Source organism: Hemicordylus capensis, chromosome 2 (assembly GCF_027244095.1).
Source record: "Hemicordylus capensis ecotype Gifberg chromosome 2, rHemCap1.1.pri, whole genome shotgun sequence".
NCBI classification, from domain to species: domain Eukaryota; kingdom Metazoa; phylum Chordata; class Lepidosauria; order Squamata; family Cordylidae; genus Hemicordylus; species Hemicordylus capensis.
The window spans coordinates 94,020,126-94,308,483 of NC_069658.1; the positions used below are offsets into that span (position 1 = coordinate 94,020,126).

The window sequence follows — 288,358 nt, forward strand, 5'->3', positions numbered from 1 at the left end:
TGCGCAGCCTTCTCCCTCCCCCTGCCCGCCCGCCCCACCTCCGGTCGTGATAATAGTCTCGATGATTACCATTCCACCTAATGCTGCATATGTGCAGTCAAAGCATTGCACAGGGTGGTACAGTCCTCAGGGGGCATCTTTGAGGGTTGCACAGAGTGCTTCCAGGGGCAGGGGAGATTGGTGAAAATCTTCCCCTGCACAACACCCATGCTTCAGGAGGAGGAACACAGTCCCTTCACCCATGTATCCTTTGGCTGCACACATACAGTGTTAGGATGTTGGTCACTGCTACACATTGATAGTAATAGTCACCTATTATGTTTCATAAACTAAACAATCACTTCTGGTCACAAATTTGCCCCGATTTAAGAGTGGGGCATGTCACTTGATCTCCCTATTCCAACCTACCTAGCTTCTTGGTATGTTGATCAACACCTCACAATGGTCATGGCCTACTACAGAATGAGGAAAGTAACCCTGACTTGAGTTAAGACAGAATCGCCAAAGGAGTGGAGCTTGATGGACAAGGGCTTATTTCTGGGAATGGAGTACTAATTGTATTTGAAATTAAACCAGGGCTTAAAGTCCAGGAGAACCTGGGAATGTGTGAATCTTGCCAAAGATTTTAAAGGAAGGTTGGAATAAAAACACCTGGGCAGTACCATTAGCCTGCAAGGACCTTTGAAAGATATTTTAGACTTTATGGTCTGAAGTATGCTGAAATGTACATGCATATTTTAGAGCAGGGGTTCCCAACTTCCCAACCAGATGTTGCTGAACTGCAGCTCCCATCATTTCTGGCTACAAAGTATTGTGGCTGGGATATTGGGAGTTGTAGTTCCGCAACATCTGGAGTATCACAGGTTGGGAACCCCTGTTTTAGAGAGCCAAACACAATTGCAATGTTACACTGTTTAAACCTCTCTTTTCCTCACACACACAGCCAGATTTAGATATCTATAGATCTGAATGGGTGAGGAAAAGAGAGACCAAGACTCTCAAGGAACTATTAGATAATTGCTGGTAGCAAGAATATTCCTTGAAGATGGGAGAAGGTGAAGAGCAAAAGCCCAGTTTGGCTGGGTTGCAGAAACTGAGTCGCAGAAAGTAATCCAGAGGTGGGGGAGATTAGTAGGGTAGAGTTCAGAAAAGGCTGGGTGGGAAATGATATGTATTGTGTCTCGTGGATTTTACAAAATTAAAGAAAGCTCTCTGTGTGTGAAAGTGTATGTAACTTTCCCTCACAGCTAGAGCTTTCCAGAAAATAGAAACATTTAACAAAAAACTCTGCCCTGCCATAAATAAAACAGTCAACAAATCACAGCTGGAGAGCAGTACCTCTTAAGAACTGAATTCACTGTTTCCACAATGGCTTTTACTTTGTACTTAATGGCAGGCATCAAGAGATGGGATATTGCCAGTTCTCAGGACGGATGACTAGCCAGACCAGTCATCAGGTTCTTTTGCACATGACAACATACATATTTGCCTTCATGTAGGCTGTTTGCTGCCAGTAATTGGATGTAATGATTCAGAGGGCAAACTCTAAGAATATTCTGTCGTTAAACTTGATACGTTTTGAAAAAGATAGATGCTGTTTGCTGATCATTCTGCTTTCCACATAAAGAGAAATAGGGGAAAGTAAATGCCTACCTAAGAGCCATGTTCTTACAGCTCTGGAGTGTACAGATAGGATATTCATCCTCTGAGAAGTAACGGACTTATTGAAACAAGGAGCAGAGCTATCAAGCAGAGGCAGTGGAGACATAGTAATAGCATCATTATGGTTTGGGATTAGAGTCTGTATGTAGAAAGAAAGCTAAACAAAGCAGGAAGAAGTGACAGAAAGCTGGCTGGCATTCAGCAGAATTAGGGCTGATTGCACCAGGAATGTACACAGAGGACTCTCATATGAACACATGAAATGCTCCCACTGAGAAATATTGTTTGAGGCATCATGGAGCTTCATCTCTAGTATTTGACCAATGACAGCAATTTACACATAATAAGCCATTAGTGGATTGCACTCACAGAAGGACAAACATGCATGTTCAAGTTCGTCCTCAAATCATACATTTTTAATTCCCTCTAAGGGCACAGAGAAGCTAGCTGTGTAGGACAAAATGTAGTTGGTGATCCAACAATGGATGCAAATTAGACATAGCATGAAACTTTGGGTAGACAAAGCTGTGGTTAATCTTTGAAGCTGAGAATCATGCTGCAGATGATTCATTCAACTGCAGTTTCACAACCTGCAGCTTCTGAGCAGAGGAACCCCTCCCTTTTCCTAGTCCACCCAGGCTGTATCCCAGCAAGCTCCATTCCACTCACATTGCCACGTTGTGGCTAAGGCATCAACACACTAGTGAAGCTGAAACCATTAGCTATAAGGTAGGAGGGGCTCGCCCAGTTCTATTGTGCCTTTCCAGCCTTGATTGCCCACCCTTGGCAAGGCAAAGACATGTTAACCCTTTCCTCGCACCCCACGCAGCACTGCCCTTGCGAGAACTATGGAACGAGATGGTCATGCACAAGCACAATAATTCACAATGGCAGAATGGTCAAGGGGCACTTTCCAATTGTTATGGGGTCTTTGGGTGCTGAGCAATACCTGAGAAATGAGAGTGATTGGGTGGTGGGTTGTTGGCTTGGCAGGTGCAAGGAGGGATGGTGCCCCCTGAGAACTGATGCCGTGTGGTGTCCACACAGCTGCTCCCAAGGTCCAAGGGTGGATCTGCTGCAAATTAGTTGCTGCTGGTGTTTCTGGGAACTGCCACCTGCCCAGAAAGGCAGCGCCTGGTGAAGCCATTGTAACCACCACCTTTGGGCAGGAGGAGACATGGGCTGGGGGAGTTTCTGCATGTAGTCTGTGATTGCTGCATTTAAAAGGGCTCCCTTCAGTAGCGATTCCATTGTTAACCAATTCTGTGCCATTGGATGTGAGCTCCAACCAGCAAGTAGATTCTCTCTAGGGGAAATCTGCTTGCTGCAGTGGCCTTAAACATCCAGAAAAATGGTTTGTCACTTCTGGCTGTGAGGAGCCCTGCTTGCCTTTTGTGGAAGGTCTTTTTTAAATCTCCATGGGGAAAGACAAACTATCTTCCCCTTGGGGGGGAAGGGACTTGGGGGCCCCTCCCTCCCCCGCAGGAAGAGAGGACTGGGCCCCTCTCTTCCCACTTCAAATGATTAATGATAGACTGCAGAAGCTTTCCCTCTACATGTTGCCCGTTGTGCTCATTGAGAGTTTTGCCCTGGGCATCAGTGAGGGCAGTGTGTTTGTTTTCCCAGAATTAGGCATTCCCCCGCAGGATCCAAATGCAATGGGGGAGACACTGAAAAGGGCTGCTGCACATGCACATTGGCACATCTTGACATTAACACCACACTGCACATGGTGATACCATCCCTCTGTTGGGGACTTGTTTTTTTCTTCTTCACACAAGCGTCCATTGAACCATGGTAAGGGTTTCTGGGACGGGCAAGGGGACAGAGTTGTATGCACCACTCCACATTGGGGTTATCTGATTTATGGTTGTTTTTCCTTAGTAGAAACACATTCCACTTCTCCAGTCTTGGATACCTCCTAAAGACTGGACCAGGCTACACACTTAGAAGCAGATTTCCACTTCCATCCTGTGTGGGCTACAGTGGCAAGTTGCTACCTGTCAGCAATGTTCCTTCTGGGGCATCAGCATGCACCTGCACACTCTAGCTTTTAGATGTGCTCACGGTTAATCTTATACCTCCCAGAGGTTTAGCCAGGAGGGCCGCACTCTGGATGCATGAGCCCCTCTGCAATATCACCTGGAGAAGCACTCATCCTGTACACAGGTGCAAGCATTTGTGAGGAACACTGCCATCCAGGTCCACTGTGACAATACAGAAAATGTCCAGCCATGCCTGGCACCCCATGTGGTGCTGCCCAACCAGACAACATACAGGACATCTTTTTAGACCTACCTCCCTGGGCAGGTGCTCTAGGTCAGGTCTTTGGGCAAATGAAAGGGATCCTTGCATATGTGCCTTTTGTCTTTCCTTAATCGCAACCTGTTGCGATGTTTTCTGTTGGGATTATAAGTGGGGGTTCTGTATGGGGGCCAACGCACAAGTGGGTGCTCTTCCGGTTGCCCACCCCTTCCTAGCCTCCATACATTCTGCTGTTGAGCACTACACAAAGCAACAACCCTTTTTTCTGAGAGTGACTCAGGCTTTCTCCCATATAATCCCTTTAGAACCCTTGCCACTGGGATTCCAGCACAGGAGGAGTGCCACAAAGCACCTAGCTTCCTAGCCTCCCACCAAATGCCAGCACACAAGGACCACTGTAAGAAAACAGTTTAAATTGACAGAGACAGATGTCACAATTATGGGGATAGGTGTTGTCACTTTAATAGATCTAGAAAGAGGAAGGTTGCCATGGGTGGGGCTACTGCTGGTGTACTGCTGATAGGGCCCTGATGGAAGCTCAGCTGCACAGTGGGGAGGCTTCCAAGCTTCTTACTATTTCAGAGTGGTGTGCCCTTCCATCACTGCACACCTGTCTGCCTTGGTGTTGGGGTGGTGGTTGATGATCCCAGGAGTGTCTCATGAATGCTGCTCTTACTACCCACATGTCTCTGCTGCTGCTCTGGCACCTTTCTGCCAGAATGGGGTGGCCAGCCTCCACAGCCTTGTCTTGCTCCCGCATCTGGCCACTGCTCCTCCCACTTGCCTGAGGTGCTCACAGATCTGGGTGATCTGGCAGAAGAACATCCCCTCTTGACTCACAGATGTTGTGAAGGATGCAGCAGGCTACTATCACCTGTGGACCAGGTCCTCCTCCACATCCAGCAAAGTGTAGAAGGCACACCAATGGGACTTCAGCCTCCCCAAAGCCTGCTTCACCACCATTCTCACACCACAGTGGTGGAAGTTGAAGTTCCTCTCCATGGTGCTGCAAGGTGCACAGTAGGAGATGATGAGCAACCTCTGGAGGGTGTATCCCTGATCTCTGGTGTAAATTTCTATTGTAGCAGTGCTTGCAGTTATAGTACTTATCCTGGCAGCTGGGGGGGGGGGGGATTTCAATGTGTGTGCCGTCTATACACCTAATGAGGCCTGGAAAACCCTTCTGCAGGAACCTTGCCATCACCTCTTGAGGGTTGCCCACTGAGATTATGTCCTCCAGGAATAGCTTGTTCAGGAGAAGAACTTCACAGAAAAGGTTACATGCTGTCAAGGTACCCACCACGAACAGGTTGCTGAGTGTCAGACAGTTGGTGTTGGAAGCCAACTTGTACAATTATGGCAAGGTGCTTTCGCACTGGCACAACACAGCGCATGGTGGTGTCCTGCGGGTGGAGAATTGGCTCCATTTTGCTTGGAAGGAAGCCAATGGTCTGTCTGGAAATTCTGGAGTTGCCCATGAACCACTGGTCACCCCACTGTGACATTTCTTCTATGGACACACAGGTTTTGTCATGTCTGTCAGTGTCTACCTCCTGTCCGTGGACAAGTCCTCCTGTAGCATGTGCACCAGGGATGAAATTGCTCCTGCACTTCTTTGAACACTTGCAACAGCAGCTCTAGAGCATGCAAGCAATCTCTCCCATCTCATGATGACAGCACTGAACATCACTGCCTCCTCACAGGCAGCAGCTACCCCTGTGCTCACAAAGCTCCCAAGAATTCTCAGTATTGCCCACCTCTGCTCAGATCTCATTCAGGCTTCCTCCTCCATGCTTTGCAGGAGCATTTCCATGATGCTGTACACTGTCATACTAGGTGCCCTGCCCACCATTGATTAAACCTTATTCACTGGGCAAAAAGGAAGTGGACATTCACCATCACCACTGGACATTCATCAGCACCAATTTAGCAGTGTGCAGGTCATCAGCCAGGTGCCTCCCCTGCCATGGAGAAGGGGGTGGGCAGCCATGTGCACCCTGTGAGTTCCTTGGTATGCTGATCAGAAGAGGCAGTATCCCTGCAGAGGACATAAGAATATGGGGGGTGGGCAACAAACAGTCCACTGCAACAGAAACATCAAATGAATCCTCAGAAAACAGAATTGGATTCTTGCCCCAAAACTTGAATTTAAACTAATGGTGTAAAAACTCCCCAGCTGTGCACCCATGAATAGTACTTGCAGAGGTACAAAGACTGGAGTGGCTTGGGATGGCCCCATCTGCACTAGAAGGAAATGTGCCTGCATCAGCAGCAGTAGCTGCTACAGTTGCTGTTGTAGAAGAGGATGACCTGGAGCCTGCTTGGCCAATCTCATGATTGATTCTGCTATCTTCTCCAGAGAGGCCATGTAGCATTCAAATTGCCTCTCTGTTGTGGCATCAGAGTGCTCCATGGCCCTGACTAGTTCATGCACTTCATGCTCGGTGACCGCCTGGAAGTTTGTATACCAAGCTAATCTTTCCACGCTCACACCACCATTTATTGTGTGTTTTGAGAAAAAGGTAGAATCGAGAGTGTTAGTATTATTCAGGCTTTTTCAAACATGCAACTTAAAATGTTAGAAAAGCCCTGCTGGATCAGGCCAAAGGCCCATCCAGTCCAGCATCCTACCTCACTCAGCAGCCAGGTGCATCTGGGAAGCCCACAAGCAGGAAGAAAATGGGCAACTGCTCCTCCCCTTGGTTTTCCCCAACACCTGGTGTTCAGGAGCATGCCGCCTCTGACCCTTATGAAAATATACAGCTACCAAGCCATAGACAACCCTATCTTTACTTAATTTGTCTAATCCTCTTTTAAAACCATCTAGATAGGTGTCCGTCACCACATCCAGTAGCACAGCGGCAGCCGGTGCGGGCGCCACCATAAGGGTCGGTACCTTTAACTGTAAATTAGTAGATGCTTACCTTTCCTCTCATCACACCTGAAAGCTGTCCAGAGTAGCGGCATACCACCCTGCACCCGCTGCAGAGGAGGATTGGCTCTGCCACTCACCTGGCGGATGACATTTGCACGGCCAGCTGCTGCTCTGAACAGATTTCAGGTGTGGCAGGAGGAGAGGTAAGCACCTACGAATTTAAAGTTAAAGGTGCTTCCTGCTGCGTACGCGTGCGCGCACACACACACACACACACACACACACACACACACACCCCGTGGCATCTGCACCAGCCGCCACTGCAGTAGCAGAAAATTCCACCGTTGTATAAAGAAGAATTTCCTTTAGTCTGTCCTGAATCTCTCAGCATTTAGTTTCAGCTGATGGCCCCAGGTTCTAAAATTATGAGAAAAAGGAGAAAACCCTCTCTCTTTCCATTTCATCTACACCATGCATACTTTTATACACCTCTATCAGGTGTCCTCCCCCGCTTACCCTCTTTCTTTCCAAGCTAAAACTGGACCATTGTTATCAAATGCCCAAAATAAGGTTTATCCACAATGGTTGGCATTCAGACTAACAGAGCACTGGTGCTTCTGAAGATTTCAACTAACTCAGCTCCACCGCTCATGCAGCAGGGCAAATTTCGACAACATTTCCCCAGAAATACTCTGTGCCACCTAAAAATAGGTCTGAGGGCTGCATAACCATCAGGAGCAACTTTTCAGGTGGCACAGAGTGCTTCTGAGGGAAAAGGTGGACATTGAAATGCCCAGCCATGCCCCCTTACCCACAAGCAGCTGTGTGCCATTACTCTGGAACTTTTGAGAAGCAATGGTACTACACTGGTGCTTCTCCCATAGCACCTGTGATTCATTAGTCTGAATGCCAGCCAGTATTAAAGTATTTTGGCCAATTTTACAGGAGCTACAGAATGTGAATATTTCATTTTTTGAAGTCATTTAAAATACAGATAATTTTCCATTTGCTCCTATCATGTAGTTACTACCCAAAAAAATCCCTATTCAAAGCAGTGTTCCCTCTAACAGGGATTCCCAGATGTTGTTGACTACAGAATCCCTAGCTGCAATGGCTTTTGCTTGGGGGTTATGGGAATTGTAGTCAACAACATCTGGGAATCCCCGTTAGAGGGAACACTGATTCAAAGGTAATGTTTCAGTCAGAAAATAAATTGGGATCCCATGTTAAACTACAATGACTACTGCCGCTAAGTACTAAACACATGCATTTCACACACATAATGAGGTCATTCACACAATCAAAAACTGAGTTCTACCTAGGTTTGGGAGCTATGTGTACTCCCAATTTTTGGTTGTATGGAAGCAAAGTTAGAGGGAAACCTGGGTAGAAGTGATTTTGTGTAAGCAAAGTAGGAGGATAAGCTACCCAGGTTTTCCTCCTACCTTGCTTCAACACAATGAGGTTCAACACACCATTGATTCTACACACCATTCTACACACCATTCTTTCTGCAATCTACACACCATTGGTGTGTAGAGCCGGGAGGGGTTTGGCGGGGTGAGCTGATCCCACTCTCCCCGCACATGAGCAATGGTGGAGCCCTGGGCAGCCGGATGAGCCACCCACACAACTACTGGCTCTGTCACAGAGCCGGTTGGGGCTGTGGGGATTGGGTGGATTCTGGCCCCCGGAAGTCCCAGAATGCTCCGTGCACATGTGCGGGGCATTCTGGGGAGAACCCCAAGGCCAGGAGGCTTGCTGTTGCTTCATGGTTGGGGGTCTACTTGTGAATCACCACAGTGTGGAGCCATGCCGTGGCAACTCATGATCAACTTCATGGGGTAAGCGGCGCGCTAACCTCCACTAACCTCATTTGGGGGGGCTATTAAGCAGGCTAACTGCCAGGAACTGCACTCTCCTGGCAGTTCACATGTGCGGGGGAAACTGGGCTGGGCTCCCTTAGCCCGGTTTCCTCCACGCGTGTGAATAGCCTCAATAACGTCTACCCAGGTTTTTCTCATACTTTGCTTCCACACAACCAAAAATTGGGAGCACACACAGCTCCCAAACCCGGGTAGAATACAGTTTGTGACTGTGTGAATGATGTCAATCTCAGGAATATTTATCTTCATCTTCCATCACACCAGCCACATTGTTACCATATTTGCTGAGGCATGTGGTTGCTATCATACCCTATGTCTATGTTTTTGATCTGTGGAGGGAATTCGTTTGGATGACGTCCAAATGTGCACACAGCAATAAGTTTTGGAATAGTTTGTGTGGGTAAAGACAGATCAGAGTTAGGGTACTCAAAAGAGAGTAATGAGGTAAAGGCCAAGTTTCCTCAAAAACAGAGAACAAGTGTTGACAGAAGCACACAAGTAAAAAGTGGTTGTGGCAACCTCTCAAAGGGTCAGACAGAAGAGCAAATGACAAGATGTATAGATAAAGTTTATTGTCGGTTATAGTCTCAAATTGAGCATCTCCTAATGAAGGAACCAAAGCTACATTCAATGGCAAATTCCTATTCAGTTGTGTATAATATAATTTTGCAGTACTACTGTAGCTTTTCCTCATTCTTTTAGGAGGCAAAAGCTGCAGATTTCTCAAAAAGCCCAAATCTTTGTCACATTCCAAATTTTGCACTGAGCTGTGTATGTACAACATATAGCATATGGACGGTCCTGGTTATGGTCTAAAGATGAGCAACCTCTTCAAATAAAGATGTTAAAATGTAAAGCAGAATGTAATGGATTCTTTCTGCAATCTAACTCTAATGTCCAGATACTACAGCATTTCTTAACTAGAATTTCAAACCCCATAGTTCTTATTTTGAGCTTAAACTTTAGTTCTAAAGCAATTTCAAATTTCCGCCAGATCACTCAGGTTAAAAAACACACAGTACCTCTAAAATTCCCAGTATATACCATTAATGATTTCACAGGAGAATGCAGAAAATGGGTAGAAGCAGTTCAGCCTTAGAGATAACAAGCGTATTGATTTGCCCTTTTTTTACATCAACTAGAAGACACACACAGACACACACTTCAGAAGCTAGTTATAGCTCCGTTAAACATGTCCTCTTGGTCTCTTTTTCCATGCTGCAGCTGCCCATTACTACTCTGCTGTGTTTCTCACTTAGCCACTTGGATGCATTTTCACCTCTGTGCCACCTGCCAATAGCATCTTAAGGGGTTTTTCCTCGCTTTGACTAACATCTACAGCTTCAGTTTAGTGCCATCTGTTACACACCTCAGGACTCTGGAATACCACCTCCATTCTCTGTAGCAAGATAATTTAGATATATATAAATTCCCTACTGTGTGCACATAATTGAGAAAGCACCACACAATCAGAAAACTCATTAAAGATTTTCTTGGCTGTTTTACTTACATTTCTTAATTCTTTCTTGTTTGCATTATAGAGACAAAGCCTACTGGATAAAGTCAACATATCTTTTCCTGCTGACTTGTAACGCTAACACAATAAAACATCAAGATGAGATGTAATTAAGTGGTTACGCCACATTCCTACAACATGCCTGCATTAGGTATCTCCCTGAAAAAAATGTGCCCTCCTATTGGCATCATCCATCTTCAAAACTCTCACTTAAACAGTGACGAACCCAGAAGAGCACTAAAACAAGATGACAGCTAGCTATTTATTTCCTACATGTGAGGAATTAGCACTGGTTGCATTTCAGCAAGTCCTCAACAGCCTGAAATAAGAATGCTTCTCTATTTTACTCTGTCTGTTTGAAATTTAGAGGAATCCAATTTTGTTCTTCAAATGAACTTGAACAAGCAACCTTGGGGGCCAGAGTCAGGTTGTAGACAAGTCTAAAGCATCATTAAGGGGCCTGCTGATGGGCTCCAGACAGAGGGCCTTTCAAGCCACAAAACCTTAATGAAAGATTTGTTTCTGTAACCAATACATCTTGAGCAGGAACCTATCCCGCCCCGCCGCCTATTTTAAGAATTGGCATGGAAGGCTGCCACTGGAAAATCCCATTCTCTGCCTTTCTCCCTGTATAATTAGAGTGGTGTGTCTGGGGCATGTACATAGGTGAAGCTATAGTAATAGCTGGAAGATAATGGAGCTAAGACTGTAATGACCACTCAGCTGTGCGGAGAGCGGGCTCCACACCATTAGCAGCAGGCACAATCATGGCATTAATTATTTTGAATCCATAAGAGTCTCAACAGTTATTATTTAGAGCAATAGTGATGACGGCCCTAAGAGAATCCCTAGCGTGCTATATGTTTCTTCTTCAAAAGCAAACAGGTGGAGTGTGGGAAGACACCAAACCAGGCAAAAAAGAGAGGGGAATCCCCACACGTCTCCAAAGCAGATTTTATTAATGGCCCAACGTGTTTTCGCAAAGCATTTATCAAAGGCTCTCCCTGCCCCACTTTACACTTCTTATATAGATAACATCACACAGTTGGAGGGAACCACCTTCTTAAAATGCTCACCACTTAAAGGAAGCTTTAAACATCCAATTCCAGCAATCACTCTGCAGGCCTTTGCATATACTTCTAGAAATGCAAACCACAAATCCATAACAAGTTGTTCTAGCAAGAACTAATCAGTCTATTTTCCTTTCACTGTCACTACAACTGGACTAAATTTGATTCAAATCGAGGTCCACAAGTTAGATCTCTTGTGCCTCAAATGTTCGTGCATCCAGCATCTTGGATCGGGGTGGATGACCTCATTGCAAACTACACTATTGAGGTGTCCCTGTGTGTCACTCACTACAACTGTACCAAATTTGGTTCAAATCAGTTAGACAGTCCTCAAGATATTGCACTTGTGCCTCAAAAGTTCATACATCCACCATCTTAGATCAGGGTGGATGACATCACAAATTACACCATTGGGACATTCCTATGTGTCCCTACAGCTGTAGCAAAATTGGTTCAAATCTGTTAGAATGTCCACAAGTTAGTGCACTTGTACCTCAAAAGTTTTCATGCCCACCATCTTGAATTGGGTTAGATGACATTGTCACAATCTACGCCATTGAGGTCTCCCTATGAGTCCCTTCAGCTGTAGCAGATTTGGTTCAAATCTGTTAAGCAGTTCACAAGTTAGCTCACTTGCGCCTCAAACATTTATGCATCCGCCATCTTGATTCAGTGTGGATGACATCATCACAAACTATGCCGTTGAGGTAACCCTGTGTGTCACTCACACTGCAATTGTACCTAATTTGGTTTAAATTGGTTAGACAGTCCACAAATTAGCTTGCTTGTGCCTCAGATTTTCACATGGCCCCCATTTTTAAATTGAATGGATGACATTGTCACAGCTACACCATTAGGGCAATCCCTATGTGACCCTACAGCTAAAGCAAATTTAGTTCAAATCGGTTAAGCGGTTCACAAGTTAGCCCACTTGCACCTCAACAGTTTATGTGTCCGCCATCTTGCAACAGTGTGGATGACATCATCACAAACTATTCCATTAAGGTATCCCTGTGTGTCACTCACTGCAACTGTACCTAATTTGGTTTAAATTGGTTAGACAGTCCTCAAATTAGCCCACTTGCATCTCAGATGTTCACGTGGCTGCCATCTTGAATCTGAGTGGATGATATCATCAAACATCACACCATTTGGGCATCCCTATGTGTCCCTACAGCTGTAGCAAATTTGGTTCAGATCGGTTTAGCAGTTCACAAGTTAGCCCACTTGTGCCTCAAACATTTACGCGTCCGCCATCTTAGATCGGGGTGCATGACATCAACACAAACTACATCACTGAGGTGTCCCTACAACTGTACCCGATTTGGTTCATATTGGTTCAGGTGTTGTGAAGTTGAGGGGGGGGGGACACACAGGCACACAGACACACAGAGAATGCCAGATGATCTCATAAGCCTACAGGAAAGTAGGCTAAAAACCAGTACAAGCAATTAGTTTCCCCTCATATAAGAACCACATGATCAGGATTCATGAACCTGTCTCACAACGAAGATGGGACAAAGCACCAACGCATCTTCAAATCAATGGCAAATAGTGAATCTGTTCATTCAAATCTGTGCGAATTAAGCATGGCAACACATGCCCCTATGCCTTGGTGGGAAGGAGTTAGGGAATGGCAAGGCAGGAGGGCCAACATATGTGGGCAGTAGGATGCCAAGGAAAGAGAGCTGGTCTCTGGGGGGAGAGCTGGTCTTGTGGTAGCAAGCATGACTTGTCCCCTTTGCTACGCAGGGTCTGCCCTGATTGGCATTTGGATGGGAGACTAGATGTGTAAGTGTTGTAAGATATTCCCCTCAGGAGATGGGGCTGCTCTGGGAAGAGCACCTCCATGGTTCCAAGCTCCCTCCCTGGCTTCACCAAGATTGGGCTAAGAGAGACTACTGCCTGCAATCTTGGAGAAGCCACTGCCAGTCTGTGTGGACAATGCTGAGATAAAGAGACCAATGGTCTGACTCAGTATATGGAAGCCTCCTGCGTTCCTATGCCATTGCCTCACCTTGCTGACAAGCTGCCACTGGTAGCCCATTCCCCTCCATGCAGGTCTTTCAGGTACATTTCAGTTTTAAAATATTTATAAGCCTCATTTTCGATCTACGGTCTGATCCTAAACAGGTTTACCTAGAAATCTTAGGATTTCAAGGCGGTATTTTTAGGGTGTAAATAGTCTTAGGATGTAGCACTAGTATCTCCACTAACCCATATATGCAGTACTCCATATTTACAGTGGCATCATGCAGCTTTGAGTTTCCCAGTCATGCACATACCAAAATTCAATATTCATTTTATGATCTGTAACGCTCATTTAAGTTCTTAATGTACTGGACCAGCAGCAAAACTAAAAACCCCATGAAACACAAAGCGTTTCCAATTGAAAACCTTGCCTCATTAGACCATGTACAACATCACAAGCCTGAAAAGTGTCTCTCTCTTCCATTCGCCATTCTCATTAGTTTTCAGCAGTTGTTTGCTTTCCTCCAGTTTCTGCACAGTGGAGTCCAGACGCTCTTGCAACTTTAATGCCTAGGAATAGTAATGAAAAATCATTAAATGTGAATGCTGACATCTTTACTCACTACAACTGCTTCAGAACATGCAGATGTCATAAGAAAAAAGGAACACATCAGGACCAAACACTGGAAAGTTACCACACTTGCTCAAACCCATGTATCATACATATATGTGTGCTTGTGCTTTGAGACCAGAATGGGGGCATTGCTCAGATCCAAATTTGCAAGCATGAAATAATATATGAAATGCAGTCCAGATAGCTTTGAGACATATTAGAGTAGCCCAAAGGGCAGACACAGGCAAAGATTTTCAAAAATAAATACACGTGTGCTACAGAGCAGAAGCACAATGTATAAATATGGCATTTGGCTACCTTCACAGTAGAGGGAGTGAAGGCAACACTCAGGGAGAGGGAGGGAGGAAAAGGCTCAGTTAACATAGCACTGAAAAGATGTGCTTCTTCTGGTCTTGTGGCAGGAATCATGAAGTGTTCCCTTTGCTAAGCAGGGGCTGCCCTGGTTTTCATTTGGATGGGAGACTACACGTGTGAACACTGTGCAATATTCCCTTTAGGGGATGGGGCCGCTCTGGGAAGAGCACTGGCATACTTGCATTCAGAAGGTTTCAAGTTCCCTCCCTGGCATCTCCAGATAGGGCTGAGAGAGAGACTCCTGCCTGCAACCTTGGAGAAGCTGCTGCCAGGTTAGCAGACTAACCTAGAATGTGGGGAGAGTGAGAAAGGAAGGAAGGAAGGAAGGAAAAGAGCAACTTTTGTACCTGTCCTTCAATCTACTACTTCATGTGAAGCAAAGGCAGTGAAGCAAAGGGAGTAGATTTCATTGGGGCAATGCAAGGACATCCTGTCCACAGAGGTGCTTTCAAAGCAAGAAACAGCAGTTTGGGGTTTCAAGGCAGTCAGGCACAGCTGTCAGCCTATAACAAGCCCACATGGGAAGTGGCTCAGCCTCAGCAGTTCTATTCCACGTTTCAGGGATTGAGCTCTAAGGCTCAGGGACATCCAGGGTAGTTGTCCACACTGCCACCCAAGTATAGTGATTTCAGCTCAGGATTGGGACTCAGCAGTCCAGAGAGCGGGGTGAGGTGAGCTGAGTGCAAAAACAGTCACTCAGCTCAGCAGGGCTTCCAAGCAACAGAAAGCAGACCATGCCAACAAACTCCCATGTAAGAAGTCCCATCTGTGTCTAAAAGCAAGGACTATTTATAGGCATTTCCTTCAAGGGTCTCCTAGCAGGGGCTGCAAAGGCTTTTAAGAAGCAGATGAAATCATTAGGAGTCCCACTGGTGGATGCAGGCAGGGCAGTAACGAGGGTAGGGCAGGCAGGGCATGTGCCACAGGTGCCATTGCAGGGGGGTGCAAAGTGCCTGCCATGCCCTGCCCCAACTGCTGTTGGGGAGGCCCCCCACCCCCACCCCAGCAAGCACTTGCCGTTTATTTCAGGCAGCATTTGCTGCCTGAAAGCATCTATTCCCCTTTCTCTACCTCCAGAGAGGGAGAGAAAGAAAGAACAGATGGTTTCAAGCAGGAAGCCCTGCATGAAATGACTACAAGGAGCTTGCTCAGGCTCTTTGGACCTTGAGGCCACACCCCCTTTGCATGTGATGTCAAAGGGGGTGTGGCCTCAAGCTCCAAAGAGCCTGAGCAAGCTAAACTTATAACTTTAAAATACAAGTAAAATCTGCTTAAAAACAGGTGGGGGAAGAGAAAAAGAGGAAAGTGACTTCAGCTGGTCAGACTGAGAGCTTGTTTCTCACAATTTGACTTCTCTAATACTACTCAATGAGCTTTGTGACTGAGGCAGCATTTGAATCTGGTGCCTTTTGTATGTAAACATATTATCTGATCAATGATCCATTGAAGAATTGTCCATTATACAATTTTGAATGACGCCTTTTTTGAAGTACTAGGTCTGGCTCATCTGATAATGGTGTTTTATTTTGCCAATCCCAGTAGCTCTCCTGTTGGTAAGATCTTGAGTACAAGCAGGCTATTTGTTTTCAGCTTCTTTAAATATTTTCTTCTTATCAGGGCAGTCTTAAAATTTCATGCCTGTGGAGTAGTACTATCAAGTCTGGATTCCATGTCTTTCCTTTTGCATATCCATTATAATGTATTATCTAGTTACTGGTTTTAGTAAAGTTGCACTTCATTATTCAATTCTGAGCAAATAGTTGATATAGGAAGATGCTGAAAGGCATCATCTCATACTGTGTGGGAGGAGGCAATGGTAAACCCTCCTGTATTCTACCAAAGAAAACCACAGGGCTCTGTAGTTGCCAGGAATCAACACAGACTTGATGGCACAAGCTTTCCTCCCCTCTTACACCGCTCTGGGCTACTTGGAGGAGGAGGAAGTGAGGGGTATAAAAAGTGGAAAATAAAATAAATACTTGTATTTGAGCTGATATTACGGTAAAATTATCTGAAAGATGGGTGTCACTGTTAGATGTTTGGATGGGGGGGGCGCAATTTCAGTGCTTGCCTTAGGCGCTATTTTCCCTAGATACTGCATCCCTGGATGCAGGGGAAAATGCATGGGTGCAGAAGTTTCCATTCAGGCCAATATCCTGGACAAAAGAGCTCTGGTATGCCTATTTTAATCTTAGAACTTAGCTTGATTGAGTTTAGGATGCAGTTAATACAGATCTCTGGCCTTAGCTTTTGTCTATGACCCCTGACTGCTCCATCTGGAACTTTAGCTTCCTGAAGAATTCAAAGATGGTGAGTGTTTTGGTTCTCCTTGTGGTTCATACCAGTTTAGGTAGCATGATATGGCCTAAATGAAGGCTGCTTCCTCTTCAGGCACCAAATCCTTGCCTGCAGCTTTCCCAGACAGCAGGCTTTCCAACAAGGCTTCACTGCCAGTTTAGGGCCTATCAAATACTCCAACACAAAAAATGGATTTTTGCTCTGGACATAAATTGGGCTAGGCTTGCAGGGGAAAACCCGAATTGTGTATGGATTTGCCTCTGTTAAGTTGCACAGACTTCGGGGTAAATCTGGCTGATATGTGAACACACACTCTCCATTCCGGTGGAGATGTGAGCTAAAAGTCCTGTCTGGGAATGTGCCTGTAGATAGTTTTGCTTAGGGTCAAAGCTAGAAAACAAAGTCATAAGAGTGGATGTATGGTAACAATTATGTTCACGTATTTCTATGCACCCCTTCCCATGACATAGTGTTGTCAAATATAATAAATGTAAAAAGGTATGAAAAGTTGACTGTGATGCCAGGAGTTTCTATGTAGGAAAACTCTAAATTGAACTCTTCGAGCAATTCAGTGTATCTCTCCCTTCTTTCGTGAAAATGCATGGTTCAGAGACTTTAGCTCATTTTTCTTTTTTCTTTTATAGAGCTTTGTCTAACATTTGTCTAACATTTTTGTCTAAAATTTTTTCTTGTTGCATTGTCACCCCATCTTTATCTTCTCCATCAGTTCCTTCATGTCTCCTGCAGTTTTTCAATAATTTCATTAGCCTAGTTAAAAAAAACCACCGCCGCAGATATATGCACACAGTTCTTTAAAGTAAGTCCCACTGTGATGAGCCAAACAAGATGCATTTAAAGTGCCTTACTTTCAGAAGCTCCTCGGAAATAGTCATTTCAAGTTTTCCAATTTGCAGCTGTTTTTCCCTCCAAAGACTCTTCCAGCCTTTTCTGAAAGTTACCTCCGAATATATGACTGAGTAAATTACACTTGAAAATGACTGTCGATAGCATATGGCATGCTCAAAGGATTACGAAAGAAAACAAGACACTCTATTTCTAGATCACAAACCTAGGAGTCCACGGCAGAAAAGGCAAAAGAGTGATCTCTGGTAGCTTTTAATTAACAGCTCCTGTAGCTTGTGCTTTTTTGACAAAAGTGAAGGCTTCTGGCTTGAAACCACTGCTTCCCCTTCAGAGCAGTGCAGAATAAATGATGCAAGGATCAGAAGGAAAATGGCAATATTGTGTATGCTTAATTTAATAACCAGTGCAATAAGGAGGGCTTCGACATCAGAAGCACAGGTTTGAATCTGCACAGGTATGAAGCTCACTGGGTGACTTTGTGTATGTTACAGTGAACCAGTAGTTCAGCTGAGCTGCCAACTCCCAATGTGTATGCATGAGCCTGACTTCCCGTATCAGGAAGGATATGCTTATATTGGGCATATGAACCCACCAGTGTGGGCATATTCTACCCTACTTGTGATATAGAACCCACTGTCTGTAACTTGGATTTGAGTGAGGGACAGATGTTGGGTTATGTACCACACAAGTAGGGAAGAATATGCCAACATTGGTGGGTTCACATGTCATGCCTAAGGTCAGCATATTCTTCATGATACCAGAAACCAGGCTCACTCATACCCCCATGGAACCGTTGGCTTGTCTGAACCACCAGTTCACCATGATGTATTAACTCACCCTATAGCTCAGTTAACCTCCTTCACAGGATCACTGTGAATTTGAAGAGGTCGCCAAGGTCACTGGGGGTAAAGGTAGGATGCAAATGTAACACATTGAGGCATGATGAAGGAAAAAAAGGTTTGGCTGGCTCTGTCCTGTGTATGTCAGCAGGTGGCAATAAAAGGAAGTGCTAGAATGAATGTAATAACTATATTTGACCCCTGCTAACTGGGCAAAGAGGCACCTTTTACCGTGGTGATTCTCTTTATTTAGCAGGGGGAAAGTAACTGGCCCTATCCACCCCCAGCACAGTACTTCCAGTGACTGTTGCTGGTGTCTAACTTTATTTTTAGAATGTGAGCCCTTTGGGGACAGGGTTCCATCTTGTTTGTTTCTTATTTCTCTGTGTAAACCGCCCTGAGCCATTTTTTGAAGGGCAGTATAGAAATCGGATTTTTAAAAATCATCATCATCATCATCATCATCATCATCTCTGAGTGAGGCACTACCTTGGCGTGGTTGTGGGGCTTGTGTGTTCTGAGGAAGGTGAAAGTAATGCCAGAGGTCCAACCATACTGGACAGGTCTCACCAGAGGAGCCAGACAAAGAGTGCCTTTCCCATCAACAATATGGTGAGACGTAACTTTAATAAATTTATACCGGATCGGTCGTCACCCGGGTCAACAAGGACCGCTCCAGGTGCTGGAGTCCCTGGACATCTGGTGGCAAGTGGGCAACAGGACTCAGGATCTTCAGTTGAGCAACCAGGGCTGGAGACTGCAGGGTTACTGGAAGAAACATCGTTTAACCAGAAAAAATATACGGAAAATGCCAACAAGGAAATAATGATCTGCTATTACAAGTCTAGTCCAGCTAGAAGAGGAAAGAGAAACATCCAGATACAGAAATTACAGAACAAAGGCTAGCAGACCAGAGAAGATTCATAATAAGAAATAAAGTATTCACAGAAATTGAGCTGGAAGAATTGCAAAGAGGAACACAGGCTCAAGATATGGAAGAAGGATTACCACCAACTGAGGAAGTTGCTCAGTCACAGGAGGTATTGGAAATAGGGGATGCCACTGTTGCTGAACTGTTTCAAAATCGAAACCAGGCAACCTCCCATTTACCTTCACCTCAAAAACCCGATGTCCCAAAAAAAGATGTCAGTGCTGCACTTGCAGAAATAACAACCAATAATTTGCAAGAAACAAACCAACTAATGTACAGTGCAGTAACAATAACAACACAAGAGCTCGGATATAAGATCAGTGGACCTGTAAAAAAAGAAAGTAGTACATCACCTAAATGGAAGATTAGATTAGAAAATCAAATCACCAGGCTTATATCAGATGATAGTAAACTGAAAGATATGAAAGACAAGAAGCTGAAGAATGAAAGCACCAAACAGTATCTGATCCAAAAATACCATCTAGATTCAAGGAAAATTAGAGAAGTCCTGGAAATAATAAAGCAGCAAATGACAGCAGTGTCAAAGAAGATTAGCAGATATGAAGCCAGAATTACACAACACTGGCAGAATCTCCAATTCCAGTCGAATCAGAGACGTTTCTACCAAAGCATAGAAGGAGAAATTGCAAGAAACATAGGAACACCAAATAAAGAACAAACAGTGCAATTCTAGGGGAAACTATGGGACAATCCAATAGATTATTTAAAAAAGCAGGCTGGGTGAAAGAGGTTGAAAAATGTAACCAACAAATGGTTAGAGTGCTGGACTAGGACCGGGGAGACCCGAGTTCAAATCCCCATTCAGCCATGAAACTAGCTGGGTGACTCTGGGCCAGTCACATCACTCTCACCCTAACCTACTTCACAGGGTTGTTGTGAAAGAGAGACTCAAGTATGTAGTACACCGCTCTGGGCTCCTTGGAGGAGGAGCGGGATATAAATGTTAAATAACAACAACAACAACAACAACAAAATTAATAAGTGAAAGAGCATAGAAAATTAAAAATTGGACTGCACCAGGCGATGATGAACTGCTTCGCTTTTGGCTTAAACACCTAACAAGCCTTCATAAACAACTACATATCAAAACAGTTGAATCACATTTTGCAAGGAGGTGATATTGAACAATGGCTAACAACTGGGAAAACTCATCTCATCATGAAAGACCCAGCAAAAGGTGCAGTTCCAAGTAATTATAGACCGATAAGCTGCCTGCCAACCATGTTCAAATTATTAACAGGAATAATAGTAGATGAAGTGATGCAACACTTATTAACTAACAAACAGCTTCCAGTTGAACAGAAAAGAAATTGCCTGAACACCAGAGGCACAAAAGACCAGCTGCTGATTGACAAAATGATTTTAGAAAATTGCAAGAGAAGAAAAACCAATCTAAGTGTTGCATGGATTGACTACAAGAAGGCCTTCGACTCATTGCCTCACACATGGATACTAAAGTGTTTAGAAAAAACTGGTGTCAGCAAAAACATTCAGGTATTTATTTTAAAAAGCAATGAGCATGTGGAGTACACAGTTAACAATCAATGGCGAGACACTTGGACAGGTTAGCATTAGAAGAGGTATTCCCCAAGGGGACTCACTATCCCCTCTGTTGTTTGTAATCCCCATTACTCCACTATCACAAATACTAAACAAAACAGGCCTCGGATACCAAACATCTAAAACATACAGTAAAATCAACCATCTGCTGTACATGGACGATCTGAAGTTGTATGGAAAGTCCCAGTCAGAAATCGAATCACTGCTAAGCACTCTCCGTATATTCAGTAGCGATATAGCAATGGAGTTTGGACTAGACAAGTGTGCTGCATTAATAATGAACAGAGGGAATAACAAAAACAGAAGGAACAGAACTGCCCAATGGAAGCAAGATCAAGAACCTGGAAGAGAAAGAACCTTACAAATACTTGGGCATTCTCCACACTGATAACATTGCACACACTGAAGTTAAAAGAAAAATTGGAAGTGAATACATCAGGAGAGTTAGAAAAATCCTAAAGTCCAAACTCAATGGCGGGAACACCATACACACCATAAACACCTGGGCTATATCTGTTATCAGATACAGTGCAGGAATAATAGACTGGACCCAGGCAGAGCTAGAGATGCTAGATCGTAAGACCAGGAAAATCATGACCATCAATCATGCTCTGCACCCCCGCAGTGATGTAGATAGGCTATATCTCCCTCACAGCTCAGGTGGAAGAGGAATGCTGCAAGTCCATCAAACAGTAGAGGAGGAGAAAAGAGGCCTTAAAGAATATATCAAGGACAGTGAAGAAGATGCACTTCAAATGGTCAATAATGTGAAACTATTCAACATCAATGAAAGAAAGCAGGCTTACAAGAAAGAACAAATCAAGAACCGAGCAGAAAAATGGAGAAGTAAGCCACGGCATGGTCAATATTTGCACAATATAAGTGGAATATTAGACATCACCAAGACCTGGCAATGGCTTAAGAATGGCAACTTGAAGAAAGAAACTGAGGGTTTAATACTGGCTGCACAAGAACAGGTACTAAGAACAAATACAATAAGAGCAAAAGTAGAACAATCCACAACAAACAGCAAGTGCTGCCTTTGTAAAGAAGCAGATGAAACAGTGGACCACCCAATTAGCTGTTGTAAAAAGATCACACAGACTGACTACAAACAAAGGCATGACAAGGTAGCAGGGATGGTACATTGGAACATCTGCAAAAAATACAAGCTACCTGTAGCCAAAAATTGGTGGGACCATACAATTGGGAAAGTTGTAGAAAATGAAGATGCAAAAATATTATGGAACTTCCGACTACAAACAGACAAACATCTGCTACACAATACACCAGATATCACTGTAGTCAAGAAGAAAGAAAAACAAGTTAAAATAATCGACATAGCAATACCAGGGGATAGCAGAATAGAAGAAAAAGAAATGGGAAAAAAATCACAAAATACAAAGATCTACAAACTGAAATTGAAAGGCTGTGGCAGAAAAAGACCAAGGTAATCCCAGTGGTAATTGGTGCCCTAGGTGCAATCCCAAAACTACTTGAAGCGCACCTCAACACCATAGGGGCCACAGAAATCACCATCAGCCAATTACAAAAAGCAACTTTACTGGGAACAGCCTATATTCTGCGATGATATCTATAATAACAGCAACAACATTGATAATAAAATCCAGCCATCCCAGGTCCTTGGGAAGGACTCGATGTCTGGATAAAACAAACCAGTCAATAACGCTTTTCTGACTGTGTAAACAATAATAATAATATTTGGGTGATTCCTTTTGCACACAGTTAATTCCTTTTGCACACTATTAATATGTAGCTGTATTCAATGTAACTGTGAACTACTTCTCTGATTGGCCACTGATGCTATGCTCTATGATTGGACTAAACTACCTCTCCTCATCTTGCTTTGCCTAATGACATCAGTATAACTATATTAGCCTCGCAGCTTCCAAACCTACATTCCAAACCTACATTCTTGATCTTGATACTGCAAAAGAATGTGGGCTAGTTCTTGAGAGTCAGTCTAAATCTTAGCAGGGGCACAAGCATATCCCCAGTGGGAAGGAGTTTTACAAAATGAGGGCAATTACAGAAAATCCCCACTCACATATACCCACCAATAGGCCCTTTGTTAGCAGTGCAACATGCAAGAGGGCCTCCCTCAACTTTGTAAGGTGGGCAGATACATGAGGGACAAAGCTCACATTCTTTTGCCATAGATAGTTCTATCCACTTAGAGATAAGGCAACCAATGCTGCAATTAATTTATTTATCTTTAGCTGTGCACATGAACTTGCAAGGACACCAAGCAAGATCACTTACTTGGAGAAGGGCCACAGTCTAGCACAGAATTAGGTGTAGGAACATAGGAGCATAGGCAGTTGCCTTATACCGAGTCAGTCTATTGGTCTATCTAGCTCAGTATTGTCTACACAGACTGGCAGCAGCTTCTCCAAGGTTGCAGGCAGGAGTATCTCATAGCCCAATCTTGGAGATGCCAGGGAGGGCATGGGGAACCTTTTGCATGCTACTTTATGCCACTGAAATTAGTGAGTTTTGGCATCATTAACTAGGGACCTATCCACATGACTGGGTGGGTGAGGGAGTTAGTGGGAGGGAGGGAGGGAGGGAGGGAGGCTGCACGAAGCTTACCCTCCCCACCGCTAGACAATCTATCATTGCTGGGAGCGTGAACCACTTCTCCTCCACTGCGCTAGATAATCCTCTGCTGTGCTGCCCCCAGTTTGGTCTGCAATCAAACATCTTAACCAGTCCTGGTTTGAGGTGAACCAGTTCAGCATGAACCATCCTTGCACATCCCTAGAGCCCTTCTCTGTGTCTCCATGGACTAAACAAAGCCCGAGGAGACACACAATCCCAGAGCCTCGACAAATGGTGCATTGGTGCCATTAACCTGGGCTAAAAGCCAGGCTTAAAAGCTGGGCTAGGTGGTGCTGCCTCACCAGGGCCAAGCCTGAGCCTGGCAGTTCTGACATGCAGTCTAACCCAGGCTGGGATTCCCTAGTCTGAGTTAGGCTTCAAGTGACAACAGACTCTAGGTGTTGCATTATAATCTCAGTGCCCAAAATTTAACAGATACTGGCAGAGTCCAGCCTTTAAGACTGGCTTTTCACCTGGGTTAAGCTGCAAACATGCCTTTAGCCCAGGATCAAGGATCATGTGTCTCCTTGGGCTTTTTTTAGTCCATGGAGACACAGAGATGGGCACCTAGAGGATACAGTGCATTGTGGGATACATGGCTTACAGTGCATTGTGGAATACCTAGAGGCTGGGACGCATCGTCCTGACCTTTGGTGCTCTGTGCTACCTAGCACAGCAGAGCATCATCTGGGAGCATGGTTCATGCTCCTAGCAATGATAGATGGATTGTCTGAGGGGAAGGCAAGCTTCATGCAGCCTTTGTTGGGGACACCCTGACCCATCCCCAACATTAAACCAGAGTAATCAACCCAGAGTTATATGGAATCCAGGCATGTGTCTGATTCCATTTTATTAAGGAATCAATTAATGCCTGAACTCAAGATGAACTGACCAGGGCATGACATCCAGGCCTCATGAATTACCTCTGGACAGATGGTAATTGCTCTGTGAAGGAAGAGGCAATCTGGCATTGTTTCTTAATGTTTGTGAAATGGGTGATCGAGAGACACAATGGCCAGGCTTGGTTTCAGGTGTCTCACACATATCCAAGTACTATCACTGTGGAATGCCTTTACAGATGCATGGCAGGAATATTTACACAAACTAGCAATTTGGATATGTTGGTGCCCAGCTCATTTGTGTTGAATCAGAACTCATAGCCCAGCGGGCCAGATTGAGTTCTGATCTTTGCCAGTACCACTGAACTCCTTGTAAGAGGAATTCAAATTGAGTAAAATGATTAAACTCCTAAAAATTGCCTAAGCTTGCTTTCAGGTAATGTCTTTGGGGGAAGCTAGGAGCTGGGCTCGTATTTCTTCCTGCAAAAAGTCTATGTTAATCATTGATGATTGCTCTGCTCTTCCCAAAGGGGATAATCATGTCTCTCTCTGAGAGTCATTCACTATGTAGAATTAGAAGTATTGTTACACTTGATTGCTGTCTTTAGAAATTCCACCCTAGGTAGATGCACACAAAAGAAAATGATTTAATTGTTGTCTCACACCTATAGCTGTGATTCTTCTTTGCTAACAACTATTAACACTTTCAAGGGACCAGGTGCCAGAAATCTGGGGACAAGAAAATATGCCCATTTACAAGCTCAGAGACACAGATTTGCTTTGGGCAAATCTCAAAGAACAATCTCCTCCTCAAAACAGCAGCTAACAGGAGATGGAGCTCACCCTGGACTGAGCTAATATCCTGAACTAATATTAATAATTAAAAGACAGTATCCAGAGGGTAACTGCAAATTGTCACCTTTTGGGGATCCAGGAAGGATGAGGATATTTTGATTAGACTCTATGGAGATCAAAGGTAGAAACAACTATAAGGATGGAGTGCACTGAACAGAGAGCTAGCAAGCTTTGCCTAACCAGCAGATTTTGCTCAAGAAGAATCCTCGGGTTTGCTGCTCCAAACTGCGGAACTAAGCAGGAACTCTTTCTAGAGAGAAGGGACTATCTGTGACCTCTGCTGCACAGTGAGAAGTCAAGACTTCCCCCAGCTATGCTGCTTTCACTCACCACGTCACTCTGAGCATCTGCCTCCAGCCTGCTTGACTGCTTGAAGCTTGCACCCTAGGCTCCTGTTCTCCAGCACCCGTATTTCTCCTCCATCTGAAGCCTCACTGCTTTCAAGCCTCAAGATTCTGGTAATATGCTGCCTCCACAGTCTTGGATCCCTCTTTCCTTCCCCTTTCTTCCCCTCTCTCATCCCTCTACTAATTCCTGATTTCCGCAACCATACCACTCCTGCACTTTCCTTAACTCCCTACCCCTTCCATCTATCTCTGAATTATGTTAGGCTCTAGGAAGATTTAATACACACACACATTTGATAGTTAGGAACACTGGGCTGATGTTGTTGCTAGCCATGATTGAAATATTATTAGCAGTTCAGATTGTTCTGTTCTCCACTCAGTTAGATTGATGCTCTTGTTCTTCAATAATCAATAAAGCCCATTGAATTGTTTGAAGTATTTTTGGGTCTTCTTCTTTCTACCCTCACACCCAGACTATACATGATCACCGTATAAAGAACTGGTCACTTTGTGACACTGTTGAAGCCAGCTTAATTTCCTAAAAATCCAACATTTTTTATCCATCTTGTTTTCATCTGAAGAAACAAAGATAAAGAAACATAGATTTCAAGTGTCAGGCTGGGATCTCACACTGAGTAAAAATAAATTAAAAGAATGGGCTTTACTAATATATTATAGATCATGTCAAGAACCGAAATAAATAGAAGCCATAGTAAATAGAAGCCATAAATAATTAGAAGACCTAATGATGGCAGAAGAAACCCTGCTAGTTCTGAATGAAACTTGGAATGAAAGCCAAGTGCAAGAATAAACTGAACATAAGTCAAAACTTCATGCAATCAAAACTATATGCTAAATTGATGTTGTTTCTCCCCAAATTATTTGCAGCTAGAAAATGAGAGGTCATCTTAAATTGAGAGTCCTCTCCCTTTCGGGTAAATATTATTATTAGTAGTAGTAGTAGTAATAGTAGTAGTATAACCTTTTATACTTATACTTATTAGTATAAGTAAAACCTTTTTTAAAAAACCCTCTTTTCAATAGGAGTTGTATTAAATTCAGAGTCATCTCCAATTCACAATTCAAAAAAAGAAAATCAGGAAACTTGGGTTCTTTGGCTTTTTTATTTTCCTTTGGTGGTAAAGCTATTCTTGTCACACATTTGCTTCATGTTACAAACTACAGATCTGGAGCTTTCTATCAGGGCCAGCTTTATCTGCCCACCCTACAATTGGTTTGATTAACATTCAGCCTGAAAAAAGGAGTTTTGAAGAACTCAAAAGGTTGCTCGCTTAGACATCTTGGTTGATCACAATAAAGATATTGCCCTGCATTGCTTATTGAAAAGGAAAGAAGGCAGGGTTTTTTCTTAGCTGAGGAGTCAAACTAGCAGCTCCTAAGGTTGGAGTGCATTAAATATGCATCCTACCTAAAGCAGCAGTTCTTAACCTGGAGTCCAGGGGGTAGGTCCTGGTGGTCCATGGAAATCCTTTGCTGCACTGAATTTAATTTTCTGCCTGGGGAGCTAGAATGAAGTTATGGAAAAGAACTACCCCTAGTATTTCTCCACCCCTCTCATAGTGGCTACATTTATTTTTTTATCATTGCATTTTTATATCACCTAATAAAAAATTCTCTAAGCAGTTTATAAAATTTAATGTAACCTGAAAATAAAACTCAGTAGGAGTGGTGGCATCAGAACATTCTGAAGTATCTCTGGTATTCAGATTCCACTATGCTAAGGAATACAATAGGAAATGTACCTAGCAATGTAGTATACTACATCAGGATTTAATTTTTACCATCTTATCTTGTCTCTCTGTTCTTCAGCTGTTTCCAGATGATAACAAAAATGATTATGTTGGTACTAGCCCCATTCTGTGGCAGTGACGCGTGTGTGTGTGTGAGAGAGAGAGAGAGAGAGAGAGAGAGAGAGCGCACCACTTTCATTGTCACTGAAAAGCAAGCATGGGTGAGGCTGCTGTGGGAGAGAGATTTATCTAGCAGGCTCACCTGGGCTCTTCCTTCTTGGCTTTGTGAGCACCTGCAAGCCAACCACGCTACCTGTGCTTGAGAGGACTAAGCTGTCCTCAGGATGAAGGGGGCTGCCAAGTTTAGGAGCACTCATCTACTATCTTCATGCCCCTGCTGCTGCCACACTGAGTCTCTCCTCTACCAGAGACTACTGGAGCCACCTTACTTGTCTCTTCTGCTACAGCTGCAGGACAAAGCAGCAACACAGCAAAAGGCATGGACACCCACTTGGCTGAGGCAATTGTAGGGGAAGAATGGTGGTTCAGTCCCCCATTAGCAAAGCATAACCAGTTTGGTGAGAAAGCAGCAAAGCAAGTGGTCTTGAGACGTTCTTCAGTATTGAAGAAACTAAAAGAATTTGTTTAAAGAAAAGGTTACAAAGAAATATGAAAGCTCATGGATGAAGAACATAGGAAGCTGCCATATACTGAGTCCATCTAGCTCAGTGTCCATCTAGCTCAGTGTCTACACAGACTGGCAGCGGATTCTCCAAGGTTGCAGGCAGGAATCTCTCCCAGCCCTATCTGGGAGATGCCAGGGAGGGAACTTGGAACTTTCTGCTCTTCCCAGAGCAGCTCCATCCCCTAAGGGGAATATGGTGCTCACACATCAAGTGCCCCATTCATATGCAACCAGGGTGGACTCTGCTTAGCTAAGGAGACAAATCATGCTTGCTACCACAAGACCAGCTCTCCTCTCCTGAGAGAGAGACCAAAACAAACAGCCATCGCTGCAGAGACAAAATGGAGACTAACACTAGAAGAAAAAAGAGGGGGAAAGTCCAACACTTTTATCCATGACCCTAAATCCCCCCAGACATTAAGGCTATTCCCACAACCACTAGAAAGCAGGTTAAGGGAGCTTAGCCCATGTTTCAGTGATCATGGGAGCCACTGGGCTCGTGGGCAAGCCCAGTGCTCCCAAGGTAGCGAGCCCACCTAAAACCCTCCCTTTAAAGGAGGTTAATGGAGCAGGCACTCTGTTAACCTTGTTTTCCTGCTTGTGTGCTGCCGCAGCATGTGGCAACACACAAGTAGACCCTCAACCGGGAGGCTACAAGCAGCCTTCCAGGATTGGGGATCCCCCCAGAATGCCCCATGCAGAATGCCTCACACAGGACATCCTGGGACTTCCGGGGGCCAAACAGTGCCCAATCCCCACAGCCCCCACCGGCTCCATGATGGAGTCGGTAGTCGTGTGGGCAGCCGATCCAGCCAGGTAGGTTGTTAGGCAGTGCTGAGGAGGAATCAGCTGTTGTGGTGCACGTTGGCACCAGCAATGTTGGGAAATGCAGTTGGGAAGTCCTGGAAGCCAAATTTAGGCTCCTAGGGAGCATACTGAAATCCAGGAACCCCAGGGTAGTGTTCTCTGAAGTGCTACTTGTTCCACACGCAGGGACAGCGAGACAGGCAGAACTAAGGGGTCTCAATGCGTGGATGAGACATTGGTTCAGAGCGGAGCGGTTTAGAATCATTAGGCACTGGGATAAATTTGGGGGAAAGTGAAGCCTGTACAAAAGAGATGGGCTCCACTTGAATCAAGATGGAACCAGACTGCTAGTGCGTAAAATCAAGAAGGTTGCAGAGCAGCTTTAAAATGACGCCTGCGGGGTTGCTGGCAGGAACTGGGTGAAACAAATAAGAGAGGCTACATATTTGGAGAAACAAATAAGACAGGCGTCAAAGAGAGACAGGGCAGTAATAATGAGTGACTTCAACTACCCACACATAGACAGGGTAAATCAAATTCAGGTAATGACAGACCAGATTTCTAGATGTCCTAAATGACTGTGCCTTAGAACAGTTAGGGTGTGAAAGGGATTATTAAGGAGGATAAGGACGTTGCGGAGAAGCTGAATGAGTTCTTTGTATCTGTCTTCACAGCACATGGTACTGACCATATACCCTCTCTAGAATTGAGCTTTTCAGGTTTAGCGGCTGAGGAACTGGGCCAATTTGAGGTGACAAGGGAAGATGTTTTAAACTGTCTTGAAAAACTAAAAATTAACAAATTGCCAGGGCCAGATGGCATCCACCCAAGAGTTCTGAAGGAACTCAAATGTGGAATTGCTGATCTCCTAGCAAAAATATATAACTTGTCCCTACAATCAGGCTCTGTACCAGAGGACTGGAAAGTACCTAATGTGACTCCGATTTTCAAAAAGGGATCCATGGGGATCCGGGAAATTACAGGCCAGTCAGCTTAACTTCGGTGCTGGATAAATTGATGGAAAGCATACTTAAGGACAAAACTGTTAAGCAAAAAGGCCTTGTTGAAGGAGAACCAGCATGGCTTCTGCAAGGGAAAGTCTTGCCTCACTAAACATTTCGAGTTCTTTGAGAGTGTCAATAGACATGTGGATAAAGGTGATCTGGTTGACATAGTATACTTGGACTTCAAAAAGCTTTTGATAAAGTTCCCCACCAAAGGCTCTTGAGTAAACTTAGCAGTCAAGAAATAAGAGGACAGGCTCATGTGTGGATCGGTAACTGGTTGAAGGACATGAAACAGAGAGTAGGAATAAATGGACAGTTTTCACAATGGAGGTAGGTAGGAAGTGGGCTCCCCCAGGGATTGGTACTGGGACCATTGTTCTTTAACTTGTTCATAAATTGAAATAATAATAATAATAATAATAATAATAATAATAATAATAATAATAATAATAAATAAATAAATAAATAAATAAATAAATAAATAAATAAATAATCTAGAAGTTGGGGTGACCAGTGAAGTGGCCAGATTTGCAGATGACACAAAACTATTTAGGGTAGTGAAATCCACAATGGATTCTGAGGAGCTCCAAAATTATCTCTCCAAACTGGGTGAGTGAGCGACAAAATGGCAAATGTGGTTCAATGTAAGCAAGTGGAAAGTGATGCACATTGGGACGAAAAACCCCAACTTCTAATATACGTTGATGGGATCTGACCTGTCAGTGACTGACCAAGAGAGAATTCTTGGGGTCATGCTGGACAGCTCATTGAAAGTGTCGACTCTGCGTGGCAGCTGTTGAAAAAGCTAATTCCATGCTAGGAATCGTTAGGAAGGGGATTGAAAATAAAAATGCTAATATTACAATGCCCTTTTACAAATCTATGGTGTGGCCACATCTGGAGTAAGGCGTACAGCTTTGGTCACCGTATCTTAAGAAGGATATTGCAGAACTGGGAAAGGTGCAGAAGAGGCAACCAAACTGATCAGGTGCCTGGAGCAGCTTCCTTATGTGGCTAGGCTACAGCATCTGGGGCTCTTTAACTTTGAAAAGGAGGCGACTAAGAGGAGACATGACTGAGGTGTATAAAATTATGCATGGAGTGGAGAGGGTGGACAGAGAGAAATTTTTCTCCCTCTCTCACAACACTAGAACCAGGGGTCACCCCATGAACCTGAAAGTCAGGAAATTTAGGACTGACAAGAGGAAGCACTTTTTCACACAGTGCATAATTAATCTGTGGAATTCTTTGCCATGGGATGTGGTGATGGCCACCAGCTTGGATGGCTTTAAAAGGAGCTTAGACAGATTCATAGTGGACAGGTCTATCAATGGCTACTAGTCTGGTGACTGTGGGCCATCTCCAGCCTCAAAGGCACAATGCCTCTCAATACCAGTTGCCGGGGAGCAACAGTAGGAAGGGCATGCACATACCTCTTGCCTGTGGGCTCCCCAGAGGCATTTGGTGGGCCACTGTGTGAAACCAGATGCTGGACTAGATGGGCCTTGTGCCTGATCCAGCAGGGCCTTTCTTATGTTCTTATGTAATGATGGAGAGGCAGGCAGGTGATAGAGAGAAGCAAGCTTCCACACCATTATACAACTTGTCAAAATACACACCTAAGCTGAAGCAAAAGTGCTAGTAAGCTCATTCCAAAAAGCTTTGCATTTAAATTGCACTGGAAGCTCTGAAGGATGAAGAGTAGGCCAGAAAAACAGATGATGGTTCTAGGGGGGAATACAGGAATCTAATGGTTTGGGAGGAGTGCATAAAAAATGAATGAACATAATCAAATCACTACTACTGAAAAAAAACTAGCATGAAAGGACCTTTCTTCTTCATACTGTCAATGGAAGTTACACCTATTTTGTTTAGCTGTGTGAACACCAACCGTTCTTTCAAAGCAAATGCAAAACTTACTTTTCAACAGGTGCAAGTATTTTCCTTGTACAAGTAGTTTAATGTACAAGATTGTTTTCTTAATTACGTATTGGACTCTTAAAAATAAGTGGAGTGGCGGTTTACATTTAGACTGAGTGAATGAGTGAGTGAGTGATTAAGTGACATCAAGTTGGTGCCAATTCTTAACAGCCACATAGATAGATTCTCTCCAGGATGATCTGTCTTCAACTTGGCCTTTACGGGCTCTCAGTGGTACATTCATTACTGTCATAATTGAGTCCATCCACCTTGCTGCTGATCGTTCTTTTCTTCTCTTTCCTTCAACTTTCCCCAGCATTATGGACTTCTCAAGGGAGCTGCGCCTTCTCATAATGTGTCCGAAGTATGTTAGTTTGAGCCTGGTCATTTATGCCTCGAGTGAAAAATTCTGGATCGATTTGTTCTATGATCCATTTGTTTTTTCTTCTGGCTGTCCATGGTATCCTCAAAAGTCTTCTCCAGCACCAACCTCTATTAAAATTGTGTCTTCTGGGGTCTCAGTTACATTTAGATACAAAATGGTAATTAATATTAACATTAATAACAACATTAATTACAAAGTCAATTGAAAACCTCGATTAATCATCTAACTTAACAAACAGCGAGCTATCCCATGGAGCCCATGAATGTGCAAGTCGATGTCATTTTACCAACAATTTTATAGCAATCTCTCTGTTAACATCAGAGCAGAATGCAAGAGGCAAATGACCATTTTAAAGTCACTTGGACTCTCTTGGTAGTAATAATACCTATTGTGTCTGTTGTGCAAGTTTTTAGAAGAGAGGTGAAGTAGAGGGAACACGCACAGTCCTGGAAAGATGCCAGGAGGACTATTGTGCTAATGGAAGCACTAAGAGCAGGCTGGAGGTTAGAGAAAATTACACACAGCAGTTTGAAAAGCAGTGGGGGAAAACTAACATAAAATTGCCGCAGGTATGATTTACACTAACACAGCAAGCCTCCCATTGTTCTTTTCCATACATTTTTAGAAAATATGCAATTTTTCTCTTTAAAAGGGCCACCTATGGACTTAATGAGGACATTTCAGAATAAATTCTGCTAAGCAAACATTAAAAAAGCTAAGGAACAAAAAACATTTAGCAGGTTTTCTAACAATTGCTTTCCCTGCCATGTATGTTTGTTTGAAATACTTTTTAGAAGAAGGAATGGCTTGTGTGTCCAGTGATAAAATTCTCTTACTACCTGCAAACATTTCTCTCCCTTTTCAATTAAAAATCAAACTAATTGGAACAACTGGACAAGATTCTATCTAATTACTGTGGAGGCCATACTGCAGAGCATTAGAGTGGGAGTCTAAAACTCTTTAATAATGTTTTAGAAAAGAGATGAAAACACAGATGAAAGACCTCAAATACCTTTATTAGCATAACAGTCTCAGTGATGAAAGTATATCATTTTGTCAGAGGAAGAGGAGATTTTGGCCTCTTCTCCCATCCACCTTTCTAAACTTCCTGTTAGGAAACTCCCTGTTTCTAACAGTATGTTCCCCTGACCATATTTTACACATTGGCTGACATCTTGACTAAGGTTGCACAAATACAGGCCCCCCCCAAAAAAATGTACTGGAGCTTCTAAAGTGTGGATGCTCCTGTGCAGATGTGGAAAATTTTTACAATCCCCCTTGCCTCCCAGAAGTACTCTGTGACCAAATTTAGACATAGCACGAAACCAGAGTTAAACGGGGCAGAGGTTGTAATTCCATTATCTCCGGGTTCGTGCCATTTTGAGCCAAAAGTGATTTTGAGCCAAAAGCAACCTGCAGTTTGCCTCACCAAACTCCCATTTGAACCTTAAGTTTGCACATGTTTCCCCACCAAGATCTATGTTTTGGCTGCTAAAGCATTACATCACAATAATAGAGATGGTGGCACAGACCCGCCCAGGAACATGGTGATTCCGTGGCTGTGGCGCTCCTCACTGGTGGCCTCTCCAAGCAGCAGCCCCACCTCTCCTGTCACCTCTCCAGCTATGGATTTGCCCAGTAACAGGGACAGCGCCACTTCCCATCCCGTGCTTTTCAGCCTGTCAAGCAGCACAGTCACACATGCCCTGTCAATCAAGCATGCCCTTTTCCCACTCTGTCCCTTGCTCCCCGCACCTGGGAAGCAGGAAGGAAAGGGGACAGGATGACAGGATGGGTATTAAGTCCTTTACTCCCCAAGAATGTAGCAACAATGATGTATGTTCACAAGCACAAAAAGTCCAGGTGGCAACATAAGCAGGGCACCCCATCGTACTGCCAGGAGGGGAACAAATGGCTGCCGCCGGGGGGGGGGCGTGTTTCCTGGGGTCGGGTTTTAAAGGCAGTCCCAATCAGGGATTCTCGCGCAGCCAAGTTCTATTTCTTTCTCTTTTGCTGCGCGCACACTCACACACATCCTTAGTCAAGATGTCAGCCATTGAGATCAATGTTCTTGAGTATGTTTTTCTCCACTGGAATTAGAAATCTTCATTCAGTTTTGTAAATTATTCCACCCATGTCTAGACTGTACCTCAACATGTTTTGAAAACATTTTCATTGAGGCAGCATACAGGGCTTTCTGAACAGGCAACCTTTGAATGAGAATTATTAAAAGTGCACAAATCCACTAGAAATCAACAGTTCTCAAGGAGTTACAAATTATTTCCTTGGGCTTCTTGCCATGCATTTTAAGATGAAGTTTTTGGAGAGTAATTTTCAGCTAGTGATAATTTTAGTCAGCAAAGCAAAACCCCTTAATGAAGGTACACAAACAAAAGATCTGGACCACTTTATCTGACAATTCAGGAAATATCAGCTGTTAAAATCAGCAGGTACCTATTCTGTACCCTGTAACATATGAGGGATGCATAATTATCACATGTACACAGTCCTTCCCACATGATCAAAGGGATGCATGCAAAAGAGATGCAAAAATTACAGGATACAGGTGCTGAATTCACTATTTTGCAGCATCTGAAGTGGCTCTTACTGAAGTTCCCAGTTTGTAAATCCAAAAGTGTTCCCCACAGCAGCAATCAAAACTCAAAAATGCTTCAGTCCCTTTAAAGAAAGAAATTAAATATCCTTAGCAGTATTTGATAGTAGCTAGAGAAACAGGTGCTTCTAGTGCAGGTGGGGAAGGGAACATCTCACTGAGAGCATAGTAACAAGTGACTGTCTTGTACACTGCAGGTGCCTGGTTATTACCTGAGTTTTCCACCACACCTATTTGCTACTTTGTCAGCTTACAAGGAGAAAACTTGGGGAACATGCTTTGGATTTCTGGTTTATTAGGAAAGAGGAAGGAATCCTCAGTGTAGGAGAATGAAATATATAATTCCTGGCCACTAACGAAATAAATATGTTGGTATTCATAATGTTAATCACATATCAAGGTTTGTACTTGGAAAGAACATGTGCCTGTCATTAAAGAATTAGACACAAGGCACAGGCTTACCCTCATGTTCCAATCATCAGGATCCAGCTGATTATTATTATTATGGAAAAAACTCCCAATTTTATGAATGCTTTATCAATCTGTTGCTTAGTGCCCTGGAGTCCCAGAACAAAGGGTGATATATAAATTATTATTATTATTTATTTACACAGTCAGACAGGTGTTATTGATTGGTTTGTTTTATCCAGACAACAAGTCCTTCCCAAGGACCTAGGATGGCTGAATTTTATTGTCAATGTTGTTGCTGTTGATATCATTGCAGAATATAGGCTGTTCCCAGTAAAGCTGCTTTTTGTAATTGGCTGATGGTGATTTCTGTGGCCCCTATGGTGTTGAGGTGCTCTTCAAGGTCTTTTGGAATTGCACCCAGGGCGTCAATTACCACTGGGATTATTTTGGTCTTTTTCTGCCACAGCCTTTCAATTTGAATTTGTAGATCTTTGTATTTGGTGATTATTTCTATTTCTTTTTCTTCTATTCTGCTATCTGCTATTCTGCTATTCTGCTATCTGCTATTCTGGTATTGCTATGTCGATTAGTTTCACTTGTTTTTCTTTCTTCTCAACTACAGTTATATCTGGTGTATTGTGTGGCAGATGTTTGTCTGTTTGTAGCCGGAAGTCCCATAATATTTTTACATCTTCATTTTCTTCAACCTTTTCAATTTTATGGTCCCACCAATTCTTGGCTACAGGTAGCTTGTATTTTTTGCAGATGTTCCAGTGTATCATCCCTGCTACCTTGTCATGCCTTTGTTTGTAGTCATTCTGTGCGGTCGTTTTACAACAGCTGATTAGGTGGTCCACTGTTTCATCTGCTTCTTTACAAAGGCGGCATTTGCTGTTTGTTGTGGATTGTTCTACTTTTGCTCTTATTGCATTTGTTCTTAGTGCCTGTTCTTGTGCAGCCAGTATTAAACCCTCTGTTTCTTTCTTCAAGTTGCCATTCTTAAGCCATTGACAGGTCTTGGTGATGTCTGATTTTCCACTTACATTGTGCAAATATTGACCATGCAGGGGCTTATTTTTCCATTTTTCTGTTCAGTTCTTGACTTGTTCTTTCTTGTAGGCCTGCTTTCTTTCATTGGTGTTGAATAGTTTCGCGTTCCTGACCATTTTAAGTGCATCTTCTTCACTGTCCCTTATATATTCTTCAAGGCCTCTTTTCTCCTCCTCTACTGTTTGATGGACTTGCAGCATTCCTCTTCCACCTGAGCTGCGAGGGAGGTATAGCCTATCTACATCACTGCGGGGGTGCAGAGCATGATTGATGGTCATGATTTTCCTGGTCTTACGATCTAGCATCTCTAGCTCTGCCTGGGTCCAGTCTATTATTCCTGCACTGTATCTGATAACAGGTATAACCTAGGTGTTCATGGCTTGTATGATGTTCCCGCCATTGAGTTTGGACTTTAGGATTTTTCTAACTCTCCTGAGGTATTCACTTCCAATTTTTCTTTTAACTTCAGTGTGTACGATGTTATCAGCCTGGAGAATGCCCAAGTATTTGTAATGTTCTTTCTCTTCCAGGTTCTTGATGTTGCTTCCATTGGGCGGTTCTATTCCTTTTGTTTTTGTTATTTTTCCTCTTTTCATTATTAATGCAGCACACTTGTCTAGTCCAAACTCCATTGCTATATCGCTACTGAACATACGGACAGTGTTTAGCAGTGATTCAATTTCTGTCTGGGACTTTCCGTACAACTTCAGATCGTCCATGTACAGCCGATGGTTGATTTTACTTGATGTTTTAGATGTTTGGTATCCGAGGCCTGTTTTGTTTAGTATTTGTGAAAGTGGGGTCATGGCGATTACAAACAACAGAGGGGATAGTGAGTCCCCTTGGGGAATACCTCTTCTAATGCTAACCTGTCCAAGTGTCTCGCCATTGATTGTTAACTGTGTACTCCACATACTCATTGCTTTTTAAATAAATATCTGAATGTTTTTGCTGACACCAGTTGTTTCTAAACATTTTAGTATCCATGTGTGAGGCAATGAATCGAAGGCTTTTTGTAGTCAATTCATGCAACACTTAGATTGGTTTTTCTTCTCTTGCAATTTTCTAAAATCATTTTGTCAATCAGCAGCTGGTCTTTTGTGCCTCTGGTGTTTGGGCAATTTCCTTTCTGTTCAACTGGATGTTTTTTGTTAGTTAATAGGTGTTGCATCAATTCATCTGCTATTATTCCAGTTAATAATTTGAACATGGTTGGCAGGCAGGTTATCCTATATAATAAACCCCTAGAGTATGCGCCCGTGTCTCTGGTGTATTCGTCCGTGTCTCCCTCGGATGTTCTGGGCATGCGCAGAGCACATGCACAGAACACGCCAAGGGAGACACGACCGCAGGCACCAGGCAGCCATGTTGGCCAGGAGGAGGAGAAGTGGCAGGCCGAGGAGAAGTGGCCGCCGCCAAAGCTGGGCAGGGAGAGGAGGTGGCAGGGGAAGCCGGCCGAGGCGGCAGCAGAGCCGCGGCCTTGACCACAGGACACAGTGTGGCCGAGGTGGCAGGGGGCCAGGCAGTGGGGGGCCAAGCGGCGGCAGAGGCACGGCCTCGGCCAGAGAAGGGGAATGACTTCCTGGGCCACAAAATGCTTCTTCTTGGTCTTGGTTTTGCTCGCCATATCGGACATGATGTTGCCCGGGACAGCCATGGAAGCCCAAGAGGAAGAGCAGCCGCCGCAGCCGCCGCGAAGGAGAAAGAAGCGAGGACCGAAGGGAGGGGACCGCAAGGCTCAGCAGCAGCCCGGACCGTCTGCGGGCGAGAGAGGAGGCGCCGGTGGCAGAGCCAGGCAGGTGGCGAGACGGAGTGCGGCAGTCGGATGAGCGGCAGGTGCTAGCGCGGCTGCGGCAGGAGCGAGGAGGAGTAGGCAGGCAGGTCCCTGGCGCTGCTGCGATTGCCACCTGTCCTGCTGGTACCGCAGCTGCTGCCGCCGCAGGACGATGCCAGGCACATCCTGGCCTTGTCGCCACCATCGCTGCCACCACTGCCTGTAAGGGCCCCCCCTCTCCCTGCACAGGCCCCACCTCCCCCCTGCTCCCTTTGCCCCGCCCATCCTGGCACACTCAGAGCGCTCTGCCTCCCCCAAGCAGCAGCATCGGGCCCAGCAGGGAGCTGCTGCCAGGCAAGAAGAACAAGCAAAGTGGAGCGCATTGCTTTTATGAGCGTGCGCGCCACTTCTGGGCATGCGCTTTGCAGGAAGTGAAGAGTTCCTGCTTTCCCTTCTGCCCTTCTTTTGCTGGGGGTCATGTCCAATTCAGGTCGACTCCCTCCCAGCACCGCCCAGGGAGCAGCCCCCCCCCACTGAAAGTTATTTGCGGGAGGGCAGAGAAGGCTACTAGCGCCCGTTAATTTAACAGGCTGAAAAATACTAGTTGGTCTATAATTACTTGGAACTGCACCTTTTGCTGGGTCTTTCATGATGAGATGAGTTTTCCCAGTTGTTAGCCATTGTTCAATATCACCTCCTTGCAAAATGTGATTGAACTGTTTTGATAGTTGTTTATGAAGGCTTGTTAGGTGTTTAAGCCAAAAGCCATGCAGTTCATCGTCGCCTGGTGCTGTCCAATTTTTTATTTTCGTTGCTCTTTCACTTATTAGTTCTGGTGTTATTATTAGATCTTGCATTTGTTGGTTACATTTTTCAACCTCTTTCACCCAGCCTGCTTTTTTATTATAATCTATTGGATTGTCCCATAATTTTCCCCAGAATTGCACTGTTTCTTCTTTATTTGGTGTTTCTAGGTTTCTTGCAGTTTCTCCTTCTATGCTTTGGTAGAAACGTCTCTGATTCAACTGGAATTGGAGATTCTGCCTGTGTTGTGTGATTCTGGCTTTGTATCTGCTAATCTTCTTTGACACTGCTGTTTGCTGCTTTATTATTTCCAGGACTTCTCTAATTTTCCTTGTGTCTAGGTTATATTTTTGGATCAGATACTGTTTGGTGTTTTCATTCTTCAGCTTCTTGTTTTTCATATCTTTCAATTTACTAGCATCTGATCTAAGCCTGGAGATTTTATTTTCTAATCTAATCGTCCATTAAGGTGATGTACTGCTTTCTTTTTTTTACAGGTCCACTGATCTTATATCCGAGCTCTTGTGTTGTTATTGTTTCTGCACTGTACATTAGTTGGTTTGTTTCTTGCAATTTATTGGTTGTTATTTCTGCAAGTGCAGCATTGACATCTTTTAATGCCTGAGTAAGTTGTTTTTTGGCAACTGTTTTTAGAGCTGGAAGTCGAACCCTGGTGGTTGTTTGGTTCATGTGCTCGGTTATTTTTTGCTTTAGTTCTTGTTGCTTTTCTGTTAAATGGCATTTGGGTTTTTGAGGTGAAGGCAAAGGGGAGGTTGCCTGGTTTCAATTTTGAAAGAGTTCAGCAACAGTGGCATCCTCGATTTCCAACACCTCCTCCACCTGCGCCCGAGCAACTTCTTCAGTTGGTGGTAATTCTTCTTCCATATCTTGAGCCTGTGTTGCTCTTTGCAGTTCTTCCAGCTCTACTCCTGTGAATACTTTATTTCTTATTATGAATCTTCTCTGGTCTTCTATTTCTGTATCTGGATGCTTCTCTTTCCAAATTTGGTACATTCTTTTAAAATAACCTCTTTTAGTTGGACTAGACTTGTAAAAGCAGATCATTATTTCCTTGTTGGCATTTTTCGTATTTTTTTTTGGTTAAGCAATGTTTCTTCCAGTAACCCTGCAGTCTCCAGCCCTGGTTGCTCAACTGAAGATCCTGAGTCCTGTTGCCCACTTGCCACCAGATGTCCAGGGACTCCAGCACCTGACGCGGTCCTTGTTGACCTGGGCAACAACTGATCCGGTATAGGATTTATTAAAGTTACGTCTCAACATATTGTTGATGGGAGAGGCACTCTTTGTCTGGCTCCTCTGGTGAGACCTGTCCAGTATGGTTGGACCTGTGGCGTAGCTCTCACCTTCCTCGGCGCACGCTAGCCCCACAACCACGCCAAGGTAGTTATTATTATTAATTCAATTTCTATACCGCCCTTCCAAAAATGGCTCAGGGCGGTTTACACAGAGAAATAATAAATAAATAAGATGGCTCCCTGTCCCCAAAGGGCTCACAATCTAAAAAGAAACATAAGATAGACACCAGCAACAGTCACAGGAGGTACTATGCTGTAGCTGGATAGGGCCAGTTACTCTCCCCCTGCTAAATAAAGAGAAATGCAAATAATGTTTTTATAAAATGAGCTCCTGGCTTCCATCACAATCTGTACATTCAGGAGAAAAGCCATGCAGTAGATCATATTACTTTTTAAGACCATCCATTCAGGCAGCAGAGCAGCCACTTAAAAATATCCACTTTAGAGAACTCAAAGATGGACTTCATACTATCAAGCCACCAAGAGGGTCAAGCAAATCAACAGGATCACACACCCTTTGTTTATCTATCTTTATCTTTATCAGATTTGTGCACTGCTCCAAACTTCCATCTCTGGGTGGTTTACAAAAACCTGTCTAGAGACAGATAAATTACCAGAGCTACAGGTGTAACTCGGAAAATTAGAATATCGTGCAAAAGTCCATTAATTTCAGTAATGCAAATTAAAAGGTGAAACTGATATATGAGACAGACGCATTACATGCAAAGCGAGATAAGTCAAGCCTTAATTTGTTATAATTGTGATGATCATGGCGTACAGCTCATGAAAACCCCAAATCCACAATCTCAGAAAATTAGAATATTACATGGAACCAAGAAGGCAAGGATTGTAGAATAGAACAATATTGGACCTCTGAAAAGTATACAGTGTACTGTGCTTGATTGGCCAACAAACTCGCCTGACCTGACCCCATAGAGAATCTATGGGGCATTGCCAAGAGAAGGATGAGAGACATGAGACCAAACAATACAGAAGAGCTGAAGGCTGCTAATGAAGCATCCTGGTCTTCCATAACACCTCAGCAGTGCCACAGGCTGATAGCATCCATGCCACGCCGCATTGAGGCAGTAATTGCTGCAAAAAGGGCCCAAACCAAGTACTGAATACATACGCATGCTTATACTTTTCAGAGGTCCGATATTGTTCTATTCTTCAATCCTTGTCTTCTTGGTTCCATGTAATATTCTAATTTTCTGGGATTGTGGATTTGGGGTTTTCATGAGCTGTACGCCATGATCATCACAATTATAACAAATTAAGGCTTGACTTATCTCGCTTTGCATGTAATGCGTCTGTCTCATATATCAGTTCCACCTTTTAATTTGCATTACTGAAATTAATGGACTTTTGCACGATATTCTAATTTTCCGAGTTTCACCTGTACTCGAGTAGTTCTGGTTCACAACTCTCCATTCAAATTGATACTGGTCCAGAAAACCTCTTTATTGCTCAAGTGCTTGGAGCCGATTGGCTTCTATGCTTTCGATGGCCTTACCCTGCTGCTCCAGCAAAAAAGAAGGTTTGAGGTAGGCCAGAAATGACCCAGCTCACTCTGGTCCAGCAATGCCTTTTCTGAGAAAAGGACAAGTCATGGCTTCCGTCAATATGAGAGGCATATAGCTCCGCCCACAAGATAAATTTACCAAATGCATTAATCTTTTGACTAGCTTAAGTTGGTCATAAAGACAAAGGTTAAGTGCACAGTTTGTTGGGTGAACCTTCTATATCCTATCCAGAGATATTTTCTCATCTTATCTCTGCCAAAACAATGAAAAGATAATAGGTGCTTGTTCTAAAAAGCCACTAATGTAAAAGATAAATGAATTACTCTAGAAAGGCTAAACAGCCCACAAGCAATAAGCTACAAAGTTTGGGTGGGTGGGGGTTAAGAATTGTGTAAAGCACGAATGCAGATGTGACATAGGGCATAGCTTCCTGAATGCTACTTTCTACTTAGGCAAAAGAAGGTTGCACGGAAGCAGCGCTGGATGGATTGCATCTCCAGGGCATGATGCATTGTTTTATGCAGCACTTGTTACTTATGGAAGTCATTCACTCATGCGAGCAGCAATAATGTGGAAGTCAGGGGCTCAAATATCTCAGCCACAGCAACTTCAAAGATGAGCAAGACTCTGAAACCTTTCCGGTTGCAGACATTGCTATGGCGAAGGTCAGCAAGATCCTCTTTCCACAGTACACTGCAGGCAAGTGGAACAAAGCTGCGAACAGTAATTTCTGAAGTGCTTTCAGCTTGCAAAGCTCAGGCTGGCTTTCAAAAAGGAGAAGGTTAACACTGCACCATCATTTAAATATCTCAGCTTGTTAGCTGTTATCCACACATCATTTTCTCATACAGCGGTTATGCATCAGCTGTGCATCCACATAAAGGCCAAGCAATGAATCGGCATCATGCCATCACCTGAAGCCCGAGGAGTCATACTGCAGTGAAGGCAATCATTTGAGCAGTCAGCACACCAAGCCTGCTTTGCTGAAGGAGCAGTTATGACTGTGGTCATCCTGAGCTATATCACCTCAAGGTTTCGAGGTCACACTCGAAACTCTCTGCCATACACACTCTGCCATACTGGAAGGCAGGAAAAAGGAAAATTAAAAACAGGAACGCATGTCATGTCCAGTTTTTCCCCTCACTGAAAAAAGGTATGCTCATGAAACATGTATTTTGACTTAAATATACTGATTCCTTTTATAAATACAGCATGCCATCTTCTTGTTAAGACAAATGAGAAAGCAACAAGAAAAAATTAATTTCCATATATAATGAATAATATTTTTGGTGTCTCAAAGTCAAACTTATTTTTGTAACGTAGCTGGAGCCGTCAAAACTGCTGACATTTAAAAAAAAATATTATTATTATTATTATTATTACATTTATATCCCGCTCTTCCTCCAAGGAGCCCAGAGCGGTGTACTACATACTTGAGTTTCTCTTTCACAACAACCCTGTGAAGTAGGTTAGGCTGAGAGAGAAGTGACTGGCCCAGAGTCACCCAGCTAGTTTTATGGCTGAATGGGGATTTGAACTCGGGTCTCTCCAGTCCTAGTCCAGCACTCTAACCATTACACCATGCTGGCTCTCTTTTTTTGTAAACGTTTGAAAATTACTTTATGAGAACAGCAAGAAATGTAACCTACAATAGTAATGAATTACACACAGCGTCATCTCTAAGAAAGGCAATACTTTACCACATTCACAAAAACTCAGCTTTTAAAAATATTTAATTTGCAAGCCCATATTTGTAAAATTACAAAATATATTTCAGTTACATTACTGAATACCCAAAGTTACAAATTATATCTACACAACAGTTGGTATATTGATAAAGAGTCACAATATATGAAATAAGGCACTTACTATATTTTTAAACAATGCTCATAGGTTAGATTGAATTGTCATGTGACTTCTATCCCTCCCTCCCTCTCTCTCTCTTTCTCTCTCTCGCTCACACACACTGTATTGCTTGCTTCTGAAAGTCTTCTTCTGTAGTTACAAGAATAATGGATCTGTATCATCTGTAACTCGTACAACAAGGTCCTGTCACAGTAAGAATAGAAATATATTAACATTCCTTGACAAAAACAGTATGCCAAGGAGTGCAAAAAACACAGATGTATGATAATCGCCTTAAGGCAATTAGTACTTCAAGAGACAAATTAATTACTACAGACACTAAAAACAAGGAAGCCAAGAGCTAGTTCCAGAATTCAATTATACAGATTTTCTTTCTAAACAGCGACATGATAAGTTTGTTACTTCCAAGTGTAGTCAGCTGTAACTATAGCAATTAAATTAAAAATGATCTCCCTGACCCACACATGCATTTTTAAGATGTCTCACGATAATCCATAAAATGCAAGACATAAAATCTAAAACATTCTGGCACTAAATAATAAGGAATCATTGATATATCCAGGCACAACAAAGACTAACACCAAAGTGACCTCCAAAAGGCAATGCCAGGCAAAGAACTTCCACAACCACTTCACTTAATCTGGTATCAGAGTGAAGCCAAATCAAGAAAAGAGCAACAATAATGACAATAATAATAACATTACTTGAGTGATCAGGAATGAAGGATTGATATTTATATACCAATTTTCATTAGAAACGTTCTCAAAGAGGTTTGCACAACAAATTGAGAAGATTAGAAGAGAAATGTGTGATTTGCACATTTTGCACAGCAAAATGAGAAGATCGTTCCCTGTCCCAAAGAAGTGCAGAATCTAAAGAGTAAGCAAAGAGCTACTTTGGCATATGAAAGGAACATACACTAACTCTGTGGAATGTCTTAATTTTTTGTCTTTGAACAGCTGGCCTCCCTGTCATAACACAAACTGCTTTTGGAATTCTTTTCAGACTCCAAACTTATGCACACTTATGAGGGTAAACATCCTACTATTGAACTCAATAGGACTTGTGACCAAACACACATGCATAGGATTGCACCCTCAGTTTCAAACGAGTTCACTATGTGATAAGGGGCTAGTTTTCTTTTTTCAAACAAATCTAAAGTCCCCTTAGGTTCATTTAAATAGCTTCCTGGTTCTGGATCTTGGCCAGTATGTTCAGGAAGCCATTGATGAGCAATGTTGTGTCTAAAGACAACACAAATATCCTTTAATACCCATCACGGTGAAGCATGTACTGTAACACCTAAATAGATTACTTCTGCTTACAAAACAGGGGAATTAAAATAAAAATCACCTGGTGAAATAACCAGCAAAGAAAATGTATCTTTACATGGACAGATCACATTGGGGCTATTCTTATGATCACAAAAATTGGGCTAGGAAAATCTGGGAAATCTGGGAAATCTGGCAGCCGAGCCCAGTGGTTCTGGAGCACATAACCCGCGCCTGTAGCCCACCCCTTAGCCCAGGTTTGCGGAGCGAGCGCTCTGCAAACCCGGGCTATCTGCTCGTGAATAGTCGTTGCGTGGCTCCACGCTGTGGCTACTTGTGAGTAGACCCCCAGCCGGGAGGCTTAAAAGCAGCCTCCCGGCTCGGGGGTCTCCCCAGTATGCCCTGCACACTCGCGGAGAGCATACTGGGGCTTCCGGGGGCTGCGTGGCCCCCGAGCTCCCCAGCCCCCGCTGGCTCCATCTCAGAGCCGGGTATCGTGTGGATGGCTAATCCAGCCGCCCAGGGCTCCCTGCCCGCTCATGAGTGGGGAGAGCGGGCTTAGCCCACTCTTCCTGCTCACCAGGAAAAACCGGGTCTCACTGATCGTGAGAAACGGTCCATTGTTGTGCAATTTCTATAACCCTGAGTCAGAAATCAGACAAAAAAAGAACATTTCAGATTCAGAGTGGAAAGAACTTGGGCATCGTTTTGTTGAAGACACAGGTATGAGTCAGTGGTGGGGAGAGAGTGAATATCCTGGCACTGATATCTTGCATCTCTGGGTCCATGGCAAAACCCCATCTTATGTAAATACAGTGTAATTTCCCCCCTGAACACAGCTACTATATATCCTTGTTTCAAAGAAAGGGAAAGGGGTGGGTGGGGGAACTTTGGAGGTCTACAGTCACGTTGTTTCTTTAGGACCATATATTATGTATAAGCTGCTTTTCTCATAGCATTGTTAATGTTTGGTATATTACATTCAGAAGTAAAGTTCATTCAGACAATTAGTCCAAATGTAGTAATTTACTTGTAAATATTATTTGATGTTTGTTATGAATGGACTGCAATCTGCTGACCTCCAAGGAATCTAGCATCTTGATAAGTTAGCTTCTTCTATTTTCAGCATTAGTGTTTTGTCTGCTTCTCACAAACTTCTCACAAAACTGATTGAGAAGCAGGCAAAATGTTAATGTTGAAAACAGGGCGTGGCGGGGACTAGTTTGCATAAAGTACAGCACCCCACCAGTTGAAGAGTGGGGTGAGCATGTTCATCATGGAACTTTGGCTGCATTCACATGCATCATGAAACCGGAGGCCAAGGGACCTCCGGTTTCAAAAACTGTAAGTCTGAATGTGGGCAACTACTGTTTCAACAGAAAATGGGTCTGTGGTTTATCTCCCCAGTGATTTGCACTTTTGTTTTGTAGTGAGGTCCGTTACCTGGACCTCCAGTTCTCCAGCATTATATCCAAACACTGGCACCACAGTCTGGCTGCTTTGCAACTGGAGTTGAGGGAGGAAGCTCCTCCCTCACGCCAGCTGCTATTGGTTGCCAGGACTATCCTTCAGTAAAGAAGAAAAACGAGATAGCCAGTTCCCCCTCTTCTCTGCAGTCAGCAAAGCTGAAGAAAGGTAGCTCTCCTTTCTTTTATGTCATGGTGTCCCAATTAGTCTCAAAGTGAAACCAAATCAATCAAATCAAATCAAAGTGAAACCAAGCCAAACATGCCCACCTGGCACCTACAGTGGTGGCTATCTTATATTTAGCAGGAGAGCAACTGTCATTCAACCCCAACAAAGCATCCAGTGGCTGTGGCTGATGTCTGTCCTGTGTTTCCTTGTAGAGTGTGAGCCCTTTTGGAACAGAGAACCATCTTCTTATTCCTTTTTCTATGTAAACCATTCTGAGAACCTTTTTTGTTGAAAAATTGCATATATCTATTCTTAATAATACATAACTATCTTTTAGGCAACTAGCTAATGTTTCTATTGGCTTTTAAATATTTTAATGTAATCACCACCTTAGAGATTGTTTGATGGGAAAGCAGGAAACAAAATGTTTAAATCAATAAATCATGAACAACTTTCCTGCCCTTGCAATGAACTGAAATTATCATGGAAGCAGATGTATGGCTTAAAGTTCTATAGCCACTTGTGAGTTGCCAACTTGAATTTTAAGAATAACTTCTAACTTCAGAAACTCATAGCCCTATCATATAAAGCAAAACAATAATATGAGCTCATTGTGCTCCGGCTTTGGTACCTGAGGATATGGAGAAAGAAACCCATTTCCCCAAAATGCAGAAAAAGAGATATGGAAAAACTCATTATTTGCATGTTGCCAAATGATCTGCTCACACTGGACCCACAATACTCTCTCTGCGATGAATACCTGCATCCCATTGTAATATCAGCACACTGCTGTTAGTGCTATTTAATTGTATGCTAGTCAGTGTATGCTAGTCAGTTGTATGCTAGTCAGTGTAGTCAGTGTAGGCTAGTCAGTGTATGTAGACAACAACGCAAGCAGTTGTTGAAACTACAACTCCCATCACCCATAGTTACAATTTATTGTGACTGGGAATGATGAGTTGTAGTTCAACAACAGCTAGAGTGCCGAACATTGCCTGCTCCTGGTCTCTGTTCAAAGGGTGCAGATGTACCAAGGAGTAAATCTGGGCAGGCGTTTAAACCTAATTTCTAGGATAGATTGAGCAGGGTTCAAATCTGCTTGGAAATAGGGGTGCCACATTTTTTTTATTGGCAGTCTACCCATAGCTATTCACAGCTGCATGACAGATAGTTCAACCACTGAGTTTCCTATCACTGCATCTGCATGCTGGAAAAAGCTGTGCCTGTTGAATTTCTGTCTCCTTTGTTAAAGGCAGAGCAGATCACCAGAAAAAAGAAAGGCAAAATATGTGTTTTTAAAATGAATTTCCAAAAAAAAGCCTGTGGGGGTGAGTTAAGATTCACTGGTTTTAGTGTTGACTTTTCTGCTATTTTGGTGCTGCTCTTATCTTTGTTTGGAAAGGTATTAATTAGCAGTGGTTGTTCTGGGTTGTAAGCAACCTCAATGGCCTTGTGAGGGTTGATATGTGGGTTATAAATTATATAAGTATAAATAATTAAAGCTGAAGGAAATTATGGAATTGTGCTTATTTTCCACTGGTGAAAATAAAACTAGATCCCTACTTTGCTCCTGTTCCTGTTAGGAGGCTTGTATATTAACGGCTTCAGTCTTGGAATTCAATTTGACTTCCATTTTTGGGGCCTCTTGATGCATATGACCTGTACCAGAGGCCCATTTACAGCAAATCATGTTATACAAAATGTTGTCAACACGTATGATAAGTGGATGCCTTTTTTTATTATTTTACTGACATGAAAAGATAACTTCTATATGGCATTTAAATGTCACTGGTCAAGAAGTAAGGAGTCATGATTGTGTGTGTGAGAGCAACTTGTCCCAATGATGTTACTGCAGCGCAGGCACTGTGTCTGAAAGTGGATTCTTCTTCTGGGTCATTGATTCCTTTTTGAACATTTTTGGACTGTGTTTGAAATGTGTGTTCTGTGTTAGGAGGGAAAGATTCCCTTTTACTATGTGCTTCTGCAGTATTTTTCAAGGCAAGGTTAAAAAGTGCATTGTGAATTGCTAAACAAAATTTATGTGCAGTGCACTGTGAGTGCAGCTTGTTCCGGCCATAGGGTCAGATCCTATGTGGGGTTTGGGAAAAGGTTAAAAAATTGTTTAATATTGCTCACTTGCCCATTACTTTTGTGGGTTTGGTGGCCAGTAGCACCCATCATGGCCTACTGCCCAGCTCACTTTGGTGTCCCTCGGAGCTAGCCAAGGGGAACATTGGGGTGTTTTGAATTTCCCCATTGTTTCCTATGGCTGAAACACTTAAAATATTTTGGGTTTTGTTCCGTCATAACAGCCGTGTTGACCTCTGTTTCAATTAAATGTTTTGACCATTTGAGTTTCATTTCAAGCTTGAAACAAAACTCAAAATCTGTTTCATGCACATGCCTAGTATATAGCCTGATTCAGACATTATGCTGTACGAATGTACAGATGTCTGTACACTAGCAAATGTGTTTGTGTGAATGACAGTACCTATGATCATTTAAAAGTGAACCTGGATAAAGGCCCTTCAAATGCATGGCACAGATAGGAAGCGTACTTCTGTACCTGCATTCAACATAACATGTGAATGATTATACCTGCGTACATATCTGAACCTGTGTACACTGGATTCTCATTGTACAAGTGTTGAACAGAACATGTGAATGAGCCTTATGAGTTAAATAAAACTGCACAGATTATCAATATAGTTTATTTAGTGCATGAAAAATGACTATGCAAAACAGAATCTATGTACACTTGTACAAACGTATGACAGACTACAAAACAAGAAAACTGAATTTCTGCTTATGACATCTGCACAAAATAAAAATTTTATACCCCCCAAAATATCATGATTCTGAATTATCAATACTAATAAAAGTGCTTAGTTTCAAAATAGTTCTCCAGCTTTTCTCAACTGAACATTTTTCCTGAGCTCTGTATTATCTCAAAGTTCTATCAGTTCTCTCCAAATTGTTGCAATAAGGCTGGTTAAAAAAGAAACTGCAGCCCCTGTGTAGTATTTAAGGTTGCCAAATTTTCAACCAGAATCTGTAACTGTGCCTTTAATAATAACTTGATGTGCAGATATTAGTAGCAGTTGAAAAAACTTCTCCATGCCATGAAACAGCATGAAATTACCTGCTGATTTCTGCAGCATCGGACCAGCATCAGGGGCTGGCTGAGTTGGGCAGCACTTTGGAGGTCCATGTCTATCAGGTGGCCATGGAGCCCCTCAGTGCCCATCTCCATGTGGTGGCAGCAGCACACAACTCCTTCAGCTGAGAGAATCACTTTGCCACTGCCCTCTCCTGCTCTCCCCATCCATGAATGGGCTTCTTTCAGAGGTCCCTGCCATGAGTCATTGCAGATGTCTTTAGGAAGAGTTTCCACAGATAGGAAAGGTGGGAAGAGACAACTAAAGAATGAATCATTTGTCATACTCTCTTTCAGGCACTCTCCCCATATGCAATGAGGTAGGAACCTTATTAATGGATGGGGAAGGCATTTGTTAGGCTCTCCCTAGTTGGGGCTCAGCTGGGTTGTGGGGGAAGTGGCAGCAGCCCAGAGTGCTTTGTAGTGGATGAGGTAGCAACCACCATCTTTTTTTAAACAATGTAATGGCTGTTCTGAAGTACTTCAGGCTGCCACCCAGGTAAATCCCCACTAGGGTATGGAAGGCCCACCAAAAACTTGGGTGAGGGACACTTCAGACCTGGATCCAGCCCTCGCCAAGCTGCTATGAAAGCCACAAGAATAGCTATTATTCTTAACAAAACAACTTAAAAGTACACTCAAGAACATTCCCAGGTAGCAGACTCTATCCCTATGATACCTCACGCAATTCAGGAGTGAGCTTTGGATGAAACAAGAGAGATTACCCTTCAAGAATGAAAGCAAAAAGGCCCATGTTCCATATTCCATGCCAATCCAGGGCCTGGATCGGGGCCCTGGGTGTTTTTAATTCACTTCTGTACAGCAGAGCCTAACTGAAAACTGTTTTCTTAATCTCTCGTGAATTTAACCAGTTCATGACACTGGGAGGTGTCTGTGTTGTCACAGGTTGCTGTGACAAAATCTATGAAAACCACCCAATCCACATGCTGCTCTGGCGCACACATGCAGAGCTCTGGACTACAGTCTTTATTTCTGACAATTATTTCAACTGCTAAGGGAAAAGAAGCTTCTGGATGGCAGAGTAAACAAGCTAACTGGAAGCAATTGCTTTTTCTCCTAGGATACAATTATGAAGAACTGCCATTAGCCAAGGCTGTGTCCAGACAACGGATTCCCCACAGTGACTGTAGAAAATGGGTGGGAAAGGTACCTAGAAAGTGATACCAACTAGCACTGGAGTTTAAGCACCATTAAACTGCTTATTTGAAAGAATTACCTATGCAGCGCTGACCCTGATAGCTCAAACAACAATTGGCATGGGTTGATACTCAGACATCCTGTGGATTGTGGGCATCAGGTGTGCTAGTTCTGTTCATCTGGTACTTGAAAACCCTTGGTATTTAATTTAACTGTTTCTTACAATGTTCCAGCAGATAGTTGTACACATATCTTAAGTTTTAACTTTTCTATTGTTTTCATATGAGAAATCATTTGTAAGGATAGGTTTACACATCTATGGTAACACAAGATGAGTGCAACAGTCACACAACAGCCTACCCATTAGATGCTTCCATTGTACATCAGCTAGCTGTAAAAAGTGATAGTTTTAGAAGCAATTGTAAAAAAAGAGAGAGTTTGTGCTTCGGTTGGCACTTAACACCAATGGCATTTTCCCATTTGTGTTGACAGAATTAAATCTTGCAATTCCAGTCCTCATATCTGGACACTCAGTGATACTTTTGTGGTATAACAAGGAACAGTTTCTGTAAAGAGAAAATATACTATGTTAGTTGTCAAGTGTTAAATAATTACAGCTTTGTTGTTGAATATATTTAGGCAGGTGCTGAAAGGTTCCTTTTGATATACTTGCTGCAATAAATTATACTCTTACGCCCAAATTCTGCAAACAGTTTCTGTTCATCATTCCACTGAAATCTATGAATCATTCTTACAGAAGGAGCTTTAAAATAACTGGCATATAGAAAATCCCATTGTCTCCATGTTATTCCTAAAATGAATGACAATTTTGCACACTGGAACCAATTAATGGTCAATGAACAAATATGAGCATGCAGTTAGCAACAACTGGCTGACACCCAGTGGGCAGGAAGACAAATACTTTCCATTCCCATTTCTCAGTAATGTGACTAGTTCTTGCCTGCTCATGATCCAGATACAAAAGTCATTCCAAGATATTATTCAGGAACAGTGACTCCATCCCTGACACAGAAGTGACCATTATCTCATTCTTCTACCCCAAATGCTGCAGCACGGAGGACCCCTGTTCTGAAGGTGGTAGAGGATGGCCACAGAAGTATCATTCAGGATGTCTGGGGCAATTGTGAGAATCACCTCCTTTCCCCCTTAATTTCAGATGAGCCCAACCCTCTCTTGCTTCTTAGTGGGATCAAGGTGCCAAAACATGACTGCTCAGGGAGCCAACTGAGTTTTCAAGCTTTATTTTAAACCTGCTCAGCTCAGAAGCCAAACAAGCAAGAGATCACTGGTCAGAGCACCTTCTTACAAGCCAAGCATGTGTTCTACCACTGAACTATGATCTCCCAGGAAACACAAATGTATCAGAAGGTCAGGACCAGATTTCTCAGGTTTCTAACCGGAAAGAAGTTAAAGCCTAGAAGAGAAAGTGCTTTTAAAAGCCAGGTTTAAAGATATGGCATCAAAACTAGAATTAGAAATGCTATTCCCTCCCCCAACAGTCACGCTGTACCTTTAACAGGTACTGTTTTTCAAGCATGGGATACAGAGATGGGGAAATCTTGCCCGCTGAATTTCCATCTAAAATGTAGCTGTTAAAGAGCCTAGCTAACTAGAATAATCTCAGTTGGATGCCAAGCAATATCAGTTGGATGCAAAGCTACCATTCCTTAGCATTATATTCAGTCCCCTTATGATTGGCTCTCTAATGACAGAACTACACATTACAACAATGAAGTAAATACTGGGTTCTCAACTAGGTAAGGATTATTTGCAAGGGAGAATCAGTAGGCAAGGGGAAAGGTTATCCCTTGCCCTGCAATTATCTTCCAGGTAGTTTTTAACCTATTTTTCCCATAGGTAATCTCAACAAATAGAAATATCCCTCACACATTATCACCTTGAGAAAGAAGCTGTAACCCAATGATATATCACATGCTTTCTATATATAGGGTATCAGGTTCACTGCCTGGCATCTCCAGGTAGGGCTTGGGAAAACGTCCATCTAAAATTAAGGGGTCGATCTGGTATGTATACAGAGACTTGGTTGGGGGAGGCTGGTGACCCAGTCTGGTCCCAGCTTCTGCCTCCAGGGTACTCTGTTGAGGAGCAGGTGAGGGGATGTGGATGGGAAGGTGGAGTGGCTGTGGTATATAATATCTCCCTTGCCAGGATCCCTGTTGAAGTGTCTGACCATATTGAAAGTGTGTACCTAAGTTTGTGGACCAGGGATAGACTGGGACTTCTGTTGGTGTACCAATCGCCCCGCTACCCAACAGAGTCCCTAACTGAGCTGGACTTGGTCTCGAGTTTGGCATTGGAGTCTCCCAGGCTTGTGGTGCTGGGGGACTTCAATGTTCATTTAGGGACCAATTTGTCCGGGGCCGCTCAGAAGTTCATAGCGGCCATGACAACTCTGGGCCTATCCCAAGTGGTCTCGGGACCAATTCATATTGCTGGTCACACGTTTGATCTGGTCTTTCACTCTGAAAAGGGTGGTGGGGATTCCTGTGATTGTCATGAATTAAGGACCACCATCTGGTTAAGGTTGGACTCACGACCACATCCCACCTCCGCAGGGGCAGAGGGCCCATTAGGATAGTCCCCCCGAGAAGGTTACTGGATCCAATAGGACTCCACGAAGCCTTGGAGGGGTTTAGTGTTGGCTCTGCTGGTGACCCTGTTGACACTCTGGTGGAGAACTGGAATAAGCAACTCACCAGGGCAGTGGACACGATCACTCCTAAGCATCTTCTTAGACCTACTTTGAAACTGGACCCTTGGCATACGGAAGAACTATGGGGGCTGAAGCGGCAAGGTAGATGACTAGAGTGCAAGTGGAGAAAGACTTGACTCGAATCCAACATTATTACATAGAACGCATTTGAAGATCTATGCTCAGGTGATAAATGCGGCAAAGAAGATATTCTTTTCCTCCCGTATTGTGTCCACAAAGTTCACGTCTGGCAGAGTTGTTCAGGGTCATAGAGGGGCTAACGTGCACCTCTTCCCCCTTGAATCAGTACTTGGAACCAACAATTACTCGCTGTGACATTTTTTAATGAGTTTTTTGTGGACAAAATCTCTCATATTCAGGCTGACTTAGATTCAAACTCTACAATTGTTACAGAATCTGATGCCGAGGTGTCCAGCAGCTCCTCTCATGTGATGACCCTGGATCAGTTTCAGTTCATGACTCCTGATGATGTGGACAAGATGCTTGGAATGGTGTGGCAGGTGCCCTCTTGATCCTTGCCCTACATGGCTTATACTGTCTGGCAGGGAGGCGGTTGTAGAGGGCCTGTGTAATGACCTGCCTTGGCCGACTGCACAGCAGCTGCAAAACCCACTCTTTTCAGAGGAAAAGGGAGAGCTGACAGACAGGAACGGAGATGGAGCCAGACAAAAACGTTGCCAGAAGTCAACTCCAGGAATTCCACAGGATCGGGGTGTGTGTGTAAACACGAATCATGGTCAGACAACAACAAACAGGTCCAGATAACTAGGTCAAGGTTGCTCACAGTAGGGCTGGTCACCATGGACATTGTTTCCAGCACAGACCCAGATTTCAGGCTGCTCTAAATAGGCAGTGTGCTGAGAGCCCCACCCATCACTGCAGCTGGACCTTGTCAGGGAGATGCAGCCAGGTCAGAGTTGGAACACCTGTTCCTTCTGGCCAGCCTCTCCGACCTATGGTATTCCTCTGAGCCTGTACTCTAGCCAAATGTCACTGTTGGGGATCTGGGGCAGGCACCTTGATTTCAGTGGCCTCGGAGGCTTCATCAGGAGGAGGGAGGGAAGGTGGCAGAGGGGCCTGCAGGCCTGTCAGCTCTGGCTCTGCTGAGTTGACTGGAGTTTCAGCCTGCTCCACCTACTCTAGGTCTTCATATGAGGAATCCTCCTCCACAACCCCCATGGGAGTCAGCACAGCCTGGTAGAAATTGTAAATGCTTCCCTGATAGAGGGCAGGATGCCTCCTTGTCTTAAGGAGGCAATCATTAGACCGCTTCTGAAAGAGCCTGCCTTGGATCCTCTGAGTTAAGCAATTACAGGCCTGTCTCCAACCTTCCATGGTTGGGCAAGGTAATTGAGAGGGTGGTGGCCTCCCAGCTCCAGGCAGTCTTGGAGGAAACTGGACCGTATTGGAGGAAACTAGACCCATTTCAAACTGGCTTTCGGGCAAGCTATGGGGTGGAGACTGCCTTGGTCAGCCCGATGGATGATCTCCAATTGGGAATTGACAGAGGAAGTGTGACTCTGTTGGTCCTTTTGGATCTCTCGGCAGCTTTCAATACTATCGACCATAGTATCCTTCTGGAACGTCTGAGAGTGTTGTAGGTAGGAGGCACTGTTTTACAGTGGTTCTGCTCCTACTTCTTGGACAGATTCCAGATGGTGTCCCTTTGAGACAGTTGTTCTTCAAAATCTGAACTTTTGTATGGTGTCCCTCAGGGCTCCATATTGTCTCCGATGTGGTTTAACATCTACATGAAACCACTGGAAGAAATCATCAGGAGATTTGATGCAGGGTGTTATCAATATGCTGAAGACACCCAAATCTATTTTTCCATGTCAACATAATCAGGAGAAGGCATAACCTCCTTAAATGCCTGCCTAGAGGTGGTAGTAGGCTAGATGAAGGATAACAAACTGAGGCTGAATCCAGATAAGACAGAGGTACTTATTGTGCTGGATCGGAACTCAGGAGACTATTTTGATCTGCTGGTTCTGGATGGTGTCACGCTCCCCCAGAAGGGACAGGTATGCAGTCTGTATGCTGTCAGGTATGCTTCTGGATCTGAACCTCTCCCTGGTGTCCCAGGTTGAGGCAGTGGCCAGAGGTCTGATACGCCAGCTGCATCCGTTTCTTGAGACGACTGACCTCAAAACGGTGGTACATATGCTGGTAACCTCTAGGCTGGATTAGAGCAATGTGCTCTATGTGGGACTGCCTTTGTACGTATTCCGGAAACTGCAGTTGGTTCAGGTTGGTCTCTGAATCATATAGGAGAGATCATATTACTCCTGTGTTGAAGGAACTACACTGGCTACTGATATGTTTCCAGGCAAAATATAAGGTGCTGGTTATTACTTATAAAGCCCTAAACAGCTTAGGCCCTGGGTATTTAAGAGAATGTCTTCTTCGCCATGAGCCCCACCGCCTGTTAAGATCATATGGAGAGGTTCATTTGCAGTTGCGACCAACCTGTCTGGCGGCTACTCGGGACTTCTCTGTTGCTGCCCCTGGACTTGGAATGTGTTCCTTGTTGAAATAAGAGCCTCCCCATCTCTGGCAACTTTTAAAAAGGCAATGGAGACACATTTATTCACCCAGTCTTTTAATTAGATTTATAGTTTTATAGTTTTATTTTTATATTTTATTTATTCACCCAGTCTCTTAATTTAGATTTATAGTATGGAACAGAAGAAGTAATGGCAGGTCAGCAGGCCATTACAGGGGAAGGGAACATAGAAATTTACTAGCTGTTTCTCCTTCTGGCTGTTCTGCCAGCTCTTTGACCTTGGGGAGCAGTGCCAACCACCCATGGAACCTCACCTTGCTCCTCTGTAATGCCAGGTCAGTCCAGAACAAATCAGAAACCAACCATGATTTGATTCTGGATGAAGGTGCCGACTTGGTATATATTACAGAGACCTGGTTGGGGGAGGCTGCAGGCCCAGTGTGGTCCCAGCTTCTCCCTCCAGGGTACTCTGTTGAGGAGCGGGTGAGGGACCGAGGGTGGGGAGGTGGAGTGGCTGTGGTCTATAAGAATAATATTGCCCTTACCAGGATCCCTGTTGGAGTGTCAGACCATATCGAATGTGTGTACCTAAGTTTGGGGACAAGGGATAGACTGGGACTTCGGCTGGTGTAGCGATCACCCCGCTGCTCAACAGAGTCCCTAACTGAGCTGACGGACTTGGTCTTGGACTTGGTGTTGGAGACACCCAGGCTTGTGGTGCTGGGTGACTTCAATGTTCATTTTGGGACCAATTTTTCTGGGGTGGCTCAGAAGTTCATAGCGGCCATGATGACTACGGGCCTATCTCAGGTGGCCTCGGGACCGACGCACATTGCAGGTCACATGCTTGATTTGGTCTTTCACTCTGATCAGGGTGGTGTTCCATGGGTGGGGACTCCGGTGATTTTCCCCATTGTCATGGATGGACCACCATCTGGTTAAGGTTGGACTCACAGTCATACCCCACCTTCACAGGGGCGAGGGACTTATTAGGATGATCCGCCCGAGAAGTTTATTGGATCCCATTGGATTTCAAGAAGTCTTGGAGGGATTCAGTGTTGGCTCTGCTGGTGATCCTGTTGATATCCTGGTGGAGAATTGGAACAGCAAACTCACCGGGGCGGTAGACATGATCGTTCCTAAGCGTCCTCTCCGAACCGCTTCAAAATTGGCCCCTTGGTATACGGAAGAACTACGGGGGCTGAAGCGGCAGGGTAGGTGACTGGAGCACAGGTGGAGAAAGACTCAGCTTGAATCCGACAGATTGCAACATAGAGCTCACTTGAAGACCTATGCTCAGGTGATACGTGTGGCAAAGAAGCTATTCTTTTCTGCCCGTATTGTATCCGCAAGTTCACGTCCGGCAGAGTTGTTCAGGGTTGTGAGAGGGCTAGTATGTGCCCCTCCTCCCAGAATCAGAATTTGGAACCATCTATTACCCGCTGTGATGTGTTTAATGAATTATTTGTGGAAAAATTATCTCGTATTCGGGCCAACTTGGATTTCGTCTCCACACTTACTTCAGTATCTGATGTGGAGGTATCCAGCAACTCCTCTTATGTGGTTGGGTTGGATCAGTTCCAGTTTGTGACTCCTCAGGATGTGGACAAGCTGATTGGAATGGTGCGGTCCACCACCTGTCCTCTTGACCCTTGCTCGACATGGCTTATACTATCTGGCAGAGGGGTTATTATAGAAGGCCTGGTAGAGATCATAAATGCGTCTCTAAGGGAAGGTAGGATGCCTCCTAGTCTTAAGGAAGCAATTATTAGACTGCTTCTAAAGAAGCTTACCTTGGATCCCTCAGAGCTGAGTAACTACAGGCCTGTCTCCAACCTTCCGTGGCTGGGCAAGGTAATTGAGAGGGTGGTGGCCTCCCAGCTCCAGGCGGTCTTGGAGGAAATGGATTATCTAGAGCCATTTCAAACTGGCTTCCGGTCTGGCTATGGGGTGAAGACTGCCTTTGTCAGCCTGATGGATGATCTCCAATTGGCAATTGACAGAGGAAGTATGTCTCTGTTGGTCCTTTTGGACCTCTTGGTGGCTTTCGATACTATCGACCATAGTATCCTTCTGGTGTGTCTGAGGGGTTTGGGGGTGGGAGGTTCTGCCACTACCTTGCAATGGTTCTGCTCCTACCTCTCGGGCAGGTTCCAGATGGTGTCCCTTGGAAACTGTTGTTCTTCAAAATCTGAACTTTTGTATGGTGTCCCTCAGGACTCCGTATTGTCTCCAATGTGGTTTAACATCTACATGAAACTGCTAGGAGAGATCATCAGGAGATTGGTGCAGGGTGCTACCAGTATGCTGATGACACCCAAATCTATTTCCCCATGTCAGCATCATCGGGAGAGGGCATAACCTCCCTAAATGCCTGCCTGGAGTCGGTAATGGGCTCGATGAGGGATAACAAACTGAGACTGAATCCAGATAAGAAGGAGGTACTCATTGTGTGGGGTCAGAACTTGAGAGACGATTTTGATCTGCCTGTTCTGGATGGGGTCACACTTCCCCAGAAGGAACATGTACGCAGTCCAGGGGTGCTTCTGGATCCAGGTCTCTCCTTGGTGTCCCAGGATGAGGCGGTGTCCAGAAGTGCCTTCTATCAACTTCGGCTGATATGCCAGCTGCATCCGTTTCTTGAGATAGACGACCTCAAAACAGTGGTACATCTGATGGTAACCTCCATACTGGATTACTGCAAAGCACTCTATGTGGGGCTGCCCTTGTACGTAGTCCGGAATCTACAGTTGGTCCAGAATGTGGCAGCCAGGCTGGTCTCTGGGTCATCTATGAGAGACCATATTACTCCTGTATTGAAGGAGTTACACTGGCTGACGATATGTTTCCGGGAAAAATACAAGGTGTTGGTCGTAACCTATAAAGCCCTAAACAGCTTGGGCCCTGGGTATTTAAGAAAACATCTTCTTTGTTATGAACCCCACCGCCCATTGAGATCATCAGGAGAGGTCCGGTGGCAAATGCAGATGGACCTCTCCTGATGATCTCAATGGGCGGTGGGGTTCATAACGAAGAGACCAGCCTGGCTGCCACATTCTGGACCAACTGTAGTTTCCGAAATTGCTTTATTGGTGAAGTACATTTGAGATAGGAAAGACCTATCCTATCTATCAGCTACATAATGAATAGGTAGGGGGCGAGAGAGAGCTGTTTCCATCTTCTCTCTAGGAGGAAAGGAAGAGGACTGACTCACTACAGGAAGTACCTGAGTAGTCAAAGCAAGCATCACAGAGCAGAGGCAAGCAGGGACAGGTTAGGAGACCCTTACTAGCTACCTCTGCTCCCAATGCCCCAAGTGGTCATTAGGATAGTTGTTCCAAAAGGTTGATGCACTGGAACTCCATCTCCAACACACATAATCATGAGAATGATACTTTGGAGAAACTTTGTGGTCTATTTGAGAGTGGACAACCATTTGATAGTGGACATACATGCTTCTTATGCTATGTTTATGTCATCTCAAGTCTAAAAATACAGAGAGGCTCCCAAAAGCTCAATCACTTCCCTAGTTTTCGTTCCCACTGTGGCTCTTACACTCCATTGAAAGCTGGTTTTGAAGTTCCTCTGATTTTAAAAGATGGGTTTTCATGTGGCTTGGGGTGATGGCATAGGAAAAGGGCCTCAGAATCCCCAGTAGACACATAGAAGCTCTTCCTCAACCCTTTGGTGCCAGGCCATAATATGAAAAGTGTTTGTACAAGACATATCTGTTTATGTCAAGGCTCGATACATGACTCAGCCATAAGATGGTCTTTCTTTGAAACAGCCCTGTGTATAACCTCTCCTATGTTATGCTTTTAGACACACAAGTGACTTGTAGGAGTGCCAAAGAATTAAAATATAATGTGTAGAATCAGTGAGCCCCAAGATAGGAAAACAGCATTGTTATGAATCTGTTGTGGCAGATTGCCAAGTGTTTGGCAATAAATTTAAAATAGAAATGAATTATGACTGCAAATTTATCCCCTATGACTAATTATAACTGAAACTATTTTTAGATGGTGTAAAGATATTCTGTGATTAAAAACAACAACATAGGCACTACAAACTAAACATGAGGGCAAATTTTAGTAAGGAAATAAATGTTCTTTTTATAGAAGTAAAGGGGCCAATTAATACCCAGTTTTCATTGGCTCCTGAGCCTGACAACATTGATCAAGAGCCTGTCCTTTAGATGAAGTGTTGCCCCTTTAGTCTGGAAAAGCATCTGGGACTTTAACAGCAGCCTGATTAGTGCTTTTTCCAGCACCTATCTCCAAAAACGGAAATGTGTCACCTGCTTAATTTCTGTGCCATGCTACTGTTAAAGGCAGAATTATAAAAATGGCAATGGGGAGTAACTTAGATTGCATGATTTTTAAAATCTGGCTGCTGAATGCAGAGGAAAATAATGATGCTAGTAGCTTCCATCATGATTATTCAAAACAAAAAACCCTACATCCATAGTAAAACAAAAAAATGACATCAGACATAGTGGGGGGAAAGAGCAGGGTCATAAAGAACAGGGCAACTGCAAAGACTGAACAGTTAGGCCCTTTTGTGGTCAGGCGTGAAGCTCAATAGTCTTTCATTCTGCATTTTAAATTTGGGCACATATGGGAATAGGTACTGGTCTGCTGAGAACTATTCACTAATGGGGCAGGGTGTGTTTTAGGGAATATAACCAGAAAGGAACAAGACTGAGGCCCTGTGGGAGAGGAAAGCAGACCTCCAGAACTTAAAGGGTTTACCTGCAAAGCTTCATTTTTCAGATGTGTCTTTCACATTTCATATGCAACTCATGACAGCTAGTGACTTCTTATCATATTTACCTGAATTGAAGACGACTCTGAATTTAAGATGACCCCCTTAAAATGGGGGTTAAATATAGGCTATACCTGCATTCACTCAAAAAGAACAGGACTCGGGATTTGAGACAAAATCCTGATTTGTAATATCAAAAAACAGGGGGCGGGGGGGGACTAGTCTTGGATTCAGGTAAATACAATCTTTTAAACAAAGGAAATCATTGATATTCTTGGAATCCCGACTTTGTGACAGATTACAGATTCTTCACTGCATGATTCACATGGAATAACAGGATAAATAACATTTTTCTAGTACACCCAGGAGAGGAGAGCTGGTCTTGTGATAGCAAGCATGACTTGTCCTCTTAGCTAAGCAGGGTCCACCCTGGTTGCATTTGAATGGGAGACCACATGTGAGCACTGTGAGATATTACCCTCAGGGGATATAGCCGCTCTGGGAAGAGCAGAAGGTTTCAAGTTCTGTCCCTGGTTTCTCCAAGATAGGGCTGAGAGAGATTCCTGCCTGCAACCTTGGAGAAGCCGCTGATAGACCAATGGTCTGACTCAGTATATGGCAGCTTCCTATGTTCCTAAAACCAGTTTGCATTAACATTTTGTTAAGCCAATTAACGTTTAGTAATCCATGTATCCAGGAAACCTGTTTGAAGTAGCATCCTATGCATTAGAATGAATGAAAAATTAGTGTACCTCTTTCTTTTATGTCTGTAATGTAGGCTTTCATAAATTCTTTTTCAAACAGCTCACGATCACGGTCACTTTCTGTTATTTCTTCAATCTCTTGAAATGAGGTTGTTTCAAGAGGGTTATCCTTGAGGCTTATAAATCTGCAAGAAGATGAAATATTAGTATGGAGGGGGTTATATAATGTGTCTTATCATGAGTAGACTGTAACTTGCTCTACACCAAATGATTTATTGCCCTATAAATTTTCTGTTCTTCCTACTTTGTTACAGAGCTCAGTAAATTTATCTGTGGGCATAACATTGCTACTCTGTTCATAGGCACATAAGCCACAGGCTTTTAATGTTAATTAGCTATAATAAATGTTAATTCAGAAGTGGCCTTGTGTAAGCAGACCCGTAAAACACTAAGAACATATGTTTAATTATTGAGTCAAAAGGTGTACATCCCACCTGCTGTGGAGCATGTAAACATTTAAATTTATACATTATACATTAAAACACACACACAGGATAAGTACTTAAACACATGAGAAAAATTTCACTAGGTTTAAGAAGGCATAAGTCCCCAGATTCATCTATGAGATGCAAAGTAGTTCTGTTCCTCCCACATCTGCATGGCTGGCTGAATTAGCTGAATTTGCTGGCATTCAGGAAGTACCAATTATAGAATTAACTGAGCTAGCAAAGACATTAGCTTATCTGAAAACATAGTAATAATACATAGTGATATGTTACAGATCTCAAAATGCACATAGTTCCTATTACCTGTTAGATTTGTAATCCCATCCTGTCACATTCCTGCATGTGACCTTTTAGTCATATTCAAGAATGGGTGTCTCTTTGTGATCCCCCCTATCTATCTATCTATCTATCTATCTATCTATCTATCTATCTATCATATTTATATACCGCCCAAAGTGCAAGTCTCTGGGCAGTTTACAACAAAACAATAAAAACAACAAATAAAAAGGTTAAAACGTTACAACAATTTAAAGTTTAAAAGGTTAAAACTATTAAAAACCAAACTGTTAAAACAGTATCTAATTAAAAGCCTGGGTGAACAAATGTGCCTTGACTGCCTTTTAAAAAGTTGTAAGAGATGGGGAGGCTCCTCTTTCAGCAGGAAGCGTGTTCCAAAGCCTCCAAAGCCAGTGGCAACTGCAGATGAACCTCTCCTGATGATGTCTATGGGTGCTGTGGTTCATAGCGAAGAAGACGTTCCTTTGAATACCCAGGGCCCAAGCTGTTTAGGGCTTTATAGGTTATAACCAAGACCTTGTATTTTGCCCAGAAACTTATCAGCAACCAGAGTAGATCTTTTAAGATAGGAGTGATATGGTCTCTCCGAGATAACCCAGAGACCAACCTGGCTGCCACACTCTGAACCAACTGCTATTTCCGGACTACGTACAAAGGCAGCCCCACATAGAGCACATTGCAGTAGTCAAGTCTGCAGGTGAGTAGCAGATGTACTACTGTTTAAAGGATTGTGAGGCTTTTCGGGACAGGACACACTTTTTCTCTCTCTTTTTCTCTCTTGCTATGGACACCACAACATTTTTGTTGAAAAGTGGTAATAAATAATAATAGCAATGCCAACTACAATAGCATTATTTAGTGGTTAAGAATAAGAAGTCCTTGGTTCAAATCTCACCACAGTCATGAACTTACTAGCTGACTTTTGGCAGGACAATATCCTACCAGCTTCATCTATAATATGGGGATAACAGGATTACCTTGAAGGCCGTTGTGTAGATTCCTGAGATAATCTATGTGAAATACCTTGAACAAATCACATATGCTATGTATTATTACTTGCAGGTGTAGTCATGCTTTGGAAGTGAAACTCAACATTATTATCTTGTGGGTCAGAAAACTGCAACTTCTAATGCTCATATCAAATAGAAGATTAGCACGAGTAATTCTTCTCCAGCTCAGATTTTAATCTGAACCAGAAAAGAAGTCTACTCCTCCAATCCTGCCTGCCTCCAGATTCTTGACCTTGCTTGCTGCTGCTTCAAAATTGGTAGAAGGATGGAGCAAGAGGTGGTCTCTCTCCTTCCCACCCCCTTGTTGCCTGCATGCTACTACAGCACTGGGAAGTATTTGTTTGTTTGTTTTTTAAAATATTTATACTCCACCCTTCCAGTATATTTCTGCTTGGGGCAACTTACAACATTAATAAAACAGATAAAATATAAAACAATTAAAAATGCATAAAGTTTAAGAAGTTAAAAGACCAGGCAAAAACCACATTTAAAAGTTACAAATTGTAAAGGTTTCAAATTAAAAGTTATAAATAAAAAGCTAAAAACTAAGAAAGCTACCAGATATAAGCAGCAGATAAAATATTTAAAGCCCTCTCTAAAAAGGTGTGCCTTCAATCATTTCTTTAAAACACAGAGATGGAACATAGCAAAGTTCTTCCAGTAGGGTGTTCCAAAGTCAAGGGGCCACAACCAAAAGGGCCCACTCTAGTCCCCACAATCTGAATCTCTGTTAGTGGGGGACCATGAGCAGGGCCTGAGATGCCGAGCAGAGGACCCTAGCAGGTTCATATGAATGCAGTCTGACAGATACCCCAGCCCTAAGCCATGAAGGGCTTTAAAGGTCAATCTAGCCTGGAAGCAGATGGGTATAATTTTCCTGATGCTACTTATATTTGTCAGACACATATTTTAATATTTTCATGTTGCATTCGTTTAATAAATATTAACTAGCTGAACCCGCACAGAGCATCTGTGCAGTAGTTCACTTCCTTTTTGGGGTTAGTTGGGAGAATTTGTTTGGCTGGTCCTCCGACAGCTCTCTCACTCACTCTGCCCCGCCACAACAGCTCTCTTGCTCGCTTTGCCCCCCCCACACTGCCTCTCTCGCTCGCTCTGTCTCCCCCCGCGCCTCTCTCGCTCGCTCTGTCTCTCCCCCCGCAGCTCTCACTCGCGCTGTCTCTCCCCCGCACGCCTCTCTCGCTCGCGCTGTCTCTCCCCCGTGTGCTGCTGTCGCTCCCCCCGCGCCTCTCTCGCTCGCGCTGTCTCTCCCCTGCACGCCTCTCTCGCTCACGCTGTCGCTCCCCCGCGCGCCGCTGTCACTCACCTCTCTCGCGCGCACTGTCTCTCCCCCGCGCGCCTCGCTCGCTCTGTCTCCCCCCCCGCGCGCCTCTCTCGCTCGCTCTGTCTCTCCCCCCCGCGCGCCTCTATCGCTCGCTCTGTCTCTCCCCCCTGTGCGCCTCTCTCGCTCGCTCTGTCTCCCCCGCCACCTGCCTCTCTCAATCGCTAGAGTCTGCGGCCACCACCGGTTGCCAGGCCAGGCCTGCCAGCGTGGGCTGGCCAATTCTCCTACTCCCCTCCCCCCAATCCTTCTGCCTCAGTCCCCTCCTCCCCAGCCTTCTGCCCCAGCTTGCTCCCTCCTCCGTTTCCACCTCTTTCTCTCTCTTTTTCTCTCTCTCATTCATGCTCCCCCCCCCACCTCCGCTTTTTAGCCTACTTGTGTTTTCCCTGCTGGCCGTTGCCTCCTTCCTCCAGTCCCTGGTGTCGGGCCGCCAAGAGTTCAGCCAGCTCCTTCCTGCAGCCCTCCCTCTAGAGAGCATCTTCCACAGCGGCCAACTGTTTGTCTCTGCCCAGCCAGGCTCCCCCGCTTTCTCTCCCCTCCCTTCTGCCCCAGTCCATTCAGTTCTCCTCTCCACTTGCCCGCTTTCCTGCCTTTCTTTTCCTCCCCAAACGGCCACTTCCCTATGCGGCCAACCAGCCAATCCGGCGCCTCCACTGCCCAGCCAATCTGCTGTGTTGCCGGGACGCATCCCCACAGAGGCACGTCTACGAGAATTAATATAATAGATGGCTAACATGAAGCACACGCTTAGTGGCAATGGTGGAACGTGTGGTGCCACTGCTGCAGACTCAGAAGCAGGGCTGCTGCCGTAGAAAGTGAGTGGTTATGATTCACAACCATGGGATACATATGGTAATGCTGCTAGCACAACTGCCAATTCTCTGTAATAGAACCACTGCTTCTGAGTGGGGGCCAGTTCGGACAACACTTTGGTTCTCCTCTTCATTGTGGCTGGATTATATGGATTATAATGAGCTGGAGTATATGGTTTAATCCATGGTTCTCTCAGAATACAGTAAACCACCACAGAATCCATCAGAATAAACTGAGAATCCCATGAAAAAAATAATTGAAAGGATAAACTCTACCTATTATCAATTTTCTGTTTTATTTACTTACTTTAAACCAGTGGTTGATTCACATATAGCAGTAGGCATCTGAACCAAACCGTCACCACTCACTACCAATAAACTGAGTTTTGGCAAGTTGACCAAAGCATGTGGAAGATAGGTCAGCTTGTTTTTCTGTAAAAGAAGAGTTTCCAATTCTTCTAGCCTGAGGAGATGAATAGTGTTACATAGTTTAATGCACAATACAATATAGTTGATAATTTTATATTATTTACTAGCCAAGTGCTTGTCGGTACGATAGATAGCCCATAAGTTCTAGGCCAACCAAGTGGTTGCCTTGCACGAACAGAGCCTTCCTTCTCACTTCTATATCCTTCTCACATCTTGTTGGAAGGCTACTCTACATATGAGGTGAAGGCCCAAGAGCATAGCGAACAGAGCATAGCGCACAGGGATAGCAAACAGGATGTAGGAGTTTTGCAGGAGTTTAGCGGGAAGTGTGTGGGGGAGCCTGGAACAAGCCCCTGCAATCACAAGGATCACAAGGAGCCTGGTGGAGAAGAGAACATAAGTACATATCCCTCCCTCGTATCCCTCATATTCTTGGGAAAGGCTGTTTGGACAGTTAAATAGTTGACCAATACAGCTGAGACCTATCCTAATAAACTATCTAATAAACGGACAATAAGCTCCCTAAATACTGTAAACAGCCAACAAAAACAGTATGAAGATAGGTCAGCAGGGGAAGGAGCACTTCCCAGTTTATTGCACAGAGTGCCACATGTATGACTATTTGCCCCATGGGCAGAAGTCATGGGTGTGTGCTCGGTGCAAGGAGCTCCTGGCTCTCAGGGAACAAATCTGTTCCCTTGAGACCAAGGTGGCGGATCTGGAGAAGCTCAGAGAGACAGAGAGGCATGTGGACGAGACCTTCAGGGATGTGATAGAGGCATCCCACTCCAGGGCTGGTAGCTCCTCTGCTGTCAGGGAGAATGAAGGTCTTGGGCAAGGAGGTCATCGGTCTGAGGAAGAGGGAAATGCTCCTTTAGAAGGGACCCCTTCTGTGGATGATGAGCCCATATCCTCTCACACAGGGGATACTCCTCTGGGGGGTGGGGGCCTCCTTGTAGTGGGTGATTCGATCATTAGAGGGATAGAGAGATGGGTTTGTGACCCGTGTGTTGACCGCACGGTGACTTGCCTGCCTGGTGCGAAGGTTGCGGACATTACGCAGCATCTAGACAGGCTCCTAGGCAGTGCTGGGGAGGAGACAGCTGTCGTGGTGCACGTCAGCACCAACGATGTGGGGAAATGCAGTTGGGAGGTCCTGGAAGCTAAATTTAGGCTGATAGGTAGCATTTTGAAGTCCAGGACCCCCAAGGTAGCATTCTCAGAAATGCTACCTGTTCCACGCGCAAGTACAGTGAGACAGGCAGAGCTGAGGGGTTTCAATGCGTGGATGAGACGTTGGTGCCGGGAGGAGGGGTTTAGATTTGTTAGGCACTGGGACACATTTTGGGGCAAGCAAGGCCTGTACAAAAGGGATGGGCTGCACTTGAACCAAGATGGAACCAGACTGCTGGCACTTAAAATCAAAAAGGTTGCAGAGCCGCTTTTAAAATGATGCCTGGGGAATAGGAGATGGGCAGTATCCGGTTTGGCAAATGCCATCCTTTAAAGTGTGAGGGTGCAGAGGATTCAGATAAAACAGAAAGGGACAGAGCAGAACTGCATAAAGAGCAGACAGGAGCCTGTGCCAGCAGGTCAAAGAGTCAAAAGAATAGCATACATCAGGAGAGAAATTCAGTGTATAGGTAGGTGCTTATATGCCAATGCCAGAAGCCTCCGAGCCAAGATGGGTGAGCTGGAATGTTTGGTTGCTAATGCAGAAATAGATATAGTGGGCATAACAGAAACATGGTGGAACAGTGAGAACCAGTGGGACACTGTTATCCCTGGGTATAAATTCTATAGAAAGGACAGGGAGGGGCGCCTTGGAGGAGGGGTAGCACTGTATGTTAAAGAAGGGATAGAATCTAACAAGCCAGAAAACCTAGGTGGACTGGAGTCCTCCACAGAAACCATGTGGGTGACCATACAAGGCCGGAAAGGGAACGTGCTGGTGGGGACGTGCTATCGCCCTCCGGATCATAATGCTGACAGTGACTGGTAGTTGCAGGAGGAAATCAGGGAGGTGTCAAGGAGAGGCAGGGCTGTAATTATGGGTGATTTCAATTACCCACACATAGACTGGGTAAATTCACATTCAAGTCAGGACAAAGAGGTCAAATTTCTAGATACGCTAAATGACTGTGCCCTAGAACAGTTGGTCATGGAACCAACCAGAGAGAAGGCAACCTTGTATCTAATTCTGAGTGACACCCAGGACCTGGTGCGTGACGTCAGTGTCAACGACCCTTTAGGGAACAGTGACCACAATGCCATCAAATTCAGCATAAATGCGGGGAGAGAATCACCAAGGACGTCTAACACAGACATTTTGAATTTCAGAAGAGGAAACTTCTCCAAAATGAGGAGTATGGTGAAAAGAAAGCTGAGGGAGGAAATCAGGAGAGTCACTTTGCTCCAGAGTGCATGGAGTTTACTCAAAACCACAATACTAGAAGCCCAGTTAGATTGTATACCCAGAAGGAGGAAAGGTACCACTAAGTCCAGGAGGATGCCAGCATGGCTAACGGGTACCATCAAGGAAGCCGTAAAGGGGAGAAGACTTCCTTCCAAAATTGGAAGGCCTGCCCAAACAAAGAGAACAGAAAGGAACACAAACTCTGGCAAAAGAAATGCAAGGTGACAATAAGGGAGGCAAAAAGAGAGTTTGAGGAACATTTAGCCAAAAGTATCAAGGGGAATAACAAAAACTTCTTTAAGTACATCAGAAGCAGGAAACCTGCCAGGGAGGCAGTTGGACCATTAGACAATGAGGGAGTGAAAGGGATTGTTAAGGAGGATATGGAGGTTGCAGAGAAGCTGAATGAGTTCTTTGCATCTGTCTTCACGGCAGAGGATACTGAGTATATACCTGCTCCTGAACCAGGCTTTTTAGGGATGGAGGCTAGAGAGCTGAGTCAGATAGAAGTGACAAGGGATGATGTTCTAAACTGTCTGGAAAAACTGAAAGCTAATAAATCACCAGGGCCGGATGGCATCCATCCAAGAGTCCTCAAAGAACTCAAATGTGAAATTGCCGACCTCCTTGCTAAAATATTTAACTTATCCCTGGAATTGGGCTCTGTACCAGAGGACTGGAGAGTGGCAAATGTAACACCGATTTTTAAGAAGGGATCCAGGGGCGATCCGGGAAATTACAGGCCGGTTAGCCTAACGTCCGTTCCAGGCAAATTGATGGAAAGCATCCTCAAGGATAAAACTGTAAAGCACCTAGAAGAACAGGCCCTGCTGGGAGTGAGCCAGCATGGCTTCCGCAAAGGTAAATCTTGCCTCACCAACCTTTTGGACTTCTTTGAGAGTGTCAACGAGTGTGTGGATCAAGGTGATCCAGTTGACATAGTCTACCTGGACTTCCAAAAAGCTTTTGACAAAGTTCCTCATCAAAGACTCCTGAGGGAACTTAGCTGTCATGGGATAAGGGGACAAGTACATGTGTGGATTGCTAATTGGTTGAAAGACAGGAAACAGAGAATAGGTATAAATGGAGAGTTTTCACAATGGAGGGAAGTAAGAAGTGGGGTCCCCCAGGGATCTGTACTGGGACCTGTGCTTTTTAATTTATTCATACATGATCTAGAAGCAGGGGTAAGCAGCGATGTGGCCAAATTTGCAGATGATACCAAAGTCTTCCAGGTAGTGAAATCCAAAACGGATTGTGAGCAGCTCCAAAAGGATCTCTCCAAACTGGGGGCGTGGGCGACAAAATGGCAAATGTGGTTCAGTGTTAGCAAGTGTAAAGTGATGCACATTGGGACAAAAAACTCCAACTTCAAGTATATGCTGATGGGATCTGAGCTGTCGGTGACGGATCAGGAGAGGGATCTTGGGGTCGTGATGGACAGCTCCTTGAAAGTGTCGACTCAATGTGCGGCAGCTGTGAAAAAGGCCAATTCCATGCTAGGGATCATTAAGAAGGGGATTGAAAATAAAATGGCTAACATTATAATGCCCTTATACAAAACTATGGTGCGACCACACTTGGAGTACTGCGTACAATTCTGGTCACCACATCTTAAAAAGGACATTGTTGAACTGGATAAGGTACAGAAGAGGGCAACCAAGATGATCAGGGGCCTAGAGCACCTTTCTTATGAGGCAAGACTACAACACCTGGGGCTTTTTAGTTTAGAAAAAAGACGACTGCTGGGAGACATGATAGAGGTCTATAAAATCATGCATGGTGTGGAGAAAGTGGATAGAGAGAAATTCTTTTCCCTCTCACACAACACTAGAACCAGGGGTCACGCCATGAAATTGATTGCCAGGAGGTCTAGGACCAACAAACGGAAGTACTTTTTCACACAACGTGTGATCCACTTGTGGAACTCTCTGCCACAGGATGTGGTGACAGCCAACAACCTGGATGGCTTTAAGAGGGGTTTGGATGACTTCATGGAGGAGAGGTCTATCAATGGCTACCAGTCGGAGGGCTGTGGGCCACCTCCAGCCTCAAAGGCATGATGCCTCTGAGTACCAGTTGCAGGGGAGTAATGGCAGGAGAGAGGGCATGCCCTCAACTCCTGTCTGTGGCTTCCAGCGGCATCTGGTGGGCCACTGTGAGAAACAGGATGATGGACTAGATGGGCCTTGGGCCTGATCCAGCAGGGCTGTTCTTATGTTCTTGTTTCTCCCACAATCGCAGTAGCAACCAGTCAAGACAATAGCCTCCTCACTCTCCCAGTGAGCAACATTGTGCCAATAGCAGCATATCTGACTTAGAATTTGCAAGGGTAGGGAGAGACTATAGCTCCATTCAGATATTATAAAATATAAGCAACCTCACTCACCCCCTCCAGCTCGCCGACTCATGGTTAAGGCAGCATTTCTGTGAAGAGGGAAGTGTTGTAATTGTGCTGGCTGGCAATTCTGTGATCAGCAGTCTGGATCACTCAAGACTGCCGATCACAAAGTGCCAGCCATTGCAGTTTCACTTCCCTCTTCACACAAATGCCATCTTAACCGTGAGCAGGCAAGCTGGAGTAGGTGAGTGAGGTGCTGGGGTGGGTCTTCCAACCTACTTTGATGCTGAAACCATGTAATATAACCACGCTTATATTTTATAATGTCAGAGCTTATTATTTTATAATAATGGGGCTTATGCCTCTGTGCTTTCTGCACAACAGAAATATATTGCCTTCCTCATCAGTGATTTGTGCAGAGCTTCTAATGTATGTGCACTCCCTGGAGGAGAGGAAGAAACACCATACCAAAAATCTAACATAAACAAAAAATAGACTTACAGAAACAGCTTTCATATATGTACTATACTCAAGAATTACCTGCTAATTTATTTCTTTGACAAACTATTCACATTAATCATTTTCCTTATCTTATGGCCAATATATAAGCACAACTGGCCCCAATTTTCAACAGGGAATTTTATATTTTTAGATGCTATTATAGGCTGGACCTGTGAGACAGAAGATTCTCTCTCTCTCTCTCTCTCTCTCTCTCTCTCTCTCTCTCATTCATACACACACACACACATACACACACACGTATATAAAAATACATACCAAAATCCAGATTAATGTGACCATTGTAAATTTGTTAAAAAAAACCACCAAAAAAAACTTCAAATGTCATGTCTCACCATTGTGACCATAAAATAATTACACTTAGTCACAATCTGCTTTCATAACAGGACAGTATATGTGGCTTAGTTACCACCCTCTCTCCAGCTCAAAGCAGCTTGTATATTTGGGCAGATAAAAGGTTTCATTACTGCCGCAACAAACGATTGGTAATCTTTCAACCTATACCACTTTCAATTGTAGTCAATATGGTAATGCAATACTTAGTTCAATAAAACCAAAGGTCATTGCGAAGACCATACAAGAAAATACCTGTCTATGTCTTGGGGGAGATCTTTGAGATTATTGCTGCTTATATCCAGCCACTGTAAACTTGACATCCGGAGCACACATATTGGAATTGAGTGAAATTTGTTTGCAGACACATCTACAAATGTAACTTGCTTCAGGTTGCTTAGCTGTAAAGAAATGTTGGATTATGATAAGAATTCATTGAGCAAAATATGTATTTAATTCCAGTAGTTCTGTCAGAACCTCACATTTTCATAGTATTGAAACAGAAATAATATATTGGGGAAATGCCATCATTTGCCCAGTTAGCAGGATCACTGGAATTTGGAGAGCTGTATAGAATATAGTTTTATGAATTTTAGACTCCTGTTGAATAGGATGATGGGTGACACCTTCCCCTGTGCCCACGTGACCACTTCTTTCGTGACTACTTCTCTGGGCTTCTAAATATTTTAGTGCCTCCAGGTAGGTATGCACTGTCTCACCCTGGTACATTTAGAATACTTTGGAGAAGAATAAAACAGTACATGTTCACTATCTTCCCTTCCTCCCTGCATCACCCAGCCACTTAGGGTTGCAGGCGGCAATTTTACTTTGATTAACTATGGAAAGGCAAGTGTGCGTTCACATATTGTCCAAATTTAAGTTGAAGTCCCTGTGATTCGGGTTTTTCATTGCTCATTGGAGCTTAACCCAATTTATGTCCAGGGTAAAAAATCCACTTTTTGAGTCGGGGTTTTAGGCAAATTTGAAATATCCATAACTTGCAATACTTCGCCCCATTAATCCCACAGTAAAGCCTGCTGGCTGGAAAAACTCCAGGTGAAGCTTTTCATTGCAGGAAGTGAAATATTACTGTTACTTGCTATCTGCAGCTGAAAGTGCGGTTAGCTACAGGGTTCAAAAGTGGTTGAAACTAGAAACCCTTCTTGTTCCTCTGTGATTGCATGAGTAGCAGAGGGGGAAAGACCACAGTTGCTCTTTCCTTACCATTATGATATTGGGTTGTTTAAGAGCCAAACTACTTGTCACATTACATGAGTTGTTTGGCCTTGTATGTCTGCATTTTAAAATGTAAATAGCAGCCATGGGGGAGGGTGCACAAGGAGGGGATACTTAACATTTCCTCTCTGCCATGGTTCAAATAAACTTACTCCCTTGCCCCCACAAAGCTGCAGTTAGTCCTAGGATGGAAACTCTCTAAACTTATAGCAGCTTGATGAAGGCCTTTTTCTCTGGGATAGTTGTCCAAAAGGAGAGGGTTAAATAATATCCCCTCTCTGCATGTCATGGTCCCAATCCTAATAATGCTTCCCAGCTGCTAAGAGATTCAAGCTTGCATCAAGAATAAGATATTATATAAGATACGAGCAAAAAGAGCCCCTGGTGGCGCAGTGGTAAAAACTGCCGCCCTGTAACCAGAAGGTTACAAGTTCGATCCTGACCAGGGGCTCAAGGTTGACTCAGCCTTCCATCCTTCCGAGGTCGGTAAAATGAGTACCCAGAATGTTGGGGGCAATATGCTAAAATCATTGTAAACCGCTTAGAGAGCTCCGGCTATAGAGCGGTATATAAATGTAAGTGCTATTGCTATTGCTATTGCTATTGCTAAGATATACAGTTTGTTTGCACAATCAGGATTATTAATCTGTGTTAACACCTGTCACAAGTGGCGCAGCGGGGAAATGCTTGACTAACAAGCAGAAGGCTGTCAGTTTGAATCCCCACTGGTACTATATTGGGCAGCAGAGATATAGGAAGATGCTGAAAGGCATCATCTCATACTGCACAGGAGGAGGCAATGGTAAACCCCTCCTTTATTCTACCAAAGAAAACCACAGGGTTCTGTGGGCACCCGGAGTCGAAACAGACTTGACGGCACACTTTACTTTATATGAATGATGAAGTTCAAATTGTTTTATCCACAGCTGTTCTTGGCTACTAAAGGCACTGTTATCTAAAAGTAACAAAGGAGTCTTCTTCCTAGGATTCTATTTAGATGCAGGCTGTTTATGAGCTGTTCAAGTTTTCCCAGCCTACGATATGGAATTCTAATTTTTTTAAAGCAAGTGATAAAATAAAATTTTGGAGACTTTATAAAATAAAGACTTCCACACAGACATTTCAAGCTGATTTTCAGTGATAGAAAAGGACTGTCATAAGCAAATGCATGTAAGGCACAGAGAGAAACCATCCTCCTGTCAAACAGATGTCAATGGAATAGTTGTCAACTTCTCCCTTGTAAGAAGATACCTTGCTTTCCTATCTCCAAAAGGACTCAGCCAGACATCACATCCTTCAGAAGCTGCCAAGTGTTTCAGCTTCCCGAGCCAACTGCTAGATTGCAAAAATTGTGTAATGTTAATATGAAGATATGCCATCTTGAATAATATTTCATAACTAGAATGATGCTCACTAAGTGGTGGGATTTTATATAGGAAAAGGGTGGCTGAGTTCTTGCAAAAAGACATTTTGTTGTTTGGGGAAAACCCTGGAAAATCATCTGCGACTCCTTCACTGTCAGTATGGTTTTTGCCCAAGCACTACTGATTGTTGCCCATCTCTGTTCCCCATATCAGTTCCAAATTATTTGTTTCCATGTTTCTTATGTCTAGCAAAAATTGCCCCTTGACTAGGACCTCAGTATTTATGGATGCTTGTTCCTGTTTCTTCTCTAATTTCTTAGCATATTACCAACACCTCTGCTAACTGAGCAAAGTGACACCTTTTTAAAGTAGTGATTCTTCTATATTTGGCAAGTGGAGAGCAACTGGCCCTATCCAACTCCAGAACGGCATCCCTCCAGTGGATGTTGCTGGTGTCTACCTTATGTTTCTTTTTAGATTGTGAGCCCTTTGGAACAGGGAAGCATTTTTTTTTAATGCAAACTGCTTTGAAAACTTTTGTTGTGAAGCCATATATAAATATCAGTAGTAGTAGTAGTAGTAGCAGTAGCAGCAGCAGCAGCAGCAGTGAATATATGTAGTAGTATCATCAATCATTTTTTACTTTACCCTATTGTGATGCTGCTCCTATACCATCTGTAAGCGGAGCATGTGATTAGATTATCTAAATACTGAAGAACTAACCAAAAGCTACAGCATATGTGAGGAAATTCATCTTAAATGTAAAATAGTGGGTTGTTAAATAGCCTATTGATTTAGCAGCATGGAATGTATAGCAGCTTTGTGAGTTGAGCTTGTAAAGCTAATAAGTATGAGAAGAGGAAGGAGAGGATTGTTGTAATGGTACTTGTTGCAAAAGCACTAAAGCCTATGTTTGCATATAGAGATGTTCCCTATTTTGTATAGGGAAGAGATATTCATCTCAGAGGTGGAAAATTAAAGACAGACCAGAAAATGAAGCTCTTCTCACGATCAGTGAGAAGAGCTTCTTCCAGGTCTGTGGAGAGAGCCAAAAGGCAGCCCTGGGCAGCGAGATCCAAAGACCACCCTGCGCAGCTGGATCAGCCGTCCACATGATCGCTGGCTCCATCACGAAGCTGGTGGGGGCTGTGGGGATCAGGGGCCACGCGGCCCCCGGAAGTTCCAGGATGCCCCGCCTGAGTGCGTGGGGCATCCTGGAGAGACCCCTGAGCCTGGGAGGATGCTTGCAGCCTTCCGGTTGGTGTTCTACTCATGTGTCACCGCACGCCCCGGCAACACACGAGCAAAAAGATTAGGTTAATGGAGCACTCACTCTGTTAACCTCATCTAAGGGGAGGGGTATTTATGGAGGCTAGCTGCCGGGACCTGTAGGGCTCCCGTTGCAGCACACAATCACCCAAAAGTGAGCTAGGCTCCCTTAGCCCGCTTTTGGGCGATCGTGAGAATAGCCTCATTGTCTACTAACAAGCTCCTCTCTTACCAGGTTTGCTCTGAATCATGGTAGTTACCACCCTTCGTGACAATGTTTTGGTTTATGTGGGGAAACTAACTCAGATGGGGTCCAAACCCGCATGCAGCCAAATTAATAATTAAGGTTATTAAGGAAATGTGTTTGTAGATAGGGTACCCCAGAATTAGGATCCCAAGAAGGATGCAACAGAGATGAGAGAGGTTCCTTGAAAGCAAAGCTGAGTTTTATTGAAGAATAGAGATTTAAAAGTCAAAGCTGAGTTTTATTGAAGAATAGAGATTTAAAAGTCAAATGCTTCTGTAGAGCTGCTGGCAATAGTCTCCCTTAAGGGGTTTATTTATCATATTTTTATACCGCTTGATATGTACATCTCTAGGCGGTGTTCAAAATTTAACACTATCTTTAAAAATCAGCACAGATTGAAATACACTAAACAATTAAAACAGTAGCATAAAACAGAAATATAACCAGTAGCATAAAACAAATTATTAAAATTAATTCTAATTAAAAGCCTGTGAGAACAGGTGAGTCTTGAGGGTTTTCCTGAAAATAACAGAGGAGATGCTCTTATTTCTGCAGGGAGCATATTCCAAAGCCTCAGAGAAAGCCCAGTCCTGGGCTGCCACCCAACAAGATGGTGGCAACCGTGACTGGACCTCTCCAGAAGATCTAACAGTCAGCAGAGTTCATGACAAGGGAGGCACTCTCTTAAATACCCTGGACCCAAGCCATTAAGGGCTTTATAGGTAATAACCAGCACTTTGTATTTCACCTGGAAACATATCAGCAGCTAATGCAGTTCCCTTAAAACCAGTGTTATGTGGTCCCTTTGAGTTGTCCCAGAGACCAATCTGGCTGCTTCATTCTGTACCAATTGTACACATATAGTAGATAGATAGATAAGCTTTATTACAGTAGTCAAGCCTAGAGGTTACCAGCATATGTACCACTGTTTTAAGGTCATTTACCTCCAGAAATGGACACAGCTGTTGTATCAGCTGAAGCTGATAAAAAGTGCTCCTGGTCACTGCCAAGTTAATGCTTGGAGAATGGCACTGAATTGCCTCCAGTGCATATTAGAGCGAAGGGATAGAGTTAGGGGTGATAGATAGGGGGCGAGAGAATAGAGGCAGAGATACTGATCTATAGCTACGTATTCTTAGCCAAAGATTGATTTTGAGGGTTGCAAATGCAGGCTTCATTCTTGAAAGGAGGTGCTGTCTATTAGTTGCCGGGAGCTGAGACAGAAGGGCTCCATGCCATGAGGGAAGGCAGCATGCCTACCGAGCTCCTGCTACTCAAGGGAGAAGTTCTCTAAATTATCTCAAGGGGGGGAGGAGAGAAAAGCAAACATTTCCCATTCAAAGAGAACAGTTCTCTATGTGCACATAGAAAGTGAGATGCATTTGGGGCAATGGCAAATCAGAATGATTAATGTCCTCTCTGGGGAAATGTGTCTAGGCAGGGTGTAGCAGCACAGACAACAATGAAGCTATGGTGGAGAGTCAAAGACTAGGTTCTGGAGGCACAGGGGTATACCAAATCAGATGGGCACAGCAACACCTCCTCTGAGCTTCCTTCCTCACCAGAACTGGTGGAATTGATCAAGAGGAGGTATGGTACAGACAGACTTAACAAATGTGGAACCTTTTATATGTATGTATTTATTACACTTATGTCTCCTTTTTCTTCCATCCTGGAACTTAAGGAGGCAGTTATAGGGTAGCCGGGCAGTCACCCATCCCATCACCCATTTTATAGCTTAGGTCTTCAACAAGATGGCTGGATCATCTGCCCTCAGACCATGCCCTGATATTTTATAGGTATGGGGATGTTTTCAGGTACCATAAAATGAAGGAACACATATGAACAAAACATGATTGAAGTAAGGTTTGAAGGAGGCCAGATGTGCATTATTTCAATCAGTATTTTCCTGTCTTGTCTTGCCACTTCACACTGAGATCACACTGATCTTTTCTCACTCCCCAAATATTAGTTCCTCAGAAAGAGGGGAAGTTGGGGACCAACACAGGTAGTGAGGGTTTATACTTTCAGAGTGGGGAAAATGTTTGGTGCCCTTCCTACATTTTCAGTGTTGTGCTTGCGCACCAGATTGGATGCAAAGGTAGCTGCCATGAAGATACACTTTTAATTATCAAAATCTACAATGCGGCTACAAAGGGCCATTATCTTTTCCTCTAATTTCTTAATTTTATATTGCAATCAGCACCTCCTTTGTACTTTACAATCCCTCAGAAATGGAATTTATCAGAGAAATATGAAGAAATAGATCAACAGGGGAGAAAGTATTGTGCCTCCGAATATATAGGGGTTTTGATTATACAGTGTAAAAAACAACCCCTCCGGGTTCTTTTTTCAGGCAATATTTAACAAACTCTGTCTGGTTTCCCTGCACTGAAGGCAAATGGAGTTTTTATTTAATTTTTTTTCTCTCTGAAATGCTAACAACAAATCCCTGAGGCATTCGACACAGAAGAAATTATGGCACTTGAGTAGTATATTTAATAAAACAAATCCAATACATTGTATTTCCTTTAGAAGACTGATGGGTTTTTGCACCTCCAGTAACATTTTATTTTTCAACACCAACCTTATCATTTTTTTACTTAGGCAGTTTTATTTTGCCACTTCTCTCTCTTTTTTTTTACTTTTAAGTACTTTGTTATCCAACATTGAATCAGTTATAATGTAAGCTTTGTGCAAGTTCCATTTTATACCTTCACTATATTTGACAGCCAAACTACCTGGCCACCATTACTGCTGTCCTTATTTTTAATCAAAATTGTCATCTTTATTTGACAAACGACCCATATTTCTGCTTATCTTAATAATTTTACTTTAAAATATAGTCTGTGCAACATTCCATAGACCCACTGTGTTACTTCACAGTCCTCTGGCAGTTAAAGTTTCTACTAAGAGAAAAGGACACCATGTCCCTGAATGGAAAGAGTTGTTTGATTAATAGGGGTGTTTTTTCAGTTCTATTGAAAAAAATTTGTCATTGAAAAGAATGTGCTGATAAAGTCGATTGCTTGTGGTTTTAGCTTGAACAGCCCATTTCATGGCATGTCAAAATGGAAAGGTCTGTTCATTTGGATTGCTAGTCTCACACGGTGGCTGACAAGTTGACTTGTCATGTGCATGTGCTGCATGTGCACAGTGGGGGAAAGCATCCATGCTGCACCCATGCCTCCCAACTACCGTAGCACCAGTGCTCATGCAAGGGGGGCCATTTTTGCCAATCTCTCTTTCCTTGTAAATACCCTGCGCCACTTTAAAATATGTTCCTGAGCGCTATGTAATATATTTTTGGGTGGCACATGACACTTCTGTGGGAAGTGGAAAAATTATGCAAAAAACATTCCCCCTCAGTGTGATTACCATCTCTGGCAGGCACATCTCACAGAGTGTGCATGCAGCCTTAAGCAGGATGTTTGTCAATACATGTGTAAGGATCAGATCTGCTAAAATTTACTGAGGACTAGAGAGAATGTAAACCTGAGCAAATCTGACAATTCTGAATCCCTTACCCACTTTTTATCTACTTTTAATTTGTGTAATTCTTTGGGGTTTGTACACTCTGTATCTCTCTCTACTGGAATGCACAGTTGCTTCCACACTATGACTTTTTAGTTTTCCTGAGATATTGAGTTTCTCGAAATGGCGGTTCCATATGGCACTTACAGTGTAAATGTCGATGCCTGTCCCCATGGACAAGATCCTTCCACAACATTTACTCAGAAGTAATTCTATTTTCTGTTTGTTATTTTAGGAGGCTATGCTCACGGGCAGCCTAGCCTGGGCTAGGTTGCTCATGTGGAGTGCTGGGATCATGTGGATCCCAGTGCTCCTGCCCAGCCTAACCCCACTCCTAAGCCCGGCTCTGTGCTCCCTTAACCAGGCTGCTGGGCTCAAGTGTCTCCTGGACTCCATAGAGCTGAGGAGACACAAAGATGGGTACCTAGAGTGCCTTGACAGGGGAATCCTCCAAGGCACTACACTCATTGCACGGTGCCTTGTGGGATAGTTGGAGGCCAGGAAAACAAGTCCCAGCCTCTCTTGTTCCACGCTGCCGGACCTGCAGCACAGGTCGTGTGGGCTCGCGGCTTGCATGCCAAACGGATCCAGGGTGATCATCTGGAAGGTTGAACCCTGCCTTCCCCCCACCCATCCCCACAGTTGTGTGAATAGCTCCTATGTGTGTTTTATTGTGTGTTCCCTTGAGTTGTGCCAGTTTTCACCGCATGCCCGGGAAATAGGAATTGACTAATTAAGGAAATATTGATCAAGAATGATCTAAAAAAGAAGCAATAAGAGTCATGAGTCATTAGAAAGAAGCTGCTAATTAAAACCACAGAAATCTAAAAAGCCTGAGTGGGCCAGTTGGGATGAGATGCCAGCTCAACATGCTATCAGGACAGAATCACACTGATTCCCCTGGAGGCCATTCCTATGAGCTGTCCCTTATTCTTGTGAAGAGGTCTCAAGGGGAATGTTCATCTGAATCATTTCTCTACATGTACTACAAAACCCTGTTTAAGTAGGGTTTTGGAGTGCATGGAGAGGGGCAATTCAAATGGACACTCATAGGAACATAGGAAGCTGCCATATACTGAGTCAGATCATTGGTCTATCTTGCTCAGTATTGTCTTCACAGACGGGCAGCTGCTTCTCCAAGGTTGCAGGCAGGAATCTCTCTCAGCCCTATCTTGGAAAAGCCGGGGAGGGAACTTGAAACCTTCTGCTCTTCCCATAGCAGCTCCATCCCGAGGGGGATATCTACAGTGCTTACACTTCTAGTCTCCTATTCATATGCAACCAGGGTGGACCCTGCTTAGCTCAGGGAAAACAAGTCATGCTTGCTACCACAAGACCAGCTCTCCTCTCTAGACCAGCTCTCCTCACATGAATACAGGATGCCCTGACAATGCTCGGAAATATCCTCCAGCATCTTATCCAAACTGCCCCCAAGGTGTTTTGCAAGTCCACAATGGACAGATTAGTGCTGCAATTATGTTTTACATGGAAGAAACTGTGTAGAAGCACTGTAGGATAACACAGAAAATACTGGGATGCAATGCATTGACAACAATGATTTTTGGATCCTCCATAAAAGGTGAGTGAGCGAAGGAGGGCAATTCCGGCTAAATTGGTTTTGTTGAAGCAATCCACATGTATTAGGTTTTTTAAAGGGATCAGGAACTAAACAGCCAGCACAGATATCCCTCAACATCCCATGTGCTGGCATGTCAGGGCAAAATCAAATATTACAGAACCAGTTGGAGAATGCAAAAAAATGTTCCTGTGTATTTATGCTGCATATATAGATCTAGGTGGAGTTGGGGGGGGGGGAGTTCCTGTGTATTTATGCTGCACAAAGAAACTGCTTGAAAGTCACTTTCTACCTTGTTTGCCCTAAATGCATAGCAATTCTGTTTGCTAGAACCTGTGGCTGCCAGGTCTGTGCAGTGCTGGCATGGTGAGTATCCATGTGATTAGGTCAAACAAGGTGGAAAGTGGATTTACAATGCTCCAACCATTGTGTGGAGTGTCAGTACGTAGAAACAATTTTATGTAGCCTCCAGCTGGGCCCATTATGTCTGAGCTGGCCCTGAATCGAGTACAAATACATTTCCATATGGGTGAATTATCCTCATGTCCGACACTGTCAGACAGAGTCTGGAAACAAAGCCATTGATAAATAGCCCACACTTGGTTTAGATCAGGGATTGACAGAAGGTAGACTGCACTGGCAGGCAGGCAGTTTCTGCTGCTCACTCTGGATTCTTGCAAAGAATGCTGGATTAGGAGAACTGATCCAACAAGGCCCTTTTTTCCATTCCTAGGCAAGAGTGCATATCAGGGCCAAGGAATACAGATAATTATGCTTTAACTGTTAAGAGATCCTGAGTATGCACATATTTTGTCAAAGCATATTTGACTCCTGCTAACTGAGTGAAGAGGCACCTTTCAAAGTGGTGACAGGGAGAGAGCAATTGGCCCTATCCATTCTCAGCACATCATCCCTCCAGTGGCTGTTGCTAGAGTTTACTAGGGGTGTGCACAGAAGTGAGTGGGGGATGTTGAAAGGTGGTGGTGGTGTCTTTAAGGGTGGAGGAGGGTGCACTTACCCCTCCCTCCACTTTCCCCTCACTGGCGCTCAGATTTCTGAAAGTCGATTAGGGTGGCAGCATACCTCCCTCTTACCCCATTGCCCCCTTGACTGGAAGTACCCAAAGCACCTGTGTGCATCGGGCACATGTGTGTGCATGGCACATTCATGAGTGCACACATCACATGTGTGCGCATGGTGTGCCTGATGCGCACGTGTCTGACACGCACAGGTGTGTCAGGTACAGTCAAAGGGGTAAAAGGGTGGCAGGGAGGTACACTGCCTTCCTGATGGACTTTCAGAAAACTGAGCACCTGCAGGAGGAAAGCGGAGGGAGTGGTAAGTGCACTCTCCCCCTCCCTTAAAGACAATCCCCCTCCCTTTGAAATGCCAGAACTGCCAGTCGTTCAAAACAGTTCGGAGGCCAATAAAGGGCCTCCGAACCAGTTCCGTGCACATTCCTAGTGTTTACCTTATGTTTCCTTTTTTTATTATTCTGGATGAAGGTGCCGACCTGGTATGTATTACAGAGAACTGGCTGGGGGAGGCTGGGGGCCCAGTGTGGTCTCAGCTTCTTCCTCCAGGCAACTATGTTGAGGAGCGGGTGAGGGACCGTGGGCGGGGAGGTGGAGTGGCCGTGGTCTATAAGAATAATCTTTCCCTTACCAGGATCCCTGTTAGAGTGTCGGACCATATCGAATATGTGTACTTAAGTTTGGGGACAAGGGATAGACTGGGACATCTGTTGGTGTACCGATCGCCCCATTGCTTAACAGGGTCCCTAACCGAGCTGACGGACTTGGTCTCAGACTTGGTGTTGGAGTCCCCCAGGCTTGTGGTGCTGGGGGACTTCAATGTTCACTTTGGGACAAATTTGTCCGGGGTGGCTCGGGAGTTCATAGCGGCCATGACGACTATGAGCCTATCCAAAGTGGTCTCGGGGCCGATGCACATTGCTGGTCACACGCTTGATTTGGTCTTTCACTCTGATCAGGGTGGTGTTCCGTGGGTGGGGAATCCTGTGATTTCCCCATTGTCATGGACAGACCACCATCTGGTTAAGGTCAGACTCACAATCGCTTCCCACCTTCACAGGGGCAAGGGACCTGTTAGGATGATCCGCCCGAGAACTTTATTGGATCCAAGAGAACTTTATTGGATCCAACTTTATTGGATCCAATAACCCGAGAAGGTTATTGGATCCAATAGGATTTCAAGAAGCCTTGGAGGGATTTAGTTTTGGCTCTGCTGGAGATCCTGTTGATGCCCTGGTGGAGAATTGGAACAGCAAACTCACTGGGGCAGTAGACATGATTGCTCCTATGCGTCCTCTCCGACCTGCTTCAAAATTGGCCCCTTGGTATACGGAAGAACTACTGGGGCTGAAGCGGTGAGGTAGATGACTGGAACACAGATGGAGAAAGACCCGGCTTGAATCTGACAGACTGCAACATAGAGCTCATTTTTTGAAGACATATGCTCAGGCGATACGTGCAGCAAAGAAGCGGTTCTTTTCTGCTCGTATTGCATCCGCAAGTTCACATCTGGCGGAGTTGTTCAGGGTTGTGAGAGGGCTAGTGAGTGACCCTCCTCCCTTGAATCAGACTCTGGAACCATCAATTACCTGCTATGATGTGTTTAATGAATTCTTTGTGGGGGAAATCTATCGTATTCGGTCTGACTTAGATTCCGTCCCCACAATTACCTCAGTGTCTGATGTGGAGGTGTCCAGCGACTCCTCTTGTGTGATTAGGTTGGATCGGTTCCAGTTTGTGACTCCTGAGGATGTGGACAAGCTGATTGGAATGGTGCGGCCTACCACCTGTTCTCTTGACCCTTGTCCGACATGGATTATATTATCTGGCAGGGGCGCTATTGTAGAAGGCCTGGTAGAAATTATAAATGCATCTCTGAGGGAAGGTAGGATGCCTCCTTGTCTTAGGGAGTCAATTATTAGACCGCTTCTGAAGAAGCCTACCCTGGATCCCTCGGACTTGAACAACCACAGGCCTGTCTCCAACCTTCCGTGGCTGGGCAAGGTAATTGAGAGGGTGGTGGCCTCCCAGCTCCAGACAGTCTTGGAGGAAACTGATTATCTTGACCCATTTCAAACTGGCTTTCGGGCTGGCTATGGGGTGGAGACTGCCTTTGTCGGCTTGATGGATGATCTCCAATTGGCAATTGACAGAGGAAATGTGACTCTGTTGGTCCTTCTGGATCTCTCGGCAGCTTTCGATACTATTGACCATAGTATCCTTCTGGAGCATCTGAGGGGGTTGGGAGTTGGAGGCACGGCTTTGCAGTGGTTCCGCTCCTACCTCTCGGGCAGGTTCCAGATGGTGTCCCTTGGAGACTGTTGTTCTTCAAAATCTGAACTTTTGTATGGTGTTCCCCAGGGCTCCATATTGTCTCCAATGTTGTTTAATATCTTCATGAAACTGCTGGGAGAGATCATCAGGAGATTTGGTGCAGGGTGCTACCAGTATGCTGATGACACCCAAATCTATTTCTCCATGTCAGCATCATCGGGAGAGGGCATAGCCTCCCTAAATGCCTGCCTGGAGTCGGTGATGGGCTGGATGAGGGATAACAAACTGAGACTGAATCCAGATAAGACGGAGGTACTCATTGTCCAGGGTCGGAACTCAAGAGATGATTTTGATCTGCCTGTTCTGGATGGGGTCACACTTCCCCAGAAGGAACAGGTACACAGTCTAGGGGTGCTTCTGGATCCGAGCCTCTCCCTAGTGTCCCAGGTTGAGGCAGTCGCCAGAAGTGCCTTCTATCAGCTTCGGCTGATACGCCAGCTGCGTCCGTTTCTTGAGATAGACGACCTCAAAACAGTAGTACATCTGCTGGTAACCTCCAGACTGGATTACTGTAATGCGCTCTATGTGGGGCTGCCCTTGTACGTAGTCCGGAAACTACAGATGGTTCAGAATGCGGCAGCGAGGCTGGTCTCTGAGTCATCTTGAAGAGACCAAATTACTCCTGTACTGAAGGAGCTACACTTGCTGCAGATATGTTTCCGGGCAAAATACAAGGTGCTGGTTATAACCTATAAAGCCCTAAACAGTTTGGGCCATGGGTATTTAAGGGAATGCCTTCTTCTGCATGACCCCCACCACCCACTGAGATCTGTTGGAGAGGTCTGTCTGCAGCTGCCACCGGCTCGTCTGGTGGCCACTCAGGGACAGGCCTTCTCCGCTGCTGCCCCGAGCCTTTGGAATGCGCTCCCTAGTGAAATAAGAGCCTCCCCATCTCTGACAGCTTTTTAAAAGTCTTTAAAAACACATTTCTTCACCCAGTCTTTTAATTAATGTTGTTTTAATGGTTTTAATGCTGTTTTAAAATATTATTTTAAAATTTTTAAATTGTTGTAGTGTGTGTGTGTGTGTGTGTGTGTGTCCCCTGCACCCCGCATTTTTGTCTTAACGAATGTTTTACTTTGTTTTTGTTCTGTTGTAAACCGCCCAGAGACGTAAGTTTTGGGCGGTATAAACATGTTTTAATAAATAAAAATAAATAAAATAATAATAATTTTACTCACAGTCAAATTAGTACTGGCCCTGCATATTTTTGCATATCTCTGCATTTAAAAGAATGTATTCTGTATTGTGATCCCTGCCACCCATTGAGATAATCCAGAGAGGTTCATCTGCAGTTGCCATGAGTTCATCTGATGGTTACTAAGGGTTGGGCCTTTTCTCTTGCTGCCCTGAAGCTTTGGAATGTGCTCCCTGCTGAAATGATAGCCTCCTCATCAATGACAGCTTTTTAAAAACCTCTTACATGGCATTTATTAAATCAAGCTTTTAAACTAGATTTGTGGCTTTAAACTGTTTTGTTTCAAGTTCTATATTAATTTGTTTTGTTTGTTGTAAACCACCCAGAAACAGGAGTTTGGGGCAGTGTACAAATATACTAAATAAATAAAATATTTGCTAAATAAAATATCTGGCAGACATTCAAGCCCTGTGGGGTGCTTGAGGTGGGGGGTTTCAGGGTGCCTGAAAGCTAGGTTCTTTTGTGCAGAGCCCACAAAAGTACATTGCAATTTTTGAAGCATGGGGAAGAGGGTACATGGGGCTTCCCAATCAATAGATTCTTGCTTCACAGTGTGGCCCCAGTGTGGACCCAAGCAGTAAGCCTGTGCATGTATAGATGGATCATCTGCTCAGCCTTGGGCTTTATAGGAACACTGGCGCGGTGGCCATTTTGTTTTCAGTGGCCATTTTTTTTAAAAAAGATATTTTTAAAAATGGCCACAGCACATGCTCATATGGTCCCTGCAAGGCCCTAGGCCTTGCCAGGCCTCATGGAGGCCATTTGAGCATGTGTGGTAGCCTCCAAAATGGCCACCATGCCAATCTTTGCAGGCCCCAAAAGGCCCAAAATTCAGCCCAGCATGGGCTGCTGCAGTGAATTAAGAGACCACGGGGGGAGGGGGGACCTTTGAAGACACACACACACCCACAGCCTTTAGGAAGCCCCCCAAAGGGGCTACAGGTAATTTTTTTTAAAAATTAATATAATATAAGTCACAGTACACATATTCAGTTTGGCAACTATGTACAGAGAATCAGGGCTTGTGAATACTGAGCTGAAGCTTATGAGCTAGGATTGTATTCATTTGCTCTTACTTTGCTTCTTGTGATAAGTGAGTTAAATGTGATGTCTTAATAATATGGCTACTAATGGTGAGTTTGTCTTAGAATCAGTGTGAAATCCTTAGTATTAAGGTCACTGGGAGTTTATTACTCTCTTTCTATCATTTTAACTGTCTTTCTGAAATACTAGAATACAAGCCGACCCCTGCACAGAGCATCTGTGCACTCTTTGGGGCCGGCTACCTCTCTCCTCACCGCCCCAGTCTCTAGCCGGGCCAAGTGCCGCGGCTCGGCCCGCCGCCGCCTCGCCTCCGCGGCTGGGCCAGACCCGCCACCCCTCTCACCCCACCCCAGTCTCCGGTGGCATGCTGCCACAGGCGGGCCCACCGCCGGGCTGAGAGCCGCCGCCAGCGGGGGCCGCCGAGAGCCGCCGCCAGCGGGGGCCGCCGAGAGCCGCCGCCAGCGGGGGCCGCCGAGAGGCGCCGCCAGCGGGGGCCGCCGAGAGTCGCCGCCAGCGGGGGCCGCCGAGAGCCGCCGCCAGCGGGGGCCGCCAAGAGCTGCCGCCAGCGGGGGCCGCCGAGAGCCGCCGCCATCTGTCGACCCTGCCAACCCCCACCCTAGTATCGGGCCCGCCGTGCTGCCAGCTCGTCGCTCCTCGGCCTGTCCTCCCTGTCGCTGCCAGGCCGGCCTGCCAGCAGCCATGGCTGCCGCCGCTGTTCTCCTGGGTGCGCCTTACCCAATCAGGCGCCCCCGCAGCCCAGCCAATCAGCTGGGCTGCCAGGACGCACGTTCGAAAGGCACACCCAGGAGAATTAAATATATAGATATTCCAAGCAGTGACACAGTTTACTCTGCATATCCTTTAATTATTTTCAGAGTATCTGGGAAAAACCAAATTCTCCATTGATTTTTAAAACATATGTAATAGTGATGCTACAATGCATAGTAGAGAATTAGACAGGCACTTCTGTTTAGTTTTCCAAGTACACCTCCACATAGTATTTGGGTATTTCATGAGCCTCAGCATACTGAAATTTGTAGTTTTCCAGCATTTTTTGGTCTGGCTACGTCCACTGCTAAATAGTTTTTGAAATATTAAAAGATTAATGAGCTTGACTTGTATTTTTGAGTTGATATTATGGTAAAGTTATCTGATGTTTGGTGTCAGATGTTTGGACAGGAGGTGCAATTTCAGTGCTTGCTCTAAGTGCTATTTTCTCTAGATACGCCTCTGCTGGGACCAGCCCCTAAGTGACTCAGCTGTTCCTCAGGTCCTCTGTTCAGCCTTGGGCTTTATAGGAACACTGCTTGTGACTTCAGGGTGTTAGAAGCCCAGCGGAGGAGAGGGAGAAGTCCATTTGCTTCCCACACAGTGCTGCCTGGGGTGAGAGACCAGGTGGGTCCTGGGGACTCCTTCTGCTGTTGCCTGCCTGCTCCTGCTTCCCCTGTGGGGCTGCAGGCTCTAGGTAACATCTGTGGGGAGTGTGTGCAGGACTGGGACCAGCCCCTAAATGACTCAGCTGTTCCTCGGGTCATCTGCTCAGCCTTGGGCTTTATAGGAATGCTGCTTGTTGCAGCAGTGTCACCACCAAAGGGGCGACACCAAAGGGGGTTGCCCCTTTGGGGGACCTACTTCGGGGGAGGGCGAGGGCTAGAGGTCTTCTGTTTAATCAGTGTTTAGCTGTTTGGGAATTGGGTTGAAGTTGCTGCAATGTGTTTGGGTTCATCTGGAGATGGGGAGACAGGGGGCACCTTCGTTGACTATGGGGCAGCTATCCCGGTGGTGGTAAGGAATAGAAGAAGAAACATTGGCAGGTCAGCAGGCCGTTCCAGGGGAAGGGTAGCCAGAAATTTAATAGCTGTCTCCCCTTCCAGCTGTCCTGCCAGCTCTTTGACCTCAGAGAGCACTGCCAACAACCCACATAGCTTTACCTTGCTCCTCTGCAATGCCAGGTCAGTCCAAAATAAGCCTGAACTCATCAATGATTTGTATATGGATGAAGGGGCCAACCTGGTATGTATTACTGAGACTTGGTTGGGGGAGGCTAGTGGTCCAATCTGGTCCCAGCTTCTTCCTCCAGGAGATTCTGTAGAGGAGCAGGTGAGGGGACATGGGCAGGGAGGTGGAGTGGCTAGAGTATCAGACCATATTGAATGTGTGTACTTAAGTTTGGGGACCAAGGATAGATTGGAACTTCTGTTGGTGTACCAATCACCCCGCTGCCCAACGGAATCCCTTACTGAGCTTACAGATTTGGTTGCAGAACTCGTATTGGAGTCTCTGAGACTTTTGGTGCTGGGGGACTTCAGTGTTCATTTCTGTACCAATTTGTCCAGGGCAGCTCAGGAGTTCATAGTGGTCATGACAACTATGGGCCTGTCCCAAGCAGTCTCTGGACTGACGCATATTGCAGGTCACACACTTGATTTGGTCTTCTCCTCTGATCAGGGTGGTATTCCGTGAATGGGGACTCCTGTGATCTCCGCATTGTCATGGACGGACCACCACCTGGTTAAGGTTAGAATTACAACCACTTCCCACCTCTGTAGGGGCGAGGGGCCTATTAGAATGGTCCACCCGAAGAGGTTATTGGATCCAGTAGGATTTCAAGAAGCCTTGGAGGGATTTAATGTTGGCATTACCGGTGATCCTGTTGATGCCCTGGTTGAGATTGGAATAACTTGCTCACCAGGGCAGTAGACACGATTGCTCCCAAGCATCCCCTACAACTCGCTTCAAATTTGGCCCCTTGGTATATGGAAGATCTACGGGCGCTGAAGCATCAAGGTAGGCGACTAGAGTGCAAGTGGAGAAAGACTCCAATCAAATCCAACAGGTTATGACATAGAGCACATTTAAAGATCTATGCTCAGGCAATACGTACTGCAAAGAAGCAGTTCTTCTCTGCCCATATTGCCTCCGCAAGTTCACACCCAGCAGAGTTGTTCAGGGTTGTGAGGGGATTAGTATCTGCCCGCCCCCCCCCCGAACCAGAATTTGGAATCATCAGTTACCTGCTGTGATGTGTTTAAAGAGTTTTTAGCAGATAAAATCTCTTGGATTCGGGCTGACCTAGATGGAGACTCCACAATTAATTTGATGTCTGAACTGGAGGTGTCCAACAGCCCCTCTTATGCGATTCAACTGGATCGGTTTCAGTTTGTGATTCCTGAGGATGTGGACAAGCTGCTTGGAGTGATGAGGCCTACCACTTGTTCTCTTGACCCTTGTCCAACATGGCTTGTTCAATCTAGCAGGGAGGTTGTTGTAAACAGCCTGGTGGAAATCATAAATGCTTCTCTGAGGGAGGGCTCGATGCCTCCTTGTCTTAAGGAGGCAATCATTAGACCTCTTCTAAAGAAGCCTGCATTAGATCCCTCAGAGTTGAGCAATTATAGGCCTGTTTCCAACCTCCCATGGCTGGGCAAGGTAATAGAGAGGGTGGTGGCCTCTCAGCTCCAGGCGGTCTTGGAGGAAACTGATTATCTAGATCCATTTCAAACTGGTTTTGGGGCAAACTATGGGGTGGAGACTGCCTTGGTCGGCCTGATGGATGATCTCCAACTGGGAATCGACAGAGAAAGTATGACTCTGTTGGTCCTTTTGGACCTCTCGGTGGCTTTCGATACTATAGACCATAGTATCCTTCTGGAACGTCTGAGGGTGTTGTGGGTGGGAGGCACTGTTTTACAGTGGTTCTGCTCCTACTTCTCAGACAGATTCCAGATGGTGTTGAATGGAGATTGTTGCTGTTCGAAATCTATGGTTAAGTATGGTGTCCCTCAAGGCACCATACTGTCTCCAATGCTTTTTAACATCTACACGAAACCACTGGGAGAGATCATCAGGGGATTTGGAGCTGGGTGTTACCAGTACGCTGATGACACCCAGATCTACTTCTCCATGTCAACCTCTTCAGGAGCTGGCATATCCTCCCTAAATGCCTGCGTGGAAGCAGTAATGGGCTGGATGAGGGAGAATAAACTGAAGCTGAATCCAGATAAAATGGAGGTACTTATTGTGTGGGGTCAGAACTCCAGAGACTATCTTGATCTACCTGTTCTAGATGGGGTCACACTTCCCCAAAAGGAAGAGGTTTGCAGTCTGGGAGTCCTTCTGGATCGACACCTCTCCTTGGTTCCTCAGGTTGAGGTGGCGACCAGGGGTGCTTTTTATCAGCTTTGGTTGATACGCCAGCTGCACCCATTTCTCGAGATCAGTGACCTCAAAACAGTGGTATATCTGTTGGTAACCTCCAGACTTGACTTTTGTAATGCACTCTACGTGGGGCTCCCATTGTATGTAGTCTGAAAACTTCAGTTGGTTCAGAATGCGACAGCCAGATTGGTCTCTGGGTCATCTTGGAGAGACCACATTACTCCTTTACTGATGGAGCTTCACTGGCTGCCAATTGGTTTCCGGGAAAAATACAAAGTGCTAGTTATAACTTATAAAGCCCTAAACGGCTTAGGCCCTGGGTATTAAAGAAAACGTCTTCTTCACTATGAGCCACACTGGCCATTGAGGTCAGATGAGGAGGTTATCAGTGAGCGGTGTGTTCCCTTGCAGGGAAAGTAATAGACTGCAGACTGCAAGTATTTTGCAGTTGCAGTCTACAGACTATTACTTTCCCTGCAAGGGAACACACTGTGCACTGATAACCTTAATTACTTAATGGCTGACCTGAGGTCAGCAATTAGGTCAGTGAAAGTGTTTCTGCAAAATCTGCAACCTGTAAAATGGAAGGAAAATATAAATACCTTTATAAATCCCAGGGACTTGGGGGTGCCTCGGATGGCTTGAGGCCATCCCTGCCATGCCCCCAGACCCATGTTGGGGTGCCCTGCACCAAACCCCAAATGGGGGTTTGGGGAAGCCCCAAATCCCCATTATTCCCTATGGGTAATTTTTTTTTTTAAGACATCATTAATAGTAGGGGCACCCAATTGCCTTGGGGTTGGTTGGTGGTAGGCATCCCTGGGTACTCCACATAGGAAATAATGGGCAATAATGAAAACTTTTTTTAAAAAAATCATTAAAAAATCATAGGAGTATCCGATTGTGCAGGGTGGGTGTGCCTACCACCCAAACCAGTTTTGGAGGTTTGAACCAATTCAAACCAGTTTGAATCTAACCAGGCTCAGTTCGGTTTGAATTCAAACTAGCAGGTCGAACCCAGTGCCTGGTTCGGTTCGGATTCGAACTGTCGAACTGAACTGGTTCAAATGAGAACCAGTTTGCACATCCCTACTGGATCAATGCATTATCCCATAGGAGATAATGGACCATAGGAAATAATGAGGAATCACTGAAATATATTATTGAGTGTGAGAATCAGATAAAACTTTTAGACATGGTAGACCTCTCTTAAAGTTGATGGTGGATCCTTCTTAGAATTTGAAACCCAATTTCATGCAGAAGTGCTAGAGTTTCAGAGAAGCCAACATACCTTTCCCTCCACCCTGCTTTTCACACTTTTGCTTTGAATATTTACATTCAGATTAGGTCAACAAAATTCTATTGCAACCTCTCTTGGCAATCAATACCTTCCCAACACTCATCGAAAGAGCTGTTCACAGAATGGTGGAGATTTGGCTCGGACATCTTGTAATATACAACTCTCAGTCCCTCCCCACAAGCACTGTGATTGCAGTGCTTTGCAGCATGCTTTGACCAGCTGCAAGCCTGAGGCTTTGAAGCAGACATGTCAAACACATTACTGCACTTTTCCCCCTGAGCGTTTTCCATATATGCCACAACATATGACACGCAGGTTTTGTGACATCCACAAAGAATCTAATGACTCTTTAAAGAAGAGAAAGGCATATGAATAACCATGCAATCATCAGCTGGTTCGAATCAGCCTGATACGATACATATCAGGCAGTGTCAATATTACCCATTTTGCATATAAAACTATACAATACAAAATGTTGCCAATAAGGGCTGTATCAAATTGAATCAAATTATTGTTCCAATCTGCTGCCTGGCCCAACAGTGCTTCAAGCATTGCCAGTCTTCACAGAGTTTTGGGCCAGCACTAATTCAAGTTGGGTAACATAAACCCCTAGAAAAGGGCAATTTACCATGAGAACTAAAGAACACTTATCAACGGCTTTCTTCGGCCATAGATAAAAACATGCAGCTGTTCACGTGGGATCGAAAATATTGAGAACATTTTAAAGGATAATATCAGTGAAATAGAAAGCTGGAATAGGATAGCAATGGCAGATGCTAAATAAATGTCAAGCAAAAAGAATGGGAGGTAAATGTTAAGGCATAGCTAAATATACTGATCCTTGGCCGTGTGCTATTCTAGCAGCACAATTTCAATGACTGATATTTAATCGGAGACATTATCTGCTTCTTTGATGGATATTGATCTAGCAGAATGGCAATTGCTTACACATAGCATTGCTGAATCACATTTTCGCAATAACTAAGAAAGCCACTTTTTGATCCTTCAGCTGCTAACAGATCAGTTTTTCTATAAAGTAGCATTGTGCCTTTTGAATATCACAAATGATGACTTTTTGATATAACTTTTATACGTGCATGAATGTTGTACTATAACACTTTTAAAGATACTAGTCAAAGTTTGACACTATTGGCAAGAAGAAGAGATGATCTCATTGTTAAGTAGGGAGAGTTTGGATTCATTCCTGAATGTAATAGTCTTCCTATATGGAGGTGAGAATCCTCTCTAATAAAACGCTTGGTGTCCGTCCGTGGACGGACACCAAGCGTGCGTTCGTGCCTGGCCTGTTCTGGGCATGCCCAGAACAGGGCAAGGGAGGCACGAACGGCAGGACCCGGCGGCCATGTTGGGGCCGGGAGAAGGAGAAGTGGCCGCCGCCTACGCCAGGAGGAGAGTGCGGGAGAGGCGGCGGCGCAGCCGTGGCCACGGCCAGAGGTGGCGGTGGCCGCGACGGGGCAACTGGTGGCGGGAGTGCGGGTGAGGCGGCGGCGGGGCCAGAAGCGGCCGCCGCAAATAAAGGAGAGAGGCGGCGGGGAAGCTGGTTGAGGTGGCGGCGGAGCCGCCACCGAGGCCTGGCGCCGCCAGTAAAGCCAGGCGGGGGGGGGAAACCTTGGGGCCCGATCCCACCATTCCCGTCCCCCTGCCAAATTACTAAGGGCCAAATTGGCCCTGAAAAATGCCGCCGCTGAACCGCCCTCCCAGCTGCCCGATCCCACCATTTGTACAGGAAAAAGGAGCTCGCTAGCAGAACTCCTCTTTCCTGTACAAATGGTGGGATCGGGCAGCTGGGAGGTTCGGCGGCAGGGGCTGAAAGCATTACTAGCGCCCGTTTTTCAACGGGCTAAAATTCACTTGTGTCATATAATATGCCACTGGCTAGGTTTCTCCATAAATTTGCTTCAGCTACTGATGACAGTCCTGGAAGAATGGAGCTTAAGAGGTAACAATCTGATCCATCTGCATCTGCACTACAGCTGAGCCAAAGCAATCTTTTTAGATTCATTTTCTCTTTGTTGTTATTGAGAAACACGTGTGTGTGTGTGTGTGTGTGTGTGTGTGTGTGTGTGTGTGTGTGTGTGCGCGCTTCTAACTGCCCCCCTATGTATACATGGGGGAGCTATGTATGCTATGTATACTATGCTCCCCTATGTATACACACATACATACACTACACACACACACACTCTCTCTCTCTCTCTCTCTCTCTCTCTCCATATATATATATATACACTAGTGATTTTAAGCCCGTTAAATTAACGGGCGCTAGTAGAACTTTGGTGCCGCCTATCTCTGCCTCCTCTGGCTGCAGCGCACCCTCCTCCTTTCAGCTGGGCCCATTGCCTCCTCTGGTCTAGAGTGGGGTTCTTTTTCTGATTGTTCTGCCCTACTCTCTCTCCCTGTCTCCTGGCCCACACTCATGTATCTGTTTTCCATCCTCCCACCCCACCCTCTTGTTTTCTACCCTCCTCCCTCCCGCACTCTCTTCTTTCCTTCCCCCTCCCCCTTGCCCCTGTCTTTTTTTTTTTTTTTTCCCCTGCCACCGAGTCTAAGTGCCTGGAGCCAGGCTCGTTTAAGTAGCTGGGTAAGATCTAATTAGAATGGCCAGCAGTCGTGTTTGGGGTTATCGTCTGGCTGTTTTGTGCTTTTTCCCTCACTCGCGGCTCGGCTGGCCGAGCGCAGCCGGCGATTTCTTTTCCAGGCCAGGGAGTTCTCTCTGCTCTGGCTTTAGAGTGTGATCCGTCGTTGAGGGAGAAGAAGGGGTTTCTCTTTTGAGAAGACACAGGGCTTTTCGCAGTGGGCTTTTTCTCCCGCCTGTTCCCCCGACTGAGAAGGCGCTGTGGAGAAAGAGCTTCTGAGCAGCTGCTCCTGTGTGCTGGTGGTCTCGTGGCGGTCGTTGGTTATATCGTTTGTGGTGCGCATGCGCCAATCATGGAGGTAGTTTTCCCGCCCTTGGCCGTCGGGAGGGGGGTGGGGGCTTATAATTGGGCCTTTGGGGGGGAAATTATTAACCCCGCAGTCTACTTTCTCCCACCGCTTCTGTTGCCTCTGGGCTAGTCACACCCAGGCTGGACTCACCCCCTCTCCTGGACCCCCCGCCGCTGTTTTTCTTCTCCCGGCGGTCGGGCCAAATCTGCCCCCATCATCTTTTCTATTCCCACGGCCGGCCCGCAACAACCTGGGTTTGAGTGGGTTTTTTTGTTTGTCCCCCCCCCCCGCTATGCTGGCTTTCGGGCAGCTGTGGGGGGAACGTGGCTGCGCTATGTTGGCTTTCGGGTGGCTGCTGCTGGCATCTGGGGTGGACCGTGGCTGCTGCTGGCGTCTCTGATCATCTTCAGTCGGTTTGGGGGCGGCGGGCATCGGCTGGGGCCGTTCTTGCTATGTGTTTCCCGTGGCTGTGTGTGCTTTTTAAGTATCTGTTGCGGCTGCCAACATGGCCGCTTGGTCCCTGCCGCCGCCGCCGTCTTTCCCTGCCCCGTGTCTTTCCCTGCCCCATCTTTCCCTGCTCCCTTCTCCCGGTCCGGGAGCCAACATGGCCGCCGTGTCCCTGCGGCCGTATCTTTCTTGGACGTTCTGGGCACGCGCTCTGCGCATGCCCAGAACGGCCGAGAAATACACGGGCAGGGACACGGGATTACACTCAAGGGCTTTATTATAGAGGAGATAGATAGATAGATAGATATATGATCTTTGAAATAAAACTAACAATGTATTACATATTAACTCTCACATGCTGAACATAGATGAAAGTGAGTTCATGAGGAATTGCTCTTTTTATTTTCTATTTATTTAATAGAAAAATAGTAAAACATAATCCAATCATAACAAAGTTTTAATGGAACTGGTCTGGGGTGACTGGCGAAACATCCCTGAATGTGCCCAGGTTTGTGGGAGCGGGATTAGTGAGCTAGAGTGGAGCAGTCTCACGTCAGAATAAATTTGTGCAAAGTTCTGGTCCCGGGAAATGAACTGACAAGAGAGTAAGTTGAGGTTCATGAATTCAATCTGTTTATTGACGGGTTTAGGGGTACAGCAAAAAAAAAAAGAGTTGGTTACGGCAATATTATTACTAAAATATGTCACAGAGATTAACCAGGTAGCTTGCAAAGAGGCAATTTGAGCTTTGTGTCCAAATTAACTGAACTGCAGGCTGGCTAGAGAATGAAGGCTTCAGAGAAGTTTTTGGATTTAATAGGAAAGAACAGGGATAAGGAGAGGCCCAAAGGGGTGCAGTGATTATTATACTACCTCATTCCTTATGGTTCTGAAGCAACCAAAGGATCTCTTTCCTCTGGAATGGACCAGGAGTCAGGAGGCAGCAGCGGAAAACCAAAAGTTGTTTGGGGGTTAGGCAGCAGGGGTAAATCCAAAGGAGTCTGGTCTTGTGTAGCCTGTTTCTCATAGCAGCGAGGCATGCTGGGCAGATTAGGCCAGTGAGGAAGGCCAATCTGGAGGCTGAGAGCAGGAATGGTATGAAGAGCAAGACCCGGCCAGTTGTTATGGCAGGTGTCAGGTAAATCGCTCAAACAGCGGGTGGCTCCAAGGTGTAGAGACCAAAAGAAGCACACTGGTTCATGAAACTAGGGCCAGTTATAGCCAAAAATATGCCCTGGAGCAAAATACTGCTTCCTTCTCCTTCCTGAAGAGGGGAATTCCTGTGGATATCAAAAGAATCCATTGTCTTTGTTGGGTGTGCTAGCATAAGTACCATGTGTCAACAACTTGTATGTAAATGGACTGAATGGATGTGCCAGGACTTATCTGTCAGGTTGAAAAGATCCAGTAAACTAATCAGTATTTTTAATGAGCACATCTTAGTAGTTCCTCTGGACATCAACCTCTTTTGTTGGGGAGGGGAGCAGCATTTGCAGTGCCTTATCTGCTTTCCTGCTGAGGTGATTACTTTTGCTTGTTTGAGGAGGCCAAGGAGGGGAAGTAACAGGGTCAGTCTCTGGGCAGAGAGACCTTGAAGTTAACTTGGAGGCTAATTTAGGTCTGCTTAGACATTCCTAACAGAGGGAAAGGTGTGAGGCTCTCAATTAGCGTGATAGCTGGTGAACCTGGGGGCTATTGTCCTGCTGCCTGCTAAGTGACCTTTCTCCATTTGCCAACAAATGGTGAGTCCACGATCCCATGAGGCTCTGAGTGTGTTAAGAGTGGGAACTACAAGCCTGTAGTCCCAGACTTGAGCAGAGAGCCTTCTGGGAGCCTGCAGAATGGCAGTGCGGGCAACAAAAGGAAACAAAGCATAAGGGAGAATATCATTAAATGTTGAGTTTCAAAAAGTAATAAATAAAACCCACCACTGTACAATTTTGTCTGCTCTTTCATTCATTTCTGATCTTCTAAAATAAGTTTATTTTGTAAGTAACAACATCTTTACAAATATCATTACTTATGATGTGGCTCTAGGTCAAACCCGGAACTGCAGGAGGACTGTCCCTGTGCTCACTTCCTTTATTAGTTTTCAGGTGAGGAAGCCGGAGTAGACACAAGTTAATTAAGCGCTATACTTCACAAGAACTAGCCAAATACCCACCCCTTATGTTGGCCCATTGATCAGTTCAATCCTATCACTTTCACAGGAAGGAACAGATAAGAGGTAACGAGCTCATCTTCTCTAACAAAGTGCTAATGGCTGGCTCAGGGCATGGGAAGCAAGCTGTTAAAACACTCCTAGGAAATCCCAAGGTCTCCTGAAAACAGGAGATAAGTTCTGATGTGCCCATTTCATACTGCCACACACACAGGGTTCAAACCCTATTCGCCTATTGTATTGAAATAGCACACTCAGCTAAGGTGAACAGGACAAGGATGAACTCCTTTGTCCATCCCTATTGTCACCTTTGTCAACAAAAAGGTGTGGTCAGCTGTCGCCTCAGGACAAGATGCTGTCTATTTCTAGTCAAGACACAATCAATCAGTGTGTCTCTTCCTCGGACTCACCAGTTGCGTGTTCATATGTTTAAGCATTGGCTACTCCATCTTGCCTTGCCTGGACTCTTGCTCCCACTCCACTTGTCACCTCCAGAGTGACCTTTTATCCAAGCCCAATCTGCCCATCACGCTTGGCTGCAAGATACTGGTCTCCCAAGATCAGACCCCCTTTGGATTTTGTCTGGTTCCTGGGTCCTCATTTGGTGCTTGGGTCCCCACTCTTGCCTTTTGCCTTCCTGTCTGTCCCAAAGGAGAGAGGTCCCTCAAGGGTCCATTCACCCCACCAGACAGATTTAGGTACCATAACTAATCTCTGCTCCAAAACCTCTTGCTCCTCTCCTTTCTTGCTCCTTCTAAAACCCAAAGCTGTTCTCTTAAACAATTTCTCTGGTCAGCCTTGAGTGGAATGAATTCAAATCTCAAGCCAAATTGCCTCTTTGTGAGCCATAACGTAGTCCTATTGATTTGTTAGTCTTGTTACTATTGCTAGTTAATGTTGTATTGCCTATTAATCATAATTCTTTTCCTGTACCCCTAAACCTTAAAATAAATGTGATTCTGTTTTTGACCTTCAAACTCTCTGTCAGTTCTTTCTGAGACCCAAACTTTGCACAAATGTATTCTGAGGTGGGCTGCTCCATTCACACTTGCTAGTTCCCCACACAAGCCCCAAAAGTTGTCATGAGTGTTTGCCAATTCCCCAGGATCAGTACTATTAACAGCGAGTATGGATATGCACGAATCGGCGCTGGGCCAGTTTGGCGGGGAGGGGGTTACCTTTAAGGAGCAGGGAGAGTACTCTTACACCTCCCCACACCTTCCCCCTGCTGGTGCTCTTGCCAAAATCGCCGTGCAAGGCAGCAGCATACCATAGATAAAAAGAGACAAAGAGAGACACATAACCACGGCAGGACAGGAAGAGAGACACACTACTGTTGTCATTTGCATCCACCAGCACCAGCCACTATCCTCCTGTTCTTCCTCCTCCTCCTTAGGCCAAGCCAGTATAGGGCAAGGGCTGTTACCAGACCTGCTCCCTTTGCCATTTGGGGGTACTTCAATGTACTTCCTAAACTCAAGCATCAGCCATTTTCTCTTCCTATGATTACATGGAAGAGAAATGCTGACTGCATTCCAGGTTAACGGTCATTCTGACAATGTGTTTTCCTAAAATGGCAATACTCAGGTCCATTGCAAAAGACTTGCCACAAACCCCTGAAAATACCCTTGCTGCTTGCATTATGGCATAAACAGGTGAGATACAGAAAAGACCCACCTGAACGCTGCAAAAAAGAGCAAAAGAGAAAGGAATGCCAGATCTCTTCCCTTCTAGTTTGAAGCTCCCAAGGTTGAGACAAGTTCTACCTAACTATTCCTCCCTATTGTTATCAGAATTGAGCAAGTTTGTGCCAGAAGGTGTGATGTTCGCTCCTCTCTCCCCTTCGTCCAGGTGATTACTCTATCTCCCTCTTTGAATATCCTTTGTCATACAGAAAAACATAACCCAGACATAACCTAATCATAACTAATATTCACGCCTTGTCAGGAGCAATAATTCCAGAAGTCATCAGGAAACTCTGGGAGAGGACCATCTTCTGGACTCCCATTAGCCATAGGACATGTTCTTGCCTATAGGAACCCTCTTCAAACATAGGGTCCCACTTTTGCTTTGGGGATCATGCCTTGCTATTGCCATTGCATCTGCCACACTTGCTGCCTGTGCACCTTACCATCAGACACTGCATCCCCACGCTGCCCAGATGTGCCCATGAGCTCACTCTGTCCTTGAGCTTCCCGGAGAGAAGAATTCCCACAATGATATCTAGGTAAATATGGCAAACAGCTTTCCTCTTTCTCTTTCACCCCCAAACCTCTATCCTCTTCCTAGTATAGCAACTTGGTAATGTGCCTAACCAAACCCCTATTTCCTGCACCACTATTACCCCTCAATAAAACAACTCTTTGTTGCCACCTCCCACACAGCTCTTAAGGTATTTTTATTGCTGTTCATGAGTCTGCATTTGATGCTAATTTCCCAAAATTCACAGAGGGTAGTAGATGACATGCTTCCCACAGACCTCATAACAGGGCTTACATGCTAACCAAATTTGTCACCTGCTAATGATGGCAGTGGCTTCAAGCACCACAGAGTTGTACCACTTTCCCCTATTATTTCTGATTCTTCTGCTTGATGTGTGAGGCTTTGTGTGTAAAAACAAAAAAGCATGAGGTTTTCTCAGGTTTTCTGGTCAGAAAGGTCTACCTGGCATAGAGTTTTTAAAAATCAATTTTAACTATAGTTTCCAGATGCTGAGTGTGTCCTTAGCATGACAACCTATTAAAAAGATTTACCTGGCTGTCTGACAGAAAGAAAAATCGAAACAGAAGTAAAGAAAAAGGCTAGAAGGAGGGATCCTGCATGGTGAGTCAAGATACACCTAAGGTGTGTTATAAAATTCATTATAAAAACACTAGAAATTAAATGACTGGCTTTTGGTTGTTGTTTTGTTTCATAAGAAATAATTATGTTAAGCTTGACTTTGATGCTGGACCAGGTATACCAGTATTAGATTACACCTGAACAACAAACTTGTCCATACTACAGTTCTTAATAGATTTTGGAATGTCACTAGTCAGGATATCAGCCATTATTCTGAATTCTATTGTCTGAGTTATTAAATTGTTCAATAAGAAACCTTTAAATGGCTATTGACTTGCACCTAAGGATTAGGTCAACTTTCTCCTCCCGTATTTCCATACCCTCTTCCAAACATTCATAAGAGCTCATGCAGTGCTAATGCTTCTGTGTATCTCCAATGACACTTGACACCTCACCACCTGCCCCTTTCCTTTTCACACCTTCCTGCTAATATTGGGTATTATATACTCTGCCAATATCAATGCCCCTAAACCTTCTCTTCCCCCAGAAAAAGAACCCAGCTGCTTCTTTCCTTGGACTGACAGACTTTTGGCAAACATTGTAGGGGTAAGTGAAATATTTGGCACAAGCTTTACATGAGTCTGCCTTTCCTTCTGACAGGAAAAAACATGACCATGGGTTAAACAAAGGTGAGATGAAATTCTCTCTCTCTTCTATAAAGAGAAACAGACAGCTCTATAGAAAACAACACACATGAAGCTCTACAGAAAATAACATGCCTGACTTTGCAAACTCTCACCTTTATCCTCCTATGGTCAATAAGAATCAAAATGGTGGATGTCCTGCCAGACATTACTTACATTGCTTTAGTTTAGTTAGATTGTATGCTTTGTTTCACTTCTAAGTACTATCTCCCTGGCACTGCACCACAGCCTCTCTTTCCATGTATGTATGTATATGTGACATAATGACATATTATATATGACATAATGACAAGTGATCCCGTGACATTTACATAAACACAATTGAAAAGGCAGCATCTACTGCAAGAGATGTACTGGCTGAATGAAAAATAGTGTTTTCTTCAGCAATAAAATACCGAGTTTTGACTATTTTTAAAAATATAATTTCCCCAGAAATTTAAGAAGCAACAGAAGTGCTTCTTAAAGGGAAAGCACAATTTCCCTGTAATTGTCTAACTTCTAATTTTATATGCAAAATGATAATCTGGAAGACTCCAAGGGCATTTTTATAAGTGTCTCTGAAATCAGTATTTGAATTTCCTAAATCTGTATGAAAGAACCACATTCACCAGAAAATCATGCTGCTTAAAAATCACTCTTTTCCATTGTCTGTATTTCATTAACAACACTCAGAAGAGGCATATCCCAGATGGAAAGGTACCAAAGGGCCCAAATTATACAGAAAGCCAGATCACAAATATATTTACATAGAAATGATTCTCTTTGATTGAAGTGCACTTGAAACTGCAGGTTAGGTTGAATTTTCAAACAGCCCTTGAAAATTATGTGAAAAGGTACAGTTCTTTGAGTTAAAGTCCTTGATACAGTGAGTCCAAAAGCTTAATTCATAAAGCTGTCTGCTATTTTTGTGATGTTTCAGGCAAATCATTACTGTACCATCCTTGTTAAATTTGTGTTGCCTTCCCTGAGGAAACAGGAAGCATAATGGCAATTCTGGGGTTTTTTGTTCAGTATGTTTGTTAGACTAATCGGGCACCATTCCAATGGTCATTGCAGTGACTCTGAGCACATTTATTTAACATTTATTTGATCAAAACTCCATGCTTGACTGCTGAGAACTGTTAGCATATTAGAGTAGGTTTTGACGAATGTAATGTTAGGATGATTTGTGAGGCAAAGCCTCAAAGGCACAAATGCTGAGTTCAAATCCCCATTCAGCCATGAAACTCACTGAATAACTCTGGGCCAGTCACTTATCTCTCAGCCTAATCTACCTCACATGGTTGCTGTGAAGATAAACATAAACCACACACACCGCTCTGGGCTTCTTGGAGGAAGAATAGGATATAAATGTAAAAATAAATAAAATACGTACATGTCAAGATAAGCCTAATAGACCAATTATCCCACAGTAAGTGTTGGAGTACAGTCAGTGTAATAAATAGGTTATTTGAAGTAACAGAGTCATTTCCCATACATTACGTATTTTCAACACACTAGGGATGAACACAGAAAACACTGAAGATCTGTGACTTGAATCCCATAAAAACCAGCTGCTGTAATCTGGAGCCCCTGAGTAGGGTTGGGGCAGAAAGGAGTTGGTTTGGAAGTCACCACCAACCCAGGCACCTGATGACCCCATGTCATCAGGATCCCCACACCAGAGGAACCTGAAGAACCCCAGTCAGTCCCACCACCAAGATTTGACATGGTCCTGTCCACATCATCTGTCAGATAAATCTTCCGACCATTTCCCAGCCATGATAGAAGCTCCCTCCCCAGCACCAGACTAGACACCTACAAAATTGTTGGAGCTAGGACCCTGGCAGCTCTCAGCTGCAATGTCTCATAGAGACCACGGGGGCGGGGGGAGGGATTAGGGTCATGGATAAAAGTGCTAGACTCCTCCCCAATTTGTTCTTCCAGTGTTGGTCTCCATTTTGTCTCTCCAGAGATGGCTATTTGTTTAGTCTCTCTCCCATTTCAGCCTTAAGCTCAGCTTTCCTATCCTTTTGTAACTTCTAAATCCTTGTTCTTCAAACTTAAAAGAACTGTCTCCAGACCTCTTGCTCGGCTGAATTCTCACCAAACTGGTTTTGCTCCCCTAATGGGAGTTGAACTGCCATTCTCCTACAAAAATCAGGCAAGGTCTCATTCAGTAGCCCAAAGTCTTGCTCCTGGTAATTCAGAAGTCACCCTGCCAGAATAGAGGACTATAAAACTCTTCAGTTTGTCCACATACATCATTGCAGTAACTTTCTGTTTTGTTGCTATAAACCAGATCTGGGTCCCACCATTAGCTCTGGCTGGGGTCCTGGGCCTGTTGCTTTGTGAGCTATTCATGGTCTTAGGCAGTGTGAGGCAGGCATGTTCTGAAGCAGTCTGGACCCAGAAGAGACTGTGTCAGCACCTGGAGCAGGACAGCTGCTGGGTGGGGGCAACCCATGAAGGTTTGAGGCCGCACTACTGGGGGAGTGCCTTTCTTCCACACCATTTCCCCCAATATAAATTAACTCCCCTGCAATTTGGCCCATTACAGAAAACATAATAGGGCAAATAGCAGCTGGGAAGAATGGACTCACATCAGGAAAACTGTGGGGGAGAAGGTTGAGCCCACTCATGCCTCTGGTACCACAGTCCCAATGCTACTCATATGCACACCGCCAAGCTGGTTTAAAAAGAAATCCAAAAAAGGTAGAGGATCAAATATCAGATTTCCAACATCTTGTCTAGATTGGCCCTAAATGTCTATATGAACACATGAAAGTGCCTGTACTAAGTCAGCCCCTTGGTCTGTTTCATTCAGTACTGTCTACCCTGACTAGCAGCAGTTCTCCAAAGCTGTTCCCAGAGGTCATTTCCAGCACTGTTATGAGCAATCCTAGTAAATGAATATGCTAGGGGTTGGGTCTGGAGCTTTCTGCATGCAAAGCATTTCCATTCTACTTCTGTCCTCCCTATATATGTCTTTAGACAGCTATATGTCCCATTCTATTAAGTATGTGCACCTTTGACTGATCAGAATGTTCCTTGGTGAATTGCCTCAATATTCTTTAGAAAGATCTTAGCTCACCACAGACAGAAGTGTGTGTAACTGAATCTCTGCCAAGTCATTTTTGCTGCTGATGGCTAGCCTAGAACCTAGCCATATGGAGCCACACCACAGCAGTAGGGTATTTGCATGCATACAGCTGTCTGCATAATTTTGTTTTTCATGGCTGGAAGCCATACATATTTGTCCTTCTTGACATAATTGTTCTTGTTTATACCTAAGAGCAAACAGGGGCATAATGTAGCCATGTGTAAAAAAAAAAAAATGCTCTGTCCTGCTTTCCCAGCAATGAGACTACAAAGATTCTAAACATGTGTCATTGTAACATGTCTAACAATGAGTTATTTGTAATGTAATACTTTTTCATTGTGCAAAGTGCTCCATGTGGATTATTTTGATGCATTTCTTACAAATGCATTTCTTGGTGGCAAGCATGAACTTTCGCTTTGCTAAGCAGGGTTCAATTTGGTTTGCATTTGAATGGGAGACTATGAGTGAGTTCTGTAAGTTATTTCCCTTAGAAGATGGGGTCATTGCTCAGTGGAAGAATGTCTGCGGGCTTGCATGATGAAGGTCCCTGGTTCACTCCTTGGCATCTCCAGGTAGGAACATAGGAAGCTGCCATATACTGAGTCAGACTGTTGGTTTATCTAGCTCAGTATTATCTTCACAGACTGGCAGTGGCTTCTCCAATGTTGCAGGCAGGAATCTCTCTTTGCCCTATCTTGAAGATGCCAAGGAGGTAACATGGAACCTAGATGCTCTTCCCAGAGCAGCTCCATCCCCTGAGGGAAATATCTTACAATGCTCACACTTCAAGTCTCCCTTTCTTATGCAACCAGGATGGACCCTGCTTAGCTAAAGGGACAAGTCATGCTTGCCACCACAAGACCAAGTAGGGCTGGGAGAGACCAATAACTGAAACATTGGAGAGCTGCTGTCAGTCGGCATATACAATACTGAACTAGATGGACCAATGATTTGCAATTGGCAGCTTCCTGTGTTCTTAAGCGTTATTATTCTCAAGTTGTCCCTGAAGCTGAATGGCCTGACAAAGGCCACTTAGTCAGTTCATGGCAGAGATGAGTTTCAAATCAGGGAAATCCTAATGTGAAGCCCAGTCTCTGCTACTTATAACTTATGCCTTGTAACCATTGTTTGCCACCTTTGGTTTGCCACCTTTGAAGATACTGCTGCACAGAGAAACATCCACATTTCAAGAGATTCCCACACTGCTATGGGCATCTACAAAGCATGTCTGTGCTGCTGCAGAGGTGGGCTGTTCCGCTCCTACTAAGTATTGCACAACTGCAGTTGTGACGCTACTTCCATTATTCCCAATGGAAGTGTAGCAACTACAGTTGGCCAATGCTTGGTATGAACAGAACAGCCCGTCTCTACAGCAACACACATGTGCTTTGTAGAATCTTGTTCCAGCATGGGTGACTCTCGAAATGTGGACATTTCTCTGTGCAAAGTGAGCCACTATTTTTTATCAGAATCTCAGTTAATTTTGCAATGGATTAAAACAATTCTTATATTCCAAATGTATCCGCATTTCAGAAGATAACTTAAAATCTTACTTCAAATGGGAGTTCCGCTAGCTCTAGGTTTCCAGACAAATCAAGTTTTTCAAGATTCTCACAGTCTCCCAATTCTGGAGGAACAGTCTTCAAACAATTAAAACTCACATTGAGCTCTTTCAGCTTTTTCAAGCAACCTGTCAAAATAAAATGAGCTAAAATCAGCTTAGAATTTAAATTGTTACAGTAAGAGCAAGAACCAGCCACCTCAACTGAGAGAAAAAGACCTGATATGATTTCAAGAATATTTTAAAATAATCAAGAGAGTCTGCAGGCATGAAAAGCTCTGCTTCCTTTCCTCACAATTCTCCCAATTTCCCCATGGACCAACCATGTCCTACATGGACAAAAGTTTGCTTCACCACCAAAGCCTCCTCTGATCTTTCCCAGTGATGTTTATGGAATCACAAACTACAGAAGCTGGCTATGGGAATACCTGTTTTCTAATCTGCAGAAATTTTGTATGAAACACTTAGAATATTCTTCCTTTAGGCAGATCTAAATTTCCAGTTCTGTTACTTCCTGGTGGTGAGCCCAACTGGCTAAACTACCAGATCTTAACTAGCCACAACTTGGTTAGCTCCATCTCTCTTTCCCACTCACCTCATTCACATGCTTGTGCATGTGTGTCTGTAATTGCAAATCTATTCTCAACCAAAGCTCCAGTCACATGTTATGTTCAGCACTCATATGAGTGTACAGTGTACACAGGTACAGATCTGTACACAGGTACCATCATTCACATGTTATGTTATGTTATGCAGTTACATTGGCACAATGTATTAGCATTTATCAGCTCACACTGTTCACATTGCTTACTTCCTCCATGCACTATTACACAGTGCCACCTGCTGGTCATTTGCAAGAAATCTGTGGTGAGAATTAAACTACTTTTAAAGTAGTCTCAAAGACATGGATCATGGATTTTGATCATCGATTTCTTACACATGGCTCTGGCATACTGTGCTTTGTAATAGCACATGGAAGAAATAAGCAGTGTGAAAAGTTGGTCAATAAATGCCAATATGTTGTGTGAAACGGAACTACATAATCTGGACAGAGAGCTGATGAACGCAAACAGCTTCAATTTTCAAATGTAATAGTTCCTCAGCTAGAAACACACTTGCAGCCAACTGCTGGTTTTTATAATTGTTGCCGTGGTAGAGTAGATTGGCCTCATCCCTTCCCTGGGGAAGGCTCTGTTGTTTAAAGAGGACTTTCGTGATATTCTGAGCACTGGATCTGGCAGGAGTGGGGGCTACATAAGCTGGTAGGTCCTCAAGGAACTCCATTGTATCAGAGGATGATGTCAGGGACACATGCTCAAGTTCTGGTCTGGTGGGATAGTGGCTCTGGTTCCCCTAGTTCTCCTGCTCAATGTGTGTGTGTGAGCGTCATCCCAGTGGCACAGGGTTGCCTTGGCCAGCATGGTGTAGTGGCTAGAGTGCTGGACTAGGACTGGAGAGACCCGAGTTCAAATCCCCATTCAGCCATGATACTTGCTGGGTGACTCTGGGCCAGTCACTTCTCTCTCAGCCTAACCTACGTCACAGGATTGTTGCGAGGAGAAAGTTAAGTATGTAGTACACCGCTCTGGGCTCCTTGGAGGAAGAGCGGGATATAAATGCAAAATAATAATAATAATAATAAGAAGAAGAAGAAGAAGAAGAAGAAATGGCTAACAACTGGGAAAACTCATCTGATCATGAAAGACCCAGCAAAAGGTGCAGTTCCAAGTAATTATAGACCGATTACCTGCCTGCCAACCATGTTCAAATTATTAACTGGAATAATAGCAGATGAAGTCATGCAACACTTATTAACTAACAAACAGCTTCCAGCTGAACAGAAAGGAAATTGCCCAAACACCAGAGGCACAAAAGACCAGCTGCTGATTGACAAAATGATTTTAGAAAACTGCAAGAGAAGAAAAACCAATCTAAGTGTTGCATGGATTGACTACAAGAAAGCCTTCGATTCATTGCCTCACACATGGATACTAAAGTGTTTAGAAAAAACTGGTGTCAGCAAAAACATTCAGGTATTTATTTTAAAAAGCAATGAGCATGTGGAGTAAATAGTTAACAATCAATGGCGAGACACTTGGACAGGTTAGCATTAGAAGAGGCATTTTCCAAGGGGACTCACTATCCCCTCTGTTGTTTGTAATCGCCATGACCCCACTTTCACAAGTACTAAACAAAACAGGCATTGGATACCAAACATCTAAAACATCAAGTAAAATTAACCATCTGCTGTACATGGACGATCTGAAGTTGTATGGAAAGTCCCAGTCAGAAATCGAATCACTGCTAAACACTGTCCGTATATTCAGTAGCGATATAGCAATGGAGTTTGGACTAGACAAGTGTGCTGCATTAATAATGAACAGAGGGAAAATAAGAAAAACAGAAGGAATAGAACTGCGCAATGGAAGCAAGATCAAGAACCTGGAAGAGAAAGAACCTTACAAATACTTGGGCATTCTCCAGGCTGATAACATCGCACACATTGAAGTTAAAAGAAAAATTGGAAGTGAATACATCAGGAGAGTTAGAAAAATCCTCAAGTCCAAACTCAATGGCGGGAACATCATACAAGCCATAAACACCTGGGCTATACCTGTTATCAGATACACTGCAGGAATAATAGACTGGACCCAGGCAGAGCTAGAGACGCTAGATCGTAAGACCAGGAAAATCATGAACATCAATCATGCTCTGCACCGCCGCAGTGATGTCGATAGGCTATACCTCCCACGCAGCTCAGGTGGAAGAGGAATGCTGCAAGTCCAGCAAACAGTAGAGGAGGAGAAAAGAGGCCTTGAAGAATATATAAGGGACAGTGAAGATGCACTTCAAATGGTCAAGAACGCAAAACTATTCAACACCAATGAAACAAAACAGGCCTACAAGAAAGAACAAGTCAAGAACCGAGCAGAAAAATGGAGAAATAAGCCCCTGCATGGTCAATATTTACACAATATAAGTGGAAAATCAGACATCACCAAGACCTGGCAATGGCTTAAGAATGAAGAACTTGAAGAAAGAACTTGAAGAACTTGATGAAAGAACTTGAAGAAAGAACTTGAAGAAAGAAACAGAGGGTTTAATACTGGCTGCGCAAGAACAGGCACTAAGAACAAATGCAATAAGAGCAAAAGTAGAATAGTCAACAACAAACAGCAAGTGCCGCCTTTGTAAAGAAGCAGATGAAACAGTGGACCACCTGATCAGCTGTTGTAAGAAGATCGCACAGACTGACTACAAACAAAGGCATGACAAAGTAGCAGGGATGATATACTGGAACATCTGCAAAAAATACAAGCTACCTGTTGCCAAAAATTGGTGGGACCATCAAATTGAAAAAGTTGAAGAAAATGAAGATGTAAAAATATTATGGGACTTCCGACTACAAACAGACAAACATCTGCCACACAATACACCAGATATAACTGTAGTCGAGAAGAAAGAAAAACAAGTTGAAATCATCGACATAGCAATACCAGGGGATAGCAGAATAGAAGAAAAAGAAATAGAAAAAATCACCAAATACAAAGATCTACAAATTGAAATTGAAAGGCTGTGGCAGAAAAAGATCAAAATAATCCCAGTGGTAATTGGCACCCTGGGTGCAGTTCCAAAAGACCTTGAAGAGCACCTCAACACCATAGGGGCCACAGAAATCACCATCAGCCAATTACAAAAAGCAGCTTTACTGGGAACAGCCTATATTCTGCGACGATATCTATAACAATTGACAATAAAATTCAGCCATCCCAGGTCCTTGGGAAGGACTCGATGTCTGGATAAAACAAACCAGTCAATAACACCTGTCTGACTGTGTAAACAAGAAATAATAATAATAATAATAATAATAAATAAAGTCTTCCCACCTTGTCTCAGCCCATAAATCATCTACCTCATCCCTCAGGTGAGTGGATCTCAGATCCAGGATCATAACAGACAGCCAAACAGGGACATACACACACACAGAGCCCCTTAAGCCCTGGAATTTGATATACCCCGTAAGGCCGTTCTCACGACCAGCCCTACCTGGGCTAACACTGCTCTACCTGGGTAGGACTGGTCATGAGAACCATCAGAACTGGTCCCAATCCTGGCTCTCCTCCCCAGGTAGCCCAGGTTTTGTCCCCAGGCTAAGAGTGGAAGGCACATGCATACTGTCCTACCTCACCTTCCAGCCATGTGGGTGCATGGGCTGCCAGCAGCTCCTTTCAGGCTGCTGACAGCCATTAAAAGCACAGAGGTTGGGGGAAGGAGTGACCCAGTCTCAGGAATTTCCACAATGCACCTCCCCCCTGTATCATTGTGCTACTCACTGAAGCGCCAATCATGTGGATGTGCGAGTGGCAACACCCGGAACTGACAGGATCATGGGGGCGGGGGGAAGGTAAGATCCTGCCTTCCCCACAGCTCACCCCAGCCCAAGCAGAAGTGTGAACTACATTATAGTCAGCCCCAGAGAGAAACTTTGGTGTAAGCAATTGAGATCATCAGTAGACCACCGTTTACTTCTTTTGAAGCTGTGTGTGTGTACACACCTGTATGTGAACATGTGAAAAGTGGGCATTCATTCCTAATTGGTATAGTTTCTGGGGAAGTGAGGTTTAAAAGGGCAGTGCACTTAACAATGCAAACCATAAACCACTTAAGACATGGTTCTTGATTTGAGATAATTTAGTCCTGTTAAAGTCAAGGGGACTAAATTAGTTTAAACTGAAGTATTCTCATATAAATGGCTTGTGGTTGTGAATATCCCTCTGTATTAAAATATATAAATTAAAGAATTAAACAACTAACATATTTGTGTGCCTTCCAAGTAGAGGCAGTTAAAGCCATAATGAAATCCAGTTTCCCTGGTAATTTCATGCCTGAGAATATTTTACTTTTAATTAGTATCTACAATGCCATCCCAGTCACTCCTGAGTCACGATTTACTCTCATTTTTATTTCTTTTTTTAAAAATCATTATTAAGCACATTAAAACCAGTAATTAAACCACAGCTTTTAATTTTTAATAGGCAATGGTTGTTATCATTATGGAAATGCAACTTCAAGATATAGAAAAGCTGCATTAGAGTTCCTAAGTGGCTGTTAAGAAAACTATAAGTAGAGATAATTATAAAACCATTTTTATAACTGAAAGCCTTTTTGAAAGATAAAAATTCTTCTCATATATCCTAATAACTGGCTGTTGCCCAGCTATTACCTGTGAGTACCTCCCCCCCACTTCCATTTACTGAAGTGCTATGATATCTCAGAACACGTTGTACACCACTCAATATAAAAGTGCCTGGGTGCTTACAAATATTGCAGAGCATCTGCTGTGAAGCAAGGGAAAGGTCAGCTCAGCTAGGAAAAATCTTATATAGGGCTGAGAGGCAGGAGGAGCTTTGCAGGCAAACAGGGAGACCGAGAACTGGGAAACTCAGTACTCATAAGCAGGAAAGACAAAGTTGTGAAAAGGATGTGATACAGTGGGTAGTTGACTGGTAAGCAGGACCTCAGCTTTTTATTTTTATTTTTAAGGAAGATATGAGTAGAGACCTTTGTGAAAGAAGAGGAGAGGAGGAGATGACATGTAGACTAGGAAAAGCAGAGGAAAGGCTTGTTGAATAGCCTAAGCACAGGAAAAGCATTGAGAGGGTGCGGAAGGCCTACAAGCAGTATGGAGAGCGAGCTTGGCCTGCTCTCCCCGCAGACAATCAGGTGGCTTGCCCACACGATTACTGGCTCTGTCACAGTGCCAGTAGGGGCAGCAGGGATTGGGGGCACCCAGGCCCCGGAAGTCCCAGCATGCCCCGTGATAGTGCGCAGGGCATTCTGGGGAGACCCCTGTGCTGGGAAACTTGTTGCAGCCTCCCAGCTAGGGGGTCTCCTTGTGAGTCACTGCAGGACGGAGCCACACTGTGGTGATTCATGATCGAGAAAACGAGGCTAGCAGAACGTGCTATCCGCTAACCTCGTTTAAAGGGTGGGGCACTTAGGGAGGTTTGCTGCCAGGAGCCGTGCAGCTCCCGTTGCAGCACATGAGCAGGAAAAACCGGGCTAGGCTCCCTTAGCCTGGTTTCTCCTGGTCATGGGAATAGCCTCTATGTGTAACTGGTAGCAAATGAGTAGACAGATAAGAGAGAGCTAGAAGTTGTGGATACAAGGCAGCAGCAGGGAAGGATGGAGTCTGAACTTTGCATGTTAACTAACTAACCCCTGATGACTGGACAAAGAGGCACAATTTCAAGTGGTGGCTCTCTTATATTTAGTAGGGGGAGAGCAGCTGTCCCTAACCAACCCAGCACAGTATCCCTCTAGTGGCTACTGAGGGTTTCTCTCTCTTGTGTTTCTTTGAAGACTGACCTTTTGGGGTCAGGGAACCATCATATTCTATTCCCTTTTCTATGTGAACTATTTTGTTGAAAAGCTGTATTCATAAATAAAATTAGTTTTATTTTTGATAATAATTTCATAATTATAATCGCAATAACACTAATTTCAACCAACAAAACCAAACCTTAACTACAATATGTTCTTCCAGAAACTAGGCCTCCCTCTACGCTGCCTTCATTGATCTCAAGGCTGCTTTTGATTCCATCTCCTGAGTCAAGCTATGGGAGAAGTTGGAACCAACGTCTGCTTTATATTATATATATTCTGCATGCAGACATGACCCTCAAGATAAGGTGCAACACACAAGAGCACCTCATAAACCCAGTCCCGACACAGAAGAGAGCCAAACAAGGATGGATCCTGGCCCCGCTCCTTTTCAACTTTTATAACAATGACATGGTGAGGCACTGTAGAAGGCCAGACTTTCACCCTCCCAAGTTGGCGGATAGATGCATTTCCTCCCTGATCTATGCCGACAATGTTGCAATCCTCTCCAGGACCCCCATAGATCTCAAAAGAGCACTGATGGCTCTAGCTCAGTACTGCAGGAACGATCAACTAGAAATCAACTATCAAAAAATTAAAGTTATGGCTTTCACCAGAAGACCCAAGTCCAAGCCCTAGAGTATAAATGGCCACAAGATTGAACAGGTCACCTGTTTCAAATATCTGGGAGTGGTCCTACATGCCTCTGGCTCAAGAAAGGCCCATTGCGATCATGTGACCCTCGCCGCTCAGAGGAGCTCAGCCGCCATTCTAAAATCCTTACAGACTAGAGGGGACCAGTATGTTCCCTCAGTGCTCAAACTATTTGAGGCCAAGATGTAGATGCAACTCCTTTATGGTGCCCATTAGGGGACCTCCTCCAATCTTGCCCGCTTGGAGTTGATGCAGTCCAAATTTCTAAGAGTGGCCCTCCAGGTGGCTCACTGTGTCTCAAATGCCACTCTGTGCTTGGAAACAGGCATGATAAAGGTTGAGGCCAGTGTGTGGCTGTCCATTCTTAACTTCTGGCTTAAACTATCCCTCAAACCTCGGGGCGTGCCCCCTCTGACCCTATTGGATAATTTTCAGTCTTCCTAGAAAAGGGCCATGTGGACTAAATTGTCGCTCCTGGCCTTTTACCCCCCACCCCCCACACACACTTGCTATGGGCCATGAGCAGGCAAAAACAAACAGGATAATGGACACTGGGCACCAGGCTGACCTAGGCAGGGCTCCATCCTTCCTGTCCTTGGAAAGGTTCAGATATTCTGCCTCCCTCACCACATACCTGTCACAGTTAGAAATCCCAAGCCACAGATGGGATTATACCCTCGCCCTTTGGTCATGCCCTTCCCTCTGCAGTACTGGAAGGCAAATTCAGAAAGATCCCAATTGCAGAGAGACTTTGTCCCTGTGACACTGGGGAGGTAGAAACCACAGAACATGTACTCCTTTTTTGCCCCTTTTACAGTGACATTCAGACTAAGCTTATATTTCTGCTATTCTGCAAGTATCCTGGCCGTTCAAACCATGACTATACTTAGTTGCTGCTCTCAGTTGAAGATCCGGTCTTCACATATAACACCACCATGGCAGTGTGTAGGATCCACTGGGTTGTGACTGCCAGGCCATTTCCCTGTATAGCTACCATCTCTTTAAAGGGTAGCAGACCTTTAGTATTATATTTTAGCTTTATAGCATTAGTGTAGAAATTTAAAACAACATAGAGGCTATTCTCATGAACAGCCGAAACCGGGCTAAAGGAGCCCAGCCCAGTTTCGGCTGGTCATATGCTGCAATGGGAGCCGTGCAGGTGCGAGCAGCCAGCCTTCTCAAATGCCCCACACCATTAAATGAGGTCAGTGGAACACGTGCTCCATTATCCTCATTTTCCTGGTTGTGGATCACTGCAGCATGGCTCCGTGCCATGGTGACTCATGAGTAGTCCCCTGACAGGGAGGCTACAATCCCCAGAATTCCCTGTGTAGTGACATATGGGGCATTCTGGTACTTCCGGGGGCTGGGAGGCCCCCAATCCCCTCTGCCCCAACCAGCTCTGTGATGGAGCTGGTAATCGTGTGGGAGGCTGATCCGGCTGCCCAGGGTGAGCTGCCTGCCCCGCAAATCCCCTTATGGCACTTCACACTGCTCGTGTGAAGTGTCACATAGTTTTATTTTATTTATTTATTTATTGTTGTTGTTGTTGTTATATTGTTTACACAGTCAGACAGGTGTTATTGACTGGTTTGTTTTATCCAGACATCGAGTCCTACCCAAGGACCTGGGATTGCTGAATTGTATTGTCAATGTTGTTGCTATTATTATTATAGATATCTTCGCAGAATATAGGCTGTTCCCAGTAATGTTGCTTTTTGTAATTGGCTGATGGTGATTTCTGTGGCCCCTATGGTGTTGAGGTGCTCTTCAATTTGTTTTGGAGTTGCACCCAGGGCGCCAGTTACCACTGGGATTATTTCGGTCTTTTTCTGCCACAGCCTGGAGAATGCCCAAGTATTTGTAATGTTCTTTATCTTCCAGGTTCTTGATCTTGCTTCCATTGGGCAGTTCTATTCCTTCTGTTTCTCTTATTTTCTCTCTGTTCATTATTAATGCAGCACACTTGTCTAGTCCAGACTCCATTCCTATATCGCTACTGAATATATGGACAGTGTTTAGCAGTGATTTGATTTCCTACTGGGACTTTCCATACAACTTCAGATCATCCATGTACAGCAGATGGTTGATTTTACTTGATGTTTTAGATGTTTGGTATCCGAGGCCTCTTTTGTTTAGTATTTGTGAAAGTGGAGTCATGGCGATTACAAACAACAGAAGGGATAGTGAGTCCCCTTGGAAACTGCCTCTTCTAATACTAACCTGTCCAAGTATCTCGCCATTGATTGTTAACTGTGTACTCCACATGCTGATTGCTTTTTAAATAAATATCTGAATGTTTTTGCTGACACCAGTTGTTTCTAAACATTTTAGTATCCATGTGTGAGGCAACGAGTCAAATGCTTTCTTGTAGTCAATCCATGCAACACTTAGATTTGTTTTTCTTCTCTTGCCATTTTCTAAAATCATTTTGTCAATCAGCAGCTGGTCTTTTGTGCCGCTGGTGTTCGGGCAATTTCTTTTCTGTTCAACTGGAATCTGTTTGTTAGTTAATAAGTATTGCATGACTTCATCTGCTATTATTCCAGTTAATAATTTGAACATGGTTGGCAGGCAGGTTATTGGTCTATAATTACTTGGAACTTCACCTTTTGCTGAGTCTTTCATGATGAGATGAGTTTTCCCAGTTGTTAGCCATTGTTCAATATCACCTCCTTGCAAAATGTGATTGAACTGTTTTGATAGTTATTTATGAAGGCCTTTTAGGTGTTTAAGCCAAAAGCCATGCAGTTCATCGTCGCCTGGTGCAGTCCAATTTTTAATTTTCTTTGCTCTTTCACTTATTAATTCTGGTGGTATTATTAGATCTTGCATTTGAGGTTAAATTTTTTGACCTCTTTCACCCAGCCCGCTTTTTTATTATAATCTATTGGATTGTCCCATAATTTCCCCCAGAATTGCACTGTTTCTTCTTTATTTGGTGTTTCGATGTTTCAGGCAGTTTCTCCTTCTATGCTTTGGTAGAAACATCTCTGATTCGACTGGAATTGGACATTCTGCCTATGTTGTGTAATTCTGGCTTCGTATCTGCAAATCTTCTTTGACACTGCTGTTATTTGCTACTTTATTATTTCCAGGACTTCTCTAATTTTCCTTGAATCGAGGTGGCATTTTTGGATCAGATACTGTTTGGTGTTTTCATTCTTCAGCTTCTTGTCTTTCATATCTTTCAATTTACTAGCATCTGATCTGAGCCTGGCGATTTTATTTTCTAATCTAATCTTCCATTTAGGCGATGTACTACTTTCTTTTTCTACAGGTCCACTGATCTTATATCTGAGCTCTTGTGTTGTTATTGTTGCTGCACTGTACATTAGTTGGTTTGTTTCTTGCAAATTATTCGTTGTTATTTCTGCAAGTGCAGCACTGACATCTTTTAATGCCTGAGCAAGTTGTTTTTTGGCAACTGTTTTTAGCGCTGGAAGTCGAACCCTGGTAGTTGTTTGGTTCATGTGCTCAGTTATTTTTTTCTTTTGTTCTTGTTGCTTTTCTGTTAAATGGCATTCGGGTTTTTGAGGTGAAGGTAAAGGGGAGGTTGCCTGGTTTTGATTTTGAAACAGTTCCTCAACAGTGGCATCCTCTATTTCCAACACCTCCTCCACCTGCACCTGAGCAATTTCTTTGCAGTTCTTCCAGCTCAACTTCTGTAAATACTTTATTTCTTATTATGAATCTTCTCTAGTCTGCTAGCCTTTGTTCTGTTATTTCTGTATCTGGATGCTTCTCTTTTCAAATTTGGTACATCCTTTTAGATAAGCTCTTCTTGCTGGACTAGACTTGTAATAGCAGATCATTATTTCCTTGTTGGCATTTTTTGTATATTTTTTCCAGTTAAGCAACGTTTCTTCCAGTAACCTTGCAGTCTCCAGCCCTGGTTGCTCAACTGAAGATCCTGAGTCCTGTTGCCCACTTGCCACCAAATGTCCATGGACTCCAGCACCTGGTGTGGTCCTTGTTGACCCGGGCGACGACCGATCCGGTATAGATTTATTAAAGTTACATCTCGCCATATTGTTGATGGGAGAGGCACTCTTCGTCTGTCTCCTCTGGTGAGACGTGTCCAGTATGGTTGGACCTCTGGCATAGCTCTCACCTTCCTCAGAGCATGCAAGCCCCACAACCACGCCAAGGTAGTGCCTCATGAGGGGATGGTTATATTATTATTATTATTATTATTATTATTTATCCCGTTCTTCCTCCAAGGAGTACTACATGCTTAAGTTTCTCCTCACAACAACCCTGTGAAGTAGGTTAGGCTGAGAGAGAAGTGACTGGCCCAGAGTCACCCAGCTAGTATCATGAATGAATGGGGATTTGAACTCGGGTCTCCCCAGTCCTAATCCAGCACTCTAACAAAAAAATAATTTTTTGCTGGTCTTAGAGCATAATAAAAATGATTGATTGATTAACTACAACATGTGGATGACACCAAAATCTATTTCTCCATGTCAACCTCATCAAGAGAAGGCATAACCTCCCTGAATGCTTTCGTGGAGGCAGTGATGGGCTGGATAAGGTATAACAAACTGAGACTGAATCCAAATAAGATGGAGGTGCTTATTGTGTGGGGTCAGAACTCAGGAGATGAGTTTGATCTGCCAGTTCTAGATGGGGACATACTTCCCCAGAAAGAATAGGTGCGCAGTCTGGGGGTCCTTCTGGATTCAAACCTCTCCCTGGTGTCCCAGGTCAACGTGATGGCCAGAGGTGCTTTCTTTGGGCTGATACACCAGCTGCGTTCATTTCTTGAGATAAAAGACATAAGAACTGTGGTACGTATGCTGGTAACCCGCAGACTTGACTACTGCAATGCGCTTTAAGTGGGGATGCCTTTGTACATAATTCAGAAACTGTGGTTGGTACAGAATGCAGCAGCCAGTTTGGTCTCTGGGTCATCTCAGAGAGATGTCTCCTATTACTCCTATACTAATTACTCCTGTATTACTCCTATCCTAATTATTACTCCTATTACTATACTCCTATACTAATGTTACTCCTATACTAATGTATTACTCCTATACTATTATTACTCCTATATTACTCTTATACTAATATAAAGGAGTATACCTACACTGGCTGCCAATAAGTTTCCAGGCAAAATACAAAGTGCTGGTTATAACCAATAAAGCCCTAAACAGCTTAGGCCTGAGATATTTAAGAGAACATCTTCTTCCCGCATGATCCCCATTGCCCATTGTGCACATCTGGAGAGCCCCACTCCCTATACAAGTTACTGGTTATCACATATAAAGCCCTAAATACAAGGTGCTGGTTATAAATACAAGGTCCTGGTTATAACCTATAAAGCCCTAAACAGCTTAGGCCCTGGGTATTTAGGAGAACATCTTCTTCTCCATGAGCCACACCATCCATTGAGATCATCTGGAGAGTTCATCTGCAGTTGCCACCAGCTCCTCTGGTGGCTACGCAGGGACAAGCCTCATCTGCCCTGAGACTCTGGAATGTGCTCCCTACTGAAATAAGAGCCTCCCTTCTCTGACAACCTTTTAAAAGTCCCTAAAGATTCATTTAAAAATTTTTTTTAATTTGACTTTAGTTTTAAATTGTTTTAAGTTTTTCATTTTAATCTGTGGTTGCTGGTTTGAATCCCTGCTGCTGAAACACCTGTATCCGGCAGCAGCAATATAGGAAGATGCTGAAAGGCATCATCTCATACTGCATGGGAGATGGCAATGGTGAACCCCTCCTGTATTCTACCAAAGACAACCATAGGGCTCTGTGGTTGCCAGGAGTTGACACGACTCAATGACACACTTTACCTTTAAACCGCCCAGAGATGGAAGTTGGGGGTGCTCTACAAATTTGAGAATGAATGAATGAATAAAAGTCTTCAGCACACTCAGTCCATAAGCCAGGCCCACACATTTTGGCCATAGTTACCATCTCAAGGGGACAAATGCTCATAGTGATTTCTGGCAACGTCTACCCACCTAGAGGCAAAATGGGTGGTAGCACGGTTGCAGGTATAGTTTTCTCTGTGCTATCACCCCTTCTTTATCCCTACCACCAAACAATTAGGATAAAATTACAGTCATTTTTGCACAGAGGAAAGTGTTAATATCAAGATTAGAGTAGCAATGAACAAACTGTTATACTTTCTCCATGAAGTGATATTTAATATCAATTTTCATTTTCATTCCTCTGACACTGATAAAATATTATCTTAGTTTTTAAGATTGTTCACACAACCTGTGAGTGAGGCAGGTAGGGTGGGTGGGAGACAGGATCACACCTACCTTCCCCTAGATGATCCTCAGCAGCTTACTGGCAGCACTGCTCATGAGCCCCCGTGAGTGGATCAGGACAATAAAAGCATGATAACATACAGGCCAGGGGCGTAACTATAATAGAGCAAGGGGAGACAGTTGTCTGGGGGCCCAATGCCTTGCCGCCCCCCACCCCGAGGCAAGTCACATGACTGACTCCCCCCAACTACGCACCCGCCCGGGCTTCCTTCAGTTGTATTCATCCTCCAAAACTGATGGGAGTGTTAAGACCTGGAGCTACCAGAACAGCATGTCTTTCTCTAGTACTATCAAATGACTTGCATCATCCACAATTTACAAAACCTTTTAAAAAATAATTTAGGATGATGTTCTATTGTGGCACAGTGTGTGTGTGTGCGCGCGCACACACACACACACACAGAGCATAGTGAAAATTTATAACTATGCTTTTTGTTACCACTATTCAGCCTCATTTAAGATTTCTTTAAGATTTCATGAGCTGAGTTTCAGTGAGGGCAGAGCCCATTTTAAAATCTTGTCTCTGGGCCCACTCCAACCTTGCTACACCCCTGATACAGGCAGAGAAAGATAGAGTGGCTTCAGCACAACTTCCAGACCCTGTATCAGAAAAGTTATGCCAAATTAGTTGGGCAAACAATCATCTCTTGCCCTTCTCAAAGGAAATGGTCACCATGTCTAACAATCATAATGTGAGGGTCAACCTGCTGAAATGGATTCCTGTAGAGTATTAACATCCTGGCCATACAACTTATTAAGATGAATGGTGCGGGGTGCTGAAAATCTAAATGAAACCTACATCAGCATGTCATCACAAATCATGATATTGTAGACACACATACCTAGTGCTTTTTCTTTTTCTTTAGGATGTAGGATGTCACAAGAAGTACTCATGAAACTCACAAGGAAAATTTCCTTCTTATTCACTCATGGTTCTTTTCCCATATTCAAAACTGATGTGCCACAGTAAGCACTGCAATACAATGGTTGAATTTTCTATTGTGGTATTTTGATTTTATCATGCTGACTGTATTTAGAACAATGAGAAACCTTGGAAAATGTAAAGGGATATCTCTCTCCTTTGTGACATTGCCCTGCAAAATCTAATGCTTTCTGATTTATTATGACATGAGCTTTCATGGGTAATATCCGACTTCATCAGATGCATTTAAATGAATGAGAAGGTGGTATGGCATATGCACTGGCTTGTGGCACACTGGAGATTAGCCAAACTACTAACATGAAAAATAGAAAATCTTAGTGTTATCAGAACTGCCACAGAGTGCTGGCTAGACTCTTCAACTTTACCTTTGGCTTAAAGTGGGGAGATTACTTGGCTAAAGGGAGCTGTTTGGTTCCAGTATCAAATTTGAGCATGTTTGGTGTTTTGGAAAAGAGGAGAGGAGACAGAAATAAAGTTCAACTGTTTCATTAAGGGTATATGGGCATACAGAATGCAAAAGTTAGTCAAGGCAATAAATCTTGGCTGCTATTCTAAGCAAGCGTAAGACGGGCAACAATTTAGCTTGAAGTCCTGATTAGAAATAGATCAGCTTGGAGAGCCTGGCTTAAAGCTTGCTGTGGAAAGTGCTTGAAAGTTTGGAGGCTGGGGGCGGGGGGGGCGGTAAAGAGGCTTAGAAGAGCAAGAGGTTAGTTTACCTATCCTTCCTGGTTTAAGTTGGTGCACTGGTTGCACGTTGGTTGGCGTCTTCACCATTAGACAAGTGGGGGAAAGCAAGAAAGAAGCAAGGAGCAAAGGGCTCCAATTTGCTTCTATGAGAGTCCAAGATGATGAGGAGATTCATTGTTACTCGAATCTAATCACTTGGGATGTAGCTTGCCTGGCAAGGTATAGTTGTGTAGATGTGTGGTGTGATTTTAATAGAACTGATGGACAATCTCAAGAACAGGATACCCTATGGGCATACAAAAGTACACATCTTGTAAATGATGCACTCATTTTCCTAAATCCTTGCCAGCTAAATTGTTAATTGAGAAGGGGTTAGGAAATGCACCAATTATCTGTTTGCTCTTCGAGGAGTGCTTCACAGTTATCTCCTGTGAAAGGGAGGGTTCCTTTCCTGATGAATTCACTTTTTGAAATGGAGCCTGCTCACAGGCTACCGCCTTCTCTTGTGAACAAGAATAGTAGAAGCATCCCATTCAGTCTTGGCTATTCTGACTGTGGGGCGCATTGTCCCACAGTTATGGGGCAATGCTGAGCAATCAAACCCAGGCAGGTGAAAATTTCATTACGATCCAATAGTCTCTGGCTGTGTAGCCTTCCAAAGCGATATGAATAGAGGGGTGCTCTCTGGGTTACCCCCAAATTGAGCTGTCTGGCAACACTAGACAACCATAATAAAGATGGGGAAGAAACATACACACTTCTAATGGGGAGTTTTGAAAGTCTTGGATGGCAACCAAACAACTGGCAGAACGGGCAAGCCACTTTTCCATTTAAAACAAGCTTTCCTATTCCACATTTTTTTAGATGAAGTGAAAAATAATATACTTTTAAAATATTTTGGCTGGCTGTCCACATACTCCTCCTCCACCTGAGCTATAATTGCATAGGACAGCAGCTAGTGTTAATATAAAATGTTTCACATATTCTGTAATGGATGATAATAAATAAAAATAATAATAATGCCAAACATCCTAACTAAAGAAACGGATGCACCCTAGGAAGATGAGCCTGTTTTGTGGAGAACGTTTTTAGCTACACAGCACAGATCGTGGAGGGTGTGCTGGGAGATATTTGCCAATGTAAAATATCCTCTGGAAATGCCCTGCACCACCTGAAAACATGTCCCTGAGAGTTGCACAGTCATCAGGCATACATTTTGGGTGGTGCTGGACATTTCTGGATCAAGCAGGGATAAGAGAGAATTGCCCCCACCCACCTTCCATGCTCTGAAAGGTTTCTGCAGCACAGGCACATCTTACTGGGGTGTGCCTGTTTCCTTAGTTAGGATGTCAGTTAATAATAGTAATTTTAGTAATGCTACCAAAAATACTACCCATGCAATCTCCATATCAGCTATTCTAACAGAAAACAAATCAGCTGTGTTTCAGGTGCTTCCACACTTCTGGCTTACATTTCCAGCAAACACACCTGTTGATTAGGCACTGAATCATGGCAATTTCTATTAGTCAGTGTGCAAGTGATCTATTTTTCCAGACATCTTTCTTAAGGAGAGTGAAGAATGTACAAGGAAAGTACATTTTGTACAACTAATTTTTTCTTCCTCATTTTTATACAGAAATAAGAAGTCCTTCTGTGTGCCACCTCAAAAAAAAATTTTTTTTAATGAATAGAAGTTTGTATAGATTTTAATTTAGGGAATAATCCATTTTTTAAATTCTATTCTCCAGTGCCACCTTGTGGAATGCTTATACCAATTAAGCCTGCTGATTTATTTAATCCTAAATATCAAAATCATACTCATAAAACAGCCAGAATTTTACTTATATCCATAAACTCATGCTTATGCCTTCTTTATTATTTTTCTAATGTATTTTGCTGCTAGATTGCCCATAAAATATGTGCCAATGTCAGCTGGCAATTATCTTTATAAAATATAATGTACACAAATACATATAGCATGTCCATTAGTGTTATTGTAACAGTTGGGGAAATCTAATCTGGCAACAGATTCTAAACAACATTGGGGGGAAATAGCCCTCAGGGGGTTATTTATACAGAATATATAAAGAAAATGGCCAGTTTTTATCTCTTCTAATTCCCATGTCTTAAGTGAATGAACATATGAATCCTCATGTATCAGACCAAAGGCCTATCAAGTCCAGCATTCTGTTTCTCACAGTGACCACCAAAATGCTTCTTTCCTGCTGTTGTCCAACCAGTAACTGATATTAAAAGTTATACTACCTCTGAACATGGAGGTTACATATAGCCATAATGCCTAACTGCTATTGATAGATCTATTCTGCATGGATTTGTTTAATCCTCTTAGCTATCCAAGCCAGTAGCCATAATCACACCCCACAGCAGCAAATTTCATAAATTAATTGTGTTGTGTGAATAAGTGCTTTTTGCTGTCTATCCTGAATGTCTTGCCAATCAATTTGATTGGAGAGCTCCATTTTGAGAGAGGGCACAAACTTCTCTCTGTACACTTCTTCCATACCATGCATGATTTTATAAACTTCTATCATGTTCCCCAGTGATACCTTTTTTTTCTAAACTAAAGAGACCCAAACACTCCAGCATTTGAATTTGCTTTGCTTGTTAAATGTTGTGACATAACCAGGCGTCTTGGAACAGCATCAACAACAAAATATAACTCTTTGGGTTCAAACTCAAAAACGGTAAGGGGGAGCAGTTACATCAGAATAGTTAATATACTAATTACAGTAGCCTCCAAATGATGATCTGAAAATCCAGTGTGAATATCACCCAATTCCTATGTTTGTGAATTAGACTAATAACCACCTTGGAAGCTATTTTGGAGTATACTTGGAGAACAAAATACATTGTTAATGTTTGAAATTTTAAGGATTTCCAATTCAGTGATGTTGAAAATCTGAATTTCACAAGGTTTGGGGAGCATGCCCCTAGTTTTTCTGGAAATTTTAAATTCTTTTCCCATAAAATATTAAAATTGAAGATCCCCAGTATGGTATTTCATGAAACACCATTTCAAACAACAAACCCATAAAATATGGGAGACTATTTGTACTCTTGGATTTTTCTCATTACTAGTGGACATGATAGGCAGCCTGATGAGAGTGGACCAAGACCTCCAGACTCACAAGTGGCCTAAAAACTAGGTGTGGGCAAGGGATGCCTCACAAGCATATAGTGTGTAGGGAGGGGGATGAGGAAGTGATTTTTGCTCCTCCCCCCTCTGATCTCTGCAAAAGCCCATTTTGTTGCCATGAAGGCTACTTAGCACCCCACTTAGTTATTTAGATGAATTAGGCAATGGTTCTTAATGTGGGGTCTGCCAGTTGTTGCTGAACTACAACTCCCAGCATCCCCAGCCACAAAATTGAGATGTTGGAACATAGTTAAGCAAAATCTGGTGGACCCCACATTAAGAACCACTGAATTATTATTATTTCTTGTTTACACAGTCAGACAGGTGTTATTGACTGGTTTGTTTTATCCAGACATCGAGTCCTTCCCAAGGACCTGGGATGGCTGAATTTTATTGTCAGTTGTTATAGATATCGTCGCAGAATATAGGCTGTTCCCAGTAAAGCTGCTTTTTGTAATTCGCTGATGGTGATTTCTGTGGCCCCTATGGTGTTGAGGTGCTCTTCAAGGTCGTTTGGAACTGCACCCAGGGCACCAATTACCACTGGGATGATTTGGGTCTTCTTCTGCCACAGCCTTTCAATTTCAATTTGTAGATCTTTGTATTTGGTGATTTTTTCTATTTCTTTTTCTTCTATTCTGCTATCCCCTGGTAGTGCTATGTCGATTATTTTCACTTGTTTTTCTTTCTTCTTGACTACAGTGATATCTGGTGTATTGTGTGGCAGATGTTTGTCTGTTTGTAGTCGGAAGTCCCATAATATTTTTACATCTTCATTTTCTTCAACTTTTTCAATTTGATGGTCCCACCAATGTTTGGCTACAGATAGCTTGTATTTTTTGCAGATGTTCCAGTGTATCATCCCTGCTACCTTGTCATGCCTTTGTTTGTAGTCAGTCTGTGCGATCTTTTTACAACAGCTGATTAGGTGGTCCACGGTTTCATCTGCATCTTTACAAAGGCGGCACTTGCTGTTTGTTGTTGACGTTTCTACTTTTGCTCTTATTGCATTTGTTCTTAGTGCCTGTTCTTGCGCAGCCAGTATTAAACCCTCTGTTTCTTTCTTCAAGTTGCCATTCTTAAGCCATTGACAGGTCTTGGTGATGTCTGATTTTCCACTTATATTGTGCAAATATTAACCATGCAGGGGCTTATTTTTCCATTTTTCTGCTCGGTTCTTGACTTGTTCTTTCTTGTAGGCCTGCTTTCTTTCATTGGTTTTGAATAGTTTCGCGTTATTGACCATTTGAAGTGCATCTTCTTCACTGTCCTTGATATATTCTTCAAGGCCTCTTTTCTCCTCCTCTATTGTTTGATGGACTTGCAGCATTCCTCTTCCACCTGAGCTGCGAGGGAGGTAGAGCCTATGCACATCACTGCGGGGGTGCAGAGCATGATTGATGGTCATGATTTTCCTGGTCTTACGATCCAGCGTCTCCAGCTCTGCCTGGGTCCAGTCTATTATTCCTGCAGTGTATCTGATAACAGGTATAGCCCAGGTGTTTATGGCTTGTATGGTGTTCCCGCCATTGCGTTTGGACTTGAGGATTTTTCTAACTCTCCTGATGTATTCACTTCCAATTTTTCTTTTAACTTCAGTGTGTGCAATGTTATCAGCCTGGAGAATGCCCAAGTATTTGTAATGTTCTTTCTCTTCCAGGTTTTTATTCTTGCTTCCATTCAGCAGTTCTATTCCTTCTGTTTTACTTATTTTCCCTCTGTTCATTATTAACGCAGCACACTTGTCTAGTCCAAACTCCATTGCTATATCGCTACTGAATATACGGACAGTGTTTAGCAGAGAATTGATTTCTGACTGGGACTTTCCATACAACTTCAGATCGTCCATGTACAGCAGATGGTTGATTTTACTTGATGTTTTAGATGTTTGGTATCCGAGGCCTGTTTCGTTGAGTATTTGTGAAAGTGGGGTCATGGCGATTACAAACAACAGAGGGGATAGTGAGTCCCCTTGGAAAATACCTCTTCTAATGCTAACCTGTCCAAGTTTCTCTCCATTGATTATTAACTGTGTACTCCAGATGCTCATTGCTTTTTTTATAAATATCTGAATGTTTTTGCTGACACCAGTTGTTTCTAAACATTTTAGTATCCATGTGTGAGGCAATGAATCGAAGGCTTTCTTGTAGTCATTCCATGCAACACTTAGATTTGTTTTTCTTCTCTTGCAATTTTCTAAAATCATTTTGTCAATCAGCAGCTGGTCTTTTGTGCCTCTGGTGTTCGGGCAATTTCCTTTCTGTTCAACTGTAAGCTGTTTGTTAGTTAATAAGTTCTGCATTACTTCATCTGCTATTATTCCAGTTAATAATTTGAACATGGTTGGAAGGCAGGTTATCGGTCTATAATTACTTGGAACTACACCTTTTGCTGGGTCTTTCATGATGAGATGAGTTTTCCCAGTTGTTAGCCATTGTTCAATATCACCTCCTTGCAAAATGTGATTGAACTGTTTTGATAGTTGTTTATGAAGGCTTGTTAGGTGTTTAAGCCAAAAGCCATGCAGTTCATCGTCGCCTGGAGCAGTCCAATTTTTAATGTTCTTTGCTCTTTCACTGATTAATTCTGGTGTTATTATTAGATCTTGCATTTGTTGGTTACATTTTTTGACCTCTTTCATCCAGCCTGCTTTTTCATTATAATCTATTGGATTGTCCCATAATTTCCCCCAGAATTGCACTGTTTCTTCTTTATTTGGTGTTTCTAGGTTTTATTGCAGTTTCTCCTTCTATGCTTTGGTAGAAACGTCTCTGATTCGACTGGAATTGGAGATTCTGCCTGTGTTGTGTGATTCTGGCTTCATACCTGCTAATGTTCTTTACACTGCTGTTATTTGCTGCTTTATTATTACCAGGACTTCTCTAATTTTCCTTGAATCTAGGTGGTATTTTTGGATCAGATACTGTTTGGTGTTTTCATTCTTCAGCTTCTTGTCTTTCATATCTTTCAATTTACTAGCATCTGATCTAAGACTGGCGATTTTATTTTCTAATCTAATCTTCCATTTAGGTGATGTACTGCTTTCTTTTTTTACAGGTCCACTGATCTTATATCCGAGCTCTTGTGTTGTTATTGTTGCTGCACTGTACATTAGTTGGTTTGTTTCTTGCAAATTCTTGGTTGTTATCTCTGCAGGTGCAGCACTGACATCTTTTAATGCCTGAGCAAGTTGTTTTTTTGGCAACTGTTTTTAGAGCTGGAAGTCGAACCCTGGTGGTTGTTTGGTTCATGTGCTCAGTTATTTTTTGCTTTTGTTCTTGTTGCTTTTCTGTTAAACGGCATTTGGGTTTTTGAGGTGAAGGCAAAGGGGTGGTTGCCTGGTTTTCATTTTGAAACAGTTCAGTAACAGTGGCATCCTTTATTTCCAACACCTCCTCCACCTGCGCCTGAGCAACTTCTTCAATTGGTGGTAATTCTTCCATATCTTGACCCTGTGTTGCTCTTTCCAGTTCTTCCAGCTCAAGTCCTGTTGCCCACTTGCCACCAGATGTCCAGGGACTATAGCACCTGGTGCGGTCCTTGTTGACCCAGGCGACGACCGATCCGGTATAGATTTATTAAAGTTACGTCTCACCATATTGTTGATGGGAGAGGCACTCTTTGTCTGGCTCCTCTGGTGAGACCTGTCCAGTATGGTTGGACCTCTGGCATAGCTCTCACCTTCCTCAGATCACACAAGCCCCACAACCACGCCAAGGTAGTGCCTCACTGGGGGATAATCAATGCTTTATTATTATTATTATTAATTCTATTTCTATACCGCGCTTCCAAAAATGGCTCAGGGTGGTTTACACAGAGAAATAACAAACAAATAAGATGGATCCCTGTCCCCAAAGGGCTCACATTCTAAAAATAAACATCAGATAGACACCAGCAACAGTCACTGGACTGTTGAATTAGGGGGTATATAGTCTGGGTCAATGCTTGATTTTGCTATGCAGACCTGAAGGAATGAAAAAAAATCCAGAGTTTTGTATGAGCATCTGAATGTGTATTAATCACATTTGGATGAACATCTGAATGTGTATTCAAGCACTTAGCCCAATGGGAGTCTCAGTGCTTGAATGTGCATTTCAGGTTCATCCGGCTGCTCATCTGAATGTAATGGAAAGGAAGAAATTGTGCCCCCACATTACCGAGGACGGTAGACAATACTCCTTTCTTATGTTAGAAGGGCAGTTACATTGCTATATCTATGCTAAAAAGTAGCCCCAAGATTTATGTCTTAAAATTATTATTTAAAACTTAAAAGTAAAACTAATTCCATATAAAATGGTATCTATACAAGTCCAATAAGTACTTCTGTCTTCTGCAATCTGCCTCTACCAACGCTGGCTGTAATTACTGTATGTAATGCAAAGGAGGAAAGTCCTTAAAGATGACATCAATAGTGTTTGTTTCTTTATGTATAAAAACAAGAGCAGGGCCATTGTACTCCCATGTTTTTAGCTTGGAATGTATGTTGCTGCCATCAGTAGAAATATAACGTCAGAATACCAACCATCAATTATGATCACACATGAGGAGCTGGCTATTTGCTTCAAGCGAGACCCAGATTAGGGATGCGCTGAAACACGATTCAGCTTCCGAATCTCAGCACAATCCCTTTAAAATCGAGTGCTTACCCAGCCCCTTTAATGCGGAGGAAAGCAGGTCCATCCCTGCTCCTCCTCCATTCGCCACCACTTCCGTAGTGGTGGCACTTCCCCTAGCTATCAGAACGCACCAGCAGCACTCTCCCCCAGCAGCCTACATGTAACACCTGTAGGAGAAGAATGGTAGTTCAACTCCCATTAGCAGAGCAAAGCCAGTTTGGGGAGAATTCAGCCAAGCAAGAGGTCTTGAGACAGTTCTTTAAGGTTGAAGAACAAGGATTTATTTAGAAGTTACAAAAAGATAGGAAAGCTGAGCTTAAGCAGGATTCGTGGAACCAGGTTCCACAAATCCTGTAGGCTGATCCATATAAATATCTTCTTTGATGTCTCTATGAAGAAATGAAATTTTCACATCTATGTGATCCACTTGCATTTTATTTGCTGCTGCAATGCTTAGGAGCATCCGTGTTTTACAACGGGAGCAAATGTCTCATCATCCCCGTCTCCATTCTCCATTTTGCAAGAATCCCTTTTACCACCAGTCTCACTTTGTAATGCTGGGCATCTCCTTCTGCATTTTGCTTAATTTTAAAAATCCACTTGCACCCCACAGTCTTTCTTCCCTCAGGTAGCTCTGTGAGTGTCCATGTGTTTTTTGAGCAATGATTCCATTTCTTCTTTCGCAGCTTCCTTCCAGTTTTGTGCTTCAGTTGCAGGTAAGTTATCAATTTCTTTCTTCATGTGCTTGGGTCTTGAAATCTTTCTCCCTTTGCAATATAGGAAGGTTTCTTAGGCAGGACTCCTTTATTTTGTTGTGTTGAACACTGCACCCTTTCTTCACCACCAGCATTGTCTTCCTCTGAATCGCTGCCAGGTGTAAAACTTACAGTGGATCCTTCCTTTTGGTCATATTGCCTTGATTCTCCCACTGAAAACTGGGCTCTAAGTTTAGCAGTTCACTTGTTTTTTCATTTTCACTGAAGTATGCTACATTGCATATTTTAATTGTTTCTGTGGCAAAATCTAAAATCCTATATCCTTTACAACCTATGGAATAGCCAACAAGTATTTTTTCCTCAGATCTACAGTTGAGGTGGTCCTTTTGGCTTTTGCTATATAGGTGTATGCTTTACATCCAAACCTTCTTATATGACACAATGTGGGCTTGTTGTCATGCCATAACTCATGCAGCATTGTTCCTGTGGACTTTGTTGGCAATCTGTTTTGCAGGTAAGTAGCAGTCATCACTGCCTCTCCCCAAAATTTTGTGGCCGAATCAGCATCTACAAGTACGCATCTCATCATTTCCATAAGAGAACGGTTCTTTCTTTCCTCCATTCCAATTTGTCTGGAATATAAGGAACAGTCTTTTAGTGTTCAATGCCCTCCTCCTTTAGCAACCTTATGACATCAGTCACAGTGTATTCACCATCATTATCAGTGCGGAGGATCTGTGACTTTCTCCCAAACTTGTTGCTCATGCTTGCAACATATTATTTTATTCTTTCTAGTACTTGTTCCTTTTCAATTAACAGGTATATATGTATCTAGAAAAGTCATCAATGAAAGTAAGAACATATTTATTCCCTCCTGATGTATTAACTTGCATAGGTCTACAAACATCACTATGAATCAATTCCAAAGGATGCTGTGTTTCTCTTTCTTTGTGTGGAAGAAAAGCAGGCCGTGTTGCCTTTGCTCTTATACAGCATGCACACTTTGATTCAGTGCTGCAGGGGGGCTATTTTTAGACCATTTACCAAATCCAACTTTTCAGCCTGGCATCTCTATGGCTTAATCTTCTATGCCACAAATTCAGACATCCTATGTGTGTACATTCCTTCATAGGTTTGGTCTTTTCAGGCACACATTCTACTTCAAGCAATCCATTCTCTGGTAAAACCTCTTTCATAAGCAATTCCTGTTTATGAGTAATGAAACAGTGCCTTCCTTAAAATTCTACTTCGTAGCCCCTTTCTGTAGCATATTTTTCAGACATCCGACTTGTTTATAGAGTAGGCACATACAAAGCTTCTTCCATGGTTAATCCAATGGTTTCTCCTTTCTCCAGTTTGCAGAGCAACTGTGCAGATGTATCCCTTTGGCATACATCAGTTTTCCATCTGCCAAATATATAGGGATTTTACAACTTGTATCTAGGTTTCTAAATCTCTCCCTTTCTTTAATCAGGTTGCTTGTAGCACCTGAGTGAAGGCAAATGCCACTCTTGCATTCCTCAGACTTAGCTTCCAAAACTTTATCTGTTCTTGCGAGGCATAACCTTTGCTTATTAGCTTTAGTCCCTGATTGCTTGTAAATTACTCTCTTTGCAACTTTGTTTTGCTTTGCCTCTTGTCTGCAAACTCTTTATTTTGGGGACACTTATTCAGCAAGTGTTTAGGACTTCCACAAATAAAGCATTTCTTATTTCTTTGCAAGGTTCTAAATGCATTTTCTTCACTTTCCTTTGGTTGCTTTTCATCCCTTCTGCACAAATCAAAGTCCTCTAGATAGTTAATTACAAACTGTAAGTCTGCATCCTCCTTGACTTCTAAGGCACTAGTCACACTATCAAAGTAATGTGGCAAACTATTCAACAGCAATACTGTCAAAATGAAATCGAGCATGATTAATTCTTGAGCTTGCAGTTGTCTAGATACTTCTAACATTTCATTTATGTGCTTGGACAGACATTCTCCCTCTCTAAGTCTTTTATTGCTCAGTTTTCTTACTAGATGCACTTTGGAAACCACAGTCTTCTTTTCATATAATCCCTTCAGAGTTTCCCACATATTCTTTGCATTTTATTTGTCTCTTAAGAGATGCCCTAAGATTGGGTCAATCACTACCAAGCAAATCAATCCTAATGCCTTTTCATCTGTTCCGTCCCATTCTTTCTGCTCCTTTCCTGCATGTGCAGGACACAGGGTGTGCAGAACACTGCCAGGTCCATGACTCTTGAGGAGCATCTCCATCTTGAAAGACCAGAACTTGTACTCGAGACTTTGCAATTTTTCAAACATCTGGAATGCTTGTGCTGTCTCAATTTTCAAAGCTATTCTCTTTGCTTTGCTTGCTATTTAACTCTCTAGGCTTTTTTCTTTTATTTACTCGCTTCTAGGCCTCATAACACTTTGTAGGGGAAGAATGGCAGTTTGGCAGTTCAGTCCTCAAACAGCAGTGCAAAACTGCTTTGGTGAGAAAGCAGCAAAGTAAGAGGTCTTGAAACAGTTCTTTAGTATCGAAGAACTACAAGGATTTATTTAATGAAAAGGTTACCAACAAATGTGAAAAAGCCTGCAGCTTATTCCAGCTGTAGTTCATGGCTGAAGAGAGACACCAAAACAAACAGCCATCTCTGGAGAGACAAAATGGAGACTAACACTGAAAGAACAAAGAGGGCAGGAGTCCAGCACTTTTATCCATGACCCCAGTGATTACTAAGAGACATTGCAGCTGAGAGCTGATGTTGCCAGGGTCCTAGCTCCAACAACGCCAGCATGCACGTGGCTTCCTTGCATGGTCAGTAACCATGCTGACTGCACAAATGGCTGCTGCGTATGCATGGAGGCCATGTGCATTCCAGCATCATGCACAAGCTGCTGGGGTAGAGTGCTGCTGGACCACGTTGATAGCTGCATGTATTTATAGTTATTGTTCACCTGATCTGCTCCTGCTTCTGCACTAATTAGGGATCATGTAGCACCCATGATGATGGCACTGCACTACATAGCCTATCAGATTTGAATCTGTGACAAAGGCACTGAAGGCAAACACATCCCTCTCCCTGACCTCACTTTGAATGTTGAGGAACACATTTACATTGTCAAAACAATTAGATGATGCTCCCTCCCCCTCCACATTGTGCTAGTGATTTTCATTGCCTTCAAGCACTTTGCATCTATGTATAGTCATGGATAGATATACATGAATAGGCCAGGCAAGATAGATGGGGTGCTCATCCAGATGTGAATCCTCTTGAAAATAACAGTGCAAGCCATTGGCATCCACATTCAGATCCACCCTTCATTGCTTTTACTGGCCGATATGCTGTGCAACTTTATGAGGGTGGAGTAAGAGCTCCGTCCTTGCAAGGGGCGAATAAACTAGGTGTGCAAAACTTACTTTGCAGTGCTAGGCAATCAGAGGGGAAGGAGAAAACCATCTCCATTTTTATCTCCTCCCTCCAAAAGCTCTTTTTGCGTTCAGGAACATGTCCATGAAGGTCACACAGCCCTCGCAGACATATTCCTGAATTTAAAAAAGAGCTTTTGCAGTGACAGAAATAAAAATAGCTTTCCCGTTGCCTGCCAAGCACTGCAAAGCAAGCCTAGGCTTGCACTGTTATTTTTGTTGCTTCTTCTGAGGACAGAGCTCTTACTTAGCCTTCATAAGGCTGCACAGCATGACAATCATTATTACTATTATTAGGAATATTTATATACTACTTTTAGACCAAAAAGAGTTGTCAAAGCAATTAACATAGCAAAAGAAATAAGAATTTGGTTTCTTGTCCCAAAGCAGCTCACAACTGAAAAAGAAACAAGGGAGATGAGACACCAGCAACAGCCAGTGCTAAACAGTAAAAGGCCGCCATTCTAAAAAGGTGCCGTTTTCCCAGTTAGTAGTACTGGGTCCAACATCTGAATGTGTATCACCTGTTGAAAGTAATGCAGTGCAGTGCAATATTAATTTCTATGTGCACCTTTGGATGTGGGTGGCTTACTTTCCTTGGCTTACTTTCAATGGGATGTGCATTTAGAGGTGCATTTGATGCACATGCCCATCCATCTTGTTGCCCAACTAGTTCAACTTCATGGAACTAGATCAGAGTGATCGAGCATCAGCCTAGGTGCCTCAGAAATAGAGATGTAGTCTGGCTTCCCCCAACACCCATCACCTTGTGGACAATTTTATACCCTTTAACAAAGGCGTGCAAAATCACCAAAAAGGAACAGAGTGTATTTAACAAAGGTGTGTATGTTCATAATACATTCCTTCCCACTCCTGCAGCTCAGCACTAAATGCTATAACAAACAAGAAGAGTTTAAGTCAGAGGAAAAAACATACCAATTTCAACTGGAAGATCTGTGATTTGGTTACTGGATAACTCTAGTATTCTCAGCTCCTGAAATAAAGCTATGTAGGCTGGAATGGTTGTAATCTTGGTATTGTTTATATGCCATTCTTGTAGATGTGTCTGTTCCTTCAGCGAATCTGGGAATTCCTAGGGAATTAAAGTATCATACAATAAGGTCTTCATATAGAAACGTTCACATACAGATTTTGTCAGCATATGTAGAGATAAGCAAAACGTTACCAGAAAGTGCTATGAAGATATATTTTGTTATCCCTTACATTTCTATTACATTTTCTAGAAAGATTGTGAGAAGAAGATGCATTTTAAGGGCAAAAACTACAATTTATACACATGTATACTGGCTGACATGATAAGGAACATTTCTGAATGTAGTCTTTGAAAAAATAATCATTTTTCTCAAAGCTAGGAATTGCCTGATATGTCCTTTCAATTTCAATGGGACTACTTTGAGTAATTTTCCTCATGATGTTAGTCAGAGTGAAGTCATTCACACAATTTTCGGTTGTGTGAAAGCAAGATAGAAGGAAAACCTGGGTAGAAGCGATTTTGTGGAAGCAAGGTAGGAGGAAAACCTGGGTAGTTTCTCCTCCTACCTTGCTTCCACAAAATCACTTCTACCCAGGTTTTCCTCCTACCTTGCTTTCACACAACCAAAAATTGGAAGCACATGCAGCTCCCAAACCCAGGTAGAACACAGTTTTTAACTGTGTGAATGATCTCAGTGTTCATATATATATATTGCCATCTTTATTTTTGTACTAAGGCCAAATAGAGGAAACATCAGATATCAGTATATGGATCTCCCATCTCTTCCAATTTATTTTAAAAGCAGCAGATCTGAACTGGACTGAAACTGTGAAACTCAAAAAAGGGGAGTTAACCCTGTAACTGGAAGAAGGGGGCAATAACTATTTCCCCCACACTGTTTTCCCAACACCAATTCATTCCTGCTTCTCAGCACTATTTTCCAGTATAAATAGTTCCCTCCAAAATACAGTTTGTCCTGTTAGGGAAAACATTGAGGTGGATGTATTGTTACAGAATAGGTAATGGCGATTCAGCCACACCATTGTTTGACAGAATGCTGGCTTATAGTCCAGGAGGACAGTGGTGTTTCTGAATGGTAACCTTGAAAGTAAAGGTAAAAAGATAAAGTGTGCTGTCAAGTTGAATTTAACTCCTGGTGCCCACAGAGCCCTGTGGTTTTCTTTTGGTAGAATACAGGAGGGGTTTTTCATTGTCTCCTCCTGCGCAGTATGGGGTGGTTCCTTTCAGCACCTTCCTATATCGCTGCTGCCTGATATAGGTGTTTCCCATAGTCTGAGAAACATACCAGCGGGAATTCAAACCAGCAACCTTCTGCTTGTTAGTCAAGCATTTCCCCATAGGAAGTCATAAAAGCCTGGTAAAATAAATTATATATATATATATATATATATATATATATATATATATATATATATATGGCATGTACCCACACCTATCTGATGAGAAGGGTTGATATGAGAATGTAAAGTGATTGATTCTCCTCGCCCCCAGTCCCCAGTATGTATGGTCAATGAAAAGAAGCAGCAATTCCTGGCAATTTCTGTATGAGTCAGAGAGAAACAGTTGGTTTTGGAGAAGCTAAAATAGAGAAGCTGGTTCAAGAGCTAGAAAACTTTGGGGTGCAGGATTTTCTCTCTGAGGGTCTGATGTAGCATTGCACCCCTAAAACTTTTCATGATTCAGAGATGTGGGGAACATAAGTATGTTTTCCCTAATGAGGTATATAGCACCTTGTGAGAGGGGGTGGTTTACATCAGGAAAATGGTGCAGGAGAAGGTGAAATTCCACTTCCCTCAGCACCATGATCCCACCATTTGAGACCACAGCAATGTTTCAATAACAAAGAGATGGGAGGTCTCCAGAATCTTTAGTTTGCTGCTCCTTAAATACTAGCATTTTCAACAGGGAAATGTCATTAGTGAGGCATCTTGATAAATTGTCCTTAAGCGATGCGCCCCACACAATTAAACATAGATCTCATGACACAATTGCTTTCATTGAACAGGAACAGTGCCTGTTCAAAAGAAAAAAAAAAGCAACATACAAATCAATCTAACCAAATACAACACCAATATGGTAAATATGGTTCCTGCCTTTTATTTCAGATTGTTGGAGCATTTCATCAGCAATTGCTGTGTCAGTTCCTGCTCAATTAACAATTTTTAAATTAACTGTAAATATTCAAGATAGCAATAAATGTTTACATAAAATAGAAATGGAGCAAAGCTTTATGCAGTATAACTTGTTTTCCTCATACCAGAAACCTCTCCTTGTTGAGTTTACATGTTTTCTCCTATAGCCGTTGAAAAAATGAACTGCAACGACTTTATAAAAAGCAAAATGTAACATTATATTCCTATAACTTGCTGGAAAAAAACTTATTGCACAATAATAAATAAGAAAAGGGATGAAAGAAGCAGGAAACATGAAAAAGATTTATTTTAAAGGACTCTGGAAAACTTATTATAAATGGCTGTTTAGAATTATGCTTACAATCACACATACGGCTGTGCTTTGCCAGAAGCACAAGCTTATGTGGCATTTTAGTGCTTGGTTTACACAAACCAGCTTATAGCAGGAACTGAAATTTACACAGACTTCATTTGGGCTTTCCTCTCTGATTCCCTCAAGTTCTTCAAAAATCTTCAGTCAATACACAAGAACTGGCAGGAAGCTAATAAACTTCTCCAAAGACAGCTGCTAGGAAAGTCCAGTTTCCATCTTCAATAAGACGATATTGAAATTCCCTACATTTCCAAAAGCATTCAAGGGCAAGATATGCTGGGAAAGTCTTCTGGCTACAAGTGGGGAGTAGCTGTCCACTGGCATGGATATCACCCACAGACAGGGCTGTCCAAGGGGAATGGCAAGCAGGGCAACCTCCCCAGGCCCCACTCTTTGAACCCCCATTAGAATTAAGTGGATGGGGGGTCCTGCACTGGCACCCCGCCAGGGCTCCTTATGGACAGCCCTGCCCACTGAACTTAACTGATCCCATCTCCAAAACAGGGCATCTGAAGCTTTTTATCATACTACTTTTAGCAGAATGCAAGCCATTACAGCATGACTCCCTCATCCTTCCTTACAGAGGAAGCTGCCTTATACTGAGTCAGACCACTAGTCCATTTAGCTCAGTATTGTCTACAACACTGAATGCAGCAGCTCTCCAGGAGTTCCAGATGGGTTTTTCCCAACCTGCCTCGGAAATGCTAGAACTTGAACCAGAAGCTTTCTGCAGATGCTCTTCCACTGAGCTACAGTTCTTCCGGCACTGCTCAACAGTGTTGGAAACCAACAGTGTACGCTCACCGGTTTTGCAACAGTTTCCAGAAGTGTGGATGCAGGTTGGAAAGCAGCCATGCCATGAACTCTTCCCATGTGCCCATGGGCTTCTAAGGGGTGTAAGGAGAAGGCACACTGCAATGTTATATGTCTTACTTTATTTCCTTGTTGTGCTGGTCATAGACTGTAATAAACCTTGAACTGAACTGAACATCTTCATTCAATTTAAATAGTACTTTAACTACTTTAGTATTTAAAATGTCTGTGAGGGACAGTTTGGGGGGAAAAACAGAATGGTGCGTCTGGAGGGGAGCAGGTTGTGCACACTCATGTCCCTAATCATATGGCAGATGGGGTTGGTTAGACAGATCATCCTAAGCTGCCCATGCAGATTCTATAGCAGTTGTTGTAGGAGTTTCCTGCACTGAACACTGGGTATTTATTTATTTTGTACTGACATTTATATGCCACTCTTCATCCTGGGACTCCAGGACAAGGAACAACAAATTAAAAACAATATACTGATTAAAACCAAAACATTAATTAATAAATTCAACTAAAAACCATCAAACACAGCTACAAAACCAACTAAAAGGAAGTCAGAGGCAGTCAAATACTGGCCAAAGGACTGAACAAAAGGGCAGTCATCAATCACTTCTGAAAAACTAGGAATGAGGGAGCCATGAGAGTGACCTCTGAGAGCAAGTTTCACAGCCTGGGGGCAATCACCGAGAAGGCCCTGTCCCATGACAAATGAGCTTCAGCTGGCATTTGAGCAGAGCCTCCTGGCCAACCTAGTAAAGTAGGTAGATTCAGCTGGGAGCAGGTAGTCTTTATGGTACTTAGCATCCAACCTGTTGAACTAAGATCTCCAAGGTCCTTTAAAACTAAAATTCTATTATTCTCAAAGCCTCATTGGAGTAGAACCTCCTGCATGGAAGATAAAAACATCTAAGACACTACGAAGAAGAGGAATTCAGCATGTGCCTGTTCATGCAATGCTACATCAGCAACAAGATGATGCAAGAACTATAGTCTGTCCTTTCAAACCAGTGTTTTGTAGAGAATTCTGTGACACTCGGAAACTGCTGTAATGAAAAAAATCATTAGTTGTTTATAGCAAGCAAGCAAGAAATATTTCTATCATGCCCAGTGCAGTAGAAATATGTTAGGGGCAAACTTAAAAGAAATGACCCTAATACAACAGGTTCCGGTGTGAATAAAACTTATGGACCTAATTCTTTCACTGAATTGTGGCTACTGTGCAGAAGAGTATTACAATACCCCAATTTTCCATCCTCCCAAATGCAATACTTGGTGAAAACTTACTGTCCAGTTCTCCCCTGAAAGCTGAAAAATAAACTTGTTTCTTTCTTTCTCCGTTTCATTCAACAAGGCAATCTTCTTAATGAGTGGTGAGTTCTTTTCAAGCTTATCCAAAATTCTGTTTGTATCTATGAAACCATTATTCAGATATGCTGTTTGTGGAAGGCCTTTTCTTCTGCACTCTAGCACAATATCCCATTCTTGCCTTATCCTAAAATAGTACAAAAGAAATCATTTCTCTTTTTAAAAAACAAACAAAAATCCCTCCAATAACATAACGTTTCACAGAAGTAATAATTCGGCATACAAATGAGTTTGTATCAATTCTGCCTGTAAAGAATTGCATTTAAAAAACAGGAAGGAGATGTGATGGTTCAGGAAATCATCAGAGTTCTACATAGGAATGTAGGTTTACTTCCACTCAAGACTAATGTTGTACTAGTGCAATGAACAAAGATGTGCACAAGCCAGAAGGCTGTGTAGCTGAGAGGATTTTCAAACTTGTGCAGTCTCTTGCAGTATGGTCTGCTTGCACTAGGTTGTGCTTGCACAACAACGACAGTGGATAGTTTTGCATCATTTCCTGCAACATATAAAGACTAAGGAAGGCTCATGGGAGTCATCTTCTTTCCAGGAAAAGATGGAACAAATCATCCCTTCTTGTTTTCTCCTGGAACAATTACCAATAATTTATGAGGTAGTGGAAGAATTAAAGAGCCAGTGTGGTGTAGTGGCTAGAGTGCTGGACTAGGACCAGGGAGACCCGAGTTCAAATCCCCATTCAGCCATGAAACTAGCTGGGTGACTCTGGGCCAGTCACTTCATTCTCAGCCTAACCTACTTCACAGGGTTGTTGGGAGGAGAAACCTAAGTATGTAGTACACCGCTCTGGGCTCCTTGGAGGAAGAGCAGGATATAAAATGTAAAAATAAATAAAATAAATTTGTAAGTGAGCATACCAGCCTACTGTATCAAAGCTAGGCGACTTATTCACAATTAAATCTGCTGAGGACACCAAGCTGCCATTTGAAATGGCAGGTTGGAGTACTTTAGAGCAAGGAAGCTGCTTGAGATAGCAGGCTGGAGTTAATGATCACCAGTCAATGAGAATCCCTGCACACCTTGCATAAGATGTTACGGTACATGTTAATAGCACTGATGGTCTTAAATTCTTGTTGGTCCTGCTTGACTTTCAATGGCTTTCAATATCATCAACCATTCTTCTGGACTACCTCCCCAAGCTGAGTGGGTCAGTTTTGGACCAGTTCCAGCTCTGTTTGAAGGGCTGAGTTCAGAAGATGTCAGTGGGGGACTACTGCTTAACCCTGCAGACTTTGGCCAATGTGGTTCCCACAGAGTTCAATCTTGTCCCCTATCAGAGACGTAGCTACAACTGAACAAGGGGGCGAGTGTCCCTGGGCCTCTGAGGGAGGGGCACCAGCTGGATGTTCTCCCTCTCATGCCTCTCTGAAGAAGGTGGGGGGCCAGGGCCCATCTTCACTTTTTTGTCCCAGGTCCAACTTCAACTTTGCTATGCCCCTGTCTGCCATGTTATTTAACACCTATATGAAATTGCTGGGGGAGGTCGTCTGCAAATTTGGGCTGCAGTGCTGTCCATATGCTAATGGCAATTTAGATCTATCTCACTATAATCTAATCCTGGGGAAACAATGGAAGTTCTGAGCCAGGAACTGGAGGCTGTAACTGGCTTTTTAAATTATTGCTCTTAGGTTATGGAACTCACTCTCAGTTGAGATCCAACCTGCTCCTCCTTCCCAGTTTTTTGTAAATGTGTGTCCTTTTTATTCAGGCTTCTGGTCAATGGTTGATTACTGCCTGCCCTTTTAAATTAGTTTTATGGACACTGTTGTCTGATTTGGTGATGTTCACTGTTCCCTCCAAGGTGTATGCACGTGCTCACAAGTTATTGGATGTCTGCTCAGTTCATTTTCGATCCTGCTCAGGTTTGAATCAGGAAGGCCCGTGCCTTGATAATGCTGCCCCAAACAAAACGCACAGAGATGAAAAAACTGGAAGGACCATTGTTGATGTTTGATGATTTTTAAAAATAATTGCTTTAAGATTTGTTGTTTACTGCCAAGGGTCATAGGACAAAGAGTGGTATATAAAGAATAAGTGATAATAAATACATTTTCTTTCAAAAATAGCAGCTGTGGAGGATGGGTCATGTGGGAGGAGAGCCCCTGCCATGGTCCTGTTGTGGATGGGGGGCCCATGGCTATTATTTGACCAAAACATTTGTATTGGCTCCAATGGGAATCATTTTCCTTATAAAACAGCAGCTACAGGAGACATGATCCATATTGGGACCATGATGGAGGCAAAGGGTTTAAACCCCTTCCCCCATGGTCTTGATCCAAATCAGCCCCCGTCCCAGCAGCTGCCATTCTTGAAAGAAGAGTTAAGCCCATTAGCACTAATGACATAATACTGTTATGTCTGGCCTGTTGATGCCATGTAAGCCTCTGCTTGCACCATAGCAATTAATGCAAGGATAAGACTGAGCTACTCCTCTAGCAACCAGACACCTTTTCTGTTCCCAACAGACTGTGTGGCACTAAGCAGTTACATAGGGTTACATAGTGACAACGGTATTAAATAGCCAAAAGCCAAAGGTCACCAGTGCGGTATGGCTTATTGAAAGTGACTTTGCAAATGATGTCACTCATGTAAACAGTAAAGATCACAAATGCAACAGGGAATTCACATGAGCAAGAAATGGCTATTTGAAGTGGTCATCCAGGCATTACTGTGAAAAGCTACAAAATGTCATTCTAATACCACCGAATAAAAATAGGCCCAAGAGAGTCATGCAGGCACGTTCTCTGCAAGCCTTCCAGAAGCCAGTGCTGCTAATGAGTTGCAAAGGTTTTTGAGCTGTTTCTGAGAAAAGAAAGTGGGTGGGAGGTGAAATACATGGCAAAAATTAAAACAACAGTAAAGTAACAGCAAAGTAAGGGGATATTCCATGAAAAATTCAATGAAGAAGAGAGGGGGAAATTTGGAGTCCAAGCATGACCATGAAATATTTTTTACCCCCCCCCCCAAAAAAAATCTGCAGTGATCCTGTTTCCCAGATTTAAGTGATATGAAATACTCCAATTGTTCCTATTAATTATTTTTGGCATCTGTCCCTAGAATCTGTCCCTATTTTTATTCTACTTTCCAGTAGGCTTATGAGATCAGCCCACATTTTGTGTGCGGCCCCTGGCAACTTCGCAATGCCTGAACCAATATAAACCAAACTGGTTACAGTTGTAGGGATACATAGGGACCCCTCAACAGAATAGTTTGTGTTGATGTCATCCACTCCAATTCAAGATGGCAGATGCATAAATGTATGAGGCGCAAGTGGGCTAACTTGTGAACTGCATAACTGATTTGGACCAAATTTAGTCCAGTTGTAGGGACAGTGAAAGGAAAGTAGGCAGATTAGTTCTTACTAGAACAACTTTTTGAAATTATTATTGGCATCAATCCCTGTTTCATCCCTATTTTGCCATTTGGGGAAGTGTTAGGTATGGCTTTATGAAAGATGCTAGGCTTTATGAAAAGTGCTAGAGTTATTATGTTCTTATTAAAAGTGAACTAGACCAATTCATGGAGGAAGAGCCTAGTGTCTTGATGGCCCCACAGAACCTTCATATACCAGTTACTGAGGAGCAACAGATAAAGAAGAATGTTGCCTTCAAGCCTTGCTTTTTGGCTTCTTTGAGGAATCTGGTTGGCCAGTATGGGTAACTGGATGCTGAGCTTCATGAACCTTTGGTCTGATCTAGCTGGGCTCTTTTTTAGGTTTTAGCCCATTCCCCTAGGTCCTTAGCAGTTAAATGAATGGAGAGAAGCGAGCTAATAACCTGTATATAAACCCTTGCACGTGGAAAAAAAATGACATGGTACTGTTTCCTAAACACATTCAGATGGTGTTAGGGCTGGTTCAGGCATCATGCAGCCTGGCTTCTCTATGCCCCCGAGCATCAAGAGCATGCACTTCCCTCTCCCTTGCCTGCACGAGTGTCTACTTCCAATTTAGGGTCATATAAAGCAAGGTCTGTCATTATGTCTGAACTGTCAAATACTGGATTATTCCAACTTTCTTGACATGATCAGATCAATATACTACCTCCATTTGTCACAGCAAACTCGACCTCCATTTTAATTGAACTGAACTACAACCAATAATCCCAGTGCTACTGTCACACTACAATGGGCTTTAATGTTTTGATGAGTTATATTCCTTCCTTCTCATGCCTGTGTTCCACCACAGCTCTCTTGAATGTTGCTTTTCGGCATTTGTTTGATTGTCAGATTTTTCCATGAATTTTTAAATTTTTTCAAATATTCTACATGCATAAAACCATTTTTAAATGTATTATAAGAATTCAAACTGGCCTCATCGTTAATACCTCCTTCTTTTATAATGTGCAGTCTTTTTACTCTTAACACCACAATTGGTAGAAAACCAAGGAAAAAGCCAAAAAAAACCCAAGTTTGATGTTGCAGTACTTTTTAGCACATTGCCATTTCAGAGGCAGGGCAAACATCTTCTGTGCAAGCCTTCACTAGTTACATGATGAGTACTTCTAGAGGCACTCTTACCCATGGACTTCCAGTCCAGGACACCCCCTGGGGCCCCCCAAATCCTCTTTAGTCTATCCCTGGTAGTGTGGTCACCAAGCCACTCTGCCAGGCAGCCGAACGTGACTGTGACCTACACCGGGCAGCCAAGTGTAGAGACAAAGCGAGGAGTGGAGAAAGAAATGTGTGGGATGGGAATATGTTAAGTTGTGTATTGAAATGTTTCTGCTACTGCTCATTTTCACAAATATACCTGTTTTATATTCTTACTTTATTTTCTTGGGAGTTCAGTTACTGTTTGTGCCCTCAAGAACCCATGTGTTAAAAAATACTGCATGTGTCACGGGGTGTGTGTGTGTGTAGGAGGATTATACTTAACTTGCAGTGGGTGGGGGAGCACCAGAGGACTTTCAGTCCCGGCTCCAAAATTACCTAGGTGAATCTCTGAGCACCTCATAGGAACATAAGAAACTACCTTATACCGAATCAGACCATTGGTCCATCTAGCTCAGTACAGTCTACACAGACTGGCAGTGACCTCTCCAAGGTTGCAGGCAAGAGTCTCTCTCAGCCCTATCTTGGAAATTCCTAGGAGGGAACTTAGAACCTTCTGCATGCAAGCATGCAGATGCTCTTCCCAGAGTGGCCCCATCCCCTGAAGAGAATATCTTACAGTGCTCAATCATGTAGTCTCCCATTCAAATGCAAACCAGGTGGACCCTGCTGAGTAAAGGAAGCAATTCGTGCTTGCTACCTCAAGACCAGCTGTCCTCCTCGAGAAGCATGTAAAAGACTACAAGCCTTGTGGGTAGTCAAGGTATTTTACCTGAGATAAAATATTTGAATTTGTCCACTTGGACTGCAAGGGTGAGCAGGACCAGTCCAATCTGTGCAGAAGTATATTGACACGCAACAATATACTTTGCTGCACAATATAGGCCACAATATAGCAGCCCAAGGCCTGCCATTGCTCCTATTGAACTAGCCTGCATCCCAACACCCATAAATGCATGCTAGGCCTGCAAGGAGCAGAAGAAAGCCCTGGATCTAGTGATATTTGCACTGTTTATTGCCTGAAAAAGTAAGAGTATGCTAACCACAAACATCACGCTTGAGAAAAATTGGTGCTGCCCAGACTCTGTACCTTTCGGTTCCCTTATGCACAGGCCGCCTTTGACCAATGATATTAAATGCCAAGGGTATCAGCAAATGGAATTATAGGCCAACTGGTCAAAACCCCTTTTGACCAATTATCATCAAGGAAATCAATGTGTGGGTGAATCGTAGAATGGTACAAAAATCCCCTATTGGGATCCAAGCGGGATGATGCTCTCTCCCTCAGGGAGGGTGGCTCAGGCACAGCACACAGGAGGAGGAAAGGAAGAAGTTAGTTTAGTTAGTTAGAAGTTAGTTTCAAGGCTGTTAGTTTTGTGACCGCTTTGTGTGAAAGAAGTAATTTTGCTGCATGCTGCACGCTGTGATTCATCTGAATTTGGGTAAGAAAATAAATCTGTTTTTATTAAATATAATCTCTTTATTCTCCTCGTGACTTCTTGGGTCTTGGGATTCCTGACAGCCAGGACCACCAAAAGAACCCATGGTCTCTGTTAGTGTGAGGGTTTTTGGGGTCCCCATTTATTCCTGGCTGCAGGGGTTTGGGGGCATCTAAAAAATCTCTTACAAGGAGAAGTCTTCAATGGGAATTCTGGTGCATAGTGAGTAGATAGAAGGCAAATGAAAAGGAAGGAAGAGGTTTTTCTCCTCCCCTTTCTTGTCAATGGCAGTGTGGGGGGCAGGAGACAGGCTCAGGGGCAGATTAATCCTTTTGCTGTCTGTAGGCAGAAGGAATTTGCCATCCCTAAGCGCCCCCCTCCACCCACCCGAAGCCAATCCTGGCCACTCCCCAACTCTCCCCAGCAGCAACTTAAAACAAACAACTCACAGACATCTCCTGGCTCTCGCCTCTGCTCCACCTGCTCAGCCGCCCTCAGTCAGGCTCCATAGCCTCCGAGAAGCCTTGGCCACTGGACCAGGACCACCAGGGGTCACGTTTGGCCAGCAGCAGCCCCCCCCCCCGGCCCACACACACTCCAATCTCCCGCACTGCCACCTGCTTGGTTGGAGCCCAGCAGCAGCCGCCAGTCTCCAGGCAGCTCAGCTGTTTGCTGCGGGCATGTACTCAGCTACAGTATGGGCATTGCTGGCAGGCTGAGGCCACAGGCAGGCAGCAGTCCACTTTCTCCGCAGGCGGCAGCCACCGCTCCTGGCCTGTCCTTCTTTGCTTCCTCCCTACGAGACTAGAGAGGTCAGGAAGAGCCTCTTCCTGACCTCTCTCCATGCGGGGGGGGGAGGTGGCCCTCCCCCCTCCTCAGCCTGGCCCCTCTCTTCTGTTCCCTTCCCATGCTGCAGGGCCTGTGCCAGCAGTCAACACAGTTATGAAGTGTTGGATCAGGAAAGGGCCAATGCTATGGTAGCGGGAAAGGAGAAGCTGCTTCCCTTGCTTCTCAGAAGTATTCTTTTGTCATCTTACATGACCAACTGCGTTTGTTGTGATTCTGGTTTAGGGCACATACATACACCCTGACCCAAAGTGCCAGAGCATTAAAGCTGGACAGAGGGGAAGAAAATAAAACACCCATTTGCTTATTTCCACCTCAACACGACTCCTACTGCGATCAATATACAACGACTGCACATTTACTTTCAAAAGAGACAGCTTTCAACTTTCTTCCCCCCATCCTTTCCTTTCCCCGTCCTCCAATCCGAGCAAAAATCCTTTCCCAACCAACCACAGGTGCTTTATAGAGAAGTTCCTCTAATCATGTTTCCAAAAAGGCAGGCAAACCCAAAAGGTTTGCAACAGATCTGCCTCAAGAGATGTGACCTGCATGATTCGGTTTTGCCTTTTAGGTTTTGGATAAAAATAAGGGAGGGAATTGAATCGTGATGAATGCTGAAAGCTCCCAGAAGCTGGAACCAGCTCTTTCTCAATCTGTCCCTTCCCCCACTTTCTGCCTGTGAATGTGGGAATTTTCCCCTTCCTAGAAGAGAGAAATTGAAAGACAACTGAGAAAACTGAGAAAAGCGGCTATTCTTCACTCATTGATCAGTGGAGAGTTTCTTATCTGAAAAATGACATGAGTTCCCAGCACTGAGCTCTGCCTCTTAAAGAAGCCAGATCCACCAGGAAATAAAAACAACAATATCAAAAAGCTCAGTTACAAGGAAATAAATAAAAAAGGGATCTGTGGAGAGGGAGGAGGAGAATCAGCAATCACAACAGCACTCTCCACATTCATGGGGAAATAAAAGGAATAAATGATCACTATGGTTTTTTTAAAAATTCATTCCCAACTCAAACCAGGAAACCCATAAGCAGAAGGGGAAAATACTAATAAGAGACACCCAGCTGAGCTGCTGCAGACAGAAGAAGTCCCCTGCTGGCTGCCAGTGCCCCAACATTAAATAGACACACAACATAGCCTGCCTGATGGCTGCTGCTTCTGCTGTCCCTGTCCCCTCCACCACCTGCACCATGATGAGAGTTTATTAGCCAGACAAAAACAACACAATGTAAATTATTTATTTACTTCAGAATGTGCCAATGGGGAGATATTTGCTGCTGTAGTCATCCACCTCCCCTGCCTCTCCTGTAATCCACCTATGGTCAGGCTGAGCCAGTCCAGGAGTTATAGCAAAGGACCCACTTGAGCAGAGCTGTGGCTTCAGGCAGGAGCAAGGAGACAGAGACCAGGGGCAGGAATAGTGAACACAAGGAACTGAGGCTGGCGAGTAGGACTGTGGCTCAGATACTCTAGAAGATGAACTGCTGCTTCCAGCAGAGACTGTGAGGACTAAGAAGGCTTAAGTAGGCCAGGAAAGGGCCACACCTGTTCCTTCCTGAATGTGTTGCTGGGAATCCTCCTCTGAAGTAGGCCTTTCTAGCTCTTACTCCTCCTCCAGAGGAGACCCATCTTGTGGCAACTGACAGGCTGCCAAACATGCACTCCTTCACCTCACCTCCAGGGCTTCCCAATTGTGCTGGCACCTGCGTGTTGGAGGACTGGGCAAGTCCTCCCTCGAGGAGTGTGGAGTTGTTGTTGGAGGCTGGGGAGCCCGAGCATCAGGAGGGGCTTTAAGTCTCTGTATCTTCCTCCAGAGCAGAGCCAAGGTCCATGAGGGTTCTGGAATGAGCTCCATTATCCATACCATAGGCAGAGCATCCATTGGACGAGCAGGGACAAATGTCCCTAACCGTAACCCTAAATGACCCTAACTGACCCACCCACGGGGCCCTCAAGCAGACCGACCCACCACCTCTGCCCACCGCTGCCCTCATCATGCCGCCCCTGCCCTTGCCCTGCTGCCGTTGGTCCATACGTGTCTGCACCTGTGGACTGGGTTCTGCTTCCATGAACTCCCAGGAGTCAACAGCAGGTCCCTGAGACTCAGGACTGTCTAGGCATATGGGAGCAGGATGCTCCTCCATGGCGCTGCTGGGGAATGGCTCCTCATCATATGAGGAGTGCCTTTCCTCTAGTGGGGTGTTTCAGGACTGATTCAGAGGGGATCCTGACATCATCCCACTCTATAGCAGTAAATCTCTGAGGTCTAAATCTGACCTTTTTAGCATAATATAACATCTTAGGAAGGTTTCAGACACGTGTGAAAGAAGGATGATCTTTCTTCCTCCTCTAAAAGCTCTAAGCAGTGCTGCAATATTCTTGTTCCAGGCTAGTTGGAGCCCTGAAAACCTCCTGTTGGCAACTCCGCAATAGTTTGTTGACGGTCACCACTGATCTTTTCTATTGCCAAGCAACTGCTGCTTTGATGAAGCAATGAACAGTAAAGCAGTGTTTCCCAAACTTCTAGTAGTTGAGGAACACTTCATTTCTAAATTAAAATGGAGGCACACTTCATTCTTAGACCTGGGGTGGGGGGAAGGTAACTTTTAGAGAAAGCATATGAATGACAGGATCTCACAAGAAACCATCTCCTAAGTTTGTGCTCAAATCCCTGTTCAATCTGGACATGCCTCCTCTGAGTGTAGGTAGATCCTATGCATCCCAGGTATGCATTGGCCTAACTTAAACTGTACAAACCCAGAAGGTAAATGTGCATTTGATATGGGAGTATGGAATGGAACAGACAACCAATAAGGGGTGCACAACAAACTGCAGAAATACAAACAACACCAAATGGAACTATGAATCCTACAAGCACAGCTTCCCTGTCTCTTGGTAGTTCACACAGAACTAAAGAAATGCCGGCTAGGCACTGGTTGACATCCTGACTAATGAAGCATTGGTGGAATGGGAGAAGCATCGGTGCTACTGAAGAGTTCAACTAACTCCACTGCTGGCTCAGCAAATTTTGATGACCTCCCAGATATGTTGCTAAGGGTCACACAGCCCTCAGAAACATATTTTCAGGTGAAACAGCAATTGCTTGGACCCCTGCTAACTGGGCAAAGAAGCCCCTTTTTAAGGTGGTGATTCTCTTTATTTAGCAGGGGGAGAGTAACTGATCCTATACACCCCCAGCACAGTAATTCCAGTGACTGTTGCTGGTGTCTGTCTTATGTTTCTTTTTATTATTTCTTGTTTACACAGTCAGACAGGTGTTATTTACTGGTTTGTTTTATACAGACATCGAGTCCTTCCCAAGGACCTGGGATGGCTGGATTTTATCATCAACACTGTTTGTTATTATAGATATTGTTGCAAAATATAGGCTGTTCCCAGTATATTTATTTTATTATTTACATTTTATATCTCCTCCAAGGAGCCCAGAGCGGTGTACTACATACTTGAGTTTCTCCTCACAACAACCCTGTGAAGTAGGTTAGGCTGAGAGAGAAGCAACTGGCCCAGAGTCACCCAGCATGTATCATGGCTGAATGGGGATTTGAACTTGGGTCTCCTCGGTCCTAGTCCAGCATTCTAACCACTACACCACACTGGCTCTCTTAGATAGTGAGCCCTTTCAGGACAGGGAGCCATTTATTTATTTATTATTTCTCTATGTAAACCACTTTGGAAACTTTTGCTGAAAAGCGGTATATAAATATTTGTTGTTGTTGTTGAAACAGAGACCTTGCAGGGGAAAGGAAGGTCATTGGAATTCACACACACACACACACACACACACACACACACACACGGATTGGGGAGAGGTGTTGGCACCTCTACTCTAGCTTCCCCATTGGATGTCATACACACGGCACCATCCAATGGGGAAGCTAGAGCTGAGGTTCAGCTCCAGTGGCAGGTTGTAGAGCCACATGATGCAGGAGCACGGATAGGTAGGCCCGGCAGGTGCAGCATGCTTCTTTCATGTGTTGGTGGTGGTGGTGGTGGTAGTGAAAAGTTAGCAGATAGGTAACTAACTTAGCAGCTACCCCTGCTGTGTAAACAGGTACCTTTTAAAGTAGTGAATCTCTTTATTTATCATGGGGAGAGCAACTAGCCCCATCCAACCCAGCACAACAGCCCTTTAATGGCCGGTGCTGGTGTTTAGATTATGAGCCCTCTGGGGGAAAGGGAGCATCTTATTATTCACTTTTGTTTGAAAACCACTGTGAAACCTTCTGTTGAAAAGCTACATATAAATGTTTGTAGTCGTAGAGAACAGCAAGTGATTGGGAGACCGTGCACACACCACTGTGCCAGCATGCAAAGAGGCTGGCTTGGCAGCTAGCTGGCTGCCCTACTTCAAGCCAAATGGTAAAGTTGCTAGCCTGGCTGGGTAGAGCAGACTGGGTGACCCATGGGGGAGGAGGACAGAGGACTGTATGTGTGGTAAACCTAACCAAGAGATGAATGTACGGTTAAGAAGCAGGGCCTTGAGAACTCCTCATCTAGGCAGCAGACGGAACAGACACACAGCTCACCTGGTCATCAGCTTCACAGTGGTGAGATGTATTTATTCCCAAATTATCCAATTTTTATCAGAATATGCATATATAATACCAGTAAACATATGCAGATTTTCTGCAAAGTGGAGAGCTTTTGGAAGCTTTTTTTTTTTAGTGAAAAGCATCCTCTATTTCCACTTGTTTGGTGATGGATATCAACTTTTTTCATCATCTGGACCTGGCAACCCCGACTATTCTTAATGGCTGTGTGCTGCCATACAGTGCTACCACAGAGCTGAGGTGCTTATCTGGTACTAATTTTCTCATGTTCAAAAAGGAGCAAGATTATACCATATACTCCCCACATATACACATGTCCCCGCGCACACACACAACGCACACACACACACACACACACACACACACACACTTTCTAGTCCCTGCCCTGAGATTTCAATTGCTAAAAACTAAAATTGCTAAAAACATTCTTGCTGGCTGTACAGTTCTATCTAGTGCTTGAGCATTCATCCATCTCTGTGTTCTGGAGGTGAACCTGCAGCCTGGTTATCCCTCTGTAGCAAAGAAATATCTTTATGCATCATATGGAGCTGAGGTATTGCCCTGCTGGTATTGGACTGAGCTAGTGCCAGGATAAAACTAAAATAAAAAGCCCACCAAATATAGTTATAGCTAAAAATGTTTAAATGCCTCTCTAAAAAATTGAGTCTTCAATAATTTCTTAAAGGGAGGAAGCATGGTGAAGCTCTTCCAAACAGGTGTTCCAAAGTCAAGGGGACACAACCCAAACGGCCCTGTCGCTAGTCCCCATCAATCAGATCTATGTGCATGGCAGAGCTGTGAGCATGACCTGGGATGCTGAACAGAGGGTCCTGGAAAGTTCATATCAGCGAATGCAGTTATAGATAGATAGATAGATAAATCTTTATTGTCATTGTCCTGTGCAGAACAACGAGATTGAAAAGAATCTACAACCACTACTACAGGACCTAACAAGAATAATCTAAACATATACCCATACGCCCCCCTCCCATCAACCCACTAAAAACCCACTAAAAAACTAAAAGAGATATCCCACTAAAACCCACTAAAACTAAAAGAGATATCCCAGCCCCAAGCCGTGTAGGGCTTTAAAGATCAAGACCAGCACCTTGCATCTGCCTCTTATTTATTTATTATTTATTTTTCTATGTAGAACACTTTGGAAACAGTTGTTGAAAAGTGGTATATAAATAGTAGTGACCGGTGAAGCTGCTGCAGGATGGGTGTAACACTCGTGGAGTGACTTGTACCAGCATGTTGGACCAGCTGAAGCTTCCAAACCATCTTCAAGGGCAGCCCCACATACAGCACACTGCAATAGTCCAATCTGGATGGTACGAAAGCATGAGTGTCTGAAGTCAAATCTGACTTCTCCAAGTAGAGTCACAGCTAGCATACCAGCCATAGATAGTAGAAGGCACCCCTGCACACCACCACCACCTGTGCCTCTAGGGGAAGCACTCCCAAGCTGTGAAGTTTATCTTTTGGGGTGCATGATCCCATCCAAGACCAGATTTACCTCATGTTGCTAGCAATGCTTTTCTGCCGGCTCCCAGCAGCCACTTCATTTGTGTTTGAGCTCAGGAGCTTCACAGCATCATGAGCTCTCCAATCAATCAATCAATCAATCAATCAATCAATCAATTAATTAATTGCCAAAAATGGCTCAGGGCAGTTTTCATCAAAATAAAAACAAAACAATTAAAATCAAAACTAAATCAATTAAACAGTTAAAATCATTTAAACATTTAAATCATTTAAAACCTACATTAAAAATTTAAAACCATGAATCTAATTAAAAGCCTGGGTGAACAAATGTGTCTTCAGTGCCTTTTTAAAAGTTGTCAAAAGTTTATGGAACATGGTAACAGGTCACTTAGTTGACAGTGGGCCAGTCACCCCTGGATTTGGCTCCTAACAAGCAAATTGGAAAGGGGAACAGATGCATGCCCTCTCTATGCTGGGATACCCTAAGAGTAGACCCCAGAAGTTAACTAAACTCAGGCTAACTCTCTGCCAAGGCCACTCTGCACTCAGAGTGAACTGCCTCCCCATCCTCACCTTTCACAAAGGGGAGCAGCCAGCTAATGCTCCAGTTATCTCAGCAGGAAAGAACACAGATAAGGCTTGTGGAGGTAAATCTCCCTCCTCACAAAAGAGGTTGAGTCAGCAATAAGGACCTAAGAGATACACCCATTAAAAGTACTGATTAGATTATTGGACCTTCTGTCCATGCAGATTTCTTTCACAGTCTACACACTGTGTTTTCATGACTAAAGCCTCGGCATACCTCGGCAATTCCAACATTGTTACACGCAGAAAGAAAGATCAGCAACAATGGAATCCTTCCTTGCCGATTCCACCAAACACACCTATCCAACAAGAAAGGTTAATTGAAATGTGCCCCCAGGATATGTTTTGGGGTATAAAAAGTGAGTCCCAATTTCATGATCCAGTGTGCTCTTTGTATACCAGCTACCTTGGAGTTACCAGCAGCTTTGGGGGCAATTTGCTGTCCACAGGCCGCCACGCAAGGCTGTGTTCAGTACTTCATGCCACTCTCCAAATCGGCTTTCTTGCCCAGCCTGATCTGCCCAGTCTTCCTCACTAACATAGGAAGCTGGTCCCATGGAGGAAGCACCCTAGTGGAGTCATCTCTCTCAAATAACCCCTCCAACCTTCTTGCACCTGCTTTTGCCTGAGCTGTCACTGAGGAACAAGGTCCCTTGGTGGTTTCAGGAGCCTTGAGATCCCTTCGTCCAGATCAGGTGATATGAGCATCTGCCCCTCACTGGGTCCAATTCTATCTCTATTCCGCTTTCTTAAATCCAAGAGCCTCCCTCTCTAAAAAGCCTCTTTCTCTTGCCTGCCTGGGAACTTGTAAATCCTTACCATTAGGATTTTCAGCTAAAATGCCTTGTTAAACATATATTTGATAGTAATATTGCTTTAACCACACATTTCTTTCCGCTGTACCCATTCCTACAATAAATACTCTCTTTTGATTTTGAAACCTAAATCTTGTCTCATTCCAATCAATACACAACCTTGCACAAATTAAACCTGCCATGAAACTGTCCTTTCTGAGCTAATTTTCCCATGCAAGCCTGAACATAGATTACGGGGTGTTGTTCACCAATTACACCAGAGCAGTTTCATTAACACTCGCCATTCAGACGATCAGTTTTACCAACCCACAGCACTTCTGTCTCATCTACAGTGTTACTGTATGATCCTAGACCTCAAAGCCCTTTCAAGCTCTCCAGGACAGACAAATCAGCAGTTTGCCAAAGGGGGCTAATGAGGAGTAAGCACTCCCTCACCCACTGCCCAGTCCGCTGCAACAATCCATTCCCTTATTCAAGTCCTGGTCTTCTGTGGGATAATATGCTGTAAAGGAGCAGAGAATGAAATACATACTGCCATTAACCCCACCATGCTGGGTGATCACTCCAAATCCTACTGGGAAAGTAGACTAATGACAAGCCTCTCCATAAAATCCCACACACCCACTTCTCTGCACACTGCAGGCCATCTGATTCTAGTCGCCAACTGTACCATAGCTCAATTTCCAGGGATGAGTAATATGATGAATAAGAATACGGTGAATATTTATATGCTGCTTTTCAACAAAAGTACCCAAAGTGGTTTACATAGATATGAATGAATAAACAAAAAGGCTAAAATTAATCCAATTCCCAAGCCTGCAAGGAGGAAAGCCATGCTCAACACCACAGTCAAAAGCTGATCCCCAACCCAGCATTTCCTTCCAGTCTCACCATCACCACTGTTTTCTTTTTCCTATGCAGCAGCCATCACTTCTCCTGCTACTGCCATGTCACAGAAGAGGCCCCAAGTGAGACATGGTAGCCCTAAAGAACACAGCTATGCCACCTTCCTGTTGCCCTCACTGCATGAGGCCAGTCCTCGTCTTTCCTCCAAGGGGTGGGGACAAGCCACCACCCATGCATAAGACAGACAGAGTACCGAGTCCTAACACATTTGCCCTGATCTAGTTCAAGCCTTTGCACACACTGAAGCAAATACCTCTTATGTGTCTTCTTCGCTCCTGGCTTGGAAACTGTATGCAAGGATGTAGCTATAATCGAGTAGATGGGTTCAAAGAACCCGGGGACCCCCAGCTCCCGAGGGCCCCAAGCTCCACCCCTCCCTATTTCCTTCATTATCTCCCTCAATCCCAGGGGCCACAGGGGAGAGAGGTGAACACGGGCCTTCTCTCCCCGAGCCATGCCCCTGACTGTATGTGAAAGGTTTTGCCCATAGTTTCCTTCTCCAATCCCACAGTGAGGGCTATGCATTTAGAATCCTTTGGAAAAGGAAAGAAACGTACTGGTCAGCTGTTCGGGTGCAGATGCAATCTCTTCTCCCTTCCTTCCTTGCTGAATGGTGGAAATTTCACTTTTTTAAAAGGGACTCCATGAATGTAGGTCCAGCTGCCAGAAATACACTGTGGGTGGTTTCCTTATATTGTTTAACATTAAAGGTCATCACTGCATTCCTCTGAAGGAGGAATCTATATTTTCCATAAATAGAAAAGATAATAAGTACTACTTATTTTCTAAAGTAGAAATGCAGAAACATAGCATCAAATAGTCATCCCCAATCCCTCCTTGGTGCAGATGGGTTTTCAGGACAAATGTGTTGTGTCAATCACAAGCTTTCTTTGACAGGGATTTGAAGTGGAAGTAACTTGTTTCACCTTATGACTGACCATATGTTAATAATATGATAATAAATGATAGGACTGATAATGTCATCCTGCTTTGCAGCATTTCTGTCTTCCCCTGTGGACAATTATTACGAATCTGTAGTAGGGATAGACAGTGGCCATAAAAGCTATAAATGCCATCACTGATGTGGCTTATATGCTTTACTACCACAGTTCAGTTCAGTGGTAGTGAAATGCTAGCACTCAAAGGAAAAACAAAAATAAAAAAGCAAATCCCTGCCCAGTAGTAAGCTGTGCTAGACAAATGAAGGTTAAAGGCTAAAACTGCAAACACAATTATTTTCTCTAATAATCAAAATCTACTGTTGCAATGATGTAAAATCCAGTGATGAAGTTTGATTGCAAATGTATAAAATCCTGACAGAAGTCTCTCCAATCTCATCCAATCAACCAGTATTATACAAATATGTAGCATAAACCCAATAACATATCCATTTTATATATATATATATATACACACACACACACGCACACACACACACTAGTTGATGTTATACAACTGCACATTTATTTATTTTACATTTACACTTCATATTTACTCATAATATTTGTATCCTGCCTCACCAGTGCAGTATTGCTCAGGTTGGCTCACAAAAGCAATAAAACAGTATCAAACTTGTAAAAATTCATAATACATGTATGAGCTAGTGAGTCAGTGTGTATGTGTGTGTGATTTTGTGTGTTTCCAAACAGGCATTTTCAGCCACTTTATGTAGCATCTGTTAAAAAATATTTCATGATTATAGGTCACTGCAATAGGGAGCATACTTTTCATTTTCAGTATAATGCCGGGGATATAAAAACTCCCCCGTCAGTAATTCACTAAGCCTGGTGATCATCCCAAATTCAGCTTTGGGTTAAGCTGCTGCCAATGTTTACCCTAAAACCCATCGGCTTCCCTGCCCACTACAGGCCCAAGTATAATTACTTTAACAGTAGCAATACCTTTGTTAAAATGTTTTTCTTTAAAGCTCATGAGAACCAGATCTGTCTTTATAATAGACTAGTATTTTTCAGCCCGTTAAATTAACGGGTGCTAGTAGCCTTCTCCGCCCTCCCCCGCCGTCTCCTCCCGCCCGGGGCCACCTCCTCCTCCTGATTTTTCTCAGCCGCTAACCCGGTCCCTGGCGGGCCGCCCTCTACCGGGCGGCTCGGCCCAAGACAGCCACCCCGCAGAGCCGTTCGCCCAGCCCCAGTACCCCCAGCGGCAGGGCTTAAGAGCCCTCCGCCGCCGCTCATGGCCTCTGCTGCCACTCCTGGCCACCGCTCCTGGCCTCCGCAGCCACCCCGCCAAGCCGCTCGCCCAGCCCCAGTACCCCCGGCGACGGGGCTTGAGAGCCCTCCGCCGCCGCCGCTCGTGGTCTCTGCTGCCGCTCCTGGCCGCCGCTCGGCCTGCTGCTGCTCCTCCCCCCACCCGGCGGCGGTCGCTTCTCCTCGGCCCGCCGCTTCTCCTCCAACTGCCCAACATGGTGGCCGGTGCCGGCGGTCGTGTCTCCCTTGGCATGTTCTGGGCATGCAGAACAGCCGAGGGAGACACGGACGCACGCCAACCACTTTATTATAGAGGATGACAAAGAACGTCAACACTCAATTTATCAACTTTTTAAAAATTGTATGAAATTAACTATGCTTCAATTTAGACTGGTTCAGCACACCCCTATCCATAGGCAGAACTGGGGGGGCAGGTAGGGCACGTGCCCTAGGTGCCACTGAGGTAGGGGCGCCACGCCAGTTCCTGCCACCCCCACCCCATTGCCCACCTGCCCAGCCCCAAGGCCCCTCAGCCACTTGCCTCCAGCTCCGGCCTAGGATTGGCAACGAGGCCTAGGATGAGAGCGGCCTGCAAATTGCAGAGCTTTCTCTCCCTGCCTCTCAGCTGATTGGCGGGTGGGCGGGGCTTCCAGAGAGGCCTCCGAGTAGGCCTCCTTGAAGCCTGAAGTTGGCAGGCCAAGCAAGCCAGGAAGGAGGCTGGCAGAGCTCCCTGCAGCAGAGCAGACCATCCAGCACAGCTTTTGCCAGGTAGGCTGTAAATTCCTTTTTGTGGTTACCCCCGTATATCGGGATCTGCTTGCCATAGGGCTTTGATATGGGGGGTGGGGTGAGACTGAGAAATCTCTGAGTATTTAATTTAAAACAGAATAAAAAATATGCTGGCTTTAAAAACAAAAACTATCTAAAAAGGCCTATAAGTGGCTTGTTTCATGGCAGGAAATTACAAAAGCTTCTGGAACAAGTATATTTTATTTATTTGTTTTCATTCATTCATTCATAAATGCACTTATGTTCAAGTTGTTTTGCAACCCAGAAGGTCTGAGTGAGAACTGTGAAGCATGTGTGGTGCTTTTATTTTATTTTATTTTATTTTATTTTTCTTGTGTGTGAACTGCTCTCCAATAACTCGCAGGGACTTCAGGGTAAATCTGGCCAACATGTGAATGCAGCACCTCCATTCCAGAGGAGATGTGTGTTAAAGCGCTTTAAAAGCCTCGTGTGAAAAACCTCCTGGAATCAAACTTTACTGAATTTGTTCAGAATTCTAAGAAAACAAACATAGGCTCACCCTGCATGGTTGAAAGTCTCCTTTGCTAATCTGCAGCGAGGGGCCCATTTTAATAATTAGCGTTGCTAGTGTGTTCTAGGCATTAAAAGTAGCACAGATATATAGTACTCAATGTATATCACTATATACTGTGAAGTGTGCATGTGTGTATTCAGTGAAATGTATTTCCAGGCAGCATGCTTATTTTGAAATATCAGACTTAAATCCTTGGGGGCCTGGGGTGTGTGGAGGCCCTGGACTTTGAGGGGCTGGGGGCCCATTTTAAAATCTCATCTTGGCCCATTCCAACCTTACTATGCCCCTGGCGGTCACTACACATGGGTTTCTGCACAACACCTGCACAGAAGAAACTTCCATGTAGAAAATGTGTCTCTTGTAAACTGACCCTGAATTTTCCATCCATGACTGGGATATCTGAGAGTTAGAGTCAATAATAAAAGAACAGCACACTGCTTGTGATAGGAAGAGGCAAATTACAATGATTTCTTAGTCTGGCAGGGGCTGGTTTTGGCCCCGGCAGAACTTGGCTGTCTGCTCCTGTTGCAAATTCCTCTGTCTAGTGTGGCAAACTAATGTATCCTCCTCCCTCTTGGTATCAGAGAGTAAGCACTAGTGTGGTGAATGCACATATACCCCATCATGAGCCAACAGTCATCACAAGACAAAGGCTGGCAGGAATCATTCACTGGTTTATAGACACACACACACACCCACCACCTTCTTCTTCCCCTATTTTGCTAGTGGCTATTTGGGCAGGTGATCCTCTAGGACAAAGTCATGTTTTTTTAAAAAAAAGAATGAGATGAGACAGAGAAAATGACACTTGGAATCCTCGCATAACTCCTGACTGTTGTTCTAAGTCTTTTACAGAGATGGCTCATGTTTTCAGGTTTTGATCAACAACCATGTCTCGATGGTACAGTGTTCCTTTTAACAAGAATTTCCAGATATTGTTGACTACAAGTCCCATCATTGGACAGGGGCACAATTTCAGTGCTTTCCCTAGGCGCTATTTTCCCTAGTTACGCCTCTGCCCCTATGCCTTATGCAATGGGAGGTTCAGCCTCACCCGACTTGGAGCAGGATAACAAGCCTGAAGGTTGGGGTGATCTGGTAGAAATTGAATAGTTATAATTCCAAAGCGCTTTTGATAAAGTCTCTCATCAAAGGCTCCTGAGTTAACTCAGTTATGACTGAGTTAGCAGTCATAAGAGGGCAGATCCTTTTATGGATTGGTAGCTGGTTAAGGAACAGGAAGAGGATAGGAATAAACATAGAGCATTCACAATTAAGTAAGCAGTGTTTTGGTTTATAATCAGTTACCAGATACTTTATCTGATTCATATTAAGAAGAAAGATACATTTCCTTACTTCTCTAATGCACTTTTGGCTACTCGGTCCTTCTCCTTTTTTTCCCTTTCTTTGTGCTTCTTAACCCGAATCTCCCACAGACCTCTTATGGCAGAAAAATCGAATATTATCACCTGATGCCCCATACTGCTGACATTCAGGTCCTCCTGCAGGAACAATTGTATTAAGAAATGTCATAACAAGAAAAAGCAACATTTCATATAGCTGTAAGCAAGTTCAGAAACAAAAACCAGAAAATACAGATTGCATCATATGAGGTGTAGTTATACAGTTTTTGTAATCCTCAAAGTTTTTGTAATCCTTGAATTAGGCCTGACACACATGCACGTTTACCACTTGACCTCTACACTTGATGATAGGCAGCTGGATATACCGAAAAGTACTGAAAAGCAGTGGCTGAGGTGATGTGAATAGACACACGTTCTTTCTATAGTCATATATCTGTGATGGCCCATTACACATTCAAGTCATCACTTGATTAAGCAATGATGAACATGTATATGTGAATTGGCTGTTAATGATTTATAGAAGAGGGTTTTCTTCTCACCGATTGTCACTCATACCAGTAATTTCTTTAGAGACCACTTTGAATTCCATTGAATGAAGCCACTGTGTCAGAAAGTTCTTCCTTCCTTCCTTTTGATGAGAAATAATGGGTGGGAAACCTGATGTTTCTGCAACCTCCCTCAGTCCCAAGAGCACATACCTTCCCCTTTCATCCCTGCATGAATACCTACTTCCTTTATAGGATATGTCAGGATTGATCACAATATCCCAAACCACCAATCTCAGTTTATCCTAACCTACTTACTCCTGAGAAGCCAAGATCTGAAACAGAGGGCTGAAGTTAGTTTCAGAACTCAGTTCCCTGGAGCAAGTGTGTTAGGATGTGCCAAGATCAGTGGGTTCAGATGTCATGACCAATCTTAGCATATCCTAACCTGCAAAGGAAGTAGGTGTTCATGCGGGGATGGGAGGGGGAGAATGCATTTCCATGTCTGCAGGAGGTTGCACAAACCTCAGATGCTGTGTTAAGTGTGAACCTGCTCAATCATGGGTTTCTGAGGGTGGCAAAAGGGGGCACTTGCCCCCTCCTGGAGAGAGCCAATTCCCATTGAGTTTAATTGCCCACCACCTGCCCCCGGAAAAGGTCCTGCAGATGCCCTTGTGCCCAATAAGAGCTATGCTTCCTAAAAGAGCTAGATATATGCTTTGCTATGTACTGGGCTGGTGCATCCACCTTAAGTGGCGCAGCAGAAAACTGCTTGACTAACAAGCAGAAGGTTGCCGGTTCGAATCCCTGCTGGTACTATATCGGGCAGCAGCGATATAGGAAGATGCTAAAAGGCATCATCTCATACTGTGCGGGAGGAGGCAATGGTAAACCCTTCCTGTATTCTACCAAAGAAAACCACAGGCTTTGTGGGTGCCAGAAGTCGAAATCAAATTGACGGCACACTTTACCTTACCTTTACATGTACTAGGCTACTGTCATCTGCCCTGTAGTTATATAAATAAGAGATGGACAGCTTCGTCCTAGGTATTTGTTGTCAGAAGACCATGGGCTTCTGGGAAGTAGTACTAACAGTTGCCAGCTGCTAATATTCAAACTGAAGCTTAAATAAACTTGGTAAGAAACTGATTGGAGTCTCACTCAGATTTCAGATTTGCATGTAAAAAACCTTGAAACTCTGAAAGTTGGACTTGCACAGAACTCCACTGTAGCTCCAATTACCACCAGAGGCTGCCTTCTAGTGTTGAGAAAAGTAGAGAAACACCTGCTAATAGGAACAGTGCTGGCTGTTGGCCAGGAAAGTATTAACATCTCTATTCCTGCAAAAGGCACACTGGGTTCTTCAATGACCAGCAAGGGTCATTACATCTCATTAAGAGACAGCATCTCCACTAGCATAATGCCCCTTCCCAGTGTTCTGGAGCATTGTTTCAATACCACAGAGAGAGAGAAGCCACGTGACCTATTGAATCTGGCACAAATAGAGCTATAAATCTAGAGAGAACTAGTCAAGCTGCTCTCTTGTTCAGAGTCATTGCTGGAGAAATCATCATTTCAACATGATTTTTATCATGAAATGCAGCTCATCTGTCTATATAAGGCTTGTTCATAAAATAGTTCACTAAACGAACTATTTAAATCTGAGGGAATTCTGTATAACTGAAGTCAGAAAGCCTTTTCAAAATAATTGCTGTGACCCAGATACAAAGTGTGGTTTCTTTTCCCTTTTAAAATTCCACTTGAGGTTTTATTAGGTGCCATTTTAATTGCATTTAATAAAAAAGAACTGGGTTGTCAATTTGCTACTAAAGAATTAGCTGGGTGTTTTGCTTTGCTTTACTTTAGATAAATTTGTGGAAAATAGCTCTGTCAACGGCTATCAGCCATGATGGCTACATGAACCTCAATTTCTGGAATTCTTCTGAACACTAGTTGCTTTTGAGAGACACACATCATGGGCTGATCTTTGCAAAAAAAAAAAGACATCTTTTCCTCCTCTCTAGCACAAAGGGTAAGAGTCTATCCCCAGCAGGGAGTCTTGCCTGGCTTTCACTAGATGGGAGTTTTAACTGCAGCTCACCCTGCCATCAGTAATGGTTCACCATTCTTTGGGTGTGTCACTTGTTGTTGTATGCATTTCTATTACTACTATTACTACTTCTTAGCATTAGTGGTAATATTATTTACTAGTAGTATTATTTCAACACCGTTCTCAACAGAGGTGCACCTAGGTAATTTTGGAGCCTGGATCTAAAGGAGCCCCCCCCCTCCTGCAAATTAAGCATCCTCATGTTCCACTGGGGCCACCACACCACCTGGGACAGACTAAAGAGGATTGGGGGGCCCCCAGGGGCTGTGGAGGCCCTGGACTTCAGCACCGAAGTCCAGGGGTAAGACTGCCTCTGGTTCACAAAGCAATTTACATAGAAATAGGAATAAGATGTTTCCCCATCCTAAAAGGGCTCACAATATGGGAAAATATGTCAGAAGAGGGAATTTAACCCATTAGCCCAGATAGGCAGCCCCTGTGGAACTGGGATTGCCATACCATATTCCTTAAGAGTCATTCCAAAGAAAACCTTCATTCTGCCAGGCAACTACCAGGAATTATTCAGGCAAATTCATTATGGAGACCAATTCTTATGTCACCTACAGGGGCATAGCTAGGGGAGAGGGGGGCCCATGTTCACCCCTCTCCCCAGGGGTCCCTCAGAGTAAGGGAGATAATGAAGAAAATAGGGAGAGTTGGAGCTCGCGGGGGGGGCCCTCAGGAGCTGGGGGGGCAGGTTCTTTGAAGCCATCCGCTCAATTATAGCTACACCCCTGATCACCTATGTACTTCTTTTTCTTTCCTCTTTATTTGCAGAGTTAGAGATTGATCAAGTAGGCATATGCTAATGCCCTCTCACAAGCTTTTTGTTCTGTATTCTACTATCCTTGTTCTCAGCCACTGACTCATCTATAGTTGTCACCTGCATTACCTCCCATAAATACCCAACTCTATACTAGAAAAGAAGGTGCTGTTATTACTTGGATCTGGATACATTTGGGTAAATTCTCTTTGCCCTGCTTCTACTTCTGCATTATGGAGGAAAATGTCAGTAAGCTCGTGCTGATTTATGATGCTTTCTCTCTTATATGAGCTTTTGCCATACAGTACTGCAGTTCACAGGTTTTGAACAGCGGAGCTTTAACTGTGGTTTCTGCAAAGCTTTACACTACAACTTCACAGAGCTTGCTGCTGAATAGCTTCTTTAGGGTGTTTGCGTTTGAATTATTCTTTACTAAAGAATCTTTTGGTCATGGCACACTTTTCTGGGATAGTAAATTGTTATGGTATCACTCAGTTTTATGATCTATTAGTCAGAGAGATCATGAAAGCTGGTCTCTTCAGCAATATACTATAAAGAGAGCATGATCCCGGACAGAGGAGAAAGCGTCCAAGGCCATAAAAAAGGGAGCTAATGAATGATTTATAATAGCATCACCTATAAGAAATAAACTTTGAATGCTGGAGTCTATTGTAACAGGTAATCTTAGCCTTAGCAATTCCCATTTACAGATGGATAATTTACTGGGCCTCAATCAATATGCTCATGTTTAACACATTGACGTAGAATTCATCTCCAGTGCTTCTCCAATGGATTCATCAGATTTACACAAGAAATGAGTCAATGCATCAACTATAATTCATGGCTATAGCAAAATCCTTTTCTGCTTTTCAGAGAATATGGGGCATTGCATACAGACAAGTTTTCAAATTATCTACTACCATCTGCTAAAAGCCTTTATACTTTTTTTCCAGGAGTCAGTTGCTGATTGGTACATTCAAAACAATTGTATTTCAACATTATAGCGCAGTTGCAAGTTTCAGAAATTGAATTTGTCTTGTTCTCATTGGTCTTACTCCTGTTGCTCTTTGTTTGTTTGTTTATTTATTCAGTTTATATACCACCCTTCCAAAAATGGCTCAGGGAGACTGTTGGATTTGTTCTGCAGACATATTTATCTATTTTTCTCTTTGGCTTTTTAAACAAGAAGTCTTAAGGATGTAGTTCTGCAGCCTTTGATGCAATTTAGTGAACACTGGAGCCCTATTCGGGCATTATACTAAAGATGCTGTACTCAATTACAGTGTTGAAAGTGGGCCCAGAAATCTTGACCCAGCACATCACGCATCCCCCTCACCATGTTCTTCACGGTTGTGGCAGCATCTTCTGAAGAGGCGAAACACCGCAACCATGATTCAGTGGCATTTCTGTGTTTGCTTCTTCAGACAAAGAAACGGTAACCATTAAAGGCGCAGTGAGGAAGGTGAATGACACACTAGGGTGGAGCTTCTGGTCCCACTTTCAATACTGTATATATTTCACTTTGTGCTTTGGTTTAAATGTACTGTACTGATCTGAACAAAATGCAGATCATCATATAAATGTCACTCAGAGCAGCTCCCCCATAAGGCAAGGTGAGGCAACAGGCAGCAAGCACCACCCTGTGGGCATCACCCAACCTGCCTGTTGCTTCTTCCCTCACCTTATCTCCACTGCTTTTCCTTCCTTATGTTGTTTTCCCTTTCCAGGCCCTGCCTCTGCCTCCCTTGCTCAGAGCTGGTTGCCACCTCTATATGTTACCTATGATATCAAAAACCCATGGACGTTTTTCAGTGGAAATGCTATTAATTTGGTTGTACAGTTGGAAAGTCTTCTGTCCACACTCTAACCCTCTTTGTGAAACATGCCTTATTTGTGCCACTGATTTTGAGTAGTCTAGGTGGTGATAGATAATTTATGCAGAAATTAAAGAAAAGGCATAGCGTAGTAGTTAGAGTGTTGGACTAGGACTGGGAAGACCCGAGTTCAAATCCCCATTCAACCATGAAACTCACTGGGTGACTCTGGGCCAGTCATGTATCTCTCAGCCTAACCAACCTCCCGGGGTTGTTGAGGATAATAATAAGAATGTACTTATTTACTCTTAAAATTTACTATTAAAATAAGCATGTACTCTGAGCTCCTCGAAGGAAAAGTGGGTTATAAATGTAAATAAATAAAATAATTTAGACATCATACTGTAGGCTTAAAGAATAGGCAGTGTAAAATCTCCTCATGAAAACATCTAGCCAAACATTTTGCTAACCTCAGAAATTTATCAATTGTATATTAGTGTCACTAATCTGTAACTCCCTAGAGCAGTGATCTTCACTATTTTTTTCAAGTGAGGGCCACTTTGACCAAAACAAAAAACCACCCTTCAATGTGAGAGCCATCCCCACTGTTGACCCCTACACACAGAAGCACTCTTATCCCTGGCCTTCGGGGCCGAAGTCCAGGGCCTTCTCAATCCCTGCCCCGCCCCCTCACAAATCTTTAGTTTGTCCTGGTGGTGTTGCCTCCCAGCCACACATGAGGATGCTTAATTTGCAGGAGAGGGGAGGCCTCCAAAGGCTTTTAGGTCCTTTGTCCACCACCAGTACTGGACAAAGAACAGCACTACACAGTGAATATGGTTGTCACCACGTAGTGCGGAGCATTCAGCTTTGGCAGAATTGTTTGACTCTGACTAATTGTTTAATAAAGCTCTGACTAATTGCTTCAGGCCCAAGAAACAATTAATCAGGGAGCCACACTTAGGGTTAATGGGGGCCACCACTGGCCCCTGGGCCTTACAATGAAGAACACTATCTTATATTTATATATGAAATAAACCATCTCTACAGTCCAAGCTCATCATTACAGAAGCAGAAGATATCAAATGGCCATCAAGTCCAGCTGCTTAGTATTTGCAAAGCAAGGTGATCTAAACATACATATGTATAGTTCCTGTAGATCCAGTCATCTAAAATTCACATTCTAAATTAACTGAACCAAGTGATCTCATCTACAGCCAGGTTCTCTTTTATTGCTACATCCTTTGCACCACCAAATCTAAAGTCCTCGAAGGGATACTCATTAAGTAGGTCCTTAATTATGGATTAATTAATAGTTGATTTACTGTATTTCTTGTACTTTCCCTGCTCTCACAGCACTAATGTGTTTGCCATCAAGCTTGATGGATGCTACATGTGTAGAGGGATTTAGTACAGATGTAGTCCCCTATCTCATCAGTGAACTGGCAAACCATTCTGCAGAGTCCTCCTTCTGTCACACAGTCAAAGCAGCTACTCACTTCCTTACTGGCTTTGGCTCATACTTTTCATCTTTATTTCATTTACAAAAGTTTGATGACCAGTATTTCATCAATCTTTATTATAATTAAAACGAACCATTTGAGAACATGTTGGCCTTCACTCAAGGAACAAGTTGCTTACAATGAGGAGCCAGGCCAAAGTATGTGGTCTTATAGGACCAGGTGGCCTTATAAAGTTGTCTGATGTTTCATCTGACAACTGCTGAACTAGAAGCTCCAATTCCACCCTCTGGCAGGCATGAGTGGTGGTGCTTCAATGCAACAGAGAGCAGGCCAGGAGGAGCTACCTCTTCTGGCAAGCTGTGACAGCAGTACAAGGAATAAGGCACCGTACAAGTCGGTTCCCCAGCTGAGATTCCTGGCACTATACATAGCCAGTTCTGGGATTCTCTATCAAAAGATGCATTGTGAAAAACAGAAAAGGAGACAAGCTGGTATCTTAGAGTTGGAAAGAGCCCATTATTTGGCTTTTCCCCCTGTTCAAGGTCCTTCTGTTAGTATAGTTCCTGGGCCCTGGAAGCTCTCTAGGCCTTTATGCTTTCAGCTGATCTTGTTCTAGTCACTTGTTCTAGTCCTTCCATCCTACATTGTCAAACACATTTTCCAGAGAATAATATGTTATTTGAACAGTAGTATTTAATAATAATGTATTGTTTGTATTACTGTATACACACAACACTGGAGAAATGTTTTCCTGCTGCTTCATATTTGGATTCTACTGTCCGCTTTATCCACTATTGCCCCATCTGGTAGGGGCATGGCACATCTCTGTTCTATAGAGGGGTTAGCATGCTGTACATGCTAAAACTGTGCAGTTTTAGGCTGGGGAAATATACATGTTTTTAAGAGTGTTGAAGGTGGTATGACAGAGGCATAGTTTCCTGTGGTGTATCCACACCTTCTCTCCCCCCCACCTTCTTCCCCCCCAAGCCATCTCAGGTCAAACAGCTTTTGCAGGTTTTTCAGTCACAACAAAAACCTGCAAAACCTGTTCACCATAGATTATCCTGAGATAGGGTAAACATATAAACCACATGCAACAATGCCTCTTTTATACCATTTAACCACTGTCTGGGTCCAGCCTTAATACTTGCTCTCCGGAGATTAAGAATAAGTATTTCACTTTTCAGCTGACACTCATCCTTTTCTTACAGTGATGGGCACCAGAAGATAATTCGTAATGTTAATCTACAATGTAACTTTTGGAGGTACAACACATTTCCTCCCCTCACTGATCTCTCTTGGCCTACTTGATGGGCTTTATCTTATTTTAAAGTTGGCATAAGTGGCCTTCAAAAGCAGATGTTCTTTTATTCATTTAAACTTCATTTAAGATCCTGATGCACAACAAAGCTAAATAGCCTGTCTCTCAAATATATTATTTCTTCAATAGGAAATTATGTTTATGTTCACTCATGCCCTTGAGATACAATTGCACATTTTTGTTTTAAATGTTGTGTTTGCAGTAGAGACAGGGAGATAATTAGCAGCAGGACTCAGGTGAGCATTAAGCAAACAAATAAATAAAATCCCACTCAGTGCACTAAACTGACTCATCCTTGGGATGAAACAGTTGAGGTAAGTACAATATGTTTCCATTATATTTGAAATAGCAAGTACTTCAAAAAGGTGTAAAGGAGAGACAAAAAGGTCTGTCTCTCAACGCACGCACACACTTTGGCAGGAATTAAGCACTACTACAGCAACATCTAGCAGCAGCAACAACTTTGCATGTTTTATCCTGACAGATCCAAAGAACTGTAGTCTCAACAGCAAAATGGCCACTTACCTACCCTAAAGAGCACTATTGTTCTGAGCTCCTCAACGTACCCTGCGGTAAGTAAAGTGGAAGCTCCGCAGTTGTTTACAGCAGCAACACAACTGTGGGTCAGCCCGCTATCTATTTGTTTGAACTTTCCAGCGTGACTGGCCTTCTAGATTCGCTCATGTTCTATATTTGTAATGTGCTAACATGATCTGGGGCTTGAAAGCAGCCATAGGCATGACAGAATATCAACACTGCAAGGCTCCACTTGCAGAAAGGAGCAGCACTTCTAATAGGATAAGCATCTTTCTGGCTCTAGAGTGAGAGTGAGAAAAACAATATTGCTTTGGCCTATAACCCAGACATTATTTAACATGACACCGAGGTGCCAGAGTATTTTTCTAGGAGGAAAGAAAACAGGCTCTCCCTGACCCCAATCCATTTTAGAATGAGTATAATTTTCTGTATACTAGAGACCTCTTAAGAAAGAGGGAAATGAGAAGAGAACTGAGATGTAGTCCCTGCAGCTGTCAGTTCTGTAGGGTGTCTGGAGTGGAGGTGCAATGCCAAAAAAAATTGCTAACCAGTCCACGAAGAGACAGCACAACTTTAAAGGGGAAATGTCACTGCTTTTCTGGCCTTGGCAAGTTCAGCCTGCCCTGATATAGCCTCCAAGAGGGCACTACGGAAAGGGTCCAATTTTTCTTTCCTGGCACAGCTTCATCTTTTAAGACAGCTGCTCTGAAATGTGTGTAGAGTAACTGTGCTAAGAATCCACCATACGCAAGGCCTCTCCAAGTAAACAGTTTGCTGAGATTGCAATGGAGGGCAGATGGAGGGGCTGCCACCTTTGATCATGCTCATAGGCTCTGTGTTTTTAACGACTGCAATAAAAAACCCCCAAAAGATTACATTTTTGCCATCACATATCATTCTGCAGGGAAAATCTTCCCTTGTAGATTTCTGCTTGTTTTTCAGTTGTTAAAGAGGTGGCCTATATTTCATTTATGTATTTTTGTTTGGTGTAGGAATATCTGTTCCACTGTATCCACTTAGTATCAAGGTGGCTAGCAAAACAGTGATAATAAAACACAAGAATCATTTTTTTAAAACAAAGGAAATAAAACATGACAGTAAAAACACAGCAAAGCATTAAAATGCATCTGATTTAAGCTATTAAATAGAGGGAATTAAAACAACGACAATGCTGACTTGATGCTATAAAACGTCCAAGAGAATAGGATGGGCTTTTCTTGGGACTAAATAGATAACAGTGAGGGTAACAGGCATACATCTCTCAATGGGGGCGGGGGAGGGAGCTGTGTGAACACCACCACTGAAAAGGCCCTCTCCCCAGTTGCCACTGTGGGCACGCAAAAAGGTGCCCTCTAAAGCATTTCAAAGTTGCCCTCAGTCATCACAATCCCATTGCCCAACTGTTGGCATGTGTCAGTCAGTGGCAAGATGTTATACTTGTTCTAGAATATCTGCATATGTCACGATTTTGCTTCTGGGTCTAATTTAGAATGCTTTAATGGACTTGATTCCTAAGTATCTCAAGGAGCACCTTCTCCAATAGAAAGCCCTCAAGACTTTACTATCATTGATGAGGCTCTGCTTAGGTGCCATCTTTTTGAAATCTCACTAGAAGCAGGGACTTACTGGTTGTGGCTCCACATCTGTGGAATGCCTACCCTTGAGAGGCTTGTTTACATATCCCACCAGGCTTCAAGAATTAACTGTAGGTATGTTTTGACTGTTGCTCTGAATGCTTTACATGATTTTCTATTGCTTTACTTTTTAAAATTTTGACTGCTTTATTTATTATCTTTGAACCCTCCTGGGAACATCATTTGTTAAAAGATTATATAAAGTATAAGGCAGGCAGGGAGGAGGCAACTTGCCAAGAAGAGGCTGATTCAAATAGCAAAAATAATGTTTAGATCAGCTCAAAGGCACAAACCTTCCCTGCCTATGGAAAATGTGGCCACAGTATAAGTAAGTAAAACTTGTTATTTCAGGTATAACAGAACCTAGGCCACAATGAAAAAAAAATAGTGCACTAGGAGCACTGAGATGATAATGTGAACCCTTCGAGGCAATGCATCTTTCTTTGCTTGCAACAACTGGTGGATCAGAGAGGCAAGTAACTTGGCAGTTCTGCCTTTGCAAATATTTGGATTAAATTCAAAATTCTTTTGGAGCTTTCTGAATCTGTAATTCTACAGCAATGCAGAAAAAGGCCTACACATTTTAAGGCAAGTCTTAAAGAAAGTGAAAAAGGTACATTCCTCAAGCCATTCAGTTGACGTCACATTGGCAGAGTGCAAGAAACTCCATCCTTATCTTCTAGAAAGGTGCTTAAAATGATAGAAGTCAAAGTGTCTCTGCTTAGACAAGCTGCATTTGTAATAAGATAGTAGGCCAGTAAGTGAGATTATCAGTGTGTGGCACTAGTCTATGAATCATGAGCTCAGAACAGATGTCCTGTCCCTGCAGATTCTTCTGGTCTCTTGAAGAAAGATGTAGTGCCTCCCTGAAGATTTGTGAGAGAAGATGTGAACACTCTGAGAATTATTTTCTAGGAGTACACAGAGGCACACTTACCCCTAGACTTCCAGGTCGAAGTCCAGGGCCTCCACACCACCTCGGGGCCCCCAAATCCTTTTTAGTCTGTCCTGGGTGGTGTGGTCAATGCACTGTGCTGCTGGCCCATGCTGCATGGGGCATGATGAGCATGACTGTGACCTCCTGGCAGCCAAGCGTGACCTCAGCTTAAGAGGTCAGCTTAAGAGGGGGAGTGGGGAAAGAAAGATGTGGGATGGGAATATGTTAAGTTGCACATTGAATATACCTGTTTCATATCCTTACATTTTTGTGAGTTTAGTTGCTGTTTGTGCCCTCAAGAACCCACTTATTAAAAATACTGTGCGTGCCACGATGTGTATGTGTAGTGGGACGATGCTTAACTTGCAGCTGGGCCTCTAATTAGGTCCAGGCTCCAAAATTACCTAGGTGCTGCACCTCTGAGAGGACAATATTATGTCAGTACACAAGTGCAATCAAAAATATGAATAACCAACAAATGTTGCTGTAGAAGAGTGTGTGTGTGTGTGTGTGTGTGTGTGTGTGTGTGTGTGTGTGTGTGTGTCACACATATATATAGGAACATACAGGAAATACTAAGAACTAGTCCCTGATGATATCTATAAGCATTTACACACACAAAGCTTACACTTCATGCTTCAATCAGTTTGTAATGTGCAGATAACACTTACAAGGATCAGAGTGCTCATTCAGATTACCAACGCCTCTCCTCTCACCAGCCCTATTCACAAGTTTGTCACAGTCCTATAGCCATTGCTCACCCAACGGAGGCAGCGGGCACCGGCACTCACCCCTTCCTTGAAGCCCAAATGCTGCGATAAGCCCTCTGCTGGGCTCATTCTTCCCCCTCTGGCTCCCCTCCTTGCCCGACAGAGCATTGGGCTCAAATGGCGAAATCTCCCAAGACCCAGGAGTGGGATTACAAGATCTTGTGCTGAAGTCTCCAGGATCTTGACGTCTCACAGGAGTTCCGGCGAGACTGAAAACTCTCACGAGACTACTTGTGGGCTTTTGACAGTATATAAAGACTGGCTGGCCGATGATGAAGGGCCAGACTGCTGAGAGCTGCCCAGTAAGTGAGAGCTAAAGGACCCAAGGGCCGAAGGGCAGGAGCTCTGTGATAGGCGGCCTGTGTTGCAAATAGGTGTCCAAAGGGAGATTAGCTCGACGACCCAACCTCTGAGGCTGGAGCCAAGGTTGCCGTGATCATGGGGCACAAGGGGCTCCTGACAACGTTATATTCAACATTTGTACAGCAAGTGTATAGGGTACACAGATACAGTTATTCACACGTTATGTTGAATGGAGATGCAACATTACACTTCCTATCTGTGCCATGCATTTGAGAGACCTGTACCCAGGTTCCCTTTACAAATGAATGCAAGTACAGTCATTCTCACAAAAACATGTACGAGTGCAGAGATATCTTTCATACAACAATGTCTGAATAGAGCTACTTTCTCTCCTGTATTAACTCTGATCCACTTTGTTTCCAGGTCCAATTCAAACTGCTGGCTTTGACCATTAAAGCCCTTAACAGTTTGGGCCCTGGATATCTGGAGGAACACCTGCTCCCAATGTTTTCTGCCCGCTTGACAAGATCATCAGAGGGGGCTCTGCTCCATGTGCCAACATTGAGAGAGGCTTGGTTGTCGAGCATGGGGGACAGGGCCTTCTCAGTCATTGCCCCCAGGCTTTGGGATGCTCTTCTGGCTGGCATTCGCTCTTTAGAGTTCTTATTCTTCTTATTATTAATTTATTTTATTTCTATATCGCCCTTCCAAAAATGGGGGGAAACTTTATGGGGGGAAAGTAAAGCTGTGACTCTTCACCCAGGCTTTTAAATGCTTTGTGTTTTATGTATTATTATTTTAATGGGTTATTAAATTTTTAAGTAGAGATATTATTTTATATTTATATCATTTGTACTTTTGTATTTTAATTATGCATTGTTTAAATTATATTGTAAACCACTTTGAGGTTATTTTAATGAAAGGCAGTATATAAATTGAACTAAATAAACAAACATGAACAGCTATTTAAGCCTCAGATCTGAACCTATAACTCTGTCTTGTACTCATGTTGTCTACTCTGATTTCCAGCAACTCTCTAGGGACTCAAGCAGACGCCTTCCAAGCACTGCTACCTGAATAACTGGAGAATCCAAGAATCTAGGCTGACATATTTGTGTACAAGCATGAACACATATGTGAATGGGTGGACTGTGAGCCCCTGACCTCCTCTCTGTCCCAGCCACTTATCTTTCCCTGCAACCCAGCCGGAGCCCATCGTGTGCGTTCGTGTGTGTGTGTAGCTTGAAAGGCTCCAAGGCAAGCTGCTAGAGCTCATAGGAACATAGGAAGCTGCCATATACCGAGTCAGACTATTGGTCTATCTAGCTCACTATTGTCTTCACAGACTGGCAGCGGCTTCTCCAAGATTGCAGGCAGGAATCTCTCTCAACCCTATCTTGGAGAAGCCAGGGAGGGAACTTGAAACCTTCTGCTCTTCCCAGAGCGGCTTCATCCCCTGAGGGAAATATCTTACAGTGCTCACACTTCTAGTCTCCCAGTCATATGCAAACAGGGTGGACCCTGCTTAGCTATGGGGACAAGTCATACTTGCTACCACAAGACCAGCTCTCCTCTCCTAATCAGCTCTTTCTCTCCCTGCATCTCAGCTGCTCAGCAGGTGAGCAGGGCTTCCAGAGAGGCCTCCAGGCAGGCCTCCCTGAAGCCTGAAGTTCAGAAAGCAAGCAGACAGGCCGGCCGGCAGAGAATGTCCAGCCCGGGCTGCCCTTGCCCACCAGAGCTCTCTGCAGACCCTGTTCCCTGCCCAGACATAGTAATGGAGGTATGATGTGATTTCCTTTTTGTGGTTATTCCCGTCCCCTTGAATATTTAAGGATTGGCTTGCCATAGGGCTTTGGCATTGAGCAGAGATGTAGGGCAGGGTGGGCGGAATATGTATAAATTGAAGTGGATTGGACAAATTGTTGGTTTTTAATTTAAAAAATAATAATTTAAAAACCCCATCCAAAAAGTCCTATAAGTGGCTTGTTTCATGGCAGAAAATTACAAAAACTTCTGGAACAATATATAATATTTATTTATTTATGAATACACTATGCTCAAGTTGATTTGGAATCCAGAAGATCTGAGAACTGTGAAGCATGTGTTGTGCTTTTTATTTTTATTTTTTTAGAAATGCATTATATGTCAAAGCTGGTTGGACATGTCCAAAAACCACACTCACACTATTTACACTGTAGGTCATCAATCAGTATGATTCTGTAATTATATGAAACGTTAAGGAGGCCTCGCACATGCCGATTCACCCCCAGCCCCACACACCCCTAGGGATGGCCTTGCATACCAGAAACTGGGATCAAACAATGGAGGAGAGCTGTTGTGTTCTCTGCCCTGCTTGTGGACTTCCCAAAGGCATCTGGCCAGCTACCGCTAGAAACAGGATGCTGGACTATATGGACTCTTGTTTAGTTCCAGCAGGGTTCAGTTTATGTTCTTAGCATTTACATTTTAAAGATAAGTTTCTGTCTTGCACCCATGGGATTGAAGAACTGGTGTGGGAACTTTTCATATGACTTACCATTCCCACATGATTTCAGTCATCCAGACATTACATGGTAATAGACACCAGTTACATCATTCCAGTAATAAAGGAATTACCAACCTTGGGTCCTCTAATGTTGTTGGACTACACCTCCCATCATCCTCAACCACAATGTCATTTGGGATGACATTGCTGGGAGCTGTAGTCCACCAAGGAGACAGGACCCAAGTTTGGGGGCCCCTGCAGTAAGTAAGTATGGGCACTAACACATATGGCCTTAGTGAACTGCTTCTTCCACACAACTGCTTTTGACTAGCTTAACTTGCTTCAGAATCATTTTCTATAAATGGAGTTATGGGGATGTTATCTACCAGCTAAGCATTTGGCTCTTTTCATTGTGCACAAAACCAAACATAGGAGAAGGCCACTGGTGTTGCATCGGATTCTAGCTTTTCATCCCTGCCAATTCAGTAAATAAGCTGAAATTCCTTCCAGGGGATCAGGGCTTCTGTAAGCTCAGTTCTTTTACTGTTGTATAAATCAATATGAACCAGTCAACAAGGGTAAAAAAGGGCATTCTGGTTTTTATTAGGAAGCTTAAAAAGTAAGTTTCAGGACTTCATAATTGTAGAGGCAAGCTTGATGGATGTGCAGCTGAAGGATTAATAAATGTAGGAGGCAAAACTAAAACAAAACCTAATGTTAAAAGCCTATTATTTTCAGGGCTGGCTTAAGCGAGTGGCCAAAATTTTATTTATTTTATTGTTAAATTTATATACTGCCTTTCATTTAAAACAATCCCAAGGCGGTTTACAAAAATTAAAAAAACAATTAAAATGACAGTTAAAAGTATTAAGCTAAAAATATGGCAGCAAAATCTAATTTAAAATATATAAAATACCGACATAAAAACTGTACATGGAAAATGGCACTGGCCAGGAGCGCAGTTGGTTTAGGGGCACCCGCACCATGCTATGATGTTACCAACCCAATGTTCTCTTGCCACGTATGGCTGCGAGCCGGGGCTGAGTGGGGCCAAGCTAGCCTGCAGCTACCTGCTGCCTCCACTGCCTATATTAAGGAGGATATAGAGGTTGCAGAGAAACTAAATGAGTTCTTTGCTTCTGTCTTCACAGCAGAGGATACTGAGCATATACCTGTTCTTGTATCAGACTTTTCGGGGATGGAGGCTAAAGAACTGAGTCAGATAGAAGTGACAAGAGATGATGTTCTAAGAATCTAAACTATCTGGAATTGCCAGGGCCAAATGGCATCCATCCAAGAGTCCTCAAAGAACTAAAATGTGAAATTGCCGAGCTCCTTGCAAAAATATATAACTTATCCCTGCAATCAGGCTCTGTACTGGAGGACTGGAAAGTAGCAAATGTAACACCAATTATCAAAAAGGGATCCAGGGGCGATCCGGGAAATTACAGGCCGGTTAGCTTAACGTCTGTTCCAGGCAAATTGATGGAAAGCATCCTCATGGATAAAATTGTAAAACACATAGAACAACAGGCCCTACTGGGAGAGAAACAGCATGGCTAAATCTATAACCAGCAAGGTAAACCTTGCCTCAAACACCTCTTGGGGTTCTTTGAGAGTGTCAACAAGAGTGTGGATAAAGGTGATCCAGCTGACATAGTATATCTGGACTTGCAAAAAGCTTTCTACAAAGTTCCTCATCAAAGACTCCTGAAGAAACTTAGCAGTCATGGGATAAGGGGACAAGTACATGTGTGGATTGCTACTGGTTGAAGGACAGAAAACAGAGGGTAGGTGTAAATGGAGATTTTTCACAATGGAGGGAAGTAAGAAGTAGGGTCCCCCAGGAATCTGTACTGGGACCAGTGCTTTTTAATTTATTCATAAATGATCTAGATTGGCTCGACAGTCTGGGATCGAACCGAACTACCCCCTGTTTGGTCCAACCCTGGACTGAACATCCCCCAACCGCTGCGAGTTTTTGTAGGTTTTTAACAGTTTTTTTTAAAAAGTACCTTATTCCCTTCAGGGGAGTTCCTTGGGGTGATGGGGGGGGGTCTGTGGAGGTTCCCCTTCCCTTGCCAGCCTCCGTTATCACCCTCTCTGGCCTATTCGGATGGTTCTTTGGCCCATTCGGGCCTCTTTAGCTCAGTACGGTGGCCATTTTGGACACCACCGCGCATGTGCAAATAGCCTCTGTGAGGCCCTGGGTGATGCCAGGCCTCACAGAGGGCATTTGCGCATGTGTGGCAGTGTCCAAAGTGGCCACCACAATGAGCTACAGAGGCCCAAATGGGCTGAAGAACTGGCCGAATAGGCCAGAGGGGGTGATAACAGAGGCTAGCAGAGGGGGAGGGGGAGCTTCTGCAGACAACCCCCGGACACCCCAAGGAAAAAGGTACTTTAAAAAATTAAAACTAAAAAAAATCGTGAACCCCCCCCCCGGACCGGACCAAACTGGGGGACGTTTCAAGGAGCTGCCGGACCAAACTGGTCCGGTCAGGTTCGAGTCCAGTCCAGACTCGAACCGAACCAGCAGGTTCCATGCACATTCCTAGGAGAAAGTAGTTAGACAGAAATTCTTCTCTGTCTCACATAACTCTAGAACCTGAGGTCATCCCATGAAATTGATTGCCAGGAAATTTAGGACCAGAAAACGGAAGTACTTTTTCACACAACGCATAATCATAAGAACATAAGAACAGCCCTGCTGGATCAGGCCCAAGGCCCATCTAGTCCAGCATCCTGTTTCACAGTGGCCCACCAGATGCTGCTGGAAACCACAGGCAGGAGTAGAGGGCATGCCTTCTCTCCTGCCATAACTCCCCTGCAACTGGTTCTCAGAGCCATCCTGCCTTTGAGACCGGAGGTGGCCCACAGCCCTCTGACTAGTAGCCATTGATGGACCTCTCCTCCATGAACTCTCCTCCATCAACTTGTGGAATTCTCTGCCACAACATGTGGTGACAGCCAACAACCTGGATAGCTTTAAGAGGGGTTTGGATAACTTCATGGAGGAGAGGTCTATCAATGGCTACTAGTCGGAAGGCTAAAGGCCACCTCCAGCCTCAAAGGCAGGATCCCTCTGAGTACCAGTTGCAAGGGAGTAACAGCAGGAGGGAGGGCATGCCCTCAACTCCTGCCTGTGGGCTCCCCAGAGGCATCTGGTGGGCCTCTGTGTGAAACAGGATACTGGACTAGATGGGCCTTGGGCCTTTCCAGCAGGGCTGTTCTTATGTGGGAGGTGATGCAGCCCTAGTTGCACTCTATCTCCCATCAGGGCAGGCAGTGCACCTGCAAAGTGCAATTGAGTGAGCTGTCACACAAGCACATGTTGGCATTGTGTCAGAGCCAACCAGAGCGAGAAAATTGGCTTTTTCATGCAAGCCAGAGAGCTGATTCTCCCGCTCTGGCGTTGGTAAGAGTCAACTGAAATGGAGAGGCTTGCAAACTCAGTGCTACATCCCTGCAAGAGTCGAGGCAGGAGAGTTCTTTCAGAGAGCCCGCATCCGACTGCTTTTCTTACAGCCAAAAGCTCCCAGAGCCCAGGGAGGGGTGCCAACCACTCGGGGGAAAGGTGCAGGCTTGCAGGCATGTGTGTACTCTCTCCCCAGCCCCCACCACTTCCAGCTGCTTTCATCGTGGAGAAGGCAGCCGGAGGAGTTGGGGGCTGGCTCTGTTTTCCAGGGATAGAGTACTGAAGTTTAGTAGCTCAGAGAAGGCTCCTGAGCAACTTCCCTTCCCTTCTGCCTCCACCCCACCCGCCAGCAGTCTACAGGCCAAGGCTTCCTTGTCCAATAGGAATGCGGGGTGGGGGGGGGGGTCTGCTGGGAGTTCCAGTGCTTAACATACTTTCAAAGCCTTTCATCTCAGTTCTTCTCTCTCAGAGGTCTTGTATCTCAGGAGCACATATCTCAGAAATGAGTATACCTAGAGGGAGGTTGTGTGAGAGAGAGTGTGAGTCTGCCTAGAGGGAGTGTCTGTGTGGTGGGTGTGGGTGTGTGTCTGTGTGTGTAGAGGGAAAGGGTGGGTAGAATGGGAAAGGAAGGAGTGCACTAGAGGGAGGGAGTGTGTGTACTTCTTTCCTTCCATATTTCTGGTGTGTGTGTGGTATCTATAGTGGCACATAATAATGCACATGTGCGCAGACTGCCTTGATACTGCTGCCCAGAAGAAAACCCATTCTGCTCACCAATTTAAAAAATTAGAGGAAACACTGCAAGTAAGGTAGGCTATATTCCAAATTTCAGATGGGTTGAGACTGAAAATGGCTTGTCTAAGGTCAATGTCCTAGCCAAGGGAAGAGTTCAACTCGGGACTTGTTAATTGGGAATAAGTTGGCCAAGTCTCTTTAGTCACTACTCTACAACAGCAATGTAGTACACAACCTTATTTATTTTTAAAATAAACTTAAACATTGTCACTTTAGAAATATCAGTCCCAGTCAAGCATAAATTATATAAACTAAAACAAAACCACATGTTTTAAAAAATTGAACGGCATAAACCACATTAAATAGCTAGGCTGCATCAATCAGTAGAAAATCGTAAAGGGCATCATTGTACAGCATCCTATCCACTTCATCCCAGAAAGGGTCTCTTATACAAAACTATTTTTAACTGTTTTAACAAATGTGAATTCATGTGCACACTGCCCTGGTTCAGACTATCATCTGGTTTAGATTACTGGGAATGAGCATATTTTTGTTCTCCATTATGTTTGAATTTGGCAAACAGGATCAAGCTGTGGTTTGATATTCTTGTCTGTTAAACCGCAATGGTAAACACAAATAATTTCACTGCACAAAGGGTACAGGTTTTGCTGAATCATGCCCATTTTCTTCATGGTAGTCCTGCTTTTGTGGCAGAAGCAAAGTAATACACTTCTATGCTATACAAAGTGTTTCACTGTGAGTTTTAAAGATAGGAGCAAGTATGAGATCTGGGTTTTTGTCCAATATATTCAACTAGTAGGTGAGGCCTCTTGTTGTGGGCAAAATCATTTTGCATAGATGGCACTGATAGAGGAATTAAATTTATATATATGGTAAATGTGAATCTGAGAAAGCTCTTCTGCTTCTTTGAGGCATGGTGTGGTTTTGGAGTCACTGATCTGTTTATTGACAGACAAATAAAGGTTGAGAACAATAAGTTAAGATCTGATAGTTATATTGAGGATTTATTCTTAAAAATGCAAACAAAGTTATATTTAAACTTCCCCCAGCATTTTCTGCTGTAAAAGTGTAAGAAGTAGTGCATTCAGCTAATTTCAGTAGTAGGATTGGTCATGCAAAACTTGGTATCTGTAGGTCATAAGGAAATATGAATCTGCACAAATTATTCAAAATATAAAATAGATTATTTAACTATAACCATATACTCAGTGGCTACCATCTAACTTTGAGTTGCGTGCCTAAAAGCACTGAAAGCAATCCAGTTATGTACTGGATAATATATAAGTGGAGTACAATGTAATACCATAAAGAGATTGATTATTTTATTCCTTTGGATTGGAGGAGCAGTGGGCATTCTGTGAATGATTTGGATGGATGGTACTTTCCATCAGGCTGGAATTTTGGTTTAAAATTAGATTTTTCCTTTTAAATGGCTTTCGATTAATCCAGGTTATTGCAAACTCATTAGTTTCTGAAATCATTCATTCAGAATAAATCCTGGAAAGTGTAGTCAATAAAGTAACAGAGAAATTTTTTTAAATCAACACCTTGCTTAACACTAATGTAACACTTATCTATAACCTAGTAAAGTTAGTGTGATGGTAAAGTGTGCTGTTGAGTTGGTGTCAACTCCTGGCACCCACAGAGCCCTGTGGTTGTCTTTGGTAGAATACAGGAGAGGTTTACCATTGCCATCTCCCATGCAGCATGAGATGATGCCCTTCAGCATCTTCCAATATCGCTGCTGCCCGATATAGGTGTTTCCACCAGCGGGGATTCAAACCAGCAACCTCTGGCTTGCTAGTCATGGCACAAGTTCAGTCTAATTCCCTATAACTGATTTCAATGAGATTGAATTAATTTAAAACCAAGTAGTTCAAATTAAGAGGGGCAGTTAGAGGGTTTTTAACTAAAAAGAAAAATTATACTGTATGAAAGGGGAGGGGGGAGGGTGCCAAAGCAAAATTGGCCAAGGGCACCACAACCCATCAGACAACCTGAGCTGGTACTGATTATTTTTTATCATTAATTCATGATTTAAGGTCTCATTCATTATTTTGAACAGACAGGAATTCTTGGTCACCTTAGGATCTGATTCTGTGATTAGGTCTGGAGCATGGCTAGATCTAGGGGCTATGCACATGACTGGGCGGGCAGGGGGAAGGCTGCACGAATGTTACCATTTTTCCCCCACCCCAGATGATCCATTAAATGTTGCTGAGAGCCTGGATCACACTCCCAAATGATCCACTGCTATGCCAGGCAGTGTGGTACTCTGAAGGCTGGGATCATGCTTCCTGGCCTCTGGGTATCCCACAATGAATGCCTAGGAGACACATGATTCTAGAGCCGAGGAGGAGGAGGTGGCGGCGGCAGCTGGGCTAGGCAGCACTGCCCAATCCCAGTGGTTCTTATATGCAGCCTAACCCAAGCTGGGCTTCTCTAGCATGGATTAGGCTGCATGTGAGAACAGCCTCCTATAGTAGCCTTCTGGTTGTCTGAATTTACCAAGGTCATGCTAGCTCAAACTAGCTTCTCTCTTGGACATTCCGTATATTTGAGAATGAGCATTTTCCCTGGTAAACTGAGACACATTCGCTAATATAATAGCAAAGTACACTAACTAATGATAATGTTAGACACACAGTCCCGAAGCCTGGCTTAATTGTGTGCTGGCACCATTAACCCAGGCTAGAAGTTGTGCTAAAAAGCTGGGCTAGGCAGCACTGCCTCACCAGAATCTGGCCCGATTCTGGCAGGTCTCACACGCAGCCTAATCCAGGCTGGACTTCTCATGGAGTAGAGAGGGTAGACAGAGAGAATTTTTTTCTCCCTCACTCACAACACTAGAACCAGAGGTCACCCCATGAAACTGAAAGTTGGGAAATTTAAGACCGACAAGCAGAAGTACTTTTTCACATAGTGCATAATTAACCTATGGAATTCCTTGCCATGGGATGTGGTGATGGCCTCCAGCTTGGATGGCTTTAAAAGGGGCTTAGACAGATTCATGGTGGACAGGTCTATCAATGGCTACTAGTCTGATGGCTGTGGGCTGTCTCCAGCCTCAGAGGCAGGATGCCTCAATACCAGTTGAAGAGGAGCAACAGCAGGAGAGAGGGCATGCACATACCTCTTGCCTGTGGGCTCCCCAGAGGCATTTGGTGGGCCACTGTGTGAAACCGGATGCTGGATGAGATGGGCCTTGTGCCTGATCCAGCAGGGCTGTTCTTATGTTCTGTCTGTGCAATAGAGATAGTTTGGGAAGAATTAAAATTTTTCTCGTAATCATCCCAGTGATAATTACTTGAAACAAAAAGTTATTTCCTTTAAAACTGCCCAACAGGTGTGGCATTTTATCTATTCATTATGTTACTAATTAAAGTTATATAAAATTAATTTTTAGAAATGAAGATATAGCAGTGGAAACTTTACCACCCACATCACTGCTTGATATGCAGAAATTAGCAGATGACAGGGTTTTTCAGCATAAAGATAAACGTTATCACCTAATTGCTGCATATCAAACCATTGTTACAGGCATAGCTGCAGGGGCTGCTTGAAAAGCTATTGAAAAAATCAACAGCCCTGACACACTTCAGGCCATTATGTCATTAATGGCTCAACAAAAGAACTAGCAAAAATCACAGGTGAGACTTTTTCAATATGAAGATTTTCCCTTGTTCATTTCTGCCTGTCACACAACTGTCAAAGCATGAAACCTCCGTCTACAGAGAGATCCTTAGGCTTGTGGCCACTGATTTCCAGAACTGAGGGGTTTATGCTGCACAACATATCATGTTTGCATTGTATGGATGTACAAAAGAAAGCTTAGCCTTCTTAAATTGCAGTGGAAACACACAGAGATATAGGAACAAAACTGTAGCAATTACTCCCATCTTCTCATCATTTTCCTTGAAAAATTTACTGCAAGAGCAGATGATGTATTAACATGGAAACTAACAGTGCCATCTGCTGATGGAAAAGTATGAATACTCAGCTCACATACATACATCAGAAATGACACTGGAACTCTATATCTTCTAACTTTGTGTTGACATCCATACATGTATTGAGGTCACAACTTGTACAAATGGAATAACGGATGCTCTATGGATAAAAAAATTATTTCTGCAAACTACAATTCTGCATATGACATGACATGCCAACCTTGGTATTTTAGGCAGCTTACTGCCAGGGGTAGATTAAGCTTTTTGCTACCCATAGGCAAAAAGGCTTTTGCTGCCCTTTTACATTAAACAAAAAAGGTTTGCCTTTTTGAAGAAAAATAAAGGCGGGGCTTTCTCCCCACCTACTCCACCCTTGCTGCACAAGCCGCCACTGCCCGTCTTGTGGTAGCAAGCATGACTTGTCCCCTTAGCTAAGCAGGGTCTGCCCTGGTTACATATGAATGGGAGACTAGATATGTGAACACTGTAAGATAGTCCCCTCAGGGGATGGAGCCACTCTGGGAAGAGCAGAAGGTTCCAAGTTCCCTCCCTGGCATCTCCAGGATAGGGCTGAGAGAGATTCCTTCCTGCAACCTTGGAGAAGCCGCTGCCAGTCTGTGAAGACAATACTGAGCTAGATAGACCAATGGTCTGATTCAGTATATGGCAGCTTCCTATGTTCCTATGTAGAGAGGGGCAACAAAATTTGAGGAGTAAAATTTGCTGCTCCTCAAATTTTGCCACCGTAGGCAAATGCCTACTCTGTCTCTTCATTAATCCACCACTGCTTACTGCCCAATCCTACTGCATTGTTTAATTGGTAGTAAGTAGATGGTGTTCAGTGCGGCTTATTCCCAGGTAAGTATGCAGAAGCTCACAGCCTAAATCAAGAAAACTGAATCATTCACTGCAACATTATAACCATCTGCAACCATCATGAGTTTTCTCTGCAATCAACATCGCACTTTTAAGTAATTTATTTGCCTATTTTACTTACTAGTAGCACTGCTTCATGTTATTTATTTATCACTGTGGATTTTGCTATCTCAATGTTCATGTTCATGTAACAGATTTGATTTATTAAATGTGCGTCCAGTTCTTTCCGAATTTTAGGTGAAGAAAACCTGGAAGTCAGTATGGCAGAACCCTGTCTTGGGAGGAAAAGTGATGTGCAATTGACATGTAGTTTAACCATTCAGAAGTGGCTTTGACATAGGTACATCTGCATGTCAGTGCCCTCAAACCGCTATTCTTTCAAAAAGCTATAAGCATTAGTGATAATTGCCATACTGCTTATCCAGTTTCAGATCAGCATGCCCTTACCCCAGAAAAAAACCGAGCAGGCAGGCAACCTCTGCAGAATTACTGTTCCTGTTTATTCTCTCAACTAATCCAGTAAAGGCAAGTGAGGACTGTAGCCCAAATATTTATCATTAGAGGACCTATGATGGGAAGGCCCTTGAATATTATTGCATCTGGGCAGACTCAGACACTGGGCCAAAACCAACATGAAGTTCAATGGAGACAAATGAAAAATGCAGTATTTGGAGAAGAAAAATCAAATGCACAGGTACAGAATGGGGAGACCCGACCTTGCATCAGAACATGTGAAAATAGTCTAGGTGTCTTAGTGGACCACAAATTGAACACGAGCAAGCCATGAGATCCAACTGCTAAAATCCTAAAGGATTTGAAGAAGCTGGGTATGTTCAGCCTGGAGAAGAGTATATAATTGCCATTTTCAAATATCTGAAAGAGCTTTTACACAGAAGGAGCTCCTGAGAACAGGACTAGAACCAATGAGCTGAAATTACAGAGAAGCAGATTCAGGCTAGGCATCAGGAGGAATTTCCAAACTTCAACTGCTGTTTTTCCCTTGCATAGGAGATCCTCAGGATGGGTGATGCACTGCGCATGCCCAAGACAGAACTGGAATCACATGGTTTGATTGTAGGCGTGGTTGCCTCCTCACTCCAGTTCCAGTTCTGTCTTCGCCCGAGATAGGATTGTTGAGAGAGAGCTCTGGTTAGTCTTGCCTTTTGGCATTATATTTCTGCTGTTTTCCTTTCCTCTCTAACTATTCTTTTGTGCAAGGGCGGGAGGAAAGCAGACCCCTTTTCGGTATTAAAACATTGCTCACTCAAAGTTGATTTTTTCTGTTCCAATTCCAATTGGCTTCCAAATTGTTTCCTTTTGTTTAACATTTTAAAATGGAATCGGCTCATGCCGAGGACTTAATGTTGGCTTCCTTGTCGGAATCCGGGCAGCTGCCGCACCTGGGCAGCGAAGCTCTCCCGGCGGCGGCTCTTTCCCGCTCGGGAACTGTTATGAGAGAGGCGGATTGCTCTTCGCCCCAAACGGAACGTGGCCAACCACCGCCATTTTCGGCGACTCCTTCTCTTCTGCCGGAAAGTTCCGAACGAGTTTCTTTGGAACGTCGCCCAGCCAAGGTGCCAAAAAAGACCCGCCATTTGGTTGACCCTCCTTCTCCTCCTAAACGTAAGAAGAAGGTTAAAGATTCTGCCCTCCTCTCCAAACGGTGTAAACGGCTCAGTGAGCACCTGCTTATACAGGCGGTTTGCTGCCGGTCAAAAACGAAGACGGGGAAAAATGGCGCGAAAGTGAAACCCTGCCAGAAGGAGAGCAGCAAGAAGCATAAGAAGGAGGTTACAGTCCGGAGCCCGGTGGGCAACGTGCCGGCTGCAGCCATCCCTCCCGTTGGGAGCGCGGCGGTAGAGGGGGAACCGGCTGGTCCGCGCTGTCCCCCCCCCACCGCTGCTGGTGACCACGGAATGCGCTGATCTTCCTCCACCACCTGCACAGCCCACGCAGCCGGTGAGTACTGACCCCTTTCCTCCTCAAGCCACCGAATGGCTTAAAGCCTTTTTTGCTCGGGGTCTGCACCTTGAGGAGGAGTCTGTGGCTCCTCTTGCCATTCCCGGGGGTCACACTTCCCTGCCAGGGGGGGTTCTTCAGGCTAGCCACGTGGTTATTCCTCCTGATCAAGGAGGAATCCCCCCTCCCAACCACTGTCCTCAGGGGGAGAAAACGTAGCAGGATTCTGGGGGATGGGCACCTCTCTTCCTCCTCCCCTGATTCCAGCCCCCGTCGTAGGGCTATTCCTCTGGGGGAGCATGGTAGGTTCCTTCCTAGACCTCCCGCTCTCAGAATTCGGACCAGGCATAGGGGCCATTCATCCTCGTCCTCCGGCTCTCCCATCAGGAAGCACAAGCCCCCTCCTCCCAATATTCCTTCCATACCGGCGGCTCCCATTCCTACCCTCCCCCCCCCCCGCCAGGTCCATCCAGACCTCTGCCTCCTATAGATCCCTCGTCTTCCTCAGAAGGGGGTTCTTCTAGTCCCACACCAGCGGTTCCTAGGGACCCCAGGGACTCCGATAAAGAAGAAGGGGAACTCTCTGAAGAAGAAATCGTTCCCCCGATTTCTAACTCCACTAGACTGTTTTCATCCTCTGAATTTGATGTGTTATTAACGAAGGTTAAACGTGCTATTAATGACGTTTCTTCCACAGCACCCGCTGATACAGAGACCACATTTAATCAGCAGGTCTTCCCTCCTTCTGAGCCTACTAACCCAGTGGTTCCCTTTCCTCCCCTCTTCCACCGCATGATGAGTGCAGAGTGGCAGCGCCCTACATCGTCCAGACCTATAGGCAGTCTTCCAAAAAAGCACTACAACCTGCCCGCCGAGGTCTCGAAACTCTTGGCTACTCCCAGAGTGGATCCTCCGGTGGTGCAGATGGTTTCTGGGGCCTTGGTCCATTCTGAACATCAGGAGCAGTTACGTGATCAGGAAGATAGGCGCTGTGATGTACTACTGAAGAAAGCACACGAAGCCTCCGCCTCCTCGATCAAGATGGCCATGACCAACTCCATCTTTGCAAGGGCCTCGGTGCTGTGGGCAAAGGAGTTGGTTAAGCTTGTTCCTCTGGAACTCCCTAGGCTACGTCAGGGAATAAACAAAATGGCCAAGGCAGCCGCACTGACCGCTGACTCAAGCTTGGACATCATTCAACATTCTTCTAGGGCCCTAGTGGCAGGAGTTGCAGCACGCAGGACTCTCTGGCTTAAGCCCTGGAACATGGATACCAAATCGAAGTCGGCCCTGACCTCCGCCCCCTTCGTAGGGGCCTCTCTCTTTGGTCCCACTTTGGAGCCCATCCTCATCAACACAAAGGACAAAAAGAAAGTTATGCCTTTGGTCAAAAGGGATTTCAGGCCCTCTTCCAAGGGGGGACACAGCTCCTTTCGTCCCTTTCGACAGCAATCTGGCAACTACACCCAGTCCTATCAAAATAGAGACTTTCGCCCACCCTTCTTCAGGGGCTTCGGCAGGCCCCAATGGCGACAGCGACCAAGAGGGCAGACCAGACCTACCCGCTCCTTCAACTCGTATTACAAACAACGGAAACAATGACGCCATCCAGGTGGGAGGCCGCCTGTCTCTCTTCGCCCTCACGTGGTTCTCCACAACTACAGACAACTGGGTTTTACAGACCGTTTCCGAGGGGTACACCATAGACCTTATTTCTCTTCCCTCTTCATGCTTCATCCCCACACCAAAGTCTTCCGCCCCATGGAAACATCTTTGGATGCGTCAGGCGCTGAAACATCTTCTTCAAATCAAAGCAATAGAGCTTGTACCACCATCTCAGAGATTCCAAGGGACCTACTCCATCCTCTTCCTGGTGCCCAAAAAGGACGGTTCGTGGAGGGCCGTCCTGGATCTCAAAGCCTTCAACCAGTTTGTAAGGAAGAAGAAGTTCCGCATGGAATCTCTACATACCATCAAGGAGGCTGTGCGAAGGGGAGACTTCTTGGCCTTGGTGGATTTATCAGAAGCGTACCTACATGTTCCCATCCGTCCCGAGGAACGCAGATTTCTCCACTTCGCATACCACGGCCAGCACTTTCAATATCGAGCTCTCCCGTTCGGTCTGGCATCAGCCCCACAGGTTTTTACGAAGTTGATGGTGTCCATAGTAGCCTTCCTCTGCCTCCAGGGGGTGGGGCTCCACCCTTACCTGGACGACATTCTGGGTAGTACTTACCCGCCGCCGCTCTTCCCCCTCCGCCGCCGCCACCGCATGCGCTCTGTAAACGCCACACGTCGACGTGTAACACATACAGAGTGCGCGCGGGTGCGGCCGCAGCAAGTGCACACGCGTGCCACAACGAACGCATGCGTATAAGCTACTGGATCTCTGCAGGGCTAACGACGGGGCCAGGGGCGGCAGAGGGAACGCTGCCACCCCAGAAACTTTTACTAAAACTACAGCGCCGGAGGGGGAAGAGCGGCGGGGGATAAGTACTACCCCCCGCCCTTAAAGCTACAACCCCCCTCCGTGCCAAGCCGCCGGACCGGCTCAGAACCGGACCGGTTCGGAGGCCTCCAGAATGGCCTCCGGACCGGTTCGGGCACACCCCTAGATTAGACTAGGACACTTTGAATTCTAAAATGTTATGTGCAATAACCCTTAGAAAAAGTGCAGTAAAATAGATTTCTTAAAGTACTGACCTGTGGCTGATCATTCTGGAGTATTCACCATATCAGTAACAAGCATTAAACTAGAGTCTTCCATTAAATTGTGTGGGGTTTTTGTTGGGGGTCGGGTTAGTCTGTCATTCAAATGTCACAATAAAGGGGAGAGTTGTGCAGTGGTAATTACAAAAGGTAATTACAAGTAGAAGCAATACACTCCATCATACAGGATGACAAATTACACAAAAGAAGAAAGAAACCCTCCACAAAGAACTAATGACTTCTGTCCATGACTTACACAGAGATTAAACAATAACTTTAAAATAATTAACACGAGAGAACATAATGATGGGGGGAAAGACCAGTTTAAATGGCACTAAGTGCTTAATTTGTTGCAATGAGTTGTCCCATTAGGGACAGCATTCATCACTGTGATCAGTAAATGAGGTTTTAATACTTCTAACCACAAATGAAAGTTTAACAACATTATGAGATGTTTGCAGGTGCCCTGCAAAGTGTATAATCTCCTGGAAATTAATCTATGATTGAATATAAAGTCACAATGTTAAAATATCATCAACAGTTCTCCCCATATCAAGTATGCATCAGAACACGAGTTTTTGTTCTTTTGAAATTATACATCTAAAAAATAATTATTTGTCACTTTTATGCTTTTCCGTTTGAATCTTAATTCAAGAATTTCTTGGAAGTGGGAAAAAAAATATATTATGGCAAACACTAAACTCGATACTGGCTTCCCCAGTCACTTCAAAGGGATGATAGCTTCACAAATGCAAAGGGGTGGGATCAGTGGTGTAGTGAGAATATGGGCAGCCCGTCCAGGGGCAGCCGCCACTGCCCCAGCCATGCCCCCTTTGCCTGATGTCAGATGCCAGTGACATAGCTACATTCACAAATGAGGCTGTGCGCCCCATTCGCACATAAAATCAAGTTGTTCTAGCAAGAACTAATCAGCCTACTTTCCTTTCACTGTCACTACAACTGGACTAAATTTGATTCAAATCGAGGTCCACAAGTTAGATCTCTTGCACCTCAAATGTTCATGCATCCACCATCTTGGATCAGGGTAGATTACATCATTACAAACTACACCATTGAGGTGTCCCTGTGTGTCACTCACTACAACTGTATCAAATTTGGTTCAAATCGCTTAGACAGTCCTTAAGTTAGTACACTTGCACCTCAAACACTCACACTTCCACCATCTTAGATCAGGGTGGATGACATCACCACAAACTACACTATTAGGGCATCACTATGTGTCCATACAGCTGTAGCAAATTTGGTTTAAATCAGTTAAGCGGCTCACAAATTAGCCCACTTGCGCCTGAAAAGTTTATGTGTCTGCCATCTAGGATCGGGGTGGATGACATCATCACAAACTACACCATTGAGGTGTCCCTATATGTCCTTACAACTGTATTGATTTGGTTCATATTGGTCCAGGTGTTGCGAAGCTGATGGTGGGGGGGGACCACACAGACAAAGAATGTCAGGTGATCTCACAAGCCTACTAGAAAGCCGGCTAATCTATATATATATTTCTCCTGGGTGTGCCCAAGAAAAATACGTCCCGGCAGCCCAGCTGATTGGCCCGCTGGTGGGGGCGGGGGGACTTGGCCCGCTGGTGGCAGGGGTGGGGGGGACTCGGCCCGCTGGCGGTGGGGGCGGCGGGGGGGACTCGGCCCGCTGGTGGGGGCAGCGGCGGCGGGGGGACTCAGCCCGCTGGCCGTGGCGGCGGCGGCAGGGGGACTCGGCCCGCTGGCGGTGGGGGACTCGGCCCCGCCGAAGACGGGGGTGTGGAGAGAGAGAGGTAGCCGGCCCCAAAGAGCGCACAGATGCTCTGTGCGGGGTCAGCTTGTAAAATAGAAAAACAGAAAAAGCAGTTCTTTGGTGTGTCGCTTCCAAAACCATGCTTGAAAGGAAATTTCTACCAAGAACCTTTTGAAGGATGGATGGATGGATGGATAGACAGATAGACATTTCTCTGGCTGGAAAATCAGGTTGTGTGAGCACACTCATTTGTGACTAAGTCCTATTGAAATGAAGAGGACTTGAAAAGATGTTTGACTACATCAGTGTCAGACATACTGTCAGGTAGGTTTCACTAGAAGTTAACTATAATTGAATTGCTTGCCATATGGTTAGGTTCACGCAACAAAAGTCCAAAACACTGATCCAGCATTTAAGTTTGCAGCACTGTTTTGATATGCCTCATGCCATACCCTCACCCTCAGCCATTTCATTTTTCAAATCAGTACTTTACTGGAGTTGTTAAAAATATGAAACAAGATACACTTACAAAGGTCATGCAAAATTGAGGAACTCCCCCCATGTGATTAATTTTTCCCATTTAAATATATTTTTCATTATAACAAATACAGAGAAAAACTTAAACATGCAGAATTGCCTAATCTGAGGAAAATGCAAATTAAAGGAAGAGGAAAAATCTATGTTTGGGGCCAGTATAGTTCCTGCAATTTGCCTCACCCCATACCTACTTTACCTATAGGCTTGTCAGAGATGAAATTATGAACATATTGATTCATAGACAGACAGACATATATTTTTTGGATAGAAATACTCTAGATTGGAAAAAAACCAGGGGTGCAGCCACCAGTGTGTGTATGGGGTGTGTGTTAAAAGAACCTGGGCCAACATTACCAGGGCCAGTGCCTGGCACCCCAGCCATTCCCCTTTGCACCTGACATCAGATGCAGGGGGTGTAGCCACGTTAGAAAATGGAGCCATGTGCCCCATTTGCCTGTAAGCTTCAGCTGGTGCCACATTTGCCGCCTCTCCCTGCTTGCAAAGGCAGAGAGATGTGTTCCAGGCCAGGCTGGCAACCAAGCACTGGCTGAAGCTTCTCAAAAACAGCTGCACGGCCTTCTGAGGACAGGTGCCTAACTGCCAGAGAAAGGGCCTTTTCTGTGGTGGTGCCCAAGAGTCCAATCCAAGGGTAAAGAAAGCTACCCCCCTTTCCCCCCCCCCCTTAAGACCAATGCCTTTAATATCTAAGAGGCAGGCAAAAATTTAACAGAAGAATGGAAATGCATTAAAAATGTCACCTTTTGAATTTCTACCAGTCTTGCCACATTATGGGCACAAAGTCTCTGTCAAGCAAAGGCAGTATCTCTGACATAAACCTTTTTTTTTTTAAAAGCAGATTCATTTTTTAACTAACACATTTCCCCAGAAACATCAGCACTGCTATCTTGTTCCTGATTCTGACAAACTGATCAAGTTCGGGGGTGGGGGGGAGACTTGAGCTGGAAGGAATCTCAGAAGTTGAGGGGAGTTTTGGGCCTGGGGTAAACATTGAGCTTTTCAAATGCAAAGCCTCTTTGAATGCTAACGTTTGTTAGCACACACAAATGGGTTCATCCCTTTGAAATTGACCATGGAAGGGTTAACAAAGCTCCGATACTCAGGATATTTCTGCAAAGGAGCTAATAACAGCTATCACCCGCTTCCTCAATGACTTCAAACCCGCAGCTTCACACATTTAGGAGTTCTAAGAGCATTGATTTCAAATGGCCTGTACTGATGCCAATGCAACACATCACCAAGAAGAGAAACCAGTGTGAAGGAAGCCTGGCACACAGCAGCTCACATCTTGACAAACAGAATTTTGTTGTTTTCCAGAACAAATAAGGCTCATGCTTTTAATATTTTTCTCTGGGTTGTGTTTTCGCCCCACAGTCAGGACAAGGGAACAAAGAAGCATCCCAAAAATCCATGTTTCTGCACAAAGCAAAGTTTATACAACAACTATTTATCTCCCTCTAAACAGACACATTTATATTGAGTTAGCTTGCAAGCAATTTTGCATAAGACTCACATCTCAACACATGAGCAAAATATATTGGGGTTGTTTATCGTCCCGCCCCCCGAAAGCCACAGTAATTGCTTTAGAGCCTTGTCTCTGCTACGGAACTTTTTCAAAATTCAATTATTCTTGTTTGAAAAAGTTGTATCATATTATACATGAAACAGCAGCCGTATTCCATCCAAAGTAGGGCTCTTTGTAGTGCTTCTACTGGAAAAAGAAAGCTGGTGTTCCTGCAGCATTTCTTGTCATGTACTTGGTTTATGAGTTTGAGTCTCTGCTGTTTCTAAACTGGGTAAATTATTTACATCAGACTAAATGTCACTTCAGTAATTGTCATTTTGGGGCAGGTTGTTTTTCTTCCCTTATCAAATTAAATTGCACCAGTAGGACCCCTATTATTAGCTTCTTTAGCAAACCCTCTGTTAGTGACTCAATATTATTTTGTCTAGTTTGTATTTAAAAAGCTGGTTGCAAGTCACACAGGAGGACATTTTCTCAGGTGAGGCATTCAGGACCAGCATAACAGCTGCTGCACTAGATGTGCTGTTTACCTAGCTCATCACTATCCAAACTAAGCACTGAGAACTTCATTTGGGCACAGGGAAAAGAGATGGCCTACTTCACCCATCCTCTAAGGCCAACACCACAGAATTACTCTGTAGCTGGTGGGTGGGAATCAGACATCTGAGCATGCTCAGCCTGTTTCCTACCTTGAGCCAATCAATAATCAAGGTGATATGCACTAAACATAGAAAACAATGTAAATGTTGTTTAAATTATCCTTAGTGTATTGTCTGAGCTTTCATAAACAACTGCCTTTTTAATCAGAAACCCTCCACAGAAAGCTAACTAGGCTGTTGTTGATGATCCTCCAAACAATAAAAATGCTAAGTTAGGTACCGCTTCCTAATACAGCAGTTAAACTCTCTTAAAGAAACAGAATTACAAATACAAAGATCTGCTTTGGTTCATCAAAGTGAGAGCCACTAATCAGGCTGATGTGGGAGGCAGGAAGAAACCCAAAAGACAGTGCCATTACACTACTATTCACAAGAAGATATGGGCAACCAGTGGAATAAAAAGACCAGTGTGTTGGGTGTGGGGGGGAATACGACTGATGCAGAGCTTTGGCTGATTGTTTTCATCATCCTGCTGATTTGTTAGCAAGTGAGAGAACAGCAATTTGTAAGCAACAGAATCAAATGCCTGCTGCTTTTTTCATTGTTTCCTAAGTTTTTTCTAATCCCATAATGCGATTTTTTGGATCACACTAGAGCCTCTTGACAAAGCTCCCACAGTAGTAATTGAACTTTCTAGTGATGGATCAAGAGAAGTGCCAATCCTCTTTGGTATCTTGTGTCCTTGCTATAGTTCCGAGTGGAAATGCCCTGCTGTGCCCAGCTGGAGTTGGTGCCAAATTTGCAGCAGAAAAACATACACAGAAGAATTTGTGTTTGACAAGCTATGGAAATTTCACCCGTATGTTTAAATTGGGAGGGGGGGAGAGTTGTTGGGAAAAAGGAAAGCATCGATTGCCTTTGTGATTTCATGTTTCCTTTGCAACTGAATGACATCCCAGGGAGATCATTAGCCATATGCTCAGGAAGCTAATTGGCTACTGAGTTTTTTAAAATAATTAAATATTTTTAATATTTTGTAACAACTAATTATAACATCCGCCTTTGTGCATGGCAACTACAATGAAAAGTCTACAATGTATCATTTATAAGATGGGCTACCCATACACTGGCTTACAATCAGACTAAGTCATGAGGAGTCCCAATGATATTAACAGAGCTAGTAAACTTGTCCTATTATTTCAATAAGACTACTTATGAGTAAACTTAATTTGGATGTAAGCCAGTGACTGGAGTAGCCCATCTCATAACTATAACATTTAAGAGTGAGTGAGTTTGTTTGTGTGTGTACACACATACATTAAAACACAAATTTAAGTGTTACAGGCTATTACAATCACTGACTCATGTCCACACTATGGCTGAATTCAGGCATCATGAAACTGGGGTTAAACATGGCAGAGGTTGGAACTCTAGTATGTCCGAATTCATGAAACCATGGTTTCGCAGCAAAAGCAACCTGCAATTTGCCTCACCACACAACAAAGTGCTTTGCTCTCCAATGGGGAAGCAGCAATGATGGTTGTTCACAAGCATAAACACTACAGGTAGCAACAGAAGAGTTCCCAGTGTTGGATTTAAAAGCCAGCTTCAAGAAGGGATTCTCGAGCAGCCAAGTTTTATTTTTCCCCCACAAAAAGATTGAGAAAGGGGGCCCCAGCCCTTCCCCTTTGGGAGTTCATGGTCCCTAGACTTACTACATGATCAGAGCTGGTCACCTCAGTCAGCAGTGGTCCAGTCAAAGGAGAGAGATGGCAACTGTGAAGGAGTATGCCAACCCAAGGTGGATCATGCTAGTTCAAGAGAGTGCCAGGCCATGGGGACACTCCCTCACAACTCATGAGAAGAACCATCAGATGGGAGGGGAGAGAATTGCTGAGTGAAATATCTAATAATGCGCGATGACAACCCATGGACCACTCTCTCATGAGAATGACATTGGGGCTCTATATCAAGCCAGGTTGCTCTATGGAGGAAAGCTGCAGGGACAGGTACCCCAGTGACTGCTCTCCCTGTCTTGGGGACTGCTGCCAAGTATCTGTCAAAGCTTGCCCCCTGCCAGCCCATCTGTCCATGTGGGCATGTGCACCCTTGCTTGTGCCCAGAAACGGCAACCCCACTCTCATAGGGTTTCTGGAAGTCAGAGCTCCCCCTCCAGTGATTCCCTATGCTGGCAGATCTGCACACAATGCAATGCTGGACCAAACCCAGGAATTTTGAATTGGTTTAAAGATCCAACCATGCAAGGGGTGTCGTCATCCCCAGTCCACACACTTGGCCATGTTCCCCCTATCTACGCACACGGCCAGGCTCTGACACATGGAACATCAACATTTCCTTTGGGTGCACACAAGGCTTCATGGGGAAGAGGGGGTTACAGCAATTTTGTTCTCTTTTTTTTACCATGGAGAGTTGGGGGCCACACAAAAGTGGGGTCCCCTTTGTTGAGTTAGCTCAATTCATGAGCTTGCAGTCCAAACAGAGACCTAGGGCTCACACCCCTTGATCCTCCCGTTGACTGGCCCTCTCATAAGAGGGCGAGTCCACCGGCAGCAAGCTGCCAGCAGGGCAGGAGTCTAGTTTGGTCTGCAAGGACTGCTTTGATGGGGTGCTCCTTTGCAACACCATCCTAGGTTATGGCAGGACAGACACACCCACCAGGATCCATTGCCCTCCGTCATATACATATCCCCTCCTAGGAAGTCTTCATGTTCCTTCCCTTTGCTGAGTAACAGGAAATAGTGCCCCCTAGCCCCCCACCTAAAACCATGCTTGTGCGGGACAGTTTGGATGCAGGGCTCTTTAAGGGGAGGTGGTGCCATTGCTGTCAGAATAAGTGAAGGCATGGCATTTACAGAAATTTAAATGCCCTTTTCATGATGAGGGCAGAGCAGATGGGTGGGGGCAGCGCACTCTGAAAATGCACGATCATGCTCAGCACACCCCCTTCAAGATCATGGCCAAGTGTGTTCCAAAACAGGAATAAAATGAGAGATACCTTGAAGGTCTGAGAAGAAAATCCTGACTTCCTTGATTTTAGACACTGCTTGTTGCATCACCAAGTTCAGTTGATGGGCACTGAACTGATGGGAGCAGTGAGCGTGGTGGGCATTAGGGAATACAACATGGATCCTCTTCTGCACTCCTCTATGCTTCCCTTGCACAACGCTTGCCCTATTGTAGCTCTGACCAATGATTTTATGTTTGTCAGTTTCCTCTGGGAACAGTTAATTCAGCTACTGAAACAATACCATACAGATGCTTTCAGCCCTTTTAGCTGTGTGAAGCCACAGAAGGGCTCTACCACAGAGCCACCATCATCGATGTAGCAGAAAATAAGAACATTTTAACAATGACTGGAGACATCTGTGGTGCCATCTGCTTGAACTGCCACAAAAAGGCACGCTTTTCAACTGCCCTTTAATATAGTCCTTCGCTACTGTTAGCATGCAGTCCAGCAGTTCGTTCCGAATTGTCTTTGACAGACCTCTGAACACTGTGGCACTCTGCAGGTGAAATTGCATGGCTGAGTCAATGGACACCACCAGATCAATCAGTCCTATGAAAACTTCTGGACGTGCAGAATCTTCACTTTCACCATGCAGAATCTTCACTTTCACCAAGTGCTAATTCAAAAGCACCACAGAAGTGAATGCAGTCGATGATATTTGAGAGGATGTACCAGTTGTTCTCTACTTCTAGGTTATGCTTCTTGTGGTAGTCTTCATCCAGTAGCTCTGTGATGTTTGCTCTGGCTAACATTTGTACCTGCACAGTGTTCTCCAGGTGATTCTTGGATGCCTTCTGCAAGATGTTTAAATCTTTGAATCCTTTGCGGGTCCATGTCTGCTCACCTCCAAACAGCAAACAGGGGAAGAAGAACAATACATTCCTTGCAGCACATCTACGTAGCCATTTCTTTCTGCCATACCAGTCAGCGTTGAACCTCCTTGTATATGCTTCCCCTCAGTCTGTCAAGGCCTACTCGAACACCAGAGCAGGCCTATCTGGTCCCATCTCTGACTTGCAACTTGTCTTCCAAAGAAGTCAAATGGTGTTCTTCTACAATATTCATCTTCAACACCTGAGGCTCCTTTTGCAAAGACTGAAGCATAAATAAATAAATTTTCAAGGAATTGCTGTTGTCAACAATATTGTACCAAAGTTGAATTGTAAAGTAGAAATAAATTAGAAGCAAGCACATTGCAGGATGGAGTTGGAAAAGGAAGAAAAATACTCTGTTCCTTTACATCACTGTGATACAGCTGAGATTATCTGATGATATGCAAACAGCTCATAAGTTTTCCTCCTGCTGAAACCTCCTGCTAACTGGGCAAAGAGGCACCTTTTACCGTGGTGATTCTCTTTATTTAGCAGGGGGAGAGTAACTGGCCCTATCCACCCCCAGCACAGTACTTCCAGTGACTGTTGCTGGTGTGTGTCTTATGTTTCTTTTTAGAATGTGAGCCCTTTGAGGACTGGGATCCATCTTATTTATTTATTATTTCTCTTTGTAAACCACCCTGAGCCATTTTTGGAAGGGCGGTATAGAAATTGAATTATTAATTATTATTATTATACAGGGTTTCACTGAAATCAGTGCACATAAGATGCTTTTAACCATTAAGCGGAGTATAGGCCCCCACAAATGTAGCATATGCTGTTCCTGACAGTGCAACTTCAAATATTTTCTTCAAAATATTAAAATTGTACATGGGTGAAGCAAGCAGCACATTAGAAAAGTGATTCTGAAAGTAACCAACATTTAGTTTAATGCAGGAAGGAAATATCACTTGCTCATCAACAGAGATGCCGAGACATGAAGAAAACACCAGTTCATTTTGAGCACTTAACAGGACTACAGTAGGGTGCAGATTTGTATCTAACCCGTGGGATCAACGGAGAGAGAGATGAGAACTGTGAATCACAATCCCTGTTCAGCTGTGAAACTCATTGAGTGACTCTAGCACATTTACTTACCTCTCAGCATAGCCTACCTCACAGGTTGTTGGGCAGATATTTATAACAAGGTACAGCACACTATGCTTCTTGGAGGAAGTGCAGACTATAAATGTAAAAATAAACAGATACAGATAAGCCACCAATAAAGCACAGACCAGTGACAAAAGGCTGCCTGCTTCTATGGAAAGCAAATGCATTCTGAAGGCACCAGGGCAGCTCTGCCTGCCTATTTCAGCAAGAAACAAAAATGAGAAATAACCACAGGTGTTTCAACAATGCTTGCCTTGCTGCTGCTATGAACCCTCTCCTGCAACTTAGAGGACACCATGGGGCACCAAGGATGTATGCAGGAGACACCCTCCCCCTACTCCTGCTGTACAACTTGGGATGCCACCCTCTGTTTGCCCCCAAGTGCCTGCCATTCCTGATGAACTTGAGTTATGGGAACCCAGCCATTGTAAGAATCTGTACTGGAAAGGACGGCTAGATATCTTCCAAATAAATACACTTTGCAGATATTAAAAAATGTTTATGGGTAAAAAATGTGAAGATGAAAGGCAGGTAAATTTGTTGTATTGACTGTGCACTATATAAGTTGGTGGTTTTTAGGTTTTATTTTGTTCTTTTTGCAAAAGGCTTCACATGCAAAACCAGAACTCTCCAAAAGAGCATTTAGTAGACAATCAAACTATAAGCATATGCATCAGATTATGCACCATATTCAATAATAAAAACAAACAGCATAATGAGAAATCCCATTAATAGTACAACCATCACACTACACAAGTTAGCAATCTAATGGCAGGCAAATCTGTTTGAGGATCACTAAAGGTAAAAGAAACATATAGACATACAGTATCTCAGACAATTTTAAAGGAAACTAGGCACGAGAATTAGGAGGAGAGCTGGTCTTGTGGTAGCAAGCATGAACTGTCCCCTTTGCTAAGCAGGGTCTGCCCTGGTTGCATTTGAATGGGAGACTACATGTGAGCACTGAAAAATATTCCCCTTAAGGGATGGGGCTGCTCTGGGAGGAGCACCTGCATGCTTGCATGCAGAAAGTTTCAAGTTCCCTCCTAGGAATCTCCAAGATAGGACAAGATTTTTTTTTTAAAAAATAGGACAAGATTTTTTTATTGAACCAACAAACTACCAAAGCATACAGTACGTTGCCAAAGCACAATTATATACAAAGTGGTTGTTTGTACATGATATATCTTCAAAGATTTACACACAAGGATTTGGAAACCTACAAGGTTATGAAGTATATGAAGGTAGTACTGTAACTTGGGGGTGGGGGATTTCAAGGCACATCAGGTAATCGGGGGAGGGGGGGTTACGTCCAACATCCATTTCCATGATTTGTCCCATTGCTGTTTAGAAGAGATACTCTTGTCTTTTTGCACATAACCATACAAACTTTTCCAGAAGAGATTTACTGTCTCATCTGCGTGAACCTCTTGGTAGTGTCTTCCCTCCCTATTCCTATGCACGAGCATTGCAAAAATGACATACAGGCAGGGGTGTAGCTATAATTGAGCGAAAGGGTTCAAAGAACACAGGCCCCCAGCTCCTGAGGGCCCTCCAGCTCCACCCCTCCCTATTTTCTTCAATATCTCCCTCATTCTGGGGGGCCGCCAGAGAGAGGGATGAACACGGGCCCCCTCTCCCCTAGCTACGCCCCTGGGTGAGACAGCCAATATTTAAGCCTTTCCCAACTACAGATAAAAACACAAGGCCCTGGATTACACATGCTTGCTCGAAAGTTCCTCAGAACATTCTAAAAACAGAGTATCTGAAACTGGGGCTAGATGAGACAGCACACAAATGTGCTGCTGACAAAAGCAACCGCCCAACATTTCCTCCTCATATCCACTGGTCGGCACCAGGGGCCGCCTAGCTATAATTGAGCGAAAGGGTTCAAAGAACATGGGCCCCCAGCACCTGAGGGCCCTCCAGCTCCACCCCGTCCTATTTTCTTCATTATCTCCCTCACTCTGGGGGGCTGCCCGAGAGAGGGATGAACATGGGCCCCCTCTCCCTTAGCTACACCCCTGCATACAGGTTTACTAACCTGATTACGAGAAGGGGGACGTTCCAGTTCCCTAGTATGAGGGCACCCGTTCCGTTCCGCTTCCTTGAAGGTTTATTTCTGGGACCTCAAAAAGTGGTTCTATCGCTCAAACCCGATGTTAGTTCTTCCCAAGTCTGTTTTTCCAAATCAGGCCACTCTAACAACTTGCTTACTCCCTGCCACACTCTTTTGGCTACCACACACTCTTTTAAGAAATGTGAATGGGTTTCCCTGAATGTCTTGCCTAGCTCACTAGCTTTCTGTTTGCAGGTGATTTTAGGACACTCTTGCTCATCCTCTGGGAGCCATGGCTTAGCCGCATTAAGTGGTAATACTTGGTGGTATAAGCGCCACCTTGTTTCCCATAAATGAAAAGGGACTTTTTTCACCTTAAAGAGAGCAATAGGATGATCGGGTTGCAACAAGTACTGTGAAGTGCGGTGTTTGTAGTGTTTACATTCTAAATCAGGTTTTTAAAAACCCACTTCTAGAATCTCTCCATAAATTGTTTTCCTTAGCTGCTTAACTGAGGAGGATCCTTTAAATAGATCCGGTTCAACCTTCCATTTTTAAAGTGTGAATAACAAATCTCTCAAGTAGTCCGGGTGTTCTCTTTTTAATACTTGTGTGATATTACCACTGAAAGATCCTTTCCCCCACCATGCTATGCCCCATGCTGACTAGTGCCAATGCAGAGCGAAAAGCGAGACCCAGGTTTTTTGCAGGAGGTTGGACATATTATGGTCATTCACAAAAATCCAGTTTCCAAAATTGTAGGACATGAACTCAGTTACAAAATAGGGTTGCAGGGCAGGTAGGGCTAGGCCTCCCCACTCAACCTCCTTAAATGCTACTGCACGGGCCAAAGGGAAGGACACTGTGGCTGAGAGAGACTCCTGCCTGTAACCTTGGAGATGCCACTGCCAGTCTGTGTAGACAATACTGAGCTAGATGGATCAATGGGCTGACTCAGTATATGGCAGCTTCCTATGAGAATCACAGACACCCTGAACCTCTCCAAAGAGTCAAGAAAGCAATATGATAATAGAATCCAGTGCATCTCATTGTCTATCAATAATATCAATTACACTAGTGCAAATTTCAGCAACTGAGTAAGAACTGTACAAAAGCAGTTTACAAGTCACTCAGCAAGCGTCCATCCACTTTGAGTTTATGTTGTTGTTGGGGGGGGGGGCTTTTTAACTGTTTCCAAATAATCAAAGCACTGTAAAAGTACAATAAAATATAGTCAAAACAAATTAAAATGGAAACTTATGTCCTATTAAGAATCCAGCTAATTAAAAAACACATGAGAGAATGAGCAATGCAACTATTTTATGAATTTCAAAGTAATTCACTAAAACCATTACAATATGCAACGTATTACAGTATGTCAGTACATAGCTGCTTGAAGAGTCATTATTCAATCCATAGGAATAAGTGTCCAGAATCATGAGATGGAGAGGATGAAACAAGTCTCAAGGTGCTTGTTACTTGGAATTCCAAATTAAGCAGAATTCACTCAGATTGTTTCCAAAACAAACATTCAAAAAATCAAATGTTGTCATATGCCTTTACACCTCAAGAAGGTCTTCCTCAGTGGCAATGAGAAGAAAGTAGATTCTCAGTTAATTGTATGGGGCATGCTTCTCTATTTAAATTGATCTATGTACTGGTTTGCGGGTGGAGTCATAGTGTTTGTTTGTCTGCTCTTCAAAGGCTGATTTGAATTCAAACTGAGAGTTTCTCCCACTCTTTACCTAAGACACTGTTAACCTGTTTATTGTTTTCTTAGCCTGTGTTGGGTAAGTAATAAATATAAAACTCTTGTTTCTCAGTTAAAGCTGATTCCTATTCAATTACTTATAGAGGATATGTAATTTTTCTGCAATATATAGCCAGTTGCAGCATGGGGAAGCAGCGGGGTTCTGAGTATGTCGGGAGCCCTTCAAATATCCCTAGGGATACTAGCACCCCTTACTGGAAACCCCTGCTCTGAGGACTGATAACTTTCAATACTGAAGTGGACAGTTAGATGGGAAGTGTACCCAGTGAGTGTCTAGGACACCCATGTCAACTGTGGAGGCAAGCTGTGTAGACTATATAGCCAACGGTGGGGAAAACCATCAGCCACGGTGTGTGGGGGGGGGGGGGTGGGGGGGACTAAGGGGACCAAATTTGTTACATTATTGCATCTTATCTCCCAAACTGACTGCTGAGTAGACACATGTGCCCTTTTCATTTCCCTTGTCCGTGCATTGTCTTAAGAAAACAGCACATTAAAAATGTGTCCTTAGAACTCCAAAACTGACAGCATTAAACCATCTTTTATGTGAGTTGCTGTTACTGCTGTGAAATGATTTGACCTGCTCTTGGAAGCCATTGATTATCTGTCAGTGGCGGGATCTTCTCAGCAGGAGCTCTTGCATGAAACATTTCTATTATTAACTGGGAACATGAACTAGAACTAGTGGTCTGTCTTGACAGAAAATGGCTGTCACAAAGTGAACTCTGAAACTCTGACATTCATCTGATGAGGACAGTTGCTGTGGCTGAGGACTGTGAGCTCCACCACTGACACATTACATGCACAGGAACCACTTCTGTGATCCAAGAAAGCAACACAATGTAATGGGTGAAGCAGGGGGTGGCATCAGGAGTTGGCCAAGTCACGTACTGGCAAAGGGCCCAAGACCATCAGAAGGTCCATGGTAGAGTTCAATTCTGAAGCCTGCCCAACTTGATTGAGAACTTAAGCAGAGGCAACAATCCAGAGTGTGGTGTAAAGCTCTTCCCAATGGCTGCTGCCATCCTTTTTAGCCTACTTTCCAGTAGGCTTATGAGATCACCCAGCATTCTGTGTTTGTGTCCATGTATCAACTTCGCAGCGCCTGGACCAATATGAACCAAATCGGGTACAGTTGTAGGGACATATAGGGACACCTAAGTGGTGAAGTTTGTGATGATGTCATCCACCCCAATCTAAGATGATGGATGTGTAAACTTTTGAGGCACAAGTGGGCTAAATTGTGAACCACCTAACCGATTTGAACCAAATTTGCTAATGGTGTGCTGTGTGATAATGTCATCCACTCCGATTCAAGATGGTGACTGTGTGAACATCTGAGGTGCAAGCGGGCTAATTTGTGGACTGTCTAACCCATTTGAACCAAATTGGGTACAGTTGCGGTGAGAGACACACAGGGACATCTCAATGGCATTGTTTGTTATGATGTCATCCACACCGATTCAAGATGGTGGACACATAAATCTCTCACTGCAGTGCAGACAATATCATCCACGTATGCATAGACTTACACACACACACACACACACACACACACACAGAGGGCTCATCATTTTTGAAGCTGAGATGAGTCCTCCAATCAGAAGCCAGCAGCATGCTGAGGAGGTGGGAGGCAGAGAGCGAAGAGAGAGCTGTTGTCCAGCCAGTGGAGCCCCTTCCCTTGGGAAGGGGGCAAGGTCATTCCCCCTCCCCTGCCACTGCCTTGTTCAATTATTGCTAAGCCCTGTCACATGGATGCAAACATGAGGTGGTATAAATGAGGCTGTTTCCTCAGGGTTTTGCTCTAGCCCCATCTGACACCAATTGGAAGAAAGCAGTTTTCTGCCCTAATTCCTGCCCACAAGTGCTAAAAAGGTGAAGATACTCACTCTAATGGGCAACAGCCTCATTTATATCACCTCATGTTTGTGTCCATGTCACTTAGGGATTGCCCAAAGCTTATGGAGGTTTAATAATACTTTTGAAGAGAAAACTGCTGCCCACTGCCACACTTTGCAATAAAGCAGAGTTGTGCTCCTGGCCCCATCGATGGGCACAGGGCCCACCATTTTGCTCCCCTGGCACGTGATGGTAGCCAGCCAATTAGAGTCAGGGAGCGGGTGCATAAACGGCTGGCTCCCTTCACTCATTCTCATTTGCTCTGGGGTGAGGCACCCACCTGCCCATCCCGTTTCAGTGAGGGTTATCCGGTTGCCTTTTGGGGGCCAAGTAGGAATTACTAGGGTCACACCCAATTGATAAGCTCCCCTCCTCTCTCTTCTTCCTTTAGTAAAGCCGATATAGGAAGATGCTGAAAGGCATAATCTCATACTGCACGGGAGGAGGCAGTATATTCTACCTGTATTCTACCAAGGACAACTACAGGGCTCTGTGGGCTCCAGGAGTCACAACAGAAATTGATAGAATTTCTGACAAAATATTCATCATTATGGTATATAAGTGACTGAAAAATAAGTAATTATAAATAATGAAGGTTAAAATTCCATGTTAGAAAAGCAATATTAACAGAACAAACATTACAGATCCCAGAAACCTGCTGGGCGGGGGGACCCAAATTAGATTCAATTGTATAGCTTGTGGTCTAAAAAAAAATTATTATCCCCTTTTTCTCTCTCATAATAATTTTCAACTTCTATTGTTTCCCCCCCTTGTTACTTCTCTGTATTAACATCTTAAGCAAGTTCAAATTGGTTTTATTTTTTTCATAATGAAATTTCAGTAAAGATGTACCAAGAAACCTGAACGGTTCACTGAGTCATATATTTGTTTTCTGTTTCTGCTCCTGTTCTATCTCCCCATTTACACTGGAAACATGATTCTTCACTTTACACTGGTAATTAGTCAGTGGAGAAATATGGCTTCATTCTAAAAGCTTATGGGGCATCATCAGGTATCTGCAGTTAGTAATGTTGGGGAAAGACTTGCACATAGCTATGTGGGGTTAAGTAGGCTCTCTATATGCACCAGTAGCGTATTTGGCTTGTTAAAAGTTAATAGCATTTATAAAAGCTGAGAGAAAAGGGGGAAGGCATGAATGTTATGACCTCAGCAGAAGAAGTGGACAGGTGCAGAATCCCAAATACTATTTCGTACATCTGTTTCTTTGACAGAGCATTGGCAAAATTAATGTATCATACACACTAACAAAATCCATGTCAGTAGTAGCCTCTTAGTTGAAGCAATATTCTACAGTCAACATATTTATGGACTGGGGAGGGTGTTTTTAAACCTTCCCCAACAGTTTAGATTCTATTTTTGTTTTGTTTTTGTTTTTGAAGTAATACCACTATCAGTACTGTTATACAGAACCAACCAGAAAGGGGGCAGAATTGCAAGATACACAACGAAAATGTAAAAATTGATACCACTATGCTAATAGTACAATTGCAACAATTTATATATTATACCCTAGTACAACATCTTTCAATCTTATTAGACATGTTTCAGCACATAACAATAATGATCATAGTGATCAAGCAGCATGTAATCAAGCAGCATCTAGAACAGTGTTTGGGGCACTCCCAGGAGCATTCCTACACTTGTTTGGAGTTGCAGGCTTTTAGTTTCCACTTTTGTCTTTCAGAACTCAAGGGATTGTGGGATCACCATTTGATTCACATGAGCTAACTCATGGGGTATGTCATCTGGCATGTAGCCTGGGAAAAGGTGGCTAGAGGTTCAAGTTAACCTGAGACTGCAGGAGGACTATCCCTATGCTTGCCTCCCTGATTGCCTTTCAGGTGGGGAAGCCGGAGTAGACACAAATTAATCTTCTACAGAACTAGCTAAATGCTCTCCCCCTACATTGGCACATCGCATCAGTCTAATCCTATCACCTTTGCTAGAAAGAATAGATAAGAGGTAATAAGCTCATCTCCTTCTCTAGTGATGTGCTAATGGCTGGCTCTGGTCATGGGAAGCAAGCTTGTTCAACCATTCCTAGGCACTCCCAGGGTCTCCTGAAAACATGGGATAAGTTCTGATGTGCCCACTTCATTCTGCCCCAAACAGGGTTCTCAACCCTATTTGCCTATTGTATTGAAAGAGCACACTTTGTCCATCCTTATTGTCACCTTTGTCAACAGAAAGGTGTGGTCAGCTGTCACCTCAGGACAAGATGCTGTCTATTTCTAGTCAGGACACAATCAATCAGTGTGTCTAAGAACATAATAACAGCCCTGCTGGATCAGGCCCACGGCCCATCTAGTCCAGCATCCTGTTTCACACAGTGGCCCACCAGATGCTGCTGGAAGACACAGACAGGAATTGAGGGCGTGCCCTCTCTCCTGCCATTACTCCCCTGCAACTGGTACTCAGCGGCACCCTGCCCTTGAGGCTGGAGGTGGCCCCACAGCCCTCTGACTAGTAGCCATTGATAGACCTCTCCTCCATGAAGTCATCCAAACCCCTCTTAAAGCCATCCAGGTCTCTTCCTCGCAGAGGCACTCTTACCCCTGCAATTCGGGGCCAGTCCTCCACACCCCATGGGGGCCCCCAAATCCTTTTTAGTCTCTCCTGGGTGGTGTGGTTTGTGCCCTCAAGAACCTACGTGTTAAAAAATGATGCTTAACTTGCAGCGGGAGGCCTCCAAAGGCCTTTAAGTCCAGGCTCCAATATTACCTAGGTGCACCTCTGCTTCCTCGGACTCACCAGTTGCATGTTTGCACATTTAGGCATTGGCTACTCCATTTTGCCTTGCCTGGACTCTTGCTCCCACTCCACTTGTTGCCTCCAGATCGGCCCTTTATCCAAGCCCAATCTGCGCAGCACACTTGGCTGGGAGATACTGGTCTCCTGAGATACAGGCCCTCCCCCCACTTTGGATTTTGCCTGGCTCCCCAACCCTTGTTGGTGCTAGGGTCCCCACTCTTGCCTTTTGCTTTCCTGCCTGTCCCAGAGGGGAGAGGTCCCTTGATATCAGTCAAGCTACAGGGGTCCACACGCCCCACTGGACATACTTAGGTATCACTAATCTCAGCTCCAAAACCACTTGCTCCCCTTCCTCTCAAATCCAAAGCTGTTCTCCAAAACCATTTCTCTGGTCAACATTGAGTGGACAATTCAAATCTCAAGCCAAATTGCCTCTTTGTGAGCCATGACTTAGTCCTATTGATGTGCTAGTCTTGTTAGTTTTGCTAGTCTAGTCAAGTATTGCATTGCCTAATAATCATATTTCATTTCCTGTACTCCTAAACCCTCAAATAAAACTGATCCTATTTTTGAACTATACACTCTGTTAGTTCTTCCCAAGACTAAAGTTTTGCACAAACATATTCTGAAGTGGGCTGCTCTGTTCACTCTTGCTAGTTCCCCACACAAGCCCCAAAAGTAGTCAGGTGTGTTTGCCAATTCCCCAGGAGCAGTACCATTAACACATCCCCCATACACTTTCTGAAAGCCACTAACATGGTATTTAGATCGTGTGTGAGGGAGGAATTTGAATGTCAGGAGGAAAGACACACCAGGAAGAGGAATGGTTGTGCTCATGCACATCCTTAATCTCATGGTGGGCAGGGTTGGCTTGGATGTTTGTCCATACCAACACCCTGATCATTTTCATATCTTGTTGTGCTATCTGCCGGCATGCTATAGAGGCAACTGTTTCTCTCTAGGAGTGGGCTTTCAAGAGAGGGAGATTATATAAATATTCAAAATCTTATTTAAAAATCAGAGAAATACTTGTCAAATCACTTAATTTCACATAAGTTGCCTTATACTGAATCAGGCCATTGGCCAATCTGACTTAGAAAGACAGGGGTCTTTCCCAGCCTTACCTCTTGCTTAGATTACGGCTGCCTTTGAAAACAGTCCAGAAATTGCAGCTGGTACAAAATAGGGTTGCAAGATTATTAACTGGGACTGGACATTTTGACTATGGCAAAACTGACTATGCCAGTGCTTTGTCAGCTGCACTGGCTCCCAATCTGTTTTCAGGCCCAATTCAAAGTGCTGTTTGTAAGCAGTGAGGTTCACCTGGCTGTATCACTTTGTTCTTTTAGACACCAGTTTAAGACCTTTTTGTTCACTATGGCCTTTTAAATTTTGATTTTTAAATTTGAGTTTTAAAACTGACTTTTAAAAAATTGTTTTAATTATGTATCATCATCATCATCTATTGAATGTAAAGCTTCAATAAATAATGATGTAAAGCATTATTATTTCTGAATGTAAAGCAGATGCTCTGCCCACTGAGTTATGGCCCCAGTCCCTGATGGGATGGAACCCCCACTAGTACAGTCCAGTTTTAGTCAATAAGAAGTGAACAGGTATGTGCCTGTGTGTGTGTGCACATGGAAGGTAAGCTTCCCAGCCAAAACCTCTGCCCTCCACCTTGTTAAAATTGCTTAACTGGGTGCAGAGAAATGGTAAGCGCTGCTCATATTTTATTGACGTAAAATGTTTGAACTATGACAATTCTTCTCAGGAGTGCAAAAAATGTCCATATATGCCAAGAAGTAAACATGACCTCATGGTACAAACATAAAATCTTCTGGCATGCTTTTGCAACTGAGTTTTTTTTGCTAATTGAAAATGTTCATTGTAAGGCAAACACTGTATTATCAAAACAAACAGTCCCTGTTAGTAATTTCCTTTCTTTGCCTCTTTGTTTGGGGAATACAAGAAGTTTAAAATATCTATCTGTAATGAATATGCCTCTTTGTTTGGGGAATACAAAAAGTTTAAAATATCTATCTGTAATGAATATGCTGCCTAATTCCAGAGTATATGCATACACACAGGTCGAGTAGCCCGAGATCACCCAGTATGCATTGTGACTGAGTAGGATTTAAACCTTAGTCTTCCCAGGCCTAGCCCAACACTCTGACCAATGTATTTATTTATTTCTATCCCACCCCAGTGCAGAGCTGCTCAGGGCAGCTCAGAGAAGTAATAAATCAAAATAAAACAACATTGAAATAAGAGTAAGGCAGCAGAACAGTACAACATTGTTAAAAACTTGCTTAAATCTGGAACCCCAGTTAAACCAAGTATAAAATTCACTGAATACAAACCGGGTGGTGGTGGGGCACAAAAATGCTCTCTAAAGAGGAGGGTCTTTAAATACTTTTGAATGTACTTTTTGGAAACCATAAGATAGGGAGCACAGCAAAGCTCTTCCAGAAGGGCATTCCAAAGCTGAGGGACCACAACTGAAAAGGCCCTGGTTCTAGTCCCTGCCAACCAAATCTGTGCCATCAGCAGGGCCTGTGATTCAAAATGTGTACCACATTGCTTTAGGACCTTTACAATGCAAGGAACTCTTCACAGAGAATCTCTTCAATGTCTTGCCTATCTATTCTGTTAACTTTTGCTTTTATTTTATTTTAAATTTTTGGTTCACAGAAGTAATATAAGAACACAGAAGTTCTTGAAATGCCTGTCGGTTTAGGTTGCTTTACCTATTGTGCAATGAATTTTGGCAAATTTAGCATATGTGTGTGTGCTTGTTATGAGCAAACATCATGCATTTTAATTTATTCAATTTATTATAATAATTCTTGACACGACACGACACAATTATTATAATAATTCTTGACATTGACACAAAATCAAAATACAAACATGACTGCTGCTGAATCCAGTGTTTGAAAATGTATTTATTAATGTGTGAATTACAAAAGCCTTTTGTGTCCCAGCTTTGAGCAGACTCAATTCCTCAAAATTAGATGAGATATAACCTTAACCTGAGAGGGGTTGAAATGTTCCCTACTATAATTTCAGTGTAAACACAATTAAAAGCTTGCTGCTTCAGCCTAATATCCACAAACAAATGCCAAAGACAATACTGATCACTTTCTCTTAAATCGGTAGCCTCTGGCTTCCTCTTCATCCTGGAAAAGCAAAAGCAATTTATATGGATAATTCCCAAGTTAAGCTTAACATGTTATTCAACAGCTTTCCTTAAGAACTTGATTCTATCTGTAGAGATCCTTGCAAAAGCCTTTTGTTGCTCTTGTGTACATCAGCTCTAATCTTGTTTTCAAACTTACAACACTGAGGCACTCTGAAGAGACTTAAGGCTGACAGAGAAACAATTCTATTCATCTGCAGCTTTGGCTCTAATTTTGCTACTTTAAACAACAACTGAATTCCACAGTCATGGCTTGTGTTGTCTTGTGCCTCCTTTGTTCAGCCCAATGGGGACATTTTACATTCTCAATATCAGTTTAGGCAATTGAAACCCTTGTAAAACACTTCAGTCAATTGATATATAAATCTCAGCAATTTCATTTGCGCAAGATCAGATTCAAAACACTAAGGAAGCAGATCTTGAAGCTCTTAACTTGAAATATTTCACAAATATCCCTAGTGACTTTACCAGCTATTTTATCAGCAGGTTCTGAATTACCTCTCAAACTTTGCTCAGACTCTTCTCATACTAGTGTCAAATATTTGGGGAACAAAATAGATGTGATGGCAGTTGGCCCATTCCATAAAATATGGGTCTGCCCTAAAGCTTTTCCCTCTGTCCCCCAGCCAGGAGCTTTCCCAGACAGCACGCACTAGCACAGGTTTACTGTGAGTTTGAATTTGGGAAAAAACAAAACACCAACACAAAAAGTGTATTTGTAAACCCTGGACATGAGCCGGGCGCGGCTCTAACCTGCAATGAAAAACCCAAATTGTGTATGAAGTGCTCCCCAATATCTTTCATGGACTTTGGGGTGAATCCAGCCAATGTGTGAATGCACACCCACCATTCCAAACTAAAAGCCCCATCTGGAAATGCTCCTGGAGAAGAGCACCCGGGGGTGGGGCTGAAGGACATAAATGGTGGGGTAGGCTGAAAATAGTCAAACACTCCTCAGCCCCTTTGCTCTTAAAATCAGTTCCACACCCTCTGTTTTATAAGTGACTGGAACAGATTAGTTTGGCCCCATTATATATTTATAAGCAGGCCCAGTCCAAGCCGCTGTTACTCCTGAGGTGGCCTGGCGAGCTGCTGCAAGGGATATGAAAACGTCTGACATCAGGTGCGCCCAGCTAGCCATGCCCCCGTGTCTGACATCAGACGCGGGGGCATGGTCTACCTTCCAAACGGAGCCATGCAGTCCCATTTGTAAAGGAGATTGGCCCACGGTGCTTTGAGCAGCACGGGCCAGAACGACTCTCCCTGCCTTAAAGGCAGGGAGAGCCGTTCCAGCCACCCTGCTAATGCCGTGCAGGCCGATCTCTCTCCTAAACAGGGCCGCACGGCCTCGTTTGGGAGGGAGATTGATCGGCTCCTCTGCATTGGCAGTGGGACCAGGAGCAGCCATGCCATGCTGCCTCCAGCCGTGCTGCAAACACAGCATGGGCCAATTTTGGCTCCAAACGGGGCCCCATGGCTCCGTTTGGGACCAAAATAATGCCCCCGTGTCTGACGGCAGACGCGGGGGCATGTCTGGGGCCACGCTTGCGGCCCCTGATCGGGCGTGGCCCGGGTTCTTTGAACCCATTTGCCCAATTGTTGCTCCGCCCCTGGTCAAACGTGTTCGATGTTGAACTTGTTTGGTTCAACAGTTTGGGGTTGAAACAAAACATTCCCTGTTCGGTCTGACCCCAGACTGAACAAACACACCCACGGCCATTCAGGAGGGTTCGTGAGTAATTTTTTTAAAGTTTAGTACTTACCCCCTGTGGGGGGCTTCTCCAAGGCTGCAGGGGAGGGGGTCCTCTGGAGGTTCCCCTCCTTTCTGGCCTTCCTTGTGTCAAAAATCACCTGGTTCAGTTGTTCTTCGGCCCTTTCCAGGCCTTTCCCCCATCATGGCAGCCATTTTGGGCCATGGGTCAAGGCCCAGGCCACACAGAGGCCCATTGCACATTTGTGGCCTTCAAAATGGTCTCTGTGAGGGGGAAAGGCCTAGAAAAGGCCGAAGGACACCCAAACTGGCTTATTTTTGTCACAAGGATGGCCAGCAGAGGGAGGGGAACCACCACAGGACCTACCCATCCCCACAGCCCTGGACAATCCCCAATCCCCCCACAGGAGGTAAGTACTAAATTACATACATACATACATACATACATACATACAACTTTGAACACCAGTGGTGTTGAAAGCTTAACTGGGCATGCATTTGGGTCTGACAAACTAAGTAGCCCTATTCAAACATTATATGTGTTTGCAAGTGTCTGTACACTAGTACAAGTGTTTGTGTGAACGCATTCATTTCAAAAATGAACCTGGGTATAGGGCCTAGTAAATGCTGAATACAGATAGGAAGTGTACTACTATACGTGCATTGAACATAACATGTGAAAAACTGTACATGGGTATAGATTGGTACATGGGTTGAACATAATGTGTGAACAGGGCTCTAGATTATGCTAAAACACTGCAAAAAACACACACACACACACACACACACACACACACCACCATAAGGGAGCTGGCAGTTTCCATCCTGCAATGTTTAATCTAGCAACAGCCCTCTAGTGTAAATAACACTTGATTGAAATTTCTAGGGCCAGTTCCTCAGTGTCTCCATTCTTATCTTGTTTTCAAGGCTGATAAAGGTGGAGGGAGGCACCTCATTACTGTGTCTCTCGGATTTGGGGGCTTGAGCAATCACTTTCTGATGGACTGTCTTGACAGCAAACACTGGGTGCCATTCAGCAGTTTAATGCCAAAACTCCTTTAAGGTCAGTCAAGGGAAAGCAGCAGCTTAGCAGCCCACATCTGGCTCAGTGTATATACCTTTGTGCAAGGCTGTAAGGAAAAGAGAGGAAAGAGCATGGCATGGTGGTGAGAAACATTTCTCTATTGATTTACAGATTCCTGGCCCATTAGATCTTCCACTTAAAACAGATTTCTGATCTTAAGCAAATGGCAGGAGGTGTGAAATCTCATATTTATTTCCATCCTGGCATCCCCTTATTTCCAACAAAAAGTGGGCTCTTTTTATTTGGAATATCCCTGTGTTAAAATGGCATTGAAATAAAGGTTACCTCAGCTGAAGTGTGCCATATTTTTAACAGCTTTTTAAACAGCTTTTAACATTGTGTTACATTTTAAATTGTTTTAATTCGTACTGTTTTTATTGTAAACAGCCCAGAGACATAGGTTTGGGGCAGTATATAAATACATTAGATAGATAGATAGATAGATAGATAGATAGATAGATAGATAGATAGATAGATATTATTTTGCCTTATTTGGAGTCTGCACATTTCTGTCTGTTGTGGAGGACAAATGTAATGTCCATCATTGGATGCTGATTGGCAGAACTCTTCTTACATTGCTTCAGAATATTGGCTGACATCCAGACTAATTTATTCAATAGTATTCCTCAAGATGACTACTTAATTTCAACTTACATTGTCTTCAGAATATTGGCTGACATCCAGACTAATTTATTCAATAGTATTCCTCAAGATGACCACTTAATTTCAACAGAACTACTCAGGAGTAATCTAGTATGGCTATCAGTCACTGTATTTTAAAAAAACACCTTAAAAAACCAAAACCTCTAGGCAGACCCCTATCTTCTAATGCAGGATTAGTTCAATTATTTCTCATGCTGATATAGCCACTCTGAAGTTGCCGGAAGGCCACCTAACATGTGAGGTCAGTCATATGCAATTTGTCCCGACTTCTGTAATGTTGTTTCACAAAATTCAGTTGTGGAAACTGCAAATTAAAGTGGAAGGCCAGCATGAAGAGGTGAGGCAGTTCCTTATCCTTTTCTTTTGTTTAATTTCTCTGTTACAAAAACCCGTCTCAACTAATTTTGCCCTGCAAGGGAAAAGGTATGACCACATGCATATTTTTCTTTACAGAGTCAAAAGCATCTTGATGGTTGTGCACCTTTTTGCATTTTTAAAAAACATTTTGTAAATAAATCAATAAACAGAACCTTCTGCACCCTTACAAGCCACCTAATGGCGCAGCGAGAAAGTGACTTGCCTAGGGGAGCAAGAGGTTGTTAGTTCGAATCCCCGCTGGTATGTTTCCCAGACTTTGGGAAACACCTATATCAGGCAGAGGAATATAGGAAAAGTGCTGAAAGGAATAATCTCATACTGCGTGGAGGCAATGGTAACCCCGCCCCCCTTCTGTATTATACCACAGAAACCACAAGGCTCTGTGGTCACCAGGAGTCGACATCAACTCAATGGCATGATCTTTCCTTTCCTTTCCTTTCCTTTCCTCTACACCCTTAATTATAAAATGACACAGGGTGCAGGTAAATGTTATTTATCATGTTCTCTTGAACAGATTAAAATAAAAACCACAAAATACTAAAGACAGAAATATAATTCTATAAAAATAATTCCCAACAGAGGCAAACATAAACTGGAGTGAATGTTGAACAACAAGTAGAACTACTAATATGTGTAGTAGGTACAAGAAGCAAAGCACCAGTTCTGGGTTGGAAAACATACAAAATCTTATATTTAATCAAAAGTGTAAGTGTGTGTGGGGGGGGGGTAGGTAGGTAGGTACATCACAGGGAACCTGTACTGAGAACAATACCAAGGTGTATTTGAGGGAACAAACAAACTATCCACTGAGTACAAACAGAGTGTATACAACCTAATAGGCCTTCAATACTGCCCCAAGAAATGTGCCACTATTCTTAATAAAAAGACTAAAGGATGAGCTGGATCACTGGACATTATTTTTAAAAGTAGAGATGACATAGCATGGATGCATTAATTTGCAGTAACAGCTGGTTTACATGATCAAAATAATCCTCTCTCATCAGTAAATCCCATATTCCCAAGCCACGCACACTCCCGGGAAGCGTGTCATGGGAATTTTTCCTCCGATCTCAGATCCATGCCACGGCCAAATGAAATTTGACCAGGAACATTAATCTTAGATCAGAACTCAGCTGGTTGGTCCTGGCTGAATGCTAGTTGTGGTCATGGCACAGATCTGGGATCAGCAAAATGTCTCGGTTCACACATGCTCCACAAGAGTGCACAGCTCAGGGATATGGGATTTGTCAATAAGCAGGGAATATTTCAATTGTGAGAACTAGACTTATAAAGGACTCTACAATTATGTCTAGACCCAAGAACTGAATAAATATATTAAAAGGGAATAATTTGCCCTTCCAACAAACTGAATTTTATGTTGGGCCAGCTTCAACCAGGGAGCAATTAGAAGGGCACTTGTACTCTGCCCCATGACCTGCTGGGCCTCCACCTAGAACATTGTTTTAGTCTGTTAGATCTCATTGCCCAATGCCACCTATCAGGGGGCAGCATTATTGGGCAGCTGCTATGTGCCCACTGCTCATAGTAGCCCACAGCTACTATGTGCCCACTCATATGCTTTCATGAGAGCACAGTGTTCTGAGCCAACAAAATGTTCCAGCTGCCCCCAAGAACTTTGGACACCACAACAAATGCTAATAATAACAATAATAACAACAACACCCAGTGAGGCACTACCTTGGCGTGGTTGTGGGACTTGCGTGCTCTGAGGAAGGTGAGAGCTATGCCAGAGGTCCAACCATATTGGACAGGTCTCACCAGAGGAGACAGACGAAGAGTGCCTCTCCCATCAACAATATGGCGAGATGTAACTTTAATAAATCTATACCGGATCGGTCGTCACCCGAGTCAACAAGGATCGCACCAGGTGCTAGAGTCCCTGGACATCTGGTGACAAGTGGGCTACAGGACTCAGGATCTTCAGTTGAGCAACCAGGGCTGGAGACTGAAGAGTTACTGGAAGAAACGTCGCTTAAACAGAAAAAAAATACGAAAAACGCCAACAAGGAAATAATAATCTGCTATTACAAGTTTAATCCAACTAGAAGAGGTTATTTTAAAAGAATGTACCAAATTTGGAAAGAGAAGCATCCAGATACAGAAATAACAAAACAAAGGCTAGCAGACCAGAGAAGATTCATAATAAGAAATAAAGCATTCACAGAAGTTTAGCTACAAAAACTGCAAAGAGCAACACAGGGTCAAGATATGGAAGAAGGATTACCACCAACTGAAGAAGTTGCTCAAGCACAGGTGGAGGAGGTGTTGGAAACAGAGGATGCCACTGCTGCTGAACTGTTTCAAAATCAAAACCAGGCAACCTCCCCTTTGACTTCACCTCAAAAACCTGAATGCCGTTTAACAGAAAAGCAACAAGAACTAAAGCAAAAAATAAGTGAGCACATGAACCCAACAACCAACAGGGTTCAACTTCCAGCGCCAAAAACAGTTGCCAAAAAACAACTTGCTCAGGCATTAAAGGATGTCAATGCTGCACTTGCAGAAATAACAACCAATAAATTGCAAGAAACAAACCAACTAATGTACAGTGCAGCAACAATAACAACACAAGAGCTCGGATATAAGATCAGTGGACCTGTAAAAAAAGAAAGGAGTACATCACCTAAATGGAAGATTAGATTAGAAAATAAAATCGCCAGGCTTACATCGGACGATAGTAAATTGAAAGATATGAAAGACAAGAAGCTGAAAAATGAACACACCAAACAGTATCTGATCCAAAAATACCATCTAGATTCAAGGAAAATTAGAGAAGTCCTGGAAATAATAAAGCAGCAAATAACAGCAGTGTCAAAGAAGATTAGCAGATACGAAGGCAGAATTACACAACACAGGCAGAATCTCCAATTCCAGTCGAATCGGAGATGTTTCTACCAAAGCATAGAAGGAGAAACTGCAAGAAACATAGAAACACCAAATAAAGAAGGAACAGTGCAATTCTGGGGGAAATTATGGGACAATCCAATAGATTATAATAAAAAAGCAGGTTGGGTGAAAGAGGTCGAAAAATGTAACCAACAAATGCAAGATCTAATAATACCACCAGAATTAATAAGTGAAAGAGCATAGAAAATTAAAAATTGGACTGCACCAGGCGACGATGAACTGCATGGCTTTTGGCTTAAACACCTAACAAGCTTTCATAAACAACTATCAAAACAGTTCAATTACATTTTGCAAAGAGGTGATATTGAACAATGGCTAACAACTGGGAAAACTCATCTCATCATGAAAGCAATGAGCATGTGGAGTACACAGTTAACAATCAATGGTGAGACACTTGGACAGGTTAGCATTAGAAGAGGTATTTTCCAAGGGGACTCACTATCCCCTCTGTTGTTTGTAATCCCCATGACCCCACTTTCACAAATACTCAACAAAAGAGGCCTCGGATACCAAATATCTAAAACATCAAGTAAAATAAACCATCTGCTGTATATGGACGACCTGAAGTTGTATGGAACGTCCCAGTCAGAAATCAAATCAATGCTAAACACTGTCCGTATATTCAGTAGCGATATAGCAATGGAGTTTGGACTAGACAAGTGTGCTGCATTAATAATGAACAGAGGGAAAATAACAAAAACAGAAGGAATAGAACTGCGCAATGGAAGCAAGATCAAGAACCTGGAAGAGAAAAAACATTACAAATACTTGGGCATTCTCCAGGCTGATAACATTGCACACACTGAAGTTAAAAGAAAAATGGGAAGTGAATACATCAGGAAAGTTAGAAAAATCCTCAAGTCCAAACTCAATGGCAGGAACACCATACAAGCCATAAACAGCTGGGCTATACCTATTATCAGATACAGTGCAGGAATAATAGACTGGACCCAGGCAGAGCTAGAGACGCTAGATTGTAAGACCAGGAAAATAATCACCATCAATCATGCTCTGCACCACCGCAGTAATGTAGATAGGCTATACCTCCCTCGCAGCTCAGGTGGAAGAGGAATGCTGCAAGACCATCAAACAGTAGAGGAGGAGAAAAGAGGCCTAGAAGAATATATAAAGGACAGCGAAGAAGATGCCCTTAAAATGGTCAATAATTAGAAACTATTAAACATCAATGAAACAAAGCAGGCCTACAAGAAAGAACAAGTCAAGAACCGAGCAGAAAAATGAAAAAATAAGCCCCTGCATGGTCAATATTTGCACAAAATAAGTGGAAAAATCAGACATCACCAAGACCTGGCAATGGCTTAAGAATGACAACTTGAAGAAAGAAACAGAGGGTTTAATACTGGCTGCACAAGAACAGGCACTAAGAACAAATGCAATAAGAGCAAAAGTCAAAAAATCAACAACAAACAGCAAGTGTCACCTTTTAAAGAAGCAGATGAAACCGTGGACCACCTAATCAGCTGTTGTAAAAAGATCGCACAGACTGACTACAAACAAAGGCATGACAAGGTAGCAGGGATGATACACTGGAACATCTGCAAAAAATACAAGCTACCTGTTGCCAAAAATTGGTGGGACCATAAAACTGAAAAAGTTGTAGGAAATGAAGACACAAAAATATTATGGGACTTCTGACAACAAACAGACAAACATCTGCCACACAATACACCAAATATAACTGTAGTCGAGAAGAAAAAACAAGTTAAAATAATCGACATAGCAATACCAGGGGATAGCAGAATAGAAGAAAAAGAAATAGGAAAAAAATCACAAAATACAAATATCTACAAATTGAAATTGAAAGGCTGTGGCAGAAAAAGACCCAAATAATCCCAGTGGTAATTGGCGCCCTGGGTGCAATTCCAAAACAACTTGAAGAGCACCTCAACACCATAGGGGCCACAGAAATCACCATCAGCCAATTACAAAAACCAACTTTACTGGGAACAGCCTATATTCTGCGACGATATCTATAACAACTGACAATAAAATTCAGCCATCCCAGGTCCTTGGGAAGGACTCGATGTCTGGATAAAACAAGTCAATAACACCTGTCTGACTGTGTAAACAATAATAATAATAATACAATTGTTGGGTCCTCGATATAGCTTTCCTTCCTAATGCAAAAAAAAAAAAAAAAGTCATTTGGTTCCCAAAATAGTCACATGTCCTATAATATGAAAGTTCCTAGTTGGCAACCCTACAGTGCTGATCCCTGAATCCTACTCTGCACCCTTTCCCTTTGTGTAATGGTAGACGAACTCTCTCAGGTAGAAAAAAATGGACAGTTTTCACAATGGAGGGAAGTAAGCAATGGGGTCCCCCAGGGATCTGTACTGGGATGGTACAGTGTTCTTTAACTTGTTCATAAATGAACTAGAAGTTGAGGAAGCAGTAAAGTGGCCACATTTGCAGATGACACTAAACAATTTAGAGTAGTGAAATCCAAAACAGACTGTGAGGAGCTCCAAAAGGAGCTCCACACTGGGTGAGTGGGTGACAAAATGGCAAATGCAGTTCAATGTAAGCAAGCGTAAAGTTATGTACATTGGGGCAACTGCCCCACCCCCACCAACTTCACATATACTCTGATGGGCTCTGAGCTGTCAGTGACTGACCAGGAGAGAGATCCTGGGGTGGGGTCATGGTCGACAGCTTATTGACAGTGTTAACTCAATGCATGGCAGATCTGAAAAAGGCAAATTCCATGCCAGGAATCAGAAAGGAGATTGAAAATAAAAATGGTGACATTATAATGCCCTCATACAAATATGTTGTAGCCACATTTGGAGTATTATGTACAGTTCTGGTCACCATATCTTAAGAAGGAGAATGTAGAACTGGAAAAGGTGTAGAGGAATTCAACCAAGATGATCAGGGGACTGGAGCACCTTCCTTATGAGGCAAGGCTACAGCATCTGGGGCACTTTAGTTTGGAAAAGAGGCAACTATGGCAAAACATGATTGAGGTATATGAAATTATGCATGGAGTAGAGAGAGTGGAGAGAGAGAAATTTTTCTCCCTCTCTCACAACACTAGAACCAGGGGCCATCCCATGAAACTGAAGGATGGGAGATTTAGGACCAACAAAAGGAAGTACTTTTTCACACAGCACATAATTGGTCTATGAAATTCTCTGCCACAGTATGTGGTGATGGCCACTAGCTTGGATGGCTTTAAAAGGGGCTTAGACAAATTCATGGAGGACGGGTCTATCCATGGCTACTAGTCCAGTGGCTATAGGCCACCTTCAGCCTTAGGGGCAAGATGCCTCTGAATACCAGTTGCAGGGGAGCAACAGCAAGAGAGAGGGCATGCCCTTGCTTGTGGGCTTCCCAGAGGCATCTAGTGGGCCACTCTGTGAGACAGGTGGCCTTGGGCCTGATCCAGCAGGGATAGGAACATAGGAAACTGCCATATACTGAGTCAGACCATTGGTCTATCTAGCTCAGTATTGTCTTCACAGACTGGCAGCAGCTTCTCCAAGGTTGCAGGCAGGAATCTCTCTCATCCCTATCTTGGAGAAGCCAGGGAGGGAACTTGAAACCTTCTGCTCTTCCCACAGCAGCTTCATCCCCTGAGGGGAATACCTTGCAGTGCTCACACATCAAGTCTCCCATTCATATGCAACCAGGGCAGACCCTGCTTACCTATGGGGACAAGTCATATTTGCTACCACAAGACCAGCTCTCCTCTCCTAAATATTCTTATGTTCTTAGGAACACCCTGTAATCTGGAGTTGACCTTACCACCCAGGGAGCTTCAGAATTCAGAAGATATTTGAACCCAGATCTGCCCAGTCCAAATATGGGTCCCATGATTCTAGACATTGCACCATGCCTTCTCTTTCTTAAACAATTTCAGTGGCTGACATCCTGACTAATGAAGCATGGTTGTCCACACTGCATCCACATGCGGGTGTCTTGCAGTCTTGTGCAGGAGTGCAAATACTGTTCAAAAGTTGTTCATACTCCAGAAGCATTCTGTTAGAGCAGCGAAAACACACTGCTTGACCCTTAGCAACGTTTTCACTCTATCTCTTAACAAAGTACTTTCAGAAAAGAGCAAGCTCTAGAAAGTAGTTGCATTCGTGTACAAGAGTGCCCAAACTTCAGAAGCATGGGGATCGATGGGGGTGAGGAGTAGCACTGCATGGGCATGGAGTACCAATGCTTGATTAGGTTGTCAGCCAGTGACAGTATGAATAATCAAATTTCACCCTGCAGACACTTCTGGCCTCACACACTTTGCTTACTTGTGCTCTTTGCTTTAACCTGGCATTAATGGCATTAATTTTAGAGACATTTGTCAGAGAGTTCAGCTAGATGATCCTCATTTTCTTGTGCAGCCCAATCTTATCCATGTTGGCTAAGAAGCAAAACAGAAGTAAGTTCCAGTGTGTTCAGTGGGGCTTACTCCCACATGGAATGCAAAAACTTGGAGCCCTAATCTTCAAGTATTTTAAAAGAAACAATTGTTCCCTATAATTGTGAGCTTGTAATTCACATAAATATTTTTTTTAACTGAGGTTGTATTTGTCTCTTACTAAAACCTTTTAGAGAAAACTCAGATTCTGATCTAATCACAAAGAAAACAGATATTTGGATTAAAAACTAACCACAATGTTCACAGTATCAAAAAAAAAAAAAAAGCTTTAAACACCAACTTCCCAAATTCCATTAGTCATGAGATTTATTTTTAAGCAAACAATGTAGGCCAGATTTCAAAACCCCTTTTCAAAGCCCTGGAATAGGACTGTAGATTTAGCTTTACCTTCTGCCTGCATGGAAGGCAATGCATTTAGTCCACATAGTCATATGAATGTTGTGCTAATCTTTTACTAAGTTCATTAACACCTCTGGTTTTAAATTTAGATGCATTCAATCAGTACCTATCTACCCTCATTGATAGGCTTTTAAAAGAAATCACATGAGGTCAAAAACAGCATAATGTTATCTGGGGATTGTAACACTTTCTGGACTGACTTTTAGATTTCGGTTGGGTCTCCTTCAGGAAAAAGTAAACAAATGACCAGCGCCCCCAGAAAGTTTCTACATGTTTAATCAGAAAGCCACTCCATAAGCAAATACACATCAGTTTCTTGATTCAATGCTTCCCCTCTGCCCTTTATATGATATGCATGAAAACAAAAAGCTAGACAACCATCAAGCCCCTAAGTATTTGCAACTGATCTCCAGCAAATGGAATGTTTAAAGCAGAAACATGGACTGGAACCAAAGGGCAGTAAGTGGAAGGAAAATTGGAAAGAAATAGCCACTAGTATCATTCTACAAATATTTGTGCACCAGCTTGTACAAAAGGTTGTGTAGTGCTAAAAATGTGTAGGCTTTATAATAGTTCTCATGCTTCCACTAGTGCAAAAAAAAAAGTTTATAGAGCCTCTTGCACTGGCAGAAAATCACTGCTGGATTTAATTTTACTTGTATCTTACAAGATTTTTGCATAGGCCTGCTCAATTTAGCCTCCCCCCCACCAGCTGTTTCTGAACTGCAACCAGGGGTGTAGCTATAATTGAGTGGATGCATTCAAAGAACAAGGCACCCCCAGATCCACCCCTCTCTATTTTCTTCTTTATCTTCTTCACTCCAAGGGGCCCCAGGGGATAGGGGCCTCTCTCCCCTAGCTGTGCCTCTGACTACAACCCCCATAATCCCCAGACACAGTGGCCTACAGCCAGGGATTATGGGAATTTTAGGCCAACATCTGCAGGAGGACTGAAGTTGAGCAGCCCTGCTTTAGCATGAACTCTTAACAGTTCTTCTGTGAATGGAGAACACCTGCATACTGAACACCTTTGGTTCTGACTGATACATTTAACTTTAGCTAGAGAAAAATAATCTTCAACATCTTCTGAGCCAGGAACCACTTTGAATTCCAACAATATGCAACATGAGATTGCTCTTTAGGGATGTTTTATCATTCGATACCATCTTTTTTCTTTTCTCCCTGTGGCAACCAGTTGCAAAAGACATGCTCCTAGATCTTTAACAGTCATCTAGAAGAGGGAATTTCAACAGGTCCGTCTTTTCGCCCCAACCTGAAAAGCGGCACCTGCCAAATTCCGTTCGTCTATGCAACTATTACAGAGACAGGAGCCCCGTCCTCCTTTGCACGTGGCCATTCTCTTCGCTCTGTCTTTCTTATTCTCTTAAAAAATGCAGAACAAACAAAAAGAAAATGCCACTGGTGATGCTGCCCACTTTCGGGGAATGCATGGCCCAAATCATTAGCTGAAGACCAATGTTACCAAAGAGTGAGTGAATCCTCGTGAGCATTCAACTCTTAGTCCTCCTGCTGTGCTGCTTAGTTGGGAGAAGTTGCTCCACCTCTAGCAAGATGTGTTTCTGTATGAGGGGAGGGGCAGGAAGGAAAGCCAGCTGAAGGAGATTCAAATTGACTGTCAGTACTTTAAGAAGTACGCATCGGTAGAGAAGCCACTAAGGAACTGGATGTTGCTTGTGCTATCTTACTTAGCCTTGAGTTGAGACTGATGAAAAAGTTTTGTCTCTTTTTCTGTTTCTACAATATTGCATACACATTTGTTGTGGCTGCAGCTCCCGCGACAGTGAAGGTAACTGCACAGACAGCTTTTCCTTGGAATTCTCATTACCTTCCAAGTGCTTTGACTGCTGAAAAATGTACTGGAGACAAAACGCTAGGTAAGGCTGCTTATCCTGACAATTCTGTCCTATTGATTTTCATCATTCACCATTTCTTCTTTGCCTATAGGAAGGTAAATTTTAATAAATGTAGAAGCAAAACCATTTAACTGACAGACTTTGGTCCCAGTGAAGGTAAATGGCAGTTTCTGGAATGTCTTAATTATTTTTCCTTTTTATAATCCTATACAAATGATGTTTATGAAGCAATTATTTATGATCACTGATGTTCTGGAAGAAAACCATTATTTTTAAACTAGGATCCTGCAGATATGTATAATACTGCTTGTGTTCTAATAAGGGCTTAAATGTTCAGTTGCATTGCTTGTTTATAGCATAATCCTAAACCTGTTTACTCAGAAGTAGATTGTAGTGAATTCCAGGAGATATATTCCCTAATAACAGCATTTTGGATTCTTAAATTGTGTTTTTATTAAATTTAAATGCACTGATCTGTCCAGCTGCCTTTTTCTATGTAAGCTAATTTTCTCTGGCTCTACATTTCTAGGTTTCTTTTAACTTTGACACTGGCCTTGCAGAGCATTCACTTTGGAAAAGGTGAGGAACTTTCCCTCCTTCTGTCTGATCTCATGTGTTATATTGTACCTAATGTTAAAACTATGTGTATACTTTAAAAACCTGTCTCTTTCTTTTCTGTTCATATTGCCTCATATTCTATAAGGCTACAGAGAAAAGGGGAACAAACGTGATACTGGAGAAAATGTTGGTGCAACTGTCCAAAAACCTTATGCCAAGGACCAAGCTACAGCATTAAATGTCTTCAATGACATGAATAGGATCCATGAGAGCAAAAAGCAACTGAACTCTAGACCAATGGTGCCTTTCACTGGTCTTACAGATAGTAAGTAACTTTTTTTGTCATCTTCTTTCCTCTTTATGTACTGATAAAACACTTAGTACTGCCCTTACCTATATGCAAGACTAGGTGTGTGTTGTTTTTTTAAGTTCTTTGATGTTAGAAATTGAGAGATAAATTTAGAAGTCGTCTTTCTTTGGGGTAAATAGTATAACCTATATTTTTAAGGGAGTCATCTTAAATTTGGTGCCTTCTGTTTGAGTAGGAAAATGTGCCTGTTTGATTTACAGGCAATCCACAGCTATCTGTATTTACATATAATTTGTAGGCCATTGCTTATTTGTTGCAGTATTAACCTGACTAAACTGTAATAACTAGTCTCCTCACTAGTTAAGCCAGCTGTAGGTGAAGACCAGTTGATATAAATATTGCTTCAGTGCCAGAATAAAAGTGTCCTGTACAGTCAGGGAAGATACTATCAGTCCCTGGACAATTGGGAAGCATACTGAATAAGCGTGGATCTCAGCCTGTCCTACCTCACAGACTGTGTTGTCATGAGGATAACCAAGGAAGATAACTTTGTGGAAACTTGCTGTGGCTCAGGGCTTCTTGCATGCAGTGAGATAGAACTCTGCCTGTTAATATACACGAGACTTCTATAAAAATCAGAACACAAATCAGTTACAGGGAGCAACAGCAAAAGGGAGGGCAGGCTTTCATCTTTTTCCTGTGGGCTTCCCACAGACTAGATAGGTCTTGGGCCTGATCCAGAAAGGCAGTTCTTATTCACAATATCTGTGCGGATATTACAATGAATGCATGGGAAAAGGGGGGGTGCTATCATGCATGCTGACTCTACTTCTGATGTCCACACATTCAGTGAAATGTCTACATAGACTCTGCCTGCCAGAGCAGGAAGCCTGCTTTTGAAGGGCTCCTGACTGTGTGCTGAGAACCCTATGGGAGCCAGGGCAGAATTCTTGAGTCTTCTCCTTACACGCATAGTAATATCTGTACAGAAACTGTCTTGTGTGAAGTCTCTCTCAAGGTCTGTTCCCACATCTAAATGAAGTAATTCATCCTCAGTGAGATCTGTGTGGATTCTGATAAAACTGATTAACTTTATTGCACTAACATACAAGTTGCCTTCTGAACGTACAAACCCGTCTCCCCCCCCCCAAATGGCATGCAGCGCTGAGCAATTATCTCATGGCTCCTATAGATGCAAAAATCACTAGAAACCTAAGGGATGGTTTACAGTTCATGCTGAAGTATGTTTACTCAAAAGTAAATTCCACTGAGTTTAATTGGCCTTACTCCCTTGTATATGTGCTTAAGAGTGCAGCTGTAGTCATTTAATTTGTCCTCTTTGATTGAGCTAATTTATCTCAAGTGCAGAGCCATTTACTCTGACTCCTAGTACATATTGGTGGATATGAGTTATAATAATACACACTAAAATGTGTTTAGTACTTATCTGTTAATGGAACACCTGTTAACTGCAGGGGAAGGTCCATTTCAAGGTCTAATTACTGCATTAAAAGCTCAGTCTAGATGCAACCTGAAGAATATATTTGTAGAAATTCAATTCACTTTTCACTAAAACCAACAAATGACAACTTTCTCATTAATTTTAAAAGAACTGGGCTACACTTAATGCCCCAAGCCTCACATGAGGACATCAGGTTTCTTTTCATTCACTTCCCAGAGGGAGGACAATCCAGTTATACATACCTTCCAGTGTATTGCGGTCCCTGCATCAATAAGGGATCATTGGATTGTGGCAGCAAGGCTTCAAGTGTAGCCAGGAAGACCCTGTTTGTAACACAGGCTTCAAGCTTCAACTCTATTTAATAGTATAGTAAACCTACAGAGAGTGAGACCACAGCAAAAATCTAATTTTGATTATTTTGTCTGTGATCCTTTTTTAAAAAGCAGATTTATCAGAGAGTTGAGTAAGAACTGCCGCTCCACAAGTAAAATCTGTTACTCCACATTGACTCCAGGAGTAGAACATGTCCCAGGCTGCTGCGTGGCCCTTCAGTAATCCCTAGTAGTTTGCTTTTAATCCTTATCTAAACAAACTAGGCTCAACTGAGCAAACACTCTTAACAGGCAGCTAATTTTATTGTCCCCTAAAGACCAATAAAACTAGACCTCTGTAAGATCCTTTGGCAGCTAGGGAGACTCTTGAAAGCAAGTGAGAAAGTAGGTTCAAAGAAGTCTATTTCTTGGTAAACTGTGGAATATTCATTTCCAGGTAAAACGCTGGACCGGCACTGCTGTCAAAATGGAGGGACTTGCATCCTGGGCAGCTTTTGTGCATGCCCTAAACACTTCACTGGCAGATACTGTGAGCATGACGAACGCAAGAGGTAAGGGAACAGACCAGAAGGCATGAGTGGCTGTCCTTTAATGCTGTATGGAAGAATTCTGACCCTCCTTATCTGTCACCGACAGCAAGTGCGGCCCATTCGCACATGGAGAATGGATACGGAAGGCTTGCCAGCTCTGTCGGTGTGGCTATGGTGTCCTTCACTGTCTCTCTGAAGAAATACAAAACTGTGGTAAGAATGAACGTTATTGGAAAATTGCTCAGCTACATGCTGATGATGACTAATGATTGTTAGCCTGAACTATATTGTTGGTGAATCTTTTTTCCTTTCTTTCACCTCTCAGTTAGGACCCTAATGTGATGTTGAGAGCTTGCACAAATAGTAATTCTAACTGCACATCCTGTATCTTATCATAAAATACATTTAGCCAACACATATTATTGTACATCGGGAAATTTGTTTCTTCCGTTTTTAAGATTGTCCTCTTGTTAGGATGAGAATTGGGCGGGTGGGGGGCGGCAAAAGACTATCTGAGACACTTCTTGCTGTATAATAGCCATTTTCCATAGGGGCTATTCCTTATCATCCTGGCTGCATAATAGCCCCTGTACCAAAAGCTCCCTAGCTTTTGTAGATATAGATCAGGGGAAATGATTTTCAAGTACCAATCAGCCTCAAATCTCATTGGCCTCACTGTCTCTCGGCCTAACCGACATCATAGGGCTGGATGGGGGGAAACTAGGCATGGAAGAGGAAGAATCACCAGACTGACCTCCTTGGCAGAAGGGCAGGATAAAAAATGTAGAGATAGATAGAAGGGTGTGTGTGTTTAAATCTGCAATTGCTTGCTTACCTATTGGGATGCAGAATTGAATTCCCCATGTAGAGAAAAGCTACCAGATAGTTGGCTCTGGGCTGTAAAACTAACAGTCAAGTTTAAAAATGTAATGCTGCATTGTAGCAGCATGAGATGAAAACAACAATAGGGGTCAGCAGAACTAACAATTTTAAAACAAACATCCAGTTCTAAAAGGGGCACCAAATATCCTAAAGGCCACCAGATGCCATTACAACTTGTGGGGGACAGGACAGACCTAAGCACCTACAATATAGTTACAAAGGCACCAGACAAACATGCTGAGAGAGGGATTTCATCTAATGGCGCAGCAGGGAAATGACTTGACTAGCAAGCCAGAGGTTTCTGGTTCAAATCCCCACTGGTATGTTTCCCAGACTATGGGAAACCACCTATATTGGGCAGCAGCAATATAGGAAGATGCTGATAGGCATCATCTCATACTGTGCGGGAGATGGCAGTGGTAAACCCCTCCTGTATTCTACCAAAGACAGCCACAGGGCTCTGTGGTCACCAGGAGTCGACACCAACTCGACGGCACACTTTACCACCACAGAAAAGTCATTCTTTCCTGGGGCCTTTAGAAGATGGGGCCCACTGAGAATGGCCTCCAATGAAGATCTTGATTGGTTGGGATCTTCATATGGGAGAAGATGGTCCATCAGATACTCTGGTCTCAGGCTGTTCAGACCTTTAAACTGCCAGAATCAGATCCTGCATTGAGCCTCAAACCAGTTGGTAGCCAGGGAAGAGTTTTAACAGTGGCACAATGGGTTCACAGTGATCAGTTTAGTTAACAACCGGGCCACAGAAGTCTGAATCACTAATAGTTTCTGAACATTCTACAAAGGTAACCCTATGTATGACATTACAGTAATCTAGCCTGGATGTTACCAGAGCATGGGCAATTGTGGCCAGGTCAGCTCTGTCCTATAAGAGGTGCAATTGGAACACCAACCAAAGCTGGTAAGAAGCTGCTAGTGGTTACTTGGCATTCAGCAGCAGTTTACAAGTTAGGACTGGGAGAGACTCCTGCCCTGCAACCTTGGAGCAGGCACTGCCAGTCTGGGTAGACAATACTGAGCTAGATGGACCAATGGTCTGACTCGGTATAAAGCAGCTTCCTATGTTGCTAACTCCCATCATCCCAGCCACAATAGCCGGAGAGCCTCAGGTTGGCCAACCCCCATCCTCATCTCAGTCTCCAAACCAAACTAGAATGTGTGGACAAGCCCCAAAGGGCTAATGAAATGAGATAGGAGAGGCATGTAGAGTAACCAGAAAAAAATAACAAGAAATTGCTAGGTGAATTGTGGCCTGGGTCACGTAGGAGTTCAGATTAGATTATCATAATTGTTCCTTCTGGCCTGCTGGAAATCTACAGCTATGAATATCTGTTATTTAAATGTCGTGTTTTACTGAAGTCCTCATTGGGCAATTAAGCTTCACAAGAACTCTGCTCCACTCTTAACTTGGCTTCTACTTATATGTAAAATACTCTTCATTCCACCCCCCCACCCTGCTACATTTCTGCATTTCTCAAACACACGTCTAAAACAGGTTTTATGCTGTGTTTAAATTGTTGTGTAATGATCATTTTTAAAAGGATTGGTTTGTGGGTTTTATCTTTATTAATGTAAGAAATAATTAATGAATAAATCAACCCTGGGGCCAAAAACCCCAGAAGGAATTATTCTCTGTGGCTTCTCTGCAGTCACTGAGTATTGTTTTTTTCTTTAGCAGCAGGATTTAAGATGGACACAGTTAGGTCTCAAACATCCTTTGCATTTGCAGCTTAGATATGCAACCTTTTTTTCCTCATGTGCCTTTAACAGCTTCCTGACTGGCAGAAGTTCAACAGATGAAGCTTTTCCTGTGAGAAGCTTCACCTGTTAAATTTCCATCTGTGATACAGTTATCTCAGACACACAAAACTTTAAGGGATGGAGAAAATGTGGAAAAATATGTTAATCATATATATTTAATTTTTATCCTCTTGATACCAGCAGAGGAACAAAAGTGTGAAAACAAGATTGTTTTCCTTTTATTAGTTTTAGCATTGGAGTGGTACATCTTAACTTCATCAAATATTTCATAGTTCATATTTTACTTTTCTTCAAATAGTTTATTCATATTTATAGATGGAAGTTGATTTTATTAGTAGTACTTACTCCTGCCACTAATTTTGAAGATGGTATTACCATAATATATTCTGTATTTGAGCTTTCAGCCATTGGGTTTTTAATTTAAAAAAAAATCATACAGCTCTATCAAAAGTGCAAAAACTGTGTCCTGATTACCCTTCAACTTACATATTCATGGTTCATAAAGTTTGCATTGTTCACCCATAGAAGCTTCTGCTCTTGCATTGTTCATCCCCTAGATGCTTCTGCTTCTGCTCTGGCTGAGTGCAGTTTCATAAGACTGTCTAGATTAGGCAGTAAACCTTCTCAATAGTCTTGTCTAATCAGCCCTTTCTCGCTGACATGAAATCATTAGAACTATCTCTCTAATCAATGATGTGTTTATCCACTGCTGGCCTATTATAAGCACCTTAACTGGACTGTGGTCTGGCACCTTAATACACATACTTTTGGAAGCAAATCCATCTAATGTCAGCGGAACATTTCCAGTGAGTAGCTTACGATAGTAGGCTGTGACTCTAAACTAATCATTTATAAGTAGGTGTCCTTACAAGATATGATCCATATCAAGGTTAGGGGTATGAGACATTTAATCTTACTTTGCTTTTATTTTCTTTACCCCCAAGGAAAGGGTTAACAGAGTACAAGCTAACTGTTTTGCCAGTGCTTTGTATTTACTTTTGATTATGCTGTGATTAATGCCTGCAAGAGCTGATAAGTTGCTATCAGTGCTTCTCAAAGGATGCTCAATGGTTTCCATTTGCATTTCTCCTCTGAGAAAAGGATTTGTGATTGGCTTCTACAGATGATGGTTTTAACTTAAGTACTTGTAAAGAAGCTAGGAGGAAATTACAAGGTCTGTTGAAAGTAATTGTATGGAGGAGCCCCTTGTTAACTAACCTTTTTTTTTTTTTCCCCTCAGCTTTTAGAGAGGAAGAGGAATTTATCCATTTACTTTCAAACTGCCCAAGAATACAGCAAACAATGTGCTTTCTTGTTCTCCCACTGGGCTACTTCTTCACATTCTTTTGCACCAAGCTCTTTTACCCACTGTGAAAGATTCCCTTATTAGGACTGGAGGGATTTACCTTTTTCTTCACCTGGCAGGAAAACTAGAGGTTGAAGGAGAAAAGGGATTCTCCTGTCTCAGCGTTTCCTCTACTTATTAAGCTGTGTGACAGGATTGTTTACAGATTTTGAACGTTGCCATGTGTATTATTTTTGAAGCAGTTCTACTACAGATCCAGCATGACCTACCTCATCTTTTTACTGCTTACATACCCATTTGAAGACAAGACTGAGAGTAGAAGCAAATGGGGCGAGAAACGACAATTTTGCTCCCAATATATATGTCCTGGAAGCAGGATACTTTGGCTGTGTAGGGAGTACAAAGACTGCTACATTTTGACAGGACGACATTATTTACTCTGGAACCAAGAATCACTTGCACTGCTCCCTTTAACACTGACTTAGAACACCAAGAACTACAAGATGTTGGAGCTGCCAGTAGTAACATCCTTTCTAAAATAGTAGCTCTGCATTAGCCAGCAGCTCTCTCGGAAACTAGTCCCAGGATAAAGCAGTGCTAAAATACTAATGTGAAATGCTTGCTCATGAAAAGCACTGCATTGCGTGAATGCCAAATCTTATTACTTCTGTTTGAATATGATTTAAGCAGTTCTTTATGTCTGAAGTACTGACTCTTCCAGTGGAAGAAAAATGTATATGTTCTGTGACTTAACTATTGTGTATATTCTGAAATGATAAATATTTTTAAAGAGAATAACTTGCATGTGTTAGAAGTGCCCTTTTTCCCCCACTCCAAATCATAATATTTCTGAAATTGTCAGACATGTTTTAGGTCAAGTGATATGTGCTGCCACTCTACTAATTTGTTTACACTTCTGAGCCTTGATTCAGTGTAAACAGCCATTAAAAAATTATATTAAAGACTACATGTGTGCATGGCTCATCAGTCATGTGCATCAGCTGTCCATGGGCATATTGCTTATATAAGCTTCCAGTATAGTTATATGAAAATATCTATATGATGTGAGTCCCATGGCAGGCAGGTCACATGTTCGGCTTTTAATGCACATATACAGTTCATGCATAGAAGTATCAAAGAATAATCCTGTGTCCAGACCTACACGCTTGATTTTATTTGTTTTGTCCTACACCATCCCAGTTCTAATCGTCATGTATTCTTCATACATGCATGTACTTATTTAAAAAAATCATAATAAACGCAAACATTGTGCAATGGTGTCTATAGATATTGTAATAAATGTGATGTACTTAAGTCAGCAAGTAGTTAGGTGGCTGCTACATCATACCAGAGCAAAGTTCACCACTAAAGTGTGAAATCTGAGCAACGGTAGATGAGTGGAATTCCCTATGCATAGTTTGTTACATATTACAAATGCACACTCCTCTGTATCACTGAGCATATGGCCTGAAGATGCAGTTCACAGAGGCTTCCTACTACATCTGGTGCATTGATTGTATGTGACAAACTGTATAGGGAGCTACACAGGCATTACTTCTGTGTAGGAAATTTCATCTTGGGTGAAGCAGTACTTAGTGTGGCAACTTGGAGCAGGAGAAGAAATGGAGGAACCTACATTAACACTGCTTCTTGAAATTGTAGTTGTTACTATCCATGAAACTAGCCAAGAAATTATCTATCAAGCACTCTTCTTTGGAATGCTCTCTTCCTGAAAATCATGCAGCAAAGGGACAGGCTTTTTGTCACAGATTCCTAGTCTGATGTGAGCTGTCATAACTGACTGAGTCGCCTATAAAATGCATTAGCACAAGGTTGTGAAACTCAGTGTTTACTCTGAACAGTCTGTTTCCAAAGGCTAGAAAAGGCAACGGGGTTATTTTAGGCTGTGTCTATTTAAAACTAAATATAAAATTAACTATCTTATTTTAAATTGGCTTGAAATGTATCTGTGTTTATGGGTGTCATTTGCATGTCCTTCCTAACATAGATGAAGAAATGAGATGTGTACTTTGCACAGGATATTTTTGCATGCCCCAGCCTTACACTCTGGAACTCTTTCTATCTACAGATGATAGAGAATGTTTTAGATTTACCTCAGGATAGCTATTTTCCTTGGGAAAGCAGCCAGACACTGATACCATCTTTTCTTCCCCCTAGAAACGGGCTAGGTAGACTACTTGCCTCTGCTGAAACAAAAAATATTGGCATATTCTGGTGTCATTATTTACAGGATAGCAGACTTGCTGGTACCTGTGACACAACAGGGGCCTAGGTATCCTTCCTAGTGGTGGGGAAACTTATTTTTGGAGACCATATTATTTATTTATTATTTTTTTATTTTACATTTTATATCCCGCTCTTCCTCCAAGGAGCCCAGAGCAGTGTACTACATACTTAAGAATGTAGTATGCAACACAACAACCTTGTGAAGTAGGTTAGGCTGAGAGAGAAGTGACTGGTCCAGAGTCACCCAGCTAGTATTATGGCTGAATGGGGATTTGAATTTGGGTCTCCCCGGTCCTAGTCCAGCACTAACCACTACACCATGCTGGTTCTCATATAAATTGGAGGGGAATGAAATACTTTTCGCATACTGATTATGTTCCTTCTTTCCCCACGCGCACAGTTCATGTTCAGTTTATTGCACAATTAATATGCATTTGTTTCTTATTGCTTACATTCTTCCCTCAAGTTTGCATTTCTCCTATGAGGCTATTTCATTTCATGGGCACTCAAAGCACAATGTATTTTGAACCCAAGAAGAATTTTGTACCTGTTAGAAACTGTCCTTAATCCAATGTATACAGCTCCACAGAGAATAATGTGTGTCTGTTGTTCTGAAGTACAATTCCTCCACAATCTCCAGAGTTTCCCTCTTTAATTTAATCTCGACTTGTGGCAGCTTCAGTTATCTGGACTTGTGACAACAGCAGTAAGACTCTCCTAGTCCACAAACATGTACACAAACCATGCAAGCAAAATACTGAACAAACTGGTAATTGCTCTGTATAGTTTGCAGCATATTAAGTAAATGCTTAGCAGTAGGCATATACTACTCTATCTGTTATGGAAGCACTAAATAGCTCAAAAGTACACAGGCCCAAAGTAGGGGTTTCCCTTATGGGAAGGAAAGCCCTAGATCAGATGGTCTGCCTCTGATTTAAGATTAAGGTACCTGTGCTTGCCTCAACATATTAAATTTGTTGCTGCAACTTATGTGGAAAGTTAATATTCGAATGAAAGAAGTCAGAAGAACACACATTCAAAATAGTGGAAAAGGTGTTTATTCTACAAATTGTGATATTGTGTACACACAAACTAATTTTGTTATATATTTATAACAGCAAAGGATGAGTATAGTGGTACCATGTTATATGCAGCAAGGGTGAGGTCAGGTGTCAATAGACCAATTCACACATGTTCAGTACTCATATAGTGAGTGTACATTGTACACAGATAGATATCTGGACACAGGTACAGTCATTCACATGTGATGCTGAGTGCAGGTACAGAAGTACACTTACTATCTGTGCCATGCATTTAAAGGGCTTGTATCCAGGTTCACTTTTAAAATGAACACAGTTACAGTCACTCACATAAACACATGTAAGAATGTACAGACATCTGTGCACTTGTACAGCATAATGTCTGAATTAGGCTAATATGTGCTGACCTTTCAGTGCAGACACAGTCACATGCCTTCTCTGTAGCAGCACTAGTGTGACTTTGCATAGAAACTGGAATTTCAGGCAATGTCATTTGAAGGTAGGTTCTCCATCATTTCAGCAAATGTGAGTATTCCCTGCACACCTCCTGTCTGGTGCCTTCAAGCTTCTGTCCCCACTTCTATCCCATTGCCCATTCACTCAAACAGATCACATGAGTCTTTCCCAACTCCGCTTCCATTCCTCTGCTTCACATCCACTATTTCATAAGAGTTGTTTTTCAAAGTTTGTCCTCGGAACTTTTGACAGCAATAGCCTACACTCTCATCACAATTTTCAAAGCTGCATGACTGTATATTTATTTATTTATTTATTTTTACATTTTATATCCCGCTCTTCCTTCAAGGAGCCCAGAGCGGTGTACTACATACTTAAGTTTCTCCTCACAACAACCCTGTGAAGTAGGTTGGGCTGAGAGAGAAGTGACTGGCCCAGAGTCACCCAGCTAGTATCATGGCTGAACGGGGATTTGAACTCGGGTCTCCCCGGTCCTAGTCCAGCACTCTAACCACTACACCACGCTGGCTCTCTGTATATTTAAATGTGCATACATTTATGTATCAAATTTGTATGCCCCCCCCAAAAAAAAGTTGTCAGAGATGGGGAAGCTCTCATCTCGGCAATGAGTGAATTCCAGTTTTGAGGCAGCAACAGAGACCTGTCCCCGCATAGCCACTAAAGGAGCTGGTGGCAGCTGCAAACAGACCTCTTGGGATAATCTCAATGGGCAATGGGGCTCATGGTGAAGAAGACATCCCATTTCTTTTGCACTAGAACCCCCATCATTTTTCTAAATGTCCACTGATATGTGTGAAGCATCAGGAAAACAGTTTGCCCGTCAACCCTACACAGAAAATATCCCATCCCAATCCCCCAATAGTAACCGTAACAATGATACAACCATTCCATCCTGATCTCCTAACCCAGTAGAAAACAGTAAACAGACCATATTTCTGTTCATGGTACCTCCTCTTGCCTAATCCCCACCCCGGGGGGGGGGCATGCATAACCAAAGAAAAGTCCAGCAAATTATAGCCCTTAAATATCAAAATATCAGTATATCCTGCTTCAAATATGAACAGCCATCTCTTTTCAGTAGTTCTTCAGGTTGGGCAGGGTTTGTTTCTTGGAACTTTTTGTGTACATTGTATCTTCTCTTTATATATAATTCTCTTAAATGTACCCGTTGCTAATCCCATGCATGGCAGCTCTCGTGAGAGTTCAGGATAGCAACAGGGACAGCTGGGAGGGGGGAAAATGGTGACCACAGGCCAGCTGGCCGGCAAGGAAACAAAATGTTGGTGAGCACTGGCAAGACTGGCATCTGGGGAGAAGAGGGCGGATGTGGAAAGAGAACGAACTGGGGAGGAAGGCAGAATGAAATGGGGCTAAAGGGGGGTAGAGACAGGGAGAACTAGGAGCACAGATGCTCTGTGCCAGGTCAGCTAGTTTGTTTTATTATTCATCTGCAAACAGTTTTTTTTTAAAAAGAGTGTTACATGGCTGTAGATAAAGATATTAATTATTTATTTAACATATTTGTAGACCTCCCAAAACATGCATCTCTGATAAATTAAAATGCTATGTGTGAATATTTGGTATGTGTCCATTTAAAAGACAGAACCGCTAACTTGAACCCTGAGAGGTGAGGCTAGAACAGCACACACTGCTCAGTTCAGGGATTTGTTATTAATCAGTTATCTAAGAAAACATGTGAAAAACACATTTCGGTTGGAGGCTTACACTACTCCCAAGTTCTCCCTACACTTTGAAAGTGTGATGGAACACATCTTCACAACAGGGAGCAGGTATGGGTACAAAACTGGGGATCATGCTGGGGTGAGGAAAACCACAGTAACTCTCAAAACCGGTGTGTCTATATGCATCCCAAGAGAAGCAGCAAAAGTCAAAGGAATTCACAGACTCCTTGATAAAGCCAGGATGTCTCCACTCTTATCTGTCTCCAGCTGTTCAGGGGTTCAGATAAAAGGAAAGGCTCCTCCACCATGTAAGCCAGGCTGTTCATTTCACAAAGCAAATCACAGACACTTGAGTGAGGATTGTTTATAGCAAATGCTAAAGTTTGCTCTACAGCTCTCCAGTAAACCTAGTTTACAGGTAGAAGACGACGTGGCCCACAAGGCATCTGCAGCCACAAGTTCATCATGCGTGTTCCTTGCTGTGAAGTTATACTGTGGGGGAGGAGATGTCAAAGAGAAATATTTATCAGCTACTTCACAGCTCCCTGAACGATTAGCCCGTTCACTCCTCACAACTGACTTCAGAGCTAAAAACAAATGGTGTGTCATGTGACCCACCCCCCAGCCTGGAACGATCCTGTCACCAGCCCACCCAACCATTCATGGCTATTAACACCATTCTTCTCAGGATATTACTGATGGAGGCATGGAACCATTCATAAGGAACAGATGGTATGTGATGGACAGGATAGTTTTAATAGCAACAAAATGACACCCAGACAGCTGTAATTCAGGTCTTTGGATGTAATGCTTTTATGCACTTTATCTGATTTGTGAAGCAATTCATACAACCTGATGCAGTGCTGTACCCTAATGAATTTGCTGTTCTTCTCTAAGTAAAAACCCTCAGCTGGAGCAGAGCAGTGGAAGCCTGAAAAATAATGTGCATGTGGTTGAATAGTAGCTTTTCTGATGAAAAATCAGATTTAGGTTTGTTTGTTAGTTAAAATGTACCTTAAAGCATGCACAGAAAGAAGCTTCTGTCATTCCTAGTTGAATGCTTTAATGTATAACTAGAAGCTTAGAAAGTGTTGCTGGGAAATGGAAATGGACTGGGCCCATCTCTGCATTCATGGCTGTGCTTTCTTTGCTGTCCATGCTGCTTCCTATTAACCATGATGTAGATTGGCACAAACCTTCAAATTATTTAAATCATACAATTAATTCTAACTATTGCCATTTCATTGACGTCTGTGTCTAGGATTCTTTGAGACACCTTTGCCTTCTGGACTTTTCAGACTTCAGTTTTGATTTCTGTTGACAGCCCCTTGAACTTTTTACATCATGCTGCCAAGTGTGCTTTTTGGAAACCATGTTGCAGTTGCTAAAGGCTTCGAGAAGTGCTAAGGTTGGAGCATCAAGGGGAGAAGCACGGTTATATCTGAATACAGCACTCTTCTTTCTGCAACAGCAAGCTATAAAAGTGCCCTATGATCTGTTTCTGGGTATCTAAGTTAGAAAGAAATATTTTCAAATATGCGTATTAAAATTGTATTAAAATTGTCCTGCTCACACATTCATTACTCTCTCTCTCACACACACACACACACACACACACTTCCTGCTGCTACACAATTCTGGTATCAATTTGCAACAGGTCCATTGGGAGATTTCTCCTTGGTGTGTTGGTACAGTCTGTCTAGCTGAAAAAACAACAGCAAAAAGTGGCCTTTAAGGGATGCCCTCATGAAAGTTAAGTATTTGTTTAAAATCCAGCAAAGCGGGAGTGGCGGGGTGGATTGGAAGGAATAAAATCTGCGTAAAAGAAGCAATACTTCTGTACTCCAGTTTATTGGTGTGCATTATTCAGACCTCAAATGTTATTAATCTCTCTAATTTTTTCTGTCTGCTTTTTTGGGAGAATTTAAATCATTGTGGCAAGAACTGAAGGAAGAACAAGGAAGGTGGGGATGTCTGGGACAGATGCAGAGGTGCACCTAGGTAATTTTGAAGCCGAGACCTAAAGGCCTTTGGAGCACCGCCGCCACCACCACCACCACAAGTTAAGCATCATCTCCCCTACACACACATGCACAAACACACACACCCCGTGACACATGCAGTATTTTTAACCCATGGGTTCTTTAGGGCTCAAACAGCAACTGAATCCACAAGAATGTAAGACTATAAAACAGGTATATGTATGCAAATATGCATTCACAGAAACATTTCAACACACCTGGTTGTGTGGTTACCTGGTGACCTGGTCACACCCAGGCACAGATCACAGTCATGCTTGATCGCCTGGGGGTGCAGCATGGTGACCACACCACTCAGGATAGACTAAAGAGGATTGGGGGTGGGGGGGCAGGGGATGTGGAGATCCTGGACTTGGGCCCAGAAGCCCAGGGGCAAGTGCACCTCTGGACAGATCTGCTCTTAGATCTGGGTTAATTAGAAATAGGGGTGGAATGATAAAACATGAGGGCCTGAAGCATTTGAGCTTTTTATATGTGAAACTGTTAAGGGAGCCATATTATCTGCCAGTATCCATGCCCCATGATCCATGATGTCTCATTGCACTGAATAAACTGCCTGGGATAATCAAGGGCTTGTGAGAAGATCCACCTCTTCAGAGGCTATAGCCATGTGCCAGAGATGACCTTAACTTCCCTTCGAAGCAGTAAGCAGGGGATGTGGCATGGACAAATCCACTCTGCCGGAGTGGAAGGAGAGCTGCTTGCCGAAGGGCTGGGAAAGAACCGATGAATGTCATCTGCCTCAGAGCTTAACATTTATATTATTTCCAGTGGAAAGTCTGTCCTATTCCAGCACAAATGCCAATACACTTGCCTGCAGTTGAAGATACACAACAACAGCTACTGGCAGAAAAGACAACTTTGTTTGCACAAGCACAACCATCCAGCAGGTGGCACTGCTGCAAACCGGCCGATTACTCCTAGGCATTTGACACAAGTGTCAAAAGTTAATATAAGCATCATATTAAGAATGCATATTACCACTAGAATTGATAGATTTTGAGTGTACATTAGCCAAATATTTGAATGAAAGATATCACTTTTCCAGTGTCATTACAAAAAAGAAAAACCCCACAGTTTTCTCTAACTGTACACTGGTTTTACTTGTGTGCTTTTGGAGGATGAGGATGGATGGATGGATGGATGGATGGGAGGGACCAACTCTCAGGGAATGGGGAATATGTCTTTGATTTTGTTAAGACAGAATGTGAACATTTTCCAGTTTTACAAAAATTTCGTGGTGACCAGCAGGGGTGGGGCTGGGGGTGGCGAATGAGCCCTAATTTGGGTATCCACATTTGTTGCTCATGAATGTCAGGAACTGCCTGGGCTGAAGAGCCTTAGGATCTGTCTGCTCCATGTGGCAGGGTGCTAGAAATGCAAGATGGAGGAAAGAGGTCTTAGGCTCAGTGCTGCCTAGCCACTGGATTATCCTGGCACAGGAAGAACTATACAAGGCTTCCTGTTTGGGCTAGGACTAAGGAGTAACAAGGTTTTCTTGGCTATGATTCCTGCTTGTTTGACCTCTTAAGTCCAGCTTCGGGCTTCACCTCTGACCTGTGGCTTGACTCCTCAATCCTGGTTCCTTGCTCACGCCCTGTCCTGACTCTGAGCCTTCTTGTGGTAGCCACCCACAGCCGAGACCTGACAACACATCTGCCCCATTCATATCCGAATGGATATGAATTTATATCCATAAAACCTTTTCCTGCAAAATATGTGTGTGGGTGAAGAGAGCTGAACTCTCCCCTCCCCACTGTCACTGCAGGCAACTTTTCTCCCACCTGAGCTCCAGTATTGGAAGTAAGTAAGGCTGTGGAGAATACAGTAGTTACTACAATGATGGAGTGCAGGGGTGGGGAGGGGAAGAAGGTTTCCTCTCACCAGTGCATATGTACACTCCTTCTGTGTGCACCTCTGCTTTGAGACCAAAATGGAGGAATTACTCAAAAACAACTTTGCAAGTGTGAATAACAGACAGGTCATCGTCCAAGCAGTGGCATCCAGCTGGTATCCAGGGCAGTAGAGGAACAGAGTGACATCTAAAGAACACACACAAGCAGCCTGAAACAGAATATATAAAGGAGTTTTCCTATAGGGTTTCCTCAGAGGAAGGAAAGCTCAAAGTACAAAAGAAATAATTAGGAATCCTCTAGCAAAGGATCTGGAGATGTGTGGGTGAGATAATCTACTGAAAGGAACCTGGGAAGCAAAACATGACTCTAGCGTAAGACTAGTGTGGAAGATTCTGGACCTTAAATTCTTATTAATTAAAGCCTTACAGCAAGATTTAAATTTGGCATAATAGAGCCTTTTTGTCTTTGGTTCTGTCTGAATAATGGCTATCTCACCTGGGACCAATTTTAATTCCATAGCTGGGATCTGTCTCTGCTTTCACTCCGCATCTGCAGTTAATACTATTGTTCACACCTCATCTCAAATGATGCTTCAGTTTCTGCTCTTCTATACTGTACAAATTGGTATTACATCAGGACCTGGCAATGTTAATCTGATGTTGAGAGTGTTTTTAAAGAGATTCCTAGCCCCAGATTCCCTGGGAAGAGCAAATGACTGTTAAACCTGTTTCATCTGTAATTTCCCTTTGCTGTGGTGTGAGCTTTTGCGCAGCTAATCTGGACCAAACTCTCCCAAGATCCCTGTTTCTTCATTATCAAAGCCTTGTTTATGCTAAATTTAATGATGAATTGGTGTCATTGCACTCATTTGCTTGGACATCTTGTGAATTTCATCTGCTAGCTTCCCTCTCTACATCATGAACCTGAAGCTGCCCAGCTATTTCATGTCACATCTCAAGGGTCATCCTCTTTTTAGCACTGGATCAAATTTATGGGGGGAGGGGTATCTAGACATATTGTGCAGCTGGAGACAATCATACAAATGTAGTACTCATTAAGGAAAAAGACATACCAAGCAGGACTATATGGAAATCAGGGAACATTTGTTTTGGGATTGTGGTAAAGGAAGCCCTTGAAATGTGATGAGTGCTGGCCTAGAGGTTAGCAGCTGTATATTGTAGGAGTTGATGCTTCATAATCCAAGAGAACAAAATATGTGAAATGCTAGTCTGAGGAGCTCTATGTAACTCAGAGTCTTGCATACAGTTAACAGCAAAAGCTGGTCCAGAGAAATATATATATATTCAGTATTTATTAGCAAATGTTGACATTTGTGCATTTGTATAATAGTCTGAACATCAGTACAGAAGATTCTGAATGTGCCATGAAAGCTTTGCTTAATGCAATCCAGGCATTTTTTTAAAATTACAGCAGCTACCTTTGTGTTCTGAAGAATATTCACATCAAAGACACTTTAACAATGACTTCTAAGGCTTGATATCTCATTGTTTACAATAAAAACTACTGGTAAAGATCCTTCGCATGCCACAGTTCTTTTTATCACCAGGCACAGTGCAGGGTTTTAAATTAAGTTTATCAGCTCCTGAGTTAGCATATTCTGCTTTAAAGGCACAGGTCATTTATATCCTGTGCTTTGACTGACCTTCACACAGCCAGCGGAAAAAATATTCAGAGGATCTCAGTGTTGGTAGAATATTCATTCACTCTTTCTTGGAGTTTGGTTTGGTCTGTGTCTAACAAAGTATTTTCGGCACAAAGGTTTTTCAAACTGTCTCAATGCACCTTCATAATCAATTTAGAACTGTTCGATCCTCATTCTAGAGTAATTAAATCAACACAAAGCCACACATATAATCGCTTTCATCCTGAAGCAAAATATCAATCTCCTCTTTGAACTAAATGAATACAAATCTACCTTTTAAAAAATCACTTTAAGCAAAGTAGAGTCTAGTGGTGTTTTTAAGTGGCATTCTGATGTCTTCAGATGTCCTTCCTCCATTTCCTAATGCTTCTCCCTGCCCTATTTTCTTCAGTTCCCATATCTCTCTCTCTCTCTCTCTCTCTCTCATTCTCTCTCATTTCAATGGCTTTTCTGTTCTTATTTCTCCTAGCAATAAATTACCTCATGTTATGGGGCCCTGGAACAAGCTGTCTGATTCTGTGGATGACCTTTATCTGAAATAGAAGTGATTGTACAGGTGGTTCAGATACATGGCTAACTGAGGTATGGAATACCACCTAATTTTTTGCCACAGTAGATGCCACATTTTAGACCACAATATCCATCCATATCCATCCATTAAAGTTACTCTAGTATGAGACGTTGAACGATTTCAGTCTATTTTAATTCCATACTTTTGAGCAGAAGGTCCCAAAGCAAGCAAAAATAATTTACATGGAAGCTCTCGCTAAATTTAGGTGACATTCAGTGACTGAAGAACCAAACAACTAAACTGTTTTATCACATTACTGAGTTACCTTGTATGAAGTGATGCATATTTTTGCAAGTTTAGACAACATGTTGTAAATAACTTCTCCCCTTTGAAATTAAATCTGTTGACTTCACTGCTAACAGAGAAGGTCTGCTCAGAAGGTATCTGCTCAGCATCTTCTGTACTAAAATCTGATGAAAAGGCTTCATTTAACTTCACTGTAACATTCTTATCATTTTCTCTTTGAGTTCTGGAAGAGCTACATATTCCATCAGAAGTTTCCTGGTCTTGATCCACTTTTAAGTTCAGTGTAAGACTTGGTTCAGAATACATTTGTCCATGAGACCTGTTTTGTGTGAACAGATTATATAGTCAGTAGTTTGTTCCAACTGAGGTTGGTTGAGATTACACTTGTAGGCAGTTGATGGTCATGCAACTTCTCCCTAAAACTTGCTATGCCAGCCCATAAATGCTTAAGTTGGCAATGCAGCAAGAACTATAGCAACACAACACACCAAAATGGAACAAGGCCCCATTGTAATATGTTGATGTGACAGGAAAATACACAACTGCAAATTTTAGGATTGCAACCTAGCAACCCATGTACGTACACTTAGAGGTCATTCACATAATCAAAAACTGTGTCCTACCCAGGTTTGGGTGCTGTATGTGCTCCCAAGTTTTGGCTATGTGGAAGCAAGGTAGGAGGGAAACCTAGGTAGCTTTTCCTCCTCTCTTGCTACCACACAATCACTTCTACCCAGGTTTTCCTCTTACCTTGCTTCCACATAACCAAAAATTGTGTGCGCACACAGCTCCCAAAACCAGGTAGAACACATTTTTTGATTGTGTGAATGATCTCTTTGAATAGATTCTCACTCACCTTTATTACCGTATTTACCTGAATACAAGATAACTCTGAGCCGTTTATCCCGAGCAGTGGGAAACAGCAGCAGGGTTTGTGGGGAGGAAGACCTGAAGAGTTTACCTCCCCGCAGACAATCCGTTTACTTCCCATAGGTGGGCGGATTGCCCTCTCAGACGAACACTGGCTGTTGCCAGTAGCTCCAAGGGTTGGCTGCTGGGACGTGCTGCCCCGCCCCTCCCCAGAGCTCCAGCAATGCACCATGTGAGTGTGCAGTGCATTATGGGGATTCCTCTCCCCTCGCTCAGTCTGCCAGCCATAGCTGCAAGTGGTCACGACTGACACACAAGTAGCCAAATGGAGTTAGGAGAGCGCCCGCTCTCCTAACCCTGTTTTGAAGAGAGGCTTTGTAGGCGGGTTTGCCACAGTGGTGCCACCAGGATTGGGCCCGATCTCGGTAGTTCACGCCTGCATGCCAGAATGGGTTGGGCTCCCTTAGCTCAGTTTTGCAAGTGTGTGTGAAAATCTTCACGGAATTTAAGCCCCTTAAAAAACAGAAGTTAAATATGTGTTATAGCTATATTTACTCAAAAGGAAGAGGACTCTGAATTTAAAATGTCCCCCTGATTTCTAATATCAATCAACTGGGGGGAAATGTAGTCTTGGATTCAGGTAAATACAGTATTCCAGAGTCTGTGCGGTTTTTGCTGTCATAAGATGTAATTATGGCCATTAGCCTAGATGGCTTTAAAAAGGGGGATAGATAAATTCACTGAGGACAAAGCTATCATGGCTACTAGTCTTGTAACTTCTAGGTTCAGAGGCAGTGTACATCTGGATACCAGTTGCTGGAACACAACAGAAGGAGAGGGCTGTTTGCCTACATGTCCTGCTTCTGGGCTTCCCAGTGGTATTTAATTGGCCATCATGGGAAACAGGATCCTGGACTAAGTGGACTCTTGTTCTGATATAGAAGGGTTCTTTCCATGTCCTTACATTCTTGCATGTTCCCTGCCATCCATATTCTCTCAAGTTCCAAGCCATTTTGGGGGAGCGTGTGACAGCTCTACTACTACTACTACTACTACTACTACTATGAATATTCTCATTTGCCTTTATTATTCTACAATCTGAGAGGTTTTAATGGAAAATTACTTGTTATGGGAAATTACCCTTTTAGATATGTACCTATATTAGGGTGCACAATACATGTCGACATTGAAACCTTTTGACTCAAAATGGGTCGTTTTGAGTGTTTTGAGCTCAAAACAAAATGCCTTTTAAATGAAGGGTCTGTTTTGAGCTCAGAACAAAACAACCCCATTTCTATTCAAAATGTTTTGATTTTTACAGGCCTTTTTTTCCCTTGCTGGTTGGTTTTCTGGCACTGGCTTGTGATCCTATGGGGGCTGGGAGGGGAGTTTAAAATTTTGTTTAAAACCGCCTGCTTAACTATTTCTTTGGTGAGTTGGGTGAATAGCTCCCATCATGCCCTACAACCCAACTCACTTTGGTGTCCTTAGGAGCTATCCATGGGCAACTATGGGATGTTTCGAATTTCCCCATTGTTCCCTATGGCTGATAACTCAAAATGTTTGGAGTTTTGTTCCATCCAGGGGCGGAGCTATAATTGGGCGAACGGGTTCAAAGAACCCGGGCTGTGCCCAATCAGGAGCCGCCATTCCCTGACATGCCCCCCGCATCTGACGTCAGACGCGGGGGTGGTAGTTTAGCTCCTGAGTGGGGGCCGCGCAGCCCCTTCAGGAGCTAAACAAAGGCTGGCACTGCGTTCACAGCACCAGCCTAACTAGCTCCTGAAGGGGCCGCACACTAAGACTGGTGCTGCGTTTGCAACGCAGCCCAGAAGAACGCGCTGCGAATACAGCACCAGCCTTTGTCTAACTGCCGAAGGGGCCGCACAGCCCCTTCAGCAGTTAAGCTGCTTCTCCCGAACGGAGCCTCAAGGCTCTGTTAGGGAGCCAGACCACGGCCCCTGCGTCTGACATCAGACATGGGGGCGTGGCTGTCCCCTGCATCTGATGTCAAACGCAGGGGGCGGGGCTATCAGGGCACCCGCCGCGGCTGCACACGGGCTGCCAGCGGGCTAGCTACACCCTTGGTTCCATCAAAACAACTGGGTCAACTGCTGTTTTGATGCTGATTTTGGCCATCTGTGTTTTGTTCCAAGCTCGAAACAAAATTCAAAATCCATTTTGTGCACTCATCCCTAACCTATATGTACAGCAGAAAGCCAAAAATCAAAACAAAACAAAACAAAAAGGTGGGGGGAATGCAGCCTTTAGCACACTTAACATCCTAGAGGATGGATTCACCAGACAGGCTTGGGGCTTTTTCTTCTGTTACTCCAGAGTGAAAGTGCACATGGTGAAATGCTAATCTGAGCACTCTGCAAATCCATGAGGTGACAACTTTTCCAAACAGTGGCAGAAAACAATGACCCCTTAATCATCATAAGCCATGGCAACTTGCCATAGTCACTGGATATGATGAGAATTTTAGTCCAAAAACATCTAGACAGCTGTTAAAATAAGGAGAAAACATCAGGAGAACATTCTCACCCCACTGGGTGGGTTAAGTAGTGGATGGTGCTGTGATGCAGCAGGACATTGTCACTGACTCACAAAACATTTTCTTTACTATAAGGTACCAGGACAACTACGGTATGTATCTTATGAATCTAATTTTATCTGTTTATATCAGTAGCAGGATTATTGCTGCAATAAACACTACTTGTCCCTTCTATAAATGTTTCAGATGTCATATAATTCATGTTAATAAAAAAGAAAACCCTTGCAATCAGCTAATAAAGTATGTCAGCTCTCTAGTCTGATGCCTTCCTGACCTTGAGTTTTCCCTATAAAAATAGTATTAAAAACAGATTTGTTGTTCTATATTTCAACAGCAGGTGAAGAATCTAAACTTAATTTTAAAAAGATACAGAGGTGAAAGATGTAAATAAATATTGAGATACCAACAGCGTTTATGGAAAGCAAAACCTGAATTCCAATTTTTCCAGGATCATATTTAAATAGACCAAATAGCTATTTTTGTTTTCAACATACTGCTGCTATTCCAGGTAGTAGATATGTGCTTTTATTACAGCCCTAATATTTTATTTTCAAGATTAGCACGATAAGCCATTGTAAGCCATTAAAGGATGGAAGCAAGGGGGAAAAACATATCCCTACAAACCATTTTGTGTTGTGTTCAGCATATAAAACAGGAAGCTTCAAACTTAATTTGTTTTCTCCCTATGTGTTTTGCCAACAGATTAATTTAACTTTGAAGGAAGGTTATGTAGACTCAATACACCATATAAAATATTTATATTGATGTTCATGGATCTAGCCCTAGGATCTGGAGTGAACTGTAATACCTTTACCTAAAAAATATAAAATAATATACTTCTGTGTGTGCATGTGTGCATCCCAAATAACTGCTTAATTTTAGCTGCTGAAAAACAATTCCAAATAATAAAATGGCCTCAATGTTTGCTTGTAGATACTCATCTTTGATTTTCAGTTGAGTGACAGATTGAATCAGATGAGAATGAAACAAAAGAGGATATCTTCTGCTTACTGGTTACACTTGCATGCTTCATATTCTGCATACTCTTGGACAGTGGCTGACATGATGAGGAAAATTACTCCAAGTAGTCCCACTGAAATTAAAGTAAATTGAAATTAAAAGGACAAGTTAGGCAACGTCTAACTTGTCTCTTTTAATTTCAGTGGGACTACTTGGAGTAATTTTCCTCATCATGTCAGCCAATGTCTTCATTTACAATGTCTTCAGATACATACTACCGTGTATCTTACAATGTTGATTAGGAGATATAGGTACCTGCCAAGAACATATACCTTATCTCAACTCAGGCTTTTCTTCTCCCAGCAAAATGAATGACTATGGTATTAGGCTAGGGCTAGGCTAATCCAAGATGTTCAGAACTAAAATAAGAAGACAGGATTCATTTCTTCTCTAATGCCTCTTTATTTGCCAGTTACCAAAACTAAGAACTCAAATGTTGTCATGAAGATAAGAACTCAGATATTGATGTGTCAAGATACATAACTTCATCAGAGGTTTTCAGTTTCAAAAGGCAGTAGCAATAGCAATAACAAAAAGACAGAAACAAAAAAGTGTTAAGAAATGCAAAATACAAGCTGAACAGTACAAAGCGCTCTCTCTCTCTCTCTCTCTAAGGGCTTGCTAAAGAAAAACTTGTACAATTGACTTTTCCATTCCAGATTCTCCAGACTGCTTCTGTGTCCACTCCAGATCTTTCCCTTCTGCCCTTACACATTCAGGCCCTTTCTATTATTATTATTATTATTATTATTACATTTATATCCCGTTCTTCCTCCAAGGAGCCCAGAGCGGTGTACTACATACTTGAGTTTCTCCTCACAACAACCCTGTGAAGTAGGCTAGGCTGAGAGAGAAGTGACTGGCCCAGAGTCACCCAGCTAGTATCATGGCTGAATGGGGATTTGAACTCAGGTCTCCCCGGTCCTAGTCCAGCACTCTAGCCACTACACCACGCTGGCTCTCTTGCTTTCCCTCCTCCCTATTGAAAACAAAAGTCATGCAATGATGATCTAATTGTTTTGACTAGGAGGGCATAGGTGAACGCCAAACACTAAGTGCAAAACAACAGGTGCTGCTCTCAGTAAAAACCAGGGCTTTTTCACACAAAGACTGCACAGAATGACTTCTCTCAGGTTCACTTTTAATCATTTGAGAGCAAACACAACCAGATACACCTGAAAAATGGGTGTGATGCACGACAATACATAACATAGACAATAGTAGGAACAGACTGGAATTCAAAGAAAGCATCCTGAGAAAAGATACTAACACATCACCACAATCAGAGTTGTCCCAGCCAGTGCGTGTGTCATGGATAACAGCATCAAAAGCTGGCAAAAGATCAACAAGAGGGTATTATTTCTCCCACTGACCTCCAAATCAGCCAAGACCATAAGTACATTTTCAAGGTTATATTTTGCTGAAAATCTAAGGTGGTAGGATCTGGGAAGTATGCAGGGGCCCTTGAAATTGGGAAGCGGGCAACCATTCACTATTCCTTTGAAAATAGTAGATGGAGATAAGGTAGTAGATGGTGATGAACGATTTAGTTTGTCATAGCGGTCATATAACCACAGATTAGGACCAGCAAAGGTCCTCAGCTGTTCTTCCCAAGCTTTGAATCTCAGCCAGGATGGGCGTGGGTCCAACTTGCATCAGTGGGCAGCGTGAACAGAAACAGATTTCAAAAAAAAGTCAAAACTTGACTTGTGATTCAAAATAAATTTGCGATAAAGAAGAGGATTCCATGCAAAACCTCTATTATACCAGAAGTCTTCAAGGACCTACCAAACATATATATATATATATATATATATATATATATATATATATATATATAGTGCTTGGACAAAATCCATTTAACAATATGCCTGAAACATTCTCCTTTTGCCTTCTTTCCTCTCAATGTTTCAGTGTGAGTGCAGGTTAACTATGCTGAAGAAAAAAGGGCCACCATTTGATACACAATATCAAATTCTGCAAATGTTTAATACATTACTATCCACATGATTGTAGGAGATGACAAATATGTTGTCATTTAAATTTCACAAATCACCCACACAAGGGTCAGAATACATTCAGAGCACGAAAGGAGAATTTGATAGCCTCAATTAAGTAAAACATCAGCATGTCCAAAGATTATTTTAAACATTTTATGGGTTCTCCAGAAGTTCATGTTGATAGCATTAAGCAGGTGTTTGCAGAACTGGTGAGTCAAGATACAAAAACATCAGGGAGACTGATGATTATTGACTCCATCTGCAATATTATTCTAAAATACACATGTTCTGTTTTTTGTGTCTTTTTAATGATGGTTTATTTTGTCATCTCAATTTCCTGTTGTTAATGTTTATCTAGAAAAATAATGTCACATAACCTACGCTAACCTTGTGCAATTCCTTGTGCACTCTTGTGAAGGGCATTTGAGTCTTCCCCCACACCCAGTTCATTGCCTTTTGTTGCTGCCTCCTTCCATGTATTTGGTGCACCAGATGGTGGCTCCAAGCGGGCGGATGAGCGGGGGACAGAAGAGGCAAAGAGCATTTCTGGGTGGGCAAGCTGTGTCCCACATGTTAGATTTTTGAAACCAAAATAACAGTGCATTCCATATTAACTCTCTTATTCTCTCATTCACTAATGAGAGTTGAGTTCATAAATGGGGGATGCAAGCGGGAGCAAACTGCTTGTCTGGGGGAGTGCTTGCCTACTCGTGGCCCCCTCTGGAGCCTCCCCAACACCAGACCTTTTACCCTCTTTTTGTTCTCACTAGATTATGCTGGGGCAAAAAAGTTTAGCTCTACTCCTACTGCTTACATAGGGTGGGGAGAGGAGAGGAAAGGGAATGGATGGGATGGGAGCAAAGGGAAGGAAAAGTGGGGCATTTTGTGTGCCCTTGGGAGTAGAGGGAAGAGCTAGTGTCTGGAAAGAGTCCACATTCCTGGAAACCAGTTCTCTCATCATGTGGTCATATTTTACTCATGCACTTCCCAGATGATTTCCAAAGTTTTGGAGTGGCACAATATCGGCAGACCAGGTCAGGCAAGCAATCTCATTATGGATTCACCAGACACCCAAGAGAAAGTAAAGCCCAAAGTGTATTCACTTTGCCCACACAACCCCAAGTATTAGAAGGACCATTGGTTCCCTTACATATTTGCTGTATGAATCTATTGTAGTTTTGGAGAAGCTGCATTTAGAAGAGAGTCCACTCTGTTTTTGTTTGGTTTTTTTACATTTTTATATCCCACTCTTCCTTCATGGAGCCCAGAGCAGTGTACTACATACTTAGGTTTCTCCTCACAACAACCCTGTGAAGTAGGTTAGGCTGAGAAAGAAGTGACTGGCCCAGAGTCACCCAGCTAGTTTCATGGCTGACTGGGAATTTGAACTCGGGTCTCTCCAGTCCTAGTCCAGCACTCTAGCCACTACACCATGCTGATTTGTATTTATTTATTACATTTATATCTCATCCTTCCTCTAAGATGTTCAGAACAGAGTACATGATTTCCCACATTTATCCTCACAAGAACCCTGTGAGGTAAGGTAGGATAAGAAAGAGTAACTGACCCAATTCAGTTGATATACTGGTGACACAATACACATAATAAATCTAAAACAATACTTCTCCCCAGACCTTTTAATTGTGCAAATTAAAAGGAAAAATCTGTAACAAAGAACATATGTTTGGGACGTACATACATCAGCTTCGGTGTTCTGTGTCCCACTGTTTAAAATCTACACTCTTATATACAAACCTCTCCACAATATTATCAAGCACCTGGTTAGCACATAAAAGGGGGAGGGGTGAAAGGCGAAGATTGATGACTCACAGCTATGCCTGTTTAATATTGACTCTGAGAGAGAGAGAAACAAGAAAGGGAGGATATAGAACAAAATACTGCTTACACCCTTTAATGGCCTATGTACTTTAAGATTTCTTTGCATTCTTCCTTGCTGTTGACCTCAGGCCATAACTTATCTAAATATAATGCTTCCCTTATCTTTCTTTTAAACGTGCAATATTCACTCTAAAATGCTTACTTTAAGAGACATTGAGAAAATTCTCACGATCAACAAAAAGCGGGCTAAGGGAGCCTAGCCCGCTTTTTGCTGATTGTCTGCTGCCATTGAGCCACGTGGCTCCCGGCAGCAAACCCTCCTAATTCCCCCTCCCCTTAGCCAAGGTTAGCAGAGCGAGTGCTCCGCTAACCCCGTCTTTTTGATCATGTATTTCCATGGCACGGCTCCGCACCGCAGCAACACATGAGGAGACCCCTGGCGGGAGGTTGAAACAAGCCTCCCAGCCCTGGGGGTCTCTGCAGGATGCCCTGCATGCTCACACGGGGCATCCTGGAACTTCCAGGGGCCACATGGCCCCTGATCCCCGCAGACCCCACTGGCTCTGTGATGGAGCCAGCAGTCATGTGGGTGGCTGATCCAGCCACCCTGGGCTGTCTGGGGATCATCTGTGGGGAGAGCAAGCTAAGCCCACTCTCCACACAAGCCCTCCTAAGGTGGGTCTCACTGATCGTGAGACTCGACTCATTGTTATTCCATTGTGTTTACTGTATTGTATTGTATTGTATTGTATTGTATTGTATTGTATTGTATTGTATTGTAATTTTATTTACAGTCATTGACCAAACAGAGAGTAAAAACTAATAGACATTTTATAGATATAGATATAGATATAGATATAGATATAGATATAGATATAGATAGATATAGATATAGATATAGATATAGATATAGATATAGATATAGATATAGATATAGATATACACACAGTTTAAAATTAGGATGATGTCCCATTATACCTCTTAAAAGCAATATAACTAAACTTAGCTACAGAAATAGAGACTGAAGCATCTTTATCTGAGAGCAGATGTTTTACAAGATCATCATCAGATTTGATCTGCCAGTTTACATATTAAAGGAGCAACAAGTCGTTCCCTAGGATATAAATGGAATTTACAATGGAGAAGAATGTGTGCAACAGTTTCTATATCTCCTGACCCACAACTACAATGTCGTTCTTCTAAAGGCACACCCTGAAACCTCCCAGCTAGAAGTGCAGATGGAAAGGAGTTAACCCTTACTCTCGTAAATATCCATCGAAACTTAGAGAAAGTGATTGTCGACAGATATTTTGCGGGGGTAGGTCCATCTTAGTTCTTATTACTCTATAAAACTCTGGAAGTACAGCCAAGTTTTCTTGGATCTCAATATCAACACACCATAGTGACTGGGGACTAGCTGAGAGAAACTCAGGAATTAAACCAACTGGTCGCAGATGTATTTTCAACCAAAAAAAGATAATTAATAATTTATTTTTCATATGTACTGACCATGGTCTTTCCTGGTTTATATATTTAGAATCTGCTATATGTTCTTTGAATCTGGTGATCATATGTCTTCCTGTTTCCCCTATGTAGTTTTCAGCACATTCTGTACAGGTGATTTTATAGACAACCCCCTTTTTTGGATAAAAGAATGTGGATTTTAAACAGTGAGACATAGAACACTGAAGCTGACATATGTATGTAGAAACGTATGTACTTTGTTACAGTTTTTTCCTTTTAATTTGCACAACAAAAAGTTCTGAAGAGAAGTATTGACTCAATTCATCCAATAAGCTTTTCAACTGAGTGAGGATTTGAACCTGGGTGTTCCCACTCTAACATAACCACTACACCATATACTCAGTCACAAGGAGCTTGCAGAATTTTCTTTTAAAAAGCTAAGGCTAGAATCTTCTTGGCACTCGGTAAACTCAGTGGAATTTACTTCTAAGTAAATGTGCATATTATCATGCTGCACCTTGGTTTAGAATGGTATCTGTAGGCTATAGTAATGCATATCATTCCATTTTTCAGCTTTTGCATAACTGTCTGTAACACAGATACCTGTAATAAAAGACAACCTGAAAGACAATAATTTTAACATGAACTTCAAAATAATCAGTCCCCAAACTGTCCCCTGTCTGCAGTTAGCATTTTAAAAACCTCAGGGTTAAAATGAACCCAGACAAGAGCCCCTGGTGGCGCAGTGGTAAAACTGCCGCCCTGTAACCAGAAGGTTACAAGTTCAATCCTGACCAAGGGCTCAAGGTTGACTCAGCCTTCCATCCTTCCGAGGTCGGTAAAATGAGTACCCAGAATATTGGGGGGCAATATGCTAAATCATTGTAAACCGCTTAGAGAGCTTCCAGCTATAGAGCGGTATATAAATGTAAGTGCTATTGCTAAGTGCTATATCACTTCCACAGAGTGTTACATAATGATATGCTTAGGACTGGATGAATTTAATGAAGTCTGAGATGAGGGTCTACATTTGGGGTATCAAATGTTTTATATGAAATAAAACGTAAGGATTTATTACTCCATCTCTAGTTCTCCAAAGGATGGAAATGAAGATGGTTTAATCTTCATAAGAGCCCGCTTATTTATTTATTATTTCTCCATGTATACCACTTTGGAAACTTTTGTTGGAAAGTGGTATATAAATATTTGTTGTTTTTGTTGTTAATGCATCTTGACAGCTAGCAATACAGACCTAATATTTCTCATACTCCAATTGTGCCCATAGGTACCATTTGAATTTTCTCATTTGTGTTTCCAGATTGCTGGTTTGTGCTGAATGTGTATCTAATACTGACACTAACATGCCACTCACACCTATTTTGACTGACAACGCTGTCTTGGGAACTGGATCTGACAACTTTTTTTTAGTGAGTTCTGGATTTCACAGTCCTGAGAAAGATATGCTAGATGACAACCAATATGTCATTTTATGTTATCACCTTGAAGCACTTCTTTTTTTAGGGTTTAAAGAAAGTAGCAAGTAAGTCACCATCATTTAATGGCCAGTGGCTCCGTATCTTTAACAGCTGAACTGTCAACCAATATGATACACTTTCCCTAGCATGAGTTACAAATAGGTAAAGCCTGAAATGATTTTTGTTAAACACACCTTACCTTTATCCATAAAAAATTGGCTACCATAAAAAGGAGCTGTATTTGTTTTATTTAACTTTTATCCTATTCATTATTTGTTTCCTTATGGAACAGATTGGTTGGTTGGTTGATGATTGATTATAGGATTTGTTATATCTTGCCTTTAACAAACAGTTTCACAAGTGGCTAACAAATAAAAATATTCAACAATGAGGCTATTCACACAATTGCAAAAAATCTGGCTAGCCTCGCTCAAGTACCCCTCCCCTAAAACTGGGTTTGTGAAGTGAGCGCTCCGCAAACCCGGATTTTTTTATCATGAGTAGCTGCGGTGCGGCTCTGCACCATGGCTACTCATGAGGAGATCCCCAGAGGGGAGGCGAAAAGCCGCCTCCCAGCTCTGGGGGTCCCGCCAGCATGCCCTGCGCACTTGCACAGGACATGCTGGAGCTTCTGGGGGCCAATCAGCCCCTGCTCCCCCCAGCCCCTGCCGGCTTCGGCACGGAGCTGGCAATTGTGTGGGCGGACGATCCGGCCGCCCAGGGCTCCCGCTGTGATCGTCTGCGGAGAGAGCTGGCTTAGCCCGCTCTCCCCGCTCAGCTCACGAAACCGGGTCTCACTGATCATGAGACCCAGCTCACTAAGTACTATAGCAATAGAACAACCATAAAGCATCAAATAATAGCTGTACCCGCATAGCACAATCTAGAATTCAGATGAACCCAAATAAAAGCCTTTCAGGACCTGTTTAAAAATAGGGAGAGTGGTGGCATGCAAGGTCTCCCCAGGGAGGGGGTTGCACAATTGCAGCACTACCATGGAGAAGGCCCAGTTTCTCTTAGCCATCTAGTGAACCAAAGTTAAAGGCAGGGCAGAGAAAAGGGCCTGAGAGGCCAGTCTTAAGTTGTAGGTAAGCTCATTCAGGTGCGTGATGGTTTGCATGGTCCATGTTTCACATTATCTGCTATGCTTAGTGTGTGTTGTCCATATCACCTTGTGAGGTCATTCAAACAAACAAAAACTGTTCTACCCAGGTTTGGGAATAGTGTGTGCTTCCAAGTGATTGCGTGGAAACAAGGTAGGAGGAAAAGCTACCCAGGTTTTCTCCTACCTTGCTTTCACACTTCTATCCAGGTTTTCCTCTTACCTTGCTTCCACACAACCAAACATTGGGAACACACACAGCTCCCAAACCCGAGAAGAACACAGTTTTTGATTGTGTGAATGACCTCTGTGTGTCATCTCTCTAATACTTCTAGGGCTTTGAATGATTTGTAGTCCCTCTTCAAGAAGGTACAAAGGTGATAGAGTGCTGACTTATCTGATATGAAACCCATTGCAAATGGATGCACTTTGGGGCAAAACCTGAGAAGTAAGTGCACCGCCTCCTCATACAGTGCTTCTCCCCTCTTCCATACCAGGTCAACACACAAACCCTTTAAAACAAAAACAAAAAACTCCAGAACTTCCTTCTATCCCACCTTCCTTATGTAAGATGGTCAGTTCTTGATATTTACCTGTTGGCAAACCACTTATCTCCTTTGAGAAATGTTTTGAGTGCCAGTGAAAAAAGCACCATTACAGCAGAATATTGGAACAATCACATAAACCTTCTTCAGATGACTCCCACTGACTTCCACACATATATACTGACCCACAGTACATATGTGTGGAAGAAGTGGGAGTGTGATGGCACCCCTGGCTTATGCAAGTGTATAGCCTCTGTCTGCATACAAATTGTACCCACATAGGCTGCGTGCAGTCATATACATCCCACCCACTACAAAAAACCATGGTTTCTTGGACTGGGAATGATTGTTGAGCCAGGGCACTCCTCCCTCCTTTTTCCTCCTCAGATCATGCACCTGTCTAACCTGAAAGGATCCTGGATTGTTAAACCACAATTTGTTATGATGTCCAAAGTGGGGAGTAGTGGTACTCCCTAGAATCCAGGTACCAAACTAGGATTAATTGGGGGCCTCTACAGTGCCACACAGAGGCATATTGTATTTATTTATTTTAGCATTTCCACCCTATCTTCTGAGGGCCATTAAAAGGTCTCAAGGCAGCTTACGGAGCAAGGCCGGATCCCAACTCATGTTCTGAGGGCACCGGACGCAGCCATGTTTCTCCAGTTCTGTTCCGGCTAGTGCCTGGATGGGAGACTGCCTGGAAGGGCATGGGAGACTGCCCATGATGTACTCCACCTTGATTTCCACCAGAGAAGAAAGATGAGATATAAATTTAATAACTTAAATGAAATAAAAACAGCATAAAACACAGTTAAAAATGAGAAACTGTAACACATCAATAAACAGCCCAAAGACATAAGCAGCAGATATAATGACAAAAGTCACATTAAAGGACTGTAAATACTTGTAGGTAACAGGTGAAGATGACAAACCACTTGGTACCTAAAATGCCCTACTGAAAAGTCCAGGGAGTTTTTCATACAAGGCTTTTAAAAGCCCTTTAGCTCACATCTCCTCTAGAATGCAGGGTGTGTGTTCACATCGGGCAGATTTACCCCGAAGTCCCTGAAAGCTATCAGGGAGTACTTCAAACACAATTCGGGTTTTTCACTGTGTGCAGCCTGGGGTAAAAATATCCACTTTTTGCATCGGGCTTTAGGGATAACTCTAAGTTTGCAGTAAAGCCTCACAGAAAACTCGCAGTAAAGCCTGCTGTGTGGAGAATTCCCAGGCCAAAATGTCTAGGGAGAAAGTGCCATAACAATAGAGCCACCACATTTGCCTCAGCTCAAAAAGTGGGGCAAATCAGAGAAGCATCTTAAAAGATTATCTCATTAATAATGGACAGGTTCATATGGTAGAATGTAAACCTTCAGATAGAAGGCCCCAAGCCATTTAGGGCTTTCATGGTCCAAATACAGCCTTCTGAACTGTGCCCGAAGCTAGTGCAAATATTTTAAAATTGGACTACATGCAATGTCCTAGGGCTGAGCATAATACATATTGATGATGAAATATTGGAATAGTATGTTTGTGATGGTCAGGACCAGTTAACTTATCTGGCCACCATATGCTGCTCCAGCTGATATGTCTGAACACTTTTCAAAGGCAGCCTCATGCACAACACACTGCAGTAACCTAGCCTGGATGCTACCAGAGTATGTGATGAGATCATCTTTCCCCAAGACAGGATGAAACAGCTGAACAACCAAAACTGATGAGAGTGGCTTGGAACTATAGATTCCCTGTGTGCATCCATCAGCAATGCTTGATTTAAAAGAAACCCCAAAGCTGCAAACTTGTTCTATTTAGGGGCAGTGCAACTTTCTCCAGAAAAAGTTGAAGACTACCTCCATGGTTTGATAAAGAATTCACCACCAACAGTATTTCCATCTTGTGTGGACTGAATTTCAGTTTAATATTTGGTTGTTTACATAATTTATCCAGGATGCAGAATTCAGCCATCCTTGATATAGAATTTTGATTATCTGGGTTAAAAACATTGTTGGTTCTATTTATTTATTATTCACTTTTAAATATAAGTCACGGAATTTGTAGCCCTCTTGGGCAGCCACCAACCTAACTTGAAGACAGAGGCACTCAGGAAAGAGCTTTCAAGGGTGGCCCTCAGCATATTTCTTCAGCTTAGCAACTCATTCACCACTTGAAATTCACTGTGTGAATTTTTCACATCATTCCAGGAGCACAGCGAGGGGATAGGGGGCTCGTGTTTGCCCCTCTCCCCACCCCGCCCCTCAGAGTGAGAGAGATAATTTTAAAAATAGGGAGGGAGGGAGCTTGGGTCCCCTCTCAGGAGATGGAGGGCCCGGGTTATTTGAACCCATCAGCTCAATTATAGCTACATCCCTGCACCATACCATTATCTGCCGCTAAGAGTCCTTTGCATTTTTTCAAGCTTCAGAGGAGGAGAGTGAGTGCCCACTTTATTGTCCCTGATATCTCCAGACTCTTTCAAGGTCATCGTGCTCTCTCTGGCATTTGATAATGTAGGAGGGACAGGAGCATTCAAGAGGGCTGTGTTTCCTGGTTATCTCAGGCAGGGGGCTGCAAAGTTCAGGAAACGAGTTTAGTTTACTAGTTATTTCAAAATAGCCTTCATATGATGAAGGATTTATATTGCCCTCCCCCACCTCCGACATCAAATAAAAGTACAGAGGTATGTATTTCATTCTTGCTCTCGCACCTCTTACGCCGAAACAAGGACCATTATTGTAATAGTTGTCGTCTGTTGGTGTCATATCGAAACAATCTTAAAAGTAAGTAGGGTGTTTTTGTCTGCCTTTTGGATCCTACATTTCACTGATGTATTTAGCAAAATGAAAGGTGCCGCTGAATGCTTTAGAAGAAATACACTTAGTTTCTATCAATACACTTAAGAGTGTAAGAGAAAGCCAGGGAAAGTTGCCCAGTTCAACATCATTCTGATTCAGCTTAATACTGTTGACATAGAAGAGATATTTTAGGATTATATCCCCTACCACAGCTAGTGGACAAAATACCTAAGAATGCTTCTGTGTAATAGAGACTGACATGCCACATAGTTAAATTAATCACACTACTTCAATGTCTGCAAAAATGTTATATTTTATGTCTTCAAAACATTTCAGGAATTGTTCACAACTGATGTTGGGAGGAGAGTTCTGACTTTATCCTCTGGAATTGTATATTATTTAAATCTATTTGTCTGCCTAAAAACTCAGCAAGTCACCTCCAAACATACCTCCTTGAAGGTATGTGTGCATCATGCAATGTTACTCTAATTGTCTCTTGTTTGTTTTTTTAATTGTCTTGTAAACCGCCCCAATAATGTTCACTGAAGGGTAGTATATAAATCAGTATAATACAATAACATAAATAAGAGTATGTGATGTTTTATCTGTGGTGGCTGTTTCAGACATGCAAGTCAACACTTGAAATTGCTGTCATCAAATGATGAGCATATATGTATGAGCTGGTCCCAAGTTTCATTGTAGCGTGATTCTTAGGATCATAGCCTACATCTCTTAAATTTTCCAAGCTTACTAGCTGTTATGAATTTGCTTTTTATCACAAGTTTCTGTATTGTAAATATCTTCCTGAAGTTTTGCTTTCTTAAAACAGTTGAAATATATAATTTTTAATCTGTGAACAAAAGGTACAAGACCTACATTTTGAAAATATGGCATTGCCAGGGCACACTTCAATCAACATTTCTGAAATATGGTCCACATATGTATTTTCTCAGCTGCTTTCTTCTTCATGTAAACATGGATCACAAAAATAGCTTCTGACTGTATCTTTCTGGCTATGGCTCATATCGTGCTTAATTTCCCCATGCAGTTGTTGGAACATGGATGTACACATAGCTGACCTTGATCATACAAATTCATCTAACTGTTGTTATATCTTTGAGTTGCTCAGTTCCTTCCTTCCTTCCTTCCTTCCTTCCTTCCTCACTTCCTTCCTTCTTTCCTAAAGCATATCCCACCAACATGGGATATATCCCACCAATGTGGGATCAAAGTCTTCTGGAGCATTTCCAGACAGCAGGCTTTACTGTGGGTTTACTGTGAGGTTTTATTGAGAGTTCAAATTTCCCCACAAAAAATGACACAAAAAGTGGATTTTTTTTTTACCCCAGACATAAATCGGACTATGCTCTAACGCACAACGAAAAACCCGAATCATGTCTGGAGTGCTCCCTGTTAGCTCGCAGGGACTTTGGGGTAAAGCTGGCTGATATGTGAACACACACATCTCCATTCCGGAGAAGTGAACTAAAAGCCCCATCTGGAAATGCTCCAGGATGGTTTTTGATATATAGATTGTACTGTTTTACATCAGTAAAATCTCAGAATCTTAAAAAACAGAAAGCAGCATTAACCACAATAAAGCAATAGCAGCCATAACATTTCCCAGTAAAAATGCAAAAAGGTGAATGCAAAAAGGTGAATTCAAGGCTACAAAAACACTCCAGGGTTCTGAGAACTAGCATCAAATTATTATACACAAGGCTCAATGAACTTTAAGAGCTACAGTGATCCAGTGCCTCCCCTCCCCTCCCAGAATAGCTTGTTTATTCTTCAGTAGAAAAGTGCTCATCATTAAAAAACCTCTTGGTATCTTTCTTCTAAAATCTACAGCACTCATTAGATTTGAGCTCATAAGAATTTAGGAACATAAGAAGAACCCAGCTGCATCAGACATCTTGCTTCTGAACCAGGAGCTCAACCAGTGTCATCTTACAATCTTATGCACATTTTCATAAATATTAGTTTACGTTATATTGGTTCTGAATTAACCATTTACCCCATTGAGATGTACCAAAACAGAGAATATATTAGGTTACAAGTTTAAAAAACAAGTAAGGCAGTAGAGAAACATAATTTACATATAGAAAAAAATGATGAAATAGTTACATTTACACAATGCAGAATCAATTGTGCCCATGCAAAAGTATGAAGTCTTTTCTATGCTAGGCAGGAGGAGGATTTAAAAAAAAGAAACTTTCAGCAAAGGATGAAAGTCCCACTTTTGTGTGTGTGCGTGCAAATGATTTTGCTGGTGATGTCAAATTTATTCCAGGCTGGGCTTAAAATTATTGTAATGGCTTTAAATTTGAGTTCTTTTAATTATATAAAATTCAAAGCACGAGAAAAGCTAATTAAGAAGAGTTTGAAGAATAGCAGCAATGATGATATTCTGAGCTGACTGTGAACCTTATGATTTGATTCTGAAATCATTTTGCAGAGTACTGCCAATCTCAGTGGAATTAATGGATCTACAATGGGGTGAAGACAGGTTTAGTAGAGATGGTTTAATCTTTGCTGTCCTGAAAATACTGTTCTGGAGCTGCCTCTGAAAACAAAATGGTTCTTCAATCTCCAGCATGTCAGGGGAAATCTAGCTACAGCAAACACCTCTTGAGTTGAGTCCATGACAGCACCAACATCTCCCCTGCCCCCCGCACACACACACACACACACACACACACACACACAAAATTCCCAGAACAGTTTTGCAACTTCTATTTATTATTTAGATAATTTATTATTGAGCCAGCGTGGTGTAGTGGTTAGAGTGCTGGACTAGGACTGGGGAGACCCAAGTTCAAATCCCCATTAAGCCATGAAACTATCTGGGTGACTCTGGGCCAGTCACTTCTCTCTCAGCCTAACCTACTTCACAGGGTTGTTGTGAGGAGAAACTCAAGTATGTAGTACACTGCTCTGGGCTCATTGGAGGAAGAGCAGGATATAAATGTAAAAATTAAAAAAAAATTAGTTCATTTATATTCCGTCCCATACCAAAAAATCCCTCCCTTGGCGGTTCACTTTTTAAAAAATGCTTGTAGTTTGTACGGGGGACGGGGTGTGGGGATAAGGCGAAGAATGAATGCATATACATATGGAAACTTATGTACCACTTTAAACGATGTCTGTAGCATAAACATAGAGGCAAAACTGAAAGCTGATCCAGCATACTGTTTGCATATACTGTATGTATGTGAGCAATGCATATTGTGAAGCCTATCCATGAGGGTAAGGAATTTGCTATGACTGCTGTTAAGAATGTTATGTCTTTTACATAACATTCCTTTTATTCCAAGAAATGTTTCAAGCATGAAAAGGGTTCCCTGATCAGCCCTTGATTGTTGGACTTTGTTAAGAGATAGAATGACAAAGTGGTGTTGTTTTAGCTGTAGCAAACAATTCCAGAGGAGAAAGGATAACTGAACTAAACCTCAGTGCATGACCTTATCAAAGTGATGCTGCTCTCCAGCTTCATGCCTGAGCTGAATTGTATCCAGGGATTAACTATAATAGTAATGCTACAGCTATCACTGTACACAATGCAGCTGTCAGAAGCCTTCCCTTGCATAACTCTCAGAATCATCAGAATCATCATGTTGTGGTTTCATGAAAAACGACCCCTATTATGGGAAACCCTCCATGGCAAAACACTACTAGAGAATTCCACTGCCAAAAAACCAGAACAAAAAACACAGCAAAGTCTTTTGTTCTTGGTATGTGTGCTGCTCCTGGTCATGCATATTTTACAAATGCCCATACAAAGCAATTAATTATACTATTGTGCTTAGAGAAATACACCATTGAAGAGCAGTTGCACTGCTCTTTATTCACAGATTTATTTTTTTTAAATGTTCTCATTCCCCATTTGCTGGAGCACAATGCATTGGGAAATTTCCCTGCAAGCCAGGCAGTCTAGATGCCCGGCTCTGTGGCTGCTTGGGCTGCAGGCCCAAGGACATATGAGTGAGTACCAGGGTAGAAAGGCACGCTTGCCCTCAGTAATAGCCAGGTGTGGGGGAACCCAGGCTATGCAGTGGGGCAGTGCCGAGGTCAACCCTGATCTCGGTGCTCTACACAAGCAGCTGTACCAGGGTGAGGCTTCTTGTATGAAGAGTCTCAACATAAGAAAAGCCCTGCTGGATCAGGCCCAAGGCCCATCTAGTCCAGCATCCTGTTTCACACAGTGGCCCACCAGATGCCACTGCAAACCCACAGGCAGGAGTTGAGGGCATGCCCTTTCTCCTGTTGTTGTTCCCCACAACTGGTATTGCAGAGAATACTAAGAGGCAGGCATCCTGCCCCTGAGGCTGGAGATGGCCCACAGCCACCAGACTAGTAGCCATTGATAGACCTATCCTCCATGAATTTTGTCTAAGCCCCTTTCCAAGCCATCCAAGCTAGTGGCCATCACCACATCAGCAAGCCGAATACAGGTGCAACAGTATACTTGCTGTCTCTACCTTGCTTTTGATGGGCCTTGCAAGAGAGAAAGCAAGTCCTCCGTCTAGCAAACCAGCTGCAAGTCACATCGGGAGAGCCTGACGCAGGATGTTGGCTGAGCCAGTCTCAGCTCCCTCAGCCCCTGTGTGTGTGTGTGTGTGTGCGTGCGCACACGCACGCCAACTCACAGCTGTGCCAGCCTCTCCTTCCTCACCAGTTTCACAGAGCAGTGCTGCCTCACCTTGTAGGCAGGCTGAGCTGTGCTGAGGAGTCAAAAGTACAGATCCACTCCAGCTAGCAAGGAAGGACTCCCTTGCCAGTGGCCGCTGCTCTCCACTGTCTCAGCCTGCCTAGAATGGAAAGCAGAGCTCTGTCACAGGGAAGAGATGAGCAAATAGCCACCTCGGGGGAGGGGCGAGGAATGGATGGATGGATGGACTTTATTGTGATCAAAGACCAGCAGCAATTGATTGTATTTATTTATCATAATTTCATACCACCTGAGATGTACATCTCTAGGCAATGATGCAAATGCAAATTACAACTTTAATTAAACTTTAAACAACTTTAAGTAAAGATAAAACTGCATAAAACCCCATGGGGCAAGGCACAGGGCTCAGGATAGGGCCGCCCTTATCCACTCTACTAAAGGACATTGCAGGGGTGGCAGTGCCTGCTGTCCCCCAGCAATGTTTGCTCCTACCAACCACGCAGCATGTCACTGGGGGTGGGCTAGAAGCAGCGGTGGACGGCAGGAGAGTGTCACGGGGGATGAGCAGTGGCAGGGCGCAGTGGAGTGCAGCAGCCCCAGGAGTGGCAGGCCAGCGGGAGAGGGGAGGCAAGCGAAGCACCCCCAGAGATGAGTGAGGTGGCACTGGAGGCAGGGCAGCACAGGTTCTTGAACCCAAGTGCCACATTGTAGCTCCACTCCTGTCTCCAATACTTTCTCTGATGTCCATAACATCATGTGGCCTGATCATCATCGTTGCTGCAATGGATCATAAGGATTTTAAGAATCACAAGCAGAGCTCCCCTTGTGGGAAAGGGTCTTCTCACCAACACCTTGCTTCATCCCCCCCCCACCAAGAATCTACTCCTGAAGCCCAAGGAACTCTCAGAACAGTGTTTGATGTGATGCAGGGGCTGAAAATAAGATGGGGGTTGAAATCAGAAGAAATCAGGGACACCTCCTTTGCAGGTGGGACTTCCATACCCACTTTGAATGCTTTACTCATGTAGAGCTCGAGAACACAGTGGAGAGCCATAAAGGGTTTGGCGGGGAGAGCAGGTAAAGCCCGCTTTCCCCAGAGGCGGAGCCACCATTGGGCCAACGGGTTCCAATGTGACCGAACTTGAACAGTTCTGTATGGAGGAGTGGACAAATATTGCTCCGTCTAGATGTGCAAGGTTGATAGAGAAGTATCCCAACAGACTCAAGGCTGTTATTAAAGCAAAAGGTGGTTCAACAAAATATTGACATTGGGGGGGGAGTGTGATCCTTTTTCAATCTCAGTAATTCTTGTTTTTTATTTCTGACACTTTTTCTGGACTGTAATTGTGATGTTTTTCAGTTGGATGTTATAGGTTGCATTGGATAAGTACAGCTGGTGAAGGGAATTTTCTTTGTGTTTTCATTTCAGGATGTAAGGGAACCAGAATTTAAGGTCTATCAAAGGGGGTGATTCTTTCCTATACCCACTGTGTGTGTGTGTGTGTATATATATATATATATAGAGAGAGAGAGAGAGAGAGAGAGAGAGAGAGAGAGAGAGAGAGAGAGAGAGAGAGACTTGAGCATTATTAAAATAATGGCATCTATATATTTAATTCTCTTGGGACATGCGTGCCCAAGATTTGGCGGTGGGCAGCAGGCGGGGGGAGAGAAAGGCGGCGGTGCACAGTGGGCAGCAGGCGGGGGGAGAGAAAGGTGGTGGTGGGCAGAAGGCAGGGGGAGAGAAAAGCGGTGGTGGCGGGAGGGTGGAGGGATGAGAGAGAAAACCGGCGCCGGTGGCAGGTGGATGGGAGGGAGAAAAAACGGTGGCAGCGGAGCCCTTCTTGGCCACCCACCACAGCTCTGTGTGTGGGGAGGAATGGAAGGGGAGGAGGGCTGGAGAGCATGGGGCTGGAGGAAAGTGGAACAGAGGAGAGATGGGGCAGGAGGAAGAGGGAGGGGGAAACAGCTGGCCCCAAAGCGCTGCACAGTTGCTCTGTGCAGGGTCGGCTAGTAGGATATAATTTTAGGATCCTAATGACTCATATTTCAAAACCTCTAAACAGAATGCCATTTGATTTAAAGTGTGATGCAATCATGCTTTATAAACAGCTTTCCTTTAGCTGACATTGGACTACAAGTGATTTCTTGAATTGCTATACTGCAGCAGAGTTCAGGCACACATAATCCCATTGAACTAAATGGGCTTAAGCATGTCTAACACTACTGGATCAGGGCCATTTGGTTCATGCTGTGAAGTTCACTTGCTTGTCAAATGTACATGCAAATATATGAATATTATTTATGGAGGAGATACATAGTAGAACCCAGAACATCCATATAATCCTGTGAGTCCATTTGGACTAGCAGCAATCAACACTGGATTCCCATGTGGCTTGCAGATGTCAGCTGTGTTGATCCAGTGTGCCTGATGGTTGCTGTAGCTTATATTCTCCCTTCTAACTGAGCAAAGATGCACCTTTTAAAAGTGGTGCTTCTCTTTATTTAGCAGGGGGAGAGAAACTGGTTCTATCCAACCCCAGCACAGCATCCTTCCCATGGCTGTTGTTGGTGTCTTCTTATGTTTCTTTTTCAGACTGTGAGCCCTTTGGGGACAGGCAGCCATTTAATTAATTATTTATTTAATTTCTGTATGCAAACCACTTTGTGGACTTGGGTTGAAAAGCGGTATATAAATACTTATTGTATTCGTATTTATATTTGTATATTAGAAGCACTCTTCGGCCTCTGTTTAAAACAAAAAACAATAAGACGTAGTACCTGTAGCCGAAATTATGTCACTCATTTGACATTGGCAAGAAGGTCACACAATCTACAAAATAATAGTTTCACATTACATGTCCTTAAACCTTGGCTTGCCTCCTACCATCTCCAGTAGTTTATGGGTAGTTTTCTGTAAATCTGCCTGATCTACATTTATCATCACCACCACCACCACCAACAACAACACCATTATGAGTAGTAGCTGCCGATACTGCACATCTCAGTCACCTTGGGCTTGCTTTGGTCCTGTCAAACATTTGGACCAGAAGAAGACTAACACTACCTGAGGCATGCCATACATCAGGGTTTCTCAACGTGTGGGTCCCCAGATGTTATTGGACTTCAACTCCCATAATCCCCAGCCCCAGTGGCCTCTGGTTGGGAATTATGGGAGTTGAAGTCCAGTTACCTCTGGGAACCCACACATTGAGATTCCCTGCCATACATATAGACAATGGCAATGATTTTCATCTAGTGGTATGAATACCATTGGTGGTGCTTTGTGGTAAAGCTGGTGGTACATGGCTCTGTAGACTTTTCTATTTGTGTGCAAAGTACCACCGCTGCCTTGTGGTACATACCATTTGTATGAATGTGCTCCCATGTCAACATCTCCTGCATATCGAAAATAATACAAGCCTTCTTTCCATGTGTTTGCTTTCCATGTGTAAAGAGGTTTCAAGCAACCAGTCCTTCTTGTGCTTCTGGAGAAGGTATGGTCCCATAAAAACAATGCTGAAATGGTACAGTCCGATAAGAACTCTTCTGCATAGCTACCTGTATGTTTGGATTGGCTGTAAGCGCCAAAAAGAAGTGCCTATATTCTATTTCTTTCCTCTGATCGTGTAGTAATGCAATCAAGATGCTGATGCTTGATCTATCTTGCTTTCCCCAGTAACAGCATTAGTGGCATTTCCAAATTTCCATTTACCCTCTTTGGTAACATAGTTTTCTTGTCCCTATGAGGCCTACCTTCACAAATTCAATCTAAAAATAATCAATGCACTCTAATATGATTAAATCTAAAAATAAGGCTTCCTGTGTTATCTTGCGTAGTAAAAACACTTTCTGAAGTCCATCCAGTTTTCTTTCATTTGGCAGCCGGCGCATCTGCTTGGCCTGTTTACAGCCGATGCTATGTCAGAAATGATTGCCTAGGAGCAAGTTTCTCATTGTTGTCCTTTAGGAAGCTTGTCACCACAGGCTTAAATTAAATCTCGTTCAGTCAGAACTAATGCAGCTGTAACAGGCCAGCTCAGGTCAGTCCTAACCCCAGAGATTTACAGGAGGACTACTTGAAGCATTTCACATAGTTTAACAAAACATTACTGTCTACACACTGTCTCAGATTTAAGGTTCCTGAATACAGCAATGTTTATCACCTGAATACAGTTACAATTCCAATTTTCTAACATGCTCCTCACCATTTCCTTTGTCATGTGGGATTTGTAAGCAGCCAAATGATTGACAAGAGGTGAATATTACTTGGCCGTTCATATATCCTGTCCCATATGCTATTACCCACAATCCTTTTAGAACTGGTACTGATGTTATATTAATGTTATTACAGTTTACAGAGGGATCATGGCTCAGTGAACATGTGCTCTGTTTGCATATAGAAGAACCCAGGTTCAGTCTCTGGTATCTCCCTTTAAAGCATGATTCTTAACATGGGATCCACCAGATGTTGCTAACTACAACTCGCAGTGTCCCCAGCCACAATGCTGCGAATTCTAGTTCAACAACATCTAGTTCAGCAACATCCATGTTAAGAACCACTGCTTTAAAGGATCTCAGATGGAAAGACTGGGAAATAGAGCGACTCAAACTGTGCAGGCATGTTGGAACGCCTCACAGTTCTCAAGGGCCACTGGGCCAATCGGCCAGGCCCAGAGGCTGCTTCCACTCCACCTGCCCCTGCCACCACGGGTGAAATGCCTGCTCGATTCACCCCACCCACACACATGCCGGCTAGAATTACTCATAAGGTTGGCAGTTCAGTGCTGTTCTCAGTGAAGCACATCTGTGTGTTTGGGCTGGGGACAGGAGGAGTCGAGTAATGTGTGTGCCAACCAAAGACATCATGAGCTGGGTCTCACACTTAGTGAGACCTGGTTTGGGAAGCTCAGCGGGGAGAGTGGGCTTAGCCTCCCTGCCGACGATCAGGGCGGGAGCTCTGGGCAGCCGGATTGCCCGCCCACACAATTTCCGGCTCCGTGACGGAGCCGGCGGGGGCTGGGGAGTTTGGGGGCCACGCATCCCCCGGAAGCACCAGTATGCCCTGCGTGAGACCCCCGAGCTGGGAGGCTGAAAAGCCGGGGGTCTACTCATGAGTAACCATGGCGCAGAGCCGCACCGTGGCTACTCACGATCAAAAGAACCGGGTTTGTGGAGCGCTCACTCCGCAAACCCAATTTAAGGGGCGGGCTACTTGAGCAGGTTACCCACTCAAGAACCACCGGGCTCACAGCCAAGCCCAGTGGTTCTCACGATTGTTGGAAACCGGGCTAGCGGAGGCTACCACCATCCACCACTGTGATGTAGCCACCGAGCACAATCAGCTGTGTGTCCTCAATCTAAATTCCCCTTTAGATGGGAAGAGTTGTTTGGGGATCTTTGCATGCCCCCCTTCGTGCAAAGAGCTCATACCCTTTGGCTGGCAAGCCCCCTCCCTCGCTTCACGTATCCTGCAGAAAGCCAAGTATGCAGGGAATGGAGCTGGCGGTGGAGATGTATGGCACTCCGCTTCCATCCTTCCCCCCCATTCCAAAATTCCCTGTCTTTTTCCTGGGGAGGGGAAGACTAGAGAGAGAATGGAAAAAGCAAGGCAGGGTGGGGGAGGTTCTTGCAGTGGAGCTTGGGAGGAATGGCTGTGGGGATGCTGAGAGGGAGTCTTCTGAGTTTATAGCTGGGTCTGTCCTCATGGCAGTGGTGGAAGGTGCTCATGGTGGCGGGGGGGGGGCCTCGGGGCAGAGGTGGTCCGTGTGCCCAAACTACCTAGGTGTGCCACTGAATACACATTCTTTGGTTGTATAACAACATTTACATTTAATTTTGCAAAGCAAGTCATTCTTCCAGTGCAAACAGAAAGAGCTGCTAAAAGATCATATGGAGACTTTGGCCAGGATGTAAAATCTTCAAAATTACCATTAGTTCTGCATGCCAAAGTGGGCTTGGGATTGCTGTTTCTCAAACAGCTATCTGCCCTGACAAGGTGCAAGCCGTTTATGAAACTGAGTGGAGTTCCAGAATCCGTTAGTTGATGATATGGCTGCGCAGTGGAGGGGCAGTCTGCTTGTTCTAAAAGAATACGTCAACAGTCCTGCTGGGCAGGCACAAGCTGCTGGGCTTGCCAAAAGCAGCTATTTGGATTCCACCCTTTGATAACAACATACCACTTCAAAGAGTTTATTTTAGTTCTTGACATACAGGATCTTTAAATTTCCAGTCCAATAATTTAATTTAGATTAAGATTAGTAGTTCCCAGCTTTGTTTTTCTTGCCATGATCAGAAGGGAAGGGAAGACTAATGAGATTTATGAGACGGAAGAGAGACAGAAGATAGGGGTAAACACTGGTTTCTTCTGGGATGAGAAGAGGTTGCAGGAGCCATGTGCTGAACCAAGGGGTGATAAGCTGATAGAAACACCAGAGGTCATTCTACATGTATCTTCATTTTATTCTATCTGCATTAAAATCTTTGCTTTACGCAATGGATCAGGGTTTCTTAACCTTGGGCCTCCAGATGTTGTTGGACTACAACTCCCATCATCCCCAGACATGGCCTTTGTGGCTGAGGGTGATGGGAGTTGTAGTCCAAAAACATATGGGGGGCCAAGGTTAAGAAACCCTGCAATGGATCATTGACCATTTCTTCACACATAGACACTGTTTTAATATGCTTTCACTGTCCGTGGTTTGGACCCCAAAGTATCCTTCTGCTAACAGAAAGCCTTTTCTGCTCATGGAAGGCCTATTTCTGACATGGGGACATATGAAGCTGCCTTATACCATGCAAACCGCTGGTCCACCGAGCTCAGTATTGTCTGCGCTGACTGGAAGCATCTCTCCAAGGTTTAAGGCAGGAGGCTTTCCCAGCCGTACCTGGAGATGCCAGGGATTGAACTTGGGACCTTCTTCATGTAAAAGATGCTCTGCCACTAAGCTACAACCCCATTCCCATGCCACTTTGTGGGCACATGCCACTTTGCAGAAGAATATGAGAAAAAATGAACCTCAATCCAAATTCAAACCTAAATCCAGATCCAAATTCCTCTGTGTACACAATACTTTGTTCAAGCTATTTGCAAAGGCTTTTATGACCTTATCTATGTTTGCATATCAACTTCATCAGGAAATGGCTTAACCTCCCTAAATGCCTGCCTGGAATATGGGCTGAATGAGGGAGAACAAACTGAAGTTGAATCCAAACAAGACAGAGGTACTCATTGTGGGAGGTGGGAACTTAGGAAGTGGCTTAGATCTGCCTGTTCTGCATAGGGTTACATGCCCCTTGAAAGCATAGGCATGTCATCTGGAAATACTTCTGGACCCAGGAGTATTCTAGTGGCCAGGAGTACTTTTTATCAACTTTGACTGATACACCAGCTATGTCCATTTCTCGAGATAAATGCCCTTAAAACCGTGGTGCTGGTAACATCCAGGCTTGACTACTGCAATGAGTTCTGTGTTGGGCTGCCTTTATACATAGTCCGGAAACTGCAACAAGTGCAGAATGTGGCAGCCAGGCTGGTCTCCAGGGCAACATAAAGAGACCACATTACTTTTATTTTAAAAGAACTACACTGGCTACCAATACGTTTCTGGGCAAAATATAAAATGCTTAATCCTTATTAACAAGCGTTGACCTCTTTTTTCACCCATATTTATTGTCTATCTTAGCAGGATTCCATAGTATGTGTTACATTAGAGGTAATATTCCACAATTTGCAATGTGAGCATAGCCATGCAAATTTCTAAGTCCTGGGCACATAGGCATAAACTGAAAAGATATTCTGTGGTAAACATTTTCTATAAAGAACTATATTTTCTGACTTTTTGGTTGCAAAGCAACTAGCCAATCTTCAATTGATATATTCTTGTTCTTTTATGATAAAATGCACTCCCATAGGTATTTTTCGGACTGTCATAAAATTATATTCTGCCTTGAAGTGACTACCAGAGGGAAGTGCAATAAAACAGCAGATAGGTCCATTGACTTAACCTTTTTAAAGAAATTATAGCTTTTTAATAGAATATGATTGTGCAATTCAGTATCATCATGGATAAATATTAACCTTCCTTGCTCCCACATGAAATTAAGCTAAATATTGCAGTGATTAACTGAAAAATCAATATGTTTCTTCATATAAAGCCATAGGTGCAACCTGCTGCAGCCATTTAAGGGTCTCTGGTGCACAGTCAGCAACAATTTATCTCCTAATCGAATGGTCTTCTGCCTGAGTCCCAATTTTATTATCCTTGGTCCCAAGATTGTCTTTTCTCTCTCTCAAACTACAGTTTTGTCAAGCTAGTTCTAATCCTCCAGCAATATTACCACCTAGTCAGCGTTCTTCACTGCATGGCCCAGGAGCCAGTGGCGGCTTCCACAGACCATAAGGGTGGCTCCCTGAAGAATTGTTTATTAGGCTTGTGCAAAGCTTCAGCCAAAGCCAAATTCTCTGTACATCCCTCTGGAACCGTATGGAGACAAATGTTCCCATTATGCAATGCTGCACTTTTCCTAGCACTACTGGGGCTTCTTTAAGAGAAAGAGGGCCCTTTTGAGACCCAGCACCATCTTGGAATATTGGGAAGTTTTCCCTGCGGGGAAAGGGCTATACATCCCATGCATGTCTTCCAAGATGGCTCTGGAGCTTGACAGGGCTTTATTTCTCTGAAAGAGCCCTCCTCTGGTGCTGAGAAAAGCTCAGCACTGGTGGGAAATGACTCTTACATTGGCGGTTATTTGCTGGTAACCACTGCTTGAAACACTGGGAACATGGGCAGAGCCACCATAGCACAAACTGGTTAAAAGAACCCAGGCGGCCTCACTCAGGGGCCACACCCCATGTCCCAGCCACACTCCCTACATCTGATATCAGATGCAGGGGTCATGGTTTTGCTCACAAATGGGGCCGTGCGTCCCGTTTGCGAGCAAAATCTGGCCAGCACCACATTTGCAGCGTGGCAGGGAGCTGTGTGGCTGAAAGTGGCGCTGGCCAGATTTTGCTCGCAAACGGGGCGGTGGGCTGAACCTGGGCCACTGTTGGCCTCCCTGCACTACTGATTGTGAAGACTACTGTACTGACCTAGAATATATTTTCATAAACATGGTTTTGTTGTAGCAAATAAATGAGCATCACTAGAAAAGTGTATTGACTATTGTCTCCCTACCCTGCAACAAATATTTTGTAATACCCTGTGGTGAAACAAATACATTCTTCTACAAATTTTCCAAAAATGATTTTCAGACAAACTAAAGCATTCTGGGAGACTAATCAGAGCGCTGGTTTGCAAAGTGTATTCATAAGACAAAAGGTCTGTATAATAGAAAAACGGGTGGAGGAACAAGGAAGTTATCAAATCCAAGACAGGATTCTCCAAATGTTCCCTGTAGATTAGCTCACAGTACTTGATAATTAACTGAAAGTGCTCTTATTAGACTGGAATGGCCTCTGTCCGCAGTCATTGTGGGTTTTTTTGATGTAGTCTTCCTAAGGTGGATGAAACCCTAATTAGAGGTCCTAGGTGGTTTATTTCTGTAGAGTGGAAAATATTATTTCTGTGGAGAGGGAACTGGGCCCTATCTTTTTAGAATGGTTTTATCATTCCCTGGTCACCATATTTGTAAGTGCTATAGGTCCCTGCAGGGGCGCACCTAGGTAATTTTGGCACCTGGACCACCCCTGCTGCAAGCCCCTCCTGCAAGCCACACCCCCCCGCAAGGCCCCCTGAAATTTACTTTTGGGGACCTCCTGCCGTGCCAAACCTTTGTGTGTGTGTGGTTGTTGTTTTTTTAATTTCAGCTGCCATGCGGCCAAGGGTGGCTGCTGGGGCATGAGCTGAGCAGTTCTCCCCCCCCCCTGAGGGCATCACGGGCTTGCGATGATCTCTTTCAACTGAACAGGAGCGCCTCACAGTTAGCAAGAGCTGCTGGGCTGAACGGACAGGCCCAGTGGTCACTCTGGCCACCAGCAGGAGGGACGACTGCTTTTCTCACACCGCAGCAGCCACAGACCAGGGCCCGGGGATTAGAGTGCCTCTGGGTCCCTGATGAGATATAATTCCCTTGAACAATCTGGATACCAAAAAGAGAGAGAAGGAAATAAATAAACTTACTAGTTCAGTTATTATATTAAAGAAGATAAGACAAGAATAAAAAGGGGGTAACAGTAATGAGTGGGAAACAAGAAAGAAATTAACATTAAATGTACAGATACTTAAATTCCAAGCTTTGAGCCAGCATGGTGTAGTGGTTAGAGTGCTGGACTAGGACCAGAGAGATGCGAGTTCAAATCCCCATTCAGCCATGATACTGGCTGGGTGGCTCTTGGCCAGTCACTTCTCTTTCAGCCTAACCTACTTCACAGGGTTGTTGTGAGGAGAAACTTAAGTGTGTAGTACACCACTCTGGGCTCCTTGGAGGAAGAGTGGGATACAAAATGTGAATAATAATAATGCAATCAATTTGATAATGATTCTTGTATTTGTTACACCACAATGCAAGGAGATTATGGGGAGCAGGGACCCAAACCTTTATTTCTTCACAGCCCAGCAGATACTTTTACAAGCTTGCTGTTCTCTGTGTAGGCCAGTGGTTCCCAACCAGGGTTCCTCCAGATGTTGCTGAACTACAACTCCCAGCATCCCAAATCAAAATAAAAAGTAGTGGGGGGTGATGGGAGTTGTAGTTCAGCAACATCTGGAGGAACCCTGGTTGGGAAGCACTGGCCTAGGCCAATACTAGAACTATTTTGAGGGTTTTTCCTTCCTTTTCCCAGAGTTCCACTAGGATTTCCTTTTTAAAGTAACAGTACCATATCAACTATTAATACCAACAAAGCCTTAACCAAACTGGATTGCATTTGAATTCCTTTCACACAGTCCATAGATATGCACTTTAAGATACTGAATATGCTTTGTGGTTCCTTGATCTTTGTAGATATAATAACATGGTAGATAGACTATTGTTCAGATCCTTTTTAATTTCCTGACAGGATCAAATTTCTAAATCCCCAGGGGATTTTCAATACAATAAAATTTTGTCTCACAATTGTTGACTGTCAGAAGCAGTTCTGAATATATCACATCCGTTTTGACTGGAATTAGATGCTCTCAGTTGGTCAGGAAGAAAAGCTCACTGCTGTCTCTCCCGTTCTGAGTGGGTTCACATGATTGTCACCAGATCACTAAGCCAGGAACTTACAGTTCCCATCAATTATATATGTGCTCGAGAGTTATGTTGTGTGAAGCCACCAACTACCATTTCCTATGCAGGGTTACTGAGATTCAATCAAGATTCTCTGCCCAACTTCAAATCTTGGTTACAGAAGTCAGGCAAATATCAGGAAAATCTTGGGAAATCCAGCATGGGAACCAGTGGTTGGCAGCATCATACAACTTACATTGATTGATTGATTGATTGATTGATTGATTGATTTCTATACCACCCTTCCAAAAATGGCTCAGGGCAGTTCACACAGAGAAATAACAAATAAATAAGAGTAGTCAATAACATGCCCACCAGGAGCATGTGTTCCCTGGGAAGGAAACTGGAGGTTCCCAGCTTACTTACTAGGTGGTGATCGTGTAAATCCTCCTGCTGTCTTTCCTTCTCTTTCCCTTTCTTTCCCTTCTCTTTTTCCACTGTCTCTTTCCTTCACCCAGGGGCATAGCTCGGAGTGAGGGGAGAATGAAGAAAATAGGGAGTGGTGGAGCTGGGGGCCCCTGGGTTATTTGAACCCATCCACTCAATGAGAGCTACACCCCTGCCTTCACTTCAGTTGGTCTCCTAATTGTTAACTGTCCCTTTTCTCCTCTTTTCATTGACTGCCACCCTCTGTAGCATTCTACGCATTTAAAAGCCTGGTTGCTGTCCCTTCGTTCTTCTGCTTTCATCCAGATACCTTGGCTGCCCTTGACATCATCAAATATTTTAATTATGAATAGTTCAAATAATACGGAATAATAACATAATCAGGTACTTGTACAGTTTGGGAACATATTTCAATTCCCCTTTTAGAAATAAAGTACATGTGAATTATTAATTTTAGGTTTTGAAGAAATCGTGGGGGGGGGGGGGGAATGGCAGGTACATACAGACTGAAGATACATTGTTTGCTAAGTGTTCGAAGGGATAGAAAATTAGTCTATTAGTAATCTGCAGTAATTTTGAATTGTGATGGCTGAGTCATGGCTGCTCCCAGGAAGAAGCTTAAGGCTGAAATGACAATCCATTTGCAAGGAATTTTTTACAAGATCCAGTATTAAAAGCTTGTGGGCACCATTTTTGCCAGCTCTACATTTTGCAATGCTGAGTGGGGGAAGGATTCCCCTTTAGAGAGGCTACGTGCCTTCAGTGTGGAGGGAGAGTTCAGCAAACGGAACTGAAGCCAAACAGACTATATGCCAATGTGGTTGAGATCATCAAAGTGCTGAGTGTGCAGCTGAAGTGAGAAGCAGGAAAGTGGGATTCTGCAAGAGGCACCAGGAGCCAGGGGTGTCGCTAAAGGAGAGGGGGCCCATGTTTGCTCCTCTCCCTGGTGGCTCCTCAGAGTGAGGGAGATAGTAAAGAAAATAGGGAGGGGTAGAGCTGGGGGGCCCTCATAAGCTGGGAGGCTGGGTTTTTTGAACCCATCTGCTCAATTATAGCTTAGAATTGCCAACTGTCCCCCACTGTGTGGGATGTCCCACATTCCTGGGGAGAAATCCTCATCCTGTTTGGGACTCAATTTTCCCCGCTTTTTTATCACTTTATAGATAGATAGATAGAGACAGAGACAGAGATAGAGATAGAGATAGAGATAGAGATAGAGATAGAGATAGAGATAAACTTTTAAAGCCGCCACTGAGCGGTGATGGAGCGGGATGACAGCGAGAGCTCTCCCACCTCCCCAACAATGTGACATAAATGGCTGCTGTTGCTGAGCTGCTCTGCCTGGGGCAGGGGCAGGGGCAGGGGCAGGCTCGCTAGGAGGGATGGGTGTGCTGCAGCTAAAGGAGACTGAAAGCAGAGCACTCACCTCACCAGTGAGTGAGTGACTGGCCAAGGGAGGGAGGGAGGGACAGAGTTGGCGAGAAGGCAGCAAAAGCCTTCCTTCCTCAGCCCACCTTCCTCCAAATGAGGCAGATGGCCGATTTCAGGCTTCCGCACCTGCACTCCCCGCCCCCTGCATCTTGGGGGGAAGATAAGGTTTCATAGCCTGCCCACCCACCTGCCTGCCCAAATTTTCATGTGAATAGCTCTTGTATGTGGCAGCTCATTTTTGACTGGAAAGGGAAGATTAATCAATTGAATGCTAACCCATTTCTCTAGTTATGATTTTTGTATTGTCATGAGAAATTTCCGAACACAATAATGCAAACCCCAAATAGATGTTAGGATGTCTTGGATGCCTCACCGGATGCTGGGCAGCTTGGGGAAAGCTGTGAACAGGACTCTGAACTGAGAACTAAGCTCCTTCAAATTATTTTTCATGTAAGGTCCTTTGTAATCAATTATATTTTTGCTGTCTGCAAAAACAGATGCACCTATTTTCTCTGGCTTTTAATTAATTTTAATTGGTTTTATATCATTGTTTTAATCGTTGCATCCTGTTTTAATATTTGTTGTATTTTAACTTATGTACACTGCCTAGGGATGCAAACTTCGCAAACAGTGTATAATGTCAGATTGTATACAAATATGATAGATAGATAGATAAATAAAATAATTGCTATCTCTAAAATTCCTTGCAAATGTCCCATTACGTCTCTTAATTTATGGATGCCACAAAATGTCTTCATTAATAGGTTAAAGTGAGAGCAATAACTTTATTCTGTGAATACTGTGAATACACTGTGAGTACAGTGAGAGCCAGTGTGGTGTAGTGGTTAGAGTGTTGGACTAGGACTGGGGAGACCTGAGTTCAAATCCCCATTCAGCCATGATACTTGCTGGGTGACTCTGGGCTAGTCACTTCTCTCTCAGCCTAGCCTACTTCACAGGGTTGTTGTGAGGAGAAACCTAAGTACACTGCTCTGGGCTCCTTGGAGGAAGAGCGGGATATAAATGTAATAATAATAATGTTCTGTGTTTTGATCTAAAAGGTCACAGCAACAATTATATGGAACTGAAATGTATTTTTTATCATGGGCACTGCTAGGTGAACAATTATGAACTGCAATTGCTATAGATTTATGAATGAAAAATGAATCTACATTGAAAAGCAGGCCACAGCATGAACTTAGTAAAGAGTGGGGAAAATGTTAACTCCTAATTGCGGGGAGGGGCTTTGTCTTTTTCCTTGACAGGAAATGAACAGCCAGTACTTTCGCCTTGAAGTACTTGCTTGTGAAACTGGAGAGCTGAAAAACTTCTGGGAGAAGACAATTGAGAAACAAACTCAGTACCTGGAAGCTGAAAAAGACCGCAAACAAAAAAGTGCCCTGACCAAGTGAGTATATGGTTTTGTATTTGGTGTTTCATTTCATACATGTTTTGAATTTTAATTGTGGTAACATTTTAATAGTTTTATCTGTTGTTTTTATTGTTTTGTTGTAAACCGCCCAGAGACTTGTGTTTTGGGCAATTGTTAAACAAAAAATAATAAAATACAGAAGAATGATGCTCCAGACAAGACACTGTTGCCTGATGACAGATGATCCATATAGGACTGTTTCCCCACTTTGGGAACTTTTGTTGAAAAGTGATATATAAATATCTGTTGTACAGTCATTCCTTGCCAACCATGGTTTTACCAACCCAAATATCTGTAGTTGGCAAGGTTTTTTAGTAATTGGGGGGGGGGAGTTTCAGCAATTTGTGGGGGTTCAGAGATTCGATCTGCTCATTCCTCTTGGTGACCCTTGCTGACCTTGCTGTCCTTTGCCTCGCCAACTGCGAATTTGCCAACAGTGTGGTTTTGCAGGAACTGAACCCTCGCGGTTGGCAAGGGATGACTGTATCTGTTCTCCAGGACAGTTCGATGTAGGCAGACTAGAGCTAGCCTGAGGTGTGGGTGAGCTGAGTGGCTCTACATGAAGGGGGTGCTGAACTGAGCTGAGTAGCTCATTGTCTGTTGAGTGTACCATCTCCAGAGCCTGTGGGAGGCAGGGTGCAGAACCAAGGAAGAGCTTTCACTGCCTAATTTCTCTCTCACAGTGAGAGAGAGAGGGTTTTAGGTTGGAAAAATAATGGAGGGAATGTTGACAGTCAGCTCTGTTTTGGGGTGGCCTAGAGATCAGCCTTCTATTCAATGTCTCAACAAACACTGGATTGTGGGCTCATTATCCTAGTGAACAGTGAGATTTTCACCTTTCCTGAGTCTAGAAAGATTCAGGGCAGGTCACTGGCCAGGGGCGTAACTATAATAAGGCAAGGGGAGACAGTTGTCTGGAGGCCCACTGCCTAGGGGGGGCCCCCAGAGGCAAGTCACATGACTGACTCCCCCAGCCATGCACCCGCCTGGGCTTCCTTCAGTTGTGTTCATCTTCTGAAACTGATGTGAGTGTTAAGACCTGGAGCTACCAGAACAGCGTCTCTGGGTCCACTCCGACCTTGCTACGCCCCTGTCACTGGCACATGTGATAGTTAGACAAGTTCCTGCAGGCTAAGAATATGAAAAGAACTGAAATAGGACATGCCAACCCATTTCTCATACAGAGAGGTATCAGCATGCACATGCCCACACAAACACCCTTTCAAAGGTGAATCAATCAAGGAGGAATTTCCTCCTGTAAGGTAACAGCTAAGCACTCTTCAGAGCAGCACAGATATGGCACATTTCCTAACTCGTTGTGAGTTAATAATTGTCTGGCAAGGGCAGTAGAGAAGTGGCCCATCAAATTCTATAATCTCACATCTGAGTACACCCTGGTCTAGCGATATGCAATCTAGCCCCACGCTACTCACCACACATAGAACATTTGAATAGCTTGCCTTCACCTGTTGTCAAGTAAAAATCCACTCAGAACTCATTTCATGTAACAATGAACTGTTCTGTATTACAAAGCATTCCTCACCTCACCAGGAGAAGGAATGGCTTGGCCATTGCCTCAGGGTACATTTTAAAGTATAAATACAGTAGAACCTCCTTATCCACAGATTCATTACCCACAGATTCACATATCCGCGGTTGGGGGGGACACACACCCAACCTCAGCATACACGGGGGGGGACATGTCAACCTCGTGTATCCATGGGTCGGAGGTGGCTAGAAATGACTGCAGAGGTCATTTTGACCACCATTTTGTTCATTGGAGCCACAAAATGGCTCCCATCTTTTTTTAAAAAAAAATGATGCTTTTTGGCCAATTTCTGGCCAATTTCCAGGCATTCCGGGGGCACAGTGCAACTCGGGAGGGAGGGAGCAGCAAAGCATGGTAAGGAGCTACCCACACACACACTGCCTCCCCCAATCAGCTGATTTTCAGCAATTTTGAAGCATTTTTGGCCAACTTGGAACCCAACCCGCACAAATAAATTGACTTTAATGCCTCAGTATCTGCAGTTTCCATATCTATGGTACAGCTGCAGAATGGAACCCACATGAATTTCAAGGTCCTCCTGTACCTCCAGCCAAAGCACATGGCAGCTCAGCCTCTTCTTTACCACCAAGAGAGTGCAGAGTCTTCACATCATGTACGGTGCAGAGTAAGAAGAGGTCAACCAATGAATGCTCCAACAAACTAAAGAAGGATGAGGTATAACTAACATCTGCCTCTTCTAAGTCTTCACCATTTTTCTCTCTCTCTGTGCCCATGTTTCTACTTCCTGGCACCTTTTACTGCAAGCTTTAAGCCAGGCTCTGGTTTAGAAACTTAGCCAAAATTATTGCAATTAAGATGACTGTTTAGAATATTAGCCAAACTTTTATTGCATCTGCCTTATCTGATTTTGCCTTCCGTAGCCCATTTTATCCTTAATAAAATTTGTAAACTGTATTTCTGCCTCTGCATCTTTTCCAATACACCCAGGGTTGCCATGTGTCCCGGAATTTTGGGCAGCCCCTGAAATTTGGTTCCTCCACCCAGCTGCTGAAATCACCCATTTTCCACCCTAATTTAAAATGTGCCGCCCGATTTGCCCAGATTCCTCTGCAGCTGGGTGGGAGCTGAGAAAGTAGCCTGCTCCCATCTACGCAGCTGCTTCTGTGTGCCGGCTGCTCATGAGCTGCTGGGAGGAGGCGCAGGGCTAGCAGTGCCTGCCCCAGCCCCTTACTTTCCCAGTAGCTGCTGCTGCGTGCAGCACGCTCCCCTCTTTCCCTTCCTCCAGGCAGCAGCCAGCCAGATGGTTGCTGGAAGAGTGGAGCCAATTGCACCGTGCCCCATAAGATAGGGGCACGCATTCTGCTTTCCGTCCCCCACCCCCATTTCAGCATCTCACTTCTTCTCAGGGGAGAGAGCTTCATCACTATTTATCAGACCGGGTTGGCGGCTGTGTAGGATGCTTGAAGCGTGGTATGGAAAGCTGCGGTTCTGAGTAGTGGGGCTGAGCTCCGCTGACTAGAGTGGGCTTAATTTCTCGGTAAGCATGTTACATCTAAAATCAGGCTGCTTCTCAGGAAAAGGTCAAGGACGGGCTAAGATTCTTGCTTGATCAGCAAACTAAATCTGTAGTCTCATATGCACTATCTTAAAACCTTATATCCTATTTCTTTGGGAGACTATGGTGTAGCTTAAAAAGAAATCTCTAAAAGTTCACTGGGTGACTCTGGAAGTCATGTTTCTCTCAGCCTAACCTAGCTCACAGGGTTGTTGTAAGGATAAAATAAGCATGTACCACTCTGAACTCCACGGAGGAAAAGCGGGATATAAATAAATGAATGCAAATTTGTTGCTGCATGATTTGCATAATATGCAAATCGGCCACCCGGACTTGGGAAGTTTGAATATGGCAACCCCAAATATACCAGGACTTGATTAAATTAATACTGAAACCAAACTTCTCCCCAAACCAAGCTAATTCCCCCACTTTAAGCCAAAAGCACAATCAGAGTGTCTAGCCAGTGCTCTGGAGCAGTTCTGGTAACAGGGAAGATCTGGAGCGAGGGCAGAACATTGAAGAAGCAGCTGCAGAAGGCCTGTGAAACTTTAGTGGGATTCCAGAACTAGGACAGGAGAGCCCTGGCAGCAAGGCAGCCTATTACTGAGTGGTAGCTCTAGGCCCTTTTCATCATGGGCATTGCTGGGAAAGCCTGGGAACAGTACTAGGACCTCCTACACTACTAGGCTTTGCAATCCTACACAAGCCACACAACTTGACAAGGTCACTGACACTCCAGCTCCCTCTCTTTAGGAGCTGATATTCAAACTGCTATCTCTCCGGCATTTTTCAACAGATCTACACCAGATCTGGAGAGTTAGTGGTGCTTGTCACTGAGTTATCATAGAGTTTCTGGGGGACTGTATGGAGAGTTAGATTTTATGAGCAATAGAACAATAGGTCAGGGCTTAGTGATGAAATGCTATTTTTACTCCTTACCTTAACTATGCAGGCATTACAATTTTGGAATAATTAGGCAAAGAAAGTTCTTTCTGGGTTCTTCTTTCTTTCCCCCCTTGCTCACTGCAGACAGTAACCTCAACAAATAGTAAGCCACTAAGCTCAGCTCAGTGCCCCCTTCAACAACTGCCCAGCTCACCCATCAGTAAGGCCAGCCCTGCCTATAAGTCATTTGATATCAGTGCCACATTCAGTTGTGTAAGTTACACATCTGACATGCAGGGCCTGCATTGTGTCATTCAACCACCCAACATCATCCAGTCAATGTCCCTGCCAATTTCCAAGACCATTTTGTGAGTTGCAAGAATCATCACAAGGGGCCGTTCCCCCTCAGTAGACAAAGGAACTATGAAATGGTCTTTTGAAAAAAATCCCCATGTGGTATGATTGGTGGATATTTAAAAATATTTCTATATCACCCCCAAAACAGTGAAAACATTTAAAAACCAATATTAAAAATAGTAAAATTATAAATCTAATTAAAAGCCTGTGTGAATAAATGTGTCTTCAGTGCCTTTTAAAAAGTTGTCAGAGATGGGGAGGCTCTTATTTCAGTAGGGATCATTAATTTAGTGATCATAAGCTAATGTATCCTTTTCCACAAAGCACATAATTAATCTGTGGAATTCTCTGCCACGGGATGTGGTGATGGCAACAAGATTGGATGGCTTTAAAAGGGGCTTAGACAAATTTATGGAGGGCAGGTGTATCAATGGCTACTCGTCTGGTAGTTATAAGCTACCTCCAGCCACAGAGGTAAGATGCATCTAAATATCAATTGTAGGGAAGCAACAGCAGGAAAGAGGGCATGCCCTGTGGGCTTCTCAGAAGATTCTAGTGGGCCATAGTGCGAAACAGGATGCTAAACTAGATAGGCCTGGTCCAGCAGGGCTGTTCTTATGTCCTTATCCTAGAAAATACAAATTTTCTAGCTTGTTTTTTCTTGGGGGTTGGGGGGCATTCCATGACAGTGTAACCTACAATCTTAATGCATGAGCCCTATCAAGAGACTATTTTATCACAAGGATAAAAGGGAAAATTCAGCCATACCAAGACAATTTGCCATTTAAACAAAGTAAGTGTTTGGAGAAATGTGAGTCTTCAGACATAAATGCAACTTAATGAGGCTCTTCACACGATTAGTGTGAAGTGCTGTAAGGGGGTTTACGGGGAGAGCGGGCTTAGCTCATTTCCCCCACAGATGGTCAAGAGGCAGCCATGGGAGGCCGGATCGGCTGCCCACACGACTGCGGGCTCCGTCACAGAACTGGAGGGGGCTGTGGGGAACGCAGGCCACACAGCCCCTGGAAGTTCCAGGATGCGCAGGGCATCCTGGAGAGACCCCCAAGCCCAGGAGGCTGCTTGCAGCCTACTGGTCGGGGGTCTACACATGTGTTGCAGAATATAGGCTGTTCCCAGTAATATATTGACTACAGAATATAGGCTGTTCCCAGTAAAGCTGCTTTTTGCAATTGGCTGATGGTGATTTCTGTGGCCCCTATGGTGTTGAGGTGCTCTTCAAGGTCTTTTGGAACGGCACCCAGGGCGCCAATTACCACTGGGATTATTTGGGTCTTTTTCTCCCACAGCCTTTCAATTTCAATTTGTAGATCTTTGTATTTGGTGATTTTTTCTATTTCTTTTTCTTCTATTCTACTATCCCCTAGTATTGCTATGTCGATTATTTTGACTTGCTTTTCTTTCTTCTCAACCACAGTTACATCTGGTGTATTGTGTGGCAGATGTTTGTCTGTTTGTAGTCAGAAGTCCCATAATATTTTTGCATCTTCATTTTCTACCACTTTTTCAATTGAATGGTCCCACCAATTCTTGGCTACAGGTAGTTTGTATTTTTTGAAGATGTTCCAGTGTATCATCCCTGCTACCTTGTCATGCCTTTGTTTGTAGTCAGTCTGTGCGATCTTTTTACAACAGTTGATTAGGTGGTCCACTGTTTCATCTGCTTCTTTACAAAGGCGGCACTTTCTGTTTGTTGTTGACTTTTCTGCTTTTGCTCTTACTAGATTTGTTCTTAGTGCCTGTTCTTGTGCAGCCAGTATTAAACCCCCTGTTTCTTTCTTCAAGTTGCCATTCTTAAGCCATTGCCAGGTCTTGGTGATGTCTGATTTTTCCACTTATATTGTGCAAATATTGACCATGCAGGGGCTTATTTTTCCATTTTTCTGCTCGGTTCTTGACTTGTTCTTTCTTGTAGGCCTGCTTTGTTTCATTGGTGTTGAATAGTTTCACATTACTGACCATTTGAAGTGCATCTTCTTCACTGTCCTTGATATATTTTTCAAGGCCTCTTTTCTCTTCCTCTACTGTTTGATGGACTTGCAGCATTCCTTGTCCACCTGAGCTGCGAGGGAGGTATAGCCTATCTATATCACTGCGGGGGTGCAGAGCATGATTGATGGTGATTATTTTCCTGGTCTTACCATCTAGCATCTCTAGCTCTGCCTGGGTCCAGTCTATTATTCCTGCACTGTATCTGATAACAAGTATAGCCCAGCTGTTTATGGCTTGTACGGTGTTCCCGCCATTGAGTTTGGACTGGAGGATTTTTTCTAACTCTCCTGATGTATTCACGTCCAATTTTTCTTTTAACTTCAGTGTGTACAATGTTATCAGCCTGGAGAATGCCCAAGTATTTGTAATGTTCTTTATCTTCCAGGTTCTTGATGTTGCTTCCATTGGGCAGTTCTATTCCTTCTGTTTTTCTTATTTCCCCTCTGTTCATTTTTAATGCAGCACACTTGTCTAGTCCAAACTCCATTGCTATATCACTACTGAATATATGGACAGTGTTTAACAGTGATTCGATTTCTGACTGGGACTTTCCATACAACTTCAGATTTTGGATGTGCACGGTCCGGAGCAGTCCGGACCGGCACCGAAGGGGGGCCTTTCTTTAAGGGCGGGGAGGGCTTGCTTACCCCTCCCGCCTCTTTGCCCCCTCCAGCGCCCATATTTAACAGACTAACGGGGCGCTGGAAACCAGCCGCCCCCGCCACCGCGAGCAGATTTACCGACCAAAGCTACCAATACCCCTGCCGCCGCCGTCGCCCGCCAGCCCTCCCTCCCTCCCTCCCAGCTGCCTGCCCACCCGCCCACCCGCCCGAGGACTCACCCGATGCTTTAGAAAAAATGAGAGGAGCTACCGGACGGAGCTCCTCTCACTACGAAGGCCTGCTGCATACTGAAGGCGCTTTGCGCAAGCGCACATGCGCGTGCTGCAAAGGACGCCGATCGCCGGAGGCCCGGTCTACCTGCCAGGCCGGGTAGATCGGGCCTCCGGCGATCGGAGGCCCGGTCTACCCGGCCTTTTCCCAGCAGGTAGACCGGGCCTCCGGCGATCGGCGTCCTTTGTGGCACGCATATGCGCGCGTGCACAAAGCACCTTCAGTATGCAGCAGGCCTTCGTAGCGAGAGGAGCTCCGTCCGGTAGCTCCTCTCATTTTTTCTAAAGCATCGGGTGAGTCCTCGGGCGGGCGGGCGGGCAGCTGGGAGGGAGGGAGGGAGGGCTGGTGGGCGGCGGCGGCAGGGGTATTGGTAGCTTTGGTGGGTAAATCTGCTCGCAGCGGGGGGGGCGGGGGCGGGGGCGGCTGGTTTCCAGCGCCCCGTTAGTCTGTTAAATACGGGTGCTGGAGGGGGCAAAGAGGCGGGAGGGGTAAGCAAGCCCTCCCGCCCTTAAAGCAATACCCCCCACCCGGACCCGAACCAGCCAGGGCCGAACCGGTCCGGCAGTTCGGCCATTCTTTAGAATGGCCACCGCACCGGTTCGGACTCACCCCTACTTCAGATCGTCCATGTACAGCAGATGGTTGATTTTACTTGATGTTTTAGATGTTTGGTATCCGAGGCCTGTTTTGTTGAGTATTTGTGAAAGTGGAGTCATGGAGATTACAAACAACAGAGGGGATAGTGAGTCCCCTTGGAAAATACCTCTTCTAATGCTAACCTGTCCAAGTGTCTCACCATTGATTGTTAACTGTGTACTCCACATGCTCATTGCTTTTTAAATAAATATCTGAATGTTGTTGCTGACACCAGTTATTTCTAAACATTTTAGTATCCATGTGTGAGTCAATGAATCGAAGGCTTTCTTGTAGTCAATCCATGCAACCCTTAGATTTGTTTTTCTTCTCTTGCCATTTTCTAAAATCATTTTGTCAATCAGCAGCTGGTCTTTTGTGCCTCTGGTGTTCGGGCAATTTCCTTTCTGTTCAACTGGAAGCTGTTTGTTAGTTAATAAGTGTTGCATGACTTCATCTGCTATTATTACAGTTAATAATTTGAACATGGTTGGCAGGCACATTATTGGTCTATAATTACTTGGAACTGCACCTTTTGCTCGGTCTTTCATGATGAGATGAGTTTTCCCAGTTGTTAGCCATTATTCAATATCACCTCCTTGCAAAATGTGATTGAACTGTTTTGATAGTTGTTTATGAAGGCCTTTTAGGTGTTTAAGCCAAAAGCCATGCAGTTCATTGTCAACTGGTGCAGTCTGATTTTTAATTTTCTTTGCTCTTTCACTTATTAATTTTGGTGTTATTATTAGATTTTGCATTTGTTGGTTACACTTTTCAACCTCTTTCACCCAGCCTGCTTTTTTATTATAATCTATTGGATTGTCCCATAATTTCCCCCAGAATTGCACTTTTTCTTCTTTATTTGGTGTTTCGACATTTCTTGCAGTTTGTCCTTCTATGCTTTGGTAGAAATGTCTCTGATTCGACTGGAATTGGAGATTCTGCCTGTGTTGTGTAATTCTGCCTTCGTATCTGCTAATCTTCTTTGACACTGCTGTTATTTGCTGCTTTATTATTTCCAGGACTTCTCTAATTTTCCTTGAATCTAGATGGTATTTTTGGATCAGATACTGTTTGGTGTTTTCATTCTTCAGCTTCTTGTCTTTCATATCTTTCAATTTACTAGCATATGATCTAAGCCTGGCGATTTTATTTTCTAATCTAATCTTCCATTTAGGTGATGTACTACTTTCTTTTTTTACAGGTCCACTAATATTATCTGAGCTCTTGTGTTGTTATTGTTGCTGCACTGTACATTAGTTGGTTTGTTTCTTGTGAATTATTGGTTGTTATTTCTGCAAGTGCAGCACTGACATCTTTTAATGCCTGAGCAAGTTGGTTTTTGGCAACTGTTTTTAGCACTGGAAGTCAAACCCTAGTGGTTGTTTGGTTCATATGCTCGGTTATTTTTTGCTTTAGTTCTTGTTGCTATTCTGTTAAACGGCTTTTGAGTTTTTGAGGTTAAGGTAAAGGTGAGGTTACCTAGTTTTGATTTTGAAACAGTTCAGCAACAGTGGCATCCTCTATTTCCAACACCTCCTCCACCTGCGCCTGAGCAACCTCTTCAGTTGGTTGTAATTCTTCTTCCATATCTTGAGCCTGTGTTGCTCTTTGCAGTTCTTGCAGCTCAACTTCTGTGAATACTTTATTTCTTATTATGAATCTTCTCTGGTCTGCTAGCCTTTGTTCTGTTATTTCTGTATCTGGATGCTTCTCTTTCTAAATTTGGTACATTCTTTTAAAATAACCTCTTCTAGTTGGACTAGACTTGTAATAGCAGATCATTATTTCTTTGTTGGCGTTTTTCGTATATATTTTTCAGTTAAGCGACATTTCTTCCAGTAACCTTGCAGTCTCCAGCCCTGGTTGCTCAACTGAAGATCCTGAGTCCTGTTGCCCACTTGCCACCAGATGTTCAGGGACTCCAGCACCTGGCGTGGTCTTTGTTGACCCAGGCGACGACCGATTCAGTATAGATTTATTAAAGTTACGTCTCACCATATTGTTGTTGGGAGAGGCACTCTTCATCTGGCTCTTCTGGTGAGACCTGTCCAGTATGGTTGGACCTCTGGCATAGTTCTTATCTTCCTCAGAGCACGCAAGCCCCACAACCATGCCAAGGTAGTGCCTCACTGGGAGGGGTCCATTATTCAAATAATGGACACAGCATTAGTTTAGAACAAGTTCAGCATGCATTTAGTAGGGATTATTATTATTATTTTACACAGTCAGACAGGTGTTATTGACTGGTTTGTTTTATCGAGTCCTTCCCAAGGACCTGGGATGGCTGAATTTTATTGTCAGTGTTGTTGCTGTTGTTATAGATATTGTCGCAGAATATAGGCTGTTCCCAGTAAAGCTGCTTTTTGTAATTGGCTGATGGTGATTTCTGTGGCCCCTATGGTGTAGAGGTGCTCTTCAAGATCTTTTGGAACTGCACCCAGGGCGCCAATTACCACTGGGATTATTTTGGTCTATTATTATTATTATTATTATTATTATTATTATTATTATTATTATTATTAGGATTTCTATACCGCCCTTCCAAAAATGGCTCAGGGCAGTTTACACAGAGAAATAATAAAGAAATAAGATGGATCCCTGTCCCCAAAGGGCTCACAATCTAAAAGTGCAATCTAAGTGCAAGCTTTGCAAGAATATTTCCTTTTCTAGATAGGCAGAAGTAAGAGTGCAAAATAAATTCCTGGTAAATGTAACCAAAGAGTGTCTCCAAGGAAGAGCAAAGTGATGCTTTTATTTTCTAACATGTTTTTCCTTACTAGGCAGTGCATCTGGTAACTAGATATTTTTCTTCCCATTAGACTCCGAAATGAATGGAAAGAAAGGATGGAACAGAGAATAAAAATGCTAAACACCCCCAGTGAAGATGAAGAAGCCCCTAACTGAAGATCACATCATGTATTTGACTGAAATGCTGGCTTAAATTAAGAGAAGAAAGTTCCATTGAGCAAAGCTATGTCTGGCTTACATACATTTAGAAATTTCACCATGCCTTTGGGAGAAATGAACACATGTACTACTCTTTGAGTGTCTGGCTACATGACTTCCTTATTTAGCTATCAGACAGTAATTAGCTGGATTTTTTTTCCCCCATGAGAGCTATGTTGGCTCATCACTGAACCGAAAGATGTGCAGCTCAAAGTCTGTTATGCTAGGAAGCACACCAGTTCCCCTTGCAGGTGTTTGCAAAAAAAATTCTTCCCCCATTCTCTCAATTTAAAAAAAAAATAGTTTGTTCAGTTTTTGTTTTACAAGAAAGGCCTAAACATAATATCAAACAGAAAGTAGAAATGCAATAATCTTTCATGACTTTTTGAATGTACTGTTCTATCTCAGGCACACAGTATCAACTTGGTAATATAGCTTTTCATAACCGAGGGCATTTGCTAAATAAATAATATGAAGACAGAATTATTGTGTGTTGCCTTTCATTTCTTTGTAAGGTTGTTGTTGTTTTTTAAACAAAAGCTACATCAGCAACAACAAAACAAAAAGTGAGGGAAGCGATGGGCAGGAGGAGACCCAGGGACATGGAAATTGCTCTCATGCCAGGGGAAGGAGAAGACTGTCATGGATTCTCAGGGACAAAAGCTCTGCTATGTCTCATTTATTCTTTTACTATCCACTAGTGTGGTCAGAGGGAGTGACTCTTTCAGGCTGACATAATAAGTAAAACACTATGACGCTTGGTCATAGTACAACAGAAGCTACATTTAGATGTAGAACAGAAGAATGTATGTGGGGAGGGCGCCGGGTTTTGAGCACAATGGGTAATTAAGGGTGGGAGTCAGGGCACAGGAGCGCCCCGCAGGTGGGGCGCACTGGGAATATGCCCTGTTGCCCGGTGGGCCAGTCCGAGCCTGGAAGAAACTGCCTTTTACCAAGTCAGACCATTGCTCCATCTAGCTCTGTATTGTCTACACTGAACGGCAGCAGCTTTCCAAGTTTTCAGGCAGGAGTCTTTCCCATCCCTAACCAGAGATTCAGGGAATGAACCCTGGACCTTCAGCATGGGACCTTCCTACTGTCCCACCCCCCAAAGGAGCCCTCTATGGAAGTGCACTCACATTTTGTTCAAACATATTGTCTTCTCTCTCACATTGAGCTCACGGGAACTATTCATAGCTGAAACAGGGGGCCGCTCGAAGGTACACCTGTTCTCGCTGGCATTTGTGCAGCCCAGGCCCATCAAGCTTGATGATGTCATCAGGCCATGCCAGCACAAAACAGTTAGCCACAGTGACAGTAAAGATGGGTGGGTGGACAAGGGAGGGGCATCCTCCAACCTTGCTATGCCCCTGAGAAGGCCATTTTCTTCAGTTCAGGGTTGAAGACACCAGTAAGCCTGTACAAATATTTGACTCGAAATAGCTGAAGCTGCATAATGCACTCAGCCCTGAAGGCACCACACAGAATCTGGTTCTCTAACCAACTCCCAACTGCTCCAAAGGGTTCTTTAAAGAGCCGGGAGCCATATTGCATTCCAGCAAAAGGGAAGTGGACTCCCTGTGCACTGGAAAGCAATGGAAAGCACTTTCTCCATAAAACCGTATGGGGAAAGCACTGAAACATAGGAAGCTGCCTTATACCGAGTCAGACGATTGGTCTATCTCGATCAGTATTGTCTACACAGACTGGCAGCAGCTTCTCCAAGGTTGCAGGCAGGAATCTCTCTCAGCCCTATCTTGGAGATGCCAGAGAGTGAATTTGGAACCGAGATGCTCTTGTTCCCGGAGTGGCTCCATCCCCTGATTAAACTGATCTGGGGTGGGTAGGCTTTCAGATCAGCTCTGGCCAGACAGTCCATGGCACCCCACCATGCCCCAGCCTCCTGGGGTGCCCATCTGAATTGCCCCATTGCCAATGGCACGTGACCTGTGGCCAGCTGCCTGGCCACCCGAGGACGGGGGTTTCACACTGGAATGTAGCTACCCTCACCATTTGGTCTGGTCCTCCCTTCCTTGCCCTCACTTCTCCCTCTCTGAAAATTGATAATTAACCTTTTGCCCATGTTTATTCGGCTGGAGTGGCTGCAGGGTGCTGATATGGAAATTGCAGTGCGCAGCCAACCCCTCATCCCCAACACAATCTGGAGCAGCTCACAGACAGTTGGGTAGAGATAAGCAGGTGCTTATTCACCAGCCTAGCAGCAGCTGCAAGGGATATTCACTACCTGATCACTCCAATCTGGGTGAAAAACTACTTGAGGTTCTTGGGCTAATGCAATGGAGAGGGGCGATAGGCATTGGGCGGAGGTGGCACCCCCACTCCCCCCCAACTCACTTGCTCTCTTCCTCCCACTTTTATTGCCTTCCCTCTCTCCTAATCTCATTTCTCTTTTCCTCTCTTACACTTACCCCTTCTGTCTTATCTCCCACTCTATACCTCCTTTTGATTGATTTTTTAAAAAAAGAATAATTTATTTGAGCTTGCTGTGTCCCTTTTCTGTCTGTTTTTTCCCCTTGCTCCTCACCTCCATCCTCCCAGATAATTCTTGTCTTCAAGAGTGACTTTGAGGAACTCAGATCCCCATGGGACTTCCACCGTGAGGGCCAAGAGATCAGCCGCGGCCTGATGCCTGGATCCGCCATCTACACGGAGCAAGGGTGGCCCCTCCATGTGGCAGGGTGAGGTGGTCACCTCAGGTGTCAGAACAGAGGGGAGAGTAGGCTGGTGGCAAGTGCTGCCGGGGCCCTGCCAACATGGACACCATCAGGGTTCCCTGGAACAGGGATTCCCAGATGTTGTTGACTACAACTCCCATAATCCCCAGCTGCAATGGCCAAAGGTAGTAGTTCTTGACTACAACTCCCATAATGCTTAGCCAAAGGCCATTTCAGCTGAGGATTATGGGAGTTATAGTCAACAACATCTGGTAATCCCTGCT

At 43.6% G+C, this 288,358-nt stretch overlaps 3 protein-coding genes and 2 long non-coding RNA genes across 9 annotated transcripts; 3 read left to right on the forward strand and 2 right to left on the reverse strand.

The window, feature by feature from the left end:
• Nucleotides 1-48,926: 48,926 nt before the first annotated feature.
• LRRC2 (leucine rich repeat containing 2) lies at nt 48,927-166,555 on the reverse strand. Of its 2 annotated transcripts, none has more exons than XM_053287831.1 (9): nt 166,424-166,555; nt 157,935-158,080; nt 137,742-137,949; nt 133,052-133,208; nt 105,246-105,382; nt 71,533-71,678; nt 65,547-65,702; nt 61,324-61,460; nt 48,927-51,112 (listed from the first exon to the last, which is right to left on the reverse strand). In XM_053287831.1, exons 2-9 carry the CDS (start codon nt 158,057-158,059, stop codon nt 51,063-51,065), a joined length of 1,116 nt encoding a protein of 371 aa, XP_053143806.1. In that variant the 5' UTR covers nt 158,060-158,080; nt 166,424-166,555; the 3' UTR covers nt 48,927-51,062. The 2 variants fall into 2 exon arrangements, with proteins under 2 accessions (XP_053143806.1, XP_053143805.1); XM_053287830.1 differs by having other exon boundaries at nt 166,428-166,539.
• Nucleotides 155,949-168,520, forward strand: LOC128341557 (uncharacterized). The gene is made up of 3 exons (XR_008314447.1): nt 155,949-156,022; nt 166,383-166,470; nt 168,421-168,520. It is a non-coding gene; the product is annotated as an uncharacterized LOC128341557 (long non-coding RNA).
• A 38,652-nt stretch (nt 168,521-207,172) lies between these two features.
• On the reverse strand, nt 207,173-220,626 carry LOC128342095 (uncharacterized). Its single transcript, XR_008314771.1, has 3 exons — nt 220,431-220,626; nt 210,039-210,217; nt 207,173-207,356 (listed from the first exon to the last, which is right to left on the reverse strand). It is a non-coding gene; the product is annotated as an uncharacterized LOC128342095 (long non-coding RNA).
• Nucleotides 220,596-229,258, forward strand: LOC128342094 (cryptic protein-like). Its single transcript, XM_053288963.1, has 6 exons — nt 220,596-220,842; nt 221,351-221,400; nt 221,525-221,704; nt 223,920-224,034; nt 224,120-224,226; nt 227,918-229,258. The coding sequence occupies exons 1-6, from the start codon at nt 220,820-220,822 to the stop codon at nt 228,049-228,051; spliced, it is 609 nt and encodes a 202-aa protein (XP_053144938.1). The 5' UTR covers nt 220,596-220,819; the 3' UTR covers nt 228,052-229,258.
• Nucleotides 229,259-255,198: 25,940 nt separating this feature from the next.
• Nucleotides 255,199-285,882, forward strand: LOC128346077 (protein FAM240B-like). 4 transcript variants are annotated; one of them, XM_053298967.1, is made up of 5 exons: nt 255,392-255,456; nt 271,994-272,128; nt 274,441-274,583; nt 276,630-276,831; nt 285,273-285,882. In XM_053298967.1, exons 3-5 carry the CDS (start codon nt 274,444-274,446, stop codon nt 285,282-285,284), a joined length of 354 nt encoding a protein of 117 aa, XP_053154942.1. In that variant the 5' UTR covers nt 255,392-255,456; nt 271,994-272,128; nt 274,441-274,443; the 3' UTR covers nt 285,285-285,882. The 4 variants fall into 4 exon arrangements, with proteins under 4 accessions (XP_053154940.1, XP_053154943.1, XP_053154941.1 ...); XM_053298965.1 differs by lacking the exons at nt 255,392-255,456; nt 271,994-272,128 and adding an exon at nt 255,199-255,356; XM_053298966.1 differs by lacking the exon at nt 271,994-272,128 and having other exon boundaries at nt 255,369-255,456.
• The last annotated feature ends 2,476 nt before the right edge of the window (nt 285,883-288,358 follow it).

What these genes read in the sequence shown, in the direction of transcription:
- LOC128346077 (XM_053298965.1), top strand. Translation starts at nt 255,300, where the DNA reads ATGATGAAGGATTTATATTGCCCTCCCCCACCTCCGACATCAAATAAA. An exon ending in CATCAAATAAAAGTACAGAG is followed by an intron (nt 255,357 to 274,440) that starts GTATGTATTTCA and finishes TTTCCTTGACAG; the next exon opens with GAAATGAACAGCCAGTACTT. An exon ending in CAAAAAAGTGCCCTGACCAA is followed by an intron (nt 274,584 to 276,629) that starts GTGAGTATATGG and finishes TTAATGCCTCAG; the next exon opens with TATCTGCAGTTTCCATATCT.
- LOC128342094 (XM_053288963.1), top strand. Translation starts at nt 220,820, where the DNA reads ATGTACTGGAGACAAAACGCTAG. An exon ending in TACTGGAGACAAAACGCTAG is followed by an intron (nt 220,843 to 221,350) that starts GTAAGGCTGCTT and finishes CTACATTTCTAG; the next exon opens with GTTTCTTTTAACTTTGACAC. An exon ending in TTTCACTGGTCTTACAGATA is followed by an intron (nt 221,705 to 223,919) that starts GTAAGTAACTTT and finishes ATTCATTTCCAG; the next exon opens with GTAAAACGCTGGACCGGCAC.
- LRRC2 (XM_053287831.1), bottom strand. Translation starts at nt 158,059, where the DNA reads ATGGGGCATCAGGTGATAATATTCGATTTTTCTGCCATAAGAGGTCTG. An exon ending in TAGCGGAACTCCCATTTGAA is followed by an intron (nt 71,679 to 105,245) that starts GTAAGATTTTAA and finishes ATTTCTTTACAG; the next exon opens with CTAAGCAACCTGAAGCAAGT. An exon ending in CTCCCCCAAGACATAGACAG is followed by an intron (nt 65,703 to 71,532) that starts GTATTTTCTTGT and finishes TCATCTCCTCAG; the next exon opens with GCTAGAAGAATTGGAAACTC.